Source organism: Phyllostomus hastatus, unplaced genomic scaffold (genome assembly GCF_019186645.2).
Source record: "Phyllostomus hastatus isolate PE091 unplaced genomic scaffold, TTU_PhHast_1.1 phas_contig_948, whole genome shotgun sequence".
Taxonomy (NCBI): Eukaryota; Metazoa; Chordata; class Mammalia; order Chiroptera; family Phyllostomidae; genus Phyllostomus; species Phyllostomus hastatus.
Genome location: NW_025333993.1, coordinates 640,030 through 903,855, shown reverse-complemented (window position 1 = coordinate 903,855; position 263,826 = coordinate 640,030). Strand labels below are relative to the sequence as shown.

The following is a 263,826-nucleotide window of genomic DNA, read 5'->3' as shown; positions in this document are numbered from 1 at the left end:
ATGCTTCACTCTATCTCTCATCATTTTTAAAAATTTTATCCTCATCCCACACCCTCTCCCCTTTGGCAACCATCACCTTGTCCTCTGTCTTTGTGGGTTTGTTTGTTTTGTTTTGTTTGTTGATTTTTTTTTTAAGATTTCACATATGAGATTCTACAGCACCTGTCTTTCTCCATCTGGCTTGTTCCCTTAGTATAATATAGGCTCTAGGTCCATCCATGTTGTCGTAAATGGTAAGTTTCCACTCTTTTTAATGGCGGAGTAATATTCCATTGTACAGGGTGGGCAAAAGTAGAATTACAGTGGTTTGTATGGAAAATAATACAATAATTAATAAATGCTAATACAAGAATGAAGTCTCTGTTTGACCCCACCCGGTATATGTATGTATGACATCTTCTTTACCCACCTGTCTGCCGGTGGACGCTTGGTTGCTTCCATAGCTTGACTATTGTCAGTAAAGCTGCAAAGAACTTAGGGCACATGTAGCTTTTCAAAGTTGTGTTTTTGTTTTCTCCACATAAATACCCAGAAATGGGATTGCTGGATCATATTATGGTTCTGGTTTTAATTTTTGAGGAAACTCCACATTGCTTTCTATAGTGGCTGCACCAATTTACATTTTACCAATGGCCCTTCCTCCACACCCTCCCCAGGACTTGGAATCTCTTGTCTTTTTGATAACAGCCATTCTAATGGGCATGGCTCGATTTTTTAAACAGCTGCCACACCCTTGCTCCCAGCCTTGTCTTGGTGGTTAAGGAGTGGTTAACTCCCATGCTGTCATCACAGTGGTCCCCAGTGGTCACACATCCACCGAAATGAGGGCTGTGACATGGGCCATCCAGAGCCACTGAGATTATGGGATTAGTGCTGGGACTCTGGAGCCTGGGGACAGGCTGTGGCCATCCATGAGGCAGGCCTGCCAGGGTTCCTGGGGCCATGAAAGTGGCCCAGGTCAGAGAGGAGCAGCATATAGCAGTGTCCGCCAGCACTAGCAACCCAGACTCCCAACAGAGGACAGGTGGGAGGAAAGAGTAACAGGGAGAGGAGAAGCCTGACAGATACACCTCCGCCAGGGGACCATAGTCAGCACCAGCAGTGACAGGTCACGTTGATGGCAGGCATCTAGATGAGATGTGATGAGCAGGGCACTGCACCTCTGTGGTCCCCTCGCAACACCCCGTGTCCCCAGTCCATCCTGAGACATCATCGTGCTAATCCCGATGGAGGGGCCTCCTGCAATGTGCCTAACCAGCCCTTCTCCAAAAGCCAAGGTCACCAGGGAAAGGCTGAGAAACTGTCACAGCCCAGAGGAGAGCTGAGGGGACATGTCGACCAAACATCATGTGGTGTCCTGGATGGGATCCTGGGCAGAAAAAGGGCATTATATACAAACTAATAATGCCTGAATAATGCATGGACTTTAGTTAGTACTAACATATCAGTATTGGTTCATTAACTGTAACAAATGGACCACGCTAATGGAAGAAGTTTATAAAGTGGGGAACTGGGAGTGTGCCACGTGGAAAATCTCTGTATTATCTTTACAATTTCTCTATAAATCTAAAACTGTAATAAAAAGAATGTTTATTTATTAGATTTTATTTATTTAGTTTTAGAGAGAGGGGAAGGGAGGGAAAAAGAGAGAGAAACATTGATGTGTGGTTGTCTCATGCACACCCCCAACTGGAGACCAGGCCTGCAGCCCAGGCATGTGCCCCGACTGGGAATTGAACCAGTGACCCTTTGGTTCACAAGCTGGCACTCAATCCACTGAGCCATACCAGCCAGAGCTGTTTATTTATTTATTTATTTATTTAGAAAGAAAAAACTATATTGAGGGAGGAAAAGTCAGCAAAGGTTTCACCCATGGCAAGCAAGCACATGAAAAAACGTCATCATTCATTATGGACATGCACACCCACCAGGATGGCAAAACCTGAAAAGAGTGACATTTGTGGTGTTGGCACGGAGGTGGAGTGACTGGCACTGGTGTCCGCTGCGGTGGGGAGATAAGGATCACGACTGCTTTGGGAAACAGGTGAACATTGTGTTAAACGGTTAAAGACACACCCTCCGTGTGGCCCAGCCATCCACTCCTGGTGCTTACCCGAGAGAAACAGAGCATTTGTACTTGCCAGAAATGAGCACCAACCCAGACTCTGTCACTAGGGGTGTGTCATCGTTGTGCATCGACACTGGGGAGCCTGCGTGGCAGGGAAGGAAGGAACCGCCGCCCACACGGCATCACAGGAGCACTGGGGTGGTCCCGTGTGACGCCCGGCTAACAGGGGTCCAGGCTGATGACTCCGTTTGTATGGCATTCTGGGAGCTGCAGGCCAGTCAGCAGTGGTGGGGAGCAGGTCAGCAGTGGCCCCGGGGACAGGCAAAGGCAAGGAGCAGAAAGGAACTTGCGTGAGTGTGTTCGGGATCATAATTTTAGTGATTGCTTCACACGCGTGTGCAAACCAACCGTTCACGTTCACCTGTGCAGCTTATCTGTGTTCCCAAGAAAAGTCCAGGGGAAAAACTCACAGCAGTCCATGAAATTGGAACTGTAGGGGTTTTTTAAAAGATTTATTTATTTATTTATTTTTAGAGAGGGAAGGAAGGGAGAAAGAGAGAGAGAGAGAGACATCAACGTGCGGTTGCTGGGGGCCGTGGCCTGCAACCCAGGCATGTGCCCTGGCTGGGAATCGAACGTGCGATACTTTGGTTCCCAGCCCACGCTCAATCCACGGAGCTACGCCAGCCAGGGCAGGAACTGTAGGTTTTGGTAAAATCTGAATTGGTGTTACAGGCTAGGGGACTGGGTGGGGGTACGGTGACCACAGCTCTGCCTCTCGCATTTACCTCAAAGTGTGGCGAGGTTCTGTCTGGATTTTAAAATGGTACGTGTACTTTGAAAAGGCCCTGATCCACGACACAAATAATTTAAACGGGCACACACCAAGAAAAGCTGTGTCACTGGACCCGATTAAGTTTCATCCGCTCTCATTACACAGCACAGAGCTTGGGTAGAGCCCGTCATGAATTCTGAGACAAGCCTGTCCTCTGACTTCTGCCTCTGACCACGTCTCATGTGTAAAAAGGAAGCCTGTGTAAGAGCCACCGTGCCCTTGGCCCCTGAGTGGGAACAGCCTGCCGGGCTTCTTGGCAGCAAGGTCCCAGCCGTCCTGATGGAGGATGACCAGCTTTGGTCCCCAGCACTCGAATGGAAATTTCCAGAGACTTTTTTTTTTTCCTTCGTCACATCTTTAATTTGTCAAATGGGCTTCTGCTGCTCCGGTTGCCAGGTTCGCAGGGCTGCCAAGGCTAGGACTGGCGCGCGGCCCCAGGAGGCGGCTGGACCTCCGTGTGAGACCAGGCCCTGTGCTCCAGCTGCCTCCTCCACTGAGAAATGCGGCCCAGAGGTCCCTGAGGACAGCCCCTTGGGCTCCCAGTCCTGCCACGTTTCCGCCGAAAGGAACTCGCAGACTTCCAGGCGCGCTGCTCTATAAAAGCACGCGTTTCCTCCTGCACCTGAATTTGAGAAGGATGGGTGTGTGGTGCCCTTAACTCTGGAAACGCTGTTTTCCAGGCTGTGGGGACAAAATTCGTTTCTGGTGAGATGCGCTCTGTTTGTGCTCTCCGACCTTGAGAAGAGGATTGTCTTCGGGGCCCCGCCTTCTCCTCAGCAGGTGAGAGCTCCCTCTGGTGGAACATTCCAGGGCTGTGTGCGCTCAGACCGGTGCTTTTAGGAAGTTGAAAAGGGAAAGGCACTACTTTTCTGTAATACACAAGGCTGGACACTCCGGTAGCCGGGCAGCTTTGCTTCCGGGGAAAACAAGTAAGTCTGCTAGAGAGCATGGGGCTGGGCCAGAGGTCAGAGGTCAACCATGGACCCACACTGTAGCCTGCGCACAGGGGGGTGCCCGCCAGGCGGGCTTTCCCTCCTTGACCTGGTCTTTGATGTCCAGCTCCAGGTTTTATTTGTTCATCAAATACACCCAGGGCGCTTTCAGAACTGCTGTAATCCAACCCCATTCCCTACACACATCTGGGTTTCTTTGCTGCGACGCTTTAAAGCCACCTAGGATCAATCCACCTGCGTAAACAGGGAACGTATTCCCAGGTGTCTTTGATTATTTTCTCTTCCATTTAAATTGCTTTTGTCTCCTCTTCAAAAATATCTCCAGTCCTTGCCCGAGTGGGATGTGTCTCCTCAATGACCGTCTCGCTTTTCCTTTGAATCCAGGCCACTGGTGGCCAAGCTTGATCCGGTTCCCCGGGACCTAGTCTGCCACTTACCCCGCGCTTCTGGGTTTTAATTCCTCTGGCATCCCCACCTGCACCCGCTCCTCTTTGTCTCCATCTCTTCTCTCTTGACTTTCTGCCAGGGTTTAACTCGGGCCTCGCTTCTCCCCTCCTTGCCGGGGACACCTGCCCATTCGTTCTCGCGCAGTCAAGCACCTACTGGGGTGGGGTCCTCTCTGGCCGCCGGGCTGGTGAAGCCTCCGGATTGTTCTGCACGGGCTTCTGCTCTGCCTCTTCTGTTTTCCCGCTTGCTCGCCCCCCAGGAGCAGCAACCAGCAGCTGCCAGGAGCTGAGGGGAGAGTGTCCTGCACAAACGTCCGTCCTTCTGGGACCATGAGACGAAGGAGGCGAGGTGAACGTTCCAGGTCACCTGCCACAGGCCCTGTCCCAGGCTCTGATCTCTGTCACAGGCCTGCCTCTGTCCCAGGGCAGTCTTCTCGGCCCTAAACGGCCTCGGCCACAGCCCCTCCCCCCATAGATGGGTCCTTACCACGGGCAAGCATGGCTCTGGCCACTGTTGGGCAGAAGAGGCCCCATGAGACAGATGTGAGGGGCTGAGGGGCTGGCGGTCCGAGCCCACCCGGAGGCAGCTGGATGGGGCCTCTGTGTTCCATCTACCGCAGACTCTGCCAGCTCACCCGTGTGCTTGTCCTCAGTATGTTAAATTTATCTTTGCCAGAAGGTGCACGGAGACCCTGCTGTGGCTTTCTGAGAACAGCGATAACAGTCACAGTTTTATTTCCATCCTCCAGCCCTCAGTGGCTTCTGAATGGAGCGCCTCGGTCCCTGTAAACTCTGTCTCAAAGCCAAGTTGGCCCTCCATTCTCTCTGGAGATTGACTCACCTTGGGACGGGGTCGTGTGGCACACAGTAGCTGCTCCTGAAAGGTGTCTGTGCCTCTCACACCAGCATTTCCCAGGCATAGAAACCTGGATCAGGGGCTGCTTGTCGGCACCTGAGGGCACTTGGGACTCTGTTCAATGCTTCTTGGATAGCCCCATCCCAGGAGGAGGCGTCTCAGGGAGGATCTGGCCTTGATGGAAGAGGCCTTGCAGGGTGGAGGGTGGTGCTCCGGGCAGAGGTGGGAGCAGGCCCAGGACCAGGAGAACACTCGGGGCCTCCAGGTCGGTGCAGAAGTGGTTGGTAGACGAGTTTTGCAATATTGTCTTAAGCATACTGTCTGTATGTCGTTGGACCCCTCCCATGTTCCATGCAGTCATTTCTAAATAAAGGGAACACAGAAGAACCCCAGCATTCACAGGGGGTTCCAAAGTGTGTACTACTCCAAAATAAACACTCTGCGCAAAGATCCGTGCATCTTCCCTTTGTTCTGCAGTCACTGAGCATGCGTGTTGGTGGAAGCCCAGGAGCCCTGCAGAGGAGCCACACTCACCGCCTGAGTCTCCTGTTTTCCACATACATCTGCCCAGGGATGCACAGTCACCCATGTACGGGGTAGAAGGCAGGGTCTGATTTCCAAGCAACACTTGGTGCCTAAGACAGGGTCGGGAACTTCCTGCAGGGACAGAAGTTCGGTTCCCCACATTTTATGTCGATATGTGTAATTGACGGAATTAGCTCGGGCTGAACCACGCAGATCTTAGGTGTTCGCTTCTGAGTCTGACAACTGTCTTCACTTCCCCGTGTAATGACATCCACAGCAGGGAACAGAGGCCCTGCCCGTCACCCCCCAGGAGCCCGCACGTCCTTCCCCACGGAAGGGTTTTGGCTGTTCCTGACATTGGAGCCTGTTCTCACACAGCTGCCTGCCAGAGCCACTGGTTTGTCTGTTCTCCAGCCTCAGGTGACGGGAGACATGCCTAAAGCCGTTATTCTCATCCTGGTGGTTGTGTTCTCTGCCCTGCGAGAGCTCTGCTCCATCCTCAGGCTGGCATGGACCTGCCTCGTCCCGGCTCACAGAGAACCTGTGTCTCCTAAAGGCCCCTGAACCCTGGGCAGCAGGCCTGGCAGCCCCACCCACCCCATTTGCCCCTGCACAATGTGGGTGAGCTGCAGCCCCCAGAGTCCTCAGCAAGGGAGGCTTGCTACCAAGGCAGACGCCGGGCCTAGGCCCTGTCCTCCCTGGCCTGTGGCCCAGGAGTCTGCATTTCACAGTTTCCCCAGGACATCCCAGTGCCAGGCTCATCCTGGAGATGCAGGGGAAAGAGGGTACAGCCTGGTTCTGGCTCCTGTGATCTGTGAACACGTGGACTCTTGGTTGCTACAATGAGCGGCAGACAAAATTTTAACTGCCTCCACTCTGGTGTGGAAAGTGCCAGCATCACTCAGACATACCTGTCCGGAGCAAGACCCCTGTGTCCTGACTTCAGAGCCTGACCTCAATGTCCCCCATGACAGACAAACACCCCAACATCGCACCATGGCAGGTGGACACCATGACATGCCCATGTAGCACACAGATACCCTGGTGAACCCCTGTGCAGATGGTCCCGACCCCCTATAGCAGAGAGACCCCTGGTGGAGTCCTTCTTGGGGCACACATTGAAGCTGAATCCTTGAAGGGGAGGCCCTACCACAGGGAACAGGTTGTACATGGCCCCTCCCCTGTCACCTCCGGTCCTGTCCTCTGGGGCTTGCCCTTGCTGGCCAATGGGAAACCCTGACCACCCTGCTCCCACCCCCCAGAATCCCCTGCTGTTTAGCCTGGAGCCCAGGGAACCTCTCAGCCGTTTATAGGGGTCTTATGCTGCACCCCCCACCCTGCACCTCCAGGGGCTGACAGCTCTGCAGGGGCATCCTTGTGAAATGTGGGTGAGAAAGGTGTTTGGGGGTGGAGTGAATTCTCCCACCTTCAAGAGTGGAGGGCAGGGGCTGTCCTGCCGAGGCCGGGTGCTGGATTTGCAGAAATCCGCTAAGGGGCTTTTGTTACCAGGTGCAAGGCCCTTGATGGATCTGCTTGTGTCTGACCCTCATCCGGGGAATGCATGGGGGGCAAAAGTGGGTGGCCTAGGATGGGACCCCTCAGGGAGGGAGGGGACAGGCCTGGCAGCAGGTGGCAGGTAACCTGGCTATTTCCAGTGACATCCTGCCTTGGTGCATCCTAATGGAGCCAGCTGTCCTGTGTCCATCCATCCGTCTAGCTTGTTGGCCAGCAAGCTGGGGTCATTGCTTCATTTGTCTGTGATTGTTTGGAAGTCTTCTCCAACTGATCTGTATGCCCAGTGCAGAGGTGCATTGTATCACCCGCCCCGGCCCCTCACATCATCAGTGTCACGCCTGTCCTGTGTTCCATTAGCTGATTATGTCTTCTTGTGTCATCTTTCACTCACTGGAAATGTGAATCAGCTGATTCTCCAGTTTTTACAAGCAAGGATGTCTTGTTGTCGCTGGTCTCTGCCTCCTTACTGACAACAGGAAATCTCCCGGTCCTGGAGACCCCGCCTCCTGCCACACACTCACCCCAGGAGCCCAGTCAGCACTCCGTGAACTGACCGGCAGAGCCCGGCTCTCACCGTCCAAGACAAAGGACCACCAGCTGTCGGTACCTGGGGAGCCCCCCAGGGTGCCCCCCGGGGTATACAGTGGGGCATGGCTTCCCCTGAAGTTCTAAAACAGGAGGACACGTCTTGATTCTTGTGGGTCACGGAGGCAGACTCGTTTCCTTGTTGTCAGGGCAGCAGGGCCAACGGGACATGCCCCTCCTTCCCAGAGGGGAGAGAGACTCTGGCCCCCAGGGGCTGGCCCGGGGCCTCACACGAGAGGCAACATCTTGGGAATTCCACCCGACAAGGGGGTGCCTGTGAGCACTGTGAGACACAGAAAATGTAGACACTGGTTTCTGCCCCTGGTTCCTGACACCAAGCTCCTGACTCCCTTGTAACTTCCTGCATGACCAGAACATCTTTTATTCTAATGAGGTAGCTCTGCTGGTCACCAGAAAGACCAGGTTGTGGTGGAAGCATGGGACTTTCAGCCCTTAATCCCTCATCCTCAGAGGAGGAGAGATGGGCAGGAGATGGAGTTAGTGATTGGTCATGCTTTCATGAGGAATCCCCCATAAAATCCAATAGCACAGCATTCGGGGAACTTCCAGGTTAGTGAATGCTTCCACATAGGGAGGGTGACGCACCCCAACTCCATGGACAAAAGCTCCTGCGCTTGGGACCCTCCAAGACCCCGCCCCGTGCATCTCTTCATCCGGCTGTTCATCTGTCCTTTATCATGTCCTTTCATAAGCTGGTAAACACCGGTATTTCCTTGAGCTCTGAGCTGCGCCAGCAAATCAATCAAATCCGAGGAGGAATTGTAGGGACCTCTGACCTATATAGCCAATTGGTCAGAAGCGCAGGTGACAACCCGGACTTGCGATTGGCACCTAGCGTGATGGGGAGCTGTCCTGAGGGACTGAGCCCCGAACCTGTGGGATCTGAAGCTAACTCCCGGCAGACGGTGTCAGAACTGAATGGACTGGCAGGACCCCCAGATGGAGTTGGAGAATCGCTTGGTGGGGAAACCGGACATTTGATGACCCTCAGTGTCAGGAAGGGGGTGTTCTGTGTAAGAGGAAAGGAGGTGCAGGAGTGCTTGTTTTCCCAGCTCACCTTGGTCTCACTGAGCATGGTTAGACGGAAGGTCAGTTCCAGCCTCTGCCCAGACCGGGACAAGCTGGATCAGCCTCAGTGCAAAAAAACACATTACAGCGTTCTGCAGGACCTCGGCGCCTCACGGTGAGTCAGCACCCACATATGCCCGGAACCTGCAGTGTCCTTCCTTCTTCCAGTAAAGAGGGCCTGCGAGAGAGTCAGCATCACTGATGATGTTTGTGGAGCAGGACCAGGCTGCCCCGCCCACCGCTCTGCCCCGCCCTGGTCGGGCTTGCTGCTTTGCTTTAATAAAGCTCTGACATCCTCCAGCCCTCTCCACTGCAGCCATTTCTCCTTAAATGTAGAAACGCACTCCAGGTCTGCTGGCCTCACGTCCCTGCCAGGAACAGAGGCTGGGAAGAGGCCCTGCCCTCCCGCTAACAAGCAGCCTCAGTGGGCTGGCAGAGCGCGGCTCCGGAATCAAGGCGTCAGGGCCTGGCTCAGTGCCCGGTCATCACAGGCCTGGGCCAGAGAGCTGCCCCCTGCCCAGAAAGACCACCACAGTGTCCACCCTCCTTCTGGCCCAGGGGTTGTAAATGTCCTTGGACAGTGTGACTCTGCCCTGGGAACGCTCCTGGGAAGGTCAGCACCCCCTGCCATCCCAAAAGGCCTGGTGAGCCTGGGCACCCCGCCTGCTGGCTCGGCTCCGGAGCCCCTGGCTCTGGTCCCTGCCAGCTGTGCCCACCCCCACTGGGACCGGGGAGTGATTTGCACCTTTTTGCAGGCAAGAAGGGGCAGCTGTGGCTTCATCCCACAGGGAATTTCTCAGAATCGGAAAGCTTCCTGAACTCAGTTCAACGAGAATTGGGGAAACTCAATTTAACACATGGCTTTTGGCTCCTGCCAAGTGGCAGGGACCAGGGAGTTGAGGGGGAGGGTTCTGTGGGTGGATGCTCTGGAAGCCGCAGGGCCCTGCTGCCAGAGGGCTGAGAGGTGCTGAGGCAGGTGTGGGTCCCCCCGACCTCCCAGGGCTGAGGGGCTCCTCCCTTCCCGGGCCCCCCTCCAAAAAACATGATAAAAATGGTTACAACTGTATTTATAAAGACCATTGTATCAACATTATGTGTGAAACATATTCTTTGAGCAGGAAGTTGTTTTCTTAGGATTTGAAAAGTAATGACCACATTGATGTGGGCCCAGTATAGCCCCACAGGCCAGGGAAGGAGGGACTCCTGAGCACTTGGGGCAAAGTGCAGGGTGGCACAGGCCCGTCAGCAGCTGCAGGGAGGGGCCGGTGAGCCCGGGGGGTGGGAGTGGGCACCTGTGCAGAGGGGAGCCTTCCCATCACACCTTGAGCACCTGGAACCAGGGCCCAGTCCCCACCTCCACCCCAGACTGTGAAGACTTGATTTGTGAGTGTTTGGGTCCCGGGGGTGACGAAGGAGTCTGTCTGCCCCAGGCTCCTGGGCTTCTGGGTCCCAGACAGTTTTGGGCCCTAGGACAGGGGTGCTGGGAAGAACCCCCGGTGCTGTTGGCTGAGTGGCTGAGCACCTGGGAGCCCCTGGAGCACCTCATATGAGCCTCTCGTGGTCTGGGGGCTGGCGTGGCCTGTGAGATGCACACGGGAGAGAATTCCAGACCTCGCACAGCCTCCCTGGGGTGACAGAGGAGGCCTGCAGGGCAGAGGGCAAAGTCGGGGAGGTGGGCCCCACTCTGGCACTGGATCCCGTCCTCAGCTTCTGGGGTGGAGTTGGGGTGATTAGGGGAGCTGATTTGTGCCCACCAATCCCTATGTTGAAGCCCTGATCCCCAGCACCCCAAAATGTGGCTGTTTTTGGAGGTAGGTCCAGAGACATGGTTAAGTTAAATGAGGTCATTAGGATGGGCCCTCGTCCAGTAGGACAATTGTCCTTGTGAGAACAGGAGATCAGGACAGATACACAGAGAAACGAGCGTGTGAGGGCCTTGGGGAGAAGACGGCCGTCTACGTGCCACGGAGAGACGCCTCAGGAGAAACCAGCCCGGGGACACCCTGGTCTCGGACGCCCGGCCCCCAGGACTGTGAGAGTATGAATGTCCCTGGTTTAAGCCATCCCGTCTGTGGTGCATTGTTACTCCCATCTGAGCTGACCAAGTGGGGGGCCTCCTCTCAGAGAGCTTGGGGGCTCTCCATGGGGTGGGACCCTCGTGCATGGCCAGCGTGTGCCTGCTGCCAGGGCCCACCCTCCTGCCCCGCCAGCCTCTCTCCCCCCTTGCTTGAAGCTGCTGTTTTGCTCCCTCGTGAATTCTGCATCCAGCTGCTTTATCAACGTCTGTAATGAGAAAGCTTGCACAGGATTAATTTCCTGATGGAAGGTGTGAGGGACGAGAGGGTGGGGGGCTGTGTCAGGGGTGCTGCATGACGGGCTTGGGAGGCCCACATGGGTGGATGGATGGGGGTGCTGCCACGTGGCTCCGAATCTCAACATCACCTTGGGAGCATCTGGGTTGGTACCCGTCTGCATTGTCTTAGCATCTAGAGTCTGTCATTTGCCCCGGGGTGGCCCCGCGCCTACTTCTGTAACAAGTCTGCGGTTTGATAGGATCTTCCTCCTCACACCGGCTTTAATTACTGGCTACGTGTTTACTCACCGCCCTCCGCCTCTCCGTGCCTCCTACGCAGCCTGGAGAACGGGGCCCAGATGTCACGACTTCAGGGTGTCTCTTCTAAAGTCCTGTTCTAATCATGTCCCTTCCCTCTGTCACATGTCACCATCGTTCTCTCATTCTTAATTCAGACATTATTATCTCCACCCTAGACTGCAGAGGAGAGAAGGGTTTTTGTCAGGGAGGAGGGGGGGGAAGGGGCGGGGGAAGGAGGGGGAGGGGGAGTCGAGGAACAGACCCCTGAATCACGGTGGCTCCAGCATAGCAGACTGTTCTCTGGGACTGCTGGCTGGCTGCCCCTGTCCTTGTGGAGAACGGGGTCCTTCCTCCTGGTGCCCCCTCCTCGCCGTACCAGCTGGAGGAGGGGAGAGTGGGCCTGGGGGCTGTGGCTGTTCCCCAGGCCTGGGCCAGAGGCATGTGGCTGTCCTGTCTCCTCCACTGGGGAGGATCCGGGCTACACAAGGGTGTCTGTGGGGACCGCAGCCCCGGACAGCGTCATCTGCCCACCTTGCCTGGACACAGGAGCTCCCACAAACACTGTGGGGGCATAACAGTGACAAGGGACACACGCTCCCTCTGTGGTGCTCATGTGTTGGTGGGGAGACAAACACGCAGTGGGTCTCTGGGGTGACAGGTGGTAGGACAGACTCAGGCAGGAGACAACGTTGGAGCAGGGTCCCCAGGTGGGGAGTGTGGTCAACACCTGTCGGGGGCGTGTCCATGCCCCACACCATTGCATGCAGACCCAGAGTCTGAACCCTTTCAGGGTTACAATCCTTTCCGGTGACCATGGAGTGGTGTGGCCCAGGAGAGGGAGCTGTGACCCTCCGAGAGGGTATCCAGTGACAGGATGGGAGCCTCATCCAAACCAAGACGGCCCAGGTCTCTGTCACCTTGCAGCCGGCACAGCCCTGCTTGACTCATGGAGAGAGAAAGCAGGAGTGACTTGGGCCAGCTCCACGTTACGACAAGGGCTCTAGGAATATCTTCATCAAAACCTGCACCACTGAGCTGGGAGAGAGAAGAGACAGGCCGTGAGGATTCTCAGGGACGAAGCCGTTTGAAAAGGAAGCACAGGGCGCTCATGTGAGCGTCTTCCCTGCAAGGTTAGTTGTGTTTGGGCACACATTTCAGTTTTCATAATACGCGGATTGATGTCTGAATCCTGTGTTCTCTCCGTTGAAAATAGACCGAGAGAGATTAATTCTGTCACCAATTTGATTTGACACGGCAACTGGGAAACCGACTGGACAGCTTTTGCAAACAGAGTTAATTAATCAGATTTTTAGACTGATTTTTTTCCTTCTTGTTTTTTAAAAAAATTGGTATAAAACTAATATGTGTGTATGATATAATTTGAACATGAAAAAGGGAATTAAATTAGAGATACAAGCTCCTCTGTGTCCTGTCCCCACAGACTACAGTTCTGTCCCCACCCACAGTTGTAACTACTTGAGATCTTTGAGAAACTGCACATACACAGGTGTGGGCGTGTAAATTTGCACATGTATACACTTACAACAACAATGAGATCACACCGTGTGATACTGCTCTGAATCTTGACATAGTGAACAGTAATACATTGAAGCGATCTTTCCAGATCAGTATAACTAGATCCAGCTTATTCTTTTATATCTTAAGTTGGGGGTATCGTTGTTGAGAAAGATGCATAAACTGCCATTGTAATTGCGGACTTTAGATTCTGTCCAGGTTTACACATACCCCACATGTGTGTATACACACTTACATCCCCACAGACACACTTCCCACCTGCACCTCCACAACCACACACACACACACACACACACACACACTGTTTAAGGCCCCAGGCCCCATGGCTCTCCCCCTCCCAACACAGAGGCTCCCAGCTGCTGACAGTGGGGTTCTGCTTGCTGTGCAGGGAGGCCACTGGGCAGTCAAGGGCCCCTTGTTGTCCACGCCCCCAACTGCTGCTGGGGTTCCCCTCCCCCACTGCCTTTTTGGAAATTTTCATCTGCAGCCCCAGGTCCAGGTTCCTTTCTGGAGCTCTTTCTGCCTTCCCTGGGAGACCTGGAGCCAGGAGCTGGGACACTCAGGGGCCACTGTAACCCGCCCATGGGCTCGAGTCCTCTGTTCGTCTACAGGGTTGTGCCTGAAAGGAAGCATTTGTGTAAACACACATCTTCTTGTCCCCCTTGGTTGTCAAGACTATAAACAGATGAGGTGACCATGGCACACAGCCAGGGGCAGTGGCCCTTTCCTGGGACACACAGCTTCTTCAGATACCTGCACAGGTCAGCATGCAGCGCCAGACTCGCGCAGACTCCCTGCAGCCGTCTCTCTCACTTGCTCCTTTCCTCCCCCGCCCCACCTGCTGCAGCTCCCTCTTCTCTGGCACTCAAGCCCTGCAAGTTCTCGTTGCCTCGGGCTCTCCAAACTCCTAAGTCTGCCTCCAACTCAGCAAGATAGTAAGTTGGGGGAACTGAAAACGCTCACCTTATTTATTTCCTATCTGCCAGGATCACCTCCCAATCCCACCTGTTGTTCCATGTCTAAAACATCTCCTTCCATATTTTGCCCATATTTCTAGTTATCTAATGTGAGAGAGTAAATCTGGACCCAGTTATTCCATCGTAGTTAGTTTTTGTTTAACTGCAAATGTTTTCGTTTTACCCTCATTCTAGAAAGATAATTTCATGAGATGAACAATTCTTGGTTGAAAGTTATTTTCTCCCAGGCTTTGGAAAATATCAGGGTCTTAAGGCTTCCATTGTTTTTTTGAGATGTCAGTTTAATTGCTATTTAAGTGAGTTACTCCCTTTCCTCTAGATGCTTTTATAACCTCTTTGTCTTTGAAATGTTCCAGTCTCGACGTGATATATTTAGGTGCAGCTTTCTTCATGCTGCCCTGCTTAGTTCCATTAAACCATTAGAATCTGACAAATGCTGTCTTTTGCATCCATTATCTCTTCACTGTTACCTTGGCCCTGTTTTCTCTGCTTTCTTCTCCTGGAGCCCCGATTCGGCCACTTGGGGTCTTTTTAGTGCATGGTCAGTGTTGACCACTACAGGGAGCTTATTTCCAATCCCTTATTTCTGCAGGCTGCGTTCTGGGGGAACTCCTCCAACATGTCTTCCTGTTCACTAATTTTATGTACATCTGTATCTAATTTGCTGCTCACTCTATTTGCTGAGTTTTCAGTTTTAGTTATCCTTTGTTATTTCTATGAAAATCCCTTGCCCAGTAATTTTCAGTACCTTCTTTGATTTCTTTAAGCATATCCATCAAGTTACCACCAACTTGGACCACGTTGAACCACATTTTTGTCCTGGGTTTCTTGTTTCACCGTGCGGCAATGGGATAGCTGGCCTTTCATTTGTGTCGAGTCGGGTTTTGTGCGGTGTTCCCAGAGCAGATCTTTCTTTCTTTACTTCTTTTTATTTTTTTCTTTTCCACCTCCACCCAGATCTTTCTGCAGGTGAGGGTTTTCTCTGTGAGTGTGTGGTTCACTGGGAGACCCGGCGTTATGCACGGGGTCTCTGTCTGGTGCCCCTCTCTCTGCCAGGCTCCGGGCTTCCTCACCTCCATTGTGGGCTTTCACAGTCGGGGCTTTGGGTTACAAGAGCTCAGCCCCAAAGAGCTTTCTTTCTGGTTGCTTCTGGATTCCCACTGCTCCCCCTACGCATGGCCATCTCAGCCATGTTTCAAAAATGTTATGAAGTACATTTGTTAAGATGTTTAGGTATTCTGAACAGGAAACAGCAGAGACTTGTTTTCCTACAAATGTCCTTGTTCCTCCCCCGTTTCCCTCTAGCAGAGCTGTAGAGAGACAAGGGCATTGACCACCCTGGAGAAGAAGCCGCTGCTGGAGTCTTGGGGGACTTTTCCAGAGGCACCCTCCTCTTGTTTCACATGTGGGCACAGGGACATTCGTGAGGCTAGATGGACAACCCTGGTCACCTGTCCAGCTGCAGGGATGCACCAGGCCTTCCAGAAGGTTGTGCGTTTGCTCCATGGCACAAGGCAGGTATGGGCTGGCTGGGGAGTGGAAAACCCAACCACGCCTGCTGCTGGGCCTCAGGCTTCCATCTGCTTTGGAGCAGAACTGGCACATCTGGCGGCACTGCCAGTGCCTCCCAAGCAGCAGTGACCAAGGTGACCCTGGGAGGATGGGGCTCTGCAGAGCGTCTGCTCTGTTCTCGTGGGTCCTCTCTGACCTCTGAAGGCTGCGGCCTCTTCTGATATTTATGTATTTGTTTCTAAGATTTTATTTATTTATTTTCAGAGAAAGAGAGGGGGAGAAAATATCAACGTGTGGTTGCCTCTTGCGTGCCTCCAGCTGGGGTCCTGACCTGCAACCCAGTCATGTGCCCTGACTGGGAATCGAACTGACAACCCTTTGGTTTGCAGGCTGGCACTCAATCCCCTGAGCCACACCGGCCAGGGCTTGCAGCCCCTTCTGAGGTGTCACATTCTAGAATTTGAGGACAAAGTTCACTCTCCTGCTGCCATCGGAGCCCCCCAGGTGCCCTCGGCTGCCCTTTCAGGGAGGCCATCCGGGATTTCTGCGGAGACTGAGACGAGGCGTTATATCTCTCCTTCGCCTGTCAGCCTCCTGGCCGCAAATACATCCTGACTCATCTGCATGGCCTCATCAAATATTCATACCCCGGCTCAGCAGGATGGCCAGATGGGGCCGCAGGAGGGTCCCTGTCTTGTCAGACTGTAAAGGCGACCCTGGGACTATGCTCAGGGCCTCTGAGAGGGAGGCTCGGTCAGGGGGCCCAAGGCAGCTCTCCAGGAAACCCCTGGTAGAAAAGGACCCACGATGGCAGCTGGGGGCTGGCAGTGGCTCCAGTACCATGGGGTCAAGCCCAGGCCCTAGCCAAGGGTCTACTGTCTCCTCAGGCTCTGGACTACCTGCTAGGGTGGGAGCAGCTGCCCGCTCTGGCCCGGGTCCTACCTGAGCAGCACTTCCTTATCCTGCAGCAAACAGCCTGGGGTCTTCACCTGGGGCTCTGAATCACTCCTGGCTCAGGGGCGTGCTGCTAAATCTGTCCCCATCCCTCTGCTGGCCTGGCTGCAGACCCCATCCTGGGACGCCCCCCGCCCCCACCACCTCTGCTGCTGGGTGCAGAGAGAAACCTGACCGGTGTACTCATAGCTGCCACAGCGGTGGGACTATGCCACTCACAGATGCCAGTCAAAAGGTGAGTGCACCTTCTCTGGTCCCTGGTCCCACGTGGCAGGCTGAGGACAGGTGTGTGGGGTGTGAAGAACTGCTCCCTGCACTGCAGCTGGGTTGGGGTCAGGGTCAAGGGTGGAGCAGGCTCAAGAGGGTCTCCAGTATGCGGGTTCTGCCCAGTCCTTCACCACAACGCATTTGAGCACCTTCTGGGTGGCAGGTAGGGGGTCCCACATGCTGGAGAAACAGTGAAGGACTCTGGCCCAGGGAGCTGTGTACTCAGGGAGAAGACTGTCACCAGCTAGAGTGAACCATGGGGCAGGGCAGCAGGATGGGGTTAGAGCAGCTAGGAAAGGTCTCACTGAGTGGGACTTGAGACAGAGCAAGTGGGCATGGGCTTCCTGTTTAGCCAGCCCCGGCCCAGGCACATTGGGGCCAATGTGGCTGCAGTGGGGGCCCATGCCTGTGGCCACGGGGAGGACGTGGGCTCTGACTCTGAGAGAAATGAGAAAACGGCGAGAGCTTTGAGCAGAGGGGGTATATTCTGACTTCAGTTTTTACCAGCATCTTTCTGGCAACTGTGTTCAGGGCAGACAGTAGGGCGAGTGTGGACGGTTGGGGAAGCAGGACAACCACCTGGGAGGCTCTCAGAATACTCTGGGAGCTGTGACGGGAGCTTGGGCCAGGGGGTGAAGGTAAGGACACCAGGAGGGATGGAGAGTGGAAAAGCTTGAAAACAGAGGCGAAGGGCATTTTGGTAGATTCGGTTCTGGTGTGAGCAAAACAATGCGTGGGCAGGCAGACTCGCGCTGACCTCGTGAGCCAGGCCTTGTGGGCATGTTGCGTGGAATGTCTGCTGGCCTTGTACTCTGGGCATCCAACACGCTGCCACTCCTGCGGAGAGGCTGGGGGCTGTGCAAGGACACCTCTGGTCCCACAGTGACTGGAGCCGAGAAGCCAAGGAGCCCCAGGGAGCCATGTGGGAGGGGAGGGGAAGGGTGAGGGTCTGAGGCCAGGCCCTGAGTGGCCCACTGTGCAGGCGCGGGGGGAATGTGGTGTCCTGAGGACCAAGGACAAAGGTGGGTCCAAGGGAGATGTGGGGTCAGCTGCTCAAATCTGAGGGAGACTGAGAATCAGCTACGTGTACACAAATGATCATTTAGACAAGGTTGCTTTCCCTCTCCCTTTCTTGTGTCTCGCTGCCCAGTTCCCCACTTAGTGGTCTCACAGCGAGCCAGGGGCCACTGTAGGTCCAACCCTGCTCTTTCTGGTCAGGTCTCTGGTCTGGTGTGCTGGCCTTGGGCAGTGGGGCAGGAGCCTGCATGTTGTCCTGAGTCAGCTCCCACCAGGTGGCTGTGTCCCTCCCACCTACAGATGTCTGTGTGGAGACCCCCTCGGGCACACCCTTCCATCTTGTGGCTGTTCCTGCCACTCTCAACAAACACACACACAGCTGTACATGCACACACAAACATACAGAGGATGGTTACTGTAGTGCTTGAAGCAGAGGAAAAGGAAACCATGTACCTTTCCATCTGTTTAAACCTGCCTGGTAGGTTTATGGCCACCCATATATAAAGCCAAGATAAGGCCACATCTCAAGGGAGACTCTTGAACACATATGGGATACCTTCAACAGGTAAAGAAAATCATCCACCTATTTTACTTGTGAACAAGGTGCAAAAAGTCTAAAATAAAAAGGTACATTGTGAATCTGAGAATAATTTAAAAACTAGCCCAGGAAACCCACCCTCGGGTCCCTCTGTGGCAGGACTGCGGGCCGTCTGGGCAGTCCTCGGCACCATCTGGCTGCTTTCACACCTGTGGGTGCTGTTCTTTACAAGCCGATGAGGTGACAGTTCTATTCACGCCCTCCCCATCCACGCCTGGGTTTTGCCTGCGCGGTCTACCGGCTACTGACAGATGCTTTCGATGTCCTGTTCGACTGTGGGTCTGTCTCTGCCTTTGACTCTGCAAGGTCGCTTGCTAGATTTTGGGACTGTGTTCAGAGAGTGTCTGCCCTAGAGCCGTGTTCCCGGGGATTGGTCTGTCTTGCTGTGAAGAAACTCCTCACTTCCCCAGAGACTTCGCTTTCCAATATCCTTGCACACTAGCATGACATTATGTTAACATGATTACACCAGTGCTCTTCTGGGGCCTGCATGCTTGGTCTCCCATTGTATACTCATCCTACACCCTACATCGAGGGTGTCTCCACCGAGTCCAGTCTGACAAGCGTTATCTCCTAACTGAAATACGTGGTCCTTCCACATGTGACTTATCTGTGTTCACGTCGGACGCATTCCTGTTTGATTTTTGTTTCTCTCACCCATTCCCTGCTGCTTTTCTCTCTGCTTCTCTCAGATTGATTGTGTTATCCCATGTTTATCCCCTTTTAACCTACCCGTTATAAATTAGTTTACTATGCTTTCAGTAGTTACCCTCGGATTCCACTTATCTTTGTTATAAGTCTGGTATAAATTACTCCTGTCACCCCTAGCAGACCACGCGAGGACTCAGAACTCCTTAATTCCATTTCCAACCCACTCTCTGCATTATTGTCCTTAAATGTTTTAAATCTACTTATATTTTAGCTCAGGGAGTCCTTGTTATTATTGTTATGCAGTAATGTTTACCTCTATTGCCCTTTCTCCTGCTCTTCATCCTTTTCTGGATGCCTAGCTTCCTTCTGGGTCATTCCCTTCCACCTGGAGTGCTCCCTTCCCCCGTGTGTGTGCCTGTGTGCGTGTGCCTGCGTGTGCATGTGTGCATGTGTGGGTGTGTGCACGGGATCTGCTGTGTCTTCCTGACGACTCTGTGCTTCCTGCTCTGGTCCCTCCGGCTGAGCCATTGGAGCAGAGCCAGTGCATCCACTCAGTTCCTGGGGATCTGACTCTGAGACTCTGGGCAGAAACAGACAGCACAGAGTGGGCATCAGGCCCCGTGTCCAACTGTCCCCCCACCAGGTGCAAAGAGCAGGGTTCTTCTTTAGCCACAGATGCCCACCAGGCCCACAGGGACCAAAGGCTCCCTTGGATTAGCCGTGTAGCATCAGGGTCAGTGAACCCCAGTTTGGGGAGACCCCCTGTCTTGGATAGGTCTCTGCTGCAGACCTGGAGAGAGAAGCAGGCCCTGCTCACCCAGGACATCGTAGGAGCCTCAGCAGAGGGGCCAGGGTTCCTTCAGGTGGCACGCCCTTCTCGATTTTCCTCCCATACTGCACAAGTATTCATTTAATTTTGTTTTCAGGCAATACCTTAAAGACACAAAAGCTGACAACCAGCCTCTGCTTGACAGACCGATCCCCCCTATTTGAGTGGAAGCCTCACACGCCCTGCTTTGAGAGGAGGTCCAGGAGGACGACTGACAAGGACGTGCTGTGCGTTTCCTCCGAGGCCTCTGGGGGAAGGGAGCCCATGAAAGATGTAAAACGTGGTGAATAAAACATCATGGCCCAGGCGCGGGCTGGGAGGAGCCCTTGCTCCCACGAAGCCTGTGGAAACCCAGCAACTCTGTATGTAGGAAGAGGTGCCTACTATTCTGGTTCATTTCCTGGACGTTTATTAAGCAAGTCAGGCAATGGGGGTCTCAGATACGGTTTGGGTGGCTGCAGTCTCATTGCTACACCTTGTGGAGATGTCTATATGGGGAACACTGTCACAGGCCCTGTCCTGTCCCCTACACAAGTGCCCCCACGCCGCCACCTGCTGTTAGCATCTGCAAAATGCATGCAGATCCCATGACCCGCCTGTCCCCCCGACCACTTCTCGCCTGGGGGGTGGCTCAAAGAGCTGTGTCGCCCCTAGGCCAGCTCCACCCTAGCTGACACTATGCCTTTTGCATGGTTGGCCAACCCACAGAACAGACACCTGCCAATAATGCATGCCTGCCTCGCCCCCAGGCTGCCCAAGGGAGAGGACTCGATCCTCGCTGAGGTGGACCACTTTGTCCCTTTTCTCACTCAGGAGCTCTGGCTTCCCACTCTGTCTCGACCTCCCTGTGACCCAGCCCTGCGGTGCGGTTTTGCCTGCATATCAAATCACATCGAGGGACATAGAACATTATAAAGCACATTTCAGAAAAAATTAGTTTAAGCTGTATTTAAACTAATTTTTAAAATTGATTTTTTAGAGAGAAAGGAAGAAAGAGAAAGAAAAACAGAGAGACAGAGACATCGGTTTGTGGTTCCACTTATTTATGCATTCATTGGTTGATTCTTGTATGTGCCCTGACTGCGGATTGAACCCACAACCTTGGCATATCTGGATGATGCTCTACCCAACTGAACTACCCAGCCGGGGCTAAACGAAATGTTTGAATTAAATGGTCAATTAAAACATTGTTAAAGTTTCGGCACGTAGAATGAGCTTCAGTTCCTAGACAGTGGGCTTCTGTGCACAATGCCTCGGAGAGGGGTGACTGCACCCTGCGTCCCCCCTCGCTCAGCACAGTCCCAGCTGTGTGATCTCAGGCAAATCACCTCCTCCTGGACATCTGGTGACGTCCTGTCTCCTAATGGGGCCTGACCCTGGGCTAGGCTCCAGGGGGTCTCAGCACGTTTGTGTCAGGCCCGTGTTTCTGAGCAAATGTCCCAGCAGACGTGTGGCTTGTGAGGGGGGCTGCAGGGCAGAAGGACCGTGGGGCGGGCTGGGCTGGGCTGGAGCTGGGTCAGTCTTTCTGGAAGGCCTGGCAAGGGCTCCTGGGTAGGATTGCTAGGAGTAGCTCGGAGTCCAGATCCCCCTGCCTCAGCGCCCCCACCTCTATTATAACCCATGTGGGTCCCCTTTGAGGCAGGAGACAGCATAGGAAGAACTCTGAGACTGCACTGCTGTTACTGGCCGGCGTCTGTCATCCTGGTTGCGAGGAAATGCCGTTTAGCACTTAGGTAGAATGAATGGGAAACCAAGGCAGGCAGGCGGAGGGAGACATGTCTCACCTGCTGACTCAGCGGTCCTGAGCCTGGTCTGATAATACTGCCAGGTGTTCCAACGTCACAAGAAACACTATGTTAGCAAGGAAGGAGGAAAGTCCTTGAAATTCCATATAGCGTTTCCACTACCTGGGAAAGAAAGCCTTGAAACTGTGCTTTCATCCCAAGGCCTCAATGTGGGAGAGGGTCCACGGTGCCCGAAGAACAATCCCATAAAACAAGTTTGGTTAACTGCCTACCTCTGGTCACTATCTGTTTTATGGGGGAGTCCCTAATGCTTACAGAAAGAGCCCATACATAACTATGGGTAACTGCCCTGACTTGAATTCGCTGCCTCCTGTCATGTATCTGTTTTGTAAGATGAACAAACAGAGTCTGGAGCAAGATAAGGACTCGGGCTAACAGACCCCCACACATACCTACGTTTCGGTAGTCATGTCCCCCCTGGGAAAGCTGGCACCACATTTACCTGTCAATCAATGTGTAACTTTTTTGCTCCCATCCCACCAACTGTATAAGTCCTCAGAACAAAGGACTCATGCTCTTGGCTCTCTGGCCGCCTGGCTTCAGGCCACCTGGCCTCTGGCCACCCGGGGGCTTGCTCCTGCGGCCTTTAGCCACTCCTATTTTCGCCACCCTGCTTTGGCCTGAACCTATGCCTTTCACCTGCCTCCCCTTAGCTAGACCTGTTCTCTTCCATGGGAATGGGTCACTAATACACTCTCATTGCACACTAATAGATTTGCTGATCTGCAGTTCTTTACATGCGTCAGTGAGAAGAACCAGGTCTCTCCCATCAACACCTTCACTGTCCTTGTCACCCACCATCTGGAGATTTCTGATCTCCTTTCGGAGCAGTTGGGGGTAGTGGCATCTCTACCCCAATCCCAATGTGTGCCCAGCATCCAGAGCATGCCAGAATGTGCCAGAACACAGAATGAGCGTCCTGCCCGGGTTTCTGCTGACTCAAGGGGGCAGGCGCCCACACCGAGGAGGCTGAAACAAGGCAGTCGCCACCACTGACCGACCTTGGAGTGGAGAGGGGCTGGCCCTGCTGGGGGAGATTGAAAGGCTGCTTTGGGGGGCTGCAGGGGGAATCACGGAGGCTCACCCTGCCCCTTCATGAGAGAGAGAGGTGGAGGGACCTCATTGAGAACCAGCCCTGGTGGGCTCTGCTTGGTTTGAACCACCTCTTCCTCACCCACCAATCACACCTCCATCCTGGCTGACCCCACTGGGCCTCAGGACGGCTCATAGTGCCTTCCTTAACTCGATTTCACCTAACCCGTGATGTCATTTGGTTCCATGGCGACCTCGTGGCCCAGTCAGGATGTGGATGCCCATGCCTCCCGAGGAAACTGAAGCTCAGATGGAGAGAATGCCTGAGTCAGACATCCAGGGGTAACTCAGGGGTAACGCAGGGGTAACGCAGGCTCTCTCATCCCTGGTGCCCGTGAACCATGTTTTGGGAGAGGGGACCCAGAGATCCTAAGGCCTGGCCCCTCCCACTTGGCCGTGTTTGACTTGATAATACGACTTGACCCAGTGATCCTGTTACACACCTAATAGAAATAATGTGGGCACACTTGGAGGGTGAGGACTGTCAGGCTGTGGGCTACCAACCAGACTTGGTTTGGGTGACTTTCATGACTTCTCTCCTCACATAAGCAGGTCATTCAGAGGGGTGCAATTTTCCGCCACTTGAGGAATAAATGTCTTTGCTTTATAAAACCATTCTCAGGGCAAAGTATGTGCTGGGCAGCTTAAAGAGGAAAAAATAAGCTTAATCCAAATATTTTCGTTCAAGTGACAAGCAGCGGGAGGCACAATGTGCCCCATTTCCAGGACGGAGGGTTTTTAATCCGAAGTCCCCCCCGCCGCCGCTGAGATATAAACCCTGGAAAGGATCAGGCACTTCATCCTCATCAGACTTTTCCCCTTAAAGTGTTTAATGCCAAGTTTTATGCAAAGTGTCATCTGTTATCGTGAGTAACATGGAGTCAGGCAGGACAGCCAGGGCTGTGGGGGGTGGGGGAGCATGGTTTCTGTCCAGGCAACTTATGTAAGGGGCTCTCAGGACTGATCCTGGGGGACGGGCGGCCCCGCCTCCTGGGGAGGGTGTCACAGAGTGGACGTGAGCCGCTCTGATACTGAGCTGTTAATCCTGGTGCTTTGAGAACATGCCCTAGCTTTGGACGGAGGAAAATTTTGCCTTTCCTGCGCTTTAAAGACGCAGGCAGAGTGGTGGTGTGCAGCCCGTATCGCAGTTTCCTCTGTAAAATGCCGTATGAGCTGCTTGTCTGGTGGCCAGGTGCTCCGGGGGTAGACAGTGAAGTGCGAGGCGCCCTCAGACAGGTGAAGGCAGGGCTGGGGGAACAGAGCAGCAGCCTCTCTTGAGACAGAGGTCACCGACTTCGTAGACTGGACCGTGCGATTTCCCTCCGCACCCACCGTGAGTGGACCCCTGCCTCACCGGCCATGGGTCCTGGCTTCCCCACCATGTGTGGCTGTAGGATGCACTGCTGGGTACTTGCTGAGCCAGTGGAATTAGCACCTATTCTTATCCCCGCCACTTCCGAAGGCCCTCATGAGCACTGAGGACCAAAGCCTGGGTGCTGACCGTGGTCGGTGGCAGCAGGAGCTGCGGTCTGAAGTACCAGCTGCATGTTTCTGAGCACTGGGACTCTGTAAACCACTTGGTCCATTTATCTGATGCTGGCACCAATCACCCCAACACTCAGTGGCTTAAACACAAGCAATCATTTCTTTTTGTCTGTTTGGTTCTGGGCCTTCTCTTGCACTCAGACAGTGGCTGGGGACCACCAAAGTCTCCTTCACGCCTGTGCTTGGCACCCAGGCTGGGAGAACTCAACTGAAGGGTTCCCAGGGAGCTCTCGCTGTGCCTATGGGTCTCTCCACGTGACCTCTCCAGCGTGATGGCATCAGGCTAGAGAACTGTTACTCCAGCCTCAGCGCTCCAGGTGATTGGCCCAAGAGAGACAGAGCCAGGCAAAAGCTGGATTGTCCTTTTGGCCTGGCCACACAGGTCCTGCAGCATCACATACACCATGGTCTGAATTGAGGTGTCCATAGGAGTCCACTCTGGGTCGAGGGGAGTGGACACAGGTCCTGTCTCTTCACAGAGAACAGGCAGTTGCAATACTATTTAGGGAGGCTGGTATGAGTAAATATGCCTCACTCCTTCCAACACCTGGTTTGGCCCCCAGGAAAACTGCAATTTTCAGGGTCTAAGGTGGGCGTGTTTTAATATGTGACTGTCAGAGCTCAAAAGAACCTTTGAATTATATGTAAATTCAAATAAAAAATGCATTGTTGGCTGCACTTCCAAAATCATAATATTGTTTGTTTCAGTCCATCCATCAATTATGCAAAAGCTTTTGGTGAATTTCGGCTGGTAAATTTCCATCTTCTGCGAAACTCATCATCACTGTTCTTGCAAGCTTATTGGAAAGAGTTGCATTTGTGTTTTTAAACAAATGAGTTCAAAACTCACTGAAACGTCTGGCAACAAGACACATAACATTAAAAATCAGTTCAAATACCAGTTTTCAGAGCATATCACCTGTTTTTTTTTTAACATTTTCTCACTGATTGTTAAAACTCCATTTTTACCTGGACAGATAGATTCTATAAGGTCTTTTGCTTTGTGCTAAAACATGGGCAAGCATTCCACTCCCAGACCTGGTTAGAACACCGTGATGGCTTAGCCTCATCTGTCCTCTGAAGTGGTTAGGTTCTGCAGTCTTGTCCTGCTGCCCTTTTCAGTTCATGTTAGTAATGTCATCTCCAGGCTGTGGGGTTATGTATGTGTGTGTGCACATACATGTATGCACACATGTGCATGTACATGTACCTGTGCACACATGTGTGTCTTTTAAAGCACCTACTTGGTGAGGAATGGTTGTTCAAGTAAAACAATATCACCTGTCAATCCACATACCTGGGCACAGGTAAGCTGGAATTCTGTCCTCAGACCTAAGGAATACCCTCAGACCTCTCTGGCCCTACCTCGATTCTCCCTGTAGAATCAGATGTTTGGATTTCCACCTGGATCATACCCTCCTCCCTTCTAGACTGCATCCTGGGTCCCTGGCCCCTGGAGTTCCCTGCTAGACTTCCTAGGAGTGCTTCCAAGGTTTGCTGGGCCTCTCTGGGGCAGACCTAGTCACCAGCTTATGCCCAGGCCTATGGTGGGCCAGTGGGTATATGCTATAAAAGTGTAGTAGGCAAAACTTGGCTGAGTGAGCTGGGTGGCTCACCACCAGGGCAAGGCAGGGCTGGGGGTGGGAAGAGGAGGCAGGGCTGGAGACTGCCACGGGCCACATAAAAGCCAGGTGGGACAGCCGCAAGAATTCCCACTGCAACGAGGGAGATGAGGGGAACAGATTCACTAGTCCACCAGGCTCCTTTGTGCAAAACAGAAGAGGTGCCCCTTTGCATGATGGAGCTCTGAGGTGTGGCTTGCTGGTGAGGAGCAGCCGGGTCTGCTGCCTTCGCGTGGTGGTGGTCTGGGCCTGTGCAGCAGGAACAGCATGTGGTGTGCGGTGGCCAGTGGGAGAGGGCCTCTGTCTACCTCTCTGCAGCACGATGGTTCCTCCTGTCTACGTCCCATGGGCAAATGAGTGGTCCGGGGTGAGAACTGCGCAGTCAGCATCACCCTAGTGACACGTTGCCCATCTTTATGCTGTCAGCTCGAGGGATGACTGCAAAGAGAAGCTCCAGTGCTTCTCTGCCTGCTTCCCTCAGGGAGTCTTTGGGGGGGGGCACCCAAAGGTGAAGTATCTTAGTTCTACCTTAGTTTCACATTTCCCCAAATCAGTCACTATACTGTTGATTTCACATCCAAGGCCTAGTTACACCCCCTCGCTGCCTCTTCTTGCGTCCCATGTCTTTCTTCTGGGTTCACTCTCTCTCCTACTGGGCTATGGCTCTTAGCAGTCACCTCGGAGATAGTCTGCAATCGCAGGCTTTGCTGGTCTGAAAGGCCTCCAGCCACCTCGCCGATGGGGGTCCGGGGGCATGCCTTCTCGTTGACATTGACGTTCGGCCTGCCTGGACATGGAGGTTCATTCCTCATTGACACCTACAGCTGCTGCTGATTGTCTGCTGACCTTTTCAGACATCAACTTTTTCTCTCTAGTGTCTCTCCTTTTGGGGAATTTTGTTTTAATTTTGCTCAAGTCTCAGAGTGCTGCTTCCCTGTTTTTCAATCTTCGGGCATCTATCTTGTGGGCTGAACTGTGTTCCGCAAAATTCACGTGTTGGAGTTTTCACCCCAGCACCTTACAGTGTGATTGTATGTGGAGACAAGGTCTTTACGGAGGAGATTCAGGTAAAATGAGGTTCCCGGAGGGGACCCTAATCCAGCAGGACTTGTGTCCTTCTAAGAAGAGGAGATCAGGACACACACACATACCCACCCTGGGACAACCATATGAGGACAACAGGGAGAAGACGCCTTCTGTACACCAAGGAGAAGGGCCTCAGGAGGAATCAGCCCGGAACACCTTGATCTCAGACTTCCAGCTCCTGGCACTAGGAGACAATAAATGTCTGTTGTTTGAGTCACCCTGTCTATGGTACCTTGTTATGACAGCCCCAGAAAACGACTACAGTTTCCATTCTGGAAAATTCTTAGTCATTCTCTCTTTGACCATGGCCTCTTCACTCTCTCCTGATTGCCTAAGTTGGATCGTCTTATTCTGTATTTCATATCTCTTTGTGGCCCATGTTTTAAATCAGTTTTAATCTTCCTGTGATGTTTTCTGGATGATATTCTCGTCTCTACTTTCTAGTTTGTTGAATCCCTTTTCCACTCTGCCTTATCCGTTTTTAGCCTCTACCTCACATTTTTAATTTCTATAATTATATTTTTCATTTCTAGAGTTTCTAAATAGTTTGCTTATTTAAATATTTGGTTTTCTCGTTATTCATACCACTTTTGATCTTATTATTGTTTCCATTCTCTAATTTATCTTTCGTTCTGGGGGATGCAAGTCCTATTGTGTATCTTACAGCTGTCGACTCGCTCATGCTGTTTCTTCCCTTTGTACAACTTGAATATTTCACTGTAAGCTCATCTAGGTTGTAGAAATGTCTTTATAGGAAAATATATGTTTTCTTCTCTCCAGGCACCAAGAATTTCAATCACTTAGACAAGTTTTTATTTTAGTTTCTTAGCTGGAGATCCATGCACCAAGAACGAGTGGAAATTCAGACCTCACAGTTGCATGTCACGTGCTCAGAGTTTTTATTTGGGGGAGGGGATCTTTTCTTTTGATATAGATCTGCTGATTTCTAAGCACAATGGGTAGAATTTTCCACTCTTTTTTTTGGGCGGGGGGGCTTAAGGGCCTGTGTTCTGTGGGAGGCAGCTGTCCCAGCTCATGCAGGCGCACGACCGTATCTCTCCTCTGACCTGCACGTTAAAGCCCACGCTGCCACCACTGCGGGGTCTGCCTCTGTTCTTTGTTCCCTGAGAACTGCTCTGGCGTCAGCTCCCATGACAACTGTGGCTTGGACTTATCATTTATTTTGGACACTTTTATAGTGTCCAATTTATTTTAACCAGGCTGTGTAGTTAAAATTTTCATTATTGTTGTTGTTGTCTATTCTTAGCCCACTTTCCCTACAAAATAGAGCCTGAGGCAGTTTTATGTGATACCTTTTTCCTGGGAGTGCAATCCCAGGGAAGGAGTGAGGGGAGAGGGAGCTGGGGCTGGAAGGCAGAAAAACAAATACCGGGGAGGCCACTGTGCATCACAGCCTGAGAGAGAGGCCGCACGGAGCTCCTGGGCCTGACCTATCCGAGCAGGGGAAGGGTGAGGGTGGAGTTGATCTGTTAGCTCCTATGGCCCATTGGTCAGTTTCCCTCAGCAGGTGTTTCTTCTCTCATGCTTGCAGGTTGCATGTACTCAAGTAATGACCTATCTTGATGCATTTCACCCCTCAGGGGCAACAAGAAAGTCCCGAGAAAGCAGGCAAGAGGCCTCCATCATGCACTTGGGGAAAGGTGCCATTGGGTGTTGTTTACCCATGGCATGAAGGACTGGCAATAGCCACCCTACTGGTCCCAATCATGTGTAGTGGCTGCAGTGGCAACAAGAGCAACCCAGCTCCGTGACTGCAGAAGCAAGGCCAATATTGTCAGGGCCGAGCCGGTCAGACAGCAAAGCAACTGCACCAACCCTGAGTGATCCACAAACTGAATCCCTACACTCTACCTCTTCCAACCTCCCTGAGAACAGATGCTCTTACCTGTTTTCTGAGAGTGAAGGCCAAGTGTGATTCTCCAAGATCTCTAGTCACATCTACCAGAAAGTTATAGAAAGGGTTAGCAAACCAAGCTACTGCTGCATCTTGTCTCAGCACTGAAATCGGTACTCATCCTCTCCCTCCTCCGCCCCACTCTAGCTCAGTCTCCCTCAACCAGAACTTTGCTAGTCTGAGTTGTTTGCCTTAAGGAATCAAGCCCTCGGTTGCCTTGCCTCTAATGGGCCATGGCTGTTGCAACTACGCATTTATAGTTATAACTTAGCATGGATACCAAAAGCCCCAGTGAACCTGTCGATTCCAGACATTCTCCTCCCTGGCTCCACCGAGTAGCAACAAATGTAGCTCCTCCTGGGATTTGGGGTGGATTAGCTCCGGTACAATAAGTGCATTTATTCCCTGCTTGTCCATAGGCATGAAAGCCCAAAGTAGTCCAATGGTAGTTATGGCTTCCAGTCTAGCTGTAACCCTGGCAGAAGCATTCCCCGCACCTAACCAGGGAATCAGGACTTCTCACCCAGCGGAGCCTAAGACTGCGGTGGCAGGACCACTGATCATGCAAGTGGTTCACTGAGAGTATCGGTAGGAAGGGCAAAACTGGCCTCCGTGCCTTGGTTCCTGGAACATGTGTTCAAGGTATTAGGGACCCAGTGCCATTTAGTGACTGTTGTTCCAGCACAAATCCTGTGCTCTGGAGGATAGGGACTGACCCCTGCAGGGTGCTGGCCCGGAGCTGGCACCTTAACTGAGCCACGAACAAGCCTTTGCATCATTCTTTCCAGATTGGCTGCTTCTAGGTGATGGGACACATGGCAACAACAGTGAATGCCATTATCATGTGCCAATTTTCATACCTCTTCACTTTTTAAAAGAGATTTTATTTATTTTTAGAGAGAGCAGAAGGGAGGGAGAGAGAGAAAGAGAGATGTGAGAGAGAAACACTGATTGGTTGCCTCTCCTATGTGCCCCATCAGGGGACTGAACCTGCAACCCAAGCATGTGTCCCGAGTGGGAATCAAACCAGCAAGCTGTCCCTTTGTGAGACTTCAACTTAGCCACACCCGTTAGGGCAGTACCTTCTTTACTTTGAAATGGGTCTCATGTGTTATTTAGTTTTGTTATCCAATGCAGCACAACAAACCATGTAAAAATGTAGTGATTTATTATTCTCTCTCCCCATTCTGGGGGTTGGTAGGTTAAGGGGAATGGTTTCCCCTTCGGCCCCTCACGTGGCTGTAGTCATAGGGAGACTAAGACTGGAATCCTCTGCAGGCCCTTCAGTGGCCTGAAATGGCTGGCCCTGCGGGGGCAGCAGGGGTATCTCTCTTTCCACTCGGCCTCTTGCACAGGACTAGCCTGGGGCTGCCCACAGCACGGCAGTCCCGAGGCAGCCGGGCTTCTTACGTGTTGGCTGGCTTCCTCCGGAGCAAGCATTCCAGGAGAGAAGAAATGGAAGCTACTTAAAGCCCGGCCCCAGAAACTGGCACAGCACCACTCCTGTCATTTTCTACTGGCCAAAGAACCCACCCAGTTTCAAGGAGAAGCATGAACTTCACCTTCGGATAGGAAGAATATCAAAGAATTTGTGGCCATCTTTAATCTTCCATAGACAACATATCAATAGATTGGGAACTCTGTAAGTCATTGCATAGGGTGCTGGAAGGCCCGTAGGACAAGAAAGCAAAGCTCGTACGAAAGTATGTGTCAACTGCTGTAAGGACAAATCACTCTTTCATCCAAGGTCATCTGTCTGCCTCCAAGAGGTTGGCTGGTCTCCTGGAGTATAGTGCCATGTCAGCGTTGGTCTGCACTGCTGGCACTCCGCTGTGGCAGTCCCTGGATCGGCTTCGATGAGGGGCAGGCCATGCTGTTGGAGCCATGCACAGCCATCATTCCTTTTCTGGTGGCCACTCTGTTCATGGGACACTGGCATAAGAAGTGGAGCAGCTGAGGACAGGGGCTGGCTGCTGTCCACTGATGAGTTATCCTGTCCACCTAGCCACTTGTTACTTCCTCTGGAGGAGCTGCTTTCTAGAGGTAACAATATTAGGCACAAAGACCTTCCTTCACTGGGCCTTGTATGGCAGGGCCATCCACATGCCTGTTCTCCCAAATTACTTGCTTCCAATTTCTAATCTTGTTCCTTGTAGGTCTTTGATCAGTAGCCCAAGTCATTTGGGTTGCTTGCCTTGGAGCCTGTGTGCATCCTTACCTGTGGCATGTGTCACTCCACGTAAATGGCATAACTAAATGCCGTGCTCAGAGCTCTTCTACCAGCAGGATTGGCCTTCACCACCTTTAGGGCCACCCAGAGGGCACCGTGATGTGGCAGTAGTCTGTTTCTGCCTGGCACCAACATAGTGTGCCGACCCAACTCTGTTTCAGGCTAAAATTTCTTCCTGGCCTATCCTTTACCGTGGAGAACCCCTATGAGGCCATGAGGGATATGTGGAGGAAGAGGCACTGGTGTAACAGAGGTAGGTGACCCAGGGTCTAGACCAACAGGAACTTTCTTGAGCCTCAGATCCTGCTCAGACCTAATCCCCAATGCACTATTTCCTTTGTATGATGGATTGCTACTGCACTCAGTGGATCTGATAATACCCAGCTAAAGCCCTGGTGGCTGCAGTACTGGAACTCAGGGATATAGAAGCAGAACCTCTTCCACCTCCGTCCTCAGTGCTGAGCTGGGGCCCATGACGAAGATGGAAAAAAAGAGGCACCTGGCTGACGAGGGCTGAGGATTCTCAGGTATGAGAGTGATGAGGAGAAAGGCCACCATCTGATGGGGAGTGAGCTGGATCACTGAGCTCAGGACAAAGGAGGAACAGACCTGAGGTGTCTGAGTGTCAGGCTTGGGGAGGGAGAGAACCTGCCCTTCACTCTGTCTGCTAGGGGAATTTCTCTGCTGCTCCGGCTCTGCTCACAGGGCCTAGTGGTAGACCCTGGGCTCGGCATCTTGGGGAGTGGAGTGCCTGACATGGCACACTTGAGACCCTCTGAGGATTAGTTTTGTAGCCTTGCCTTTGTTCACGAGTTTGCAAACTCCTTAGCTCTTGCCGGCGTGGTGCTGTCAGGGTGCACGTGCTGGCCTGGCTCACAGATTCCCAGTTTGTGATCCATATAGTAGCAAAGGGGGTTTCCTCCTTAATTTTCATTTTAATGGTTGATTTCTCAACATGTACGTTCTTGCATTTTCACCTGAAGATTCTCATCACAGGTCTTTAATGGCAGGAGTCAAAGACCAATAAAGTAGAAAGACAGTGCAATTGGGAACCAATGACATAGATGGAACCCTAAGAAAATAGGGGTCCCAAGTAAATAAGGGTGTGGAGGGTTGGGCCCAGCCTGTCCCCTCACCCTCTTCCTATCACAAGGGTGTTCTACAATCAGATCAATATGTTTAAATCACCTGCACTGATGCTGACTGGAGATGCTTATTTATGTCGACAGAGAAGTTTCACATGATTTTAACAAAAAAAAAAAAAACAGCAAGTGAACAGGAGTCTGTTTTAGACCAGTAGATGTACACAGACAGAGCATCCACAGTGACCCACATTTAGTCACACAACTTGGGGACATGTTCTTCCTGCAGGTATCAGAGGTCTTCTCTTTCCCTCCCAGCCTCTACCTGCCGCCCGGAGTGGAGGGAGGGAGGGCGGGTGCTGAGTGACTCAAAGATAGTCGTTCTCATTGTAGAGGCTTCATGGCCGAGGTACACGGAGGAGGGCTGGAATTTTGTCTTCCCCTTTCACCCTGAAATTCTTCTAAAAATAGAAGGGAAGGCTGGATGACCCGAGTTACTGCTGCTCCTGTGATGTGTGAGCAGATGTGGTAGTTCTTTTCAGAGAGGAAAAAGAAGGCAGTATCTCTCTTGTTTACACAAATATTAGAAACCTCGAATATATAACAAAGGAGATAAAAGTGGGGTGGGATCCAGAGGATGCTAAAAAAAAACACCAAACAACAACCAAAGAAACGGTCCAGAGCCTGACAAGTACTGGGGGGTCTGGAGCTGCCCGATCCAGTTCGCTCCCTTCCTCTTTCTGTTTTTTCTTTGTCTCTCCTCTCTGCCTCTGTTTCTCTCTATTCCTCTTTCTCTCTCACTGTCTCTGTGTGTGTGTGTGTGTGTGTGTATCTTTCTCTGTCTCTCTCCCTCTCTCTGCCTCTGTCCTTCGTCCTGTTCATCTGTCTTGTATGCTGTATCCATGCTTGCCACTTCCTATGCAGCCCATTTCCCGCCACACCATCTTCTGAGCCTGCACCTTAGCGGCCTGACTGGTCCTGGTTTTTCTGCCTCTGGGACCTTCCCACAGTTGTTTAGGAGGTGGATTGAAGGCACCAGAGGAGACCCTTTGACTGTCCTGCCTAATAAAGCTGCAATGGGATATTTCAGCAACCAAGTAAGACAAGTCAGGTGCTGTCTTTCGTCTCTGACGTCACAGGGAGGAACTTTTGCGCACTGACCTGTGGATCTGCTTCCCGATTCTCATGGTACCACCCTGGCTACCACAGAATCACCTCCGAGCTCAGCAGACCCTGCCTCCCCCAGGCAGCTTTTTGTGAGAACAGTGGTGGCAGTGCAGGGAGGGAGGGAGGGCAGGCCCGTTAGGGGTGGCTTGGGGTTGTGGCCCTATGAAGGGAGCTTCTTCCTCATTGTTTTCTGAAGGGGATTTTAGCACAGTCCTCCCCACCACCCCATTTCCCAAACTTGTGTTTAGGTGAGCATAAAGATGGTTGTGATGACAATGCAAGTTGTCACCGCGGCAGGCCCACAGGGGTGAGCGGTATGGGGATAAGTGACCTTCTGAAAGCCATCAGATGCTCCATACTCCACAGAAGACCTGTCCCCATAGTAGGGGAGAAGGGAACCCTGCAGCTGGGGGTCCTGAGTTCCACATGCCAGGAAGCCTGGGGGAGAACTACACACCTGGGAGGACATTAACACTAATTACCACTGGGACTGTTTCTGCACATAACTATTCTACTTCCCACCCCCTCAACCCCTCGTCCGCCTTATAAAGCCGTCTAACATGGAGTCAAACCGGCTCCCGTCCCCACCCCTCCAGATGCTCCAGTCCTGTGATAAGGTGGACACACTCCCTGGTGGCAGGGCCGTGTGTGACAGGAAGGCCAGTGCTATGAGACTTGCCAGGGTCTGGCCTGACATCATTCCAAGCAGATGATAATTATGTGTCTCCTTCCCTCTCTGCTCCCCTCAACAAAACATCATGGAGTTATTTATAAACACGGGCCCCTGGGTGCACTTCTTACGGGAAGGGCCGCAGCGACAACGGCGAAAGCGCACTCATCCTAACGCACAGGAAGCATAGCAACCCGGTGGTGGTGGAGACGTGGAGGCGGGTTGGTCCTGTTCAAGGGGCGGAGCTGAGCCCCGGCCAGCTCCGCCCCGCCCAGCTGCTGTGGTGTGGGGGTGGAGGCTGCTCGGGTCGGCAGTTCGGCTTTCACAGATCTTCTAACTTGTGATAATATGCCCGCAGACACAGATTGTCTTGTGTGTCAAGGGCGGAGGCAGGAGATGAGCTGCTTTTTCCTCCCAGGAACTGGAAATAATTGAAAGTTGTTAGGGTCCAACATGCTGTCCCGAAAACACTATCATTACTTTCCTAATGACTATCTGTGTCTTTCAGGAGGCTATGAAGGCAGCTGAGAGGCGTCCGGCTCCTGGAGAGGACGGGGAAGTGGGAGGCTGGCAGCCTGTAATCTAGGCGGGGGGGGGTGGGGGGGTGGGAGGGCTCAGGGTGCTCTGCATGTGCCCCTGCGGTGCATTCTGGCCTTGAGAATGGGGTCCCCAGGGTCCCTTTGGCCCTTTTTGCCTGCGGAGTCACACTGAAGCTGACAGAGCCAAGAAGTTGGGACGCTGGAAATTCTTGCACCCCTGGTCTCCTGGTCCAAATCCTGCTGGCTGTGCTGCATCATCCCTTCTTGTTCAATTCCCAGTGTCCTGTCCTGGTGTCTCCATCGTGGGACCACCGAACCATGGCTTCTGCCTCCCTCTGCTGCTACATTCTCCTTCCTACCCCTAGAGCACATGGTTAAATCACACCTGCTCTGAACATGACGGGTGTCACCCACACTGCTGGGAGGGGCTCCCCTGGTCCCTGCCTCCAGACCGGTCTTCGGAAGTACTCATGAACCATACTGCTGCCTTTTCAGGTGACCCCACCAGACCCTTCTGACCCTCCAACCCACGCCCTTTCTTTTTTAAAGGTTGTTTTTGATCTACAAAAGTGACATGTGAGGACGTGAGCACCGTAGCTTTATGACTTTCCCCGTAACCAACCTCCTCTGGTGTGGACCCTCCAGAACTTTCTCTCTGGTGTTGTCCAGTCCTGCCTGCCTCTGGGTGCCAGCCAGCTATACCTTGTGTCGCGTGGTAAGGCTCCAGTACTAGGCCGTTTTTAATGCTCCCACACTCGAAAAAGAGGTCATAATGGTAACTTTTGAGTGGGTGGGCTTCCTGCGGCTCTCTTTCCACCCTTCACCACCCACGAAGCAGCAGGGTTCAGAGAGGAGAGGCCTGGGAAATGCCTTTTGTCCCTGTCTAGGAGCAAATGGTGCCAATGAGACCCTGGGCAGGGATGCTTGCGGAGGACACAGCTATTCCCAGGATCCCCGCCCCCCCCCCCCCCCCCCCCCCCCCGCCCCAAGCCCTGCTCTGGCCGCCAGCTGTCCCCTCCCCTAGCTCCGAGGCGAAAGAGACCGATTAAGGATGAGCCCTATCCCGGGCTCAGGGCCCGGGGAGGGCGACGCCTGGTCCAGCTACCCAGTCCCCTAGTGATTCCCGGGGGTCTGAGGCTACCGCAGTGCCTGTGACCTGATTCGTGTCGTGGATGCTGCGATGGAAGAAATAATTCTTGCTGAGAATAGGCCACAATGCAGAGATGGGACACGAAGGGCTGAGAGCCACGAAAATGACCGGAATAGAAACAAAACAGCAGATCGCAGCCCAGGAGGTGTGGAGAAAGGGTAATGATACGAAACAAGCTGGACTTGCTCTGATCCCGAGGACAGCCCAGCTTTTCAGCCAGCCTCGGTCTTCGTCCTCGGGTCACCTGTGGGCAGGTGTGCCAACCAGGCACCTGCGAACGTCCAGGCGTAAGCCCATCTGCGTCCTGAGTTGACCCCGCGGGCAGACGGGCACACTGCCGACAAATGGATTCTGCGGCGTGGAGGAAGGGGACATCAACCGAGGCGATGGGACGGTTGGGGGATTGGGCTCGCTGTGGGCATCGGAGCCCAGTCCGGTAGGGGCAGGGGCGGCGGCGGGGCCGGTAGGGGACTCGCTAAGATCTGGGGAACAGATCCCGAGATTGGGAGGAGTGTTTGCTTTACTTATCACCAAAGGACCCGGGCCCGCGGGATAGGAGGGAGCGAGAGTCTGACGCTTGGACGTCCCAGGCCACGCCCCAGCCAGGGACCCGCCTCGGCCCCACCCTACCTACTGTTCCGCCCCTTGCCCTGTTCCAGGCCCCGCCCAGGCTAGTAACCGGTCTGCTCAAGGTCCCTCTCAGCTCCCACTTACAGCCCCGCCCCGTCTCTGGCCCCGCCCCCACCCCACCCAGTGGCCCGTCCCCGGCCCGTGACACGCCGGCCCAAGGCCCCGCCTCCTGCCCGCCCCAACTTTTCGTACTGCCCCTTCGCTATTGGCCTGGTTCAGCCCTCGCCTCCGCGACGCTGCTGGTTTCTTTCAGGAGAGCTTCACAGGCTCTGATTGGCCGTTCACTCTCCGTTCCGCCGTTCCATTGGTCTGCGGCGCCCGCTTTCGCGGGACTCTGCACTTAGGTTGGGGCGGGGCCAGTGGCGGCGCGCGGCGCGGGATTGGTCAGCCGCACAGAGGGGGTGGGCTCGCGCCGCGCGCAGCGCCTCGGCTGGAGCGCTAGGAACCGCTACCGGCGCCTCAGTCGCCTTAATCGCCTCAGTCGCTTCAGTCTCTTCGGACTTCTTAGACTCAGTCTCTTCTGGCTCCTCCGCCACCGCCTGGATCACACCGTCCCCACTCCCCATCCCGGCCGGGCCTCCCGCGGGCTGGCCCGCGGACGCGCTCTCGGTGAGTGAGTGGTCACGGGCGGGGCCAGGGGCGGGGTCCACAGGTGGAGATGGGGTCCAGGCCGGCAGTCGGGGTCCGGTCCGGGGTCTGGGGCCTGGTGTCAATCTCGGGTCGGGTCCCTGTCGGGGTCCGGGCCGGGCGGTGGTCAGGAGGCCGTGGCCGGGCGGCGACCTCCGGCGGCCGCCAACTTTAACCGCGGGGCTTGCGGGCGGAGGCGCGGGTCGCGGGCTGACCGAGCCCCCGAGAGGCGGAAAGAGCGGAGGCCCCGCCCGCCCGGGCCAACTTGGGCGGCAGCTGCTACGCGGGTGGGCGGGTGGATCGGGCCCCGGTCACCCCCCCCTTCCCCGCGACCCTCGGAGTTAGCGCCCGGCGGGCCGCCTCTCTGAGGAGCCGGAGCGCGCCGGGGGCCGGGGGCCCGGCGGGGGTGGGGGCGGGTGTCTGGGATTCGCGCGAGGAGCTGCGGCGGGTCTCCCCTTCCCCCACTCCCTCAGAAGTTGTTGGCGAGACGCTGCCTCCGGTAACGGCTGGATGGCCTCGCTTGTGGGTGAACAGCTGCCACGATTTTGTTCTGGGCTTTATGAGGCTTAAGTTTCAAACGACTTAAACTTGCTCGCGCGGAGGACTGAGAGAGATCGTGGGGGCAGCGGCCCCGGCGCCCTGTGCCCGGGACGCGGGAGCTGCCGCGGACGCGCGGGTGCCGAGCGCCGGGCGGGCGAGCCGGACCCTCGCGGTGCCCTTGGCGTCCCCTCCCTCGAACGCCGCAGCTGCCCCCTCGGCCCAGGCGTCTGCGTCGCTCCGTGGACACTGTGTCCAAGCGGGGAGGAGGTGACCTGGGGGTGAGGGGCACGTTCCTCCTCTCTGGTCCCTGTATTTTATTTGGGGGTGGGCCACAGCGTGTTTCTTATTGTCTCCACAAGTGTTTTGCTCCGGAAGCGTTGTTCAGTAAAAGTTTATTTTTCCTTCCTGCCTGGTGGCTTTTCTGATTTTTCTCTTGCTACACCGAAGTACATTTCTCACACGACGCATTTAAAAGTGAATGAAGAGTGAGATCTTAAATCTTGTGCGTAGGGTTGGTTATCTTCCTTCCGCCTTCCCTTCGAGGCAGCATGGACTCCGGGGCCTGTTTGCCCTGCGCGCGAGCTGACGGAGCACTGCCTGGGTCCTGAGGATTTGTGGTGTGCGGTTCCCCGAAAGGAATGCTGGGGGCGAGCAGGCCTTGACCGGAGACCTCCGAGACCAGCTGGGTGGTGCACAGACCCTCCAGTTCAAACCGTTCCTCTGGCACAGGGATGAGTTGTCCCTTTTCTGTTTTTTGAACTTGGCTTGGATATGGGAACCAGAGAAGTGCGCAAGGGAGCTTCCCTGTTGAAGACAGCCGATTTCCAGGCTCCTCCTGCCCAGAACAACTCATAACTTTCAAAAATGTCTCAGGGAGGCCCATTTTGGTTCAGGACACTGAAGATCATTGGCGCTCTGGAGGGGCTGTTGGCAAGATACCAAAAGACCTCACTGATCCTCACGTTGGAGGACCCGGAGTAGTGTTGGATGGTGTTTTCAGACTTGGAGATCCAGTGGAAACCAAGGGGTCTTCACTTATAAATGCAGTCACTGACCAACAGAGGTCCGTCAACTGATGTCCAGCCAACTGATGTCGGACAACAAAGTACTGTTGTCTTTCCCTTGTATGTAGATGCTGTTGTTTGTACAGTGCAGGTTCATTACACACGTTTTAAGATTTGCACAACTTTATGTGTTTTCTTAGTTAACACTCAATATTATAAAGTTATAAGAAGGTTTGATGGTAAAAGGAGTCTTTATAACTGAAAAGGTTGGGTGTCCTGTTTAGAACTCAGGGCTTTGTGACTGATGTTGCCATAGGTGGTGCTGATTATTGGTGATATTGGACCTCAGAACATCACTTTTTCGGATGTCATTATTAATGCTCAGGGTTAGAGAAAATATACAGCTTTATGGTTACTTTTTTTGTATGAGAACATTTCAATACTTGTTCATTTTGTTAGATGTTTAAAAAGAAGCTATCTCTTTTCCTGTTGTTAGAGGGAGGCTCAGAGCATGCTGCGTTTATGTTTGCAGAAGTCCCATGAGATCCTTGAAACAATCTAGCCATTCAAGACTGGATGCTGTGCTTCAGTTTCAACAATTTCAGTTCCTTGACCTGTAGCCAATTTGTGGACTCACAGCCATGTGTCAGTGACAAAGTCATTCCTAATTTCTCAGAAATCCCAGGGCTTTATTGTAAAAGTAATCAGTGAATCAGATTTTGGTAGGTAGAAGTTATTCCCTTTGGTGAAGAAGGCTGGTCCTTTGGACCATAACAAAAGAAAATACCTGCTTATGTATTAGAATGACTCTGAAACTTGAACATTAGAATGAATGCTGTGTATTTTGAGCAGCTCTGATTTCTTAGTCTTCAGGACAAGGACTCTACAGTCAAGCATGGGCCCACTGTCCATGGTGCTGAATATGTGCTATCTGATTTTTTTTCATCTTCAATTTTTCTTTTCACTGTGAGTGGTTTTTGGATTACATTTTAAAATGAACTTCAGAATTCATACTATTAAAGAAAATTCAAACAGGGTAATTTTACTGAATCTGAAAGGAAGCGTGCATTTTAAAAACTTAAGTCATATTATTGTCTTTTTTTATAGTGGACAATTGTGCAGACTCAACAGTTTCATTCCCTTGCTCAGTTTCCTCCCTAGGTGAGGATTTTCTTGCTAGCTATGGACATTAAGTAGCATATCATTGAAACTAAATGAAACCATGTTTGATTAACAACCACCCTCTGAAGAATGTACTTTTACTATAACATATGCAGATATTTTTACATATAGGCAATTTGTTTTTCCCTAAACAGTGTCGATTGTAGCATCCCTCACACTCACTGGCATTGTGCGCCCCACCCTTCCTGGAGTGGGACCAGAGCTCTCTGATTATGTGGTGGGACTGTTGGGCAGTCTCCAGGCACTCCTGCTGTGTTGGAGCAACATCTACGCTCTCTTCTATAATTTTGAGAACATCTTTGTAAATCATTTAGAGAAATCCTTTATTTCTCTTGAGGTTAACTTTACCTGTTCCTTTAGAACTGCCCCACAGGTTAGCAATAGAAAATAATGGGCGTTACTTGTGGTACAGAGTTTCTTCCACATGATAGTAAATTGTGCATCAAACTAAACATTGGATTGTTTAATTGTTTTTGTTATGAGCATTTTAACTAGTTCTTTGGCCCTATTTGATGTGTACTTAACCTAGGTTACTCTTTGCATCTGTTTTCTTGAGGGGAGTCCAGGGTGGCTTTCTTCTGCCTCCTCCAAGCTTCAGAAATACTCTTTGAGTGCCCACTCTTTGCCAGGCTCTGTGATATCACCCTGGAACCCACAGGGAAATGAGACAGAGTTCTTAATCATTGAAGGACTCACTACTTTGGATGAGGAAAAAACATGTAAACAGATGGTTGCAGGGGGCTATGCTCGAGGCTGCAATTGGGATATACAGAAAGCTAGGTTAGTGTATTGAAAGAGGGGTGATTCATTTAGGCTAGCAATCAGAGAAGGCATCAAAGAGGACATAGCCTTTGGGCTGAGCTCTGGAGGATGAATTGTCATTTTTGGGCTTGGATGGGTATAAATCAATTCAAAAAAGACAGGAAGGTTGGTGTAATGGGAGAACAGGGTATGTGGTAGCACGGAGGCTGGAGGGCTGGAGGGTATTTTGAAAGGGTTGGGACTCCACTAGAGGTGTGTGTATAGGGGGAGAGTTGAGAAGAGGTTGTGTGGCAGAATAATGGCCTTCTAAAGCAGAGTATGTCCTAATCTAGAGAACCTGTGAATCTGGTATATTGCTTGGCAAAGAGGATTTAAGGTAGCAGATGGAATGAGGTTGTTGTTAATCAGCTTATTTTATTTTATTTTATTTTATTTTATTTTATTTTATTTTTTTAAAAGATTTTATGTATTTATTTTCAGAGACAGGGGAAGGGAGGGAAAAAGAGAGGGAGAGAAACATCAATGTGCCAGAGAAACATCAATTGATTGAGAGATGTGCAGGAGATGTGTGAGAAAAACAACTATTGGCTGCCTCTCACACACCTCCAACTGGGGACCTGGCCTACAACCCAGGTATGTGCCCTGACTGGGAATCAAACTGTAGACCCTTCTGTTCACAGGCAGGTGCTCAACCCACTGAGCCACACCAGCCTGGGCTACTGGCTAATTTTAAAATAAGGGTATTATCTTGTATTACCCTGGTGGGCCTAAAGTAATCACAAGGGTCCTTAAACGTGCAAGAAGTAGGCATAGGAGTCAGTGTCATAGTGATGTGAAATGAGGAAAATTACCCATCATTTCTGGCTTTGATAATAGAAGGGGTCACGGGCCAAGGAATGCAGGGAAAGCTGGAAAAGGCAAGAAAATGGATTCTTTCCCAGAACCTCCAGAAAGGAACACAGCCCTGCTTACTCCTTGATTCTAGCTCATTGAGAACTAGGTCTGACTTTGGATCTGATCTCCAGAACTGTAAGGTAATTAATTTGTCTTGTGTTAAGCCACTAAATTTATGGAAATTTGTTAGAGTAGTCACAGGAAACTGATACAAGTTGGGATTCCGCTCTAGGAAGTTTTAGCTGGTTAAGTTTAAGGAGGAAATAATATAGTCAGATTGGCTGTGGAAGATAAACTGATTTAGCTGCTTTGGGGAGGACGTTGCCCCAGGTAAGCATGGCATCTGATATTATCTTACCTGGCCTGTGTCCCACTTGAAGTCTTTCTCCTAGCAGCCTGTTCAGTCTCCCCCAACCCTCTGTTAAACCCATGTTCCACTGACCTACCTTTCCTCTGTTCTGGGCACTGAGGAGAGAGTGGACCTTGTATTCATCTCTAAGTGGGATTGTGGGGTCATAGGGTAGGTCCAGTTCCAACCTCAGAGCTGTTATTTCTTCACATCCTTGCTAATCCTCTATGTATTCAGATGTTTTAGTTGTCAGTCTGATAGATATGAAATATCTCACTTTTAATTTGAATTTCCTTGATTACTAGTGCATTTGGAAACTTTTTATCCATTTAGGTTTCTTCTTCTCTAAATTGTATTCACATATTGTTTGTCCATTTGTTGCTTGGGTTGTCCTTTATATAGCTTTTTATAAGTTCTTTATATATTCTGGATTCTATTTGTGCCCTATTTTTATCCTTTTAAAATGCTGTTTTGATGAGCAGATGTTTAGTTTTAATATAGTCAAACTTATCAATAGTTTCCTTATGGTTTGTGATTATTAAGTCTTATTTAAGATATTCTTTGTTACCACAAGGTTATAAGATATCCTTCTCTTTAAATTTTTTTTTAATATTTGCTTTTAATATTCTTCTTTGAACTTATTTTTTGTGTGAGATAGAAACATAATTTTAGAATTTTTCTAGTAATATTTATTGAGTGCCATCCTTTTCCCCAGCAATGCTACCTTTGGAATATATCAGATTTCACTAAGGTGTAGATCTGTTTCAAATTATTCATGTAAATAATGATAATTTTATTTCTTCCTAGTCTTTAAATATTTTATTATTTGTCTTATTCCTTTTGTTTGGATCACTAGACAAAGTTGTGATAATGCTATCCTAATATTGTTTTTAAATTAAAAGGGAGTTTTTTAAAAAGCTTTAATTGTGAAGTATGCTGGGTTTTTTTGTTGATTCCTTTTATTAGGTTAGAGATGGTCTCATCTACTAATTGATAAAATGGTTTCTAAAATCATTACTAGATTTTGAATTTTATCAAATGGTTTCTAGACAGGTGCAGAAAGCACACCTGTCTAGATGATATTATGTTGTTTTTTCTTTAAACTGTGACTGAGATGAAGTATTTTCATCTTTTAATTTAAAACCATCATTGATTTCTTGGTATAAGCTATACATTGTCATGATGTACTACATTTAATGATTATAATGGGATCCAATATGGTAATACTTCATTCAGGATTTGGGTACATATGCTCATTAGAAGCATTAACCAATAATAATTGTTTCTTGTATTACTCTTTTTCAGATTTAGTATCAAGGTGATACTTCATTATCTCTGTAATTGTTCCTGAGAAGAAGGGATTTTTTTTCCCCCTGGAAGTTTGGCAAATTGCTTATTAAATGTCCTAGATCTGGGCCCTTTTAGAGCGTGGAGACTCTTGCACCAGCCAAGTATTACTTTATAAGGGTTGCTGGTTCATTCTGCTCACATTTTATTGGCTGGAAGGAGTCATTTTGGCCACGCCTAGATTAAAATGGGGTAGGGAAGTGGAGTCTTCCATGTCCTGCAATTTTAGTACAACTGGGTATTAGTAATATTCACCACACTGTGGAGGCTAATTGATGTCAGTGCCACAGAGTTAGCTAAAACTCACACGGTGTGCCTAAGTCTTGATCGTGGGTATTGCAAGTGTGTTGTACATCAGAGGACCAATGAGAATGTGAAGTTAAGGTATCATTTTGGTTTGTGTTCGTACTTACTCTTTCCAGAACCCACCTTGAGAATGCCTGCTTTCTACTTCTTAATGCAGAGGAAAAGTCTCCCTTTCTCATTCCTTCCCGTTGATCTAAATCTTAACCATTCTTTAAGGCTGGCACAGGACCTGCTGAAATTAATTCTCTGTGTTAACTCTGACCCATGGTAAACTCTCCCTTCAATTGTTACAGTACTCTACTGCCTCAGCAGTGTAGAGAGCAAGGTTCAGTTGTGGTTGGGGGGGTTGGTTGATGTGAAGAGTCTTCAGATGCAAGCACAAACTTCCTTTCTTTGCTTGGGCTCTGCAGTGGGAGGCAAGATATAGTGGACAGGCTCTATGAAGATGGCCCCGTCGTGATCCCCACCTCTTAGTATTCATGCCCTTGTGTTATCCACTCCCATCAAAGTGGGACCTGTGACTTGCTTCTAATGGAATATGGCAAAAGTGATGACATGTCACTTCCATGTTTATGTTACATTATATGCAATTTTATCTTGCTAGAAACTTATTTAGAGACTTTGTTTGCTGGATTGAGTTTAAGTGGCTGAGTTGGGGAAGCCCACATGGCAAGAACTGGAGGTGGCATCCAGGAGCTGAAGATGGCATGCAGGGACAGCCAGTAGGAAGTGGGGGTCCTCACTCTTACAAGTAAGCAAAATCTGCCAATAGCTTGAGTGAGTTTAGAAGTGGATTCTCCTGCAATTGAGCCTTCAGGTGAGAACATGGCCTGGCCAACAGCTTGAATCAGCCTTGTGAAACCCTAAACAGAGGACTCAGTTAAGCCTTCTCAGTTTTCTGACCCACAGAAACTGAGGTAATAAATGTGTGTTGTTTTAACTTACTAAATTTGTTATGCATCTATAGAAAACTAATGTGTCAGATCTGTACCCTCACTAGAAGTAGGTCTGGATTGATGAAGAGCGTTTGAATTTATTTGAGATGGTCAGTTTTTCATTATTTTTAAAAATGTTTTTTCTATTTATAAAATTAATGCAAATGTTTTGTGTAGAAAAATTGGAACAAGTGGAAAGTATAAAGAACAAAATGAACATCTATAATATTAGCACACAAAGATAGCTAATACTTTTTTATACTTTTATATACTTTTATACTTGTATATATGGTATGCACATCCTAAAAATTGGGATTCATTCCATAATGTGTTTTATGAACAACTTTTTCCCTTTATACTTGATAGTGAGCATTTCCTGTGTCATATCATAATTCTTTTAAAATATGATTTTGAATGGCTGTATACTATTCCAATGGGTGTCCCAGTTGATTGAACCACTGCCCTATAGCTGGACATTTATGCTGCTTTGAAATATTTACCATTATAAATAATGCTTTGATAAATATTCTATACAAAAATCATTGTGTGTATCACCTATTATTTCTGAAGGATAAATTTCTAAAGGCAGAATTATTAGGTCAGAGTTTGTAGATGTTTTTAAGCCTTTTGATACCTAACCATTCAGCTTTCATTGTCTCTAAAAAACAATACAAAACTCAAATGTCTGTTTCTGTAATTCACCAGGTTGGGATAGGACAGAACTATTGATTTTTGAGCATTTAGGTTTCTGTTTTCTTAACCCTGTTTGCAAAGTGCTTTTAAATTATTCATTAAAGTGCAGTATGGATTCTATTTATAGACATGTTTGTGTATGAGATTGCTCCCTTAATGTCTGGGCAAAAAGCCTATGAATTGCTATTATCACATCCCCATCTTTGTAAATCCTTTTCCACTCCTATCCACTTTTTCTTTGTTCTCAGCCAAATAGGGACACTGAGACACGTAAGGTCTTACAGCCTGTGATTACTCAAATGGAATGGCTGCTCAGTGGCTAGCCCTTGTTCTTTTCTGCTTGCCATTCTTAAGTAGTTGACGTCATAAAGATTAGAGATCAGAATATTATTAATTCAAAAATATATTTATGTTTCATAACACAATGAGTGCTTATTTAGAAAATTTCTAAAGTAAAGATTATCATAAAAACAATAAAAATCTTTAATTCTATCATTGACAGATGACCACTGTATCATATAACTTTTTCATGTTAGCTTATTCCTGTAATATATTGATTAGTTTACAATGACTGATACTTTATTTGGGATTTTTGCATACAGGTCTGTGAGTGAAATTGACCCATAATTTCCCTTTCTTGTAACTGTTCTCTCTCTAGAGATGAATACTTGATTTATTAATTTGCAGCTTCTCTCTTTTACTAAAAGGTGCATTTACATTGAAACATTTCCTTATAAATAATGCTTTAAGTGCATTATACAGAGTTAGATTTGAGGTTTTTCATTATTGTTTACTCTGTGCTATACACTGAATTGTACACCCCCATCCCCCAAAGTCATATGTTGAAGCCCCAAGGTTCAAATGAGGCCATGAGTGTGAGGTCCTTATGATAGGGTAATTAGTGCTTTATGAGAAGAAAATAGAGAGCTTGCTTCCTCTCTCTCTCCATGCCATGTAAGGATTTAGCAAGAAGGCAGCCATCTGCAAGCCAGAAAGGGGGCCCCCTCACCAGACCCTGACAATGCTGGCACTCTGATCTTGGACTTCCAAGCCTCCAGAACTTCGGGAAATAAATGTCTGTTGTTTAAGCTGTCTGTGATATCTTGTTATAGCAGCCCAAGTAGACTGCGACAATGTAGTTTTTAATTTATTATGACTTTTTCTTTGATTTGTAGGTCATTTAGAAGAATACTTTTAAATTTCCAAACATGCGCACTTTCTATTTTCTTATTTTATTCTTCTCCAGCAAGATTGCATTGCCCAAATGTCTTGTTCTTTATGATTTTAATGCTTTGAAACTTGCTAATATGCCTTATATCCAATATGGACTACAAGTTTTCTCAAGTGTTCCTGTGTGCTTGAAAAGAATTAGGTTCAGTGTTATATATTATCAGATAACTTGATAAGCATGTTACTCACATCTCCTATTTTTCTTACTCATACGTATTTTTTTGGTCTGGTTTTTACACCCATTACTAAGATAATTACACAGTTTCATTATGATTACGAATTTGTCTTAATTCTCTCTGTAGTTCTGTCAGTTTTTATTGTACTTATAAACTTTGAGACCATGTTTTTAGTGGCATGCAAATTTAAAATTGCTTTATCTTCTAGATGAATTGGGATTTTAATTATTATGAGTATTTCTTTTTATCTCTAGTAATAAATCTTTGCCTTTGTGGTATAACATGTCTGATGTTAATATAACCATTCCAGATTTCTTTAGGCTCATATTTGTATGATTCTTTGTTTTTTATCATTTTACTTCCAACCATATTCTTATACTTTAGATATGTCTCTTGCAAAGATTATGCAATTAGACTTTTTCAGCCACTCGGATATCTTTGTCTTTTAATTGGAACATTCAACTCATTTACATTGAATGTAATTACTGATCTAGTTGAGTTTAAATTCACAATTGTATTACATACAGGAGTGGGCAAAAGTAGGTTTATAGTTGTGCATACACAAAATAGTTTATTCTTATATTATTTATTTGTACTGTATTATAACTGTAAACCACCTTTGCCCACCCCTGTATTTATCTTGTTCTATATTTTGTGTTTATCTTTGTCTCTTTTCTGGTATTATTTTAAATTAGTACCATGATTTAAAAAAATCATTCTACTTTTCCTCTCTCTCTAGTACATTGGAGATTATATTGTATATTTTTGTGTGTGTGTGTGGTTACTATCTAAATTAGATAATGTGTTACTAATGTCTTCAGATAATGCAGTTATACCTTCCTACTGGGCCCAGTATGGTGCAGAGATCATAGTTTCTTAGAATACTTGAAATCCATTCATCCCCTCCAGATTTATATGTGCTTGTTGTGTATTTTAATTCTCTGTCCCCTTTTGAAACTCCAGTAAATAATATTAATATTAACTATTTTATTTTACATGCTGTCAGTGTTCATTTAGATTTATTCACATATTTATTCATGTTTTACTTTTCATTGTTCTCTCTGACATTTCTGACCTTCATTCTGGGGTCCTTTCCCGTTTGCCTGAAGAACCTTCTCTAGACATCCCTTTATTGCAGGTTAGCTGCTGATAGACACTCCCTATTTTTTTCTAAAAATATTTTGATTTTACCTTTATTCTTTTCAAAATTCTTTCAATTTGCTTAAAATTTTTAAATACTAATTACATGCCATAAAATTTACCCTTTAAAGTTTATGATTTAGTGTTTTTGGTATTATCACAAGGTTGTGCAACCATCACTACCTAATTCAAGGACATTTTTATTACCTTAAAAACAAATCTCATACTGTTAACAGTAAGTCCCCATTCTTCTTTTCCTCCAGTGCCTGACAAGCATTAATCTAATTTCTATCTCTTGGAATCTGCCTATTATGGACACTTTATATGAATGGAATCATGAATATGAATGGAATCATAAATATCCCTTAGTATAAAATTTTCATGATTCATTGATGTTATAGCATGTATTAATACTTCATTCTTTTTCATGGGTGAATGATATTCCATGGCATGGGTATATCACATTTTATCTATATATCAGTAGGAAGACGTTTGGATTGTTTTCACTTTTTTTTTTTACTGTTATGAGTAATGCGTCATGAAAAGTCATGTACAAGCTTTTTTTTTTTTTAAATCCTCACCTGAGGATATATTTACTGATTTTAGAGAAGGGAGTGGGAGAAGGGGGAAGACACACACACACACACACACACACACACACACACACACACACACACAGAAGCATCGATATGAGAGAGAAGTATTGATAGATTGCCTCCCATATGCACTCCCACCAGAGATTGAACTGACTGGCATTGTAGTATATGCCCTGTCCAAGGATTGAACACTCAGCCCTTTGGTGTATGGGACAGTGCTCAAAATAACTGAGCCACTCGGCCAGGGCAGTGATGTAGTTTTTTTTTTTCCAGGAGATTTGCTGCTCTTTTTATCCAAGGCATAGATTTAGAAACTCTACTTTGATTATATGCATGATATATGACATTTTTTAAACTATTTGACCTTAGAATGATAATTTATTATTTTTAATTACAAAATTACTTTGATGTTTTTCTTTTTTTGAAGTAGAATAAGTTTCTTTTTTTTTAAGTGTTGTTCAAGTACAGCTTTCTGCCTTTTCCTCCCACCCCTCCCCACCACCCCAGCACTCCCTGCCACCCTCCCCCATTTTCACCCCCCCCTTGTTGTTGTCCATATGTCCTCTACAATTGTTCCTGTAACCCTTCACCCTTGATTTTTATATATGGTATGAAAGAGGAGTTTTACTTTATTCTTCTGCATATGGCTATCCAGTTGTCCTAACACTCTTTTTTGAAAAGACCATTTCTTCATTGAATGGTTTTAGCATCTCTGTTGAAAATCAAATGACCGTAAAATATGGGTTTATTTCAGAACTCTCAGTTCTATTCCACTGATCTATACATCTCTCTTTATGACAGAACCATATAGTCTTGATTAATGGAGCTTTGTGTTAAGTTTTAAAATTGGTAAGTGTGGGTCCTCCATCTTTGTTCTTATTTAAGGTTGTTTTGACTATTCCTGGTTACTTGAATTTTCATACTATTTTTAGGATTAGCTTGTCAGTTTCTTCATGAAAGGGATATTTGATAGGGATTGTGCTGAATGGGTAGACCAATTTGGGAGTATTGGCATTTTAACAGTATTAGGTCTTCTAATCCATGAGTGTGGAATTTTTTTAGCTGTAGTAGGTTTTAGTGGATTACTGAGGATTTCTATGTCATGTATAAGATTATGTCATTTGCATATATGGACAATTTTACTTCTTTCTAATCTGGATAATTGTTATTCCTATTTCTTGTGTAATTTCCATGCTTTTGACCTCTAGTATAATGTTGAATTGTTCTGGCAAGGGCAGACATCCTTATCTTGTTCCTGATCTTGGGATGCTTTCGGTCTTTCACCATTATGTATGTTGTTAGCTGTGGGTTTTTGTAAATGGCCTTTATTAGGTTGAGGAAATACCTTTCAATTTTTATTTCATTGAGTATTTTTCTCACAAAAGGGTGTTTTTGTGGTCAGATTCTTTTTCTGTATCTATTGAGATGAACATGTGGTTTTGTCCTTTATTTCATTAATGTCTTGCCTTACATTGACTGATGTTTGTATGTTGAACCAACCTTGCATTCCTTAGATATAAATCCCAGTTGGTCATGGTAGATAATCCTTTTTATATGTTGTTGGATTCAGTTTGTTAGTGTTTTGTTGAGGGTTTTTGCATCTGTATTCTCAAGACATATTAGTATGCAGTTTTTTTTCTTGTGATATCTTTGTATGATTTTGATATGAGGACAATACTGGCCTTGAGTGAATAGGGAAGTATCCTTTCATTTTTCTTCAATTTTTGGGAAGAGTCTGTGCAGGATAATGTTAATTCTTCATAAATGTTTTGTAGAATTCACTGGTGAAGCCATCTAGTCCTGGACTTTTCCTTGTGGAAGACTTTCAGTTACTAACTCAATGTCTTTATTTATTTTAGATATATTGAAATTTTTTATTTCTTGTTGACTCATTTTTGAGCTTGTGTCTTTCTAGGAATTAGTTCTTTTTACCTAGGTTGTCTAATTTTTTGGCAAACAATTGTTCATAATATTTATTTATAATTTTTTAAATTTTTGGTAGTTCTGATTTTAGTAATTTTAGTCTTCTCTCTCTTTTTCGTGGTCAATCTAGATAAAGATTTATCAATTTTGGTGATATTTTCAAGAATCACCATTTGGTTTCATTTTTTCTCTATTGTTTTCTATTTCCTATTTCATTTACTTTTGCTCTAATATTTGTTTTTTCCTTTCTTCTTTTAGCTTTGGATTTAGTATGCTCTTTTTAAATTTCTTAAGGTGGATATTTGGGCTATTAATTTGAGATATTTGTTCCTTTTTAATATTGGTGTCTCAGGTATAACTTTTTCTAATCACTGCTTTTGCTGCCTCTTATAAATTTTGGTATGTTGTGTTGTCATTTTCAGTAATCTGAAAGTATTTCCTAATTTTCCTTGTGATTTCTTCTTTGACTTCTTGGGTATTTAGAATTGTGTTGTTTAATTTCCACAAACTTGTGAGTTTCTGTTTTTGGCCTCAATTTCTTTCCCTTGCTGTCAGAGAACAAAAATAATGTGATTTCAGTTCTTTTAAATTTTGAGACTTGTTTTTCTGGCTTAACATTTGGTCTCTCCTGAAGAATGTTCCATGTGTAGTTTAAAATAATGTATTTTTATTTTTAAATTGTTTTATAGGGCTGTTAAAATCTTCTTTTTCCCTCTCAATCTTCTGTCTTGTTCAATCCTGTACTAAAAATAGTATATTGAAATCTCCAGCTATTATTGTTGAATTGTCTAATTCTCCCTTCATTTCTATTAATTTTTTTTTGTTTCATGCATTCTGGGGCTTAGCTGTTAGATACATGTGTGTATGATTTTTATATATTGTCTTGAATAACAATTTTTGTTTTTAAGGCCATTTTGTCTAAAGTAAGTATAGCCACTATAGCTCTCTTACATTTTGTTATTTATTTATTCATTGATTTTCAGAGAGAGGAGAAGGGAGGGAGAAAGACAGGGAGAGAAACATGCATGAGCAAGAGAAACAATTGATTGCCTCTCCCTTACCCCCAGCTGGGGACCTGGCCAGCAACCCAGGCATGTGCCTTGACAGGGAATTGAACCCGTGACCTTTTGGATGTTTGCAGGCCAGCACTGAGTCCACTGAGCCACACCAGCTAGGGCCTGTTTACATTTTATGTATTTTTTCAGCCTTTCATTTTCAGTCTATTCATGTCTTTGAATTTAAGAGTGTACTTGTATACTGCATATAATTGGATCATGTTTTTAAAAAAAATACAGTAGTTTCTGCTTTTAAATTGGAATGCTTAATCCATTTACATTTATTGCAATTCTAATAAGGTGGGATATATTCCTGCTATTTTGCTGTTTGTTTTTTATATGTCATGTCTATTTATGTCTATTTAATTTTGTATTCTTCATTGTTGCCCTCTTTTGCGTTAAGTAGACAGTTTCTAGTGTGCATTTTAAATTCCATTGCCATTTATTTTACTATTTATTTTTTGTTATTTTCTCAGGGGTTGCCTGGGAAACCCCTATCAACAACTTATAAGAATTTAGTTTGGATTCATACCAATGTAAGTTCAATAATATATAAAACTTTGCTTCTGTATATCTCAATTACCCCCCTCTCCTTTGTGCTATTATTGTCTTACAAAGCACATCTGTACACATTCTGTGCACATCAAGTCAGATTTACAAATATTGTCTCTTACAGTTATCTCTTATTCCAGATAGGAGAAAATAGTTGCAAACAAACATTACATTTATATTGTCTTTTATAATTACTTTTGCAATTACTTTTACTGGTGTTCTTTATTTCTTTACCTGGATTTGAGGTACTAGCTAGCATTCTTTCATTTTGACCTAAAGGCATCGTTTTAGTATTTCCTGTGGGGCAGGTTTTCTAGTAACATAATCTGTCAATTTTTGTTATCTGAAAACATCTTAATTTCTCCCCCTCTCTTGCTTTTGAAGGAGATAGAAGTTTTGATGGATATAGAAATCTTGACAGTCTTTTTATAATTTTTACCTCTTTAAATATTGTTATATCCCTTTCTCTAGTCCTGAGAATTTAATTATGCATAAGTTGGTATGTTTGATGGTGTCCCGCAGATCTGTGAGGCTCTGATTTTTCTTTTTCCTTTTTTTGTAAGGAAGAGTTTATTCAAGGCAAGTACTACAATTGGGTTTTGTAGTAAGGGAGAGAGATTGGGCTCAACTCATGCATGCTCTGTTCATTTTTCTTCCTACTTTTTAATTTTTGTTCTTTAGACTGGAACATTTCAGTTGACCTGTCTTCAAGTTCACCAATTCTTTCTTGTCTGCTAAAATTTGCTCTTCAATCCTCTTAATGAATTTGTCGTTTCAGTTATTGTACTTTTCAGCTCCAGGATTTTTGTTGGGGTCCTTTTTATAATTTCTGTTTCTATGAGTAGTTTCAATGTGATAAGATATCATTGTCATATTTTCCTGTAATCCTTTGGATATGGTTTCCTTTAGTTCTTTGAACATATTTAAAATAGGTTATATATAGTCTTTATCTTGTAAAGCCATTATTAGAGCTTCCTCAGGACACTTTTTATTGATTGCTTTTTCCCTGTGTATAGGTTATACTCACTTATTTTTGTGTGTGTCTCGAAATGATTTGTTGAAAACTGAACATTTGGATAATATAGTGGCAGTTCTGAAAATACAGTTCTTCACTCTCCCATGGGATTTTTTTTCCTGCTTGTTGTAGTAGATTTTGTTTAGTTATTTTCCTGAACTAACTCTGTAAAGTCTGCATTCTTTGTCATGTGTTTCCGCTGAAGTCTCTGATAGGCTAGCCTAGTGGTCAGTTAATGACTGGATAGAGATTTCCTTAAATGACAGGACTCAGTAAATTTTCTAGTGTTTCCCAGTGGACTGTGTGTGTATATACTGGGGCATGCTTCAACATTTAATCAGTTAGTTGACGACTCAGTCTTCACTTCCTGCTTGTGCAGAGCCTCAAAGTCAGCCCAAAGTCAGTCTTGGGTTTTTCCTGGGCGTTCATACAGCCTTGGGTATGTATACAGCTCTACATATACATGTGGCCTTCTAAATTCCCAGGAATATATTGGAGTTTTTAAAATCCCCTATGGATATCTTATTCCTCAGCTTTTCCTTTTAAGCTTTTGGGTTAGTGTATTACTTAATGCACCTGTTGTCCACTGTCTCAGGCAGTTAAACAATTGCTTCTGTTTTGATGTACACCTCTGAGCAAAATGCTTTTGGCACTGGGCTAGCTCTGATTCAGGTCAAATAAAAACAGCCTTGCAAGTAGAACCTATTAGTCATATCAAAAAATGACAATTCTCTGGGAATAGGCTTTGCAAGAATTCTAATCGTATTCTGTCCCCTTAAAACCAGCTGCTAGACAGCTGGTTTTCTTTTTTTAAAAAAAAATTTGTTTATGTTTTTAGAGATAGGGGATGGGGGGGAGAGAGAGAGAGAGAGAAAGAGAGAGAGACATCGATGCAAGAGAGATACATCCATTGGGTGCTTCTGACATGCACTCTGACTGGGGACTGAACATGTCATGTGCCCTGACTAGGAATCAAACTGGTGACCTTTTGCTTTGTGGGACTCACCCAACCAAATGAGCCTCACTGGTCAATGCCACACTGCTGGTTTTCACTGTGATTGCAGGCTTCTGGTTTTCAAGAGTGCTATAAAGCTGAGGTGGCATTGGCGCAGGGTGAGGGGAGTGAATAGCAGTAGAGCAAGTTAAAACACTGCAGATTTGTTCTTCTTATGGAGATTCAACCATTTTTATTTAACAAATGCTCGCTAGATTGCTGCAAGCCTTTGGTTAAATTCCCAGTTATCTGAAAAAAATTGAGTCTGACAATTTTTGCTCTATTTTTCATTGCTTTTATGGAAGGGCGAATTTTTGGAGGTTGTTACTTTGCTATTTTCACTGACATCACCCTCTCACCTTTATTTTTAAAAGATTTTTTTCCTGTATATTGAGTTTTATGTTGGCATTATTTTCTTTCAACACATTGGAGATATCTTTCCACAGTGTCTGGCTTTTATTTTTCCTGTTCAGAATTCAGTAGTCAATATACCTGCTGTTCCTCTGGAGGTAATCTGTGTGTTTCCTATTGCTTTTAAAAGATTTTCTCATTGTCCTTAGGTTTCTGTAGTTTCACTAGGTTCCATGCATCCCTCCCTAAGGTATATTGGCTTTTGTATTGATGGCCTAATATCTTTTATAACCCTGGAAAATATGATGCCATTATCTTAAGATATCACTTGTGCCTCATCTTCTCTCTTCTTTCAGGATGCTTATTAAATGTGTTAGATCTCTAGCCATATATTCTCATGCCATCTCTGTAGTATTTTCCAGATTTTGGTCTCTCCATGCTTTAGTTGGAATATTTTCTTCTGACCTAGTTTCCAGTTCACCAGGTCTCCCTTCAGTTGCACCTAATCTGCTTTGAAACCTGTTCATGGTATTTTTACTTTTCAGTTCTACAGTTTTTAAAAATTGAAAGCTATGTTACTTTTTATAGCTTCTAATGTTTCATATTTTTGAACATAGCAAGTGTAGTGTATTTTGTTCATTTTTTAAGTTGCAATAAAATACATTTAACATTTTAACTATTTTAAAGTATACAGATTAGTGGTATTATTGTGCAGCCCTTGCCACCATCATCTCCATAGCTCTCTCATCTTATAAAACTGAAACACTATACCTATTAAACAATAGTTCCCCATCCCCTTTTCTCCAGCCCCTGAAAACCATCATTTTACTTTTTGTCTCAATGATTTTGACTGTTCTAAGCACCTCATGTATGTGAAATTATACAGTATTTGTGATTGGCTTATTCCACTTAACATAATGTCTTCAAGATTCATTTATGTCATAGCGTATGTCAGAATTTCCTTCCTTTTTATTTCTGAGTAATATTCCATTATATTAATATGCTACAATTTGCTTATCCATTCATCCATCAGTAGACACTTGGGTTGCTTCTATGTTTTAGCCATTGTGAATAATGCTGCTATGAATATGTATGTATAAGTATCAATTAAATACCCCCTTTTCAATTCTTTTGGGTATATATCCAGAAGTGGAATTGTTGGATCATATGGTAATATTATATTGAATTTTTTAATGAACTGCCATATTCTTTTCCATACATCATAGTGTTTTTTGCTGTAGTAAAACATGTATAACATAAAGTTTACCATTTTAAGTGTACACTTTCAAGTGTACATTTCTTTGGTATTAAGTATATTCATATCATTGTGTAACCATTGCCACCATCCATCTCCAGAGCTTTATCTTGCAAAATTGAAACTGTCCCCATTAAACAATAGTTCTCTCCCCTGGTCCCCTGGCACTCACCATCCTACTTTCTGTCTTTATGAATATGACTACTCTGGGAACCTCTTATAAGTGAGGATTCATATAGTATTTGTCCATTTGTGACTGGTTTGTTTCATTTAGCGTAATGTCCTCAAGGTACTTCCATGTTGTAGCATGCGTCAGAATTTCTTTTTTTAGAAAGGCTGATTTATATTCCGTTGTATGTATAGAACACGTTTTGCTTATCCATTCGTCTGCTCTTGGACACTTGGTTGCTTCTACCTTTTGGCTATTGTGAATAATGCTGCTATGAACATGGTTGTACAAATATCTGTTTGAGTTTCTGCTTTTACTTTTTTGGAGGCGTGTACTCAGAATTGGAATTGCTGGATCATATGGTAATTCTGTGTTTAATTTTTTGAGGAACTACCATACCATTTTCTACTTCAGTGGTATCATTTTACATTCCCATCAACAATGTACACAGATTCCAATTGCCCTGCATCCTCGCCAACACTTTTATTTCCTAATGGGTATGAAGTGATATTTCATTATTGATTAGCATCCCTTATGTTGTGCATTTTATGTGTTTATTGGCCATTGATTTATCTTCTTTAGAGAAATGTCTATTCAAGTCTTTTGTCCATTTAAATAAATGGAGTTGTTTGTTATTGTGTTATTCCAAGTGTTTTTTTGATAGCCTAGCCTACATTGGATAATTCTAACTTCTTATGTCTTTGTGGATCTGTTTTTGTTATTTGTGACTTCTGCTGTTCCTTGCTCATGGTGTTTTACTTCTTTGCAAGTGCTAGACATTGTATTTGCAGAATTATTTTGAGGAATAATTTGAGACCTAGGGTGATTGTCTCTGTCTTGCTATTCAGGGTATCTGAAGGCATGGCTGTGGATGGGAGAGAAATCCTATATTCTAATTTGTGTGTACAGCTGTGCCCTTCCTTTAATCAAGGAGTCTTTCTGGGCTTTTGCTTCTCAGAATATTTTCAGCCTTACATTATACTCCCGGGGACTTGAAGGGGTGGCTTTTCCTACTAGGTGAGTCCCATGTTTCTAGACTGTTTCTAGATACTGTCCTGTTTCTCTCAAGCAGGCCAACTCTGCCTACCCTCAGCCCTTTCTCTGATGCCCCATTAGGCAGTCACCCAGACTGCCTGCACTCCCTTTCCACCTGTTCCTTGGTTGGGGGCTGGGTGTGAGTATGGTCTGCCTTTAGGTGATTACTGGAAACACTTTGCAATGCATGAAATAGGGCATCCTTATTACCATCTGCCTGACAATGGTTTTTATTATGGCATCATCCCTCTTCAAAGAATCCATTCTGTCTTAATTCATAACTGTTGAAATATGTATTTAATGACAGAGAATTTAAAAGAGGAAAATTCTGACTTAAACTTTTTCTTTGGGGATTATTTGACCCATTTTCTATTTCTTTACCATTTGGAAATGAAGCTGTACATTTGTGGAAGTTTTCTAGACAGACATTACAAGGGTGTGTCATGGTAGTCCATCTTTCTTGTTTGTATCTATATTCACATTGGAAAATCAAGCCTTTCTGATTTTACATGAAGAAAAAATAGAACACTTCACTTTTGGGGGAATAAGTTAGTATATAAATAAGTAAAATTGATGAAGAAAACTATTTTGAGCCCAGGTTGCAGTGATGTGGAAGACTCACAGGACAGCCCTCTTTGCCTGCTGGTAGCCGGGGCTTGGAGCCCATCTCTTGCTCTGCATCTGTTTCTGCTTTGAAGAAAGGGGGATATGAGTACCTGGCCTATTATTTCTCTTGGGGGCATTGTGGAAGAGAAATGAGATGATAGACACGCAAACACATTCAATTGTAAAGCTCTCTGGTGGATAAGGCATTATTATTTCATCTTGAAGTACTTTGGGGGATTAATAATTTATGTAGCACACTAAGTTCATCCTTTAAAGCCAAGTGCTCCTACTGTAATATACTGTACCCAAACTAACTCTGGAAACTTAACAGCTTCACAGAGAGAAGGGGGCCAGTGAACATGCCCCTTGGTGATTTTTACTGAGTTCGGTGCTTTTTCAGAGAGTTCTTAGCTTTATTCATAATTATCCTTAAGCAAATAAGAAATAGTCCAAGATGGTGACACTTGAAGGAGAGTGAAATTTATAGTTATCTATAGTACGACACAGTTAATAATTGTCTACAGAACTTAATGTTCCAAACTGGCAGTTTGAGTTTTCAAGGAGTTCTAAACATAGGAGGTTTTATAATAGAACCATGTTTCTTATGAATGTCTTCCATAGCCCCTTTTGATTAAACTTTTGCTGAATTTTCTAGACTTGATTAATTACCTCCTTAATTAATAGCTAATAATGAAGTAGATTGTTTTACTTACTGAGAAACTGTTCATCTTGAGATAGCCATACTTCTCTCAGGAAGCTGAAAGATTGGGTTTAATGGTCTTTTCAAATTCTTGTATTATCCACATGATTGGCATGGTGGCTGATATTGAGAGAAGTTATCATAGCTGCATTTATCTTAAGGCACTGGAATGACATTTGGACCACCGACCTGCACAGGGGTCTGGGACCATAACTTTGATCTCCTCTTTTCCCTGCCTCCTGAAGCTGGGCTCCGGCTCCCACATGGCACCCTGACTTCTCCTGGCACATTTGGATCCCCAGGGGCTTTTGCTCTTGGGCAAGCCCCACACAGAACCTGTCGTTCTGTTTCTTTTGTTCTGGGCACAGCTTCTCCTGGGCCAACAGGGATACAGTGGGGAGTAGCTGCGCTTCCTGGCATTCTACATCAAGGTCCCCAGAGACTCTCCCATGTACAAGAACAAAATGCAGTTGAGGCAGGGCACTGTGCTTTACTGGACTTGCTGAGGAGAGCCTGGCTTCAGGTCTTCTTTCCTTCAGGCCCAGCAGTAAGTGCCTAGGAACAGCAGTGCATGGGGTCATTTCAGTGAGTCTGCGCTATGGTGTGTGAGCCCCTCTGCCTCTTGTTGGGTGCTGAGGCTGAGGTTCTCGGCTGAGCCTGTCTGCAGAGTGTAAGATCTTGTTCAGGCAGACATACTCCTACATATAGGCCCGGCCTCAACTGGTCCACCAGGGAAATCTGCAGGTGAGGCCCCAGCATTATTACTTGCAGCACCATTAGACAAAGAACTAGATTGAAATATTGAGCTGGAAGGGAGTCACAAGTCATTCATAAACAGAAAATTAAATTCCACCCTAGGAGGGAGGACTATCTGATGAATAGTCAAAGGGCACTCAGTTATGAACCGATAATGGTCATGCTGAGGGCTAGACATGGTAGATATCTTGCTTCACCAGTAGGTGCAGAACTAGGTCTCCAACCCTCTTCTCTGCTCTCTTGACACCCTAAGTACACCCATGATATCTATGACCTGCGGACCCTCAGGGTACTTCAAAACCCTTTCAGAGGGTTGGTGAGGTCACAACGATTTTCATAATGGTACTGAGCCATTATTTCCTTTCTTACTGTGTTGATATTTGAGCTGATGACACAAAATGATGGAGGGTAAAAAAACCATGGCCGCCTGAGCACCATCAAGGCTGGGTCCCAAACTTTACTTGCATTGATGGTGTCCTTCACCACCCCCCACCTCGAATACATCATGATGTTGCTTAAAAGCCAACATCATTTAAAAATGTCCTTGATGAGCTGGTGTATCTCTCCACACGATGCCCCTCTCTTTTCTTGGACAATGAATAAAAACTTTATTCTCTACAAAAAAAGAATGTCCTTGATGAAGCAATAAGAATTATTAATTTTATTAAATCTTGACCCTTAAGCACCTGTCTTTTTAATATTCTGAGAGACAGAATTGAGAGTTCACTTAATGCATGTCTGCAGATGGAATTACAATGATTGTTTTGAGGAAAAGCTCTTGTGCTTTTTGTGGATTGGGAGCTGAACTAGCTCCTCTTCTCATGAAATACTGTTCTTTAAAGAATAACTGACAGACAAACTATGGTTATTCACACTTGTGTTTTTGGCTGACAACATCTGAAAATTGCACCTGTCACTTCAAAAGTGAAATAACTCCCTGCATTTGTTGTAACTGATAAAATTTGAGTTTTCAGTAAAAAATTAGAAGTCATATCTGCCATTGAAAGCTTGATAATTTCCCAAACTCAAAGACATTTTTTATAAACCCAGGTGGTGATATTAACAAATGTGATTTTTTGACATTGTATATTGAAATTGTTAACATTTGGGAGATAACTCAGTGAACCATTATTTTTCAAATGACTAATGCATGTTGTTAAAACAGTTATGCATGAGCAAAATATCTGTTCAAGGTGCAGGACTGCCTGATAATGGGTTTTAATGTGATATAGTCTGAAAAGTTTATTTTTAGTTTATTGAAAAGTTCATTCAGATTCCATGTTGCAACTAACTGTTAAGAAATGACCACTTACCAAGTGTTTATGTATGAATTTTCCAAAAGAGTAGCATCCACAGTGGTCTGATAAACCTATGAAAATATGCCTCCTGTTTCTAGCCACGTGTCCATGTGAGGATGGGCTTTTTCACATACTTTAACCAGAACAACAGGTTGCAACAGATTGAATGCAGAAGCAGATATGAGAATATAGCTGTGTTTTATTAACCCGATATCAAAGAGTTCCACAAATTCTTCTGACTAATATTTTTTTTAATTTATTTTTGTTTTGGAAAATAGGTTTTTTAATAAAAATTTTATTTTTGATAACATATTATGGGTTTATTATTCATTGTGAATGAATTACTGAATATATAATTTTGAAATCTCTGTGTTAATTTCAAGTACTATAAATATCAATAGAACCTACTTAAAAAATCATTTGAAGATCCTGACTTTTGGCCAAGATGGAGGCATTGGTAGATACAAAGCATCCTTTGATTGCTTCCATGCACAACCAAAGGTAGGACAACAACCAATTTAAAAACAAGAAACAGCCAGAACTGCCAGAAAATTGAACTGTATGGAAGTCTGGTAACGAAGGAGTTAAAGAAGAAACATCCATCCATACTGGTAGGAGGGGCAGAGAGGACATGCAGCAGGGAGCAGACCAGGCAAGTGAGGTGGCAGCTGGAGGACCAGGCTGTCCCACATTTCTGAGTGGATAAACCAGAAGGAACAACTGGAGAGTAAGACAGACTGCACAACCCAGGGTTCGCAAAACCTCCTGCTATAAAAACCTGTGGGGATTGCGGTGGTGAGGGAAACGCCCAGCCTCAAATGAGAGTTCATTGGAGAGACCCACAGGGTCCTAGAAGGTGCACTAGCCCTCCCACTCAGGAATCAGCACCAGAAGGACCCACTTTGCTTGTGGGTAGCAGGGGAAGTGACTGAAAGAGGGTGAGAGCCGAGCAAGTGGCATTGTTCCCTCTCTGACCCCTCCCACACATACAGCTCCACAGCAAAACGAAGTGGGTTGCCTCACCCTGGTGAATACTTAAGGCTCTGCCCCTTATGACATAACAGGTGCACCGAGACAAAGAAATATGGCCCAAAGGAAAGAACAGATAAAAACTCCAGAAAAAGAACTAAGCCATGAGGGATAGCCAAACCTGTCAGATGTAGAATTCAAAACACTGGTAATCAGGATACTTACAGAAATGATTGAGTACAGGTGCAAAATAGAGGAAGAAGTGAAGGCTATGCAAAGTGAAATAAAGAAAAATATACAGGGAGCAAAGAACGAAGGGAAAGAAGCCGGGACTGAACCAACAATTTGGAACAGAAGGAAGAAATAAACATTCAAGCAGAACAGAATAAGGAAACAAAAATTTAAATAAATCAGGAGAAGCTTAGGACCCTCTTGGACAACTTTAAACATTCCAAAGTTGGAATCATAGGGAAGCCGGGAGAAAAGGAAGAGCAAGAAATTGAAAACTTATTTGAACAAATGATGAAGGAAAACTACCATAGTCTGGTGAAGGAAATAGACTTCCAGGAAGTCCAGGAAGCTCAGAGAGTCCCAAAAAAATTGGATCCAAGGAGTAATATGCCAAGACACATCATAAATACATTACCCAAGATTAAAGATAAGGAGAGAATCTTAAAAGCAGCAAGAGAAAAGGCGTTACCTACAAAGGAGTTCCCATAAAACTATCAGGTGATTTCTCAAAAATAAATCTTGCAGGCAAGAAGGGGCTGGAAAGAAGTATTCACAGTCATGAAAGCTAAGGACCTACATCCAAGATTACTCTATCCAGCATAACTATCATTTAGAATGTAAAGGCAGCTAAAGTACTTCCCAGATAAGGTCAAGTTAAAGGAGTTCATCATCACCAAGCCCTTATTATATGAAATGTTAAAGGAACTTAACTAAGAAAAAGAAGATCAAAAACTACAGTCAGTAAAATGACAACAAACTCAAAGCTATCAACAACTGAACCTAAAAAACAAAAACTAAGCAAACAACTAGAACAGGAAGAGAAACACAGAAATGGCGATCACATGGAGGGTTATCAGTGGAGAGAGAATGGGGAAAAAGATAGAGGGAATAAGAAGCATAAATGGTAGGTACAAAATAGACAGGGGAAGGATAAGAATAGTATAGCAAATGGAGAAGCCAAAGAACTTATATATATGACCCGTGGACATGAACTTGGTGGAAGGGGGGGTACAGGATGGAGGGGGGACAAAGGGGAGAAAAAAAGAATGGAACAACTATAGTAACATAATCAATACAATATACTTAAAAATAATTTGAGGAAATGAAAGGGATTCTGAATTCAAAAAGTTTGAGAACTGCTGGTTTAGTGGCATATGATAATGGGGGGATTGAGTGGAAACAGATGGTTTTGGTGAAGAACCTCAGAAAACTGCTGATTTGATGAGCTTTTACCAAACACTGAGTCAGAGAGAAGACTGAGTTATTTGTTTTTAGGTGAATGCTAACAGGAAAGTAGGTTCAATGGAAAGATGAACATTGGAAGGAAATTGAGGAATTTATTTCAACTTTAACATTGTAAATAACTTTAGAAATTGATGTCAGAATTTTTTTGTTTTAATTATATTTTATTGATTATACTATTACAGTTGTCCTGATTTTTCCCCCTTTGCCCCTGCCCCACACTCCCAACTCCCTCAGGCAATTCCCCACCCTTGTTCATGTCCATGGGTCATGCATATAAGGTCTTTGGCTACTCCATTTCCTGTACTGTACTTTATATCCTGATGACTATTCTGTAACTACCTATTTGTACTTCTTAATCCCCTCACCTCTTCACCCATTCTCCCACATCTCCCTCTCATCTAGCAACCATCAAAATGCTGTCTGTATCCATGGTTCTGTCTCTGTTCTTCTTTGCTTGGTTTGTTTTTAGATTCAATTATTGATTTGTAATTTTTGCCATTTTTAATGTTCATTTTGACCTTTTAAAAAATAAGTCCCTTTAACATTTAATATAGTAATGATTTGGTGGTGATGAACTCCTTTAGTTTTTTGTTGTCTGGGAAGCTCTTTATCTGCCCTTTGATTCTAAATGATTGCTTTGCTGGGTAGAGCAATCTTGGCTGTAGAATCCTGCTTCTCATGACTTTGAATATTTCTTGCCAATCCATTCTAGCATGCAAAGTTTCTTTTGAGAAATCAGCTGACAATCTTATGGGAACTCGCCTGTAGGTAACTACCTCCTTTTCTCTTGCTGCTTTTAAGATTCTCTTTATCTTTAACCTTTGGCATTTTAATTATGATGTATCTTGGAGTGGGCCTCTTTGCATCCATCTTGTTTGGGACTGTCTGTGCTTCCTGGACTTGCATATTTCTTTCCTTCACCGAATTAGGGAATTTTCTTTCATTATATATTTTCAAACGGATTTCCAGTTTCTTGTTCTTTCTCTTCTCCTTCTGGCACCCCTATGATGCAAATGTTGGACCTCTTGAAGTTGTCCCAGAAGCTGCTTATGCTATCCTCATTTTTTTGGATTTTTTTTTCTTCTTGTATGATTGGTTGTATTTTGGTTCCTTATGTTCCATATCATTGATTTGATTCTTGGCTTCATCCATTCTACTGTTGTTTCCCTGTAAATTGTTTTTTATTTCAATTAGTATATCCTTCTTTTCTGACTGGATCTTTTTTATGCTGCTGAGGTCCTCACTAAGTTCCTTGAGCATCCTTATAACCAATGTTTTAAACCCTACATCTGATAGATTGTTTAGCTCTTTTTTTGGAGTTTTGGTCTGTTCTTTCATTTGGGCCATGTTTCTTTGTCTCTTCATTTTGGCAGCCTCCCTGTGTTTGTTTCTATGTATTAGGTGGAGGTGCTTTGACTCTGTGTCTTAGTAGTGTGGCCTAATATAGTAGGTGTCCTGTAGGGTCCAGTGGGATGGCCTCCCCTGTCACCCAAGTTGGTACTTGAGGTGCATCCTTCGTGCAGGCTGAGCACACTCTGCTCTTGTATTTGAGCCTTGGTTGCTGTTGGTGAATCAATGGGAGGGATTTACCCAGGCCATTCAGCTGCAGGGACTGGCTGTGACCACTTACCACCCACCTCTGCTTTCCGTGGAGGATAAGCAGCGCAGTGGCAGTGTGGTGGTACTCTGATGTAGTCTGTAGCTGTCCACTGGGTGCACTGGCCCTGGGGTTTTCCAGGTGGTGCAGGCTAAGGTCAGCCCTGTCGCCTGCCCTCCCCTCTACTCCCCTCCGCCACCATATTTTGCCTGGGTTGAGCTATAAAGCAATCTGAGATGGCTGCTACATGTTCTGGGCTTGGAGATACCCAAGTGAAGCACCTGTGAATCTAGGCTTGTTGTTGCTAGTGCTGGGTCTGGGGCTCACTGAGGCTAGCCATTGCTTTTGTTTGAGAGGATTTAGGGAGTTGTGAAGCATGAGCCAAGACCAGCCATTCATGTTGAAAAGCAGCTTGGTAGGGCCCATAAGTTGGGTGGGGTGGAGTCTCTGGGCATCTCCAAGGCGGGTCAAACAGTGTTAGCCAGGTTGATGGAGTCTCAGTGATGGCACCAACTTGCTATCTCTGGGGGTGGGGAGGGTTTAGAAAAGGAACAATGGCCTCTGATTGCCTTGGTGTCAGGTACTTCAGTTTCTCCTTGTATACCACTGGTGCCTTTCAAGCTGCTACTCTAGGCCTGAAGCTCAGGGGAGAGAGTGAGTAGGTGAGTCTGTGTGTGGGTTCTTTAAGGGGAGCTGCTTGGGACTCCAGAGGTTTCTTCCACTGACTTAATCCCTGCTCGTTTTTGCAGCCAGAGGTTGTTGGGACTTATCTTCCTGGCACTGGAACCCTGGGCTGGGGGCTTGGTGTAGGGCTGTGACTCGTTGCTCCTGAGATATCCTTCCCAAATTTTTATTACCATATGTGGGTGAGGGATCAGCCCATTCACGCACACCTGTACCCCTCCTATCAGGGTGGATGGGTGTAGTTTCTTTAACTCCGTAGTTGTCAGAGTTCCATTCAACTTGATTTCTGATGGTTCTGAGTGATGGTTCTTCTATAGTTTAGTTGTAATTTTGATGTGGTTGTATGAAGAGGTGAGTCCTGTCTGCCTATGCCACCATATTGATCAGAAGTCCAGAATTTGATTTTCAACTCAAAAACTCTGAGTGATTTTGCTCTGTGATGGAGACTGACTCCAGATTGTTCTGTAATTCGACAACATTTATCAGTACCAGTATTATTAGTGGGGTATAGACCTCTGTGATATGTGCTAAGATGGAGATCAAAAGTATTGTACAGTAGATAGTTTTACTGATCCTGATGTTTTTTTTTTCCTAAGGTTTCTTTTTTTTTTAATGAGGGAAAGAAGGTTGGTAGGACAAGCTCTCAACTGAAAAGCTGCCTAAGAATATACAGTTGGCCCTCCATATTCACAGGTTCTGCATCTGTGGGTTCTGCATCTGTGGATTCAACCAACCTTGGATCAAAACTATTTTTAAAATGTTACATTACTGCTGACGTGTACTGTGAAGTTAAGCCTACAATGATTGTATCTGTACTGAACATGTGCAGATATTCTTTTCTTGTCATTCCTCAAAACAGTATAGCAACTATTTACATAGTGTTTACATCATATTAGGTATTATAAGTAGCCTACAGATGATTTCAAGTATATGGGAGGATGTGTGTAGATTATATGCCAATACTACACCATTTTATATAAGTGACTAGAACATCTGTGGATTTCAGTACTCTTTATGGGCCTTGGAATCAATATCTCTTGCAGATACCTAGGGATGACTGTTAAGACAGAGGAAACAGGGAAGTTGTGCTTCTGCACAGCAGCTACAGAAGGGCTCTTGTGCCAGAGTGACATGGTGAGTGAGGAGGGAGTGACTGTTGGCTGGCCGGCTTACTCCAGTTTACTGGGTACCAGTGGGGAAACAAAGGTAAAGAAGCATGCCTCTTGACCAGAGATGTCATTGTCATGGATGAACTACATTGCCCATAGGGAGTGTGGGGACACAAACCCATGTGCCTACAAAGTGGTGGTGCCATGTGCTCATCCCAGCTCTTCCTCATGGCTCTCTCCCTGGGTGGGAACTCTGGGTTGATTCCAGTGGTCTGTATAGAAAGAACAACAAAGCTACTTCTAATAGGAATCAGGGAATAGGGAATTCTGTTTAACTGCATTTCCCTTTCAGTTCCCAGATCATCATGAGAAAAATATTTTAAACTATAAGATTCAGTTTCTAAGTTATTACCTAGAAGGTGTTAAACATGATAGAATCTTTCTAAAAAAAGGGAATTAGCAGAGCCACAGGGCATCATAGACCACAGAATATTAGTAATCCAAGGCTCCTGAGAAACCAGGTGTAGAGCTCCTATCTCAGAGCACAAACTTGTGGGGCAAACACTGTCACTGGTGTGAGTGGGTTTTGCCCCCTGTTCCTTGGAGCTAGGACTGAAGTCAGAAACCTGGCTTCTTGTCCCCATATTATGATAAACTTTGTGTGCCTTTGGACTCTTAATGCCTGTGTCTCTTTCTGGAAACAGGTGTCAGTGAGGTTGGTGTTAGTGAACAGGAAGAGGGGTGTGTGGTGAGATCTGTGCCGGAGTGGAGTGGAGGGAGGGCAGAGCGAACTTGGGCTTACCTTCTAAGTGCCACCATCACCTCTTGCTGGTTAAGTCATGCATGGGAGCCTCACTGCACCCCCAGCCAAGGCCTCCAGAATGAGAGAATAATGCAAATTTGGGAAATAATGTGGGATTGTTGGTCTTTGGGCCATTTGGGAACCACTTCTGCCTAGAGACTTATTTTCTGATGCCTTCAGAGGTGTGGATTAGGTGATCTGTGGCCACTAACTTGTTTCATTCCCTTGGTGTGTGAAGATTTTCCTCCATTTGTGGGCTGTATTTGAGTTGCTACATCAAGTGCAGGGCTGTGACAGGTGATGTTAATGAGCTAGCTGGTCTTTAAATAGCACGGCTCCTATAAACAGAATCACCTGTTTTATGGCCTGATATTGAAGACGATTGCTCACAGAGGATTCTGAGTGGCTGGTGGTAGGACATTAGAAAGTCAGTGAAATGCTACTTGCCCCCTGCCATGAGGCAGGACTAGCTGAGAATACATATACCCCATCAGAGCTGCTTCTTTGTATTGGACTGGAATTATCCCTCACCAGGCATTAAACTCAGGTTGCATCAGAATGAAGAATGGCCAAGCCAGAATCTTCTCCTTGATTATCAGGAACTTAATCATTTGTTCTCTGAGTCAGCTTAATGGCGGGTAATGTTCGCATCACATTCTTTTGGGGCTGGGCCAAGAACCAGCATGCTTGCCAGCATTTCAGCGATGAGCTCATCAGCCTTTCGGCTCCCACATTCCTGGCGAAGAGCTCCACTGGAATTAATACTGTCACTGCAGCAGACTAGAACCATCACAAAGATTGCTCTTTCTTTTTCTGTGCCATGTGCTGGCTCTTGCTTTCATCAAGTGAGTCCTAAACCTCTTCCTCTTCAGAAAGTCTTCTCAGGCTGAGGCTGTGAGTTGTGGTGCTAGGAGTTCAACCCAACACATTGTTTACAGAAAAGCCCTGTGCTGGTGGATGCTAAGGATGTAAACACAGGTGAGCAATAGCCCCACCCCCGAGAAGCATATAATCCATCGGGATGGAGATAACGCAAGAACGTAAGTCTCAGCACCATAGAGTGTCAGCTATGCATCTTCAGAGAAGAGCGAAGGAAGGACATGGAGCTTTGAAAGGCAGGCACTTTGGAGGGATGGAAGAAGGCCTTGGAGAGGACAGGCATTTCAGCTTGATCTTGGAGACCGTACAATGGGGCTGGCACATAGTAAGTGTTGTTGGCTGAAAAAGAATATCGACTACGTGTTTTTATCACCAAAAATAATTTATTTGTTGGGGGTGGGGATGTGGGAAGGGTTGCAGCCCAGTGCATGCAGACATGGCAAGCCACTTGCACACTCTGGCCTGTATGCCAAGGTGGAGGGGTATTTATAAAAGGGAAAAGGAAGTTATGGGAGGGAGAGGTTAGAACCATAGTCCTTTATTAGAAACACAGAATTCTTCCTATAGAGTTCGTATGATTATATACAGTGCAAGAACTTCATAAGCCCTAGCTCCTCCCATAGATCCTCTTGACTGATTATTTGATTAAAGTTCTAGTTAGTCTTTACTGGTGTGCAGTAAGTGATAGCTGTTGTCCTTTATTGGCTAGATTTCTAATTAGTAAAATAGAAAATAGTTGTCTTCCATGTCTCTCAAGGTGTGCACCTGGAGTCTGGTGCATGATGACCAAAGTGTCTGAGCCTGTGTGATGTCCACTCTCTGCCTCCTCTGCTGCCACAGAATGGAGAAAATGCCCCTTGTAGTTTGTGGGTATAAAGAGTACACATCTGATTAAAAAATGGGACATGGTTGTATATTCTGTTTCTGTTTTATTAGTAGGATACAGTAAAGCAGGAAAACAGGTCCTTTGTGAGTTTTAAAGTGATAAAAGGAAAGGTTAAAAAAAAAGTGAAATCACTAGAGAGGGTGTTCTCAGCCAGTTTGTGCCAGGAGTTCAAAACAATGTTTAGAGGAATTTTTATTTATAGCTGTCAAGATTTATGACAGAGAACTTAACCAAGACAAGGATAGGGAGGGCCTGTGGGAGGCGCTCTCACACCACATGTAGGTCTCCATAGCCTTTTAAGAAGAACTCTAGGATTATAACAGAGCTTCAGGGTTGTGACAGCCCTTCCTCCTACCTTCCTCTTCCCCTCTGAAAAGAACTTCCTGCTGCTTCTTGCCTTTTTTTGTGTATGCATGTGACTTACTGTGTCTGCATATGCAGGATTGCAATCCTTTCTCCCCTCCCCCCCCCACCAGTAAATCCTTTTTGTGGACGAAATACCTCATCAGCTTTTTGTTTACAGTTGCAAAGGTGGAATAGTATTCCACTATACATATATAGCACAAGGTGCCTGTTTTTTCAAATGTTTTACCACAAATGGGCATTTGAGATGTTTCCAGTTTGGGGCAATTAACAATAAAGCCTCTCTGACTTCATATTCTTGATGTCTTTTGGCTGACATAGATACACATTTCTCTTGCACATATACCCAAAAGTAGAATTGTTGTGTCATAAGGCTTGCTGTTATTTACTTTTAGTAGATAATTGCCAGATAGTTTTTCAAAGTGATTGACTCAATTTGCAATCTAACCAACAATGCATTGTTACCAACACTTGCTGGTTTCCTGTACATGTTTGCTTTTCTGGAGGTTGTGTGGTGGTGTTTTTACGTGGTTTTAATCCGAATTTTACTGACCACTGATAATGTGTTTTTCCCACGCCACCAAGTAATTCTCCCACACCAGCTGGTGCCCTACAACTTAATCCAATTATGACATCAACTACCTAGAGTTAGCTTCAGATCCCACAGGTCAAGGGCTTAGTCCCACAAGACTGCCAACCCCCCACCTCTGCCCCACTTCACATGCCAGTCAAAAGTCCTCGTTTGTTACCTGTGCCTTCTAAATGACTGGCTATAAACGGGATGGTCCCTTTTTGGGTTCAATTAATTTGCTAGAGTGGTTCACAGAACTCAGAGAAGCATTTGATTATGTTTACGGTTTATTAGAGAGGATGTTATAAACAATACAGATGAAAAGCCAGATGTAAGAGATGCATAGGGTAAGGTATGTGGGAAGGGGCTTGAAGTTTACATGCTCTTTCGGTGCACCAGTCCCCCTGAATCCCCAGGTGTTCACCAGCTTGGAAGCTCTCCAAAGTTTGTCCTTTTGGGTTTTGAGGAAGGCTTCATTACGTAGGCATGATTGATTAAATCATTAGCTATTGGTGATAGGACTCAATCTCCACCTCCTCTCCCACCCTGGAGCTCGGGGGCGGGGCTGGGGGGTGGGCAGAGTGGGGCTGACAGGTCCAACCCTCTAATCACATGGTTGGTTCCCCTGGTGACTGACCCTATCCTTAGGTGACCTGGAGGTTTTCCAAGTGGCCTCAGTAACATAGCAAAAGATACCTGATATTTTCATCCCTTCAAGAAATTCTAAAGGTTTGCTTCAAGTATACAAATCTTGCACCCATTTGGTTAAATTTATCCCTTCAAATGTTTCATGTGTTTGGATGCTGTTGTAAGTGGTAGTTTGAAAAGATTTACATTTCTAATTGTTAGCTAGTGTATGGTTTATTTTTGTATATTGAATTTGTATTCTCAGTGTAGCTAAAGTCACTTATTAGTTTTAATAACCTTTCCCTTTGATTTTGTCATTTGCAAATAAAGATAGCTTTCCTTACACCTTTCCAATATGTGTGCCTTCTATTTATTTTTTCAATTTATTATCACAGACATTCAGTGTATTATAATACAAGTGGTGAGAGTGAATCTTCTCTCCTTGTTCTTTATCTTATGGAGAAAACATTCAATCATTTCATTTCCCCATTAATTATAATGTTAACTTTAGGTTTTTCATGAATACTTTTAATCAGCTTGAGGAATTCCCTTCTTGTTCTTGTTTCCTAAATTAAAATTTTTCTTATCATGAATCTGTGTTGAATTTTGTCATGTGCCTTTTCTGTATTTATTGAGATATCATGGGCTATTTTGCCTTTGTTCTATTAATATTTTGAATTGCATTTATTTAATTTTTTTCTCCTTTCCTATGGTTTTGTGAGGATGGGGGCCAGGCCTGGGCCACAGTATTCACAGTTGGCCAGCCTCCAGCCCAGGTCCTCCATGCACTGCCGAGCCCCTACTGTCCACCTGCACCATGCTGGGGCTTTAATCCACCAGTTGTGCCACCCATGAGGTGTGCTAATTGGGGGCAACACACACACCACCTCCTCCCTCTTTGCTGGCCTAGGTGCTGTGGCACTGTCAAAGTCTCTTCAGAGTAGTTCAGCTCTCCCACTGAATTAAGTCTTTCTGGGGACTGTGAACTCCCTGAGCCCTGCTGCCCTCCTCTGAACAGTCCGTTTGGTGAATGTATTTAATTTTAAATGTAAAACCAATCTTGCTAGGTTGAACTCCTTGGTCCTGATGGATATTTTTATCTATCTATCTCTCTATCTTTTACCTATTTATCTTCCTGAATTTGATTTCCTAATACTTTTGAAAGGACTTTCACACCCAGGATCATGAGGGAAACATGTTCAGTAGTTTTCTTTTCTTGCAATGTCTTTGCTTGGTTTTGTTACAGGAAAAAGTAGCCTCAATATGTGTTGGGCAGGGTTCTCTCCTCTCTTTTCTAAATGAGTTTGTGTCTGATTATATTATTGTTTTTCTTAATTTTTTTGATAGAATTCATCCAGACTTCATGTTTTCCTTGTGGGAAAATTTTGAATTAAGAATTTGGCTTTTTACAACTTTTCAGATTTTTGTGTCCTGAGTTAGTTTTAGTAATTTGTGTTTTGTAAGATGTTGATTTTTTCTAAGTTATCAAGTTCAGTGACATAAATTTTCTTTATGTTGCATTATTATCCTTTTCATTATTGTAAGATCTGTAATGATATCTTTTCTTTTACTACTGAGATTTGTGACTTGTGTTTTTTCTCTCAATTAATCTAGCTAGCAGTTACTCAGCTTTATTGACTTTCCAAATATATAGATTGTGCTTTCATTGATTTTCTCTAGTTTTTGGGTCCTTTCCTTTTATTGATGTTTAGTCTATATTATGTTCTTCCTTCTAATTATTTTGAATATATATATGTATTCATGTATATATGTATATATGAATATATGTATATCAAGATTCTTAAGGTAGAAACTAAGATAATTGTGGTTTTTTTCCTTCTGACATTAGCATTTAGACCTATAATTTTCCCTCTAGGCACTGCTTTAGCTGTGTCTCACATACATTTAAAACTTTATTTTTAAATAGTTATAGACTCATAGGAAGTTACAAAAATGTAGAAAACCCAAAGGAAAAACAAACCAAACAACCAAACCAACAAATGGGTTTAACAAGGTTGTATAATTCAAAATAAACATACAAGAATCAGTTAAATTTTTATATACTATCAATAAACACATAGATACCAAAATTAAAATATATAAACAAACATGTAAGTGTACATTTCAACATTTCTAGTACTTTTATGCTGAAAATGACAAAATCCTGATGAAAGAAATCAAAGTTGCCCTAAAAAAATGGAGAGACAGGTCATGTTCTTGGACTAGAAAATTCAACGTAATAAAGGTGTTACTCCTCCCCTAATTATTATACCAGGTTAATGTAACTTCTATTAAAATCACAGCAAACATTTTTATAGGCATAGACAACCTGATTCTAAAATAAATATGGAAAACAAAGGAACCAGAAGAGCTAAAACAATTTTGAAAAGGAAGACTAAAGGGAGAGGAAGCAGTCTGCCTAATTTCAAGATTTATATCCACAGCAATCATGACTATGTGGTACTGTCAGAAGGATAGACACAGAGGTCAGTGTAACAGTTTAGGGAACCAAGTATAGAAAATAGTATAGAGAATCACAGCAATATGCCCAAATGATTTTTGAGAAATTCTTTTCTCAGATGATTGAGAATTGCAGAAGCAATCCAGTGGTAGTAAGTTAGCTTTTCTAACAAATGGTGCTGGAATAATCACACATTCATAAGCAAGAAATGAACCTTAATCTGCTTCATACCATACACAAAAAGTAATTCAAAATATATCACAAATGCACATCTATAAAACTTAGAAATAGGATAAATGTATTTTAGGGCAAGAGCTGGACAAAATTATTAGACTTGACATAAAACATCTTCTATAGGAGGAAAATTAATAATTTGGACTTCATGAAAGTTAAAAACTTTTCTGCAAAAGAACCTGATAAAATGATGGGAAGCTACAGACTAGAAGGAATATTTACAAATCACATACTAAGAAAAGACTGGTAATGAAAATATGTGAACTATCAGAACTCAACAGTAAAAGAAAACAATTCAACTAGAAACTAGACAGAAGACACAAAGAGACATTTCATCAAAAAGAAGATAATACACATGGCAGATAAGCATGTGACAAGATACCCAACATTATTAGCCATTTAGGAAGTACAAATTAAAACCACAGTGAGATATTACTACACATGTCAGAATGGCTGTGACAAAAAAAAATAGTGATAATAGCAAATGATGGTTAGGATGTGGAGGAACATACATTGCTTGTGGGAATGTAAAATAGTATAGCTTCTCTGGACAACAGTTTGGCAGTTTCTTTTCTTTTTTCTTTTTTTTTTTCTTTTGGCAGAGCCAGCTGAGGCTTTATTTTGGGAGGGAAAAAAAATACACTTGATTTGGCTTTTAGTTGGGGGCAGGGTAGGAGGTGGTACCCCAGGCAGTACACAACCCCACCCCAAGGGTGAGCTGAGGCCTGGGGCTGTGCCTCATTTGGGTCTCCTGTACCTTCCACTCCCCTACAGAGCTCCTTTCCTGCCAGCTTGGAGGACAGGAGGGACCACAGTAGTCCTTCACTTGGACAGGACATCAGATGACTCAGACACCAGCTTCCCATCTCGGGTCTCAGTCTTCTTCACAACCACCGTCTTGGACGAGCTGGTGCTGGTGCGGCTGCTGGTGCAGCTGAAGGAGCCAGAGCTCCTGCCAGAGCCCAGACTGGCCTGGAAGCCCAGGCCATAGTTGAAGTTCCCATAAGCTGGGCTCAGCTCACCTGAGTAGCCACTGGTGGTCTTGGTATGGATACTCATGTTCTGCATCCCAGACTCCATTGGGCTCTCCTTGCCCTCTAGCAGCGTGTGGTAGGTGGCGATCTCCATGTCCAGGGCCAGCTTGATGTTCATGAGCTCCTGGTACTCATGCAGCTGCTGGGCTGTGTCCTGCTTGACGGCTCTCAGAGTGGCTTCCAGCTCAGCCACCTTGGCCTGAGCATCCTCAATGGCCAGCTTGCCACGCTGCTTAACATCCTTGATGGCAGCCTCCAGGGAAGCCCCCTGGCCTTTGAAGCCATTGATCTCAGCCTGGATTCTACTGATGTTCCAGTTAGTCTCAGAAATCTCTGTTTTCCTGCGATGCAGGTCATCCCTGTGTTTCCCAGCCAATGTCTGCAGCTCCTCATACTTGATCTTGCAGATGGCCTCAGCCTCAGCTCAGCTACGGTTGGCCATCTCCTCATACTGGGCCTTGACCTGGGCGATGATGCTGTCCAGGTCCAGGGAGCGGCTCTTGTCCATGGACAGCACCACAGATGTGTTGGAGATCTGGGGCTGCAGCTCATGAATCTCCTCGTCATACAGCTGCCTGTAGAAGTTGATCTCATTGGTCAGCCCTTCCAGGCAGGACTCCAGCTCTACTTTGTTCATGTAAGCTTCATCCACATCCTTCTTGATGAGGACAAATTCATTCTCCATCTCTGTGTGCTTGTTGAGCTCATCCTTGTACTTATTCTTCAAGTCCTCCACCAACCCCTGTATGTTGCCAAACTCTGCCTCCAGTCTCAGTTTCTCCTGGGCCAGTGTTTCCAGCTGCCGCCAAAGGTTGTTGATGTAGACCTCGAACATATTGTCCATGTTACTACAAGTCATCTTTTGCTGCTACAGGAGAGTCCACTTGGTCTTCAGAATCTTATTCTGCTGCTCCAGGCTTCACACCTTATCGATGAAGGAAGCACACTTGTTGCTGAGGCTCTTGAGCTCCTTCTCCTGGTTGTGCACAGCCTGGCAGTTTCTTATAAAGTTAAATTTGTAACTACCGCACAACCCAGCAATATTATCTCCTGGGCATTTATCCCAGAAAAATGAAAACTATGTTCACATAAAAGCTATTCACAAATTTCTTAGTAGGTTTATTTATAATAGCGAAAAACTAGAAACCAGATATTTTTCAGTGGATGGATAGTTAAGCAGATTATGGCACATCTATGCTATGGAATAACACTCTGCAATAAAAAAGATTGAACTTGGATGAATCTCCAGAGAATTAGGCTGAGTGATAAAAGCTAATCCCAGAGGTTACATACTATATGGTCCATTTATATAACATTCTTGAAATGAGAAAATTATAGAAATGGAGACTAGATTAGTGGTTATCTGAGGCTAAGGAAGAGATGGGGGTGGGAGGGATGTGGTTGTATCTATAAAAGAGAAACACTAGAGATCCTTGTGGGGATGGCAGTGTTCTGTCTCTTGATTGTGTCAATGTCAATGTCTTGGTTGTGACAGTGTACTATAGTTTTGCAGGATATCACCATTGAGGGAAGCACAGATTAACTCTGTACTCTTTCTACAACTGCATGCAAATCTATAATTGTCTCAAAATCAAAAGTTTATTTAAAAATATAGGTGAGATCATGCCATCCCTTTGTCTAAAACTCTCCAGGGTTGGTCTCCCTGTGTTCCTCATAGTATAAGGCAAAGTATTAGGTTCTGAGTTTCAAACGACCTGGCCTCTGCCTGCTCCTGGACTCACTTCCTCCTGCTTTCTCTGGCTGACTTTGTTCAACTACATTGGCATCCTTGGCTTTCCTCAAAGACCAAGTATATCGTTCAAACTGCAACTCATTTTACTCCCCCTTTTACTTTTGTTTCCAGGAAATTGAGGTTTTGAGGCCAACAATTTTTAAATTCAAATTTATAGAGTACCAGACCCATTCTAGGTACTTGGGCAGTAACAGTGGACAGAACAGATACAGACCCCTGCCCAAGGAGCCTTACCTCCTGTTGGAGGAAACAGATTCTGTGAACAGGAAGTGTATAAAGGAGCATGTTGTGATAGTGGGCAGTGCCAGGGTAGGCTAGATTGGGGATGCTGGCCAAGTGAGGGTGGCTGCCCTTGTTCAGGTGCCATCTGAGGACTGATGTGGAGCAGGTGAGGGAGTTAGATATGTGAATGTCAGGAAGAACATCCCAGAGGAGGGGCAGTAGAAGCAAATGTCAGGGACAACAGGAGAGGCTGGCATGGCGGAGCATGGTGGAGGTGAGGAAATGCTGAGAGCAGTGGTTGGGGTGGGAGGTAATGGTGGGCTGGGAGAGGGTGAGCAGGTCTTGTTGGGCCCATAGACCAGTGGGAGAATTTGGCTGTTACTCAGCGGGAAATAGGGAGTCATTGCAGAGTTTCAGGAGAACAGTGACATGAATGGACTTAGGCTCTAACAAGATGATCCTGCCTGCCCTTTCTGGGTCAAGGACAAAAGGAAGCCGGTTAAGTGGTCATCTCATTAACCTGGGAAAGGGAGATGGTGATGTGCAGCAGGGCAGTGGGCTGTGCGTGGTTGGGTTCTGGTCATGGATGGCTGGTAGAGCTCATAGGGCTTGCTCACAAACATAGACCTGTGATGTGAAAAGGAGAGGTGTTGAGAGTAATTTTTGTTTAGACAGCCTGAAAGGTGGCATGTGGTGGTCAAGGATGGGGAAGCCCTCAGTGCCTTGGGTTGGAGGGGCTGGAAGGCCTGAGGCTCCAGTTAGGATACACAACACAGGCAGTAGGAACAGGCCCCTGCACATGAGTTGGGGTTTGGGAGAGAGGGATAGAGGTTTGGGACTGCTGGGCATCTAGGTGAAGGGAGAGTTTTTGAAAAGGGGTACAGAGACAGATGAGGACCTGGGACCAAGGCAGGGCCCTCTGATGTCAAGAGGTTGGGAGAAGACACACTTCCATAGGAGCAACTGAGAAGAGTAGCTGGTCAAGTGGCAGCTCAGGAAGCACTGAGCAGATGAGGTAACAGGTATCAAACGTGGAAGATGCTTGAGGGAGACACTGGCAACGTGGAGTGGCTGGTGGCTGAGGAAAGGGCAGGTAAAGTCTGACCAGAGTGAGAGGAGAAGACAGCAATGATTGTTCACTTGTTTTTCTACAAAAAGAATATGGGGCTGTGGTGTTGGTTGGTGGGGGAAGCGGACCAAGAACAGGAGTTTTTAAAATACAAGACATACTAGCTTACATTTGCTGTGGTCAGCCAGCTTGCTGCAAACCAGAAATTGCAGTTGCCCCCCCTTGTCCCCGTCCACCAACGCTCCCTTCGACATAGGCGCCCAGAGGGTCTCTGGGGAGAGCTGTCTGCAGCCGACAAGGTAATCGAATATGGGAAGAAGGTAGACATGGAGACATAAAACACTGTCTAAATGAAGGGCAATCGTATTTGAAGTAATTTGAAGATTGACAGGAAATTCATAAAGGGAATATGGAGTTCCATTTACAACAGCAGGAGATTGTCTTGTCCATAGCTTTCTGACCTCTGGAAGAACAGAAGTTGCTGCTGGCAGAGTTCCAAAACATGAAAATGCAAAATGGAATTGAATAATCTCTCCTAAATCAATTTTGTGAGCCAGATGACCTACAGAGGGATGCGATATAGTGCAAGGTATACGACACAGAGTGCTCTTGTCTGTTGAATACATCATGACAATAGTTGATTTGGGAGATAACTGAGTTCTGCCTTCCTTTGGTTTCTGGGAGCCTGGTTAGTGCTCTTTAGTTGGCCTCCACTGAGGCTGTCGTAGGGAAGCATGCCTCTTATTCTGGCTTTTGGGAACTGATTGCAGAATTGGTCAGAGGGGTCGTCTGGGCCAGGTTGGAGGGCTGCTGACCCAGTAAGAAGGCCTCTTGCTGGCCTTCTTCATTAGCACCTGGGGTTGCTATCTTTGCAGCATGGTTCTAGACTTTGCTTCCTGAATGTGAGTCATTCTTTTGTGTTACGTGCTCTGATGTCCTTCCCAGGATCAGCCAAGTTCTGGGATTAATTGTGAGGCCAAGCAGGGGTGTAACAGTTTGCATTTAGTCCTAGAAATGTCTTCAACTCAAGGCTTACCTCGGCAAGAGCCTCTGTGGGTATCTTGGTCTTTCTATTGGCAGTATAGTTAGGCCCGCTGCACAGTGGGACTCAGCCTGGGGGCACAGTGGTAAGTGACAGCCAGAGCCTTTCACCAGCAGAGGTGCCTGTAGAGACTCTTCCTGAGTCACTCAACTGGATGGTCTCCTTGTGTACATGGAGACAAGAGCCTCTTCCTGCTTCTTTCGGAGTTCATTACTTGATGGTTCTTTTCTTGAGGTTCTTAGGATGACTGAGGTTATGTTGGCTTCCCCTCATAGGCATTTCAGGTCTTTCCTGGCTACGAGGTTGGTAGAGAAAGTGCCTACCGGCGTGGACCCATGCTGGGTACATCTGGGCACCTATGGTTGTCACAAACCAAGAGTCTGAATGTAAATATTTTAGGTATGTGGACCCCATGTGACATGTCTCACTCTTTTTTTTTCTTCTCAACTTTTTAAAATCACAAAAACCATTTTTAGTTCATTGGCCATATGAAAATAGGCATCACGCCATTGTTCGCTGCCTCCTGCCATATGCCCAGCAGGCAGAGATAAATGTTGACCTGGCCATAGGTTCCCCAATTCGGTCCACTTGGAGGTGGGAGAGGCACAGAGGATGTCCAGTGTCAGGACACCCTGTTGCTTTTTTTGTACATGTGTGTTTATGTTTTGTTAGCACCAGTCTTGGAAAGACCTTCCATTTGTCTTAGAGACTTCCACATTCAGGACACTCAGTAGCCAAGCAGTCACTTATACCATTACATTAGCAGTCCTGTGTTTTAGAAAACCCACCTCATTACTATAGAATGCCAGTGGTAATGATTCCAGCAGACCCTGTCTCCAGGAGTCATACTTCTCCACCCCGAATGCACAGGAGAGTCACCTGGGGGCTTTGGCAGAATTGCAGTGCTTAGGTCCCCAAACGAGTTAGGTCTTGCAGCATCCAGGGTACAGGCTTATTCTTTCTATTATGCACTGCCCAGATGTCTTGTTGGGCTGGTTTCTTGTAGCAGAGCCTAGCATACTGGTGTGTGGTGGATAGAGTTCATTATTGCTGTCTTTCCCTACCCCGACCCTGCCCTCCTCTCCTTCAGCCCCCAACCTACTACCCATGTAGTAATGCTCTAGAAAGAGGAAAGATTTTGGTTTAATCAGCAAGTGCTCGGCTCAGTTAGCACAAACCCCAAATGGCATGGGAAGCCTTTTAGCAGCTTAGATTAAGAACGTCTAGCTGGTGGAGGGAGGTGGCACTGGTCTACTGTGGACAGGAAGGATGAGCTCACTGGCTTTCAGATGTCAGAAAATGCCAGTGAATTCCTCCTCTCTTTCTTCTTCAATCTGAGACCGTTCCAGTTCCCAGTGGCACTTACATCTAGGAATTGGGTGTTTTATTTAAAAAATTACTATCTCTGCAAACTTTGATCAAACAGAGGAGAAAGTGCTTAGAGGGAGGTTGATAAAAAGATGACAGGAAATCTCATGGTGGTGAGGCTTGTCAGCACACTTATATTTTCTTTTTACAACTCTTATTTCCAGGCCCTTGAAGCCAGTCTCTGTTTACTCTTCATGCTGGCTAAGTGTGTATACATGCTATTAATAGTAGCAGTGGGAAGAAAATAATACTTTCTAGTCTGAAATAGTCCCCAGCAGAAATTTTGGAATTGAAAGACTTCTGGTCTCTAGGGATCTAGGCCAGTGCTTCTCAAACTTTAATGTGCATGTGGATCACTGGGATCTTTAAACCTATAGATTCTGGTCCAGCAGGTGTGATGCCTGGGAATCTGCATTCCTGATGAACTCCTATTGCCCTGATTTGAGAGGTTCTGGGCCATAACATGTGATTCTCCTTTTATGAACATAATCAGATTGATTCCAGAGGCAGTGGCAAATATAGGTTACATTATTAGGAGCATGGCATACAAATGGTGGAGGTGACAGACCAGTTTCAGTGTGCTTTCTGATTGTTGTTAGGCTCCTGGAGAGGGAGGCAGAGAGTGAGGCTGTTGCTGGCGTATGTGGCAGGTCTCCAGTGTCAGTGGAGTGGTGCACTGATCCATCTGCTAGGCTGCAGCGCTGAGCACTCACCCATGCTGTCCTGTGACTGCTCATACAGCCCTGGGAATGTGAGGAGGACACTGAGATTTTTAGAAGAGTCAAGAAGCTTGTCCAAGGTCATTCCACTGGTAACTGTCTGGATTCAGTTCAGGCTTCTCTGATGCCAAGGATAGTCCTGCTTCCCCAGTGAGTATCAGCCACAGAACCGAGGAAGGTTAGTCCAGCTCATAAAAAGCTGTTCCCAGAAGGAAGATCTAGTTAAGTGCCCTTCTCTCCCTTCCCCTGGGTATTAGGTGCTGTTTGAAAGGCTCAAATTTGAAGAAGGATTGGAGTCTTTCTGTGTGAAAGGAGCATACTCAGGATTATAGTGTCACTGTGGGGGAGTTACAGGCTGGGTTACCATAAGGGTGAGGTTTGGTGAGAAAGGTGGGGGCTCTGGCTTGGAAGATGTTCTGGCAGGTGATGGGGCTACTGTGTGGGAAGAGGTGGCAGCAGGAGGCTGGGCACTGGGATTCTCCATGCCTGGGCATTTAGATTCAGTGACTTCTAAATTCTCTTGGGAGACTTTTGGGATCCTGTGTACCCTGACTCCCAAAACCTTTGAGGAACCCAGTTGATCAAGAAGCCTGGGAGGGGAATTACACTGTTTTTGCCGCTTGAGGTTTGGGAACCATAGAACTTTTGTAAACTGAAGGGGATCATCTCAATATTCAGGAAATAAAAGTGCAAGGGTTTATTTGTGAAACATTGCTTTATTTTATCTAACTTTTATGAAGGTAGAAAAATAAAATCAGCGTCTCATTTAAGCTGAAAACAAAAAAAAAAGCCAGCAACTATAGCTTCTGGGAGGGGGACAATTCAATATGGTAAAGGGTTAATCCTTTCAAAGGTTTGGAAATACTTTTAGGGAATTAATGTCCAGGATCTAATGGCATATTGATGACTGTGATGCATGTGGTTCCGTAAAAGCTTTTAGACCCTGGCTTTGTTTCAAGGGCACAGATTCAAGATGACTTCTGATCTTTCTCCATGTAGGAAGGCTTCTTTGTTCTCCCAGAAACATTCACACTGTTCACAAAAATGTCCACTTGACCAGTGAGCTCTGCTCACGGCCAGGCAAGGCCCTGGCTGGCAGACCACCTTGCTGTATCTCGGCTGTGTGCACACACCAAGAGGCCTCTGGCAGGTCCTAGCCTGGAGGGAGAAGCTGGCTGGCTCCAGTACCTGGCAGGCCAGAGTTCAAAGGCTGGCTCCCTTGCTTCCTCTTTTTGAAGATTTTGGACAAAGCCTTTAGCCTTTCTGGGTCTTACTTTCCACGTCTGGAAAATGGAAATACTAGTCCCTGTCTTGCTGAGTTGGTGTGAGGGAAGCAGCCATGCATTGGAAGTGTTTAATGGGTTGGAAGTGCTCAGCAAAGGGAACTGTTGTTAAGGAGTGATCAGCAAGTGTGAAGATATTTTATGGTGTGCAGAAATGATAGCCAGCCTTCTAGAATATTCAATGTCTTATACTTAAATTCAGTGTAAGAATTAGAAATATTATTGAGGCAAAGCTGACACTTTGTTTTGCTTCCATTACCACTAAGCAGACCTTAGTTGGTGGAAAAACACTTTGCATCTCAGATATGCTACAAGTTACTTGGTGCCCAAATAATAAAATCTTGAGCATTTCCCATGAACTTGGACTTTCTTGTAGAAACACCTTCCCTTGGAGTTCTGCAATATCAATGTCCAAAGGTACATGCAATCTATCTGAATTTGTTGGTACTGTGAGAAAGTTGCTGTTTTCCTGCAAACTACTGAAAAGTTGGTGACTTTGGTCTTTTTTTCCTTTAATTGAAGGTTTTCTTAAAAATAAGCCTTTAATTTTAAAAGTTTTAGATCTACAGAATTATTATAAAGATAGTTCAGAGAATCCCTATATACCCCACCCCCAGTTTAACATTTTACATAGTATGGGACCTTTGTTATAATTGATGAATCAATGTTGATACTTTGTTGTTAACTAAAGTTTAGTCTTTAGATTTTCTTAATATTTTCCTAATGTCCCTTTTCTGTCCCAGAATCCCACCCAGGACACCACATGGTATTTAGTCGTCATGTCTTTGTAGGCTGTGATAGTTGATGAGACTTTCCTTTGTTTTTGATGACCTTGACAGTTTTGAGGACTACTGGTCAGGTATTTTGTACGGTATCCCTTTATTGAGATTTGATGTTTTTCTCTTGGTTAGGCTAGGGTGTAGGTTTTGGGGAAGAAGACCACAGAGGTAAAGTGCCATTTTTATGACATATCAAGAGTTTATATTATTAATGCGACTGGTCATGGTGGGCGTTGGCTGTGGTCCCCTGGCGGAGGTGTGTCTGTCAGGTTTCTGCACTCCACATTGCTCTTCCCTCCTACACTGTCCTCTGTGGAAGGAGGTTGAGGTGCACAGTACACGTTTGAGGAGTGTGGTGAGCTTACCCTCCCTGAGGTTGGAGCAGCCACAGGGAGTGCTGGAACTATCTGCAGGGGATGTGTTTGTCTCTCCCATTTATTTTTTCAATCATTTGTTCATATCAGTATGGGCTCATGAATGTTTGTTTTATATTTTGGTTCAGAGTTCTGTGCTAATTTATTTTTTTGCTCCAATTTTTCCAGAGTAGGCCAATGGGAATCCTTTCAGTTGGCTCCTGTGTCCCTTTGACATGTCCCTGTCATTGTGTCCCTGTCAAAAAGGAATGTTTTGCTTTTTAAGCACCTCTTTCCTTTTTGTTTACTACAAGAGGCCTCAGGCTTACTCTGTGTAGATCCTGTCCCATTCTAAAATCAGGAGCCTGGGCCCCTTTAATTGGAAAATGATATAAAAAAACAAGACCTGGGCACTGGTGTGTGTATTGCTACTGGGGTATTGTTACTTCTAGGTGCTCTTAGCTGACAAAACAGGGGAAACGTGTGTATATGGTAACCTGTATATACACATATCTATAAATGTGTCCATATGTACCTATCTGTATCTATAAGCTAACAATACACGAGCATATTTCTAGCTCTAATCCACCACTGCATGGATCATTCTAGCTTCTTTCCCTTTGTTTATGAGTAACTCCAACAGTGGAGACAGACACCTGGCTCCCACCATCGTCCATCCACTTACTTGTTCAATCCCAGTGTCCATGCACAGCAGTGTCAGAGCTGTTAACACACACCCCTGGGAAACAACTTTATCAGCTAGAGCACAGGGCTTAAGTTTAGTTCCTTTTGCTGTTACTCTTACAGACTTCACTCATTTCCAAAGTGACTCAGGTCAGCACCTTATTCTCCATCCCTCAGGGAGGTTGTTTTGTAAATTTTTAACACAGTAAGTCTTTTGTCGCATTCCACACTCCATCCTGGGATTCCCTGACAGCCTAAATGACTTTTTAAGAAGTTGCATACACTAAGGTTTACTTTTGTGCTGTAAAGCATGTGGCTTTTGAGAAATGTTTACTATCTTGTAGTCACCATTGCAGTATAATACAGAATAGTTTCACTGTCCTAAAAATCCCCTGGCTCCACCCCTTCAGTCCCCTCCCTCAGCCCCTGACCTATTTGGGGAAAAGACATCTACAGTTTTGTCTGTTCCAGAATATCATACAACTGGAGTCACACAGTATGTAGCTTTTTCAGATTGTCTTCTTTTACTTAGCTATGTGTATTTATGATTCATCTATTTTTTTTGGTGGTTTTATAACTGATTTATTTTTATGGCTGAGTAATATTCTATTGTTCAAATGTATCACAGTTTTATCCATTCACATATTGAAGGATGTCTTGGTTGCTTCCAGTTTTTGGCAGCTATGACTAAAGCTGTTTGTGGATTTTTGTTTGGATATTAAGTTTTCAACTCATTTGGGCAAATACCAGAGAGTACAATTGCTGGATTATGTGGTAAGATTGTGTTTAGTTTTGTAAGATACTTCCAAAGTGGCTTGCACCATTTTCCATTCCCACTAGAAATGAATGAGAGTGAGTTCTTACTGCTCTGAGACTTTGCAAGCATTGGGTATGTCAGTTTTTAAAATTTTAACAATTCTAATAGGTGTCTAGTTGTATCCCATTTTAATTTGTAATCTTTCCATCCTAAATTTCCATCTTTGCTGTTTTTTTCATTTGGCAAGTCAGCTTTGAAGACTGACACTCTTGTATCTCTTTCAAGTAAACTTTTTCCTTTTCAAATGATTTGCTCTGAGTCTTCCCTTGATAGTATGTCCACTGGTTTATGGTCAGCATCTCATTAACTTGAGCTGTTTTCCAGATCTACATTTATATAAATTGTGATGACACATTTTTAGTGAGGGTTGCTTCAGTATAATTTAGGTGGAAATCTCCCAGCACCACATGGGTGTTTGGGGATAAATGTATTAATTATCTAGAGTTTAGGAAGTTACTCCAATAGTCATGGAATTCCAGATTGCAACATGCCTCCACTGTGAAGTTGTCCTTTGCAACCTATTATCTTTCAGATAAAGGCCAGGTGAACAACCCCCTCCACCACATGTTCCAGATCTTCTGGTGTTAGCCTGTAGCCTGTCTCTCCAGCTCAGCCCGCCACTTCTCCCGCTTATGTAGTATATGTTCCTGCCAGACTAGGCAGAGCCCCTGACCTGGTTCTTGGTTTCTATCCATCAGGACTGTCTCTTTGCAGACTCAGCATGCCAATTCTGTCCACAGGGCCTAGAACAAACTAACCTGGTCTGGCCATGCAGCTTTCCCTATCTACCCAGGAGGAAGCAATCTCCCCTTTTGAATATTGCAGCTCACCATGTTGAAGCAGAGAGATCTTTTGTCCTCCATGGCATTGGGGCTATTGGTGTGAAGCTGTCTCCTAACACAGTGTGGACTCCTTGAAGCTATGTCCCACCCTGTGGACTCCCTGTTCCTAGCGTGTTCTGGAGGGCCCAGCCTGCCTGACCAGTACAGGGAGTGCAGTGCAGTGTAGGCAGGACTCCTCTCAGCGTGCTGCTATTCTAACTGCCCCATGAGGGGCTCCCTGGGGTAAGGATCTACATTGTCTCAGCTTTTGGGCTCTTTGAGGAGATGCCACTGTGAATAACAATAAAGATATGTACCCATGTGACTTTTGACTCACACTGATGACAGGAATCAGCTCAACCCATCAGTTCATCTGTGGGCACAAGTGAAAATGTACCCTTTTAGTCATATGCAGATTGCTTTCTACAAGGTTTGGTTCATTGTCTGCTTCAGTGACTCCTGTCAAAACCTTACTAAAGAAGAAGCCAAACTGTAATGGCTGTGCCTCTGACTTCTGTTTTCTTCCTTTGCATGTGGTGGTCTCCTTGTTGGCTTGGGGAAGGGGACCTGTTGCCAGGACAGCTGCGGGTGTGACATGCACAGAGCACTTGATCAAACTCCAGTTGTGTTCCTACTTTGTCTCAGTTATGGGATTTTATGTTTCTGCCCTTGGCATTGTCTTTTTCCCTAAAGGGCTGATGGTCTCCACACACTGTCCTGAATGTAATGTCTGGCTCCTTGTATCTCTATAAAGTGTGGTGGCTGATTGTGCTTCCACCTCCCTTCCTCCTTCTGGGATCTCACCTACTCTGTGTTCTGATGATTCCACCCCAGACCTTTCCAACCAACCCTGGACTAATTTGACTTGGTGCCTATTGGACATCTTCACTTGCCAGGCTAACAAACATGTCAGACATAACAGATCCAAAACTGAACTTGTGAGCTTACCGCCATCATTTCATTGTCTCGTTGCTTACACCAGAAGCCTAGAGCTACCCAAGTACACTTCTCATCTCAAACCTTACATCCAGTCCTCCAGGAGAACCTGTGTTTCAGGGCACCCACCAAGTTCTTAAGGTGAGATTTAAACAATACAGTACAAAATCCACTCAAATGCTTTTAATAATGTTATTTGGGACAGTGTTTTGCAATGATATAAAGTAAATAAACCAAGCAGTTAACACCTACAACAAAACTGATGTAGCTCTATTAATACTGGATTGAATGTGTGTAGAGACAAAAGTTTTTTAATGTATAGTGTACTTCTATATGATGATAGAAGAAAATAGTTAGGATAAAGATAGAGTAGTTCAGAATTTATAGATATATAAGATAACTAAAACTCAAAATATATAGGAAAATTGGCTGATTTATAAGGAGAAGTGGATAAATTCACAGCCATATGGGCTATTTTAATGTTTATTTTTCAGGAACTGACAGGTCAGATACAAACACATAAATAAAAGTATACAAGATTTGAACAAGCTCTATCTCTAGGTCATATGAAAAAACTGCAACCAACTAGTAAATACATATTCTCTTGAAACCTGTGAAACATTTTCAAAATGGTCACAAAGTCAATCTCTAATCCTTTCAGATCATGTCCTCATACCAATGAAGTTAAAGTCAGAAATCAATAATAAAAGCACAAAAAAGGAAAGTTTATATATTTGACATTAAAAAACACTAAAAATCATTCAAATTAAGGAAGAAGTCACAATGGAAATATCCGAATTGACCGACTCTTAACAATGTAAAGTAAGGCTTATAGATTGCAGCAGTGCATGGGAGGAAATTTATATCTTTAGAGTTATGTATTAGAAAAGAAAAAAGGCTTAAGCCCTGGCTGGGTGGTTCAGCTGATTGGAGCGTTATCCCAAATATCAAAAGGTTGTGGGTTCAGTTCTAGTTAGGGCGCGTACCTGCATTATGGTTTCGATCCCCAGTTGGGGTGTGTATGGGAGGCCACCAATCGATGTTTCTCACATTGATGTTTCTCTCTGTCTCTGTCTCTCTTCTTCCTCTTTAAAATCAAAACATTTCCTTGGGCGAGGATTAAAAAAAAAAGCTCAAAATTGATCAGATAAGTGTCTGAGTTAAGAAGTTTGGAGAGCAAAAGACAGTAGAAGGAAGGAAATGAGAAAAGTAAGAACAGAAATTTGTGAAATGGGGGACAAAGAGGAATAGAAGTAATAAAAGGCTGGTTGTAAAGAAAAACAAAATTGTCTAACTTGGGTAAGATTAATAAAAAATAAAAGACAATATTAGTTATATCTCATTAATGATATGAGAAATCAATATTTAAAGATGACATTTGTCAATTAAATGAAAAACCAAATCTTCGTGTGGGTTTTGGAGAGCTTATCCTAAAATACAGTGGAAGAGTAAGGGACCAAAACAGTAAATAATTTTGGAACAAACAACTGAACAAGAGGAGACTTGCTCTTTCAATGTCAATCTTATTATAGAGGTGTAATATTTAGGACTTGTATTTTTGGCCCAGGGATAGACAGATATGCCAGTGCAGTGAAGTGAGGGAACATACCATCCACACATACCACACACACTACACCTTCCCCCCCACACACCTACACCCTCCCACACACATAACGCACATACCACTCACACACATACGCACATACCACTCGCACACCCACACATATCCCCCTCACTCACACACACATCCACTCACACACCCACATACCCACATCTATACATACACTCACACAGTACCCATACCCCACTGTGCACACTCACACACACAGAAATTCATACTGCTGGAGATTGCATTACAAGTCCATGGGAAAGGATAGACCTTTTAGTAAACATTGCTGGGATAATCTTCTGTGCATATGGTAAAGATAAAATTAGATCCATACCTAGACCTTCATATATGAGACTGAAATCTAGATGGAGTAAAATCCTGAGTATGAAAGGGAAAACTAAAACTTACAGAAGAAAAGACTACTAAAAATACTAGAATGTGAAGACTGTCTTTGACATCAGGGTGTCAGCACAAAAAGCACAAACTATAAGGAAAGATACTGGTTTATTTTACTATATTAAATAAAAAATCATCTGTATAGTAGATAAAATTTATAGACTTAAAAGACTACAGATGGGACACATTTAAAAGTCTTATAACTTTAAAAAGTATTAATATTAAAGATATTAAGAGAATAAGCACACAGTAGATAAAAACTATGAAAAGACAGTTCAAAATGAAGAAACAAGAAAGATTATAAATGTATGAAAACCCTGTAATTTTTCTGTTAATCTATGAAATGTGAATGAAAGCAATGAGAGACCATTTCATATTTATCACATTGGCAAACATGAGTCAGTTAATAAATATTGGTGAGGTATGGGGAAATGGGACCTCTTACTCCTTGACTGATATAACCACTTTGGAAATGAATTTGGTTATATAAGTAAAGTTGGTAACATGCACATCATATGACCCACCAATGTCATTGTCAGGTATTTTCTCTAGAAGAAATCGTGGTGTCTGAGAGATGTGGCCCTTCAGTGTTTGTAATAGCAAATTGGTGGAAACTAACTAATTGGCCTCAGTAAGGGGTCCTAGACATTTGTTCTGTTTATATAGTCAAAAATCATTCAGCACTGAAATGAAAGAATCAGATCTATGGGTATCAAGATGCATAAATCTCTAGCAATGTTGACTGCAAAAAAAACAAATTTCAGTAGTATGGGTGAACTGTCGTGTTGTTGGATAGTTACATAGCTAGTAAAGGTGTAAACACTGATTGTGAAGGATGATGTGTCATCTTTACATTATGTCATTACCTACCTGTAGGGAAGCAGAAGTGATCCCTGGGGTACATAGGGCTTTAGTTGCATCTGCAAGAACTGTTTGTAGAGACCTGAGGGAAATAAAACAAAATGTGACAACTCTTTATTCTTTATGGTAAGTATATAGATGCCTATTATTTTATTTTCTGATTTGATATATAATTTTCAAACCATAAAATTCACCACATTGAGACATGAGGAAAGACAGCCGAGGACTATCAGAGTGGGTAGGGGAAGCTGAACAACTGGTAGCATAAAACTCAGGTCATTGATTTTGCTTAAACTTCTCTAATCAGGACACCAAACCTGGAAAGTAAAAGAATGCCAGATTTCAAAACTTCTGTAGGGAAGATGACTACATATCAAATTCAAAGGCTAGTAAGAAGTGGAGACACATGCTAGACAGTGATTAGTAGCAAGTGAATGTCCAGATTGACCATGAAAGGTGGGAAAGCCAGTGGGAAATGGGAGGGTCATAATATCTATGAGGACTTTGTACCTAAAGAGGAACATTTGTTGCTATTTTGGACTTTATTTAGGGCTCCATATGTTAAATATATATAATAATAATTTTAAAAGCAATTTAAGCAAAATTAGAAATTATTCTTTTAAATGTGTTAGCAGTAAAAGCAAGCAGAAATACAGCAATTACAAAATTTATTACTCCACATAAACCTTACAAAATATATATGCACTATAGTTTTAATGAATTTACTTGGCATCATTCCCCTTTGTGGGGCAGTTCTTTTACAGAAGCTTGCTTACCTCTGCACCTTTCTAAGAGGGCAGATGACCTGGGCACAATAGATCAGCAGGTGAGGCTTTTCACTTCAGAGCCATTAGTTGATAGACTGGGTGACTTGGTCACAGGTTCTAAGATGATTTGGACCTTGAGTTCAGCCTGAGCTCCTGTTTCAGATTAAACTGAATAATGATCACAGATAAACCATAATAATGATTCTCTTATGGTGAGCTTCCCACATATTGGTCTGGGACCCTGTCAGCTTCTGCCCCAGTGCTGCCCCAGATGTTTAAAGTCACCTTGCTTTCTGGTCAGAACTCTGCATTTCAGGCCCTCTTCTGTCTCCTGCCTCAAGTCATGGAAACAGCTACTTAGCAAAGGACTTCTTCTTCTTGTGAAAAGCAGTGTTAGAGGCTAAAATCTTGGCTTCAGGCTGCATGTGAGTGTGGCAGCCACTTTTAGTGAGAGAGCTAGAGATAAACCTTTTATGGTCCTGAGTTCACAGTGATTTCCTCTTAATTTAATGGGATTATTATTAGGTCTATTAAAATTTTTTAATTCTAATATACAATCACCTGAATTTGTTCTTTTTTACAATATGTTTACTTATAGTTGTTGAAACTCTGACCAGAAATTAATTCTTCATTCTCCTTTTTTATAATTCTCCTGTGTTTCATTAACTCTCATCTACTTACTTTGCTGGTGAATGTTGAGCAGGCAGTTTACAAAAGGAACATAAGTACCAACAAATGTCGGGAGATATCAGCCTGACTGTTTATGTTGAATGTATTCATGTCATTCTTGGACCATCTTATTGGCATATTTTGAGAAGGTTTATAATAAGGAGGTTGCTGTGGGACAACGTTAAACACTCCAACAGCTGAATCATAGGGGTGCCAGAAGGAGAAGAGGAAGAACAAGAAATTGAAAATTTATTTGAACAAATAATGAAGGAAAACTTCCCCAATATGGTGAAAGAACTAGATGTGCAAGTCCATGGTGCTCACAAGTCCCAAAGAAGTTGGATCCAAGAAGAAACACACCAAGACACATCATAATCAAATTACCTAAGATTAAAGATAAGGAGAGAATCTTAAAAGCAGCAAGAGAAAAGGAGAGAGTTACCTACAAAGGAGTTCCCATTAGACTGTCCGTTAATTTCTCAAAAGAAGCCTTACAGGCAAGAAGGGGCTAGAAAGAAGTATTCCAAGTCATGAAAGACAAGGACCTATATCCAAGATTACCCTATCCAGCAAAGCTATCATTTAGAAAGAAAGTATAGATAAGGTAAAGTTGAAGGAGTTCATCATCACCAAGCTTTTATTATATGAAATGTTAAAGGGATTTATCTAAGAAAAAGAAGATCAAAAACTATGAATACTAAAGTGACAACAAACTCACAACTATCAACAACTGAACCTAAAAAACCCCAGACACTAAGCAAGCAACTAGAACAGGAACAGAATCACAGAAATGGAGATCACATGGAAGGTAATCAGTGGGGAATGGGAGGAGGATAATGGCGGGGGGAAAAGGTACAGGGAATAAGAAGCATAATTGGTAGGCACAAAGTAGACAGGGAGAGGTTAAAAATAGTATGGGAAATGGAGAAGCCAGAGAACTTATATGTATAACCCATGGACATGAACTAAGGGGGGGGGGGACGCAGAAGGGAGGGGGCAGCAGGGGAGTGGGGGATAAAGGGGAGAAAAAATGGGACAACTGTTACACCATGATTGATAAAATATAGTTTAAAAATAAATAAAAGTATAAGGAGTTTGGCAAGGAATAACAGAGATCCAACTCTGACACATCATTGTTTTGTGACTGGAGGGAGATGAGCTTCTGGAGGGCTCGTAGTCCTGGTGTACCAGAAGCTTTAGAAATATTCAGGCATTTTGGCTGAAAATTCTATTCTTTAGAATTTATCTTCAGGAAATAATCAGATAACCACTAAATTTATGTACAGAAAATGAACATTACATCATGGGTTCAAGCCATTAACAATTGGAGGCAGCCCAGATACACAATAGTAGGGGACTCAGTAAGTCAGTTACTGTACTCTCACAGCACAAACCATTATTAGGTAGCTGTTAGTGTTTATAGGAATGAGTCATGAGATGAAGAAATCCACCAGCATATGAGGCCAGAATACACATAAAAATAGCCTGCATGATGTAACATATAGCCATATGTGTGTGCCTGTGCATACATGTTGTGCAAGTGTGTTTTTGTGTATTTTAAACACAAACCAAGTCCTGAAGGAGGTACAAATGAAAGATCTATGGTGTCTGTTTCTTTGAGCTCCTATCACTGCTAGTGTTTGTTTGCATGTACTTCTGAGTTTTCTAAATTTTTAAAAATGAACATATATCATTTTTATACTCATAGAAAAAGTATGGTGAAAAGTCTTATATTTGACATATAGTAGCATTTTTCTAGGCATAAAAACAATGCAAGCAATTTCAAATAATAGATAAGTTTCTATATAGAAACTTATAGAAAATTTATTTGAATATTAATGCATATTAAAAGACTGTTAATGGACATTTTCTTTTTTTTAATGAAATTTTTCTGAAATGGTTTGTTATTCTTTTTTAAAAAATCTATTTATTTATTTATCTATCTATCTATCTTTAGAGGGGAAAGGAAGGAGAGAGGGAGAGAAATATCAATGTATGGTTGCCTCTCGTGCATCCCCCACTGGGAACTGGCCCTCAACCCAGGCATGTGCCCTGACTGGGAATCGAACCACGATCCTTTGGTTCACAGGCCTGTGGACATTTTCTACAAATATCACAAACATGGATATAATGTTTTGAAAGCACATAGGGTCTATCTCATTTTGTTTTAAAAAATATATAGATAATGTTATAATGAGAAACTACTAGAAGAAAATACATTCTGCTGCTATCATTGCTTCTGTTTGGGCATTGGAGATGCTTTTAAATATATTTCTTGCACTTTTCTGTGCTTTCCAAGCTTTATACACCAAGAGCAAGCATGTTTTTTACAATCACACTATACACACTCATTATAAAGAGAGGGACTGAGCACCTGGCCTTCTGTCCCTGCTAGAGCCTGTCACTGCTTGGCAGCTTGCTTTTGGGGAGGTCCAGGTGGGGGTGTGCAGAGCTAATTCTTGGTCATGGATTGAAAAACTGTTTCATTTGGAGAGTTGTCTAGAAAGTGTAGTACGTGTATTTTAGGCAACTTCAATACCCTGGTAAGAGACCAAACATTTTGGAAATTGATAGTGAACAAAGTTCAATATAATTTGAAAGGATTGAAATATGGGTATGCATATCTCTATTCACACACATGGAGTATAATATATCTTAAATAGGGAATGAAACAAGCAATGCCCCCTCCCGGGATGTGGCAGCTGCTGTGCACATAACCGTGAGCTTCTGAGTGGAGGAACCTTGCACTAGGGTGTGTAGAAAGATGAAGAACCTGCTGTTCCAGAGCAGAGAGCACAGCTGGTATGCCGTACAGGCTCATGTTAGGCAAGGGGCTCTCAGGGTCTACATTCCTTGGTTTCCTTGACTACATCACCACTACACCACTGCTACTACGCATTGGCCTCAAGATAGTATTTTTTGAGGTTGAGGAGTAAAGTCCAACCCTGCCTGCCCCTCTGCCCTGCACCCTGTCTACCTTGTTTCTTTTCTGCTGAGACCATCACCAAGAGTATAATTATTTCAAAGCAGTAACTGCATTAGTGGGTTCTGTCATGGGAATGAAGCTCTTTTAAACTCTAGTTAACCCCGATTTCTGGTTGGCACTGCAGAACTCTGAATTTGCTCTGCCACAGGGGGTGAGTTAATGAGGAACTTGGTTTTCCAGATCTGGAGAAGTTTGGACTCAAGACTGTCTTCCTCCCGAAGTCAGATCTTTGAAATGGCCTATTTAGTTTTAGGTAAAAACAACAGGATATGCTCTTCATTCACTGAGATCTGTCAAAGCATGAGCTCCTGTTTAGCAAAATGGAACCTATGAACGGATGCCTAGGAGCTGCACTTGTATGTCCCACCTGAAACAGCCAATATTATCTCAAGTCCTCATTAAGTGGTCTTTGGAAGTGGTAGGCTAAACATCCTATGGAATAGCCCCCAGCCGCTGCCTCCACTCACTGCTGGTCTCTGCTTCCTTGTTCTCTTCTGACAGGAGAGCCCCAGAAATCAAGAATTCATGTCAGAAGGAGCTGCTCCAAGGGGAGCCTGAAGGATCCCAGCCCCACTCCCCTGAATAATGAGGTGGGACAGCCCATTTCATAACATGAACATTTAAACTTTGATGGAAAATGTCAGCAGTGTCAAAAGGATGTCAGGGGCGTTGGCTATGTGGACATGTGGACATGACCATGGGAGGAAGAAAAGGCAAGGGTAGGGGCGCTGGGACTGGGATGGGGTCCTCAGTGGGATTTAGAGGAAAACCTGCTTCCCTTAGCTGTCTGCTGACGGTTTTTAGACTGCTGGAACATGGGGGCTGCTTGGGCCTGAGAGGGGCAGTGGGAGGACAGAACCGTCCCTCAGGAAGGGAGTGCATTCGTTCCTGGTGGGGGCTCATGCTTGTAAAAGTAGAAAAATTACAAATAGTAGTTTTAATAAGAGTATGACAATTCTTTGTATCTCTGGCTAAATCCACAAAAGGAATAAAATTTTACTTATTAATTTTCTCATTTCTGGTCTGCGCTTTTAAAATGTCTTTCCAAAGGTAAAATTTTGTTGTGGGTGTGGGTTACATATATAATGCTAGGGTGTCATGTTCAAACTGATGATGATGGGACGGCCTGGGCTCTGGGCTGTGTCTCATGTGGCCAGCAGCAGCTTTCAACTGGGACATGTAAACTCAGAGCAGATGAGGACTTTTATTCAGATATGTCTTGATTGTGTCTTTTTTTGTGTTTAGTTGAATTACAAGTCTCTTATGGTGGGTACAATGTCTTCATTTTTTCCCCTACCTGTTATTTTATTCTGTGATTTTGAAAAAAGAGACAGAGAACCACAGATGTAGACACATGTTTTTTTACAGCTGCCTGTTTTCCTTCAGGGCCCTACCCCCAGGGAGAGTGTGCAGGCCCCCACTTGGTGCAGCTGCCTGTCTGTTCATTTGTCTCTTTGTGTGTGCACCTGTCCAAAAGGCTCCAAGGGCCCTCCTCCCACCCAGCACTCTTTTAGGCTTGGTTGGGTGGTAGGAAACACACACTGCTCCTGCCACCAAGTGGCTCACTTGGGGTGAGGAGTCAAGGCAAGGGATCCCCAAAAAAGGAAATGGCTTAAACATGAAACAGCACATGACAGATGGATTAGAATAGGAAGACTGACAAAAGGGAGGGGGATCCTGGCAGGTGGTCCAGGAAGGCCTTTCTGAGGAGGTGGCAGTGGAGCTGGTGGCCTGAGGGAGCTCCCACAGTGAGCCCCCAGCTGCAGCAGCAATAGCTGGAGCAGACCCAGGTGAGGCGACCTTAGAGGGGTGGAGATGGGAAAGGAGGATGAAGGTATGGATGTCATCCTCAGTGCCTGAGGAAGTGAAGTCCACTTTCCTGTTCTCTGCAGCTGACTCTGGTTGCAGTCTGTAGGGGAGCAGATGGTGGGCCAAGATGGGAGCTGGTGGGAGGGTGAGGTCAGAGGCCCTGCTAAGGCAGAACTTGCTGGAGAAGGGTCAGAGATGTGGGGTGAAAAGGCCTAGATGATTCCTAGGCCTGAATAACTGAGGCAGGATGACCTCTGGAGGGTCAGGTTTGGTCTTGAAGTTTCAATTTAGACATCCAGGTGGCTTGGTCAGGTAGGCAGTTGATATAGGAGCTCAGGGCAGAGGACAGAGTCAGGAAGATTACTTTAGAGAATCATCAGGGTTGGAAGTATTTATGGCAACAGACTGGGTGGGTTTACCTAAGGAAGGGAGTGTGGTCAGTAGAGAGGAACAGAGGAACCAGGTCCAACCCCAGGAAGACCTTGCCTGGAGCCGCCTGATGGGCCTGGTGCTCTGGCCCCAGGTCCACATGTATGTTCAGGGGCCCAGTGTTTCTCCTGTCAGTACATTGCAAGCTGCTGGAAGCAAGTGATCCCATCATGTCTGCCTGTCCCTGAGGAGACAGTGAGGCCATTTCTTATGTCTGTGTCCCACTGTTGAAAGTTATGTGTCTTAGGTTTATTCTGCCATGGCATTCAGGATAGGGAGGAAGGTGTCTCCATTGGGCCTACACTCTGCTCCTGGACTGGGTTCTGGTTGGCCTCTGTGGCTTGCCTCTTTCTCTGCTAGGTCATCTTTTTGTGGGCTTATTTGCCATCCATTTGTTTTCTTTGGTGAAGTATTTTTGCTCATTTAAAAAATTATGTTATTTTCTTATCCAGTTTTGAGAGTTCTTTGTATATTCTGGATACTGTCCTTTATTATGGGTTACTTGTTTTGCAAATATTTTCTCCCAGTTTGTAGTTTGACTTTTCATTTTTGTAAGTGTCTTTTGAAGATCAAAAGTTTTAAATTTTCCTGGCTGGCATAGCTCAGTGGATTGAGCGCGGGCTGCGAACCAAAGTGTCGCAGGTTCGATTTCCAGCCAGGGTACATGCCTGGGTTGCAGGCTACAACCCCTAGCAACCGCACATTGATGTTTCTCTCTCTCTCTCTATCTCCCTCCCACCACTCTAAAAATAAATAAATAAAATTAAAAAAAAAGTTTTAAATTTTGAGGACATTCAACTTATCAATATTTCTCTTACATACATCATGTCTTAGGTATCCTAGTAAGAATTGCTTGTTAAAGTGTCTTTGTTCCTGGTTTGGGGGCAAGCATTCAGTGTCTCAGCCTTATTTATGAATGTCAGCTGTGTGTTTTAACCCGAGGTCTTTCATCAGGTTCAGAAAGTTCACTGAGAATTTTTTTCATGATTGATACTGAATTTTGCCAAATGCTTTTTCTGCATCTATTAAGATGACTATATAATTTTTTTAATTTAGTTTTTCATTTTTAGTCAGCTTATGTGGCCATCCATATAAAAATCAATTACATTGATTTTTAAAAAAGCATTAAACCAGTTGCATTTCTGGTTGGAATCCACTTTGTCATGATTTTTTTTGTATACTATAGGATTTCATATGCTAAAATTTAAGAATTTTTACATCTATATTTATGAGGAATATTGGTGTGTTAATGCAGTGTCTTTTTGTGGTTTTGGTATCAAAATGCTAGCTTCATAGAATGCTAGCTTCATAGACTAGGTTGAGAAGTGTTCCCTTATAGTCAATTTTCAGAATGAGTTAGTAAGGAATTGGTATTAATTCTCTCTTGAATATTTGGTGAAATTCATCATTGAAACCATCAGGTTGACTCTTTTTGGTGGGAAGGTTTTTAGCTTGAATTCAGTTTCTTGAATATAGATAGGGTTATCTAATTCTTCTTGAGTGAGTTTTGATAGCTTGATTCTTCTAAGAATTTGTTTCATCAAAGTTGTTAAATTCATTGCCATGCAGTAGTTTCTAACATTCCCTTTGAAAGGGTCAGGCTAGTTTCCCAATCTGCCAGACTGCTCACGACCTAGTCAGTCCAGTTTTCCAACCCGCTGGAGTGCCCATGACTCAGTTATTCTGACTCATTTGGTAGCCCGAGGCTTAATTGAAACTCTCTCCCACCAGGCACAATAGACATCTGGCGCCAGCCACAATGGCCCATGGTCAGACTGACCCTTCTGTACCTGGGAACAGTCCTGCTCTTTACCTGACCCATTGTTCTGGCTCACATCCTGAAACCCTGAGGCACCCACCCAGAAGAGCAAGAGAATAACCCCTCCCCTATCCCCTCACAAATCCTATGCTTTTTCTTTTAAAAACACCATTCCAGCCTTCCCCCACCCCCACTCTCCCCCTACCCGCCGGTCCCCAGGGCTGCAGTCGGTCCAGACTCAGCTTGCTTGTAAGCATAGCATCAAATAAAGGCATTTGGATCAGATCACCTGGTTCCTCTGGCTTCTATCTCTCGCACATTTCTAACACCCTTGTTATGTTATATTTTATTATTTTTTTATTGAAGTAAAATTCACATAAGGTGCATTGATTGATTGATTGATTGGGGGGGAGGGAGAAAGAGGGAAACATCAATGTGTGGTTGCCTCTTGAGCACCCCCTACTGGGGAATCTGGCCTGTAAACCAGGCATGTTCCCTGGCTAGGGATGGAACTGGCAACCCTTTGGTTCACAGGCTGGAACTCAATCCACTGAGCCACACCAGCCAGGGAGCAATGAATTGTTTTAATGTGTACAGTTCAGTGACATTCAGTGAATTTAGTGTTGTGCAACCACCACCCAGTTTCAGAATTTTTAAAATTTGTCCATCATGGTAACAAACACTATCCATTAAGTAGTCACGCCCTGTTTCTCCCTTCCTCCACCTCCTGGACAACTAATCTGCTTTTTATCTCTATGGATTTACATATTTCGGATGTTTCATGTAAATGGAATCATATACTATGGTGGCCTTTTATGGCTGGAGTCTTTCACTTAGTATCATGTGTCAAGGTTTATCTGAGTTGTGTGTATCAGTACTTTATTCCTTTTTATGGCTGTAGAATATTCCATTTTATGGATATATCACAATTTGTGTATTCATTATCTGTTGATGGACATGTGGGTTGTTTCCACATTTTGGCTATTGTGAATAGTGATGCTGTGAACAAGTATCTATTTGAGTCATTGTCTTCATTTATTTTGGACATATACCTGGGAGTGTAATTGCTGAGTCACATGGTAATTCTATGTTTGATGTTTTGAGGAACTGGCAGTCTTTCCCTAGACTTGAACCATTTCACATTTATACCAGTAATGTATAAAGGTGCCTATTTTTCCACATCCTCAGCAGTGCTTCTTATTTTCTGGTCTTTTGTTTATAGTCATCTTAGTAGGTGTTAAATTAGTATCACATTGTGGTTTGACTTATCTTTTTAATATCCTTTGTATCAGTAGTAATATTTTACTTATTATATTGATAGTGGTAATTTGTATCTTCTTGGCTTTTTTTCCTGATCAGTGTAGCTAGATGCTTATAAATATTATTGATCTCAAAAAACCAACTTTTGGTTTCATTACTTTTCTGTATTTTTTTATTGCTTTCCTGCTCATAGATTTCTACTCTCATTTTTATTGCTTTTCTTCTGCTGTCTTTGGTCTTAATTTGCTCTACTTTTTTTTTTCTAGTTTTGTATAGTAGAAGCTTAGGTTATTGATTTGAGAACTTTTTCCCCTTAATCTAGGTATTTTAGTACTACAAATTTCCCTCATGGTACTGCTTTTGCTGCATCCCACACATTTTGATATCTTGTGTTTTCATTTTTACTCAGTTCAAATGCTTTCGAATTTCTATTGTGATCTCTTCTCTGACCCATGTGTTATTTAGAAGTGTGCCATTTATTTTCAAGTATTTGGAGGATTTTCAAATACTTTTCTGTTATTGATTTCTAATTGAATTCCAGTGGTTTGAGATCATACTTTTTCTGATTTTAACATTTTAAGTTTTATTGCACTTTTTAATGGCTACAATGGTCTCTAAATATATTCCATGATTACTTGAAAAGGGTGTATTATGTTGTTATTGTGTAGAGCAGTGATTTTCAACTGATGTGCCACGACACATTGGCATGCTACAAGAATTTTTAAAATAGGCAATACCTGACTATTTAGCCAGGTGCACTGACCTCTTTTCCCTTCCTTAAACTGTCAAATAAAAAACTGACAACAGCTAACACAACAATAGCCGTCCAGTGTGAATGAATCAAAATTATACCTATTTTTTGTCAGGTAAGCAAAAATATATTTTTGGTGTGCTGTGGCATTTTAGTAATTAGTTTGTGTATGCCATGAGATGAAAAAGGTTGAAAATTGCTAGTGCAGAGCTCTCTGTGAATGTCAGTTAAGGAATGTGGGTGATAGTGTTCAGCCCCCTAAATCCTTTACTGATCTTCTATCAAGTTGTTTTGGCTCTTTTTATTATTTAATGTCCTTTTTAATTTCTGATAATATTCTTTGCTCTGAGCTCTACTTTTTCTGATGTTAATACAGCCATTCAGGCTTTATTTTGATTAGGGTTAGCATGGTACATCTTTTTCCATCATTTTTCTCTTATTTCATGTATATGTGTATATTTCAAGTGGCTTCCTTATAAATAGCAGGCAGTTTTGGTTTTACAACACTTGGTAGAGTAAGCATTTTGTAGCCAGATAGATTATCCATTCCCATAAAAACATTCAGGTAAAGATGACACAAGCTATTTGCATAAACCTGTTTAAACATCCTGATGTTCATAATCCTATCAACGCTTTTGTTGGGAGAACAGCCTTTATATTCTCTCAGTCTAATTGTAGTCCACACCAGGGCTTCACCAGTGGATTTGGGTACTACAGTTTGTGGGGCTCCCATGTCAAGAAGTCCAGAAACTTCTCCACCTCCTGACCATTTTACCCACTCTGGTGCAAAGGCTTTGGGCCCCAGTGAGGGGTTGAGGCAAGGGGCCCTGGATTTTTGTCTACTTTCATCTTGATTTATCTCTCTGATCATAGTTTGAAGCAATTGCGGGTCAGATATCTTTTTATAATCTTTGAATCTTGGCTTTCAAAATGCGTACAAACCAGGATAAATAAAGCAGACTTGTTTGGGGCTCTTGAATCCTTTTGGCCTGCTTAAAACCTTTGCTTGAACCCCATCAATGTCCATTTTATTAATATCTAACCATTGAGGGTGTGGGTGGTCATGCGTTAGGTGAGGGCTGCTGTGGTTGGGATGGCAGCACTGGCTCCTTCTCTGCAGTGCTCAGTGGCATGGATTCTGGAAGCTCCATCAGCTGAGATTAGCATAGGTAAAGACTGAGGGAGTCGTTAGTGGCAAAACTTTGAGTGTCCCTGACAGCCACAAGGGCTGCCTGGGTCCTTGGTGGTGAAAGCTGCTGGAGTCTTCTGCTCTCCTTTTCCTCCAAAGGGGAATGTCACAGCTGAAGGGATCCCTTTTGGTGACAAGCTATGTGAGAATGGGGATGGACTGACACATAAAATGTTGCCTGTGTGTTTCTATGTTGCCATCTTTTATTTTTGTGCTCTGCTGGGTTGCTGTAGCTCTTGAATTATACTTCAGAGCTCTCTCAGAGCTATTTTCATAAGTAGTGTCTATTAATCATTGTTTTTCTGGAGGTGCAAGTGCTGGGACCTCCTAGTTTACCAGTCTTGCTGATGTCATACTCCTAAATGTTTGTTGTTTCTTTCTTTCTTTGTGTAAGAAATAAAGATGGGCCCTGGCTGATGTGACTCAGTGGACTGTGTGCCAGGCAGTGAACCAAGAGGTTGGCAGTTTGATTCCCAGTCAGGGAACATGCTTGGGTTACAGGCCAGGTCCCCAGCTGGGGGTGTGTGAGAGGCAACCACACTTTGATGTTTCTCTCCCTCTCTTTCTCCCTCCCTTCCCCTCTTTCTAAAAATAAATAAAAAAATGAAAAAAAATAAAGATGATCCTTGGGGGACAGGCATTTTTACATGGTATTGACTTTAGCTGGGGTGCTTTCATGGTGCTAAGGTTAATAAGGACAGAGTAGGACCCAAGGAAAACTAGCTGGCTTCTGCTTCCTCCTAAGGCACTGATGACTGTCCTTGATACTGAAATGAGGCTCAGAGGACAGAAATTTTGGGCAATGTTGAAAGGTAAAGGGGTTTCTTCTTATAGAAAACAATATAATTGGTTTATTTAGATTGGAATTGACCCATTTCCAGATTGGAAATGTCTCAGGTTGGCAGGATTTGGATCACAGATCTTTTTCAAGAGCTGTGGATGGTTCAGCCATTACAATTAAGATCAGTCTAACCATACCCCCTCAACCAGGACACTGTGGGAAGAGAGGCTGATCTAGATTGTTGGGTTGATCATCCACAGGTAAGTAATACAGTCTATAAACTGAGCTATGTCACAGGGATTGGAGGCCCAAGGAGGATCAGAGACACCCAGACATATCTGTTGGAGATCGTGAAGCTGAGAATCCCATGATGCATTCCACACTTAGGCACTGGACCCTCCAGGTTGCTCAATATAAGAAGTCTTAGTTGGTTCATGATCATAGACATTCACAATGCCAGGGCTCATGGGATGAGTGTTTGTAGAAGTTACAGGTAAAGAGTTCTTTTCCTTTACTAAAATGATTTGGTTTGGTGCTTCTAATGCCATACTTGGCCAAGTTTGTAGCTGCTCCTTCCTCCTTTTAATGCGCTGGTTCTTGAACCAAGTCTTTATTATTAACTCTTCAATTTGAGTTGTTGAAGTGAAGTTCTGTTTTGGTAGCCCAATGTGGGTACTTGGTCTTTTCAAATCTATCTTTCAGTATTCTAAGCTGTTCTGGACTAAAATGTTGTGTGGTACTACCAAGCAGATCTTGGCTTTTCTGCCGTAAATCTTTAAAAGGTAGAATGATCTGCTGTGTGTGTTTATGAGCCATCTGATTTTCATCTCTGTGAGGGGTCCTATTTTTTATCCAATCTTAAAATCTCTTTAATTTAGTTAGGATTTTTTATACCAGTTATATTTAATGTGAATATTGGTATGATATGCTATTAGTTCCTATTTGTCTCATTTTTAATTAGACCCTCTTTTTCTCTTTTTTCTGCTTATTTTGGATTATTTATGATCAATTTTATCACCTTTACTAGCCTATTAGTTATACTCTTTGCTTTTAGAGGTTGCTTTAGGATTTATTGTATATATGCTTAATTTATTACTGCCTGTCTTCAAATAATATTATATTCATTTACTTGTAGTGTAAAGCCTAAGAACTGCCCTGACTGGTGTGGCTTAGTGAATTGAGTGCTGGCCTGTGAACCAAAGGGCTGCTGGTTCAGTTCCCAGTCAGGGTACATGTCTGGGTTGTGGGCCAGGTCCCTGGTAGGGGGCATGTGAAAGGCAACCACACATTGATGTTTCTCCCCCTTTCTTTATCTTTGCCTTCCCCTCTCTCTAAAACAAACAAACAAACAAACAAACAACCCCCACTAAGAACAGTAACTTCTACGTAACTTTTCCTGCCTTTATGTCATTGTCATGCCATTTTACTTCTGTATTCTTACAAACTCCACAATACATGATTATTATTTTTGCATTAAATGGTCTATTACCTTTTAAAATAACCTTAAAAATTAAGGAAATACGCATTTCTGTTTATTTATGAACTTTCTGTTTCCAGTGCTTTTCATTTCTTATGTAAGTCAAGATTTTCTTCTGATAATTATTTTCTTTTTATGTGATGGGCTAACTTTAATGTTTTTCCTAGTTCAGGTATGTTGGACATAAATTATTTTAGCTTTTGTCTGTTGCAAAAAGTCTTTATTTTGCCTTTGTATTCGAAAGTCATTTTTACTACATATGGTATTTCAGGTTGACAGTTTTTTTCCTTCATTACTTTAGAGATATAATTTCATTAACTTCTGGCTTGCATTGTTTCTGAAAAGTCCTGTGTTCACTATGTCTGTGTTTGTTTCTCTGTACATGATCCCTCGCTCCCTCCCTCCCTCTCTCTTTTTCTCTTTTTTTTTTGTGTCTGTGTTTGAAGGCAGTATGTTTAATGTCTAAACAATGTTTCTTTACATATTTTTATGTTTTTCACAATCTCAGGCAGGAAGAAATATGTCATCAAGTGATAAAGCATCTGGTTCCCTTCCTCAGGACTGCTGGTAGAGTCAGGGCTTGAAGTGGCTGGGAAGGTGTTGAGTGCTAGAACTTTCCCTGTGCTGCTGTACATCTCGCTGGATCTATTTCCACTTTAGCCCTGATAACAAAGGTGGAGTATGGAGGTGGGGATGAGCACTTGCAGTGAACCTCTCTTCCTAATGGCCCCTTCGATTCCAGCTACTTTGAGAAAAACAGAAGATCTCTAGGTGGGGTGAGTTTGCAGGAGAGAAGACCACTGTTTTGAACATAAACTCCCATCCTGGCATGATCACCCTTAAACAGGCCATCTAACCTCCCTCAGCCTTGGTCATCTCATATTTCAAGTGGAGTTAAGACTATCTACCTCAAAGATTAGAATGCGACATTATGAGACCTTTAATAAATAGCTAGGATACAAGCTGTCTTTTTATTTAAAAAATATCAAAAATAGGAACACTTCATGAATTTGTATGTCATCCTTCTGCAGGGGCCATGCTAATCTTCTCTGTATTGTTCCCATTTTAGTAAATGTGCTTCCAAAGCAAGCACCATGTTTCTTTATTCACTGGCTGCTTTTAAGTTTTTCTCTTTAGGTAAATTGATTATGATGTGCCTTGGTTTAGTTTCCTTTGTGTTTTTTCTGCTTGGGATTTATTGACTTTTTTGGATCTATAGGTTCATAATTTTTATCAATTTTTGTATCAATTATTTCTTTAAATATGTTTTTGTCTCAGCCTGGACTCCACTCTTAAGTCCTCAATTACAGGTACATAGTTTTTAATTTTTTTTAGGGAAGAGGGATCTTTCATTTTAGATAGTTTTTGTCTGCACATACTGCTTTGTCTGACTATTGACTAATCTCTCCTTTAGACTGATATAACATTAATCCCATCTAGTGTATTTTTCGCCTCTCATATGTAATATTTTTTATTTTTAGATGTTTGATTTGGGTCTTTTTTAATGCTTTTTATGTCTCTCCATAGCATGTTATCTTTTCCTCTATTTTCTTAAACACATACATTGTATTTATAATAGCTATTTTAAGAAACTTGTGTACTAATTATTTTTGTGTGTAATGTCTGAATCATTTTCTTATTGATCAACTGTTCTCATTATGAGATTTTTTTGCATGCTTGTTATTTTTCGAATAGGTGGAAGACATAGTGCAAGTTATGTTGTTGGGTTCTATATTCTTTTAAATATTTTAAATTTTCTTGTTAGAATCCATTTGAGTTAGAAAGTTTAGATCTTTTGCTGGCTTGCCGTTGGACATTGTTTGGCAGCTCTTAGTTTAGTACATCAGTTTCGTCCAGTGCTAATGTGACTCTGCTGCTGAGGTGACACTCTTCCAGGAGCTCAGCCTTGTGTCACAGGGTTCCCTGGTCTGGTTGTTGAGAATGAACACATTTCTAGAGCTGTGGGCACTACAACTCTTCTTGTCCTGCTTCTTTCTCTTGGCTCTCTCTGGTTGCAGATAGTTTGCTCACTCACATGTGCTAATCCATGTTCGGGTGAAGACTGAGGAGACATACCACCCTCCACCCCACGGCTCTCTGGAACATTTCTCTGTGTGGTGCTCTCCTTTCTGGTACTCTGCTCTGCCCATTGTAGCTGTCTTTGCCTCCCTGAATCTCAACGCTGTTTTTTCCTTTCAGGACTGCTTGCTTTGCTTGGGCCCCTCTTCTGCACTGTGGTCTGGAAGCTCCCCACGCTGCAGGCTGCGTGATCAGGATGCATCACATTTTTTCTTTCCCTCAGTGATCATTGTCCCATGATGCCTGTTTGTCCTGTGTCTGAACATCCTGTCTCAGGTCTTTTGTCTGTTTCTCAATTGTTTGAGGCAGGAGAGTCAATCCCTTTTCTGTCATTGCATGAAAGTAGATGTCCTCCTTTGGCAGTTTCTGATACCTCCATCCTCTTCAGACTGAGACTCAGCCTCTTCAGACTGAGGCTGCCAGAAGGAGTCTCTAGTAACATTGTTTACATACCACTGAAGTCTTTGCACAGGCAGGCCTCCTTGGTCTGGTCACAGTTTAGGGCAGTCTAGGGTTCTGAGCATTTATTGATACTTTTTAAGTCCAGGCTCAGTTTCAAATCTAACTACTTTTTGTGGAATTCCTTCTCTGGAAAACTGTCTTGACTTTCCAAATAATTGATTTATGATTACATTTTTTCTATATAAATTACTTTGGTTTGACGAAGTTTGATGTCTAAGGTATAGAGCATTCTTTGCATTATTTTCTACCTGTGATTTTCAATTATAATCCTTTTTTAACCTGTTTACAGGGCTGTGTCCAGAGAGAGAAGATCTTCACATGGTTCCATGTAAGTAGTACTTCTTAAAATGCCTTTATAGAGGGTATGTCTTTAATTGAGTGATTCTTTCTACAGCAGTGATTTTTTAAAATCTTGTTTGCACCTGAAGCCACATGTCTTACTGCCCTTCCTTATGGCCTGGTTTTACGTCACATGAGGGACCTGTTACAGGTCAGGGTGCAACAACAGTACCAGTGATATGCACGATTTCCCATCTGGCTTTTGTAGGACCAAAGCTGAAAAAGAAGTGGTTTTCTCCTTTTCCATTAACCTTTGTTCTCCAAAGTTAACTCGACCAAACTGTCCAGTAGTGGATCTGAGGCCAGTTGTTAGTGTGCTCTACACGGACACATGCCTCTTTCTCATGCTCCAGTGGTGCTCACCAGCCAGTAGTGATGAATGTGTGCTGTGGCCATGATGACGTGTCCGGGCCATGTGGACACCTGTTTGTGGCTGTGTCTCCAGTTTTGCAAAACCACTTTGAAATGACTTCTTTTAAATTTATCCTTAAGAGATTTGTTTTTCTAAAACTTATAATATTTTCTAAAAGTTTTCAGCAGTCTTGTTTGGAATACAAATTAGCAGCTAATTTTTATGAAATGCCTGATTTGTGTCAGCTATGCTGGTCTAAATATCTTGCTTAGTTCCCACATGCCCTGTGAAGTAGGTACTCTTCTACTCACTTCCAAGGCTCACGGAAGTGACGTCACCGTGGCAGTCAGTGGGGAGACTGGGATTTGAGCCAAGGCCTCTGACTTTATTAGCCTGAGTCCGCTTCACGAGGGTAGAATAAGTGGGAGCTGCCTGGATGCTGTGAGGTAGGCCCTGAACTCAGTATCTGCCCTTCCCGTTGAGTGGTTTAGGTGGCAGCCCCGAGTGGCCACCATGGAGTACTGAGCTTAGCCATCCTGGTGGGAGGGTGATACAGGCACAGCCCTGACTTTCCAGGGCCTGTTGTCTGCAGCAGGGCAGTGACTTCATCAGCAGCCCCCCCTTGGGAGATGGTGGCAAGGAGTTGGGAGCATGTGCACGTATGTATTCAGGGCTGTTGGTTAACCCAATCCTGAACATTTGAAGAGGAGCGTTCTTACTTAACAAGTTGTTTGAACAAAGATTTTGTTTGTTCTTTCCTTTATTCAGCAAGTATTTGATGGAATGCCTGTGATGTGCCAGGCACTCTTCTAGAACACCCTTAGTTTACATCCTTATGGGGGTTACAAAACATAAATACTAAGTAACAATGTGTCAGGTGGTGATGCTGCTGTGGAGGAAATGAAGAACGGGGAGGGCTGTGGGAGTGCTGGGCGCAGTTTTGAATGGGCAGTCAGTGCAGGCCCTGAGAAGGGAACAATTGAGCAGAGCCATGAAGGAGCTGCAGGACCGAGCCCTATGGGTGTTGGAGGGTGAACGGCACCAGGCCCCAGGGGGGAAGGAGCAGAGGCTCTGGGCAATGTGCCTGGCGTGTTCACAGAGCAGCAAGGAGGTCCGTGTGGCTGGACCCAAGTGGAGTGAAGGAGCAGGGGCAGGAGCTGATGTCATTGGGTATCAAAGACACATCAGGGCCATAGAGGGACATCCTGAGGCCACTTGCTGTGTCAGGAATGAGGGCTGACTGTGGGAGTGGGGGTCCAGGTAGTCTTTTTTCCTTCCTTTGTTGGATTGTTTTTTTCAAACTGAAGCTGTTACATAGAGAACATCCAGATTCCTCCTGGCTTGGGACCAACACTGTAATTGTGCAAATCTGGATCTAATTTTCACAGAAACCCCAAGGGAAGGGCCCTTGGAACTCAGGCATATAAACAATGCCCCGGATATGCTGGGCCTCTTTCCCCATAGACATTGGTGTTGTCCAAATTCCTCCACCCTAGTTCGGACCGACTGCAGTTCTGGAGATGAATAAACATGCCTGGGTGGGCCAGGCTGGCTGAGTTACCCACCCTGTCGGCGCTGCACAGTGCGCGCTGGCTCTGCGCCGTAGGAGACAAATAATGTGTTTGAGCCATCAAGACTGCAGCTCCAGAGGGCTGCAGCCGGGATCTGGGAATTCCCTGAGGCTTGGTTAACTGAAGGCAGCCAGCTTTTTATAGGGCACCTGTGGCCTCTTCTGCAGGTTTGAAGGGAGCTATTAGGAACACTCATCTGGTTGGAACAGAAATGGCTCTGCTTCCCTTGGCAGTCCTGGTTGAGTCCTGCAGCGTCTTCCAGTGGGATTCCTGGGGATGTGATGAGCCAGTATGGAGTTCATCTGCAGTGGGTGATGCCCAGGGGAACTGGTGGTTTGGAAGAACTTGGATTTCCATTTTCACGTCTCTGAGAACTTTCCACACTTCCATAGACTGAGGCGAAGAGCAGTCTGACTTAGTGAAGCCGAAGATGGGCTTCTGGCCTCAGTGTGATGCCTGCGTTTAGACAAAGCTGGGATTCCTGAAAGCCCACTTTGTTAGGCAGAGGGGAATCGGGGATCCTACAGCTGGCTGGTGGCAGAGACCCTTCCTTGCCCAACTCAGGCCTGGGCCTTAGGCTACACTAAGAGCAGGAAATTAAGAGATAATGATAACAGGAACTTTGTTGACATTTTTATTTACTTTGAAGTCTTTTAGTGTTTGTAATACTGAATTGGTTATTTGCTTTTCACAGATTTTTTCCTGCATTACATTAAGATAACAACTTTCACTATAGACTTGAATTGGAACATTAAAACATAACTTTAAAACTCACCTAGAATAGGTACAGAGAGGAGGACTGTGCCAATGAGCTTGCTGGCTGGGACTCCTCCCTCAGAGGCCCCCTTCCTGCTGTGTCCTTGGTGACCCTGCTACACACAGTCTGCAGTTCGCAGGGCAGGCCTGTGATCACTTTCTCATAAACACCCCTGACTCCTTCATGTAGTTGAGTGTCCACTGGGCACAATAACAGCACGGCATTGCAGGGAGACCACGCAGCCCTGCAGACTGGTCAAGGAACTTCACAGCTTCCATCCCCACCCCAATTCTGGCCACACGTCCCTGGTGGGTTCGCTTTTATCTGAGGCCATGCTTATACATCTGATCTTCCTTCCTCAGATTTTAGTCTCAGCCGGTACTGTGCCTCTTTCCCACCTGAAATGCTGCCAGCCTGCCCCTCCACTTGATGCCCCCTGCATCCCAGTATGGGCCCTCTCTCCGTCACTTAGGGACTTGCTGCTGCTGCCTCGGTGGTGCTGCCTCACTCCTGGGCCTCAGCTTCTTCTTCCTGACAGATCACCTCTGTTAGTATCCAAGATCCTTGATACTCCCATCTTAAAATTAATTTAAAAATTCCTCCCTTGATTTTCAGTCAGAGTGGGAGATTAAATTTACAGTGACCTCTGCTTTCTTTAAAAGCCCACTAAAAGGGCACAACCTACCAAGAAATTAAGAGAGGAGGCGACAGAATTTGGAAAATTTGGGAAGTAGATGGACAGAGGGATCTAGCAGATCTGAAAAACGGAAAACTGAGTGGCGTGTGTGTGTATGTGTTGGGGGGCCTGGGAGGTGAATATACTGCACTGCAGACAGTTACCCCTCCACCAAGTCTCAGGACTGATTCTGAAAATGGGGTGGTGGGATGCGGGTGGAAGGAGGCAGCAATGAAAATAGGGCCAAAATAGGAAATTAGTGGAAAGAAGCAGTCACACTCTTAGCGCCTCCCCCAGCAAGCCTGAAAATCCTTCCCCACCCTGGCTGAAGACTGCAGGTTCCTCCCTTCAGGGGGGGAACTGGAGTCTTTGGGCACAGCAGAGGGAGCAGTTCTAAACAGAAAGTGGAACAAGCTCCTGCCCTAATGGCACCACAACACTGGAAACCTGGGATGTACTGTTGGATGTGTGTGAGTAGATCAGGCTGTTCCCTGCTATGTTTGAGTGACCTCTGGCCGAGTGTTTGGAGATAAACTGACATAAGTGCACAGGACACTCAGCAAACCCTTATTAACTCTAGGAAGCACAAGAAGGGGGATGCAGCAGGAGGAGGAATAAGGTCACAGAGCTCCTGTGTGCATGTCCTGACAGTGTGTACTGGAGATTGATGATCAGACCAGATTGGGCAGAGGTGTGTGGGTGGCTCTGAGGGTTAATTTCATGTTTGTAATAGGAAGTTAGTGGATGATACAAACTGTAAGGTCAAGAAGAGCGAACTGAACCTGGGAATTAGAAATGTGGAGAGAAATACCAAAAGAGGAGAGAAGAACCAAGAGAGATGCCTGTGGGAGGGGATACTGTTTTCACTATAAGTTTTGTGGAATTCTTTGACTTGAAAACCATGTACATTTACAATTTTGTTAAAAATAAAATTGAAAGGTAATAAATATAGCAAATACTGTTTTTCAAAAAAATAATAATGAAAACAAGGCCTCTCCACTCTCTCCTGTCTCCTGCAGGGCCAAGCTGGACTGTGTGGCCATCTGGTCCTCCCCAGCAGGGCTTTGTCTGCACCATTGGGCTGGTTCACGTGGTCTCTGCTTCCCCCAATCCGGTGAAAAAATCTTTCCTCAGGGGCTTGAGCTCTGCTGCTTTAGACCCATACAGCAACCCCTTCCCATGACGCCATGCATCCCAGGCCCCCGTGTTTGTTTGTGTATCTGTCTTGCTTCTCCCCTGCACACGTGAGCCACTCTGCCGTGATGCTCAGGGAAGACCCTGCTGGTGGTTGGTGCTTGGGGGACTACGGGGCCCATGGCACTGCTGCAGACATTTTGGTCTGTTTCACTCCAGGTTTTGCATCAGGGATTAAGGTGTATATACACTTCTATGCCCTGCTTTTAAACTAAATAATATACTGCAAAATGTTTTACGTCATCCAGTTGAATATCTTATTTTTAAAAAAATTCTCACCTGAGGGTATGTTTATTGATTTTAGAGAGGGGGGAGTGGTTGGGAAACAGAGAGAGAGAGAGAGAGAGAGACATCAATATCCACGCCCCGACTAAGGATTGAATCCACAACCTTTTGGTGTTATTGGGACAATGTTCCCACCGAGTCACCCTGCCATAGTGAAAGTCTCATTTTTTAAAGGTTGCATGGTTTCCACTTTATGGATGTAGGTATTTATTAAACCATTCCCTTCTTGTTTAATACATTTGGTTTTTTCTCAGCTCTGCCACTGATTTGAGTATCCTTGTGCATAAGTCAGTTTCCCTTCATTGTGAAGCAGTGTGGAGTATTTATTCATCCACATGGAATTCCTGGGTCAAAAGACATGAATATTTTAAGAGGTATAATGTGTCACTGCCAAATTGATCTCAAGATGGCTAGATGAGAGCAGCACACAGTGCCTGTGTTACTGTGTCCCTGAAAACATGGGAAACCAACATAATGTGTACAGTGGATCAAGCTTTGTCGCTATAGTTAATTTAGTCTTTTCCTTATATGTAAAACAGTTTTATTGAAAACATTATGCATTTGCCTTCATGCTGTTTTCTTCAGTCAACTCATTCATCTTGTAATCTGATGTTGGTGTTTTGGGCAGTTACATGAGTATTTTCCTTTGTAACGTCATCATCTATTGTGTTTACATTTAGAAACCTCTTCCTTCCTGAAACTGGGGTGGCCACTTACATTTTCCACTTTTACTTTTTGCATTGACCTATGTAATCCACTTGGGATTTAATTTGATATGTGTTATTAGGTGAAGACATAAGTTATTTTTCTTTTCTAAGTACTAAAAACACTTATTTGTTGAAAAGTACTTCATTTTCCCAGTAATTTGTGTTGCTACTTTTTTCCCTCCTCCTTTTATTTATTTATTTATTTTAAATATATTTTCTTGATTATGCTATTACAGTTGTCCCATTACCCCTCTTCATTCCCCTCCACCCTACACACCCTCTCCCACCCACATTCCCCCCTTTAGTTCATGTCCATGTGTCATAAGTTCTTTAGCTTCTACATTTCCCATACTATTCTTGCCCTCCCCCTGTCTATTTTCTACCTACCATCTATGCTACTTATTCTGCGTACCTTTTCCCCCCTCTCCTCCTCCCACCCCCCTGTTGCTAACCTTCCATGTGATCTCTATTTCTGTGGTTCTGTTCCTGTTCTAGTTGTTTGCTTAGTTTGTTTTTGTTTTTGTTTGTTTTTGTTTTTGTTTTAGGTGTGGTTGTTAATAATTGTGAGTTTGCTGTTATTTTATTATACATGGATTTTATCTTCTTTTTCTTAGGTAAGTCCCTTTAACATTTCATAAAATAAGGGCTTGGTGATGATGAACTCCTTTAACTTGACCTTATCTGAGAAGCACTTTATCTGCCCATCCATTCTAAATGAAAGCTTAGCTGGATAGAGCAATCTTGGATGTAGGTCCTTGCCTTTCATGACTTGGAATACTTCTTTCCAGCCCCTTCTTGCCTGCATGGTCTCTTTTGAGAAATCAGCTGACAGTCTGATGGGAACTCCTCTGTAGGTTACTGTCTCCTTATCTCTTGCTGCTTCTAGGATTCTCTCCTTCATTTTTACCTTGGCTAATGTAATTATGATGTGCCTTGGTGTGTTCCTCCTTGGGTCCAACTTCTTTGGGACTCTCTGAGCTTCCTGGACTTCCTGGAAATCTATTTCCTTTGCCAGATTGAGGAAGTTCTCCTTTATTATTTGTCCAAATAACTTTTCCACTTGTTGCTCTTCCTCTTCCCCTTCTGGTACCCCTATAATTCAGATGTTGGAATGTTTAAAGATGTCCTGGAGGTTCCTAAGCCTCTCCTCACTTTTTTGAATTCTTATTTCTTCATTCTTTTCTGTTTAGTTGTTTCTTTTTTCCTTCTGGTCCACTTCATTGATTTGAGTCCCAGTTTTCTTCCCATCACAATTGGTTCCCTGTGCATTTTCCTTCATTTCACTTAGTGTAGCCTTCATTTTTTCATCTAATTTGCAACCAAATTCAACCAATTCTGTGAGCATCCTGATCACCAGTGTTTTGAACTGTGCATCTGATAAGTTGGCTATCTCTTGGTTTCTTAGTTGTATTTACTCTGGAGCTTTGATCTGTTCTTCCATTTGGGCCTTTTTTTTCAGGGGGCGGGGTCTTGTGCTCGTTACGTATGAGGGGTAGAGCCTTAGTTGTTCACCTGGGCAGGGTAACCCAGTTGCTGGGTTGTGACGCTGTATGTGGGGGTGGGGTCCAAGAGGGAACAATGGCGCTTGCTCTGTTCTCTGCTGGATTTCAGTCCCTTCTGCCGCTTCCCCCAAGCAAACTGGGACCTTCTGGTGCTAATTCCTGTGTGGGTGGGCTTGTGCATGTTCTAGGACCCTGTAGGTCTCTCCAATGAACTCTTCTGTGAGGCTGGGAGTCTCTCCTTGTGCCTCAACCTCCACAGGTGTTTTCAATCAGTGTTCGGAGACTCATTTCCTAGAGCTGGGACCCTGGGTTACACTCGGTGCCTTGCTTCACAATTGCTACCTTGCTGGGTCTGCCAGTTGCCAGCCTGTGCCTGTGGTCTGCCAACTGCTGCCTGCACACCCAGGGTCTGCCCACTACAGTCTTGCGTGCCCAGGCTGACTTACACGCCGGGTCCCACCGCTCTTTCTGCCTCAACCCCTCTCCTCCCGGTCTGGATGAACATGTTTATTTTAACTCCTTGGTTGTCCAACTTCCATACACTTCAATTTTCTGTCAGTTCTGGTTGTTATTCTATTTCTAAATTGTTGTTGTCCCTATGTTGGTTGTGCGAGGAGGCACAGTGTGTCTACCTATGCTTCCATCTTGGCCAGAAGTCGTGTTGCTCCTTTTGTCCTATATGTGCATCTTATATGAAAATATTTATATACTAGTGTCTGTTTCCAAGTTCTCAAATTGATCTGTTTGTTCTTGTGCTGGTACAACTATTTTAATTATTTTAGTTTTATGGTACATTTATGTGATATCATCATTATTCAAAAATATTTTGGCTATTCTTGGCTACTCACTTTCTAGAGGAAATTTAGAATGATGATTTTCAAGTTAACAAAGTTAATTTGAGATTGGGATTACATTTTAGAGGAATGAAACCTGTAATTTAAATTGTAAACACCTGAAATTTTAACAATATTCGTTTCTAGTTTAGGAAAATATTCTATTTCTCCATTCTGTTAATAGCCTTCAGTTACATTTTGTAGCTTTCTTGCTGTAGGCACTTTTCTCTTTTAAACTCTTTTCCAGTATCTGGTTATTGTAATAAGGAGTTTCCCTATTATATTTCTCTAATACTTAATAGTTTATAAGAAAGTTATCAATTTTTATGCATTTGAGTGTGGCCATATGTTTTAAAATGCTTTTAGTTGCAATAGATTTCTCAGTTGGATTTTGACTTATCCCAGACTTGACCCAAGCATTTTTACCATGAAGTATGCTTGCTGTTTGGTAAATCCTTTATATCAAGTAACAGAAATCTTTTCCTAATTATTGCTAATCTATTGCTTGATTTTAAAAAGCCAAACAAAAGTTATGTTTCACTAAATGTGTTCATTGCTGCAATTAAGTTAGTTATATGACTCCTCCTTTCATTTCTTTTTTTAAAAATTTTTGTTCAAATATGGTTGTGTCCTTTTTCCTACCACTGCTTAACCCCTCTCCACCCACCCTCACATCCCACCCTCCATCCTTCCCTGCTTTGGCTTTGTTCATGGGTCCTTTATACATGTTCCTTGAACGACCCTTTTTCCTTCTTTCCCCCACCCCATTATCTCCCCACCCCACTGTGGTTACTTTCAGTTTGTTCTTTATTTCAGTGTCTCTGGTTATGTTTTGCTTGTTTGTTTTGTTGATTAGGTTCCACTTATAGGTGAGATCATATGGTATTTGTCTTTCACCGCCTGGCTTATTTCACTTAGCATAATGCTCTCCAGTTCCATCCATGCTGTCTCAAAGGGTAGGAGCTCCTTTCTTTCTGCTGCGTAGTATTCCATTATGTAAATGGTACTAGAATTTCTTAATATAGAAAATTCTTAATATGGAAAATTGATGAAATTCTGTGTTGAGTCTTGTAATAAATCCTGTTAGTGCTTATTGATATTTTAAATACTTTCTCCCATTGTAATACCCTTCCAATATTTTATTTTATTTTTTTATCCTCACTTGGGGACATGTTTTTATTGCTTTTAGAGAGAGAGGAAGGGTAGAGAGAGAAACATCGATGTGAGAGAGGAGCATGGATGGGTTGCCTCCCCTATCTGTGTGCCCTGACTGGAGATTGTGTGTGCCTGGACTGGGGATTGAACCCACAACCTCAATATGTGCCCTGACCCAGAATCATACCTGCAGACTTTTGGTTATAGGGATGATACTCCAACCAACTGTGCCACACTGGCCAGGGTCCCTCCCAATATTTTATTTGGACTAGAATAAGGGTTATTAATAGGGTTAGGGCTAGAATTCAGGTTAGAACCAGGGTGGGGGTTAGTGTGAGTACTAGTTACTGGAAAGGTTAGCGTGGGAGTTAGTGTAAGGGTTAGAGTTAGTGCCAGGGTTAGGGGTTAGTGTGAATATTAGTTATTCTATAGATTAAGATTGGGGTTAAGGTGAGAGCATTAGTTTTTGTACGGATTAGCGTGGGGGTTAGTGTGAGGGTTAGGATTAGAGCCAAGGTGCTACTGCCATATCTTTCTTTTTTTCTAATTTATAATTTATTTCAGTGTCATGTAAATGGTAACCTGCTTCCACATATGACTTGACAAATTTCCCCTCTTTTTCTTCTTTTTTCAAAATGCTATTATTTCATGATGTTAGGAAATTATTATTAATTTTTAGGTTTTATAATGGTTCTGTAGAAGTATTAGAAAAGAATCCTCATCTTTTAATACTTTGTCTTCTCCTTCTGGTACCCCAATGATGTGAATGTTGGACCTTTTGAAGTTGTACCAGAGGCTGCTTATACTATCCTTGTTTTTTTAAATTCTTTTTTATGATTGGTTGTTTTTTGCTTCCTTCTGTTTCAAATCATTGATTTGATTCTTGACTTTATTCACTCTACTGTTGTTTCCCTGTAAATTGTTCTTTATTTCAATTAGTGTATCCTTCTTTTCTGACTGGGTGTTTTTTATGCTTTTGAGGTCCTCACTAAGTTCCTTGAGCATCCTTAGAGCCAGTTGTTTGAGCTCTGCATATGCTTATCTTTGTTTCGTTTAGCTCTTTTTCTGGAGTTTTGATCTGTTCTTTCATTTGGGCCATGTTTCTTTGTCTCCTTATATTGGCAGCCTCCTTGTGTTTTTTTCTATGTATTAGGTAAAGCTGCTTTGACTCCATGTCTTGGTAGTGTGGCTTAATGTAGTAGGTGTCCTGTAGGGTCCAGTGGCACAGCCTCCACTATCACCCATGTTGGGTACTCAAGGTATGCCCTCTCTGTGGGCTGAGTAAACCCTTCTCTTGTAGTTGAGCCTTGCTTGCTGTTGGCAGGTCAATGGGAGGGATTTACTCCAGCCAGTCAGCTGCAAGGATTGGCTGTGACCACTGACCACCAACCTCTGCCCTCCATGGGTGATCAGTTCTGCAGGGGCAGGGTGATGGTGCTCTAACATGATCTGTAGCTGTCCACTGGGGGTGGGGTGGGTATGCAGGTTCTAGGGATTCCCAGGTGGTGCAGGCCAAGGTCATTCCCCACCTGTGTTCTGTGTGGGGCCACCTTGTATGAGCTACAAAGCAATCTGAGATGGCAGCTACTTGTGCTGGGCTTGGAGGTTCCCAGGTGAAGCCAAGCTGTTAACATAGGCTGGCTGCTGCTAGTGCCAGGCCTGGGGCCACTTAGCAAGAGGTATGAGGGCTGGGGGCTCGCTGAAGCTGGGTATTGCTTGTTTGAGACAATTTAGGAAGTTGTGAAGCATGGGCTAAGACCTGCTGTTCATATGGAAAGGCCACTGTTAACAGCTTGGGAAGGCCCTTAAGTTGGGTGGGATGGAGCTTCAGGGGATTTCCAGGGTAGGGCAAACAGTATTTGCCAGGTTGATAGAGTGTCAGATAATATGGCACCCACCTGCCAGCTCTGTGGCTCTGTTGGGTGTGGGGAGGGTTCAGAAAAGGAACAATGGCCTCTGCGTGCTTTTCTTTCTGGGAGAAAGCTGTTCCTCAGCTCTCACCTTGATGTCGGACACTTCAGTTTCTCCATGTATGACACTGATGCCTTTCAAGCCTCTGCCCCAGTACTGGAGGTCAGAAGCCATGAGTCCAAGTAAATCTTTGTGCTGTTTCTTTAAGAGGAGCTGCTTGGGATTCTAGCAGTTTTTTCCACAGACTTAATGCCCACTGGATTTTGCAGCCAGAAGTTATGGGGACTTATACTGTCCTGGCACTGAAACCCTGGGCTGGGGGGCCTGGTATGGGGCTGTGACTCCTCACTCCTGAGATATCCCTCTCGAATTTTTATCCACCACACATGGGTATGGGACTAGTCTGTTTAGCATCTCTTAGTCTCCACCTCTCCTACCAGTCTGGATGGATGTGGTTTCTTTAATTTGTAGTTGTTGGACTTCTATTCAATTTGGTTTCTGACAGTCTGAGTGACGGTTGTTCTATTGTTTAGTTGTAATTTTGATGTAGTTATGTGAGGAGGTGAGCCATGTTTACCTATGCCTCAATCTTGACTGGAAGTTCCTTCTCCTATTTTTGTATCCTTTGTTTAAGTATGTATTTTTGTGTCATCTGTTATAGAAAGCAAATGCTGTTGGCCTAATATTTAATGGAATTCCTCTGTCAAAGCCCCTAAGCCTGAAGTCTATTCGGTAGACAGATTGTTGACTGCCTATACAATTTCTATTTTTTTTCCTTTGAAAATAGTCCATTTCAGGGAAGTTTTCAGGCATGTGGACACAGATGTATACATATGTGCTTTTAGACTTTTTCTATCTTCTTACCTCTTATTGCATTCTTTTAATTTGTAATGCTTATTTCAGTTTTTTCATCAGATTTGTCAAATTCGTCTTCATTTTTATTTAGCTATTTTATTCTTTAATAGCTTTCAGTATGTTAATTATTTATAGTTTATTTACATTTAATTTCTCATTTATTGCACATTGTTTTTCTTCTTTTAGGTTTACCCTGTTATCTCTATAGCCTTTTGAATGTTCCTTGGACTATTTTAACCTGTTTTCTAAGCAATGCATCTGGCTTTCCATTTTCTTTCAAGACACTTTAAATTCCATCCCATTGGTTTGATATGACCTGTTCTTATCAGATGTTTGTCATTTCCAGTCTTTGTTTTAAAATTTTCTAGATGATTTTTCCCCTCTTGAGGAAGACTATGCTTTTGTTGTTGTTTCCAGTTTTAAAGCTTTACATTCTAGAGGATATGGCCTGTCTACCTCAGTGAAGGTGGACACACTGATCCCATGGGGCTCTGGTCATGTAGGAACAGTGACCCGAGCTTGACTAGGGCTGGTGGTTGTTGGCTGGGGACCTGCAGAGGAGGACACACCATGACTCGCTGGGGTGAGGTGAGAGCACACAGGCAAGGGGGCACAAGAGTGACACCAAGGGAATGTCACACCTGGGGCTGGAGAGAGGGGAAGAGCACAAACAATAAGAAGTGAATCTGGAGTTGGGGAGCAGATTCCCTTCTGTGTGGGGTCCAAGGGAGAAGTGTTCCAGGGGCATTTGGATCCCTGCTGTGAGCTGAGATGAGGATGGGGATGAGAGACTTGGGAGATACATGTGACAACAGCATAGCTGAGCCCATGGGGGCTGCACTAGAGAGCGACCAGAGGTGGAAACAGAGTTCCCCAAACACACAGCTTTAATAGATCAAGTCTGTCTCCTGGAAATAACAGTCCTGGAGAGGGGTAGGCTGGGCTCCACTAGGCCTCCTGCCCTGAGGCATGGCCACCCAAGACTCTGGGTGGCATGCCTTTTTGTGTATGGTTCTACCACACTCAGTTGGCATTACCTCTACTACAATAAAGTATGTGCATCTTCTGTGTTGTCACCATGTGGAAGCAGAAAGGGTAAACAATAGCACTTTAAGGATGTGAAATGTAAGTTATGGCAACTTAAATCACGGTACACATTGGACACTGCAAGCCAACAGTGTCATACAGGACATGGTAAACTAGTCGTGTCATACTGGACCACTGCACATTAACTGTGTCATACAGAACCACTGCATACCAATGGTGTCATACAGGATCACTGCATAACAACAGTGTTATTATACAGGACAACTGTAAACCAGTGGTGTCATACAGGGCCACTGCATACCAGGAGTGTTATACAGAACCACAGCATACCACTGATGTCATCCAGGACCACTGCAAACCAATGGTGTTATATAGGACAACTGCTTACCAGCCGTGTTATATAAGACAACTCTATACCATTGGTATTAAAAAGGAATACTATAAACCGATGGTGTCATACAGGACAACTGCTTACCAGGGTGTTGTACAGGACAACTGTATAGCAGGGGTGTTATACAGGACCACTATAAACCAGTAGTGTTATACAGGATCACTGTATACCAATGATGTTATACGGTACAACTGTATACCAGTAATGTGGCAGAGTGGTCCCTGGTTTCCTGAAAGGTGGAGCCATACCATCTTCTGGGAGGCTCAGTGCTTATTCACAGCTCTGTGGTCATGAAGGAAGAAGAATGGACTTGGGAGGAATAGCTAGTTGTCTGCCACAGAGATGGATGAAGTGTGTGTAGCTTGATTTCACTGTACCTCAGAGTAAGGGCGGGGACTAGCAAGAGGATTTGTTGTTTGACAGGTAGGTGTACAGTCCACATGCTGTTAGGCCAGGATGCTAGCTTGATCTAGGAGGCTATAATCTAGGGGCAGTGTCACCTCTGCCCTCTGTCATTTGGCAGTGCCCCCTGAGGGAGTGCTGCCAGGGTGCCAGCCTCCTCCTGGGCATTGTGCTGGCAGTAGTTCCAGCTTCAATGGGTACTGCCCACCTGCTCATCCCCCACGCTGAGATACCATCTCATTGTTGAACTCTGGGCCTTGGGACCAGGAAGATGAGTGAAGGTGTGGAGTTCCTAGTTTTCAGGAGGGGAGGACATTATTATATCCTCTCCAGGAGTGATGGTGAAGTGCGGATGGCTGCAGAGGCCTGAGGTTTCACAGTCCTGCCCTTCATTTCACATGTACTCCTTATTTATAGTGGGTGTAGGCACTCAGGGGGCTGAGAGAGAACTGAGTGCCACAGCCATGGAGACCTCAGACTCTGGGGGCTTCACCTGCTCCCTCCTCTTAGCTTTCCTTTCTTCTGCGGTTGAATGGCATTCATCCAGGGCACTCATCTTTCTTTGTCTTTTTCCTCTCACAGGGATGTGGGAGGATGCTGTGCTCCCAGAGGTTTAGGTCCAATTGCAGCCTGGCATGAAGAGGTTGGTTGCTTTTCACGAGATGACTCATTCACTCTTCCCTGTGCAGCCGCACTGCCAGGCTGTCTGGCGGCCCTGTATGCAGAGACAGTGATGGATCTGAGAACTGTTTTCATTGGTCTGTGGTGGCCATGGTGGTGTACAGGGTTGGAGGAGTGCCCTCTAGGAGACATTCAGACAGGCAGGAGCCAGCTTGTCTGTGCATGGCCCATTCAACTCACACCCGGCCCCTTGACCAGTGTTTTTTAGCAAAAGTGAGTCAGGTGCTCCCAGGTGTGGAGGGCTGTGAGCAGCCTGATGTGTTCTACCTAGGGAATGTCATGCCCAGTCCAAGGGGCCAAGGATGCTTTATTTGTATGCTTAAGCAAACTCATTCGGCTATTTCAGGCTTCTGTTTTCTTTCTCCAGAAATGCACTGGTGCTTATAGATTACACCATTTGATTTAGTGCGTACTCCCCTGCTACTGTGAATCTTATATTACTTTTATGGGGGAGGCCACCTTATCTTTGGGTATGAAGGGTAGCAGTGACACTGCAGTTACACTGAGGCAGAAGGAGGCTTTCATTATAGGCTTTGACCTTTTTCTAAGCGCTCTGGCTATTTTACTCTTTCAGGGCATGAGACCAACCCACAGCTTTGCTACCCACCCCTATGATTGAGGAAATGTGCTGGATATTAACACTGTTCCCTGCCCACTTTACATGCTGGTTATTAGGCTGTCTCTCAACTCCACTGAAATGCATGCAGGGCACTATCTTTGCAGGGCCTGGGCCTCAGGCCAGAGCTAGTAGGGCTGGTGGCAGCTGGAGTGCAGCTGTTATAGGGAGCATGACAGTGAACTGTTCTTATTATCCCCTTGTATACATTTGGCAGAGCATGAACAGAAATCATGGTAAAAACTTTCTGGTAAGAGCCCACCTGGGCTGGTGGAGACAGCCTGGAGACCCCAAGGTGGCATTCTGCTTCCAGCTCTTGCCCCATATCACCCTATTACTCTGGCTACGTTGTTGCCATTTGCAGTGTTTCCCCCTCTGGGAGACGGGATCTCCTTACCTGTTCTGCCCAGTCTCAGAGGAGGAACAGTGTCCTAGCCAAGAGGATGGCAGGTTCAGGCATTTGAGCTTTCACCGGAGGACAAGGGCATTGGTGTCTTTCCAGGAATAAGTATGTGACCATGTGAGAAGACAGTTTCCACAGTCATTGCTGTATTCTAGGCCGTCGTTTCGCACTCAGTCCCCATAATTCTCCAAGATGTTTGATTGTCCTGCTTCATCAATAAGGACACTGGAGTTTGCACCAGAGCAGAGACAAGTCCAGCTATCCCATTCCAGAAGTTCTCTTAACCCCTTCATCTCATTAGTATTAAATTTTAAGAAGTTCAGGCTTCAAATACTCATGGCCAAATTATCTTCCAGGAAATTGGAGCATTTTACATTTTCACCAGCAATTTTGGAGCTTGCCTGTTTAATTGTAGCATCATCTATTGTCACAAAACCTTTTTTTTTCCAGGTTAATGGAGGAAAATACAGTAAAAAAAGGATTAGAGGTGTCACTGGCTTTGGTGTGACTGGGAAGGAAGCTCAGTTCAGTAGTGTGGGAAAATGTAGACTGACTGGGCTGGCATTGATGGTGGGGGTGCTGTTCACATGTCTGACTGAAAATACGGGTCTAGGAGAGAGCTGTTTGTGTTTTTTAATAGGAGCTATTTGAATAAGTTTACAACCCAAAGAAGACTTAACAAAGAGACAAAGGTTGAAGAGTAAAGAGACAGAGAGGGTGGGAAGTTGCTTAGAAGTCAGTCCCCAAGGAGTCAGCACAGGTTTGGACATGGAGATGGCAGAGCGGCTGTTTGCTAAGAATAGGGCTGTCTTGTTGGTGATCACTGACCTAGCTAACAGTGCTCTCTGTACTGCACTCCGGTGTGCTCGGTGGGCTCAGCCATATTGTCCACAGCCCTGGCTCCTCTCCAGGGCTGGAGCCGGTTTGGGTGCAGGTGTCACACTTAGCTGTCTTGGGCCTTTAGTCTCCTTCAACCTAGGGCATATTCATAGCCTTCCTATCACCCTTATGACATTGAGATTATGAAGAATATGGTCCCTCCCTTTTCTCGGTTCCTCATGTGAAGTTCCAGTTGTGCATTCTTGGGTAGACTCTCCACCTGTGAGATAGGCCTTCTCAGGGCTTCAATGTCCGGCTGCCCTTTTGGGGATGTTAAACTGTTCACCTGATCAAGGACTTGTCTGTTCTCTTCCCAGGATCCTGACTACTTTCCCTCTTGTGACTACTGATAATAAGCAGTAGAGGGGAAGGTATTGTAAAAACATGCAGATATTCTGCTCTTCAGGAAAATTGAGAATCCATTGATGTTTTGGCTAGACTGGTCTTTACTGTGATGGTTGCAAAATGATGTTTGTCCAGCTCCAACACTCTCTGGATACACTTGTTAGCGCTTGGCCATCTGCCGTGAGAAGGAGCCCTCCCCCCTTCCTTTTCTCCTTATTTATCTGTGTATTTATCAGTTTAGTTTCATGGCTTCCTGTTTTTTAATTTTTTACTGTTCTCCTTTATAATTCTTCACCCCCCTCAATGACTTTGGAGCACAAATTATCCCAGATCAGCAGGAATTCTCTAGGCTGACTCCTGGCTCTGTGGAATGTCCCTCTTCCCTTCTTTCTTGTCTTAGCTCTGTGTCAGTGTGTTCAAGCTACTGTAACAAAGTACCACAGACCAGGTATCCCTTATCCACAAGAGACACTTATTTCTGACAGTTCTGGAGGCTGGGAGTCCAAGATCAGAGTGCTGGCATAGCCGGGTTCTGGCGAGGCCCTCTTCAGTTTCAGGTAGACACCTCATTGTCCTCACATGGCAGAGAGTCTGAGAACTCTCTGGGGACTCTTTCATAAGGATACTAATCCCATCATGGGGATCCACCCTCACGACTTAATCACCTCTGAAAAGCCCTACCTCCTGATACTATCACATTGGAGTTTAGGATTCAACGTACTGATGTGTCTGTCATTCAGTTCATAACACCCTTTCTTATTTCCTCTTTCTCCCTCCTTCCCTTTCTTCCTTTTCTTACTTCTCCCTATTTGTTCTTAAATTTTTATTTTTAATATTTCTGGTATCATGTTTTAGGCTCATGTACCTAACCTGCCCAGACCTGGAATCAGCATTTCTTTGAAGGTCTCTGCTTCCTTGTAGTATGGAAATGTTATTAAGCACCAAAATTTAAGTGCTCTAGTACAAGAAGCACTAGGTATGCTTATTGTTCCTGGGGTGTCTTCGCTTCTAACCCCTGTCCGTGGACAGAGATGGGAACTACATCTGTACACATGTACATAAACATACATGCACACATGTATGCACATGTATAAACGCACACACACACATATTATGTGTGTGTGTAATAAATACAACATTTACTGTATTTACAATCCTTTCACTTCCCATTAGCCCACACCTTGCAGATGACAGTGGTGGTGTAGTCTTTCACCAGCCCCTGAGAGCCACTCCTGCACATTCCTGTTCTACTCCATGTTCAGTGACTTCTTGTTGGTGGTTTGACTCCCCTAGTGGTTGGACTGGGCCTCTCCTCCCATTCCTAAGGGCCATTGGTTAAACAGTCACCAGCATACTACTGTAGGAAAACAAATCTCTCTCTTGCTCTTTGTGGTTTATTCTTCTTATAATACATTTTGGGGCAAAAGCATATATATATGTTTTCTAAGTTTCTCTCTTTCTTATACAGAATATATGTAATAGATGTTAAATATGCTTTTTACTATTTTTGTGGTAAAATATATAACAAAATTTGCCATTTTTATCATTTGTGAGTATCTCATTCAGTGGCGTTCACTGCATTTGTAGTGTTGTGCAGCTATCTGTATGTACTCTTGTGTGTTTGGTGTTTTTGTCTGACAGTATCTCCTGGAAGTCACTTCACACCAGTTTACAAAGAGCTTCTGCATTCTTTTTTTCCTGCTGTCTGGTGCTGCTCCATTGTGTGACTCTCCTGCGGTTTACCTCATCATTCCCCTGATGCTAGGGTAACTAAGTTTATGTTATTACAGACTCTGATGAATAGCCATGTCACTGGTATTTTTTATCATGTCTTCTGGGTTGGCTCCTAGAAGTGCGACAGCTGGGTTCAGTGGAAAGTACATGTGTCGTTTTGCTAGATATTTCCACATTTACCTCCTTAGGGGTTGCCCCGTTGGCTATTTTCACCACCATTGTATCAGCATGCCTTTCCCACCATAGTCTGCCCTGCTAAGTGTATTCTTAAGCTTGTCAGTTTCTGCCAAAGTGACAGGAGAGCTGTGGTAGCTGAGCGTAGTTTTAATTTGCATTTCTCTCTTCCTATGAGTGAAATGGAACACCTTTTCACAAGTTTAAAGACAGGTTTCTGTCATGTTTTATGTCTTTTGCTTTTTAAATAGGATTTCTCGTCATTTTTTGCCTTTCAAAAAAAATTGGAGTTTCTTGTACATTAGGAATATTATTTCTTTTCTCTATGATATATGTTGTAATTTTTTCCTTTATTAATTTTCATAAATATTTTCTCATGGCATTTTTGCCATGCCAAATATTTTTATTTTTTATAAAGTTGAATTTATATGTCTTTTACTGAATCTGGTTTTTTTATTCACAGTTATATATCCTTTTTCTACACTCAGATTAAAGAGAAAATTACTCATTTTATCCTAGTTCTTGTGTAGTTTAATTTTTAATTTATTTTTAAATAAAATGTTCAATATGTTGATTTTTAATGGAATATTAATTTTTCTATTTTATTAATTTCTGTTCTTATTTCCTTCCTTTCTTGCTTCTCAGGGTTTACTTTGCTGTTCTTTTGTTAAAGTTTATATTGGATGTTTGTGCATTCATATTCAGCTTTCTTTTCATATAAATAAGCATTTAAAGTTTAATCTTTTCTTGCAATGTACGGTTCGTTGCAGTGCACAGTTTTAGATACCTAGTGTTTTATTATCCTTCACTCATAAATGTTGTCTGTCTCCACTATGATTTCTTTTTTGATTTAAGAGTTATTTAAAATTTTCAGTTCCAAATACATCCAACTTAAAAAATACAAACTATATTACAATGTACACTTATATTTATATATACAGTATATTAAATATTTTATTTTTTTTGGTTTACTGTGTTATGGGTGAAGTGGTCTCTCCTCATGGTCTCATGTGTGTGGAGAGTGGTTTGTGTGTGGTTGCGCACAGTATATGTTCTGGTTTCAAAGCAGAGTATGCCTGCTGATACGGAGCATGAGCTCTGTGTGTTCAGTAGATGAAACCTGGTAATCCTATTTAAACCATTTCTGTCCTTAGAGATATTTTTCTGTAGCTGATGTGTTGATCCCAGTGATAGTTGTGTCCAAATCTAATCGTGTGATTGGGGATTTATCTATTTTCTGTTCCTTTTCTGATGTTGGGACTTTGTTTTGGGTGTATGCAAGGCTGGAATCATTGTATGTTGCTAATAAATTGAACCTTTTTATCTTTATGTAATGTGGCCTATCTCTGGTAATGCTTTTTTTTTGCCATAAAGTAAAATTTTCTGATGTATTTTCCCGGTATACATTTTTCTCCCCTTTCAGTCTCTCAGTGTCTGTATGTTGTAGTGCATCTTTTAAAATGATGTCTAATAACATTTTTTTGTATCCTCTCTTACCATCTTTGTCTTTTAAAGACTGGAGCTGTTAGTTTGCTTTTATTTACTAGATTTGGACTCCTTCCTACAATCTTATTTTTGTCTTTCTGTTTAGCTCAACTTTCTTGTGTTTAGTTTTTCTCTTCTCATTTTTTGATTGACAAATGATTTTTTTCCTCATTCAGTTTTCTCTTTCACTGTATAAATGTGGTTTCTCTTGTGTTCATTGTTTGTCTTATGTGTATACTTGATTTATCAGTGTATAAAGCAGTGATTTTTCAACTGGTGTATAAAAATTTTAAAATATGGAATACCTGACTATTTAGTAAAGGGCACTGACTTGTTTTCCCTTAGATTGTCAAATTAAAAAATGCAACAGCCAACACAACAATAGTTGTGTTGGCCAGTGTGAATACCCTGTCTTGCATCTCATTCATATATCATATAATAGAGTTGTATCTTATTGGTTATGTCATGTAATAAGGCTGTGTCTGGTTGGTTAATCTTGGTACCAGAAATTATTATATACAAGTATAAGCATCTGATTTTTTTAAAAAGTCACTCTGGATCAAAAAGGGTAGTTACTATTATTATTTTTTTTTTGTAAATCAAAATTATACCTACTTTTTTTGTCAGATTGACAAAAATGTATTTTTGGTGTGCCACAGAATTTTAGTAATTAGCTTTTGTGTGCCATGAGATGAAAAAGGTTGAATCACTGGTCTAAAGTTAATAAGTCTTTTTAGCCACATCCCAAATGATACTAGAAATCCTACAGTACTTTATCTTTAATTATTCTCTTTTGTCTGTGTATTCCATTGCTGTGGAAAAGCCATCTTTCTATCTAAATTGTGCTTATTTAAAGGAATTTTTAAAACTCTGGTTACTTTTAAGGTATTCTTTGTCTTTGGTGGTTTCCAGTTTTACCACCATACTATCTAGACATAGATTTCTTTATGCTTATCCTCTTGGGATTAATTTTCCACATCATTTACTGAGGTAAAATTTATGTAGTATAAAATTCACTCTTTTTAGGGTTTTTTAAAATTGTTGTTCAAGTATAGTTATCTCCATTCCGCCCCGCCCCCCCCACCATTCCCCTCAACCCTAGGCACCCCACCTTCCACCCTCGATCCTACCCCCTTTGGCTTTGTCCATATGTCCTTTACACATGTTCCTTGATGAACCCGCTCCATTTTTCCCCCATTATTCCCACCCCCTCCCCTCTGGTTACTGTTTGTTTGTTCTTTATTTCAGTATCTTGGGTTATATTTTGCTTGCTTGTTTATTTTGTTGATTGGGTTCCACTTATAGGTAAGATCATTTTTGACAAAACATGCATATATTAGCTATCAACACAATCATAATATAGAATATTTTCACTACCCCAAATTCCCTCCTGTCCCCTCTCCTCTCTTTCCCCCTGACAAACATGGGTCTGTTTACTGTAACTAGATGCTTGCTATTCCTTACAATGTCATGGAAGTGCAGTCATAGAATGTACCTCTGAGTCTGGTTTTTCACTTCCCTGTCATACTTTGAGATGTGTCTTTATTGTTGTGAGTGGTAGTTAATGAATGAATCACATTTGTTTATTCACTTACCAATTAGTGAAAATTTGGAGATTTGCAGTTTTAGAGGATTATGAATAAACATGCTATAAGCTTTCCTCATTTTTCATAAATACCTAGGATTGAGCTTTTCTAGATCCCATAAGTGTGTGTTTAACTTTGAAACTACAAAGTGGTTTTCCAAAGTGATTCACCATCTGTATGCCAAGGAGTGATGTGTGAAAAGTCCCCATTGCTTTTGGAATGGTTAGCACTTGATGTCAATTTAAAATTGTATTCTTTCTAGTGGAAGTGCAGTGGCACTTCATAGTTTCCATTTGCATTGATTTTCCTGATGACTAATGATACTGAACATTTTTTCTGTTTATTTGCCATCTGTATGTCATCTTTGGTGTAGTGTCTATTCTGATAATGTACACATTAAAATTTACACATTAAATTTTGTACTGTTTGTTTTCTTATTGTTGTGAGGGTTTGTTATATACTCAGGAAACCAGTCATTTATCAGATATATGTTTTTCAAATATTTTATCCCAGAATGTGGTTTGTTTCCTTAACAGTGTCTTTCAAAAAATCAGAAATACTTACTCTTGATAAAGTAAAATTTTCAATTTTTTTTCTTTTATGGGTTGTGGTCTCTGTCCTAGCCAAGAATTCTACACTTTTCCTAAGGTCACAAAAATTATTTTCTATGTTTAGTTCTAGAAATTGTATAGTTTAGGTTTTATATTTTAGTCTCTGATGCATTTTCTCCCCTTTGATCCACCTTTGGCTAATTTTTAAAAATATGGTACAAAATACTGGCAAAGTTTGTTTTGTTCCCTGTGGGTATAATCTCTTTCAATACTGTTTGTTAAAAGACTATTATTTTCTCCATTGATTATCTTTGCTCCTTTGTCAATCGACCTTATACAGGTAGATCTATTTGTGGACTCTATTTTCTGTTTAATTACTTAAACTGCCTGTCCTTTCACCAATACCTCAATATTTTGGTTACTGTAACTTTAGTGTTAGCCTTGAAATCGGGAAGATGAGTCCTTCAATGTTGGTTGTCTTTTTCAAAATTGTTTTCCTATTGAGTCCTATTCTTTTCCCATATAAATTGTAGAATCAACTTGTCAGTTCTGCAAAAGAGACTGCTGGGATTTTGATGGAAATTGTATTGGATCTATATAGATTAATTTGGGGATAATTGACATCTCTTTATTTTTTGAGATGAAATCCATGTATCATAACATTCACTATTATAAAGTGTAAAATTCAGTGGGGTTTTTTTTAGTACCTACACTAGCCTGTGAAACCATCACCACTGTATATTTCTAGAACATTTTTGTTACCCTTAAAGGAAACCCCATGCCCATTAGCAGTCACTCCCCACTCCTCCCAGCCCCCAGCCCCTAGCCCCTGGCAACCACTGATCTATAATCTATCTCTCTGCCTATTCTGGACATTTCATATAAATGGCCCCTTTCTCTTAGTATAATATTTTCAAGGTCCATCTGTTAGTACTTCATTCCTTTTTTGTGGCTAAATAATATGCCATTATATGGATATGCTACATTTTCTTTATCTAGTCATCAATTGATGGGCATTTGGGTTGTTTCCACTTTTTGGCTATATGAGTACTCATGCATAAGTTTTTTGTGTGAATATGTTTTAATCTATGTTAAGTTTATACCTAGGAGTGGAGTTGTGGGATCATATGGTAATTCTGTGTTTCACTTTTTGAAGAAATGCCAAACTACTTTTCAAAGTGACTATAACATTTTACATCCCCACCAGCAATGTTTGGGTGTTTCAGTTTCTTTGTATCATTTGCTCTTTTCTTGATTTGTTTGTTTATTTTGGTTTTAGCTAACCTAATGGTAGGTAGAAAGTAGTATCTCATTGTGGTATTGATTAGCATACCTCTAATGACTAATAATGTTAAGCAACTTTCCATGTGCTTAATGGCTATTTGTATATCTTTTTTGGATAAATGTCTACTCATATGCTTATTGGCCATTTGTATATGTTCTTTGGAGAAATGTCTATTCATATCCTTTGCCCATTTTTAAAATAAGATGTCTTTTTATTGTTGAGTTATAAGGAATCTTTGTATATTCTGGATACTAGATCCTTAGATATATAATTGATACAAGCGTTCTTCCATTATTTGGATTGTCTTTTCACTTTCTTAGTATCATGCTTTTTGACACAGAAGTTTTTCATTTTTATGAAGCACAATCTATTTTTTTCTGTGGTTACTTGGATTTAAGATGCTTGCCAAATCCAAGGTTATGAAGTTTTTGCCCTATCCTGTGTTGTCTGCTAAGACATATATAGTTTCTGCTCTTACATTTAGGTGTTTGATCCATTTTGAGTTAATTTTTGTATATGGTGTGTATCAGGGGTCCAAATTCATTCTCTTGCATGTGGACATCAAGCTGTCCCACCACCATTTGTTGAAAGAACTGATTTTTTCCCATTGAATGGTCTTAGTATCCTAATTAAAATTCATTTTGGAGATCCAAGATGGTGGAAGAGTAAGTGGAAGCTGTACTCACAGAGCCAATCTGGAATTACAACTAAATTGTTGAGAAATAAAACTAACTGAACACTAGCTGGAAAGAAGCCTTATAACCAAGGACAGGGAGAAGAAACTGCTTTACCACAGCCAGACTGGTAGGGAGTGTGGAGGAGGTATGAGAGGGGAGGCTGGACTTGCACAGGCAGCAGCTGACATTCCAGAGGTATATTTCAGTGGCTAGGGGGTTCCGCCTGAGAAGTGTGGAGTCTAAACCCTAAGTAGGGCTTCCCAGCCTACAGCGCTGGAGCTAGAAAGGAACCCAGATAATATTCAGTTGTGAAAAGCAGCAGGGTTTCTATCTACCAGGGAGAGATGGCATGACATGCAGAGGGCCTCCTAAACAGCCAACACACATTTCATTTGCAGCCACTTACCCTGGGCTATGACATAAGGAGGGCAGAGTGAACTAGAGACACTTGAGGAGAGTCTGGAGTTGGTGGCTGTGGGGAGAGAACTGAAGGAACAACTTCCAGGATCCCTGCTCTGAGTCATTCCCCATACTGCAGAAGCCATCTTTCTTAGGGAGAGCACTCCTCCCCAAGTGGCATCAGCCTGAGGGGAAGCAATAGCCCTGCCCACAGGAATTACTCTGCTCCACTCTGTGGTGCTTAAGCTGGGCTACTAACTATAGCTTGAGGCTTTTTCATTGATTAATTTTTCTGCCTTAATTTAACAACTAAGGCAGAAAAAACAAAGAAGCAGTAAAAATAGAAAGACAAAGAAACAGATCCCAAATGAAAGAATGAGAGAATTCTCCAGAAGAACTAGATATAATGGAGGCAAACAATTTATCAGACAGAGAGTTTAGAGTAATGATTATAAGGATACTCAACAGCATTAAAAAAGACATAGAAGCCATAAAAAGGATCAGTCAGGAATAAATAATGCAATATCTGAAATAAATAATACACTATAAGGAATAAACAGTAGGTTAGATGAAGCAGAGGATTAAATCAGTGATTTGGAAGACAAGGAGAAAAAAAGCATGTAGGAAGAGCAGAAAAAAGAAAAAAAGTTTTAAAAAAAGAGATTTTAAAAAACATTTTGGACAACATGAAGTGTAACAACATCTACATCACGGGATACCAGAAGGGGAAGAGAATCGCAAAGATCAAGAACCTATTTGTAGAAATAATGACTGAAAACTTACCTAATTTGGTGAAGGAAAAAGACACACAATCCAGTGAGGGGAACTTCAGCCCAAGAGGTCCCCCAGGGCTGCCGCAGATGGAAATAAAGAGTGGTCCCAGACGCAATTTTGTTGCTCTGGTGGGAAAAGGGATGGTGATTCCCTCTAGTGGAGAATGCCCTGGGCCCTTCTCCAACATGGCTTTTATTAGGGCTGGGAAGTGCAGGGCAATACAACACATGTGCATAGCTTATCAATCAATGTCCAACAGGCTATAGTCATAAAAAACTAACGCTATAGATAACAGTTAAAGAAACACAGAAATCTTTTCAGGTTGGGGTCTGCAAGACATGTAGGCACCAGATGGCTATAGAGGCGTAAGTCATGAAGTAGGGAGTTTCACTCCTTATGCCTTGAATTCAAGCATCTGGGTTATACTAACAGGGCTTATCGCTGAGCAGAGCCAGCTTCAGAGGACAGAAATGTACGTTTCAGGCCTGATTCCCACAGGACCCTTGGTGTTAAAATCGAGTCATGCCTGACACCTGTGTTATGACCTGGTTGTCCAAGAAGACTTACCAGCCCCTTTCAGAGCTTGCTTTTTGTGGGGCTACAGTCTCTGGAACCACACAAAGCAGTCCCCAACAATCCAGGTAGCTCAAAGAATCCCAAACAAGTTGGACCCAAAGAGGGCTTACATTGAGACTCATCATAATTAAAATGACCAGGCTTAAAGATGAGAGAATCCTAAAGACCACAAAAGAAAAGCAGGTAGTTACATACAAGGGAGCACCAATTAGACTGTCATCTGATTTCTCAACAGGAACATTTCAGGCCAGAAGGGAGTGGTGTGAAATATTCAAGTGATGAAAAGCAAGGACCTACAACCAAGGCTACTTTACCCAGCAAGGCTATTGTTTGAAGTTGAAGGAGATAAAGGAGCTTCCCAGACAAGAAAAAGCTAAAGGAATTTGTTAACACCAAACCAGTACCTCAACAAATGATAAAGGGCTTGCTTTAAGAAGAAGAGAAAGAGGACAATAGTCTAAAAATAAAATGGTACTATGTATCTATCAATAATTACCTTAAATGTAAATGGCTTAAATGCCCCAACCAGGAGACATAGGGTAGCTGATGGATAAGAAAGTAAGACCCATATATATGCTGCCTTGAAGAGACCTATCTCAGATTGAAAGATACACACAGACTAAAAGTAAAAGGATGGAAAAAGATATTTCATGCAAATGGAAAGGAAAAAGAAGTTGGTGTAGTTATATATATATCTGACAAAATAGACTTTAACCAAGGCTATATATAGTAAGAGACAAAGGAGGATACTACATACTGATAAAAGGAACAATCCAACAAGAGGATATAACCCTGGTAAACATTTAGGCACCAAACATAGCAGCACTTAAATATGTGAAGAAAATCTTGATGGACATAAACGGAGAGATCAATAGAAATACAGTCATAGTTGGGGATTTTAACACCCCATTGACTTTAATGGATAGATTTTCCAGACAGAAAATCAACAAGTAGACAGTGACCTTAAACGACACACTGGATCAAATGGATTTAATTGGTATTTTTAGAACATTTCATCCCAAAGCAGTGGGATATACATACTTTTCAAGTACATATGGAATGTTTTTTAGGATAGACCACATTTAGGGCACAAACCAAGTCTCAGTAAATTTAAGAAGACTGAAATCATATCAAGCATTTTCTCTGACCACAATGCTATGAAACTAGAAATCAATCACACAAACAATGAAAAACATGCAAAGACATGGAAGCTAAGTAGCATGTTATTAAACAATGAATGGGTCAACAATAAGATCTTGGAAGAAATTAATAGATACCTTGAAACAAATGAAAATGAAGACACAACAATCCAAAATCTGTGGGACACTGGGAAAGCAATTCTAAGAGGGAAATTCATAGCATTACAGGCCTATCTCAAAAAAAGGGAAAAAGCTCAAATAAACAATCTAAGTTTACACTTAAAGGAACTTGAAAAAGAACAACAAACAAAGGCCCACATGAGTAGAAGGAAGGAAATAATAAAGATCAGAGCAGAAATAAATGAAATAGAATCTAAAAAAAAATACAGAAGATCAATGTATCCAAGAGCTATTTCTTTGAAGAGATAAACAAGATTGACAAACCTCTAACTAGACTTACCAAGAAAAAAAGAGAAAGGACCCAAATAAATAAAATCAGAAATGAAAGAGGACAAATAATAGCCAACACCAAAGAAATACAAAGGATTGGCCCTGGCTGGTGTGGCTCAGTGGATTGGGTGCCGGCCTGTGAACCAAAGGATCACCATTTTGATTCCCAGACATGCAGGGCACATACCTAGGTGGCAGGCTGGGTTCCTGGTTGGGGGCACATGAGAAGCAACCACACATTGATGTTCTCTCTCTCCCTTCCTTTCCCTGTCTCTAAAATAAATAAAGTAAAAAAAAAAAAGAAATACAAAAGTTTGTAAGAATATATTGTGAACAATTAAATGCCAACAACTGGACATCCTGGATGAAATAGATAAATTCCTAGAAACATACAGTTTTTCCAAAATGAAATCAGGAAGAATCAGAGAATATGAATAGATAGATTATACCAGTGAAATTGAAGCAGTAATAATAATAAAAAAACACCCAAAACAAAAGCCCTGGACCGGATGGCTTCACAGATGAATTTTACCAAACATTCCAAGAAGAACTAACATCTCTTCTTCTCAAACTATTTCATAAAATTCAAGAGGAGGGAAGGCTCCCAAACTCATTTTACAAGGCCAACATTATCTTAATTCCAAAATCAGATAAAGACACTACAAAATTATAGGCCAGTATCCCTGATGAACACAGACACTCAAGCCCTCAACAAAATATTAGCAAACTGAATACAGCAATGCATCAAAAAGATCTACACCATGATCAAATGGGATTTATTCTGGGACTGCAAGGTTGGTACAACATTCGCCAATCAATAAATGTGATTTACCACATAAACAAAATGAAGGATAAAAACCATGTCATCACACCAATAGATGCAGAAAAAGCATTTGATAAAATGCTTGCACCCATTTATGATAAACACTCTCAGCAAAGTGGGAATGGAGCAAACATACCTAAACATAATAAAGGCCATATGACAAACATACTGCCAGCATCCTACTCAATGCGGAAAAACTACAAGCATTCCCATTAAGATTGGAAACAAGACAGGGATGTGTGTTTTCACCACTCTTATTCAATATAGTACTGGAAGTTCTAGCCACAGCAATCAGACAGTAAGAAATAAAAGGCATCTAAATTGGAAAGGAAGAAGTAAAACTTATTATTTGTAGCTGACATGATGCTGTACATAGAGAAGTCCAAAGACTGCAACAAGAAACTACCAAACTGATAAATGAATTCAGCAAACTAGCAGGATACAAAATTAATATCCAGAAATCAGTTGCATTTTTATATGCCAATAATGAACTAACAGAAAGGGAAGTTAAGCAAACAGTCCCATTTACAGTTGTTACAAAAAGAATAAAATACCTAGGAATAAACCTAACCAAGAATGTAAAAGACCTGTACTCAGAAAATTATAAGACACTGAAGAAAGAAATAGAAAATACAAAGAAGAGGAAGCACATACCATGTTCATGGATAGGAAGAATTAACATCATTAAAATGTCCATACAACTCAAAGAAATCTATAGATTCATTGTGATTCCTATCAAGAGTCCAATGATGTATTTCACAAAACTAGAACAAATGTTTCTAAAATTTATATGGAACCACAGAAGGCCCCATGTAGCAACAGTGATCCTGAGAAAGAACAAGTTGGAGGAATCATATTGCCTAAACTATACTCTAAGACCACAGTAATCAAAACAGCATGGTACTGTCATAAAAACAGGCACATAGATCAATGGAACAGAATAGAGAACCCAGAAATAAACCCACACCTTTATAGTCAATTAATATTAGGCAGAGGAAGCAAGCATATATAGTGGGTTAAAGATAGTTTATTTAATAAATGGTGTTGAGAAAATTGGACAGATATGTGCAGAAAAATGAAAGGAGACCACCTTCTTAGACCACACACAAAGATAAATTCAAAACAGATCAAAGACTTCAATGTTAGGCCCCAAACCATAAAAATCATAGAGGAAAACATAGGCAGCAAAATCTCCGACATTTCTCGTAGCAATATTTATCATATATATATGTGTGTGTGTGTGTGTGTGTGTGTGTGTGTGTGTGTGTGAGATATATGTGATATGATATATTATCACTTCAGAAGTGACCCCACTTCGGGGAATATATGTGAAGGAACCCAAAACACTAATTTGAAAGAATGTAAGCACCTCTACGTTCACTGCAGTGTTATTTACAATCACCAGATAAGGAAGTAACCCAAGTGTCCCTCAGCAGGTGAGTATATAAAACAACAATGGGACATTTACACAATGGAATGCTACTTGGCTATAAAAAAGAAAAAAATATCCTTTGTGACTGTATGGGTGGACCTGGAGAAGATTATGCTAAATGAAATTAGCCAGTCAGAGAAAGACAAATACCATATGATTTCACTCATATTGGAATCTATTGAACAAACTGAACTAACAAGAAAAATGGGGACAGACATAAGTGGAGAGCAGCATGACAGCTGGTGGGGCAGAAGGTGAGGGGATGGAGGAATTGAGCAAAAAAGAAAGACCCATGGGCATAGACAACAGTGTGGTGATTTCTGGGGTGTAGGTTGTATTAGGGGGCTAAATGGTAATGGAAGAAAACAAAATAAAGATTTTAAAAAAGAAATTAATTTTGACCATAGATGTATAGGTTTATTTCTGGACCCTCAATTCTAATCCAGTATCTATCTATCTATCTATCTATCTATCTATCTATCTATCTATCCACCCACCCACCCACCCATCCACCCATCCTTCCTTATGCTGATAGCACATTATCTTGAATACTGTAGATTTGTAGTAGGTTTTGGAATTGGCAAGTGTGAGTCCTTCAACTTGGTTCTTCTTTTTCAAGATTGTTTTGGCTATTCTGGTTTATTTGTTTGTTTGTTTTGACAATTCCATATACATTTTAGGATCACCTTGACCATTTATATTTTAAAAGAGCAGATAGACTTTCACGTGATTGTCTTGAATCTGTAGATAAATTTGGGAAGCATTGCCTTGTTAAAAATATGAAGTCGTTCAGTCTAGGAACACAGGATATCTTTACATTTAGTTAGGTCTTTAATAATTTCTTTCAGTGATATTTTGTTTTCACAGTTCAGGTTTTGCATTTTTTTAAACTTATTCTTAGGTATTTTATTTTCTATTTTATTATAAATGTAATTATTTTTCATTTCATTTTTAATTGTTTGATATTGTATATCAATATAATTGATTTTTGTATATTGATCTTGTATCTTGCAGTCTTACTGTTCTTTTTAAATAGAATCTAGTCCATATGCTCTATTTCTTTTACTTCCTTTATTGCATTTACTTAGGCTTTCCAGTATGATGGTAATTAGAGAAGGTACTATGGACATCCTTCCCTAGTTTCTGATCCTGGAGGGAAAGCAGTCAGTTTCTCACCATTAACTATGATGATAGCTGTAGCTTTTTCATAGATATCTTTTATCAGGGTAAGGAATTCACTGAGAGTTTTTATTATAAAATCTTATTGAATTTTGTCAAATTCTTCTACATTTATTGAAATAATGGTTTTTCATTTTTAAGAATATAAAAATGGTAAATTATGTTGGTTGATTTCCCACTGTTGAACTAACATTACCAGGTTAAATCCTACTTAGTCATGATGTATTATATAAAAGAGATTTTGTTAGGGATTTTTGTATGTATATTCATGAGGGATTTGGGTCTGTGGTTTTCTTTTCTTGAAATAGCTTTATGTGGTTTTGTTATTAAGGTAATTTCGACCTCATAAAGTGAGTGGAGAAGTGTTTGCTCCTTTTTTAGTTTCAGGTGGAGTTTGTATGGAATTAGTGTTTGTCTCTCTTAATTGTTTATTAGAATTTCCCATTAAAGCCAGTGAGTATAGAGTTTTCCTTGTTGGACAGTTTAAACTGTGGATTCAATCTCTTTAGTTGTTATATTGAGTTGATCAAAAAGTTCGGTACATTTTTCCCATAAAATAAAAGACAAATTTTTAATTTTTACCAATATCTTAATGATTTAGATATTTTGAGTATGTCAGCTATCTCCTGCTATTGGCTTCTTGTGAGTAGAAGCCAGGCATCTTCCAATGCATTAGGCAACCCCGCAGCAAAAAGTTATTTGGCCAAAATGTCAACAGTACCAAGAAACTTTGCAAACCACTTTTTTAAAAAAATATTTTATTTATTTATTTATTTATTTATTTAGAGAGGGAAGGGAGGGAGATAGAGAGAGAGAGAAACATCAATGTGCGGTTGCTGGGGGTTATGACCTGCAACCCAGGAATGTACCCTGGCTGGGAATCGAACCTGGGACACTTTGGTTCCCAGCCCGCGCTCAATCCACTGAGCTACGCCAGCCAGGGCTGCAAACTACTTTTAACACATTCAATCAATCATAGCACTTTCTCCATACACTGCACAAATTGCTTTTTGCATTTCAGTTGTGTCTTTACCTTTCTTGGAATAATAAAACATAATATGCTGAAAATGTTGCATATTTTCTTCCATCTTCAATATCAAAATGGCTGCACAAAAATTCACCAATTTTGATACGTTTTTAAAAACTGCACACTGATATGACAGCTGTCACAATACAATTTAACAAAATTGTTTCAAATGAAGTTGCAGTACTAGAGCCATCATATGGAAAAAAATATAATGGACTTTTTGGCCAACCCAATAATCCGAAAGCAAGTGAAACAAAGAGAAATTTTTCTGAGTCTAAGCATTATGACACCTCTAGAATACTAAAGACAAGTAAAAGTAAAAGATCTTAACAGAGAGAAAAAAGGTTGTTCAAAGAAGGAGCATTAAGGCCATCAGATGACTTAAGTACACCAATGGAAACAGGAAGATGGGTGTGTCTTCCATGTGGTGCGACAAGAGAAACCACCCAACTTTCTGTACTTCAGGAATGTGGGCAAAATAACCACATTTTCATACAAACAAAAACAGATAATTTGATAGCTCTAGGCCTTTATTAAAAGCATTTCTAAAGGATCAATTTCAGGAGAAAAGATAGTTGTTACATATGGAAGTTACGAGATTTAAGAAGAAATTAGAAACAATGTTTTATGCATTTGAGTTAATACAAACACATTTAATGTTTAAAGCATAAAGGAAATGTCTTCCAGGGTTAACAACAAACAGAATTAAAATAGGGGAGGTAGCAGAGTCACAGGGTTTTAAGATCCTGGGGTTGCTTGGGTGGATAAGGAGATCAGACTTTGATAAATTAGGGACCCATGTGATCATGTTTAGGGTAAGAAATTATATATATATATAAAGCTGTGGAGGGAGAAATCTAAAGGAGGGTAAGGAAACATATGTACAAGAAACATAAGAAAATAGAAAATACAACATAAAGTTATACATAAATCCATATATATCAGAAATTTGAATGAATATTTGGCTATATGCATTAAAAAGTTCTATTGAAAGAATTTTCACTGAGAATTCCATTGTCTTGGTGTTTAGTGTTGTCATGCTGAAGATTAGAGCTCTCTCTTTATCTTTGGGTTTCAGAAATTTAATCAGAATATTGTTCATTGGGTCTTCTGTGTTCCTTCCTTCTGGAACTGAAAGACCTCTTTTTGGTATCTTTCATACTTCCCTTCTCTTTTTCTTTCACTCTACATTCTGGAAAGTCCTTGGTTTCCATCTTCTAAGTTTTCCCTTTGCTCTTAGCATGCCCATGTACCCTTATACTCACACATCAGGTTTTTATTTTGGCAGTTATTTCCCTTCCTGTTTCTCTCTCAAGTGTGGAATACCACTCCCATTACCTTAAACATACACATTATTATTGGATTTACAATTTCTCAGATGACCATTCTTATTTGGTGTTTGGTGTGTCTCTTTGATTATATCAGTGTTCTTCAAATATCATTTGTGGAGATTTTCATTTTGAGAATGTCCATCTCCGGTGACTGATAGAAAGTGGAGGGGCATGCGGGCAGGTGGAGGGTGCTGGATGGCTTCTCCTGTGGGGATGTGTGCCAGCTCTGCCTCTAGGGATGCAGAGGCTGCTTCTGGGCTATCCTGCCTCTTCCCTGTCAGCTTTCACTGGAGCAGACACCACAGCCCGGTAGGAAAGTTACTGCACGTGGAGCCCCCCGTGCTGTTGATTCCGACAGCAGCTACCTGCTCAGCTTGCAGGATCTGGTTTCTCTCTGTTTGCTTCCCCATGAAACTCCCTGGCTTCCTGACACAGGCTTGCACTGTGGTCTTCTTTACAATTGTTCCTCCATGGATTCCACCCCATCTGCTCTTTCTATATTGTTTTCCATTGCTAGTTACCAAATCGATCCACAATGAGTGGCTTAAAACAAAAGCTATGTAATAGCTCATGGTTTTTATGGGTCAGGAATTTAGCAGTGGCTTATCTGGGTGATTCTGTTTGGGGTCTCTCATGAGGTGGCAGATGTTGCCAGAACTGTGTCATCTGAAGGTTGAGTGGGGATGGAAGAGCTGCTTCCAAGTTGGCTTCCTGTGTAGCTTTGGGCAGGAGACCTTAGTTCCCTACCTTTAGGCCTATCCATAGGGCTACTTGAGTGTCCTTATGGCATGGCAACTCACTCCTCTGAAGCCAGTGATCTAAAAGAAGGAATAAGGAAGAATCACATGCTTGTTATGTCCTAATCTTAGATGTCAGGACACTTATACTTTATAAGTGTGTTACCAAGTAGTCTACTCTTAGGGGAGGGGAGTTATATTCTCATGAGAGAATCATAGAACATTAGGAGTATCATAGAATCTGTGGACATATGTGAAACCACCTTACTCTCAGGGAGGAATTCCTCCAGTGGTCTCTTGGTCTGAAGTGAGGTAGTGGCTCTGGAGGTCCATCTGCACATGATCCTTGTAGATCAGACCACTTGCCTTGCAGACCTTCCAAACATTAGCCTGAATCTGGCCTTTTCCATGTCTTATAACTTTAGTGGGTTTTTCCATCATCTTTTTTGTGTGTTATGGGCTTTTGTCTAAGTAATTTAATTTAAAAAAACAGTGTGTATGTGTCTAACTTCTTTAGTGCTTGCCTTCTTGCTTATTATTGAGTTTGACACACCTTGCTTAGAAGTTTAACAAGTTTAGCATGACCAAATTTGGTCACTTGGGCAGACAGTGCTACAGCTGTCTCTAAATCTGTCCTTCCTCTAACTAGCTTCTTCGCTGGCAAAACAATACAAGTAGCAAGGGTGTTTCTAGTGCTGGGAGCATATTTTGCAGAACTGAAGTTTTGGAGTTTGAGTCCTTGAGTGAAATCTTATTCTCCATTTCTAGTCTTGGATGACACTTGGATGATAATTCATTTACGTGACATTGATTGAGCCCTCCTGGTGCTCTGATCATGTACAGGCCTTGTGTGGGCGCTGGGCACAAGGTTTCCTGATACAATCTCAGGGTTGATGATGTCACTGCAGTGTTTGCACTGTGATAACTATGGTACGTGGGGGAGAAGCCACGAGAGTGCTGTATGGACATGGGTTTGTTACTGTTTTCCTTTCATTTTTGGTCTTCTGTCCTGTCTTCCCCTGAAATCTCTCTGCAAGGAATATTTGAAAGATAATGGGTAGCAGGTGGCAGAATTAATTTTAGGGAATCTGGTTGGTTGGTTGGATGCCTGTCAGAGAAGAGGAATAGAAGGAAGAGGGGCATTCCCAGATGTGGAGGGGTGACACTGGCTGGTTCTCAGCCACCTTCAGTTTAGGTGTGTTCATGGTGCAGAAGAAGAGGGCCAGTGAGGGGCAGCCCCACTGCACAACTTCTTGTGTGGTAATTGCAGCAGTGCTGTCAGCCCTGAGGAGAATGTGATTTGCTTTATATGGACTGTTCTGCATACACGGGACATGTCTGTCAAACACAGCTACCTTTTTCTTATCCCCTCTTGGCTTCTTATAGGACACTCACTCTTTCTTCCCATGTTTACCACGCTCCTAGAAGCCTCCATCTGGTCATTGGCTTTTTTTGGTCTGGCCCCACCTTGCTCAAATTTGCTCACTAATAGGTTAGGCTTGATTTTATTTGTATCAAACAACCAGTTTAGCTTCTAATCATATAGTGTGTGTAATGCTGTACATGGCTTTTGTTATTGAAATAATGGCAGAAAATAGTTTTATTATTAGAAATGTGAAAGTCTAGTTCAAAAGTCTCCTCCCTGCTTTTTTCTTTTTGAAATAATTGTTTCTGAAATACAGAGTTTCACAAATATCATTGTGCTACAGCAAAACCAGCTGGCTATCTACTAGTTACCTCTGGTGTGAGGTGCTGGTGGTTCTGACCCTATTTCTGCCTGTTTCAGTTCATCTCACTGCCGACATGAGGCACCTACAGAAACCCAGCTGTGGGGGAGGTCAGGAAGCCACTGAACAGCTTCTGCTGGACATGGATGTAGACATGGATGTGACCCAGCAGACAGGAGCCCTGAGAAAGTTTTCTGGGAGGGGGCAGTCAGCTATGGTTAGTGCACGTGGGGGACACATGGAGTCAGCTGACTCAGGGTGTTTTTTTTCTCTTTATTGTTTTCCTTGTATTTTCTTTTTATTTTTCTTCTTTTTAAATTGTTTTTTAAAATATATTTTATTCATTATGCTATTACAGTTGTCCCATTTTCCCCTTCACTCCCCTCCCCCCTGCCCACCCCCTCCCACCCACACTCCCCCCCTTTAGTTCATGTCCATGTGTCATAAGTTCTTTAGCTTCTACATTTCCCACACTATTCCTGCCCTCCCCCTGTCTATTTTCTACCTATTGTCCATGCTACTTGTTCTCTATATCTTTTCCCCCTCTCTCCTCCCACTTCCCTGTTGCTAACCCTCCATGTGATCTCCATTTCTGTGGTTCTGCTATTGTTCTATTTGTTTGCTTAGTTTGCTTTTGTTTTAGGTATGGTTGTTACTAACTGTGAGTTTGATGTCTTTTTTTATTGTTCATATTTTTTTATCTTCTAGATAAGTCCCTTTAGCATTTCATATAATAAGGGCTTGGTGATGATGAACTCCTTTAACTTGGCCTTATCTGAGAAGCACTTTATCTCCCCTTCCATTCTAAATGAAAGCTTTGCTGGATAGAGTATTCTTGGATGTAGGTCCTTGCTTTTCATGACTTGGAATACTTCTTTTCAGCCCCTTCTTGCCTGCAAGATCTCTTTTGAGAAATCAGCTGACAGTCTGATGGGAACTCCTTTGTAGGTGACTGTCTCCTTATCTCTTGCTGCTTCTAGGATTCTCTCCTTCATTTTTACCTTGGCTAATGTAATTATGATGTGCCTTGGCGTGTTCCTCCTTGGGTTCAACCTCCTTGGGACTCTGAGCTTCCTGGACTTCCTGGAAGTCTATTTCCCTTGCCAGATTGGGGAAGTTCTCCTTTATTATTTGTTCAAACAACTTTTCCACTTGTTGCTCTTCCTCTTCCCCTTCTGGTACCCCTATAATTTGGATGTTGGGACGTTTAAAGATGTCCTGGAGTTCCCTAAGCCTCTCCTCAATTTTTTGAATTCTTGTTTCTTCATTCTTTTCTGTTTGGTTGTTCCTTTCTTCCTTCTGGTCCCTTCCATTGATTTGAAACCCAGTTTTCTTTCCCTCACTATTGGTTCCCTGTGCATTTTCCTTCATTTCTTTTATTGTAGTCTGCATTTGTTCATCTAATTTATGACCAAAGTCCACCAATTCTGTGAGCATCTTGGTCACCAGTGCTTTGAACTGTGCATCTGATAGGTTGGCTATTTCTCAGTAGCTTAAAAAAAAAACTGGCTCTGGGGCTTTTAACTCTGTTTGAGCCATCTTTTTTATTTTATTTTATTTTTTTCCTTTGGTCTGGTCGCGCCTGTCATGTATGAGGGGTGGAGCCTTAGGTGTTCACCAGGACGGGCCACCTCAGTGGCTGGGTTGTGACGTTGTATGTGGGGGCGGGGTCCGAGAAGGAACAATGGTTCCCGCTCCGCTCTCTATAGGACTTCAGTCCCCTTTGCCCTTCCCACAAGCAAATTGGGCCCCTCTGTGCTGGCTCCCGGGCGGGTGGGTTTGTTTACTTTCTTGAACTCTCTGGGTTTCTCCAAGGAGCCTCCTGTGAGGCTGAGAGAATCTCCCAGCCTCAACTTCCACAGGTGTTTTCAGTCAGTGCCTTTAGGCTTTGTTTCCTGGTTCTGGGTCCCTGTGTTGCTCAGTCTGTGTCGCTGCCCGTTTTCGCTTAGTTTGCACGCGAATGTGTGGCTGCAGACAGCCAGCTGCCTTGTGCGCCTCACTGGGTCTGCTCATGCCTCCCACGCCCAGGGTCTGCCACCAGTCCATCAGCTGCCCCTGCACTTCAGGGGTCCGTCAACTACAGTCTGCGCCCTGCGTGCCTGCGTCTGCCAGCCACCAATTTTTCCTGCCGGTACCCCTGGACCCCTCTCTGTAGGCCTCCGACTCTGCCCCTCCTTATTGGTCTGGATGTATGGTATTTAGACTTCCGTTTGGTTCATTTCTCTCTGTTCTGGTTGGTTTTTGTTTGTAAATTCTTGTCCTTAGTTTTGGTTGCTCAAGGAGGTACAGTGCGACCACCTATGCCTCCATCTTGGCCGGAACTCTCAAGGGTGTTTTTGTGCTTTTAATTTAAACAGTCACAGAACCCCAAGGTTTAAATGTTCCTTTCTATGTCTTGCATTCTGGCAAGGGAGGGAATGGTGTCATCATTCTGTACTCTTTGCTAAGTGATAATTACAAATGTGGAGACAGATGTGAGTTTCTTGGGAGCCAAGGGAGCTGAGCCCATAATGTGGTGCTGCAGGAAGGAAGGGGGTGTCGTGAGTTTGGCCCCATTGATTGGGACAGGGGCCCCAAGGTCTTGGAACTAGAGGGGAAGGGTCAGTGGTAGAGACTCAGTGTGGGCCGGGCAGGGAATCTACTCACTGCTCTCAGTGGGCACAGCCTGGCCTGCCCAGAGCACCTCCTTCTCAAACGTGGCACAAGCCTGGTACAGGAGGAGCCAGTAGGAAAGCCCAGTGCAGGGAACTGGGGGGACATGCTTCCCAAGGAGGCCAAGGATTTGGGCTAGGTTAGATCCTTTGTCTTGCTTCTCCACCTGCCTTGCTGCTTGAGAAAAACCTCAGGGTCAGCTTCTAGGGGTAACCTACTCTGGAGGGCTGCAGCCTCTCCAGCTTGGCTTTGGGGAGAAGCCAGAGGTGTCCATGCCCTCTCTGTGGGCGTTTCTCCTGTACCTGCTCACGTTGATTCCACTGTGGCCTGGGTTAGTTAGGTCTGCCTCACAGTGAATGAGGACTGGTTAGAAAGGGGCCCCTACACCAACCACTTGTGACTGCGAGCAACTTGCTTAGTCTCTCCAAGCCAAGTGTCTCATCTGCCGGGGGACTGTGGCGAATAATTAGGCAGTGCAAGTGCCTGGCTCAGAACCTCATTCACAAGGTGCCTTCAGTATGACTCCTTCTTCCCTGCCCAGGGCCACTGTTATCACAGGAACAGCTACCAAATAGAATACATGGGTTCCTCTTGAGCCCTCTCTGGCCTGACTTGGTTCAAGGACAGCGACACTGTATGTAGGGTTCATGGGCCAGCCCTCCACCCCAGCTCTGTGCACATCTGCTGGAAGTGTCTGGTGCTCTGTGGCCCACCTGTATGCTCCATGGCTATGACGCTGGCCCAGGTTGCAGCACTCTGTCCAGGTTGCTGGATGAGAGGAATGCTTAGAATATCCAGAGCACTGCTGACTATGTGAATGCTGGTGCTGTCAGTTCCTTTCTAATTAGTGGTTAACCTTGGGCCAGTCCCCTCCGTTTGAATCCTAGCTTATCCACATGTTTCCTGGGTGAGCTTGACCCATGGGCATTCTGCCACTGTCTGGAGTTCCCTTCCAGAGAGGGAAGTGTGACAGCATCTCCTGCAGGGGCTTGCATGGGGGTCCTGGGAGCAGCTACTTATACAACCAGAATGCCTCTTGTCATCTTATAGAGTTCCTTTCTAAAGAAAAGAGAAATGTTTCATGTGAATATTTTATGTGCATTTAGTGAGCTGATGAGCATTAGAGATTTAGACAAGCCCCTAGATGCCAACTGGAAAGAAGTGTGTGTACATGGTATCCTGTGTGTGAAGTAAGACAAGAATGTGTGTGGAGATCCATGTGTGTCTCTCACCTGCATGCACATACACATACACTTCTAATATATGCCCCTAGCCCTAATCCAAATTGTCCCTGGCCTTGGAGAGTCTCTGTCACCTCTGAGAGCAGTCTGTACCTAATTGGCTTGGGAGAACTGTCTTAATTATATTTGTTTAAGGCAAAGTCTGATGCCAATTTATTTTGCTCAGGTTTGGGATGGTACATGGCACTGTGTCCACCTCTGGAGAAGACTTGACTATCCTGTATGATGGCACGCAGTGCTGGGTCTACCCTCATTCCCAAGTTGGGGAACTGGTGGCAGTGGTCCTTTGGGGATGGTGACAGGTGGAATGTGTACCCCAGGTAGACTGAACAGTGTGAGCCAATGCCCATGTGGCATTGAGGTGACTGCTCCAGGTTATTGGGATTGTGCTGTGGGTGGGGTTGGTGCAGGGGCCAGGCTAGGGCCCAGAAGACCCTTACAAAATTGGACCACACTCTCAGGCCAGAGTAGGCTTTTGGTGGGTGTAAAGCAAGGAACGATGTGACCAGATTTTTAGTTTTAGAAAAATTATATTCCTAAAATGAAGAAGTTGGTAGAAACAGCAGCATAAATTAGAAGGCTAGCATAAATAAACAGGGCAGTGTCTGCACTAAAGAGCTGTGACTACTATCCCAGCCAGCAGGCAGCCAGCCTGTCAGACCCTTGGGGCAGTTTCCTTTTGTGCCTCATAGGTTGTTTGCTGTCCCATGGCTGTCTTGGGCTCCTACTTTCAGTCTGATCACCCAGGGATTCCCCCTCCCCTCTGGCCCAGGCACAGCGTCAGCCTTGCATTGTGGGGCTACTGTGGAGTAGTGGAGTATTTCCACTGACCTTCTCTAAAGTCACTGGGGATGACATTTAACAGAGTCAGAGAAAATAAAAGAAGCAAATCATTCATTCTGAATAAGGGCTGGTTGCTCTTTTCCTTCATGTCGCTGAGATTGGGAAAGGCTTAGATTATGTTCCTCTTAATAATTGTGCTTAGGAATGATGTTTTTAGTTGAATGCTTCCAGAAAGCCTCATGGAGACTCTGGGGCTAACAGTGATGGTGAGTAATGTTGGGTGTACATTATGTCTTTGAAATGTGGAAATGCAGTGGTGACTTTAAAATGGTCTACTCCCATATTCTTGTCCCTTCCTAATACTGATGTGGCAGTCCAGGTATCATTATCATCTGGAGTTTCACAGCAGAGACTGAGGGTGACAATTCACTTAGAGCCTCCAGATGTCCCTGTTAAAGCCTCACCTGTAAGCAGAGCACTGGAGTCATTAAGGATGCACTTGATTCATTCACATGGCTCATCATGGAACCAGTCTTCTCTTCCTCAGAAACCATTTGGTATGGACCGATTTATGTCCCTGAACTCACACGTGGAATTCCTTGCCCCCAGTATGACTGCACTTGGAGACAGCACCTTTAAAGAGATAAATAAGGTTAAAAGAGATCCTAAGGGTGGGGCCCTAATCCAACAGGACTGTGTCCTTATAAGAGGAGCAAGAGACACTAGAGTACTCTCCCTCCTCTCCATGCAAGGACACTGTGAGAAAGAGGCTATTTCCAAGTTGAGAAGAAGCCCCTCACCAGGAACCGACCATGCCCACCCCACTCCCCGATCTCAGACTTCCAGCCTCTAGAAGAGCAAGAAACAAATGTCTGCCATTCAAGCCACCTTGTCTATGGCAGTATGTTGTGGTGCTTGAGCTGCCCAAGGCACCGTGTTTTATGTACTCAGTGGCTGCATTTTTGGGAGAGTAATCTGCTGTTGACCTGTCTGAGGACAGGCCCCATCAGATACAAACAGATGTCACTTATTGGTCATTGAAAAGGTTCGGGATGAGTATGTGGTTGTCAGGGCTCTCCACAACCTGAGAGCCTGCTTGCCCCTTTGGGCCTCATGGCTATTAACTTGTTGGTTCTTTACAGCTGGCTCTTTGGGGCTCTTTTTCAGCAAATGGGAAGGCCAACACATAGTTAACAAGAACAAGAAGAGTATCACTGTTATGTGTCAGACACTTTTTAAGGAAAAACATATTTATATGTATATCTAAATATATGCAAATACACACATTCATTATTATCATCTATCATCTAGCTACACACATACACATTGACATAATGCTCACTTTTGATCCTAAAAGCAACTCTGAGGTAGCCACTTTTTAATTGGAGTACCATTCACACAACATAAAGTTAACCATTTAAAAACGTACAATTCAGTGGCATTGAGTACATTCACAATGTTGTACAGTCACCACATCTGTCTAGTTCTAAAGCATTGTCATAGCCCCCAAACAAAACCTCATACCTATTAACCAGTCACTCCCAACCCTTGCTCACCCTGTCCTGGCCACACCAATTTGCATCCTGCCTCTGGATTTGCCTATTCTTGACATGGCACAGAGACAGAATTATACAGCGTGTGGACTTTGGTGTCTGGCTTCTTACACTTAGCATGTTTTTGGGTTTTTTCCATATTGTACCATGGATCACAATTTCATTTGTTTTTATGGTTGAATAATATTCCACCAACGTCCAATATTAATGGACATTAAGGATATTTTCCACCTTTTGGCATTATAGATAGTGCTGCCACGAATATTCTTGTTCAAGTTTTATCTGAACACCTATTTCACTTTTTTGGGACATATCCCTAGGAGTGGAATAGCTGGGTTACATGGTAGTCATATGTTTAACTTGACGAACCACCAGGCATTCTTTTATTCCTATTTTAATAAATGAAGGACCTTATGTATGGGGAGGCAGAAGGACATGCACAAGGTAAGTAAGACAGCCCTCTGGTGACAAAGGCAGGTCTCCGTTGGCCTGTCCTTGGGAAGCCACCACCAGGCCCTGGCTCCCTGGCCTGTACGTCAGACTCTGGCTGGGCACCCCCAGGCCAGAGCAGTGAGACAGGGCAGTGATGGGCTCAGAGAGGAAGGGTGTCCATGCTGGGCCTTTTCTGGAGTAGGAGAAGGAAGGGCCCTCCAAGGGATGGACAGTGTGAAAGAGGGCACAGAATCTCAGTGAGTTAATGAGCTCTCATGGTTTGGGATTTTGTTTGATTGTTTGATAAGGTACCTGTAGTTTTTAGTCCCTGGTGCTACCCAGGTTGGCCAGAGCCACCAGCAGTGTCCTTGCTTGGCAGGATGTGTGAGCTTCTGTCTTTGAAGCTGTTCCCTGATGCTTACCCTGGTGGGATTGTCTTCTAACCTTTTTAAGGGGAGACCTCTGGGCTGTGGGAACACCCTCTGTGTGGCAGCCCTGGCAGAGGCAGAGGCCTTTGAGAGAAAGGCTATTGCTGTCTTTCCCCTCAGAGGCCCCCTCATGCTCCCCAGCAACAATCTTTCCACAAGATGAAGATTTCTGCCATTAGAGACACTCACTTTTAGATATGGTGTTACTTGGCTTTGCTTTTACTGACAGTAAATTGCTTAAGGCACTTCAATTACACAGTGAAAATCATTAGCAGAATTCTTGTTACTTAGCATCAGACTGTGGGATTTAATCGTGGTTTCTTATGGGTGGCAAAGCAAATATATCTGAAGGGAGACTTATTCAGATTTCCCAGAATATCATTATCACATTCTTGTGTGATAGTTTCCTGGTAATTCAACTTGATTTAGTATAATATATCAGCATGACTTTTCTTTACAAGTTATGGAGATTTAAATTTGTTTAGCAAAGAAAACATTGAAGACAGCTCAAAACTCTTGTTTAATGTGTTCATTGCATGAGAATCTGATGGTTTTACCTCCTGGAAACTTTCATTCCTTTTGCCCAGAGGACAGAAGCAGGTGGAGGTCACTGGTGTGGACCCAGCCACCCATTGCCTCCTCCCCTCTGCTGCTGCCCCTCTCACCCAGGTGTGAGAACACCACTGCACTGTCCTGTGGGAGCACAGATCCGCAGGAGGCAGCAGCAGCAGAGGGCTGTTCCAGAACACAGGACTCCACTTGCCTCTCAAGCTCAGGGGATTTGTCACCAGTAGCAGCATTCCAGGTTTTGGATGACATCACCACAGGCCCGAGGGCTCCTAGACTGACTTGTGCACAATCTCCCTCCCTCCTTCATTCGCCCTCACTAGCTCCTTGAGTTCATTCACTGCCTGCAGCCCAGCTGAGTTTCTGGGCCCATGAAGTGCTGGGGCCACCAGTATTGCTGGTACTTTTTCCCACAGTGCTCTCCTGCATCTCTTCTGTGGTTTGAATCTACAGGAAAAGTTTCCACCATTGACAGTGCTGTAAGTAAGACTTGCTCCTTGGAAGGTGGGAGGGAGATGGCATTTGCAACCCTGGGTTAGAGACCAGGTGACAGTGTGCCCTTTGTTGGAATCTGGTGTGCCTGCAGGCTAGAACTGCCCTTGATGGCCTGTTGAGAGCACCATTCCCTGTGGGAACTGAGGGATTGGTGGGTCCCCAGGGAGTGCCTCACTCCCATTCTGTAACTGCCTCCCAAGGCATCTATGCATTCCCATCATCAGAAAGGGAACTGGCATTGGGCTGATTACAGTAATTTCTCTAATGCTAGAAAACACTAGTGCCCGAGTGAAATGCAGGCTGGCCTGGCTCTGTGTCACCCCTCATCATAGTTCTCCTTTAGGTCCCAAAGCCCTACATTTCTTTTACAGTTTGTCTAGACTTTACTTCATCTAAAGCTGTTTAAATTCTAATATAACTTTGTTTCACGATAGCCTTATTTCCCTTTCTTCTTAGATGGCCGGTTTACAGTTTTAAAATCTCTTACGAGTTTTTGTTTTCTTTCTCCTCTGAAAGCACATGACAGGCTGATGACTGAAACCACTCATGTTTCTTTTTGTACATATTTCTGAACATATGTTCTTCTTCTATCTTCTGCTGTGTTTTGTATGCGTGTGTTTTTTTTAACGTGGTAGGATGTTTTCATGGCTTTGGTATTTCTTGAAAGAGAAGCCCATTCTGGTCCTATCTGGGCCCTAAAGTGTGTGAGCATAGTATGTGAGGCCCTCATCTCTCTTAGGGCCTTGTACTTTGAGCTGGGTGACAGACAGCTCACTTGGGCTGGGCCTTATGCCACTTTAGAAGCTAGCAGCTCATGTAGGATGTTGACAGGAGGCTCCATGACCTCTGGCTCCTACATGGCACCCCATTTGGCTGGGACCTGAGTCTCCCTCCAGGGCACACTCCTTTTCTGGAAGGTTTTCAGAGGGGCCTCAAGGTTCCCAGCCATCCATGCTGTCATATTGGAGCTTACTGAAAGACTTCCACATTTGTGGCCATGAGTGGTTTGTTTTTCTGACTTCTTTGCATGACTTATTGGCAATTAGGGAGATGGAGAGGGAAATGGGTATGGTTGGGCCAGTGGCCTTCTTCCACCAGTCCTCCCATCCTACCTCACAGTGCTTGCTTCTTCCCTTTCCCTTAGTCAGGAGTCTGCATCACTGTCCTTGACAGAATCACACCTTTGTTATGACCTTGCTGCTCTTGGTGCCTTGAACCAAGCTGTGGATTTTGTAACATTAAGCTTTCCTGTGCTCATGTCCAATAGATGATACATTTTGAGGCCAGGACAGTGGGCTACCTAAAATTCTACACAGATGATGTGTTGAGTGAATTCATTAAAATTTGGTTGGTATTGAGTAAAGACTTAGGGGCTTTGGTTGATTGTAAACGTAACAGTGTAGTGTGATGGGTGGCTAAAAAGTAAAATTTTAATCTTGAGCTCTTTCTGAGCAGCATATTGGCCTGACCAAGGGGTGGGGGCAATGTCACTGGAAGAGTGTGCCCATAATAACAAACATGATCACTACAGCATCTATCCACTGTAGCCAGGCTCAGAGCAGAACAATAAGAATTAGAAAAAGCCAACACACCGGGTCCTGTGAAACATTATTTCCCAGGTCACAAGTTCTTATGTGGCTCAGACACTGCAGAGTGTGGGTGGGTGGGTGGGTGATGGGAGGCAGAACCAAGAGCAGGATGGACAGCTGGGCCATATGCAACATAACTGGGACCTGTGGTAGAAACTAAGGGATCCAGAGTGAATTAAAATCTATGAAAAGAATCATACATTTTCTACAATTGAAAAATATAGGATCTAAAATGAATAATTCACTGGACAGAAGACTGGACATAACAGAAAGCAGGCTTAGTGAGTGGGTAGCAGTTCAGTGCAGGGTATCTGTATTGAAGCACAAGAGAACAGAGAATACAAAACAGAATGTGAGTGACCTGTGGGCAGAGTCAAAAGTCTAATGGAATGGAATGAGTTTTGGTGGGGGGCAATGCGTTAAAAAATATTTGAATTAGGTGCCCTGGCTGGTAAGGCTCAGTGGATTGAGTGCCAGCCTGCAAACCAAAGGGTCGCTGCTGGTTCAATTCCCAGTCAGGGCACATGCCTGGGTTGTGGGCCAGGTCCCCAGTAGGGGGCATGTGAGAGGCAACTACACATTGATGTTTCTCTCCCTCATTTTCTTCCTCCCTTCTCTTCTCTCTAAAAATAAATAAATAAAAATATCTGAATAGGTAAAGGCCATGGATTTTTCCAAACCATTGAAAGATATCAATGCTAGATTCATGAAACAGCCTACGCTAAAATGTGTAAGTTAAAAAGGAAACAAACAAGAATCACCCTTCTCACATCTAAGCACACTGTTGTTGACAACTAGAGACAAAGACAGTCTGAAAAGCAACCGATTTCAAGATGGCCCATTGCTCTCCCAGGAGCCACGGCCCGCACCTGGCACAACTCTCATGGCCACGCCTCTCCGAGTGGAGCTGCGGCTCCCCTGCTCATGCACATCTGTCTTCTTATCTGATCCGTTCCTTTTTTTCATAGTTTGTACTCAGACCAGCAAAATACAGAAGTGCCTCACGTAGTGATGGATCAGGCAAGCACTTTTCTCCACAGTTGCTCTTCCAAACTACACCAGATTTTGGAGCACCATCTTTTCCCCTCCATACAATGACCTCTTTACCCAAAACAGATTAAATAAACAAACTGTACGGAGTTATATTATAGCACTATGGTTTTAAAAAAGAAACTTATACCAATTTCTTCTTTTTTCTTACAAGTATTTTATTAGATTTAATGCAAAGTATTTTAATTTTACTATTATGAATTTTAATATTTAAAATTTTCTTACTCTTCTTCTTCTTATTTTTTATTGTTGTTCAAGTAGAGTTGTCTCCATTTTCACCTCACCTCAGCCCACCCCACCCATCCCCTCCTCCCACCCTTGAACCTACCCCCTTTGGCTTTGTGCACATGTTCTTTATACATGTTCCTTGATGGACCTTCTCCCATTTCCCCCCATTATCCTTTTCCACCAGAAGATACGGAATGAATGTCACTGCATGCAGTGTTTGGATGAACAACAATAGGTTCATGTGTGCATCATGTGAGAGCTGCCACAGCAGTCACATCTCCCATCATACTCTCTTCTGTTATGAATCTGTTTCTGTGTGTCATCATCCTGTCCTAATGGTGCTATGCTGTGCTACAACTTGTAAATGCACTCACAGTGCAAAATAACCATGAACCTCAAAAGGCATATAAATTGGTGAGGAAAATAGTGCAGAAATTAGAATTATGCCTTCCAAAGAGTGGCTCTCTTGTACCATTCTCCTCCAGCCAGACCACTGGGAAATCCTGTCCTCTTCCTCTGAAGAGGACATACTGTCAAGCCTTCCTAATATTGCATTTTGAACAAATGCAAATTGTGTTTCTTTGCTTTTAAATTATTTATTATTATTTTATAAGTGTGTTTTTACCATCCAAGTCATATTTTTTCTACCTGTGAAAATTGTTTGGTTATCTTTGGTTGGGATTGAACACATCATAATTTTTCCATTACAATCAGTGGGTTCGTTGTTTCCCTCTATAGTAGAAGGGTTTTCAGAACAAAATAACAGCCTAAGTGAAGGGAAGGTGTTTCAGCGTTCCCATTACTCCTTGTTCTTGCCAGCACTTGGCAAGGAATTGCCAGACTGTTATATTTTAGGCAGTCTAGTGGGTGAGTATTTACATCTATTTTTGTTTTTAATTTGCATATCTTTGATTACTAATGAGACTTAAGTACCTTTTCATGTGCTTATTGGCCATTTGGATCTCTTTTGTGAAATGCTTTTCTCAGTTTTACCCATTTTTCTATTTATGTCTACTGGCCCCAGATGTTTCCACAGTGATTTTCATGCTAGATAAAAGTGTAGTGAAGTATAGGAAATCTTTAGGAGAGATAGAATTTTCTCAATAATATATTTTCAAACATGTGAGCACGTAGGGAAAAGCAATGCTCATGCACCCATGCTGAAAGAGCTCCTTGAAGATGGGACCAGACACCATACAGAGCCATGGAGTGAGGGTGTGAAAGGTCAGAGAAAGTCTGGTGGGGACCCCACGTGCACAATATACAGGGAGTGTGGAGAACAGGATGTTCATGTTGCAGGCCTCACGAGAAGCAGTAGCAGTGTGCATGGCAGTGGTGGAGGAACATGATGAGGAGTGAGCAGGCAGAGGGGACCAAGGGCACAGTCTTTTTGCTTCATGCTCTTCCAGGCCAGTTGACCAATGCATGAGGCATTTAAGAGCATCACATAGAGATTATCAATAAAAGAACCAAAAAATAGTTAATAAGGACTCACACCATGTGAATGTGGTAATTCCCATGCCATCCATGGTGAATCATTAATTGTTCTGCTTCGTGGACAAAGGCCATGAGCAGGCCTTTCACACACAAGGTCCAGATGTTCAGTGAACATAAACAAGAGCTTAAAGTCTTGAACAATTAAACTGATATGGTAACATTTCACCTCTCAATTTGTCAGAGATCAGAATGTGAACAGTGAATCGTGTGGGCAGTGGCTGGAAGGATAGTACTCATGAACTTGACGGGATATAATTTGCCTAGACCTATATGTAGAAGGTTTTGGTTAACTTCTCTGAAATTAAAAAATGTACAGTATTTTACTTCTCATGCCAAGGTACCTCTGAATGTGCTGATTGAAGAAAACTCTAAGATATATGGAGGTAAAGAACACTATGCCAGGTGTAGAGCAGGCGTGTGTGTCTCCTGCCACACACACAACATCGTGGATGGGCTCACAGGGATGGCACCAGGGACTGTGAGGTCAGCAAAGCAGGAGAGAGTCTGACTTTTCTTTGTTTATGTTTTCACTCTTTATACTTAAATATCTACAGTTTTGAAGAACTATGAAAACTACCTGAGACCAGGAAGAGTTTTAATTGTTATTATTGTTAAAAGAATCTACGTGTATTGCCAACCTTATTTCAGACTCATGGTTGGTTACTATTATTTAATCACTGAGAAACCTGAAACACAAAGTGAAGTAATTCACCTACCACTTTGGGAACACACAGAGCAGAGAATGTTCTGGCACCATTACGGCTCCTACATAGAAGGGACACAGAATAACAGTCATTAAAATGCCGTAAATAGCACCGTGTCCTGAATTTACCCTCACCCTCTGAAGGAATTGTCTGTCCTGCTCCTTGCACAGGAGCGCATCCCAGAGGCCAGCACTATGCTGATGGAGTGGGATCTTCCCTCCTTGTGACCCTGACAGCTGCCTTCCCTCTCTGAGCCTTATGCCCACTCTGTAAAAGTGGTGATAATCATACCTGCTTCCTAATCTGGCAGATATTAGGTATAGGATAATAATAATGAAAATGCTTGTAAAAAATAAAGTGCTTAAGTATTGTTAGTTTCTCCCCCTTTTAGGGATTTGGCTTGTCTTTTTAATCCAGTGCCTATTTCTGGAACATAATTCTTTGGGTATGAGTAGGATAATGACTGCATCTTGAAGTTTCATCTAAGTTTTTTAGAAGCATGTTCCTGCTGCCCGCACTCTATTAAGGAGCCTCCTGAGACCCCAGCCATTCCCCAGGGGGGCTGGGGTTGGTGGCCCTGGGTTACTGCACATGGAGTTTCAGGAAAGACCTCCCAGGAGGGTGACAGTGCCCACAGGCAGGGCCTCCTCCTCAGTTGCTTTGCTCCATTGAAGTAGGCATAGGTGCTTGGCTGGGGTCCACAGCACACCGGGTACCTCTGAACTCTTCCAAATGTGTTGCCAGATTTGTAAAAACACATTTCTGCTGTATCCGAGGGCACTTGCTGTTCCAACAATGTGTTTTAAGTCAGAAGCCACAGTAAGCAGTTGAAGCTTTGAGGTGTGGTTCAGGCTCTACAGGCTGCAAGGACAGGGTAAAGGACTTTGAATAGATCAGAGCAGAGGCAGGGAGGGCACCTTGGAGACAGTGGGAGCACCCATACGGGGCATGGACAGGAACACACAGTCAGGGGCACACAGTGTCCCTTCACCAGGGAGCAGTGCCTTGACCTATGAAATTGTGTCTAACAACTGCTGATGGGCACAAATCAAATTTCAAATATATCAGGTGTTCATGAACCCCCAGATATGAGAATGATAAGTAATTGGGGCCAAGTGGGATTTCAAGGTGTGCCATAACATTGGCCTTGCTGAGTTCATCGGGTAACGTGACACTTTTCCCTTGCTTTTTGGTAGATGGACAGTGTCCTCACCCTCGGGGGAAGCAGGTGGGCTGGCAGGACAGGCGTCCACAGGCCGGGAGAAGGAGACACTCCCAGGTACTCTCATCTACCCCTGCTGGTGACCTACCTGCCCGGCCCCATCCTGTTGCAAACAATGACTCACCTGTGACCCCTGCCTCTCCTGGTCTGCTTTGCCCACCTGTGCCCTGCCTGTGCCCGACCTCAGTGCCTGTTGGTTGACCCACCTAAGCCCAGATCTTGACCTTCCCTTCTCCCACCCCAACTTGGGGCCTGGTCCTCACTTCTGGTTGCTCCCTTTGCTTGTCCACTTCTTTTAAGGTTCTTAACCCTGAATTGCACCCTGGCTTCCATTAACCTCCTAATGGGGTCAGCACAACCTGCTGGTGTTCATGCCTCTCGGATGCTTCTCGGCTGTTCGTTTCCTTTTAACAGGGTCATTTGTAGTGAAATGAGAAAGAACGTCCTGTTCCTTCAGTGATGCGACGTGGAGTGTGTGGTGATGTTACTCTTCATCTATACAGAATGTTAATGCTTTCACTGACTACAGGTGATTCTCTTTGGGTTAGAAACATAGTGAAGGTAATGAGACACTTCAGAATCAGAACTGATTTTAGGAGTAATTCTAATGAAACTGGGAAAATTTAATTGCAAACTCAGATTCAACAAATTCCTTCTGCAGACAGATCAGGTACATGCTTTATGCAGGTCCTGGTTCTAGGCTGGGTCAGGCCTATCAGCAAACACACTGACAGGCTCTGTCCCCAGAGACAGTCCTAAAAGGTAGACTGTACACCTGAGAAAGCAAGTGACGGGCTCCATTGATAAAGGAAAAGGGAGAACAACAGTGAGGGAGTGCGTGTGTGTATGTGTGTGCATGTTTCCGCATGTGTGTGTGCACATGCATGGTTGTGTTGGAGGTTGTTAGTGGTCAACAGGGCCATCAGGGTTGGCTTCACTGAGAAGGTGACATTGAAGTAAAGGTGAGTGCATGAGTAATGCAGAGAGAATAGCATTCCAGGCAGAGGGAACAGCCATTGTGAGACCTCAGTGTGAGGATGGCTAGAGAACAGCCATGGGCCAGTGAGGTGGGTTGGTGAGGAAGAGGGAGAGGTGTGAGTGGGTCACTGCGGCCTATGAGAGCTTTTGCTTTGTAAGGGCAGAGAGGCCGGAGCAGAAGGAGGTTCTTGCAGAATTGCTCTGACTTCTGGGTGGGGAGTAGGTGCTCAGGGGACCCAGGGTAGAAGTAGGGGCCAATTAGGAGGTGTTACATGAGTCGGGTGAGAGGTAATGCTGAGGAGGAGGTGAAAGCTGGTCAGATTTGGGATTTGGAAGGCAGAGCCAGTGTGGATTCCCAGCAAAGTGGCCGTGATGTGAGGGGGGCAAGGATATGGCAATGTTTTAGGCTGATAAAGAACGGCATCCTCTTGAGCTCTTGAGACTAAGGCTGTGGAGAGCGTAGTGGGAGTGTCGGCCTTCAGACATGTTAAGGTGAGACACTTTGACATTCAGTTGACTGTTGAATCAACAGCTGGACAGATGAGACTGTAGCTAAGATGAGGATGGGCTGGAAGTGGGGACTCATGCCAATTCCCTGCAGGAAATAGAGGCTCATCAAGGGAGCATCAGAGAGGGAAGAGGATCAGGGATGGGTTTGGGTGCCCCAACCTGACAGGCTGCAGTAGAACAGGGAACTGATTAGGGCTAAGCCAGGACCCGTGAGGGAGCTGAGGAGGCCCAGAGGATACCACACAGGTCAGGAGTGAGGTCTGACTCTAGCCCTGCCGCAGTTTGGGAGAGAGAACTGGGGTTCGTGCAGGTCACTGGCAGCTTGAGCAGTTTAGTTGACTGAAGGGGATGAGAGTAAAACTGATGTGCAAGCACTGGGGCAGGGGCCAGGGAAGGTTTATTCCACAGTGGGAGCAACAGTGACTGGTTTCTGTGTGGATGGGGTCACCAGCTGAGCTGCAGGGGTTGGGAAGATGGCTGTCTGGAGTGCAGACAAGGGGAGTAGGTCATTGCCCAGAGGGGGTTTCATCCCAGGAAATCTTCCTGTGAGGGGGACAATTCACATGTTTTTGCCATATAGTGAAAGGTAATTTCATAAGGTTCAATTTAAGGTTTGTGCCTGAATGCTGGAGAACTGGGAGTGTGGCTGGAACAGGGAGCATGGGGTGCTGACTGGTGTGTGGTGTGCTGACTGCGGTGCAGCGGCTGTCTTGTGGTCTGTGGTGTGAGTGGAAGTGATTTGTGTTTTCTCCAGTTCCATGCAACTGTCTGGGTATAGGCAGGGACTGGTAGAGAGTGACATTTTAACAGGCTGATGCGTTTGCCAAGCAAGAAGGAAGCAGGTTGAGGACAAAGGGAGACAAGCACTCATGCAAACAGCAGAGGATGGTGACTCTAGGTGTAATCTGGGAGAGGGATGGACATACTTCCCCAGGGAAGAGGTGGGACAGCAGATAAGGCAGCTGTCCATAGCTAACTTTGTTTTTAAGTTGGCAGCAGTTGTGGATTAATCTCTAACAAAGTACAATACAACTAAGAATTTTTAACAAATACAACTACCTTTTCAAGTTAGAGAAAAGTACTTGGTTTCCATGGTAACTGCCAACCATTTAACTATATGGTAAGTATTATGAGGTGACACAGGGTAATTAGACAACGGGGAAATTGCAGGGTAAGTCTTAAATACAAAGTGACTATGTGGCTGAATTCTGCTTCTGAAAGCAAGTCTGTGGTTCATCTCTGGCCTCATCTGCTCTGACCTCTACCTTATAACGTGTCCTCAGCCCAGACACAGTGCCCACTCTCGGGCCAACAGCCAGTTGTTTAGATGTGAGTCCTGCTTCTTCTCTCCTTTCTTCACTGGGACCTCAGGCAGGTTGTCCTCAAGTTTCCCCAACCCTCGCCCTATGCTGCTGTGGGGTACCCTTCCCAGGACTAGGCTGGGAAGCAGGTGGAGGCCTCACACAGGGCTACAGGCTGTGGCTTTTGAGATTCATATTATCAACCAGAACTTTAAAATGGGTATTTTTAGACTTTGGGTAGTTCATGAACTGGCTATTAAAAGAAAACCTAAATATAGGGTTTGTTTCTGTTTTTTGTTTTTGTTTTTCAAAAAGACAGTACGAATCAGTACACAGATCAGTCTTCTGCAGATTGAACAGGATGGTTACCTGAGAGAGCATTTATCCGCTGTCACCTGTACCAGAAGCCCCCAAAAGGCAGACATTCTAAGACAGCCACAACAAAAGTAACTTACAACGTTTGTAGAAACACTGATAAGTGCAGGTAGAGGGTCAGATGTTTTAATTAATTATTAAAGTATAGAAACAGATAGTGTTGACGAAATCAAAATATCCCAGAAGACATGTAGAGACTCCTGGTGTCCTAGGAATGAGAATTTGGACACCCAGCTCAGGGTTAGTGGACATCAGGACTTTAAGAAGATTGGTTGGAAGCCCCTCCCACCCCTGCCCTGTGCCTGGACTACCATTGCCCATGTATTCTTTGGACCAGGGCAGCAGGCATTGTGTCCTGACAGCAACCAACTCCAGAGAGGAGCAGAGAATTACTCCAGAAAATAAAATCTTGGCAGATACAATCCAAAGATACCCACCTCTTCTTCCCCCAAGTACCAGGGCAGATCAGAGTGAATGGAACTTATATCCATGGCAGGCAAATCAGGCCTCTCAATAGTAGAGTTGTGGGCATAGCCAAGAACTGTCATGGGTTTGAGGAGAACTAAAAACAGGAGAAAGAATCACCAAATACAACAAAAGAAGATGCTCAAGGGAAGAGTTAATGGCATAAAGAGAAGAACACTCATTAAACACACACACACACACACACACACACATTGCTCCTTCAAAAGAAACAACCAAAGATTTTGGGAGGAAAACTTAGTCAAAATGGAACAATCAGGGTGGCTTAAAATCACAGTACAGGCAAAATGAAGACGGAATCAGTGATTGGACAAATGAGTCAGTGATCATTCCAAAATGCAGACCTGGAGGGGGGACCCAGAGTTATTCCAGAATGAAGATCTAGAAGTCCCAGAGCTCTTCCAGAATGCAGACCTAGAGGTCCCAGTGCTGTTTCAGAATGCAGACCAGAGGACATGAAACTATTCCAGAATACAGACTTAGAGGACCCAGATATATTCCAAAATGCAGACCCGGAGCATCTGGAGCTATTCCAGAATGAAGATCAAGGACCGAGAGGTGGAGAGTCTGAGGCCAAAGCAAGTCTGAACAGTTCCATTTTCTGTTGTGTAGGAGTCTAAAAAGGAGAGAATGTAAAAGGCTGAGGAAGGATAATGAGAAGCTACTAGAAGGACCCTTCTCAGGGCACAGGACCTGTCAGGGGACTAAATATTGAGCAGGGGAAGTGAGAAACCGCAACTGCCCCAGCATATTAGGACACATTTTCAGGATACTACCAAATACAAGAAAACTGCCAAAAGCGGTCAGCAGGAGTATAGGTCTGGCGAGCAATTGGCATCAAATTTCTCAGTGGCAAAGTTTTATTTCAGAATTAATTGGATCAATATTTTCAAAGTATTTGGGGGAAAATTATTCCAAACTGGAAACCTTATACACAACTGGACTTGAATTCAAATTGAAAGGCGAAGGATGTTTCCAGACAGTCAAGGGATCAGAACTTACCAGCCTCACCCTTAAGACACTTGACAGAGTGAAAAAAAAGGCAGTCATCTATAAAAGAGGGTGATGTTTGATCACACTAATAATAGTAGGGAAAGAGTCCAGTTATGAAATAATTGTTGATGCACATTGGGGTGAAAATTAAAGTAATAGTTAAAAAATCATATGTATATATATATTTATATAGTGATGAGAAAGAAAAAAGCGAAAGTTCCCTAAACTTCGGTCTTTTCCAAGGGATGTGTAGATACTACTCCTATATAACCTATGGTATGTAACTATGCATTTAACACAGTTAACAATTTATGACAAGTTGCCAGTCAGAGGCACAGATGGTATAGTTTCAATCTCTTAGAGGAAAAACTCTAGAACAAAGAAAATCTAATTAAGTCACCAAAAGGTAGTACAGAAGGGAAAAAATGTAGAAATCATAGAAAATATAAAAGGCAAGACATCATGTAGGTATTAGTTCAAATGTGTATTCATTTTCTCTATTAAGAGATGAAACTCAGTCATAAAAGTGATATAGAAACAATTTATTCATGGGAAGTATGCTAAGCAAATTCTTTTTTAAAAAAGATTATTTATTTTTAGAGAAAGGGGAAGGGAGGGAGAAAGAGAAACATCAATGTGCGGTTGCCTCTCACGTGACCCCCACCAGGGACCTGGCATGCAACCCAGGCATGTGCCCTGACTAGGAATTGAACTGGTGACCCTGTGGTTCGCAGGCTGGCACTCACTCCACTGAGTCACACCAGCCAGGGCTGTACTAAGCAAATTCTAATCACTGGAAAGCAGGACTAACAATGTTATTTTCAAGAAAAAGATAAAAAAGCATTAAATGGGACAAAGATACTTCATTTTGAGAAGCTATAATTCCCTAAGAAGAGCTGGCATTCATGAACTTTTATGTACATAATTATAATAGCTGTAAAATTTATGAAGGAAGAGCTTGTAGGACAGGAAATGGATAAATCTAGTACCATAATGAGAAACTTTAATTTTAAAAAAATCAAGAATAAAGAAAAGCATACAGTTACGAAGGATTTTCATATCATTCTTGATGAACTCTGTTCCAAACATAAACATTCTTTTCTTTCTCTTGTTTTTCCCCCCTCTCTCTCCTTCCCTCCTTTCTTTTTTTAAAACACACCAGGACCATTCACCCTGGTTTGAAAAAATGAGGGCTTTAAAATATATATATTTACTATTAATTTGATTTTAAAGAAAATTTTATTTTTTAACAGCAGGTCACTAAGTACAGTAAAAGTAGAAAATAATCACAAAATGATATCCCCAAATAACCCAGACTCCATTATATTTGTAGAGATTTTGGAATGCTTTTAAATAAAGCATAAACTATTTAAAATAATGAAAATGAGATAATACTGCATATCAAAACATGAAGGATGCTGCCAAAACAATTCTTAGGAGAAAAATGTCAGAAAACCAGAAACATTTAAGATAAATGAGTGCCCTGTGACTCCAAATGTTAAAGAAAGAATTAAAAAATAATTTAAGACAAATTAGAGATGAATACAGTAGAATCTGAAAACTTGTTACTTGGTGCAATAAATTCTGGAAGAGGACCATGAAATACTTCAAACTGTCAGCAACTTTGATCAAGGGGGAAAAGGCAAAACTTAAAACTTGGGTAACCAGAAAGTAGTAAAAACTGTGTATGTGGTGGCTGTTAAAACTTTCAGAGATTGCTATTCACAACTTAATGCAAAATAATTGAAACATCTAGGTGAAATGAATAACTTTCTAGAAAAATGTAAATCAAATTGATTCCATATGATTGAAGCATAAAAAGTCTGAATAACCCATCACTGGGGAAGTGACTGAAACTGTGCTCAGAAATCTGTAACTCACTAGACCCCAGGTCTAAGGGGAAAGGCCCTTTTAAGGTGTGTAAATTGTTTCAGAGTACAAAGAAGACACAAAAGTTCCCCTAATCAGTTTTTGAGATTAGCAATATTGAGACACAAAGGTTGTGCAAGTAATCTTAAAATGACCTATAGGTAACTACCTTTCCAAAGACAGATGTGCAAACTATAAATAAAATGTTAGCAGATGGACTCCAACAAAGCATTTAGCCTTAAATATGTTTTCAACTTAAGAGTTGATGGTCTGGAAGCCACCTGGCCCCCGAGTTAGTCCTCTCTGTATCTGCTCTTTCTGTCTTCTTCATGTTTCATGAATTCTCATTGCTTTGTTTTCTTTTTGATTTTTAAAAGTTTTCTATTTTCCTTTGCTGTGTTTATTTGATCCTCTGTGTCTTTTAATTTCATCTTGATTTTTGAAATATTTTTCTTTTGTTCCAGATTCTTTCCTGAGTTCTATGACTTCATTCTTGAGTTTTTCTAATTCTGGTTTATTCTTCTTTTTTAGCTCTTGCAATATTATCTTAATGTCTTTTAATCAATTTAAAGATATTAGATTATGGTTTTTCTATTTTTATTCTCATGTCTTTATGGTTTGTGTTATTGTCAGTAGGGATGTTACTTTGTTTATTTTCTTTTGTCTTTAAAAAAACCTTGCATGGGGTTTGGCCTTACATGGAATTCATTTTCCTGAATTTCTTAGAAGGGAGACATGGTTAATAATAGCATTTCTAATTTCGTAGCTCTAGAATGTTTAAGACAGGCTAAAATGAATTTAGCCCTGGTGGGGGGACACAGTGACTGGGTGGCCAGGGAATGATGTAATTGTATTGCATCGATGTATCTTGTTTATCTGGATGTCCCTGTTTTTAGGAAATACACACTAACATATCTGGGGTCAAGGTGCATGATGTCTGCTAATCACTCTCAGAAGGTGTAGATCATTAGGGAGAATGAATGAATGAATGAATGAATGAATGAATGAATTGAATGAATGTATGCATGACAGACAATATACCTCAAAGCAAACAGTTGGAGGAACAACTAAGTATACATAGAAGGTCTTTGTAATAGTCATATGATTTCCTCAAGATTTGAAATTATATCACAATAAACCATTGTCCAATACATAAGTACACTGTATTCCTCAGTGGAAAATGTGATGATTCTTCTTCAGACGGACGTCCTGGGAGACTTTGGGAGGATGAGGTGACACTTGGATGTGCTGGGTGGGGACTCAAAGGTGAGCTATGGCTGCTGGAGCCAGGCTTTTTGTTTTAGTTTCTCAATATTTTCCTCAAACTGGAATTTTAATTAAAACAAATAAATACCTCAGAATATAATTTTAAAAATCTGATGAAAAGAGGACAAGTAGCCTTTTGAAGTGACATTGGGTTCTGAGTGCAGGAGACGCCGGAGGGGAGTTGGCATTGAGCTTACTTCCCTGGTTGGCATCTGGGGTGGGCAGCCTTTCCTATTGCAGTGCCTCCTCCTACCACTGTGGCTATTTTTCTTCAGTGTCAAGTGTAAACCAGCCATGGCCCCACAGTTCTCTGTGGACTCGTGGTTTACAAGCAGTCAGGAACAGCGCCAAATGCTGGGTGGTGGTGAGTGCAGAAGACCAATAACAAAGAGAGATGGGCTCAGTGAAGCCCTTAGATTGGCCAGGTGCTGGGCGCACAGCTGCTTCTCATGTAGAGCTTTCTGCTTAAAACCCAAGCAGGACACGGGAGCTGGCCTGTGGGCTCCAAGCCTTCTGGACCGTGTCCTGGTGGTGACCTTGGACCAGTTCCCTGTGTAGTGGAGACAATGTCCCCTTTTATAGATAGAGGCTATGGTGAAGGGAGAAACCCATCAAAACGAAGGAAGCTGTGGTTTCAGCCAGCCAAGCATCAAGTGGATTATGTACCAAGTGTGTTGGTGGCACTGTGCACATTTTTGTGTCTGAGAGATGCTCCTGAGACAGGCCTCGGGCCTGACTGCACTGGCATGGACATGTTGAGATGTGGGTTTGGGCTTACCTTGATCTCAAGGCCCAGTCCTTGCCAGGTCTCTGCTCTACCCACACAGCCAGCCCAGGCCATCTCCCATCCTGGCTCTCTGCTGCTCCTCATGGTCACCAGCTGGCCGCCTGCACTGTGTCCTAAGGCCCATCACCTGTGCTGCCCTGTGCATACCTGTGTCCTCCCACACAGCCTTATTCTTAGGCCAATTCCCAGGAGGGGGTCTCACCTTTTCCCCAAGGGGTGGGGTTAGTAGGGTGAGGGAAGGAGACACCAGGCTTCTGTTCTCCCCATGCCCCCCCCATCTAGGCTTTTGTACCTCTCCACTCCCCACACTGGTGCCCTTCTGGGAGCTGGGACCACTAAACTTGGAAGTCCCAGACTTCCTCCATTCTTGTTGCCATGACTGAGTGACCCTGGAAAGTCCTGACCCTGGAAAGTTCTCCAGATCTGCCCACAGTGTTGTTTTCGTCATCTTCTATCTTTTTTTTTACACCTGCCTTGTGGAAGTCTCATCCTGGACCTAACTGTGGAGGAGAACTGTGCGTACTGATACATCTGTGACATCCAGCCTGTGTGAGCCCTCATGTGGCCCCACCTCCCAGACTGATCGTACCAGCTTCTCTCCCCCCAACAGCACTGGCTACCATTTCTGAGGACATCTGATGTCCCAGGCCAGCCTACCCTGCTAGCTGCAGTGACCTCTCGATGTTAAAGGAGGTAACCACGGGGAAGGGGAATCAGCCCAATCAGGATAGCACACAAACGTGCTCCACCTCCCTCCTTACTGCCTCTGCTCTTCTCCGGGAGGTTTCACAGGGAGGTGACCCACACCTGGCATTGCACTGGTCACTCTGTTTTCTTCACTTCTCCAACTTGAAAACCATACCTTTTATCTCACTACTGTATGCTTCCTGCCCAGTTTCTGCTTTGGACTTCCTGTTTGTTTGGAAGGAATTCTAGACAGTATGCACTAATCAGGGCCCTCACTGCATCTGCTGATCCATCGCATTAGTAAATATTTGGCTTGTACCAGCAAGACAAGGTCAGATAATATAGGAGGGAAACAGCAAAACAACATGTGGAGATTCAAACCTATATAATTGTTCTCTGTGATCTACCACAATTTAAACTAATTAAATTATAAAAACGAATCACCTATGCCCAGTTGGTGTAGTTCAGTGGATTGAGTGCAGGCCTGCGAACTGGAGGGTCACCAGTCAGGGCACATGCCTGGGTTGCAAGCCAGGTCCCAGTGGGGGGCGCTTGAGAGGCAGCCACACACTGTTCTCTCCCTCTCTTTCTTCCTCCCTTGCCCTCTCTCTAAAAGTAAATAAATAAAATCTTTTAAAAAAAAACAAAATATGAATCACCTTTGTAATTCACATGTCCCTCCAGTGTCTCTTAATGACATTACTAAGCTGTCCAGTTAGTTGCCCTGCAGTGCTTACCATCCCTCCGCAAGCTCCCCTCCTACTATTTCTCCAGGACCTCTTCATGAGCTAGCTGTGGCCTCTCAGCTGGGTTGCCAGAGGGGTCCTTGTCTTGGGGTGCCTTCTGACAGGGGTGCACATGCTGCTTAACTCTCACTACTCCCCTCCTCCTCCTAGTGGCTCCACTAGGGGGGCCCTTCCTGTCCAGTCCTACAGGTTGGCTAGGGCCCAAGGTGTTCCGGCAGGTCACAAAGCCTCATCGGAGCCAAGGTCCTGTCATCAGTGGTCAGGATGATCTTTCAAAACATAAAACAGCTCTGATGACTTAGCCTCCCTTTCTTGTCTCTTCTTGGCTTAATGGTCATGAAAGATAATTAGATTTACAAGTATCTGTAGTGTCTCCTGGGCTGTGAGAGTTCAGGGCTGTGATGGCCCTGGCTATTGAGATTGGGCTCTGAGGGTGAGGTCAGCAGGGTGAGGGGAGGGGACGTGGAGCTTGAATGATGTGGGGAGGTGTAGCTGGGGACTTACACTTTCTCCTGGGTAGGTACTGAGAGGCCTGAGGCAGATCAGTTCGTGTTCTCGTAATGTCCCCTCTGGTTGCAGAGGGTACAAAAGCCTGCAGGGAGGTGGGAGCAGGACAGTGTGAGAACCCCAGGAGAGGGCTTCTGGGGAGCAGCTGGGGGTATGAGAACACAGTGGGGGTAGGTCTGACGGTGCCAGGGCCACCAACCACAGGGACACTGGGTGTGGGCTACATGAGGAAAAGGGTTTTGCCCTAGTCTTGGGTGGACTAGGTTTTCCTGTGCTTTTAATTGATATTCAGATATTGCTCTTGAACACCTATAATTCTTTGTAACTGTTTTTCTTGTTTTCAGTAAAAAGTAAAATTTTTGATTTGTATTGGGCAGAATTATAATTTGAAATAAAAATTCTTTATTTTGTTGTGAACACTTTTTTTCCTGATTCTTTAGCTTCATTAAGGAGAGTCACTGAGAATGGAGACTGAGTTGAATTTTCCTTTCCTTTATAACCTGGTCCTGCCCCTTCAGCCTGAGCCTGGGTTGCTGTGTGAGCAGTTCCTTTGGTCATTTCTTGCAGCTAAGGGGAGACTGGGGGTTAAGTAGGGTGCTGCTGTCCCTGAGGCTCCTGTGGGTCCTTTTGGAAAAGACCCGGTTGGTTTTATCCTCAGAGTGCAGGGAGCAAGGTGCCCATTGCCATTGCCCTTTTCCCAGAGGTTTGATGAATCAGACGAGGTCAGGATTCTGGGGGCTGCACAGCCAGGCACTCAGAGTACCTGACTTTGAGTTTCATCCCGAGATCTCTCAGGCTGGTGCACCTGATGTTCAGGTGTCCACAGAGCAAGGCATGGAGTGAGCTATCCTCTATCCCTGGTTGTGGCAAGTTGGATGGCACTCTCTTAGCTATGGCTTTGGATGTGCATAGAGCTGTTTCAGGATGCTTCTGTGCCTTTGGCAGCAGAGGGTCTAAGGATGCCTAGGGGTTCTTTTTGTGTCACTGGGGTTGTTGCTGGGGTTGCAAACCACCCACCCCCTCACCTTCTCACCCAGAGCTGGTAGTCTGGAGGAAGCCAAGGTCAGGATCTTCGGCCAGTTCCCATTGTGAGTGGAGAGTCCTATCTTTCCTCTCTTCGTTAGGGAACCCCCATGCCCTCCCTCATTTTGCTGCCTCCCAGCCATGTGGGACCTTCTGGGCTGGGTGCTTGAGGCCTCCTGGGGCAGCACTGTGGAGAAGGGCACACAGAAGCAGCTAAAACTGAGCTGCTAACCTGGGAGATAATGCTGTCTGGTTCCCCTTTGGTCTCCTGCATGAGCAGGTAAGGGCATTTTGGGGGGGATGCCCTGAGCTTGATGCAGGCTCTTGGCCCTGCACATGGGAGTGGTCAGGAGACATGTCCTCCCCAGAGCACATGGCACGGGTCTTCCTTTCTTCCCAAACCTTCTAGCAAATAGTCAGATCTTGATGTTGTTTGGACCCAGACACCTTCAGATATAATACAGAAAATGCTTTCTTCACACTTTGCTCTTTTAGCTCCTATTCTTACTCTAGAATCATCCTGGGAATATAAGGCCTAAAATTCTCCGTCTGTATAGCACTTTGCAAATTACAGAGTACTTTTCGAAATGCTGAAAGGTGGGTGTTTTCTTGTTTCTATTTGGAATGAGGAGCTGAGGCTGAGAACTGCTGAGTCATACGGGTTAGCCCAGTGGTTTCTGTAGAGTGGGCCCCCAAGACTAGGGTCACAGGCTGGGAGTCCCCATGTTCCAGGGAGTGCCCTTCACCTTGGGAAGCTGCCACAGCTCTAGTGCTGGTAGAGATGCTGAAGGGTCTGAGTTTTTGAAAAGGAGCTGCCTCTGCCAGGACTTCCTCCTCCCACTGCCTGAGGAGCCAGAGGAGGACCCTGCCTGCCCTCTTGCCTCCATCCCCCCCTCCAGGACCTCCTGCTAGAGAACCTGACATAAAGCCAGCCTTACAGGTATGGTGGGCCTAAATCTAGGGTAGTCTCCCCCAGATTTTCACCAGGTGTGCAGGCCTTGTTTAATTTCCCCTTGAGAGTGTGTGGGGTGTGGGACGTGGGACATGTTCCCCTATTATATTGTCTTGCCTGGCAAAGGGATTTTTACATGTAATTAAGACTTCTAGTCAGCTGACTTTGAGTGAATCAGAGGGCAGGTGATTCAGGTGGCCTGATCCAGTGACATGAGCCTTTAAGGCTTGGTAAGAAGTCAGTGATGAAGGAAACTGGAGATCAGAAGCACAAGAAAATTCCCGATGAGGGCTGTGCTCTAGGGAATGTAAGCAGCCTCTGGGAGCTGATGGCCATCGAGGAAGTCAGTCCTATAGCCTCAGGAAGCTGCACTGGGCCTCACCTCAACTGAGCAGCCAGGAAGAGGCCCCACCTCTAGGCAAGAATGCAGCCAGCTGACTCCCGCATATGTGAGCCTTTGCCCCAGAGAGCCAACTGTCCTGTGTCCAGACCTATGCCCTTCAGGACTGCAAACTGATAAGGTGCTGTTTGCAGACTCAGCCCAGCAGCACAGAGGAGTGGGTTTGGGGCCAGGAGACAGTGTCACAAAGCCAAATGATAACTGTGTTTTGTTATATTTTGTTTTTAAAGGACTAGCCAGTCTTCTCAGAGCCATTTTACAATTAATCAAAATTTCCATATTGATAAAAAGTGCCACTTGTATCAGTAACTTAATAGTCTGCGCTTGCCCCTTTTAAAGTGTTCAGATGTATTCCATCTCATGGCTATTTGTGTGTTCCTCTGAAAAAAGTTGTGTTATGACCTATCTTATTCCCCCCCCCCATAAAAAAACCTAGTTGGATTTTGGTTGGAGTCCCATTAAAATTACCCATTTATGTTGGGACATAAATGCCAGGGCTGTCTGCCCATGTTTCATCCAAAGCAGTCAGTGAGGTTTTGTAGTTTTCTTGTGTAGATCTTGCACACTCCTTATTTAAGTTATCCTTTATCATTTTATATTTATTTTATCCTTTATCATTATATATAGAAGAACATGTATTCTTGGTTTCTGTTGTAATTATGACTGATATATAGCAAAGATATTTATTTTGCATCTCTAGTTTATAATCTGTCATCAGTAAACTACATCCTCTTGGGTCTTATAAGTCAGGATATATTAGGTGGAGAATCACATTATCACAAATAATAACATTAATGCCTTCCTTTTTAAGTATCTATAGTCAGTTATCTTTAATTAACTACTTTGCCCAAATTTTTAGAAAAAAACATTGAGCTGTAGCCGGTCTTGTCCACATTTGGTCAGCTTTTCATCTCTCTATGCCTTGAAGCTGTGGAGGCAACTAATGCATGGCCTGCTGATTTTTAAAGTCAATAAATTATTGACCATTCTTGTGTTCCTTTCTGAAAACCTCCCTTTCTGTGGTTGTTGCCACGCCAGCCCTGCCCTCCTTGCCCCTGGGAATGCGTCTTTCCTGACCACACATGTTCTTTTTCTTGTCTGTCACTAAATGGTGCAGCATTTGAAAGCTCAGTTATTTTGCCTGTTCTCTGAGGCCTGCTCACAGACAGGGATGTGGACGTGGGCACCTCTCTCCCAGGATACATTCTGGGCCTGACCAGCTATCCTCCCATGGTGTCTTCTTGGGTACCCAACAGGAGCCTGACCCAGGAACCTGCTCCTGTCCTCCTGACTGCAGTGCACCACCCAACCTCCAGCCTTGTTCCCTTGCCTCACCTTCCCTTAACACATCCCAACATGAGCCCGGAGTCCTCAATGTACTCGGAGTACCTTCTTATGCACTCAGGGGTTCAGCCTGCATGCAGACTGTGCAAGGAAGGCTACAGATCAGGGAAGCAAAGTGCAAATAGTTCTTAGGAAACAGGACAGAGAATGTACTAGAGTCATGGAGGAGGAAATATTTGGCCAGTGTCCACTGAGGGGTCCAGCCTCCCTCAGTCCCATCAGCCTCCCTCAGCCCTAGGAATGAGGAGTAGGACAGGGAGAGACTGCTGTCTGACTTTCAGTAAACGGGTTGAAGATACCGAAGGTTGACCAGCATGCTGGAGGGCCCTCAAATGTGGCTGGGGCAGCTAAGCCAGGACTTCCACCTGGGAGAGCAGCCTGGCAGTGTCCAGGGAGGTGGACGACTGCCACGTCCCCAGGATCCAGCATGCCCACTCCTTGGAATATACACAAGAAAAAACAGGCACATGTGTACAAGGAGACACACCTGAGCAGGTTCCTGTGCAAATACTCAAATGCCAATTTTCACTTATCTGCCATTACAGTCAACCACAGTCCAAACATATTAAATGGAAAATTCCAGAAGTAAGTCATGGAATTTATAAGTTTTTAATTTCACAAGTTTTCATAAGGTTTAAATTTCACATCATTCTGAGCAGCATGTTAAGATCTCACATCATTCGCTCCATCCCACTGGGGATGTGAATTATTCCTCTGTCCTGCATTTCCACACTGTACATATTCTCTGCCCATTAGCAGCCTGGGTTATCAGATCTCAGGGCTGGTGTTCAAGTCACCCTTATTTTACTTAATAATGGCTCCAAAGTGCCAGAGCAGTGATGTGGACAATTCAGAGATGCCATAGAGATGCTGTAAAGTGCTTCCGTTAAGTGAAAGCTAAACACTCTCAATAAGGAAAGAAAAAAATTGTATGCTGAGGTTGCTGAGATCTATGGTAAGAACGACTATTCTATCTGTGAAATTGTGAAGAAGGAAAAAAATGTTTGTGCTACTTTTGCTGTCACACCTCGGAATGCAAAAGTTATAGCCACAGTGTGTGATAATGCTTAGTTAAGATGAAAAAGGTATTAAATTTGTGGGTAGAAGACATGAACCAAGAACAGTTCTGATTGAGGGCAATGAGGATTTCAGCAAGGAATTCCCTAAAACAGATGAAACCAAGCCATTTACTGCAAGTGAGGGATGGTCATACAGACTCAGAAATAAGTGGAGACTGAAAAATAAAAAAAATGGCTAGAGAGAGAGACCACATTTGCATAAATTTTTATTACAGTATATTGTTATTATTGTTCTATTTTATCAGTTACTGTTATTAACCTCTTTACGTGCCTAACTTACAAATTAACCTTTATCATAGGTGTGTGTGTGTAGGAGGAGAAAACCTAGTATATGCAGTGTTTGGTGCTACCTGTGTTTCAACCCCCTTGGGGTCTTGGATGAGGGGTACTGTGTGTAAATACACCTGTGAAATGAAGAGTTAGATGCGTGTGGATAAGTCTGGAATGTGAGCCACAGTGGGACATGTGCAGCGTTGTGCCACGGATGCTGACCTTCTGAACACACGCCATAACGGGACATCTTGTTTGGAGCTCACACACCACGGAGAAGTGCGACTGAGTGGGGGGGTAAATGCCCGTTTCCTTTGTCAGGGCCTGGGGGGCACAAGAGCAGAGAAGAGGCTACTGGGCCATTTTTCTTTAGTCTTTTTAATGTTTTGTTCATTAAAAAATAAGCTGAAGCAAATATAGCATGGTGTTAACATTCGTTAATCCTTAATATCAGGTACACTGGTGTCTCATAGCTTTAGTGTCTCTAGGTTTGAAATAGTTCATAGTGAGAAATCAAAACTATTTTTTCAAATTGTAAAGCCAGTGATCTCTCTTATGGACGGTGCTTTCTTTGTCTTCAAACTTGCCTCCTTACTCAACGGGCATCTGGCCCTGTATGTCCTTGGGCTTGAGGGTCACAGTTCAGACTGCTCATTAGATCCCACAGGATATGTGAGGCCCTGTCCCCTGGACTGAGATGTGGACTTTCACTGTGGTTGTGGATTGAGGATAATTTACCAGGAGCACCCTGCGGGCCTTACTCAGCCAGGCCTGGGCTGCCTTTCCCCCAAATCTCCTTTCCCTGGCCTAATAGGGTATGAGTCACTGAGCTGCCTGGACCCTCCTCGCTGAGTTCTTCCCTTTCTTGGGGTCCAGACTGGATCAGGGTCTCCAGAAGATGTCTCTGAGGAGGGTACAGTGGGAGAATCTGTTTCCTTGTCTTTCCCAGTGTCAAGAGGTTTCCCGTACCCCCTGCGTCATGACCCCTTCCTTTGCCTCCCATCTCAGCAAGGCAGCATGTCCCTCTGACCCTCCATCCATCACCCCTTTTCTCTCAACTCAGCTCAGAAAGGTTCTCCACTTTAAGGTACTCCTGTGATTATATTGGGCCCTCTCTATAAACCCAGGAAAATTTTCCATCTCAAACCTCTGTACCCTTAGCCACATCTGCAAAGTCCCTTTGCCAGGTGAGGCTGCATGTTCACAGGATCCCAGGGCAGGGGCATCACCGTGCCTGCCACACCTGCCTTCTTTACTTGGGACTTAATTAGCTCTACTTTCTCTAGCTCCTTAAAGTAGAAGATTCTATCATTGATTTTAGATCTTTCGTCTTTTCTAATTCAATTCCACATTTTTTCAACTCTGTTTTAGCTGCATCCCACAGATGGTGATCTATTGTTTTTTTAATCATTTTATTATCAAAAGTTCTAATTTACCTTGCAGTTTATTTTCCTGACCCATGAGTTGTTTAGAAAGTATTGCTTAATTTTCAGATATTTGGGGGAGTTCATGGTATCCTTTCATTAGTTATTTTTAATTTAATTCTTTGGTGGCCACAGATATACCTTGTGTGGTTTTAGTCTTTCTAAATTATCGTGTTATCTTCTGGGCTGGTAGACTACTACAGCACACAGCCTTTTCAGATTGGATTCTGTCATTTAACATCACCCACTTCAGGTTCCTTCACGACTTTTCATAGCTTGATGACTCATTTCTTTTTGTCACTGAATAGTATTCCATTGTCTGGATGAGTCACAGGATTTACTTTTTTTTTCTTTTTTTATAATCCTCACCCAAGGACATGCTTATTGATTTTAGAGAGGGCAAGGGAGGGAAGGAGAGAGAGAGAGAGGAGAGAGGGTGAGAGAGAGAGAAACATTGACATGAGAGAGAAGCATCAATTGTTTGCCTCCCGTAAGCACCCTCACTGGAGATTGAACCCACAACTAGGCATGTGCCCTTACCAGGAATTGAACCCGCTACCTTTTGGTTTATGGGACGATGTTCCAACCAACTGAGCCACACTGGCCAGGGCAGGATTTACTTTTTTTTTAAAAAGTATTCTAGCACATTTTGTGGGAACAATTCTAGGAGTTATGAACACTTCTGCTGTCTGGATTGTAGTGTCTAAAAGGGCCAGTTTCTTGGAGGAGTGGTTTATTATGTTGTACAAACAAGTAAATGTATAAGATAGGCCTGAAATATCTGGTTTGAAATAAAAGGGAAGAAACTCACATGACTAATGAGATATTTCAAAATCACACATGAGCTACCTTGAAAGGCTCTGGGTACCAGAGATGTAACATTATGAACATCATAATACTAGGGACTGCAGTAGACTGAAATATAGCAAATACATAATAGTCCATGAGTCATAATGAATCTGAATCACGAGAACAGAAATGTCATTGTTCCCTGAAGGTTGTTAGGTGAAACCTAATCAAATGTTTTAATCATCATTTATCATCAGTAAATGATAGAATCCAGCAAGCATCCTTCTTTTGCTGTGAAGACTGTATTTTAAACCGTGTATCAGGCAGTGGATGAAGTAGTTTATACTTAGTTTCTACTTAGATTCATATTGTTTCAGAGAGACCACCAGCCTCACTGCCAACTGCAGCATCAAGAGAGGGGGCTGTGTTGTGAGCATATGTTGTTGATATAATCTTTCCTATGTCAACCAGGCGACTGCTCCGCTAGCCACCTGCTGAGCAGCCCGGCACCAAGGAATAGACAAAACTCACATACAGTAACTATGCTATTCGCTCAACTTTTATTGAATGCAGGTTCACTCAAAGTAGATCCACATATATTAATATCCTACTTACACTTTAACAATCTAAGAGAAATATAACTTACACACAGAACAATCAGTGGGGAATAATGAACCCGAGTCCCAGAGTCTCAGTCTGCAGGTCCAGGAGACAGCATGGTGGGCAAGGGAGTCATCAGTGTCTTGCAAGGAAGGATCTCTGGAGCCAGTTGGGCAGGAGGGCCAACAAAGTCCTCAGTCCAGCAGGGCAGAGTTTCTGGCAGCCGATGCCAAGGGAGATCACGATGGCATAGAACAGCAGTCTGGTGTGGATCTCAGCAGTCTCAGCAGTGCTCTAGAGCCTGCCTCAGTTATAGCTTGAAAGTGATGTACTCTACCCTTATCTTGGCGCCCCTGAGGGCAGGTGGGGAATTTGCCCAGGAGCCTATCTATGGGTGGTAGGTGGCTGTTCTGCTTGGCACCCCTGATGGCAGGTGGGGATTTCCCCAGGAACCTATCTATGGGTGGTCCTTCTCTGCAGACATGGCTATTCTGACCACGTGTGTAGATATCTTAAGTGTGTCTCCTTGCCAAATGTGTCTAGCATGACTTAAGCAGTTTTCCTCTTGAACCAGTGTCATAGCTGACTGGCAGCCATCTTGGTTGACATAAGTGACTCCACTTTACATACTTTATGGTATCTTGACCAGACCAATGCCATTTTATTAGTCTTGCTCTCCACAGGCTGAACCAGGTTCTGTTCTGCCTTGTGCTTTGACCCCATGGGAAGGTCATAGCCGAGCACAAAGGAGGGACTGAATCTGAGTTTGAAGCAAACCTCTAGAACTACTAGTTTTCAGAAATTCAAGGCCAAAGGACATGTCAAGATGTAATAAGCAGGCACTCAGCCAAATGTAGAATTTGGAAGATTCTGAGAGGACTTGTATGTTCAATAAATTGCTTCAACAAATTTACAAATGCTTGTAAAAAGAGAAGGGGCAGGTACAGAATAAAATATATATCATAAGAAAAGTCATTCTGTAAACCTGATTTGGACTGTTATTGAAAAGAGCAATTGTAAAAAGACATGTTAGAGACAATTGGAAATTTGAATATAGACTAGGTATTAGGTGACATTAAAGAATTTTTTATTTATCATATGTGGGAACTGTATGGTGGCTGTGAGAGATATTCCTAGACTAAGTGTACATTAGAGACTTATTGGTGAAATGGCATGCTATCTGAATTTACCTGCTTGGCTAACCAGGCAGGACCCAGACTTGCCCCTTGGTTCAGGTCTGCTCTTCATTCATTCCGGGCCTAGGCGGAAGGGGCAGCAACACAGTTCTCCTCTCTTGGGTCACAGGAGCACACAGGGCAAACCACCTGGACAGGAACCCTTGGGGCCTGTGGCCTGCCTCCTCTGCCCACTAAAGTCCCACTGCCCCAAACAAGTCATGTGACTGCCTAGTGTCAGAAGTGCTAGAGGGTCTGGAGCATGGTTGTGCTGAGTGTGATTCCGTTGGCAAAGGGAGAATGAGGTTGGGAGTAGTTGTCCAAACTGTCATAGATCACAGAAGAGAAAAGGACGTATGAGGTGACACTAATAAGTTGAACTCAAGACAGTACACTTGCACACTTTGATGATCATGTTACATTGTTCGGAACACACTGGGATGCTAGGCTAGCAATGCTGTGTTCATTTTTCCTTTTCTACTCCATCTGGCCATACATATTTCCATGCTTGCTCTTCTGTGGAAACATGATCGTTGTATCAATAGGAAATAGCCATCCTTGTTTGACTGACTCATTATTGCTGCTGATTCATATGTGCTCTCATCTGTGGCATTTCTGTTAAAGTAGATTGAACCTTGGCAATCTGCTTTTCATTTCTTTCTCTCTCTCTCTCTCTTTTTTTTACTCAATTGTTAATCTACAGCTTTTCCTCTACTTTCAGAGATAGGCTTTAGATTTTTTTTTTCAAAGAGCACTACAAGAGGAACTGCTGGAAGTATAACTGAATAAAACAGATGTTCAGCTGCCTGCTGCAACAGAAGCCAAATTTGTGAGGCAGGTGCTGGTGCAAAAGGAAAGAGGTTTTATTCAGATGCCTTGCAACCTGGGAGAATGGTGGACTCCTGTTTCAAAGGCCATCTCCTTTCACTGCTCAAGGCCTCCATTCTCAATGGGGATAGGGAGGAGAGGGCTATTTTTTCTATCCAATTATCTTACTAGTTTTTGGTGCACTTGGGGCCCTTTCCATTCATCTCTCTAGCTTTTGGCATGTTCAAGCCCTATTCATTCATATTCCTAGCTTTTGGCGCACTTTGGCCCTATCCACTCATATTTCTAGCTTTTGGCATGCTTGGGACCTATCCATTCATATTTCTAGTTTTTGGTGGTGCTCAGTGTAAGAACCTCCCCCTGCCACCATCTTGGCCAGTGGGGGACACTCCCTGGCACTCCAGCTGACTGTCTGTGGTAACAGTAGGTTGCTTATTGCCAGATTCCTGAATTGATTGAAGACACAGGGGACTTAAAGAGGACTAGTCAATAGCCAGGGTTGTCTGGGGATGAGAGTTAGGGGCCATTTGTGCTCCTCTAAAACACAGGCAGGGAAGGAGGAACACAAGGTGCAGAGATTGGAAAACAGGCTCTGTGCAGTGCCTCTGGGAGTGGAGAGATGAGAGGCAGATAGCAGCGTGCGTGGCCAGGCCGGGGCCCCACAAGGCTTTGTGTAGAGGCTGTGTGGCTACTGCTGCTGGGCCTGTGGCCTGTCTGTCTGTGCTTCCTAGCTCTTGTGAAGAAGGAAAAAGAAATTCATGTTAGTTTTACTGTCACACCTCAAACTGCAGAAGTTATGGCCACAGTGTTTCATAATGCTTAGTTAAGATGAAAAAGGTATTAAATTTGTGGGTAGAAGACATGAACCAAAAATATGTTCTAATTGATGGCAAATGTTGTTCCAGAAAACACTGAGCCTCTGCGAAGTCCTCTGCGAGGACTTCAGCAAGCGATCTCCTGAAACAGGTGAACCAAGCCACTTATTGCAAGTAAGGGATGGTCACACAGACTCAGAAATAGGTAGGGACTAAAAAATATAAAAATTACTAGAGAGAGAGAGAGATCACATTTGCGTGACTTTTATTATAGCATAGTGTTATTATTGTTCTATTTTATTATTAGTTACTGTTAATCTCTTACAGTGCCTAATTTATAAATTAATCTTTATCGTAGGTATGTGCATAGGAGAAAACCTAGTACGTGCCGTGTTTGGTGCTACCTGTAGCTTCAGCCCCCTTGGGGTCTTGGGTGAGGGGTACTGTGTATAAATATACCTCCTGAATAAAGAAAGTAGACAGAACGGGAAAGACTGCAGTCTACAGGCCCCTGATGGAGAAACCAAACCTGAGAGAGGGACACACTCTGTAATGTTCTTTAGAAAAACTGTCATTAGACCACAGAGCTCTGCTGCCACTTAGTGGTCAGTCTTGTCACCAGGGTAGCTTTTACTACTCAGTTGTTGCTTCTCTATGACAGGAAGCCAAGGGCTTTTAGCAATATCCAGAATGAAAGTATTGCCCCTTTGAATTGGGGAGGTTCTGTTGACCAACATCCTTAGCCTCTTTGGAGAGGACCCTGCTCAGGGTGACACTGTCGCACATAGGATACTGAGGAGACTTGTGTGGGGACAGTTAGTCAACAGGCTGGAGGGAATGTCCCACATCACCCTGTATCCAGAGTATGTCGTAAGGGGGAATTAAAATCCCCCACTTGTCCTTAGTCCAGCCATTTCTTTCCTGACAAAGAATCCTCATGTCCAGAGCTGGCAGAAGCTCTGGACATGAGCTTCCAGGAGAACTCGGTGGGTTTGATACTGTTAGAAGCAGAATCTGGCCTCAGAAAGAGTGTGTACTTCATGCATGGCCTGTCCTTCCACCTTACTACTCTCTTGGGTTGTTGGTAAGCGCTGGTGGTTTCCCCCTTTCCTTTCATTTCTAGCCACATTGTCCTGTCACTTGGTCCTCAGCTCTGCTTGGGGATGAGGAACTCAGTCTCATCTAGGCACAACAACTTTGGTAATATCTCCAACCCAGCTTACTCTGAGCCCCGGCCTGAGTGCCCAGCTCTTGCTCTTGCCCAAGAGTGGGTCCAGCCTCTCACTCTGCATGCCCAGGACTGACCTCTGGCTTCCTCGTGCTGTCCTTCCACCTACACCTCTCCTCTGCCATCTGTGGCTGTGCCATGCCCTCAGTGCTTGCATCCAGAAGTGTCCTCTCCTGGTGTTGCCTCTGCGGAGCAGCTCTAGCACACCAGGCACCTCTCTTGGCCTCTGGTTTCTCTATAGGTTTGATTGTACAGCCACCACATGCACATGCCATGTGCTGTGGCACGAATTTGTGCTCACCTGTAAGCACACATACATGCATGCACATGCAAACCAGAGCAGTTCAACACGGATGCCCGTGGTCCAGAATCCCCGGTGATGTCTATCTGTGTCGCTGAGCAGTGTTGGTCTGTCAGGAGCAACAGAACTATGATAACTCTTCCTTACCAATGAAACGCTTTTCAGTTTCCTGCTGCCTGAAAAATTGTGGAACCTGTCTTCTCCACAGCATGAGCTCTCTGTTCAGTGTCCTATGCTTATTTTCAAGGCTGACTTCCAAGGGACTGTGCCTGTGTGGGCAAGTCTGTTTTCACCCATGCCTCAGTCGTGCTTAGACACGTGCAACAGGAAGGCTTCCACCCTTTGCTGTAAGACACGAAATTCAATAGGTTTTCTGGAATAAATGCTTCTCAGTTTGTTACATGGCTTTGGTTGATTTCCAGCATCCTAAAATGATTATTTTTTGGACTGTTTTGTGTAATTTTATCATTGTTTTCGAGGGAGAGAATTTGCTGTGCTTTCACTCTGCCTCCCAGAAGTCCTACCTCCCTCCTTATTTCTCTACAACACTTTAGGCCATTCCAGAGAAAAGTCTGGACTGAGCTGCAAATTAGTTTACAGGGCACCTGGGGTTTTTAAAACACTCAGCTTTTTGCTATACCTTTTGGATTTCTAGTTTCTTTTTTTGTATAGTATGTTTGTTCTCTTAAGGCACTAAGACAAATCATAACAGAAAAGGTGCTCTCAGAGTCTCACCCAGAGTCCTCACATCATTCATGGAAGCAGAGGGCCACAGTGATGTTATATTCCCTACACCCCTTCATCAGGTTTGGCTGTTTACAGCCATGTGGCTCTGAGCAGGCCTGGGATCATGCAGTGACACCATATTCACTTTCACAACCAAGCCACGAGCTCTCACCCTCCCATTGCAACTTTGTCTTCAAGGCATGTGGGTGGGAGGGGGGATTTCTGAGGGGTACTGGTAGCAATGGTGGTTTCTTGTGGTGAAATCCTAGGGTTGGCCCCCAGGTCGGTCTGCTACTTCATCATTTCACACCTGCCAAGTCTTTCTCTTGTGTCCATTCTGTTACTTTGGCAAGAACGTTTATGACCCTGTGTATGTAGGAGGGGCCCCAAGAAATTTGCACAGGAATTAGGGCCCATCAAAAGAGATGAGACTTCTTTTTTTTTTTATTAATCATTGTTCATATACAGTTTTCTCCTTTTTACTCCCAAGAGATGGGACTTCTACCAGCAATAGAGGTCTGAACTTCCTGAGGAGCCCTCCTCAGGGTGGTGTATATGGGGTCTGAGTACAATTGCTTAGCAAAGGATATTTGCAAACCTTGAAGCCCCTCATTTCACAGGTAGGCATCTGAAGAGAAGACACCCCTGGTCCCTGAGGCCAGGCCAGCATCTCTCAGTCACGTGGTCCAGGAAGCAGCCTGCGTGCTCCACCTGGGGCTACACACAGTAGGTTCCAGGCAGATTTACAAACATAAGCCTTGGGCCTTGCCTCATTGCTGATTGATGTGGCTTTTGTGGGGTCTCCCAACAGCCTGAATGCCAACTCCCAGCAGGCTCTAAAGTGGAAAGCAAGTTTCTTCAGAGTCTAGATGAAGATGCTTTGTGGGGCAGGTTCCCTGGGATACCAACTCCTTGGGACTGCAGTCACTCCTCTCGTTCAGCTACTTCAGTTGAGCCTCCTATAGATGACAAACCCTCAGGAGGTGACAGTAAAGGACAGCCAGGGCAGGAGGGCACACTGCCCTTTGGAGAGCCCATGTGGAGGGGGCCAGTCCGGGGCTGGGGGGTTGAAGAGGAGTGAGAGAATGACTGGTCCATCTGGGTAGACTGCAGCCCAGTGTCACTGGACAAGTCCTTGAGGTTGTGGCTTGTTTAGGGAAGGGGAGTGGGGGACCCTATCTTATTTTTCAGGGCTATATGGACCATTCCCATGTGTACATTTATACTCATATTTCAGAAGGACTTCAGACAGAAGACTGAGATGGCAGGAACTGGAAGGAAGGAAAGCTCAGACCCCTGACCTCATCTTGTCTGAGGCACCTTGACTGAAGCTGCCAGTTGGGGGTGTCTGCTCAGGCCTCCATCACACGTGACAGTGAGGTCATTTCAACAGGGGGATCAGTGATGGGATGTGGGGATGTGTGTGGAATCTTCCATTTCACAGCAGCACTCTGACCTTGCCAGAGAAATAGATTCAAATACAGGCTTTTTTTCCTTCATATTTTAAGCACTAGTATTAAGATACAGTTACTTCCAAATTACTAGCTATGAAATAAAAGTATACAACAGAAGACACACAAAAAATACGAGTGAGACAAATCCCAGCATCATCAATTACAGCAATCTATCTGAACAGTTGAATTTTGCTGGGCAAAGACAGACAAGTAAACTACTGGGCAGCACTGTGGAGAAGCAAAAGAAGCAGACGTCAGAGCATGCCTACTCTGTGATGGCACTTCCACAATGTCCTTTAAGTACAGACTCGTCTGTGAGGATGGAAAGGGGGTCCACGGGCTTCTGCTCCCAGGGCAACAGAGAGGAGATACTTTCCTGTTCCTCCAACTGAGTGCCACTAAAACCCTGGGCATTACATGGGGGAAAAGGGTGGAACTCTCTTAAGTGGAGAGACAAAGACAAACTAGCCAGGGGCCCTGGGGACCTGAGGTAAGACCCAGTGGTGCTCCTGGGAATTCCTTTTGCCTCACTTGTCCTGGACTGGGGGCTGCACAAGTCAGAAACTGCAATGCCAGTGGGTGTAGACCAAAAACAAAGAAAATCCGAACAGATCTTCTCTCTCTAAGCAAAAGGGCTTAGCCAGATAGAGACATCAGATAAGAAGCATTCTACTCTGGCCACACATTCCCCTAAAGCCCCAACTCCAGATGCACCCTCTCTAGGCCCAGTGGAGAACACCAGGCTGTAACAAGGTGCTCCAGCCCAAACCACACTGGCATTGGGGAAGACTGGGTGGGAGTCCCATGCTTTCATCCCTGCTGGGCTCTAAAGAAGCCCCCCTCAGTGGGGGCGAAAGGGGAGCCAGCACTCCCCCACCTGCCTAGCCATGATAGGTCCCCCACCAAGGTGTCAGTGGAGATAGAGAGGAGAAGCTGGGCCTCTACCCAACCAGGCAACAACAAGGCAACACCTCACGCTTTTCTTTGCTAGAATGGGGTCCGAGGAGGCCAGAGCAAACCTTTAAATAAGACCCAGGTTTCATAGCATAATATCACAGTGGCCAGATTTCAACGAAAAGTCAGTTAACATACTAAGAACCAGGAAGACTCAGTTTGAATGAAAAAAGACAGCAGACACCAGCACTGAGGTGACACAGGTGGTAAAGTTATGAAGGCTTCTTTAAAAGCCTTCATAAAAAGGCTTCAAAGGCAGTTATAAGCACACTTGAAATACATGAAACACTGGAAAATCTTAGCAAAGAAATAAATGTGAGGAAGAACCAAACAGTTTTTTAAGTAAAGAGTTTAGATTTTTTTAGAGCAGTTTTAGGTTCATAGCAAAATTTGGGGGAAGGTTTAGAGATTTCCCATATATTCCTTATCCCTGCCCCCACAACAAACACAGCCTCCTGCATGCCAACAGCCCCCACCAGAGGGCACATTAGTTACAATTGATGAACCTACATTGACACATCATGATCTCCCGGAGTTGATAATTTGCACTAGAGCTCACTCTTGGTGGTGTTATTCTGTGGGTTTGGACAAATGTATGACATGTGTCTATCATTACAACGTACAGAGTAGTTTCATTGCTCTAAAAATCCTCTGTGCTCTGCTTATTCATCCCTCCCCCAACCCCTGGCCACCGCTGATCTTTTTACTGTCTTCATAGTTTTGCCTTTTCCAGAATGTCACAAAGTTGGAATCATATAGTGTGCAGCCTTCTCAGGTTGGCTTCTTTTACCTCAAAATATGCATTGACAGTTCTTCTGTGCCTTAAAAAAAAATCCTCATCTGAGGATCAGTGTGAGAAAGCAAGTGCATGACCATGGCTGTGTGCCAGTAGAACTTTATTTACAAGACCAGGCAGTGGGCCGGGGTGGATTTCTGTAGTTTGGAGACCCCTGCTCCTGAGGTCCCTATACTCCATTTCCTCCATGGCCACAGTGAGGAGGACCCTAGAGTCCTGGCGCTTTCCCTGCCTGTGCCTGCCTCCTCCCAGGTCTGACAGCATTTCTCTTTAGTGGCACCTTTGCCAATCCAGGACCCTCACGGACTTAGCTTTTCATTTTCTTGAATGGCAGCCTGTGCTGTGTACTGGAGGTCATAACCCCAGTTCTTTCTGAACTTTCTCTCACCTCTCTCTAGACTGAATTGCTGGGCTTTGGAGTCTAGAAAGTTCTATAGGGAAGCTCCAGCTTTAGGTCTCCCTCATTACCATCTGGAAGTGTTATATTAGCAGTTTGGATGGAGGGTGCTGTGGACTAAATTGTATACCTCAAAATTCACAGGCTGAAGCCCTAACCTCCCCTGTGGCTATATTTGGAGTTAGGGCCTTTAAGGGAGTAAATGAGGTCTTTAGAGTGGGCTCTACTCCAATCTGACTGGTGTCCCGATGAGAAGCGGAGATGAGGGACACTACTCAGATTGGAATAGGGCCAGTTACAGAGGGACAATCATGTGAGGACACAGGGAGGAGATGGCCGTCTACATGCCAAGGATGAGAGGCCTTAGAGGAATTAGCCTTATGATACCTTGATCTTGGACTTCCAGCCTCCAGGATTGTTAGACAGTAAACTTCTTTTAAGACACCAGCCTGTGGTATTTTGTTATGGCCACCCAGGCTAACTGCAGATGTGTTGGCCACATCCTCAATTAGATCCTTGTCATGAAGTTGAATTTTAACAAGTGTTTGTCACTCAAATGCATTCTCATTCAGTTTTATCCTCGACTACTGTGGTCCTCAGAGCATGGTTCGTGGATCCTTTCTGGGGACTGCAAGGTCAAACATTAGTTTTCATAGTGATGCTGCATGGTGACTTTCCTTCTTATCATGTGCCATTTAAGCTGATGGCAGTTTAAACTGCTGCCTGAGCACCATTAAGGCCATGGCCCCAGGCTCCTCTAGTGGTCACTGTATTCCTAGCTAGACTCACTCATGACCAAAAGAAACCTCCAGCCACACTTGATAATGGCCTTTCAGAAGAGTCAATGTATTTCTTGTATCAGGTTGTGAGCTGTCAACATTGTGGGTGACAGGGAGTTCTGCTGGCCCCTGAGCACAGGGCCATCCAGGAAGCACACTGGTATGGCTGGTGAGCAGGAGACCACACCCATCGGGACACTGCTGCCACTTGGTGGAATGACTGGCAAACAGCTATTGGACTTGGGTATTTGACCAACATTTTCTCAGAAATGATTGACATTAGCCTGTAGCGTTGCCCCAATGACCTTTGAAAGCTCTCAAGCAAAAATTAGAATTTTCTAAAATGTGTATCTGCTACTATCTACAGATCCAGAATACCTCAAGACTTTTCTGATGAGTTTGATGATGATGTTTAATATTGTTTAGTAAAATATGTGACATGAGGAGATTGGCATCAGGGAGAAGCAGTATCTTCCAATGACCAATATACCATGTTGTAAAAACCAGGCCTTGGTAAAAGGTGTATTCTGGGTTTAGGTGAACGAATGGCTTTTAAAATGTAATGGTTTAGAAAGGTCATTGATGTGATTTTTCTGTGGTTTTAGAGTGCACTCTGCAACTAGAGTTTAAGAAATCACCACTGTCAAGTTTTGGTGTTGTGGCAAAGAAGAATGTGCCCAATTATCTGAAAAGGTCATGGAAGTCCCTCTCCTTTTTCAACTGCATGTCCATTTGAGGCCAATTGTCTTCACATACTTCAACGCAAACACACACATCACAACTAATTAACTGCAGAAGCAGATATGGTAACCCTCCTGTCTTCTATTAAGACAGACTTTAGGATACAAAAATAGAAACCAGTGTCACATTTCCTCACTAATTTTTGGGAAATATTGCTCTTAAAATACTACATTTGTTAACTTGTATTGGGTGTACTATTATTTTAAAATTATTACATAAAACATTTAAAACTCTTCAGTTTTCATTTCTAATAAGGCAAATAGTGATAGAACCCACACAAACAAAAGCACTTTGGTGTCCCCAGTGATTTTTAAGAGAATAAAGTCTTGAGATCAAAAGTTTTTAGGGTGTCTGCCCTCTTGGATGTAGGGAAGCTGCACCATCTGCCCTCCAGGCCTTCCGTCGGGGTCTTCCACCCGTGCTGCCGCCAGCCCACGCCCTGTCTCTCCTGGGTTCTTCTCCTTCGAGTACCTCTTCAGTATAACACAGTGGGCTAGGGAACTTTGACCAGAGAGGAATCAAGAACATTGTTGAATGCTTCACAGACCCTCTGACCTTTGTTTGGCTCAATGTTAGCCTAGCTTGTAGGTACGGTAGGTTATATAGAATGATTTCTGACATGGAGCCATTCTTGCATGTTTGGATAAATCCTACTTGGTCATGGCGTATGGTTCTTTTACACATTGCTGGGATTGTTTTGCTAATTTAAATTTTAAAAACATTTATATCTCTGTTCATGAGAGAGATTCATCTGTAGTTTTCTTTTTCTGTACTGTCTTTATCTCTGGTTTTGGTATCAGGGTGAGAGGAGCCTCACAAAACAAGTGGGAAAGTCTTCTACTTCCTCTAAAAGATTGTCTAAGGTTGGTGTTCACTCTTCTGTAAATGTTTGTTGAAATTCACCAGTGAAGCCATCTGGGCCTGGAGATTTCTTTTTCTGGAGCTTTTTATTATAAATGCAATTTCTTTAATGACTATAGGGATATAGAGGTTATTTTATTTCGATTGACTTTTGGTAGTGTGTAGGTTGTTCTTACCTCTCTGTCTCTGTGAAGGTCCTTAGAGATTTGCTTCAAGCATGTTCATAAATGATCTTCGAAGCATTTTTGTGATGGGTGCTATACCATCTTTGTCAGAGAATTTTAACATCCCTGTTCTCTCAGTGTTTAGCATTTGTTGATTTTTTCTCTTTCATGTTTCTTTCATATTTAATGTTCACAGTTTTAGTAGACTCAGCAGGAAGACTAAAGAGAAATAGTCTAGTCTCCCTTTAAATTACTAAATCTTTGTCTTCCTTTAAATTACTAAATCATCCATACCTTCTGGATTATTTTTCTTGATCAATGTCATCAGCAGGTTGTGTGTTTTTAGACCTTTTTTTAAGAAATAAATTTTATATTTGTTCATTTTCTCAGTTGGATCTTGTTTCTTTTCTGATCTATTCTTTATTATTACCTTCTTTCTACTTTCTGTGGATATCTTGTAATTTTTCTAACTTTTAATTTAGATTTTTTTCTCACTAATTTTTGCCTTTCTTTATTCAGAATATACACTTTTAAAGCTGTAACTTTTCCTGTTAGCTTTCTCTTAGCTGCTTGCCTCAAATTTGGGCATGCAGTAATTTTATTATTGTTGTGGTCTAATTATTTTCTAATTTCATTATTATGTTGTGTTGTTCATTTCTTATTGAGAAGCATGGAAAAAGATGTTCTGTCTAGGGGGATTACAAAGTTATCTTTTGCTAATGATTTCTAATTTAATTGCCAAGTGGGTGGAAAGCCTTTCTGTTGATTTCCTGTCTTCCGTTTGTTGAAACTTGCACAGTGAGTCAGAACATGGCCAATTTTTTTTGTTGTTGTTCTCGGAGAGTTGGAGGAGTAACCTCTAAAAGGCAGGTGCTACATTTGATGCACACACACTATCATGTCTGTGTGTTTTCATGTATTCTGCCTCTTCATTACCTTGTCACTAGACTGTGTGAACTGTAGCAGAGTGGCATGTTGGCATCTTCTGCTGGGTGGGCCGTTTGCTGGCTTGGCTTGGGTGCAGCTCATCAGATTGAATTCTCAGCCACTGCATACTTCCTCAATGCACATACAGTGAGTGATAGCATCTCTTGACTGGATTATTGCTTAATTTCTTAGATTTTCTCCTGACTTCTTCTCCTGCCCCTCTTTACCTTCAGTCTGTTTTCCATACCAGCAACCAAGTTGCTTGTGTTAAAATATCATGATTTCTCATTGCCTTTTTTTCTCTCAAAATGTTCTCAGAACCTGGTTTCCTGCAGATTTCACCCGTACCCTTTCTTAAAACGGCCTAAAACACCCCACCCCACACAGCCCCTCTCTATCTCCACACCATCTGCAGCTGCCCTCCCCTCACTCACCCTCTTCTGGCAAGACGAAGGCATAGGGAAAGGCCAAGGGACTAGCCTTTGACACTGATTTGTTGTGGCAGCCTATTCAGCAAGACATTAAAAATTGTGGCTTCAGCTGTTCCTAAGTGGGTCGTGTAGCAAAGGCCACGGAGGTGAGGAAAGGGGTCATGTCCTTCATTCGATGTCTCCCTTCCTAATACCAATTGTGCTTTGAAAAGGAACAGCAGAGCCTTTCCTCTCTGAGATTTCATCATTATTTATCTAACTGCACAGGGTGCTGGGTGGCCCTGGCTCCTTGGCACATGTTGGTGATGTAAGAAGTGAGGCATTGCATGAATGTGTCTGTCATGTCATTGTCCAGATTGCTGGTCTCATGGTATTCCTTACCAATTTAGTGTCACAGGGCTGTTTATATTTAGTAAACTAGTTTCCTTTAGATGTTTCTAAAACAATGTAAATTGTCCTTTGGTTAAAGTTCATTAATTTCTGGTTTGATTGCATTTGTATCAGAGATTTTTGTCTATACTATTTCTGTTGTGTAGAACTTATTGAGGGAATAATCCTTGTCTGCTGGCATTCTGAGAGCTTCTTATGGAGAAAGGAGCAAGAGTTTCATTGTTCATCTGTTTTCTAACATGGAATACTGTGGTTTTAATTTCCGCATTTCCCTACCTTCAGAACCGCTAGTTGTCATACCCTGAGTGGGTAACTCTCTTCAGTTGTCCATGGGAAGAGAAGAGTACTTACCTACTGATTAGGATTTCTGGGGGCCCGAAGCTTCCTTCCAGAAAATATAAATTATGATTTCTGTTTCTACTCCCTGGCGTCCATGTCTTACCTTGGGAGCCATGTGGCAACCTTCTAGAATCGGTTGTATGAACCAGAGTTTCCTAGTGGCTTCTCCCTTATAGGCTTAGGTTCAGCGCTCTTTGCTTGGCTGTATTAGTCACCACTTTTTCATTCACTGTCCAGATTCCAGAGTTGTGTTGACACTGCTTGTTGGTTGTTCTCGATTCTCCTGACTTATTAGTGCTTGTGAGTTTGGGCCTTTTTATCTTGTGTCATTTTAGTGCAGTTCCTGTAAGGTAGAGATAAACACATGTTAATTTTGTCATGTTTAATGGGAGCTTTCTTCCATTGCTGCAAAAAAAACTTTTGAGTTTTTATTACCTTTGTTCTTTTAGTTGAGTATTATTCACATACCATAAAATCCACACTTTTAAAGTATACATTTTAGTAGTTTCTAGAATATTTACAAAATTGTGCATGCATCACCACTAATTACAAACATGTTCATCCCCCAGAAAGAAACCTCATACTCATTTTTAGGCACTCCCACTCCCCTCTTTCCTCAGCCCTGGAAACCACTAGTCCACTTTTTGTCTCTGGATTGCCTGCTCTGCACGGTTCATGTAAATGGGATGCGACAGTATGTGGCTTTCTATGTCTGGCTTCTTTCCCTCAACATAATGTTTTGTAGGTTCATTCATGTTGCATCTATCAGTTCTTCGTTTCTTTTTTGCAGCTAAATAATATTTCATTGTATGAATATGCCACATTTTGTTTACTTATTTATCAATTGGTGAATGTCTGGGTTTTTCCACCTTTTGGCAATAATGAATAATGCTGCTGTGAACATTTATGTACAAGTTTTTGTGTGAACATGTCTTCAGTTCTCATGGTTATATACTTAGGAGTAGAATTCTTAGGTCATATGGTAACTCTCCATTTAATTTTTGTGGTACTTCCAGACTGTTTTCCAAAGTGGCCATACCATTTTATATTTGTACCAGCAATGTATGGTGATTCTAGGTTTTCCATATCCTTGCTGACACTTACTACTTTCTGCTTTTTTTTCTTTCTCTTCCTTCTCCTCTCTTCTCTTCCTCCCTCCTCCTCCTCTCCTTCTTCTTCCTACTACTATTATTGCCATCCTAAGCAGGTGTGAAATGGTATTTCATTGTGGTTTTGATTTGCATTTTTCTAATGACTAATGATGTTGAGCTACTTTTCATATGCTTATCAGACATTTGTATATCTTCCTTAGAGAAATATGCATTCAACTCCTTTGCACATTTTTTGTTGTCTTTAAAAAATTGTTGAATTGTGAGAGTTCTCTATGTAGTATGAATATTAATCCCTTCTCAGATATATGATTTGCAAATGTTTTTTCCTATTCTGTAGGTTATATTTTCACTTTCTGATTAGTGCCCTTTGATACATAAAAGTTTTTAATTTTGAGGAAATCTAATTCATCTGTTTTTGTTGTTGTTGTTGTTATTGTTGTTCATTTGTTGCCTATGCTTTTTGGTATCATATCCATGAAATCATTGCCAAATCCAGTATCATAAAGATTTTTCCCAATGTTTTCTTCTAAAGGTTTTATAAGTTTTAGCTCATAAGTCTAGGTTTTTCATCCATTTTTAGTTAATTTTCATATATGGTATAAGGTTAGGGTCCAAGTTCATTCATTTGCATGTGGATACACAGTTTTTCTAGCACCGTATGTTACATAGACTATTCTTTCACCTTTGAATTTTCTTAGCCCCCTGTTAAAAAGTCTTCCATTGCTTTCTGATGAATTCTCACTCTTTGACCTTAAGCCCAACTCAACAATCAGGCCCCTCTAATTCTCTGATCAGTAACACGTTAAACCTTGGACTGCACTTGTGTGTGACTGTCTTCTCAAGTGAGATGCTGTGTGACCATATGAAAGGAAGGTTTTTTTACTCAATGTCATCTTACATGGAATTTTCTTACATGTGGTATTTTCTCACATTCCAGTTGAACCTAAACATAGCATATGGATATGACATTTTAGCTTGAGACAAATTCAGCCATTGCTGTGGTTTATTGCCTACAGTGGTTACCTGATTGACTCAGAGAAAAGCAAAGATGTTTAACATAGCTTTCTAATTACTTTTGGTGCTATGACCTCACAATTCCAAATATTGAGACACTGTTTTAAACAAGCCTTTTAAGATGTGTAAAGCAATAATTTGTAAAGGCCATAAATATATATATACCTATGGAATAGATTGGAAAACTCAGCAAAGAGGATAATTTTATAAAAATGGGTACTTGTGACTAAGGATTAAATTTCCAATTTGAGTTATAAACATGAATTCAAAATGTAGAAAGTTCAAAGCCTTAGATAGACCAAGGCAAAAATAATACACTCTAGAAAAACATCAGATGGTACAGAAGGTGGCTCTATTTAGACAAAATTGCATGCTGAAATGGAAGAGTTTGAATTAAATTATTTATACTAGCCATGAAAGCGGAACCAGCTATGTGTTTAAATTAATACATAATTTCATAAATGTTATTTTTAAATCAGTATAAATACATAGAAATATACTAAATATTATAAATGAAAAGTTGAGTGTTTTATTTACATTCTCAAAAGTTTGCACAGCTTTACCAAAAAACTTCTTTTGGACTTCTCATTTATAAAATGGAAGCCTCCTCATGTTTTGAGCTGCCTCATTAGGGTTATGATAGGGCAGTGCTCCAGGGTAAGTCCTCACTGGCACTGCATTTCCATACTCTGTACCTGCCTTGTACCTGAATGCTTTTAAGACATGTTTGCTGCTCTGTTGAATGCAAGAAAGCCATTCTCTTGAACCTAGTGGACAGGGTCATAAATTTGTAAGCTCATATGCCCTGTGTTTTTGTGTTTTAGGTAGTTGTGCTTCAAGACAAAAGTCAGGCCTTCTGTAAATCACCAGTTCCAGTTATGATGCTCTAAGTTACGACAAGTCTGAACATTTGTGTCTATGGATCTGCTCTGACTCTTAGAGCCGCTTATGGGGGAAGGTGAGTTGCTGTAAAGTATCTTTCGTTTGCTCATTTTTTTGTTTACTGAGAATGTATGTAACAAAGTCAGACTTACCTTTGAAAGTGAAGTATGTTCCATGTGGCCCACCTGCACTTCACTGTCTTTAGTCCATGACAGAGTGTCATGGGAAGCAGTGCCTGGGAGCAAGTCAGACCAGGAGAGGGGATATTTGACAAAGAAAGGCAGGCGATGCAATAATGTGATAATGTGGGGACCTCTTGCCTTGCTGACTCTGGAGACGTCACTTTGTGCTGAGCTGGCATTGGAAGAAGCTGGTCTGTGCTTGCAGGAGCAGGTCAGCACTGAGGCAGAAATGTTTCTCTTTGCTTTGAATTTTTGTCAAGCACAGCAACCCTTTGAACTGTTTTCCTCTAAGTGTTCCCCGTTTTTACTCCCATAGAGCTTCATCCTGCCATTTTGTAAAGAATGCTGGGTGGGGAATCTGAAGAGCTGGGTCTGTTGTCAGCTTCTTTACTGGTTCCCTGTGAGTGGGCACCAGCCTCATGCATGGTCCTGTGCTAAGCACTGCACACTGGCCTGGCTCTGCTGACAGTCCTAGCATGTGTGTGGTGTGCATGAGTGTGTGTGTGTGGGGGAGGGGTGCAAAACTATGTGTGCAGGAGAGCACACGTGTATGGGTGTAGGAACGTGTGTGTGTATAGTTATGTGTATGTGTGTAGAAGCTTGTGTGCATTATTGTGTGCGTATAGTTTATAGGAACGTGTGTGTATAGTTATGTGTATGTGCGTAGAAGCATGTGTGCATTATTGTGTGTGCAGGAACATGTGTGCCAGTGTCTATGAGAATGTGTCAGAAACACATGTAGAAGCATGAGTGCATGTTTGCAGGAGTATATGTGCATGTGTGTTCCAGTATAGGAATGTGTGTATATTTGCACAGGAATGTGTGTGCAGGAGCGTGTGTGTCTCTATGTCAGTGTGTGTGTATGCAGCAGCATGTGTTCTGTGTGCTGCTGTATGCTCCACCCTGAGGTCCACATTCTCTCTGATGGTCCTTAAAGTTCTGAGCCTGCAGGACTGACTTTCTCCGACCAGTTTCTACCTGTAAATTGGGCCTCACAGGTTCCTTCTGCAGCTCACATGCCTTAGCCCTCTCCAACCCAGTTCTAGATTATTCCCCCATGTGTTTTACATTAAGAGGCACTGCCAAAACCTTAAGAATACACTCAAGTATGTCTTATTCACCTACAGCCACAACAGCAGCCACAGGGAGTCTCCTTCAAGCCGTTTCATGTGTTAACCCAGATTCCCAACACAAACGTTCAATAGGTCTGAGTTAACATACCTCCCAGGTGCATGTGCATCTTAAAAGATCTGATTGAGCTTGGTCGAAAATGAAAAAGGAAATGAAAGATACCCAAAATGAAATACAGCAAAATATTCAGGGATCCAACAGTGACAGGAAGGAAAGCAGGACTCAAAGCAATAATGGAACAAAAGGAAAAAACAAACATCCAACCAGAACAGAATGAAGAAACAAGAATTCAAAAAAGTGAAGAGAATCTTACAAACCTCTGGGACCACCTGAAGTGTTCCAGTATCCGAATCATAGGGGTGCCAGAAGGAGAAGAACAACAGCAAGAAATTGAAAACTTATTTGGACAAATAATGAAGGAGAACTTCCCCAATCTGGCCAAGGAAATAGACTTCCAGGAAGTACAGGAAGCCCAGAGAGTCCCAAAGAAGTTGGACCCAAAGAGGCACACACCGAGGAACATTATCTTTAAGTTACCCAAGATTAAATATAAAAAGAGAATCCTAAAAGAAGCAAGAGAAAGGGACAGAGTTACCTACAAAGGAGTGCCCATAAGGCTATCAGCTGATTTCTCAAAAGAAACCTTGCAGGCAAGAAGGGGCTGGAAAGAAGTATTTGAAGTCATGAAAGGCAAGGACCTACATCCAAGTTTACTCTAGCCAGCAAAGCTTTCATTTAGAATGGAAGGGCAGATAAAGTGCTTCCCAGATAAGGTCAAGTGAAAGGAGTTCATCATCACCAAGCCATTATTATATGAAATGTTAAAGGGACTTATCTAAGAAAAAGAAGATAAAAAATATGAACAGTAAAATGATAGCAAACTCACTGAACCTAAAAGAAAAGAAAAACAATGAAAACAAAAACTAAGCAAACAAGCAGGACAGGAATAGAATCAGAGAAATGCACATCATGTGGAGGGAGTTCAGTAGGGAGAGGGAAGGGAGGAATAGTGGGGGGAAGTACAGGGAAGAAGCAGCATAATTAGTAGGCATAAAATAGACGGGGAGAGATAAAAATGGTATAGGAAACAGGACTCAAAGAACTTATATGTGCAACCCATGTACATGAACTAAGGGGGGGATATGCTGGGGGATTGGGGGCTACAGGGCAGAGGGGGGAATAAAGGGGAAAAATTGGGAAAATGTAATAGTATAATCAATAAAAATACTTTAAAAAGTCACAAGACTTAATAAGGACCTCCTTGTCAACTCTCTGAAGGTCACCATTCCTCTCAGTACCAGCTTCCTTGCCCACCTTGCCTAGATGCTGCCTGTCCGGTTTTAGTGTTTTTTGAATTGCAGTTCAGCATTTTTAATCCCATCGTGCTTGACCCAATTCCATAAGCCTGTGTCCTGTGCTGTTTTGATCTTTGCTTTGTTCTTCTTTCCATGGAGGAAGGTTAAAACCATTTCAGCCTCCAGGTGTCTGTGTCGGCTGTACGTCAGTGACTGGTCACAGCAGATTGCCAGTCTGTTCTGGGTTTGGAGAGGAGCCTAAGGAAATGGCTCCTTTCACACAACTGGCATGTCCCAGGCTGTGGTCAAGAGCAAGGCTGGTTATGTAAACTAGAGCTGGGACTGACCAGAGTTCTTCAGGTACATGGTAGAGGATGGGCTGGGAATACCCCCAGGCTAGGAGCCAGGAGCCAAAGGGGGCTCCTGCTGGTCTCTGTCTCTTTTACAGCCTGCCCACATCCATAAGACCTGCATTGCTTGTTGCCTGCTTTTGGCCTGGCCACATTTGGCAGATATCCATGTGCTCTTTGCTAAGCATATCACTCCATGTATGCACAGGACATGGCTACAGAAGTAATGGGTGGAATCCTCTAAGACAGAAAACCCACAGCTATGGAAGAGATGTGAACAACCATTAGCCCAACTCATTCCAATGGACACAAAGCCACTGAGCACCCAGAGCTGGCCGACCCCCCAGGGGAGTAGAGCTCGCAGTGTGCTTCCTCTGCCCCCACATCCTACCACTGCCTCTCCTCCCCTCCCCTCTCCACTGGCAATGCTCCCTCTACCCTTGAAATTGCTTGCACTCACATCCTCAGTTCTCCCCTGGCCTTGTGCCTTTTAGCAGCATTCAGCTTACTTAGTGGTAGCTTTTCTGCCCCTCGTGTCCTGGATGCCACCATCTCCCATTTTTCTTCAACCTCTGGGCCATGCCTCCTCTTCTCCTTTGTGGTCCCTGCACCCTCAGCCCCTCCTCTTCAGCTGGTGACCCCGGTCCTTCATGTCCCTTCTGCATGTTGCTTTCTTTCCTCTCGTCGCTTCAAGGCTTTGACTTCTGCCTCGCTGCCCGTCTCTGCTTCCACTGCACATAAGCAGGCGGGCACGCCCTTTGGCAGCACATCCACTTGCAGTAACCACCCAAATCTGTCCCTTTGACAACTGTCCTTGCTGTCACCACTCGATCTTACACCAGACCTGCCTTGTCAAGGTCCACAGAGCTGCCCCTGCCAGACCCTAAGGTCAGTATCCAGACCCTCCCCACATTCCCTCAGTGATACTTGATGCTGTTAGACTCCCCGCAGGCAAGGGCGTGGGCCCTCCATGGCCCAGCATTCTGACTGTGAGCAAGCCCTGAGTGACTGCACTGCTGTCTGTGGAGGATTAAGGGCAGATCTTATGTGGAGAGCTGCTGGGAGGAGTGAGTTAGCCTACAGTGCCAGACACACAGCAGGGCTTGTATTAATGTTCGCTGTTAGCATTTTCCTCCTCTGCCTGGACACTGAATGTCAACGTCCCCAGGATTCGGCGAAATCAGTCACCAATAACAAAGTCTGCCCTGGTGCAGGAGGGTGGGATACACGTGGAGTGCAGCTGGCTGAGACAGTGTGTCACTGTTTGCCAGAGCTTCAATCACATGTATCCTTTGACCCAGAAATTATATCTATAAATATGTATTCCAAGGAAATAAGAGAAGGATATGAAGAGTTACACCTGAAGATTATTATTAAAACATTGTATAATGTAACAATTCATAAACCTGGATATACAATTATAGCAGATTGGTTACATTCTTATGCATAAAAATACATGAAATCATATGTATAAAATAGAATGCCATGGGAATTTGATCACTATTATGTAGATTTAAATATATTGACATAAGAAAATGTTTTATATATAGTGGTAAGTGAGAAAAACAGGACAGTCATGGGTGGTTTGATCCTATTTTTGTTAAAAATATATTAACACACACCTATTGGAAAAAAGTATAAATAGGTAGACTTCAAAAATATATCACTACCACTGGTGGTCTTTCTGGATAATTATGTTATTTTTTTGCATGTATGCATTTTTTATTGTTTTTCTGTAATTAGCATCCATTGTATTATTTTATCAATTTAAAAAATTTTATTGAGTCTATTGGGGTGACATCAGTTAATAGAATTATATGTTTCAGATGTACAATTTGGTAATATATCATCTGTATATTGTATTGAGTACTCGTATTATTTTAAATTTTTTATCCTGTAAGGAACGATCAGGCTGAGCTTGGTCAGCGTTACCTGCATGTCCCCCCTTTCTCTCTGTACACCTCTGCTGGTGTTAGAAAGCCATCACTGAGATTGTGGGTGCACACAGTGGCCAGCTCAGCCCCCCTGGCCAAATGCACACCCCTCCTCACAGCCACTCTGCATCCCTGTTTTTACCACTACCTGATATGTGTGTGGGGGGGGGTTTTAGATTTTATTTATATATATTTTAGAGAGAGGGGAAGGGAGGTAGAAAGAGAGGGAGAGAAACATTGATGTGAGAGAGAAACATCAGTAGGCTGCCTCTTGCACACACCCAAACCAGGGACCAGCCTGCAACCCAGTAATGTGTCCTGATTGGGAATCAAACCAGGTGACCTTTGACTTTGTGGGAGGTTGCTCAACCAACTGAGTCACACCGGTCAAGCTGATACATGTTTTGTCATTTATCCACACCTGATTTTGTGTGAGATGATGAGATTTAGATAATAACTCAGTAAAAGTTGGAGCTAGAGGGCAACTTTCTCCTGCTTGGTGGGTGCCCATCCTGATGGGTAGACCAGCATGCATTCTCCATGTTCTCTCCTGAGGTCCTGGTCTACCCTTCCACCCTTCACTGCCCGCATCAGAGCCCTCACATCTGGGTGGCTTTGAAGGATGCACAGGGCTCATCTATTGCTGAGCTTCCACCTGCAGCTTGCTTTTAGAGCTGGACTTGGAAGCTCTAGATGACAATGAAGAAAAAATGGGAAGGTGAGGATTTGCACTTGGTGCCATTTCAGGCCCCTCACCCTGCTGAAGAAGAGCCTCATTCTGCAGTCCCAGGGCCAAGCCCGCTGTGCATCGGTAGGACTGGCTTCTTGTGAGGCCTGCCCACGGCAGACAGCTGACAGTGGCAGTGACAGCTCAAGTCTTAAGAGCTGCATTTTGATTAATATTGGGTCATGAGATCCCCCCACCCACCCTTTCCTTTCCAAGGGTTTAGCTGCTGCACTGGATGTCCTGCAGGCATTTGTGCGATGGCCCCTGTTTGGGGGAAAGAGTCATTGAAATGACAGCACATTTGTGCCAGGCGCACCCCTCCAACAGAATGAGGGGAGTTGGGCAAAAAGTAGGTCGCATGTGCCTCGTCCCATGTCACGAGGTCTCCAACCTGAGGCCAATGGGATTTGTAGCCTCCTTTGGTTTAGAACAAAACACCACTCTAATTTTCTCCTTCTCTAAACGGGAAGAGTGACCATCTGTCCGAAAGCCACATCCACCCAGCCCTGCCCGACCTCATAGCTGCTCTGTTCAGAGGTAAGCGGGTATTGGGGTCTAGCGAAGGCCTCCCTAGTGAGGAGGACAGGCTCATCCACACGGAGCCCACGGAGACCAGGATGAGGAGCAGGGTGGGTGCAGGTCATCAGGAAGTGTCGGGAGGTCCTGCTGCAGCAGTGTTGTGTTTTGCTCAGGACCAGGAGAGTGGACAGGGTGTCTAACTTATAGATAGTTCTAGACATTCTGATGAGAGTATTCATATTGGGTCCTTTGTTTCAAAAATCTGATTCGTTTTTAAGGATCAGGGTCAACTATTAGCAGTCTAATGTTAAAGCGTTAATGTGCAGAAAAGTGAACATGTAATTTTACAGATGTTTGTCATCAGTGATGCAGGAGTAGGTTTGGGAATATGATTCTTATGCTCAAAAACATCAGCCATCCCTGTGGAGCGGGGCTCTGCGCTCTCAGTGTGGTGAGCGCCTTTGTTTGGGAACGCCGGCCTCTCAAGGAAACAGGTGAGCCGTTGGCTTCCAGTAGTGTGAATGGAGAGTGAGGTCTGCATATCAGAATAAGGTTAAGGCTTGTATGTTAGTATTGGGTGGAGAACGTACAGTTTTACAGTTTGATACTAATCTTGAGAAATAACATATTTTTTTTATTTCTGGTAAGGCCAGCAAATGTGATTCCTTTGTGATAATCAGATGTAGAATGTATAATAGTTTAAAAGTGTTTGTAAAATAACCTGAATTTTACAGCTTATAAATAACCAAATTTGGGGGTTTTGCCTGTCCTATAAATGAACTAAGGTATTCCATTAGTTCAGGATCCTTCAATGAACATATTTTGGCAAATAATGAGTAGAATAAAATATCCTCAAGATGTATATAGATCGTTGGTGCCGCACTGAGACAAATTATATCTCCTGTTTGTATTTGCTGAGAAAAAATGTTTCCAGAAATAGTTTATCGGAACCAAAATCATAATGGTATTTGATTTATATTTTATAGGAAAACATGTTTTTTGCCTTTCATAGATAAAATATTTAATACTTTATTTGTATTTTAACTAACTTCCTGGGAACCATGGGTCTATGGCCAAGTTCATAGAAGTAAATGTAAACACTTCAGATCATGAATTCTACATTTTAGATGTAAAAAAGAGCATTTGTACCCTTGATAAGAAAAGAAGCTTTTCTCTTCCTGAAAGTAATGCCTTGTGCAAATACCCTTTATTGGGGTGATGTCCATTTCCTTCCAGCTGCAGCCTTTGAAGCAGTCCCATGGAATATTTCTAAAGGACTCTTTCTTACCCATTTTCCAATCTTGAAGAAAGGAAAACCTTTCTACTCTTTCAATAAGATAGGGCAGAAAATTTCAGTGTTTTTTGTATTGATGATTATAAAATTTTTTTAATCCTGGGGAGGTCCCACATATTTTGATTCAGTTTTTAACAGTTTCCTTTTCCTACCACACCTGACATGTGTCCCCATTGTCTAGGATAATGTGACCACTTAGTCATCTCATGTGGTAACAAGACTGAGACACTCTGGTGTGACAACCATGTATGTTTATGTTAATAAAATCACAGAGTTACACCCTCATATTATTGCCTTTGGGGGAAATGAGAACTGCTGTCGGTGCCCCACAAGTGTTATGGGATGCTGATTTTCTTTTCTCATGGCAGAATAGACTATTTTTTTCCAGAAGTAACATAAATACAATAATGCAGAAGTAACTGGCTATGACCCCTTTGTGTTTCTTGGAAGAAGACTATCCCAACATAAAGCAGGAAGAGGGGGCACACTGGCCCTCGTAGCTGGTCTCTGTCTCCGCCTGTCTCCAGTGTGCACATCCTTCCCTTTCACACTGACCCGGGAAGGGAAAACACGGGGCTGGTGTCTTAACAACATGTTCATTGCTTTTGGCCTTGACTCACTTGGGAACTGAAAAGGGCATGTGATAGAGTTGGGCCCACTCTTTAGGTGCCCGCTGACCTTGAATGCTTCACATGTTGGTGGTGTGTGCCATCCATGTCTGTAAGATTTCCAGGCTCTTCATGAGTGGCAGAAACCCACCATTAAGCAGATTGTCACCATATGAGGAAGTCTCAGGAAGGTTTGGTGTCTTGAACACCTTAGAGCTGGAGCTCTTGAAGACGTATCTTCATTCTGGCCAAGGTGGGAGCCTCAGAAGACAGGGACTGAGGACCAGCATCTGACCTGGGGCTATCCTTCAGCAGAGCTGGTATGGTGTGCCTGCAGGAACAGTACTGGGCTTCCTTCTTTCTGAGTGTTGGCTTCATTATTTATGTATTTTTATTTAAAGATTTATTTATATATTTTTAGAGGGGAAGGGAGGGAGAAAGGGAGAGAAACATCAATGTGTGGTTGTCTCATGCACACCCCCACAACCCGGGCATGTGCCCTGACTGGGAATCAAACTGACAACCCTTTGGCTCGCTGGCTGGCACTCAGTCCTCTGAGCCACACCAGCCAAGGCAAGTTGGCTGCATCATTTTATGAATAGTACAGAGCAGTGGTTCTCTAGTAGGTCCCGAATAATCACCATCACCTGAGAGCATTCTGGAGAGGCAGGTTCTCGGCTACACCTTCCCCCAGACAGCCTGAATCAGAAACTCTGGGGTGGGGTCTGGTTGATTTACCAAACCTTCCTGGTGGTACTGATGTCCATGAAAGTGTGAGAGCCAGTGGATCAATTACAAAGGAAAGTGTAGACCATGGTCACGTGGCACTCCTGGTGTAGTAGGCATGTGACCCGTTGCTGCGGTGAGACAGAGAGTGTCCTAGGCAAGTGACTGTGCTCTTAAGCATGGCCATCTAATGACCATTCAGGTCACATATGAGCCAGGGAAAGCACGTGGTATGGTCTCATGGGTTTTCCATTGCATGTGACTTGGTGTATAGGTTTGTCTGTGGGGCTAAGGTCTGACAGGGCTTGGTCCATCTGCGTCTGTGCCACACAGCAATACTCCATTGCTAAGCAGTGCCCATGTTCCCCATTGCCGAGCAGGAGGCTCACAGAAAACCAGAAGATAAGGGACCATGGAGAGACTGTGGTCCTTCTCACTGGGACTCAGGCAGGCAGGAGGCCATGCCTCATGACACCCTTGCCTAGGAAGCGAGTGACCACAGGCTGTCTGTTGGGAAGCAAGGGGACTGCAGGAGCCACTATCATGTCTGGATATCTCTGGAGACCTAGCTGGGGGAAGGGGTCCCATTCCAGAGCAAGAGGGCAGCCAGCTCAGTAGCCAGCTGCTCACACCGGCTGAGCTCTGAGCCCTGTTCCCTGAGGGTACAACCCCCACACTTATGTGTGTGTGGGTGGGGGGGGGGCTGTCATTAAAGCAACCCAACAGAATCTAAAAGAGAAAAGGAAAACGTGTAAAACATGCTCCTGGGTGAGAGATAGGACCATCAGACAGGAGTCCTGGATGAGTGGGGAAATGGACTTGCAAGGGGGTGGCTTTGGTTTTGTTTTATTGTTTTGCTTGCATAAACTTGGTGTGTATTTAAATCAGTAGGAGGAATAGATAGACTATTCAATGAATTATATGAGGTCAGTTAGGTATCTATTAAAAAAAACACTCAATTTAGAACCTTCTCTCCCACCAAACACCAGTGTATGTGAGACAAAGTAATGAGCTCAAGGATTCATAGAAAACTTGTGTTGAGTTTTTAAAATAGCCTTTTTTGGGGTAGGGCACCCCTGGCAAAGCACGCATCCTGAAGGCAGCAGCCTGCGATGCTGCACCCTGCTCTTAATGGCACTGTTTGGGCCTAGAGTGAGGAGGCCTGTCAGCCGGACAGCAGCAGCTTAGGGCACAGGTCCACAGTGCTGCAGACCCACAGGTACTGCAGGGACATGGGTGCTGTGGGGACGTGGGTGCTGTGGGCACCATGGAAACCTCAGCCTATAGACATAAACCTGCAGTTCTAAGAAATGTTGAATGGGAGCAAACCAGGCATCCAAGATGGCAGCGCCTGAAGGAAAGCTGCTTAGGGGGCAGCAAGGTGTGCACGGGGCCTCGTGGAGCAGCATCTATGCAGACCTCCCACACAGCTTGGGAATCTGCCTCACTGCACGTGTGTCCACAATGTTTGTAAGGGAGAAGGGGGACCCTCCGTGCACCTGTTAGGATGTGTGAGCTCTGTTTGGGCCTGGAAGTGAGAGGAGTATCTCACGTGGAGACTTGTGAAGATGGCACATCTTGTGGTCCCATGCCGACACATACACGGCACAGAGACTTTGCTCCTCAGCCGATGCTCGTTGACAGGACAAGGGTCACCCCTGTAGCCCTGCTCCCACCATGGAGCCCCAGTCAGCAGGGCAGTCAGTAGTGCTAGAGAGACTGACTCTGCCACGCAGCATAGGCGGGTTTCAGGAACATTGTTCTGGGTGAAAGAAGCTAGGCAGCAAAGTGGCGACTGCACAAAGCAGATCAGCAGTCGTAGGAACCAAGTGACAGCAGCAAGCAGCGCTGCATGGGGTGGCTGGGCTGCAGGACAGGCCACAGGCACTTCTCTGTGGGTACAGAATGTTCCACGTCATGAACTGATTATGTGGGTAAATGCATATGTGAAAATCAACCTGCACACCTACGATCTGTGCATTTTCCTGCCTATAAATTAGAACTGAGTTTTAAAATCTAGTCACAGAACATGCATATACTGTGGTATCTATGCAGAACAAGAAGATAGTCTGTGATCTGTTTGGAGAAAACATTCCAGTGACATTAACTCCCACTCTGGTACGGTTGGAAGAAAATTCAGAATGGCCCTGTCCCTCTATCTGCATGTTTTTCAGAGCCTCTGGGGTCCTGTCTGCTTAGCTGCAAGGGGGCTGCTCATTCACCTAGCCAGAGCAGTTCTGCCTGCATTTGTTTTGCTTTTATTTTGTGCTTTTAACTTGTTTTAAAAGATTTTGTGGCTGTTATAATAAAATCTTTTAAAAGCCACTAATCTGGGTGACCAAGAAATGAGTATTTTTTACTTTCTTAGTTTGAAATTGCCAAAGAATCTACAGAGTAGCATCTGGGGTGGACAGCTGGTTTCAGTAGGTGACACCCTGGGCTCTAGAGCTCCCTACCTCAGATTGGGCTGGGGTATACAGGGAGAGAGCGCAACAGGAATGCTGGCCTGTCCCCTGGCTGCATATATAGTGCCTCCAGCACAGCTGCCTGGCCAGACTTCCAGAAGCACAGAGAGCCCATCTCCTGGCTGGGCTTTCCTGAGCATCGCCACTATCCCCATCCCTATCCTCATCCCCCATTTGCAGCCCCAGTTGGCAAAGACCTGGCCTATGGTGCTGAGGAACTGGAGAGGCATGCTGGGACACAGTGGCTAGCTCAGGAGGAAACCAGAGGAAGCCCAGGGCAGCATGTCATCACTGGAGCCTGGACTGCTGCCTGCACTGGTGGTGGAATGCTGGGATTGGCTATAGGCAGGTCAGTGGAAACCTGTCTTCTGATACATTTCAGGTCCTGCTGCAGCAAAGCCCTTGTTTACAGTAGGACTAAATCCGAGAATGTAGATCCCTGTCTGGTTGCCCTGTTGGCTTCGCCCGTGCAGCATTTCTGCCTTTGTGTCTTGTCCAGTGGCAGTACCGAGCTCCGCTGTCCACACACTGTCTGTATCTTCCTCCAACACACATGCAGATAAAAACAACCAAACCTATTACAAGTAAATTAAATGTGTTGGCTACTATACAGTTTTCAGATTAAGGGCCCATCAGCAGATTGAAATCAGGGGATTAAATCTTGTCAGGAGCACCAGACACCCCTGCCCCCGCCCTCTCCCGCAATAGCCCATGGTCAGTGCAGTCACCGCTATGGGAAGGTCCTGGTTTCACTGGTCCCCAATCTCTTATGCTAAGGCTGCCCCACCCCTAGAAGCTGCCAGGACCCCTCAGGTGCCCAGGGATCATCTCCAGCTTTCTCCTCTCTCCCCCAAAGAGAGTTTGGCAGAGAGAGGGAGGGGACAGCCAGAGGTCTGAGAATGTGCTTAGGGCCCCCTCCTATGAGACCCTCAGTTGGCTCCCCACAGGGTGGATTTCCTGAAGGGTGGGACCTGACTACACGTTCAAACCCCGTAGCACAGTGCAGGGCACATGGGGATGGGCCCACCACTGTCCCCTTCAGGTCCCCTGGCTGTCCCCCTCCTGCTCTCAACTTCCCTCTCAGGATAGGGTCAGTGCATCCTCAGTGGACAGAACAGTTCACGCCCAGCAGGAAACACAGGCCAGAGCTTCTCGGGAGGGAGTTTTCCCAGCTGGGCCACAGGCTTGAACGTGTGTGTGCATTTCTAGAGCCCGTGCCTAGGCTGCTGCCCCCTGTGTCTGCACGCTGGGTCTTTGTGGATCTTCGTGGCTCAGCTCCATCCTCGGGCAGGGCCCAGAGCTGGTACCCCCTTTTATCAAAGCCACTTTCAAATCAGGGGTGCCAGGCTCAATTTCCAACTCATGTTATTCTTAGTTTTTTACTCTGTTTTTTTTTTTTTGTAGCCTTTAGCCATATTTTAAACTTGATTTTTTTGTCTTCAGACTTTCTTATCTAAGTTATTTTGTGTGGGTTTTGTTTCTGAAATCATTTTTAATTTTTAGCTCTCTGGTGCTGTGTCTACCTTCTTAACCTTTATAAATCTTGTCTACTTTTAACTACTTGAATCATTTATTTTTCTTGTATTGCTCTCATTTTTATTCTCCTTAGAGTTTTACTCACATTTGCTGTCTATTTCTTTTCCTTTTCTTCCTGAATTTTCTTTTCCTTCATTTGGAAAGATTATTAATGGTTTTAGTTTCTTTAGCACATACCTTTTTGAAAAATATATGTTATTTTTAGCCAACGCTATTTGACAGTGTTGTAATGATATTATTATTAAAATATTACAACACTGACAGAAATAAACTCATGTTAGCTCACTCCTCTGGCACAGCTAAGAGTATTTGTGATTTCGTCTGTGATGCTGCGGGAATCTTGTAAGAACATGAGCCTGTGCATCCAGGAGACTTGACAGCAGGCAGCCAGGAGCTTGGGCTGGTGAAGTGGAGCAAATGATATGGTCCTCTCCTGCTTTACTGGGGCCCCACAAAGACATAAGTGACCTACAGACTTGATGCCTCTACCTTGGGCAGTTGCACAAGGGCTGGCCTGGGAGCAATGTGTTCTGGCTGAAAGTTCCTGGGCCCCGTGGTCACAGGCAGGACCACTAGGTCCCAGGCCCTTCTGTTGCACATGGCAAGGCAGGAAGTGAGGCTGGGGCCTGGGCCAGGCTGCCTAGGGCTGCTAGCATGTCCCCAACCCACAGCTCACTGCCTGCCAACAGCCCACCCTCTCAGTGACATGGACAAGCCACTCACTGCCTCTGGCCCCTGTGTCTAGTCTGCACACCATATGGTTGACTGTTCTGTTAAGTAGCGTCACCACATCTCTATGCCCATGGCACTGCTCTCATTCTGGAGGGTGACCCTGTCTGTGTCCTTTAGGAAAGAGAAGCCAGCCCTCTCGATAGGGAGAACTCCTGTGGCCCTGAGGTGCCCTGACTTGTGCACATCCTGTGAAGACACCCACCAAGGACAGGGCCCTGAGGCAGCAGCACAGTACTGGCTACTTCCTGGGAGGGCGGGTGCCTGTGACCAGGTCAGGCCTCTGCCTCCTGCACTCAGAGTCCCCTCAGGTGAGAAGACCCTCTGCTGCAGAGGTGACTGAGTGCAGGAGGGCAGGCCAAGAGCTTGCCTCACTCCTGCGCTCCGGGACAGTGCTGAGGATGTGCGTAGGTTCCCCGACCCTGACCGGTCATAAGGCTGGGGCACTGTTGCCCTGATCAATCCCATGGGCCCAGACAGTAACTGGCCTTCTTGTGGTCACTTCTTGTGTGCAGACCCTGGGCTCACTCCACTGCTCAGATCTCTGTGTCTGGTAAGAGGAAAGACATTTACAGGTAACACTGGCCATTGGTCTGTGTTCCCTGCCAGGGAATGGAGGGGCTGTGATCTCAGCAGCACTGCATGTGGGGCTGGCTCAGGGTGCCCCAGGAGGAGGGGTTGAGATGTCTACTTGGGGTGCCACATTAGTCAGTGGACAAATCAGTGCCAGAAAGTAATGAAGAGCTTTGCTCCTGTGGGGGCATGGCAGTGTGAGCCTCTAGTGACGTGTTCCTAACAGGAAGCAGTGCTCGGATCCTACGTGGCTGTGGGGAGTAGCCTCAGGCGAGGTCGGCCTCTGAACAGGGTCCACGTGGACCAGAGCACCCCTGTCCCAGCATTTTCCTTTGTAACTGGCTGGGCTTTATATTTCTTTAAAAATCTCATGTACTCAACTAATCTTAGCCTCCTTTGCTTTTTGTGCTATAGCATGGCACCCTTTCTTTTATTTAACTAAAATACTTCCTGATTTTCACATTTCTCTTGGTATAAATTAACATCTGGGTCCCTTTGTTGTAATAAAAGCTCTATGCTCCACCCCCTTCCCTGTGAAAAAGAGTCACAAGGACACAGATTCAAACTCAATGTTTTGTTTTTTCAGGGGAGGGAGTAAACAATCTTTACCTTACATAAGACATTTCTCCTTTCCCTATTTTATTTCATTTTATTATTGGTGGCTGTGAAGTTTTATTAAATGCTTTTCCAGCTGCTGTTGAGAAGCAGCACATGTATGTTCAGCCGGGATCTGAAACCTGTCCCTGGGCTGAGTCCTGGTCCCCCACCTCCCAGCTGTGACCCCTGGCCTTATGTTGGGGGTGAAGTGAGGACACACCTCCTTGCAGGACTGCAGCGAGGAATGTACCTGGCACATGGTACACATGATGTCAGCATTAGGTGTTGTTCATTGTTATTTGTATGGTTATTGAGTTTCTCCTTTAATTTACTAATGACGTGCACAGAATTCCTGATATTAATCATCCATGCATTCCAAGAATAAACCTCCTTTTGGCCTTGTATTATTATCACTCTTTATACATGCTGATTCTGTTAGTGTTTGATCAGAATGTTAGAATTTCTGCTGCTCAGAAGCTGGATGTGCTGGGTCAGAGTACAGACCTGTGGCCGACACAGGGGTGGGGCTGGCGTGAGAGTGTGAGCAGCAGCTGAGCCTTGCAGCACAGGCCGTGCACCCCAGGGCTTGGTGTGGGGGTCTGTGTTGTGTTGTGTTGAATGTCAGCCATCCTGGTGTCCAGCTTATGACTATAACCTGCATTTCCTTCATCACTGATGAGATTCGCTGCCTTCTGACGTACTCATCGGCCATTTGGGAGGTGGCTGGTCAAGGCTTTGCCCCCTTCTCTATGGACATTCTATAAGTATTTTCTGACTAGGAGCCCTGAGTGATGAAGTGAAGTGAAAATATCTTTGAGCACTCTGTGGGCCCCCTTTTTCTCTTCCAATTGTGTCTGTTGACAAAGAGACCTTCATTGTAATGTGGTCCATTATATCAGTCTTTTTGGAACCACTGAGCTGTCATGTCTAAGTGGTCCGTCCTTGTCCTCATTTCATGTAGATAGTGTCCTTGGGTTTTTCCTCATCTCAAGCCACAGTCCACCTGGAATTTATTTGGAGGTGGGGTCAATAGGGCAAGGTTTCCTTCTGTACCTGCTGACCCTGCTGACCAGTGCCGCTGATTGGAAAGACTGTCTTCTGCTTTCTCACACTGTGTGTTCCTGTCCCTGAGTCTTTGCCATGGCACTTCGGTTAGTCATCTGTTCCTGTGCCCCTGTCACACAGACTGGACTGCCCACACTTTCTGCCAAATAGGGGTTCTCACTTGGTTCTTTCTTTCAGGAATGTCTTGCCTACACTTGGCCTGATTAATTTTTCACATACATTTTAAAATCAGCTTGTCTGTTGGCGTGAATCTTCAGATCAGTTCAGGGAGAATTGACAAATTATCGAGTGTTCAAGTTCATGATTATAATGCATCTCTCTAATTCTAAGTCCTTTAATTTCTCCTACTAGTGTTTTATAGATTTCTACATAGAGGTTTTATATACCTTTTCTTAGAATTATCCCAACTCTGATTTTTTAGTAGGTTCTTATAAATTGAAATTTTTTAAAAAATTATATTTTCTAGGTTTGCTTGTATAGAGAGGTATCGTTCTAGTCACCCTGTGAAACCCATCCCTTCTTATAATTATTTGTAGATTTTTCTGAATCATATGTGCCCAGTCTTTTCATCTGTACCTGTCTTGCTGGTCTATCTCTGTGTCATGGGGGCACTCACTTGCCAAGGGCCTGCCAAAGCCCTGAAATTCAGGAAGCACAGACCCAGAGTGGAGTGTGTGTGTCCCTGCATGAGAGGTTACAGGAGGATTTGGGGCATCTGTCCCTGGGCAGCCCCCTTCCCCATTGTGCTGCATATCTGGCCCACTGTGACATCTGTGTGGCCCACACAGACACCTTTGTCAATCGGGTCAGGCCTTGACCTTGTACAGCCATGGGCTCAGCATGGTTCTGTTCCTGCTGTTGCTCTTACTGCTGGTGTCCACCGAGCTGCACTGAGCCCCATTGCAGAACATCAGAAAGCTCAGGTTGTTCATTGACTGGGGCCTGCACAGTGCCAAATCAGGCAGGCCCCGCACATCTGCCATCCCGACTCTCTGGCCACCACTTGCCCACACCTACCTTCTTTTCTCCGTATGGTCTCAGATGTCTGCCAGCAATGGCCTGGGCAGTGCCTTCAGTCCAGGATGGAGGCAGGAGGGAGGGGTGTGCAGTACTTCCCAGTGCAGTAGAAGCATGGAGACTGTTCCCCAGCCTTTCCCCCTCAGTGTCTCATTGACTCTGATGCTATAAGCAGCTCTCCCTTCCTTCCTTCCAGAAGAGGGACTTTTGGACCCCTGACCTATCTGGAACACATGTTTGAGGGCTGAAGTAGGGATGGTGAGTTTTCAACCTTTGGAATTGCCAGCTGTCCCAGACTGCAGTCTGATTTTTCCACCAAACTCAGAGCCACTTGAGGGTGATGGCACCTTTATCCAGTGACTGGTGCCAGGCTCCTGGTAATAACTGAATGTTTTAGTCAAATGTCTCTGCTGTGGCTGGCCTCCCACTGTGGCCAGAAGGTCCGTGGGAAGATAGACTGTGCACATGCTGTGTGCGGGTGCAGGGCACATGAGCTCGTCACCGCAGGGGCAGGCAGGGATGGCAGAACCAAGACCAGACCCAGGTCTAGAGAGGCCTCCCCTGTCTCCACAGCAGAGACACTGTTATTCACCTTGAACACATGGTTGAAATACCTGGAATGTCTGTTAGAGACACTCTGAGGCAGGTCACACCCTAGACCCTGCGCACTTTCTCAGAGCTAGGACTGGCAGAAGCCCACACCTTGCCAGAAAGAGAAAATCTCCACACCACTACTGATACAAGGCCAGCATGCCAGGGCCTCTACACAGGAAGGAAGGGGGGCAGGCCACTGACTCCCCAGCCCCATCACATTTGTCTGTGTGAACGCAAGTGACAAGCCAGCAGGCTGTGCAGAATGCTCTCTGAAGTCAGGTTGTATAAACCCTGACTGTCTTTCCAGTGCTAACTGTGCCTGGCAAGATCATTACAGGACAGAACTCCCCTCCCCTCCATGGCCCCAAGGACACAATCTGCATTGTGAGTCTCTTAAGGAGCAGAAAGCAGCTAATAAGCTCTGTCGGTTTCTGCTATACTGGCTCCTGCAGCCTGATGGGGCACTGAGCTGTTAAACACAATAAATCAAGCCTGCGCTCATTCCCTGAGGTTCTGATCATAGCCACCTCCCCTGACAGCTGAGGCCCAGATACAGCCCTGGACAAAGCACAGCTGATGGGAGCCCTGACTGGCACTCAATGCAGCCATGTGGGCTTTGAGTGGCAGTTTGCTGGCAGGACCTCTGCTCCCTTCTCTGGGCAAGAAATCTCATGTTGCAGAGGACAGGCGAGTGCATTTGCTATGAGTGTGATGCTGTTATAAATCCCAGACACCTTAAACTACTTCTACTTTAATATCCAAATCTACTTGCTGCTCCCACCCCCAGAAAAAGCCTTAAAACTTGGAAGTTACATGCCACTTTTAACCATGAGATTCTTTCCTTCAATTCTGAAACAAATACTGTCATTGGTCTTTATATTTGACTAGCATGAAAATATGTAGAGTTTACCTATCTGGTGGTCAGGAGTATGAGATCTGGAACCAGCTGGTTGTTGCTCAGTTCACAGCCCCCCTTTTCTCATATGTAAATGGCGATGGCCTTGGCCCTCCTGCCTTAGGACCGAGGGGTGAGCCTATGTAACAGCACCTGGGACATGTGTACCATTTACTGCTCCTACTGCTGTTACAGCTATGCAGCTTATTTTGACAGCATTTTATTAGAATTCTGTTGATTCCTTTGTAAAAACAAAAAAGAATGGTTGGAAAATTTATTTTATCAGCATTTCACTTAATATGGGTTATAAATAGGTTTTGCCATTTTAATCATTATAAAAGATCAATGTGGTTTTGGTTCTGGTCAAAATGGAGCAAGCTACCCCTATAAACTAACATCATAGTTAATGGTGGTAGACTAATGCTTTATTCCTAAAATCATTAACAAGACAATGGTGTCTGCTTTCACTACTCCTATTAGACAGCATGTTGTAAATTCTAGCCAGTTCAATATGACAAGAAAAGGAAATAAAAGGTAGACGGATTTGGAAGGAGGAAATAAGCCTGTCTGTGTTCGCAAATAAAATGATTACCTACATCAAAAATCCCATTAAGACTACAAAAACCTCCTAGCACTAATAAGCAAGTTCGCTTGTTTAAGAATGAGAGGTCAACATACAAAGATCAATAATATTCTATATGCTATCAATGAATAGTCAGAAACCAGAATTCAAAACACATCACCATTTATAGGAATTCCAAAAGTGGTATACTTGCTATACATCTAAAAAAGTATGCCCAGAATTTGTATGCTGAAAACAACAGAACATTAATGATAGAAAACAGGAAGACTTAAATAAGAGACATCCTGTTTCCATAGATTGGGCCACTTAACATAGTAAAGATGCTAATTCTTCCCAAATAGATCTATAAGTTTAATGCTATTCCTATCAAAATCCTAGCAGGGGTCATTGTAGATATAAACAAGATGACTTTAAAATTTACATGAAAATACATAGGAACTAGCTATTCCAAGAGAATTTTTAAAAGAGTAAAGTTAGAGTAATTTTAAGGCATTGTGACACTGTAGTAACAGAGACATTGTGTATGGTGCATAGACAAGCACATACAGAGATGAAACAGAGCAGAGCCCAGGATTCACCCATGCAAGTATGGACAACTGATTTTTGACAGAGGTAATAAAGCAGTTTAATACAGAAAGGACAGTCTTTTCAAGAAATGTTGAAATAGTTGGCTACCTCTATACAAAAAATACCCCCCCCAAAAAAACCCCTCTTGATTTAAACTTCGTGCCTTGTACAAAAATTAACTCAAAAATGGATCAAATGTCTAAATGTAAAGTGTAAAACAATAAGCTATTTAATAGAAAACCAGGAGAAAGGGTTAAGAATACCCATAAAGATTTTTAAATGAAAGCCGTAAAAGATAAAACTGAGAAGTTGCACTTGGTCACAAAAACATTTGCTCAGTGAAAGACCCTGTTAAGATCTGAAAGGACAAACCAGAGATTCCAACAAGGGATGTGCCCCTGATCTGTAGAGAACTTCTTAAATTCCACAGTGAGAAAACAAACACTCCAGTTAGAAAATGGACATAAGACTTCTCCAAACAGGACAAGTGGATGGGAAATAGCACATGAATAGATGTCACATTCTTCCCTGTTAGGGGAAAACAAACTAAACCACTGCCAGATCTGACTGTCATCTGTCAACATGGCTACAGTGGCAACACTGACAGTCCCAAGTACTGACACAGATGCAGAACTCCCAGGACTGTCTGTCCTGGTGGGAATAAAAAATGGTGTGGCTGCTCGGACACACAGTTTGACAATTGTCTATAAAGTTGGACATATACTTAACATACTATCCAGTGATCACAGTTCTGGGTATTTATTTATTTATTTTTAAGATTTTATTTATTTATTTTTAGGGAGGGAAGGGAGGGAGAAAGAGAGAGAGAGAGAGAAACATCAATGTGCGGTTGCTGGGGTTCATGGCCTGCAACCCAGGCACATGCCCTTACTGGGAATCGAACCTGCGACACTTTGGTTCGCAGCCCTCGCTCAATCCACTGAGCTACACCAGCCAGGGCTAGTTCTGGGTATTTATCACATAAAGATGAAAATATGTTTATACAAAGCTGTGCACACTATTGTTCTTAGCTGCTTCATTTGTAATTGACCCAGGTGTCCTTCCTGGTAACTGGACATACAACTTGTGGTACAATCATGTAGTGGAATGCTACTGGGCAGCAAAGAGGAACAAGTCTCTGTTATGTCCAACAACTTGGTAGCTCTAAAGGACATTATTATGTGGAGTGAAAAAAGGCTACTTTGAAATAATTACATTTGTTTGAGTCATGACAAAAGTATAGTAAAGCAGAACAGATCAGTGGTTACCTGGGGTTTGGGTTCGGGAGAATGAGAGAGCACAAAGGGAGAGCATACAGGAGTCTCCCTGGTGATCCTGCTTGTGCAGGTGGGTAGGCAAATCTGTACATGTGATACTATCCCATATGTGACAGACAGACAGACAAAGGGGTATAGGAAGACTGGGGCAGTTTGTTAATAGGGTCTTACGTCCAGCACTGGTTTTGATAAAGTCCTACAGTTATGTTGAGCAGAAGCTGGTAAGGGTACCCAGAAACTGTATGATTTCTGCAATTTCTCATGGAGCTAAAATTATTTCAAAGTTGTGCACATACCTATATACACATGCATTAGAGTTGATAATTATTAAATCTGCAAATATAAAAAAGTAGATTATGTAAATAGACCAATTAAAAGTGAGAGATTAAGAGGGATAAACAGTAATGGAAAAATACAATAAAAATTTTTAAAAATAAATAATTTTTTAAAAGTGAGAAAGTATCAGAGTGGATAAAAAAAGCAAGATCAATCTCTGTGCAGTCAACAAGACACCAATGTGAAATACAATACTATTGGTGAGTTAAAGGGCAGAGATGAACACTAGTCAAAAGAATGTCAGATGAAGTAGGCTTTAGGACAGGGAAAATGACCCGGGGTAAGGAAGGGCATTGCATGATTAGAAAACAATCAGTTCACCAAGAGGACATATCAGTCTGAGATGTACGTATATATCAAATAACAGAGTCTCAAAATATACGTAACAAAAACCGATAGAATAGAAAAAAGAAAAGAACAAATTCACAATTATAGTTAGAAATTTCAGCTCTGCTCTCTCGGTAACTGATGGACCAAGAAGACAGAGTCAGGATGGAGAAGTACTGAACAGCATAGCCCGCCGGGTAGATTCTATGGGTCTCCCACCGACCACAGAAGAGCACAACATAGTCTTCGTGTGCACACAGGATATTGGCCAAGGTAGGACATATTCTGTGCAAAAGAATGAAAGCCTAAATAATTTAAAATGATTAAAATAATAAGTATGTTTTCTGTCCAGTGTAGAATTAAACTAGAAATCAATAACCAAAGATAACTAGAAAATTTCCAAATACTTGAAAATTAAAACAGGCACCTCTAAATAATGTGCTGGTCAAAGAGGAACTTTCAAAGAAAATTAGTAAATATTTTGAACTCATATACATACATTTGTAAGATGCAAGTAAATCAATGCCCCTAGTGAAATTTATAGTTCTAAGTACTAACATGAGAAAAGGTCTCCAAACAATCTAAGCTTCCACCATAAAAAAACTAAAAGAAAAAAAGTAGAGGGAGGAAATAATAAAGTAACAGAAACCAGTGAAACTGAAAACAAACTGTAAGCCTCTTTAAATGGCATCACCTCAAATACAGACAGACAAAAACAGTCCCGTATCCTGAGAATTTAGAAGGTATGACAGTTCTTTGTTTTGTTCCAGGGGGGTGGGACTTGTTTGTTTGTATTTTTATTTTTTATTTTTTGGTATTTTTCTACACCCTTTTATTGGCCTTAACAAGATGCGTGTTTCCTCCGCCCTCTACTGGGAACTGGTGGAATTGCAAATTACTCTGAGCCTGGGATGGAGAGGAAGGTCGTCTAGCTTGGATGTGCAAACAGGTCCCATTTTCCTCAGAAGGCCTAGGGGTCTCCAGCTCTTCCTGGCTAGCTGGGCAGCCTGCTGCCCCAGCTGAGTGTGTCCCCCAGACACCCCTTCCCACTCTAGCACACAGAAGCCCCCAGCAAACCCTCAGTGACCAAGTGAATGAATAAGGAGAGGAGAAATGGAAATGTTATCTCGGAGAAAAGGAAATATAATCTTGGCTGTTTCATGAGTGTAAAAGTCACTAAGTTCCGATTCAGAATGGTCTGTGAAACCGTGGAAACGGAGTTCGGTGTTCATTGTATGTACTCACCCAATCTTTAAATCTGTACTGGATTTGCTCCTGCTCTCCTGTAGGCCCGGAGCTGTGCTAGGAACTGGGCATTCAGTGTTGAATGAAGGAGATAAGCATGTATGCTGCCCCAGCGCAGTAGGGCCAGAGCTGTGGGGGAGGACAGGGCCCAGGAAAGATGGGACACTGGCAGTTAGGGAGTATAGGTAGAGGCCTGGCAGGGACTGTCCTCAGCAGAAGGCCTCAGGCAGCAGGCTGGAAGGGAGGCCAGTGGAGCTGGGTAGGGTTCTGCAGGGTTGGTGGGGGGTGGTACCCATAGGCCTGGGGGCAGCGCTCTGGCAGAAAGGAGCCTGGCTTGAATTACAGAGGCAATGGGAAGATGCCCAAGGGTGTCAGCAAGGGGAGGACAGCCTGATTTGAGGTCCTGAAAAGTCACTGGTGATAAAAGGCAAGATGTATCTCTGTAAGTTCCAATACAAGAGCTGATGGCCACAGAGTGTGACTGTAGAGAGGCTGTGTCCTCTGAGAACAGCAACTAGGGCCATCAGGCACCAGGCATGCACTTCTCTGCCTGCCCTGGAGGGAATGGGTGCAGAGTCTCAGAGCCTCCCTGGGGCATGCAAGACCCACCTTGCAAGGACTGGCCTTGGCCTAGTACTTACAGGGAGGACTGGAAGTTCTTTTCTCTTGTGTTTGTGATGTTTGGAGTCACTGCCACATTGTTACCACAAACTAGGGCAAAACAACACAGGCTTGTGCAATCCTCAGAGTAATGGGTAACTTCTCTATGCATCCCCAAACATCCTGCCTACACCCATGGCCCCTAAGCTGTGCAGAATGGCTGGTGTCACACAATGTACTCTCACCAGGCCAGCCCTGTACAAAGACTGTACACATCTCCAAGTACTGCTGGGCCCCAGAATGATCTGTATCTTCCTGGACAGTCTGAACCCAAGTTGTTAGTAGAGGTTCTCAAGGGACATGTCTGCCACAGTCCCTGCATGCCCAGTACCAATACATACTGAAGTAGGTGCCAGGGAGACATCCACGTGCAAGAATGTGTGAGTGTGCATGTACAAGTAGGTGAGTGGGTGGACAAGTTAGTGGCTGAGTGAGCACTTGTGAGTGCATATATGAATAGTTGAATGTGTGCATGTGTAGGTGGGTGAGTACGTGTGCTAAAGTAGGTAATGTGTGGGTGGGTGTGAGTGTATGCATGTGTAAGTGGGGGAGTATGTGTGCCAGTGAGTATGTGGGTGTGAGTGGGTGTTTGAGTATGCATGCATAAGTGGGTGAGTGTGAGGGGTGAGTCTGAGTGAGCGCTTATATGAGTTTGCATGTATGCAAATGGGTGTGAATGGGTGAGTAGGGATGGTTGTGATTTTATATATGAGTGTGCAAATGAGGTAAACATGTGTGAGTGGGTGAGTGTGAGTGGGTGGTGTATAGGTGGGTGGGTGTATATGTGCTTGGGTGAGCGTGAATGGGTGAGTACATATGTGAGTGGGTGAGTGAGTGACTGCATGAGTGAGTGGATTAGTGTGTGTGTGTGTATATGTGTGAGTGGGTGCATGTGTGAATGGATGAGTGTATAAGTAGATGTGTGGGTGGTAGGCTGGTGAAGGAAGGAGACAGGCCCTCTGACTTAGCATCAAAGCCAGGAACTTGGTCTAAATGCTCCCCCCAGGAGGAGCTGGTGATTTTTGATCTCTGATATTAATTTTTTATTACTTCATACAGTGTCCAGATGTCCAGTGTCCAGATGGTTATTTTGTTCAATTACCAGAGGAAATATTTGGTCCCCTTAATCTGTCATGAATTGAGAGTTATCTTGTACAATCTCAATTCATAGCAGCTGCTTTCAAATAAATTTTGTATTTGAGGTAACTTTATTCACATGCAGTTGTAAGGAATAATACAGCTTCCCTCAGTCGTAACATGTAGAATACAACAGTGGGAATATTAGAACCAGGAAGTTGACACCAGTACGGATAAGACACAGAACATTCCATCCCCACAGGGTCTCCATGCTGCTGCCCTTTCATAGCCACAAGCATTTTGTTCTTGCCCACACCCCCTCCTCAGCCCCCAGCACTAATCTGTTCTCTGTTTCTAGAATTTTTTCATTTCAAGAATGTTACATAAGTGGAATTACACAGTTTGTAACCTTTGGGGATTGACTTTTTCTCTTGGCCTAATTCTCTGGAGATTCACCCCGGTCGTTGAGTACATAAATAGTTTGTTCCATTTTATGGCCAAGTAGTGTTCCATTATAAAAACATCTCCCCTCCTCTGCCCTGGGCCATGTGGCCACAAGTCTCCCTGTCTCCCCACATCCTCAATTCCCACAGTCTGCAGTCCCCCTCCATGAGCTCACTGCCCCCTCCCAGTTTCTTTTTCAAGGAGGAAAGCAGGCCTGAATGCCAGGTCACTTGGTTGGGTGGTTGTTGTTCCTGTTAATGGCAGCCTATCAGAATTCCTAATAGGTAGAGTGGGGGAAAATCTGGGGTGGGAATTAGGATCAATGGTTCCCCCATGCAGCTTCACTCAGGAGGAATCTGGACAACCTCAAAATGCTGCTCCCAGGGCCACCCGGGTCTCCTGGATCATGCCCTAAGGGGCAGCACACCCCATCCAGGTGACTCCAATGCATAGGCCTTCCTTCTCTGTCACTGCAGGTTGGTCATGTGAGCACTGGGGTACAAGGTGGGCACCAGGTCACCAGGTGAGCACTGAGGTATAAGGTGGGCACTGGGCCCCCAGGTAGGCACTGGGCCACAAGGTGAGGCACTGGATTTCCAGGTGAGTACTGCACTACCAGGTGAGGCACTGGGCCACTAGGTAGGCACTGGACCACCAAGTGAGCACTCAGGTTTAAGGTGAGGCAGGGCCTCCTTTCCCAAAGTGGAATCTCACAGCTGCACCGCCCTCCTAGGACAGGATGCCTGCGTGACTGCTGCCCTGGAAGCAGTTCTGGAAAATAAGGGTGACAGTCCTTCTCAGAGCTTCCCCCAGGAGCCCTCAAAGTCCCCAAGTGCTACTGCCTGAGGACTCATCCTGGCCTGTGACTAACTCCCAGATGGCTGTACACTGGGGGGAGGGGGGTTTCTCCCATGACAGCCCTGCACTATGGGCCCTCTTCCTGTTCTATCTCCTGTCACTGTTATAATGATTTTTTGACAGGCCTGTCCTGCTTATCCCTGCCTATAGGACAGCACACTGCCTGCAGCTTAGTAATTGCCAAGGAAATACTTTTCAAATTGACAAAGTTATTAATTACCAATTACCTATGAGGCAAATTTCAATCTGCTTCTTGCCTTTATGTGTTCCTGGAGGAAGGGGCTGGGGTGAGAGCAGCCAGTGCAGGCTCAGGCCCTGGTCTTTGATGCCTGACTCCTGTGCCTCAGCAGGGCTGCCTGTGCCACACTGGGCTGGGCTGTGTCACAGTAGGGCTGGCCGTGCCACACCCAGGTGGGCTGTGCCACATCGAGGCAGGCTATGTGGTTCCACTGAGCCTCCCAGGAGGGGCTATCAGCAAGCATTCTCAGGTGCCTTCCACGTACAAATGTCTGCTTGGCAACAGAATTTTCCTGTGCAGTGACTTGCACCCTCCTGCTGCCTCCTAACTTCAGTTTCAGCCCTTTCACAGAGCCACCCATTGAAGCTGACTCCTTACATCTGTCACTAGTTTTAAGTGAAATTTAAACGAATGTGTTTTACATATGGGGAAAGAAAGAATGTATATATGTGTTGATTAAAAAGTGCGTATGTCAAATCACCCTTGTATGTTTGCTTCCTGAATGTACCTTCGTGAGTCTTCTTCATCCCTGGAGCCAGAGTGGTGGTGGAGTTGGGGGAGGCAGAGTGTGGGCAGGAAAGCTCCAAGTGGCTTTAGAGACAGCAGCACAGATATCAGTGCCTTCTGTTTTGTGCCTTCTCCTTTGACTGGAGAAGAATTATTAAGTCACATATAGCCTGGGGTATCTTTAGAAATTGTAAAGATTTTCCTCCCCACCTCTCTCTTGATGCATTTGCAAAGACACGGCCCAGCTAAGACCTAGTTCAGAGGGGCTCCTCCAGCCACAGACTGGCTTGCAGAAGGGCCACAGAGCAGAAAATCTGGTCATTATCACAGGCAGACTCAGCACTCCCAACAGGCAGCGTGGGAATGTGGGCCATCTGCGCACCCCAGTGTCACATCAGCCCCTCCCCTTACCTTCCCAGTGCCCCACAGCCATCCTTTCCCTCTCTCTTTCCAAATGCTACTCTTGGAAAGGATTTGCAGTGGTGTGAAGCGACCCAGCTCTCTCTTTAAGTCACTCTGTGATTTTGAACAGTTCATACCTTAGTCTCCCTGCTGTGTGCTTATGGCATTACTTTGAAATAGCTACAAATATTTGTTGCTTTAAGTGCCCCTTGGCCTTAGGGCACAGGTGTGGGGAGAACATTTAAATACGTGGAGAATTCATCTAGGCACAGAATTACAATCTCACAAAACCTGCCTCTATTCCTACTAATTCTCTCTAGCCCAGCATTAGAGGGGAAATCTTGGAAAACCAGGGGGAGCCCTTACAAGTAGATGTACCATCTGAAGGCTACTGCTGCTCTGCCTAGGGGACTTGAGACCAGTTTCCACCAGTGGATACTGTGGCTCTGGAACTGCTCAACACAGGAAACCAGGGGATTTGGATCATCTCATTATAGGTCAAACTGAACTGAATAAGGGTACTGTGTCTGCCATTGCACTGCAGCCATTTGCCAGGGCACGGGATTGGAAGGAGCAGTGGGCTTGAAGAAGCGACTGGGTTGTCAGGTCTCCCTCATCTTGGCTTGTGAGAGTGCCGGTGTGCTGCCCCTGGAAGACCAGGTCTGAGCCGAGCACTGCTGAGTACTTGCCCTGTGACCCATAGCGAAAGAGCCCTTGTCAGAGTTGCCAGTGGCCTGTGCTCTCCCAATTGGGTGTTCGCTTTCTAGACCTAGACTCAGAAATGATGACAACATTTTGAAATCATTATTATAACTAAACATTTGGAGATGTGGAAGATAGAGGAAAAAAAAACCCAGACTGATTCCTAGAGGTGAGAACTGCAGTGTGAAATAAACAGTATACTGGGTGGGAGGAGCCACAGCTAAGCATCACATAGCAAATGTTAGTAAGCTTAAAGACAGAGAGGGAAAAGGTAGGAAAAAATGAACAGAGCATCAGGGAGCTGTGACACAACTTCAGGGAGCCAATGTGTGTGCATTTGGAGGCCCTGAAAATGGGGGAGTGGCGGGGGCAGAACATACATTTAAAAAACAATGGCTACTATTTTCCAAATTTGATTAAAACTATAAGGCACATGTCCAAGAAGCTCACAGAAGCCCCAAGCACAAAAAAATCATGAGAAAACTATAACAGGGCACATCATAATTAAATTGATCAAAGCCAGTGATTAAGAGAAGAACTCTTATGCTAGCTAGGGCACCATTTTGCACTGCCAAAAATACTAAGGGAAATGCTTCAGGTAGAGGAAGAATGGCAGCAGGTGGACATCCAAATCCCCCTAAGGGGTGAAGAATGGGTAAGAATGAGATTTTCTTGTTATCCAAACCCCTTTAGAAGATCATTGTTTAAACTAAAAATAGTAATGTACTGTAGGGCCTATGACATAGGTAGAACTTAAGTGTGTGACAGCAACAGTGCCAGTGAGAGCATAAGTGGGAGCAGACTGCTGCGAGGTTCTTGATGGTAGTTGACAGCCTGGGACCTGCAGCACTGCATGCAAAGTGTCCGAGACCACTGGACATTGTCCTGTAATGAGTTAAACCCTAAAGCAACCACTGTGATAACAAAACAAAGAATTGTAACAAGTGGACAAAGGAGGTAAACTGGCGTCATAAAATGCATGCATCCAATCCAAAAGATGGCAGAGAAAATAAACAATAGAGATGGGGAACAAGGAATAGACAGTAAAAATAGACAAGAAATAGAATGATCAGTTTAAACTCAGCCATATCAGCAACCACTGCAAATGGTCTAAATGGCCCATTGAAAGTCAGAGGTTATCAAATAAGATTTAAAAAAAAAAGCAGGACTAAATTTATGCTGCCTACAAGAAACTCAAATACATAGAAACAAAGAAGTTAAAAGATGAAGAAGATAAACCATGCTAAGACTAACCAAAAGAAAGCTGAAGAGAGGAACCTGCCAGTTTGTGGAACACCCTTCTGACTTTTTTGGGTGACTGTGAACACATGAGTCTGGCTGCTGCTTCCCCTGGATTCTTCCACTTGCTCCTCTGAATTCCTGGGCAGCGGTGGCCCCTAAAGTGATAGCAAGGCCCTGGGCACTCTTCAGGTTGCCCGGGATGAGCAGGTGTCCTGGGGTCTGGCAGGACAACCAGAGGATGGATGACCCATACCCATTGAGAGGCCCACTATCCTGGAGAAGTCACTTGCCCCATGCCACTCTCCGCTCACCAGCTGGCACAGGGTGAATTCTTCAGGGTCAAGGGTACTGTGTCACAGGTGACCTTAACCACCTCCCTGGGCTGTTTCTTGTTCCCACCAGTCTGCAGAGAGCTCTGTGACACGCACTCTGCGTGTGATGAAGGAAGGCACTGGCCTCTGCAGCAGCTCGCTGGCCAGTGTGACTGATGGTAGTTGACAGCCTGGAGCCTGCAGCACCCCTGGCACTCGCTGACCTACTTTCTCCACCATGGGCTGGAAACATTTACATAACAGAAGGCCACAGGGCCCTGCTGTCCCCCTGACTCAGGAGGAGGTGTTTCTAACGGAAGTGAAGCAGGCTCCCCAACCTGGCACCTGGCAATCCAGTGTATGGGTGCTGGGAATTCGGCCTTCCACATCCTGGAGCCAAAAGGGCTTGCTGTAGGGTACCTCTGTAGGGTGGGGCACTCATATCTGGTGCCACACCAGTCACTGGAGCTAGAGCCCGTTTCCTTTTCAAGGTCTTTCCTCCAAGTGCCCGGGTGCACTGAGCCTTTCACCAAAACTCTGGGGGACAGCAGCACTCTCTGTGTCTGTGCTCCTCCATCTGCAGCCAGCAGCCACATGAAGCTGTTTACTCAACACTTCAATGTGGCTGGTGAACTTTTTGCATTAAATATAAATAGCCCCATGTAGCTAGTGGCTGCTGTGCTGGACACTGAGGATAGAGGACATTCATATGGGAGGATGATTTTTTAAATTCTCGTGCTGTGTGTTATACCTTCATGTTAAAATCCTTGCTATTTAAATGTTCTAATTGTGAATAATTAGAACTAATAATTGGAGTGTGTTGAAGCTGCCTGTAAGTACATTTTTAAATGTAAGTGCTTATTATTGCAGAAATGCATTAGTAGCTGTCAATTTTGCCCATGCCTGTCAACCACCCGTGACTGCTCTTTGCAGGTATCTGTTACTCATCACAAAAGTGATGGGATGTGCTTTGATTCTGTGCTTTATTTTTTTTTCCTTTTAGCATATTTTTAGCAGAAATATTTTGATGAGGAAAAAACAACTTTTTGCCCCCCCCCCCGAAAAAAGCCCTATAAGGTTAAAGGAAAAGCTTGCCTTTTTAACCTGTAATCTCTCTGGTATGTGGACAGACCCTCTCATCTTTACAAGTTACATCATAGGGCCAACGTCCAGACAGCCCAGCAGGTGCATGAGGACGCATGCAGGTTTCACAGGACTTTTGTTCCTGAAGGATTTAGGCAGCAGCACAGGCAATGTGACATTGTCATTATTGAAGGGACTAAATGTGGGGTAGTATGTGAGGAGCTCCTCCAGTCCCAGCCCTTGGTTCCTCTAGGGCTTCCAAAGCCTCATCCGTCATTGTCCTGGCACACTCACCTATGCTCTCGGACAGGCTGTGGCTCCTGGAGGCCTGCCATGCTGCCATGCGTGGTTGGTGAGGGCCTCTCCTAGGCCTGGACCCACACCAGGGGTCATTCAGAATCTTCCCCTAGCTAGCCCTTCCTCCCTTTCTGACCAATAAAGACACTCTGCTGTCAGATCCCTATGGCCCCCATCCCCTGCTCTCCTGCCTACCTACCCACCCATTCTCTCCAAAACCAGTGGATTCCCTGCTCCCATTGGGGCCACCTGTGTCCTCATTTCTCCTCCTTTCTGTGGGTCCCCTGTGATGTCTCTGCACCCATGTGTCCCCTAACCTGTTCATCATGTAATATCCCTATACATACTCCTCACCTCCCCACATCCTGCCATGTTGTTTTACACCCAGGCAGGTGGCTCTCCAGTGCCCACCCCTTTTGTGCACTGCACAGACAGGAGCCCAGACTGCCTGTTCCAACTCCAAGAAAGGCTACACAAACACCACCCACATATACCCCTGCCCTCAGAGTGAGGTAGCAACTCCCAGCCCTAGAGTCAGGGTCATGTGTACCCTAACCATCCCCCAGTATCTGGGCTGTGCATGCCTGATTCTCCTAGACCTCTCCTTGTCTGATCTGAGAGTCCCCTCCACACTGTCCACTCTGGCCCTCAACTGACCTTGCCCGTCTTGGTTTCATGTGGCCACTCCATACACCAGGGTGGGGGGTGACCTGTCCTCAGAATCCAGCCCAGAAGAGGACCTGGATCTTCCCCAAGAATGGGGCTGCAGTCGGGACTCCATGCAGACCTGGGTGGGGGGGCTCAGGTCACTGCTTGGACATTGTCCTCCATGCTTCATCCATTCAGGCCAAGTCCAGAGTACCTGAGCTCCAGCACACAGCCTGGGGGCACCTTGCACTCCTCCCTCCAGTCCTGGAAGCTCACTGCCCATAATCACTCCTCGCCTGTAACTCACAAAGTAGAGCCTTCACATTGCCTTCACTAAGCTCTGAGCCAGCTGTCTGCAGAAAGTAAACTGCAAACAGACCAATGAAATGGAGGTGCAAAGCATTTTCTGGAAATTTATAAAGGGGGATGCTCAGCTCTGGGGCAGTTTAGTTGATAGAGACTAAATCCACTTCTGAAGTGAGGATTACCAAGGTTACTCTATATGTCAAGAGCACAGCGATACCTGGAATTTCCTGACTTTTTAAGGGTAAAGGGAATCACAGCAGGAGGGTGGGGATCCTGGCACCAATGTGAGAGGAATGGGCAGCATTAAACTCACAGCACCATAGGCACTCACTGGGTGCACATGAGGGCCCCAGGGCTTACCAGATGACCCTGCCCCTCTCTGGAAGCTAAGAGAGCTGTTTCTTTGTTACAGAGGTGAAAACTGAGGCCAGAGGGCTTGGTGACCTGCGATCGTCCTCTAGTTACTGAGCAGTGGGGCTGGATCCGTCCCTGAAGGGCTTTCCTGAGGCCTGCCCCCCTCCCCCACTGCTCTGTACCCCATGCCCTAGCAGGTCATTCCACGAATGCTGGGGAAGCCTTTTCCTGAGCATCTGCCTCTTGTCAGCAGCCTCCTTACTCCTCCAGAGGCCAGGACATTCCCCCAGTGCATTGGCCATTGGTGTTCTCAGCAGCATCTGTGCCTTCTCTTTCCAGGTGACACCATCTGGGCCCCATCTATCCTTCCTCACGGCACCCTTGGCACCTTAACCTACCACCCCCAGCCACATTTTGGGAGAAAGATGGAGTCCAAGGTCTCAGAAGGTGGCCTGAATGTGACCCTGACAATCCGCCTGCTAATGCATGGAAAGGTACAGAAGCACAAGCCCTGCCTGTGTCACTCTCCTAAGAAGACATCAGACAAGCTGGGAGGAAGGGAGGTCCTGCCTGCTGTTGGGGACTCTGTTTTGTATTATGCATTCTAAAATTTTAAGTAATCTCAGACGTACAGAGCAGGAGCAGTCCAGCCTAAAGTATACTTCTCTTAGTGCCATTTGAAACTAGTAAGTTGCAGATCTGATGTCCTGTCGCTGAGTACATTAGCGTGTATTTTCTACATGCTTGGGCGTTCTCCTCCATTACCTCTGTACCTGTCAAGTCAGGACAGTGATGCTGATCTGTTTTGGCCACCTGACCACAGACTCCATGGATGGTCCCCATCTTCCCTGCACTGCCCTTCCCAACAGGGCTCTCCGAGGTGGCTTCACACTTCATGTCCTTGTCATGTGTCCAGCCTCTTTCAACCTGGAGGACTTGCCCTGGTCTTCCTTGTCCTTTTACCTTTGAACATTTCTGTCCAGTTTTTTTGTAGAATCTTTCACATTGGCTTTCTCTGATGTTTCCTCACTGTTGGCAGGAAAATCACAGAAGCTTTCCTATCAAGTGGTCTAGATTTCAGGGTGTGCCATTACTGATCACCCAGTCTGGGAAATATCTGCCAAGTGTCTCCACCTAGAACTGCTTTTCTCCCACTGTTCTCAGGTAGTCACTGTTGGGGGTACACACACACTATGTAAATACCCCATCTGTCAGCAGGCTTTCAGTATATTCATTCATCCACTCACTCATTCATGTCTGCATGGACCGACTCAGGGTTTGCTATTTTATCCAGTTACTCTCCATTCTGTCATTATTTATTTTGATGCTCATATTGTCCCTAACTTGGCCAGTGGGGGTCCCTCCTGGCTGGCTCTTATGTCCCTTTGACATGGCCCATAATTTTTATAGTATTGCCTGGCTTCTGGCCCAAAATGCTGCTCGTGACTGATCTTGTGCTTTCCCTACTGCAGTTGTGGTACCAGCCATTCCTTCAAAAGAGCCTGATTTCTTTGAGGGGAGGATGGTATTTGAGGCCCATATTGGGGCACGTGGGGTGGTCATTGACTTTGGTCTATTATGGGTCCCAGATAGAGATGGGAAACGTACATGTGTGCCTGTGTACATAATGTGCGTGCATGTGCATGTGTGAATGCTGTATTATAATACAAACATGCATATATACATTTGCATATTTATTTACATATTGATCTTTCTAGATTGGGCCCCAGCAGTTTATACCCCTAATTCTAATCCAATGACACAGGGTCCATCCTAGCTTCTCCTCTGTCCCACATTTGTGCTATAAGAAGCAGAATTCTCAGGATGTGTGTGGCCTCTGTCAGGGCTGGCAAGGGCTCTGCTCGTGTGCCTGTGGCTCTGCTCATCCTATATTTCCAGAAAGGGGAGTGCTAACACCCAGAGCATCCCTTTCTTTGATAGAGAGATGGCCACCAGCCTTTCCTTCCCTCAGCTGGGGGTGGCATTTGGTCAAGGCTGTGGAAGCTGGGTGGGCACCATAGCAGGCAGTCAGTGGGGTCAGTTTTATGGCCCCTACCTCCAGCTGCAGCTGCCACAAAACCCTGTCCATGGGAGGTGAAGTCCCTGACTGGCCGCCAAAGGGGTCACTATCTCATGCCTAGTTGTCCTTTGCTGTCCCAGTCCCCAGTGCACATACATCCTTCCCCATGGCCTAGGCAGGGGTGTCCAACCTTTTGGCATCTCTGAGTCACACTGGAAGAAGTGTTGTCTTAGGCCACCCATTAAGTATATTGTGACATGTAATCACAGAAAAATCTCATGTTTTAAGTAAATTTATAATTTTGTGTCAGGCCACATTGATAGCCATTCTGGGCTGCATGTGGCCCATGGGCTGCAGATTGAACACCCGTGGAAACGTAATTGTCGAGGTCTTTGTTTTGTGATACCAATGAGTTTTACTTTGAAAGATGTCATTCTCAGTGGCTAGAAACAGGCTGGTCCTGCCTCACAGTGGCACTATATGGATCTCTCCAGGGCAGAGAGGTGCTGTGATGAGCAGACCTGGCTGGGACCACATGTCCAAACTGTCATGGACTCCAGGCTTTAGAACTAGTTCAAGGGTGTCTTTGAATATTCTGCATTTTTTAAAAAAGTAAAGCAGCAAAGGCAGCGCTAACTTTTCTGTATATCACAGAATCGAGGAAGATTCTGTTGTTCACCTATTTCTTGCAGGGTTTCCTTTCAGCCTTAAGTGCATAGGTGTGTCTCTCGACTCTTCTAGCTGGAAAGCAGCTGGCCATTCCCCTCTGCTCAGTTGTCTGTTTGTCAGAGCAGGACCAGGGTCAGTGGTGGTCAGATGGGCACAGAGGGACCCTCCAGACATAGGGCCTGCAAGCCCTCTTATGACTAAATGTCCCTTCCTCATTCAGAACAGACGGGTTCGCAGTGTCTGTCAAAGCCATAGTTGCTTTCTCCTTCTGCTCTATGACGTCAGCTTTCTGTGATCTTTCTTACAGGAAGTTGGAAGCATCATCGGGAAGGTAATTATTGAGCAAACTCTCTGCCTCTGCTGGTGTCTCTGTGCTTTGGTTGGGGGAGAGGTGCCTGCAGGGCAGGAGCGTCTCTGTGCAGTGAGGATCCCAGAGGAATTCCAAGTCTCCTACTCTCAAGATGAACCACTGTGGGGCTGGACTGAGAGCATCCTGTTCACTGACTCCCAGCTGGTCACTCAGCAGCCCTGCCCACCTCCCGTTGCCCTGGTAGCCAGACTGTCCTCCTGGGCATGGCAGCCCAGTAAGAATTCCTTTACTTCCATTCTTCAGAGGGGGCACCTACCTCTGTGAATGGTAGTGAGTCTCTGTATTTCCATTCCAGAATAGAAGAAACATTCCGTGGGTGGTCCCTGTGCAGTGGGGGTACCTCCAGTGCTCAAATTCAGCTCTTTCTACATATGCCTCAGGTGGTCCCTCTCTCTCCTTCCCCTTGTGGCCCTGGTCCTGGTTTGCCTGTGATGAAGATGCGGACAGCTATGACCTGGGTGTATTCCTGTCTCCATGGAGCAGGTGCCCTGGCCAAGTATGGTACCCGGTCAGGTCCCCAGGTCCCAGCCCTTCTGCCTTCATGGCTACATGCCCCTGGGTAAGCACCTGGGTTTCCTCCTCCATGGGCTCAGATGTCAGGTGTGCTGAGGGCTCAGTGAGTCGTGGAGTGTGTCAGGCTCTGGGCAGCACCTGGTAGTAGGAAACCCTATCTCCTGAGGAGCTGCTGCCCACTCACCCAGGCACACTGGGCTTCAGGGGGCTCCCACCACCTCACACTGCTGCACCAAACCCTCTGTTTGCCTGTAGCAGACCCCTGAGTGACCCTTCTTCCTGTTGTCTAAATCTTTATTACAGAAAGGAGAAACTGTGAAAAAGATGCGTGAAGAGGTGAGTTTGTGTGCATCAGCTGTGTACTGTCTTCGATGGGCAGAAGGGCCGCTGCAGTCACTGCACTGGAGGAGAGACACCCAGCAGCACAGAGGCCCCTCCTCCACATGCAGATGCCAGCGGTTCCTGCAGGGGCTGCCATGGGCACAGTGCATCCTTACCGGTCACTCAGGTCCTTTCTCTAATTAAAATCTCACTGTAGAAGGCAGTACTGAAGAGACCTTTACTGATTAGTGCCAAGCTTAGCCTGCCAGAGTTCAGTTGAATATGTTTGTATCAGTTGTTGTTAGGGGAGAAGCCACCCCATTACTGGCCCTGCAGGGTCAGCTTTAGTCCAGTTTCTGGAGTTTACTCAACTCCCTTCTAGAGTGGTGCCCGGATCAACATCTCGGAGGGAAACTGCCCAGAAAGAATCGTGACCATCACAGGCCCGACTGATGCCATCTTCAAGGCCTTTGCCATGATCGCCTACAAGTTTGAGGAGGTAAGATTCACCCACTTGAGACAAATGCTGGACAGGGCTGGTCCCAGCTGGTTCGCAGGCACCTCTTCCCCTACATCTGGACAAGGTCATGGCCCAGCCCGCTCAGGACAACCTCTCTCAGCTCCTGTCCCCTCCTCCGCCTCCCAGGACTCTCCCTGCTCTGATCCACCTGGTAGTGGACCAGTGTCTCCCTTGTCTGGTCAGCAGGTGTGTTTGCCCATCTCACTGATATGTCCTCGGACCCTGACCAGCATGTGTGGGCCTCAGCCCTCTCTACAGCAGCTGGCCTGACCCTGGGTAGAGTAGTTTGGCCTAGGTGTGAACGGGTAAAGGGATGCAGGTGGAGGAGTGAATCCCCTGTGAGGTCATATGAATGCCTGTGTACTTACGTCAGTGAGTCACATCTTCAAGTTTTTATGGGTTTCAAAAATTTTTTAAATTATTTGGAGATACATTGAATGTTTTTATTCAGAGGATGATCAAGCTGGCGAATACATTTTTTTTTGTCAAAAATGTCACCCTCTCTGTCCAAAACCCCCATGCTCTGCCAGGCCCTAAGGATAAATGTCAGGCTCTAAATCCAGGTACCCTCCAGTCTGCATCCTGTCCTGTCCATAGCAGCACCATGGCTGCCCTGGCACATGTCTTTGTTGGGTCCCCTTCTGTCCATCCCACCACTCTCTCCTTGTCCTTCTGAGCCTGACTTGGTCTTCAAGCTGCTGTAACCAGCCTAACCGGGCTGCTGTGCCCTCTCTCTGCACACTCGGCTATTTTCCTGGTTGTGTGCTCGGTCATTTGGGAGTGCACACATCTTCACGCTGGGTCCTCTTCCCCATGGATCAGAGCTTCTCAGGGAAGGGCCCTTGCTGCTAGTCTCTTTGGCCTGTGTTCCCTGCCCCCTGGCTCATCAAGGGCTCGAAGCAGAGCCTCACATCTGCATTCCTGGTATCCACACACAGGCTGTCAGCCAACACACACACTTTCCTCCATCCCCAGGACATCATCAACTCCATGAGCAACAGCCCTGCCACCAGCAAGCCCCCAGTGACGCTGAGATTGGTGGTCCCAGCCAGCCAGTGTGGTTCCCTGATTGGCAAAGGTGGCTCCAAGATCAAGGAGATCAGGGAGGTAACAGGACCTTTCCCATCCTGGTGGGTGCTGAGCCACTGGGTGGGTAAGGGGGCATGTGCGCAGGTGCCAGGCACTGCATGTGTCTGGACTGGGGACAGGAAGGGGCATCTTGGGACAGGGTGGACTGAGTACCCTGCCCCTGTCTTATGGCTCTGAGGCACAGAGGCCCTACACATGGATCTGTGGTCTCTGCCCTGTTTCCTGGAAGAAGAGGAGCCATCCCAGCTGGGATGGAGTTGGTAGGAACTTCAGACACATGGGTCTGTGGTCTCTGCCCTCAGTTTCTTGAAAGAAGAGGAGCCATCCCAGCTGGAATGGAGTTAGTAGGAACCTCGGACTCTATAATCTTATGTTCATTCATTTCACGGAAAGCCTGATCCTTCGCTTCCGGAATGAGGGTGGCCACCCCATCTTTATTCCTTCAAGGGAATAGGTCACAAAGGTTAGGCTCATCTTGAATGCATCTTTCTCTGTGACCTAAAACTCCACAGAGGAGACAGAATTCCACATATTTGAAAAAAGTGACTCCCTTTCTGTCTTTGTCTCCTGCGAATGCCTGTCCACCAATTAAAACGCCTCCTAGGCAGCAATGCTTATCCTGAACCAGCTCTGTGCTGGTCAGCGGTGGGCTGAGACAGACAAGATCTGCCCACAGGGGCTCCCCAAGGGAACATGCGGAAGGCCTGGCTGCCCATGGAGTGAACAACATGGGGTTAATGTCAGAGTGGCTTTCTGGTACACTGTGCCCTAGGTAAACCCTCGAGAGAATCCGGGAAGTGCTGCTTCAGCATTCACTGCCCCCTGTTCTCTCGGCTCTGCCCCTTCCAACGTCTGGTTTCTCCAGTCCACAGGTGCCCAGGTCCAGGTGGCTGGGGACATGCTGCCCAACTCCACAGAGCGGGCAGTGACCATCTCAGGAACTCCCGACGCTATCATCCAGTGTGTCAAGCAGATCTGTGTGGTCATGCTGGAGGTATAGTCTCTGCGTCTGTGCTTGTGGTCAGCCTGCCCTCCATGCTGGCTGTGGCTTCTTAGTGTTGGTGACAACAAAGGCTTTGGTGCTTTGGGGCCCTGAGGTTTCACAAGGTCAGCGCTGTGTAGGGGCCACGTATCAGAAATATGACCCAGGTCACTGATCCAGGTCCAAAGTGACCCAAGTGGAAGCCATGCCAGCCACTGTGAAGGGACAGCACTGGTGCCTGCCACCTATAGGGGGTGGTCCGTCATCTTCAATGGGCTGTCAGTGGAGAAGACGTGGGGAGGCATGTGCTCCTCCCTTTTTTCCTGGAACTGAGGTGGAAAGTTATTACTTGTGATGTGAAGGGTCTCTCCTAAAGGGTTCAGCCCCCAAAATGGTAGAAGAGATCTGCAGTGAAGACAGGTCTGTTCTGAAGACGAGTCTGCACCGGAAAGGGGTCTGCACTGCACAGGGGTCTGCACTGGAGGGACGTCTGCATGGGAGATGGGCTGTGCTGGAGGTGGGGACTAGAGGTGGAAGGGTACTTCCTGTGGGCAAGACTCCTTGCTCTGGACCTGCCAAAGGTGTCTGAGCTCCGTCAAGGTACAAAGGACAGGACTTAGGAAAAGCACACAAAAATGCCCAAATTGTAAAGACAGAAAAGTAAATAAAAGGATTAAAAGTCAAAGGAGAAGCAAAGAAGGTACAGCTGAGCAAGACAAAACCTCTCTTGAAATTTTTGGGAAAAAAAACCCCTGATATTTAAATTTCAACCAATACCCAAAATGCTACAACAATCATTGAAGCAATCAGTAGTTACCTGTCTTTCTTCAGGCTGAAATGAAGTCATCCTGGCTCAAATTAAAGGCCCCAGCAACTGTGCTGGTGGCCAGGCAGCCTGGGCTTGAGGATCTGCTTGAGTGACTGCCACAGCCGTCTCCCAGGGGAACCGATGCCTCACTGGGCAGCTGTGGGCTTATCACTCTTTTGTACTTGGCTTGGTATTAAAACCCGTGTCCAGCTCTTTTTAAAAAATTGTATAGTTCTCATTTTCCTGAAGTGTATTTTGTGAAGTAAAAAATATTTTCCTAAATGTTGTTCTGACGTTTCCCCAACCACTGGTTGTGGTGACAATTGGTGCTGACCCATGTTCCCTTCAGTCCCTAGCTGCTAGGCCCCTAGTGGGGCCACATAAGCAGTAGCAATAGGCCTAGGACTCTTGAGTCCTGGCAGATGCCCATCTGTTAAGCAGCATTTGGCACCTCAGGGTGGCAAAGAGGTATAACAGTTCCAGTATTGACATAGCTGCCCATGTCCCCAATCAAGTGTCAGAACAGAACCTGAGGTCTCCTCAGAACTCCTTCCAGATGGTATTGCCTGTGCCACATTCATGGTCAGTCAGCTCCCAGAAGCAGGCTCAACCCTCCTTGACTGCGGGGCACTGGTGCCCCCCAGGCCATGACTGGAACTGCCCTGTGTCCTTCCTGATGGCTGGAGGCTCATGTGGTTGGTGAATGGTGAAGTACACACAGCTAAAATGAATGAAAAGCATTGGACTGAGGTGATGCCTTCTTCTTGGTGGTGTCACAAAGCTCTTGAAGGTCAGGAGCAGCTATCCTACCTGGGGAGGAAGATTCATCACACCTGGAAACAGTTGGGTCCACTTTTAAGTGAAGAGTAACTAGACAAATAAAGCAGAAGACTAAAGGACTTTCAGGCGTGGCTGTGGGGTGGGCCTCACACCTTTGAAATGACCACCTAGAGGGTTGCCCCTTAGTGTGGGCAAGTTGGGTGGGGCCCTGGGTAGAAAGCCATGCACAGCAGCACCTGCTCCAGGGGGAAGCCGGACAGGAGGCTGTACTCAGAGGGCCTCTCCTGCATCAGAGGAAGCTGGGAATCAGGAATCCCAAGTCAGCCTCGGCAAGATGGCCTGCCAGAACTCACAGTGCTGGGATTGCTGATGCTGCCATTGATGGGGTCAGAGGGCACTATGGAGTGGGGGTGATGGGCTGAGTCTCATGGTACAAGCGGCACAATGGCCGGCTCAGGGACAGGGGCAGCAGCCAGGCTGAGCCCTCTCCTTGAAGCGTGAAATCAGTCACTTGTTCACTCTTGGTTTAGTCATGGTTCTTCCACAGTGAGCCCTGAGTCCAGTCTGAGACCATAGTGAGCCCTAGTTAGCACAGAAACATTTCTAGAGGCATTCAGTCATAACTGCAGAAACACTGAACCCCAGACACCAGCCAGAGTCAGCTCACACGCCCTTTTGGTACCCCTTCCACTTTATGGTGAGGTCTCATAGCATGACCAGGGTCACACAACATGGCCAAAGTCAAACAGCACAGTCAAGGTCACCCAGCATAGCCAAGGTTGCACAATCTGTTCAAGGTTTCATGATGTGGCCTGGGCTGCAGAGTTGAAGCTGCTATCTACTCTGCTGTCCCCACATGACTGTGTGTCTTGGGTGGGGGCACTCTGATGTCATACCCACCTGGCCAGGTTGTGAGCTGGACTTCCAGAACTCCCAATAGGACGGGCTTCCCTGGCCCCCGCCATCTGCCTCTGGCTCCTGACTTGATTACCGGCCTGGACTGTGGCCTCTGCAACAGGGGAAGACTGCCCACCAGAGGAACAAGGAGGGCCTGATTGCCTCTGACCCCGGAGCTGGTTGACTTTATCAGAATCTGGCAGACTTCGGATACTGGAGAATATCGTTCACCAGAAGATGAGAATCCTATTCTTTTGGACACAAAATAATCAAGGGAAATTATAGCTGAGCTCATCGTGACTGTAGAATATTTAATTCGGACTCTAAGCTTTTTATTTTAAAAAAGGCTCCTTTTCTAAATAGTGAAACTGGATGTTTCTAACTTTGCTGTGATTACGTCAGCTGGACATCACCACAGGCCAAGCGAAGCCTTGGGACACAGGGCCCGAAGTACCCGTGGTGGAGCTGCACACAGCCCAGCTTCTTCCAGAGGCTCCAAGAGAAAGGGAGAGTTTCTCTCTCAGGACAGCCCCAAGCTAACACACGTGTGGAGCAACAGTGCCCAGGCCTGAGGCAGCCATCTGGCCATTTGCGCAGCATGCGGGGTCCTACGGGCAAGGACAGGGTCACATCTTTCCTTTATTCCCCATTCTCAAACCCACTCTCCCCACCATCTTGCTGGGGTGATGGCACCAGGTGGGGCAATTAGGGCAGAGGTTAAGAGGAGAGAAGTGACCCCTTGGAGGAAACTGAGGTGGTGAGGTCATGGTTTCAGGCAGGCACCCTCCCACCGTGGGGCATCCCCCCACCCCTCTGGCACTGCTGGCCCAGGGGGTTGGGGCAGATGAGGGCAGAAAGGTGGGCGGGCTCGGGAAGGAGGCCTCCCCACCCTCATCACTGTCACGCTGTGAGGCTGTCTAACGTTCTCTCTCCCTCTCCTGTCCCTTTTCCTAGTCCCCACCGAAAGGTGCCACCATTCCCTACCGCCCAAAGCCCGCCTCCACCCCTGTCATTTTTGCAGGTGGTCAGGTAAGAGCCGACCCGCTCGCGGCCTCCACTGCCAACCTCAGCCTTTTACTGCAGCCCCCGCCGCTGCCCGTTAGTGCACTCAGGTTTTCTCCCTTCTCACGTGCACGTCTCCTGCCCCCCAAGCGCTGGATGCAGAGCTCTCTCGGCCCACTGCCAGGCCCCGGGGTGGGCTGCGGGGTGAACGTGGGCTGCTGCATGAGAAAGGCCAGGCTAGGTGGTGTCCAGCAAACAGAAAGGGCCGAGGCGGGCACCCTGTGGAGTCTAGGCCCCAGAAACATCTTCTCCCTGACCTGGCACGGGAGGACCATGGGTCCATGCTCACACCAGTTCTGCCTGGGCTGCACCTGCTCAAACCTGGTTCTCAAGTGTTTTTAAGAAGCTCAGATAAGAGGACCAGGATTATTACAGGTGACCTTTATGACTACCAGTTGAAACATCTAGGACTATAAGAGCTAGAGGCCCATTTTTCCCTGAAACACACATTCCCACCTTCCCACAGATGAGTTCCTAAGAGCCCGGGAGGGAAGGGTCATGCCTCTGGGGAAGGGAAAGATACTCAGCTGGAGGAGAGCCTTCATGGTCACAGCAGGCCAGAAATGTTCACTTTACACACCTATTGTTTTGGCTGGAGCCACTGCCCTCTTTGCTATCCTACCAGGAAGAGGCCTGGAAGGCCAGGGGTCACAGAGAAATTTTATGCAATGCCAGCAGTTAACTTAGTAGGGCCTAGAGAGAGCGAGGAGAGAGGAAGTTGTGCCCAGAATCTCGGTTTGTCCTGCCCACCTCCGGGTTGCGCAGCCACAGCGGATGGTTGGATTTTGAAAACGCCTGGCTGGTGGTGCCTGGAGGAGCTCTGTGTCCAGTCGGCAGTGATGTGTGTCTGTTCAAAGGAGAGTTAAGACAGAGACTTTCCAGAGGTAATCCAGGTCAGGGGAGAACGGCCATGACATTTTACTTTATCATTAAAAAAGAAAGAAAAGAGGCACATAACAAATTTCTCCCATGTTTTTCTCCTCTACGTAAGAGAATCTTATCTTCAGAATTGACTCACACGTCAGGTGAAAGATGGGGCCCGTGTTTCTACATCTTTAGTAGCATTTGAGGGATGCAACAGCTCCCCCGTGGTTCTCCCAGCGTCCCCAGCCAGATGTGGCAGACCCCACAGGTGTCCGTATTTGGGGCATCTCTGTTTCCCCCAGCCCGACTCACACTAGGTCTCCCAACGTCCCTGACCTTTGCCAGCAGGCTTCACGCTCATACGTCTTCCACAACAGCCATGGGCAGGAAAGAGAGGCTCAGAGGCCAGGACCTGAGGAGGGCTCATGGCTGCTCTCTCTTGTCACCAGCCTCAGAGGGCAGGGTGGAGGGGGGTGTCACAGTGGGCTTTGTTCAGAAGTCTGTTGCCTTTCCCCCCCGCAGTTGTGGTGAGCTAGCGGTTAGTTACCTGTGTGGTCCTGACTCTGAGGTGGGAACAAATCCGTGATCATACCACTCAGTGAAGTGTGGAACTTTATTCAAAAAGGAGGCTCATTAATATTAACACAAACAGGGGCCCAGGTAGCTCTGGCTGGGGTGGGCTGTGGTCTGCACCCCACCATCCATCTCATCTCCCTATCTGTAAGGCAGGGCAGTCGGCCCACCTCTCAGTCACCACCATCATGAGCACCTGTCTGGAGGCAATCTCCAGGGTGTCAGCATCGTAACCCAGTGTCTATGCCTTAGGGACAGTCCGGGCCAGCCAATGACTAGTCCTGGTCATCTATGGGGGGAAAAAGTCACATGAGACAGAGTCACCACTGCACTGCAGTTAACCAGGCAGAGGAGCCACAGTACAGGCTCAGAAATGAGGGTGCAAATGAGACCTAACACAGCAAGGGGACCCTTCCAGTATCAGACCCCACACTGCCCTCTGGACACACTTCAAACCTGGACTTCAGAGATGTGTGGCCAGAGAGCCTCACTCTGACTGACTTGTGAGCAGATACCCCTCCCTGCAGGTGGCCTGCCTGCGGTGGTGACACGCCCCTGGAGGTCTCGGAGGCAGCGGGCAGGCACAGTTTGTCCAGCAGGCATCCTGCTTCTCCCGCTGACCGCAGATGATACAGTTTTCATTTTGACAGAACCTTTTATCTGTTTGTCTGCCTCTACCTCGACCCAGAGGGGATGGTCAGCTGTGCACATAGTTTAAACAAAACCGAAGACCACAGCCACCTAAGTGAAGGGAAAGTGAGCCAGAAACAAGATGTCAGGGCACAGACCTGCCCTGCCAGGATGCCGTGCAGTTCCACTCAGACATGCAGGGCTGCACTGCTGCAAGGCCGGCCCATCCCTGCCTGGCTCTGTGGGGGCAATGTGTGTCCCAGGTCAGTGTGTGTTTGGTGACACATTGGAGCATGCCTGGTGACACCTCCAAAAACCCTGAAGGTGAGGTGTGGACACAGCTTCTGTGGACTCACAACACAAGCATAGGCAGCACCCCACTGCCGTTTCCCCAGGACACTTGCTCTCTGATAAGATTACTTCCTGTGAAGTGCCATACTCAGGCCTCTCCTCTCATGGTCCCTGTCCAATGGCTGGCTGGTCTTTAACTCCCAGGCTGGGCTGTTCATGATGAAAACTCAGCAGATGCAAAACCTGCCATTTGGAAACCACCCTCGGTTTGGGGTCTCTGGAATTGACTTCTGGACAGGCCTGCAGTTTCCCTCAGATTCACAGGAACCTGTGTGGGTGGGCATCAGCTGTGAGCTTAGGACATACCATGGGGGGCCCTACATGGCCAGGTGCTAGAAGCCATGTCCCTCCACATCTGAGCCACCGTATGCCTGCAGGCCCAAGTGTGGCTGGCCTGGGGCTGGTGGGCGCATTCCATGTCACCAAGGCCTGATGGCAAGTCTTCGGTCTTTACTCTCCCTTGACTCTGTGTGGTTTGTTTTTTGGCCATTAATTTCTGGAAGTATTTTAGCTAATGGACTGTTGAGGCGGGTGGGGTGGGCGGGGCCTCTTCTTGTCAGTGGGGTTTGTATAGGGACCAGTAGGAGAGGCCGCAGGGTCCTACACTTGCTGTGACTGGTCCCGGTCACCGTCTTGAAACCAAATGAGGCCTCAGTACCCACTCTGGCCCCCCTGGGAGCTGTGCCAGGAGTGTGCTGCCCCCCAAGTCAGAATAGCCACCCCATTCTCAGAGGCTGGAAGATGAACTGGTCAATCTTGTGACTGATTTGGTTGCATTTATTACTTAATCTGGGTTTTGCAAAATTGATTTTGGGTCACTTTTTAAAGGTTTCTTTTAGGTATTTTCTTTTAAGAAACTGGGGGTATGGGAGTCAAAAGCATTCAGGGGCGAGTCATTTCCCTCTTGCAGACCTCTAGGAAGCGGGGTGCAACTCCCTGGCTCATGTGTGTGGTTGTAGCTCCAGCCAGCAAGGGGTGGTGCTGAGGCTTGACTCCAGGTCACTCCCCTTGGTCCTTCACAGTTGAGGCAGGTGGAGATGTGCTCTTGGAGGGGACAGCTATACCCAGAGGGCTTGGGACCTCTTCACATGAAAGTCCCGCCCAGGAGAGAGCCTGTTCTGCAGGAGAGGGCCTCCACTTCCCTCGCTGACAGTGTTTCTCTCCCTAGGCCTACACGATCCAGGGACAGTACGCCATCCCGCACCCAGATGTGAGTTTCCACTTTGTTTCCCTTCCCTCCTCCTCTTGTTACCATTTACTACCTGCATGCTGCTGTGAACTGCTACAATATTAATATTACACAATAATATTAATACCGGTCTCTCAATGTCCCTGACCTCTGTCGTATACATATGACCTTGAATAACCTTAAACCTCTTAGCACTAATTCTACTCATGTGGAGGACTTGGCCTGATGTCAAATTGGTTTGATTGTCGCTGCAGTGGGGGCTTTCCTCCACACACAGGGCCTCCGGTGGGCGATGACTGCGGGACTGCCTTGTCCCCAGCACGCACCCCTGCCCCCTGGCAGGAGTAGCAGTGTCTCACAAGCACCTAAGAAGTGAGGGGACGTGCTGTTAAGTAGGTCTGAGTTGTGTCACAAAGGGTGTTTGAACGTCTGGGGAGGCTATACTCTTCCACTGAGAAGCCTTAGTTGAAACAGGGTCCATATAGGTATGAAGGCCAAAGGGGACAGGCCTTGGTTTCATTCTAGAGTTAGTAACATCATTGCTGGGGGACAAAGACGTCCCGAAGGCACTTCCAGGAGAAGCATCTTGGACTCCCTTGGTGTGGGGGCCAAGGGGACCGCATGCAGCTCTCAGGCCAAGATGTGGGGCAGCAATGGAGAGCTGGAGGCTTTCTCCCTAGGGTTCAGATACAGCAGGTAAAGACAGTGGCACTAGCTGGTGCCAGGAAAAATGGGGTGAGGGAGGAGGAAACAAGAAAGAGAGGCCGAGGTGGGCCATTGGTTTTGCTGCTTTCGGCAGGTGGAGCAAACCTGCAGTCCATTTTAAGAACCCTCTTTCCTTTCCACACCGCCCTGCACATTTGCTGAGCTTCAGATCCTCCAGCTCTGCTCCTGACAGGGAGGTGCCGCCACGCAGGCGAGCCTGTGCTCGGCTCTTCTGCAAACCCTTGCACTTTGAGTTGGGCAGGTGAAGTGGGGGCCGTCTTAGTACCATGCAAAAGCAGGGTGAGGGGGGGGTTTAAGAAGTAACATACATTAAGTAAGTACATGTATTGGAAATACAGAGATCAGTTCACTGTCACTGAAGGAAATTTTCTATTGAGTAGAGAAGAAATGCTGATGATTTTTCTCTTTAAAAAAAAACACACCTTATTAATCAGCACATACAGAAATCAAGTGATAGAGGACATGGTGAAAAGAAGTTTCTCCCCAACTGTCACACCCCCAAGCCATTTTTAATGGTTCTTGGTTTTCCCCCTAAGGTGAGGACAGTATAATTCTAAATCAGTGGTGGGCTCACCTGCCTGTCCCCACTGGGAAGCCATTTTCCTCCTGCCCAGAATGTGCTGTTAGGGCTCCACTTATCAAATAGAAGCTGGGCGGGGGGCGTAGCTCTCCAACGTCAGGCGGTTGGTGGGCTGATACCCAGTTCTGCCCCCGTCTCACTGCAGTCCCCTGACCAGCCCTCCCGACGCCACTGCTGAAGCCACCCACGGCCACCTCAGCCTCCACGTGTGCCAATACCTGGCCCGGCCAGTGATTCCCCCACTTCCCCGTTCTCTGTTACTTGGGATACCCTTCACCCTTCTATGAATTTATTTTAATGAGATCTCAGTGGTGGGTGGGTGGGTGAAGGTGTGAAACTCCTCAGCCTTCTCGAAAGAACCATCAGCAGCTTTAAAGAAAAAGTTGATGTCTCGTACTCCCAGGAGGTGAGTGGCATTGCCCGTGAAACTCAGAGCAGCGGAGCTGTGAGACCGCAGCAGCTGGCAGGAACTGCCCCATAAGCCCAGGAACCTTTCTGATTCCAGACGGGCAATGCCTGTCCCGTATTGTCGTAACCTACAGCCCATGGACTGAGGGAGGCAGATGTTAGCATGTCGGGGAAGACTGGCTCAACCCCACATGCAGGAGTGCTGTGCAGGGTGAGGGGGCACATGTGGGACCAGGTGGGAACAGTGACACTGCAATGGGCAGGTTCCACAGCCTCTAATAGAATGTCCAGAGTGGTGGGGACGGGAGGTCAGAATGGAGCCAAGAAGCCTGGTTTCTAGGGTAACGTAGCCTTCATTTAACCCAGGCGTGACAGTCTCTCACCCTTAGAAATGTGTGTGTGTGTGCAGTAGCAGGTTCGAAGATGTGGCTCTTTGACCTTTTTACAGCTGGTGAACTCAACAGTGGTTTGGCCCTTAGTGAAGGGCCCCAAGGTTGATGCTCAGACCCACAAGCCCACTGATGACGTAAGGCCAGTGGTCTCACAGCCACTGCCCCCCGCCTCAGGCTCTGAATTGACAGAGAAGTGTTTCTGATCGGAAATGTCCAGTGGTAGGTATAGGTGCCTGTGATTGATTTGGTTGATTTTATGTCAATAGGTTGTTTTACTCTTTTCTCAGTTTCTCTTCAAAGTGGGTAGTTTGACTGGGTTTTTTTTTCAGATTGGTTTAAACTAACTTCCAACTCCCATTCTACAGCTGCCTCATCGCATTTGGTAGAGATGCGGTGCAGGTGGCTGCTTGTTGTGAGATGGGTTTCTGTGCGGATGGATGTTCTGCCCTCTGGACCAGCAGTGGGGTTGGGAGCAGCTGCTGGGACCCGGCTAGGAGGAGCCTTTATAACTGCTTTTCTTGTGGGCACAGAGAGTGGAAGACTTGGATGGTTATTTATAAATCACATTATTTATAAATCCAAAACAAAAATAAAATGACTATTTGGTGACATAGGTGATGATGGTCAAGAAGGCAGTTTTTATCTGGGCTTAGTATCAATAGTAATTTTAAAAGCTTCATTTCTTATAACCCAAATATAATCACTACAGTAAACACTAATTTATTTTATAATATAATTGAATGCCCAATTTAATATTTCAACCACAGTGGCTGATACACCATAGACATATAGACATATTTTAGGATCTTACTATCTTACCTGAATCAGACATGTCTTACTTAGAATACATTTCTTGAATCTAATCTGAATATTTCTTCATCTAGAAATAAATTACACATTTTTTTCTGTGCTTAGTTCTAAAGAAGGCTTTCTGATTTACCTTTAAGAATTGTCAACACCTCCCGCGCACCTTGCCACCAGTTTCCCTCTAGGTTTCTGCATTCTTTTATCCAAATACTCCTGGAAGCTTATCACTCTTGTACATTGTGGAGAGGCACAGGGACTGCTGGGCAGAGGGAGGACTCTCAGCCACTAGCCACAAAGTGCTAGGACAGCTGCCCACCAGTCTCAGAAGCAGCCCCCTGCCTTCTGTTTGTCCTGCCCCTGGTGTCAGGCAGCTGGACTCCAGATCCAGATGTGGGAGCAGATGCGGAGAGCTGCAAAGCCTGGACAGACAGTGCAGAGACCGCCCCATTCTCTCTCTCATCCAGTATTTCTGCCACTGTAATGTGATTGCACCAGAAAGAAATTGTTTTCTCCTGAAAGAAATTAGTCAGCTTCAAGCATACCCTCATGTGCGAGCTTTATTTCTAGTTTTTGGTTTCCATGTCATCTCTAGACTTAATAGCTCCTCATTTAAAGAGGGTGCTGAATGCAAGCAACAACAAAACCAACATATTAGAGGTGACAGAGCACTGGCCACCTCTGCTTTCTTGCCTGAGCCTTACACTAGCAGTGTGAAGTAGCCGTCAGGACCATCATCCAATTGCACGTGCAAGGAAGTGGAAGTTTCCAGTGAGGAGCCAGAGAATGGAGGAATGGGCTCACTCCCCAAACCACTTGATTTCAGCAGAGGATGTTAAGTAACTGGGAGTGATATGGGCACCAGTATATGCCAGGAAATGTATCCCTTAGAGAGTCAACAGAGGGGAAACTGTAAAGACGTGGAATAGATAGCTACTTATTGTGAAATAAGCAACATGTGAGTAATAATAGAAATAAAGAGATCAGTGGAAGTATGCATAGTTACATCTTTCCAGGGGCTGTTGGGCTGCGCATTTCACTGTAGACACATGAAGACCTCTTCCTTCGCCCTGTGGGGAGCTGGCACTGAGGCTGCTCCTCAAATTTCATAGCGAACAGGGAAAGAGTAACCAGCACTACCAGCACTGCACTCCGTGGCCATCAGCTGATGGCCACATGTCAGTCTCTGTTCTTTCCAGATTGAGGAGCTCCAAGTTAGGGAAAGGTGCCCATGACCCATGGCCCACCTGCTGTCAGACTGGGGCTACTACAGCCACTCTCAACAAAACAGGAGGTCTGGGATAACTGCCACTATGGTTGGTTTGAGCTAAATCTTCCTGTGTGTGTCCCCCTTCTCTAGGGTTAAACAAATAGATCAGCACCCTCTCCTGCTAAGCCGCCCAGGAGCAGGGCTCTGGGCAGGCCATCCTTCCCAGCCTGCTCCTTCTCAGAATCGAGACTTCTGGGTGACCTATTGGCACACAAAATGTCTGAGAAACACTGATAAAAAAGACAACAGGGAAGAACACATATTTAACTTGGGGCCTCAGGAACAGATAACAGAATGGAGACAGGGACATTCTAAGAGATAAGCAGTAAGAAATTTTCAGAGTTAATAAAAGGAACCGATCCTTGCATTCAGGAACCCCAACAAATCCCAAACAGGAGAAACAAAAAGAAGTCTACCTTAGACAAATCAAAGCAAAACCACACAGCATCAAAGACCAAAAATAAATCTTCTAAGTAGTCAGAGACAAAAAGAATATTACAAAGAGCAACAGTGAGAGAATGAGTTGACTCCTCACCAGCAACAGTGGGAGCCAGAAGATGGTGGCATAATAAAAGCTAGTTACTAAAATTATATCTCAAGAGCATCTTCCAAGGACCTAAATATAGACATTTCCAGACAAACAGGCTTCTCATGAATGCCCTTTAGGAAAAGAGAAATGATCCCAGAAGGAAGGCTAGAAAGGCAAAGAGGAGTGTGAGCAAAGACAATTACCATTTCTTTCATTAACACAAGCACAAACCATAAAGAAAATATGGATGATTTCTACCACACTAAAATGTAAATATTTGGGTAAATGAAAACACACTTTGTAAAATCAATATCAGTGCTAATTTGTGGGATTAATGCAACAGAACTAAATCTCCAGAAATACTGTACAGAGGACTAGGAGGGGTTGAGGGGAATTAAAACATCCTATAGTCACTGTATCATGAGGAAAAAGGTACAGATATTGAATATAGCTTCAAATGTGCATGTTAATAACAGTTACACAGTGACCACCAATAGAGAAGACTTCAATTATATAAACTCCATAAGGCCCAGGAAGGAAAGTGGGGAAGTGGAAAATTATTATTACAAAAGAAAACAAATGAAGAAAAAGAAAAGAACCCTAGAAAATCGGGTCAATAAGAAGTACAAAAAAAAAAGATGGCAGAAATTAGTCTATATCTATAGGTAATTGTGATCAAAGTAAAAGATTTTTCAGTAAAATCAAAGGCTGTCAGACTTATGTAAAAATCTAGCTTTTTTTTCTTCCTTCAAGAGACATCTAAAGAATAACAACCTGGAGAAATTGAAAGGATAGAAAAAGCTATTCTAGGAAAATACTAACCGAAAGAAACCCAATTTACAAATATTATCAGTGGGGGAAAAAAACTTTAAGGCAAATTCATTATCTAGTCATTACATATTGATAAAAGGTTCAGTCACTAGAAGATATAACAATTCAAAATTTATATGCACCTAAAACATATCTTCTACATATATAAAGAAAAAAATGACCAATCGTGAAGAGAATTTGACAGTCATTGTAGTAGAACCTTAATATACCTCATTTTCAGTAAAGGTCAGGTAGACAAGAATAAAGATGTTAACAGTACAGTCAGTGAGACTGATAGAATTAACATATACTGAACACTACACCCAACGTAGCTGAAGATTTCATGAAAACACTGGCAAAATATGATGGCATTCTGACCATAAAGAAGACTCACCAGCTCTCACCAATTGGAATCATAGATCACAGAGCAGTTAAGTTGAAATCAGTAATTAAAAGATGACTTTTAAAAAGATACGCCTTTATGAAAAGTTAAAGAAGACCAAAATAAATGGAGAGACAATCCATGTTCTACAGCATGGGTAGAAACACCACATATCTTAATTCTGTTCATTCTTCCCAAAGTGAGGCACAAAATACAATAATACTATTACAACCAAAGTCTTGACTGGCTGTTTTAAATTTTCATATGAGAGAGCAAAAGCCAGGAGTCGCCAATATATTAAGAAAATATATGATAGGGAGATTTGTCCTGTGGACAGGAAGACCTGCAGTCGGGTGGTCCTAACTGAGACACTGTGGTTCGGGTGCAAGGGGAGACCAGGGCAGGTGGACCTGAACAGGGAGCCTGATCTGTGACCGAGATGTCAGGGTGGCCGGTCATCCACCTGGGAAAATGGATTTTTACAACATAACAACAACAACAAAATACTCCTTATGTATCCAGAAAAACGGCACTTTTAGAAGAAAATATAGTAGAATATTATTCTGTACACAAGTCAGGGAAGGGTTTCTTAAAACATAAACCATAAAATATCAATTAATTTGACTACAATAAATTTTAGAATTCTGTTTCTCTAAAGACACCGTAAGGAGGGTGAGGAAATGATCTTTTCAGCAGATGTAACTGAAGTCAGATTAGTATCTGAAATACATAAGGTGTTCTTGTGAATCACCAAAAATCAACCCAATAAAAAAAACAAAACAGACAAAAGACACAAGCAAGCATTTTACAGAAGAGAGACCTGAATGCATATCTAACCGCTTTGGTGATATATTTATTACCGTGAGAGGTAGTTGCATGGTATGTTTTGTGATAATTCATTGAGTTATTTATGGATATCTAAATTTTAGTAATCATCTGGGCTTGGTGTTTGTGTTTTTACGTCCTGACACAACACTAAGTGGAAACGACAAGCCATGGAGAAAGGCTATAATATACCTCCTCTGTTCCCTCCCTCCCTCTCCCTTCCTTGTGATTTGTAGCCACTGGTGGGAACTGGAAGTCTTTTTTTGTTTTTTAATGACAAAATATCTCAAAAAGTAGGAATTCCCCTTAGCACTTTGTTCTGCTTCCTCCTCTAAAAAATGTAGACATTGAGTCCCAAAGAGAGGAAGTGCTTGTCTAATTAAGGGCAGAGCCAAGACGAGAGGTGCCAGCTGATGTCTGCCTGTCAGTCCCTTTACCAGAGGTGTTTATCTAGGCATCTTGTGCTGGTCCAGCGCCTCCTCAAGGTGTCACTTTGCACTTGTGAGTGAGTGGGCATGAGGATTTATGTGCCATTGTGGCCATTGTTTCATAAAAAAGCGACACATACATTGCAGTGGGAATTGCTGAGTTTGGAGGTGTCAGACCCCTGGGTACAAGCAGAGCTGTGCCTGTAGCACACAGCTGGTGGCTCTGGAGCAGAGACTGCCTGATGCACCTCATCTCTTTAACCCCAGGGGGCGATGGAGAAACCCGTGGGCCTCCAGGGTTGGAGCCTGCGGACAGTGGGCGGGAAAGCTCTTGGTAGTTTCCATGACTGTTCACTCCAGTTAGACTGGGCAGCATTCAGAGCCTGCCATTTACACACATACATTCCCCCACTTTACAGATGGGGATGGTGGCTCCAGGACACCAGATGGTCCTGACTCCACAGAGCTGTCAGGGTTTGGCTGACTCAGGGGGGTTCTGCCTCCGGAGCCCAGTTCTTCCCTGCCAACAGACCAGTGCACAGCTCTGCACTCCTGGAGATTCAGGGACAGACAGGAGAGGGCCTGCTGTCATGGGAGCATGCCAGCCTGACTGTCAGACACGTGAGCAGGTGACAGGGAGTAAAGTAGTGGGACAGGAGCAGAAAACAGCCTGTCAGGACTTTTTGGCCTCCCTGCTGGCCCCACCCCCTGCACCAGGCTGCCCTCCCCATGTGAGTCTGCATGGAAATTCCAGTGCTGGTCAGACCCCAAAGCATGCCCCATCCTTGATGGCTGACTGCCCTGAGCAGGACAGGGCTGGCCTTCGCTCTCCAAGGTCACTTGTTTTCTCCGGAAGTGGCTTCCTTCACACCCTGGTAACTTATAGTTACCTCCTTGTGAGGAAACCTTAGCCCTAGTTTGAACTCTCCCATGTGGGTAGATTCAGGGCACAGCCCCCCCAAATGCCTCCATGACTCTTTGTGACTTGTGCATGGGGCACAGCTTTCTCAGCCCCAGGTCCATCAAGTGGAAGCTGGGGTTTGCAGAATCAGTCCAGCGAAGTCCCCAGGAGGCTGAGGATGGTCTTATACACTCTTTAGCCCTCATGCTCCAGGACACCTTTAGGTACTTGCTGTCTTTCTACAAGACACTCCGTCTTTCTACAAGGCACTTCCATGTCTCTGGGAAGAGGAGCTGTTGCTAGGCTGCCCGGCCATGCAGCTGGGTCTAGGCCTCTCTTCTGCATGGTTGCCTGGCCTCTCGGCATCTCACCTGAGGCACAAGGGGGTACAAGCCAAGTTTCACTGCTTGTTCTGTGATAGTGTCTCCTGGGTGTGCTCTCCTGGCACCTTTCTCAGGGGCTTTGATGCCTACCCACTCAGGTCACACTGTGCCTTGGGAAGTTAGGTCAAGGGGATATGTACCAGGCAGCAGGTGACTGTTGAACCCCAGCCCCTACTGTGACCTTGACCAGCACCACCTCATTGGGAACTCTTGGTAGTTCCCCTAACCTCTCCTCAGGAGTGTAGGCACAATAACTGCCTGGAATGGCCTCGTAGAGTCTGGAATGTGGCCAGTTGTCCCTGAGCAGACCCACCCACCCAAGTGCTGCAGGTCAAGAAGCACCGCAAGAGACAGGGAGACCCCTAGGAGAGGGAACAAGGCTGCATTTCAGGTGCACTTAGGATTTCCAGGAAGGAAAGAGGGAATCAGCCGACTCTGTAATGGAAATGCTGAGGAACAGTGTAGGAAGATAGGCCACCCACATCCCAGTGGTTCACATTGCCAAGGCTGTACCTCAAAGATGTGATCAGGAGGCCACAAGCTGGTCAGGGCCCTGCTTCACACCTCCTCACACTGAAACCCTGATCTGTGGAAGCAGGAGGTGGCCAGAATGACGGTCCAGCACACCACAAACCCCTGCACCCAGTGGCTGCCCCCGTAGGGCTGAAGGGCAAGGATGGGACAGAAGGCTCGGGGAGGGGGGCCATCTGGGGCCAGCAGTGAGCCTCCATGCACTGGGAAGAAGCATCTGGCATTTGTCTTAGTGCTGAAGGAGCCCAGATCCTGCAAGATGGGACGGATGTGGGTGCCTGGTCAGATTCTCATTATACCTGGGGATGCCAGCTCTGCTCTCTGAGGGTCCCCACCTACTGACCTCTGGGGGCTTCATGGAGGCCGCCATTCTTGCCTCTTGATGAGTCCAGCGTTGGCTTTGGAAGTTGTGCTGGGAGCATTCGGACTGGTCTTTCTGCTGGGAAAAGGTTCAGGGGTTGAGGACATTTCCCAGAATGTGCTGTCCTATCCTCAGAGGTATGTTTAGTTTTCATTTAAGAAATGAGGCTCAGATAAAATAACTAAATAAACTGTATTTCAAAGACCCCTCCCCCAAGACTAGTGGCTGAGGATAGGGGACAGAGAGCTGCCTACTCAGACACAGAGGGTACCAGTGCAGGGAGGCCTTTGGGTACTCTCACACACACCCTCCACAGAACCTTCCAATGCTACATCCTATCATCTCGGAGGTTACAGGAGGCCAAATGTGAGGCACAGCTAGCCCTGGGAGTGACCCAGGTTTAGCCCAGGAGTGGGCAGGGCAGGCTTGCAGAAGGGAGCATCACATGGATTTCCCACAGGTGCACATGAGCTCTGAGTGACAGCATGACTGTGAAGCTCTTAGAGGCCCAGCTGGTCCTGTTCTGTGGCTCTCAGACCCTCCCTATGAATCCCAGGGGCCCAGCAGCCTCCCCACTGACCTGGGGGTCATTTGTCCACTCAGGCCCACATGGTTGGGAAGTCTGACTGGTTCAGGCCACAGCTGCCAGGGAGCCAAGGAGAAGAAAGGGCTCAGTGCACCTGCTGACAACAGCCCATTGGTTTTCCCAGGCCAAGTCCTTGAGTTCTGCTGCGTCTGCCATGTGTTCGCATGGCCCCTCTTTATCTCTTATTTGTACAGAGTTCTGTTACTGCCTTTTTAATTTGGTGTGACTTGTACTCGATGACAATAACCTTCTTAGCTCTCATGTCCCTCCTACCCCCAGCAGTTGACCAAGCTCCACCAGTTGGCCATGCAGCAAACCCCCTTTCCTCCCCTCGGACAGACCAACCCCGCTTTCCCCGGTACGTACCCAGCTGCCCTTTCTGACCTCCTCTCTTCTCACCTGGGGACTTTCTCTCTCTGAACTGGCTTTATTCAGGGTCGTGAGCAGAGCAGGTACAGTTCTAGTTGTGAATGCCAAGGGTGTGTTAACATGTGTCAGTGTGCACATTGCTGCAGGCCAGGCAGGAGGCCTCTCTGTGTCCCCTGAGAGGGTTAGTCACCTGACAGCTGGACATCTTATGAGAAGGGACATCTGCCCCATCGAGGGTCTGCCTGTTCCCTGCTGTCCTCGGGCATTCTGGGGGCCCCTTCCTGTTGGACGTGTCCATCTGGCCTGCCCTGGAGCCTGTTCTGTCCAGGAGCAAGAACTCAGACAAGCACATGAGGATGCTCTTCCAGTGCACATCGCAGGAGTGACACCCAACAGGATGGCACATGCCCTGCCCCTGGGAAAACCGAGATAAGCCAGACCCCAGCCCAGCGCATAGCGGTCCTCAGCTCCCCTCTGAGCACCGAGGCAGGGGTGGGTTCCTTCCGATGACACACACAGAGCATCGCCTTGGCAGCCGTGGCAGATGAGAGCCCATCAGACGTGCTGGGCTGCCATGCGCCAGTCAGACTTTGAGCTTCCCTAGTTGAAGTGACCTTGCTTATCTCCTTGAGGGCAAAACATTAAATTTGTTTCTTCTTTGCTCTCCAGGAGAAAAGCTGCCTTTACACTCCTCCGAAGAAGCTCAAAATCTGATGGGCCCGTCGTCAGGTAAAACAAAGCGCTCTAGTGAAGAGCGGAGGCCTGGGCTCCGGGGGCACAACTGGGGGAGGAGGGGACAGCCAGTGCCTTGGCAAGGGAAGGCCCATGTTGTGGAGACGGCGTCTGTGTGCCCACCACCTTCACATCCCTAGTTCCCAGCTTCTGCCTTGGTCACTGCTGGGAGTGATATGGTGGGCCTTGGGCTCCAGCAGTGCCCATCGTCCAAAGTCCTTGAACAAGACAGAGCCACCGTCTGTGTTGTCATTTATTCTCCTAGTGGCACAGCGTGTGGGGGTCTGTAATGCAGACTTTGCTATGATGTGTGCCTTCCCAAAACGTATTTTCTAGGAGGCAGGAGCACACCTTCACTGATAAGAATACTCTGGTCACCCCTTCTGATTTGAATTAAAATGGCCCTGGGATAGTGCAGGGCAGGGCAGAGAATTATAGGTCCCATTACCCAGGGCAAGGAGCAGTGAGGCCACTGGAAGCCTGTGGCCTGGCATAGTGGGTATCCTCTGAGGAAGGGGCTACCCACTCCCCCTGGAAATCCTGGAACAGAGCAGAAGAGCAAGTGTCCAGTTAAAGGAAAGGTGCAGGAGAGGAGCGTTTCCAGTGGGGTTGGCTGTCAGCCCAGGGGTGTGTTCTGGGCCCCAGGGTGCAGCTGAGGCTGAAGGAAGCCCCAAGACTTCATCACAGGCTGCATCTGGGCCCATCTTTGCACCCTGGGACTCACAGGAGTCTTGAGGCTCCCACCTCCCCCCAGGGCCCCTCCCCAAGGCCTTCAGGCCTCAGGGACAGGGGACGCACACCTCCCTGTGGTGACCTCCCTCCCCAAGGCCTTATGGGACCAGAAGCTCATACGCTCTCAGGCATACACACATTTGCACGCATTTCACATGCATGCATATGCGTGCATTGCAGCAGATTAAGCCAGGTGAGCGTGAGGAGAGGCATTGACTTGTTTGACAGGCCCCTGAAGGCTGATGCCAGCATTGCTTCCAGAGCAGGCTCGGGTTGTGTTGGGGAAGCATGGTTCTTGTCCCAGACAGGGGATGTCATCATCTTAGGGGAGAGACACCCACCCTGGGCACAGAGCACTGACACACAGAAATACGAGTTTTAAATGCCATGTCTTCACATTATTAGTTCAGTTTTACTTTCCTCTTGAAAAGAAATCTGATACCTTTCTCTCCTTGATAAAAATTGACCATGTTGAACAAACAGGACTCCCGGCTTTATGTCCATCCCAAGCCAGGCTGCTAGGAGTTCCTGTGTAGGACTCAGACAGGACTGAGGAAATCTCTTAAATGACGTTTTAAATGTCACTATTTATAGAATGTGTATTGATGGTTGAACACCAAATAATTGTATTGAAAATACCTTTATTAAAAGAAGGTAAAGAACAGAAACTCTAGGTTTAGCTTTTACAAAATAAAAATGACAGACAATTCTGGATGAACGGTTCATGCAGCATCTTCCATGTGAGTCCCCATGCTCAGCAGTTCCCCAGGACAGTCCCATCCTCACAGGGCCACTCACGGCAGTGAGACAGATGGTCGCAGTACATCTGGTTTTGGAAACACAGGTGTTGTGGAGGAAGAAACAGGAAGAGGGGTGGGGACTAGGAGAGGGTAGGAGGTGAGACTGGGCACAAGCCAGCCCTGGGTCCAGTGTCGGGGAGCATGGACCGGTGTCTGGGGGCACAGGGAAGAAGCTGGAACCCTTGGCGGGTTTTGAGTCTTGAAGGCATCTAATCTGCGTTCTGTCGGGACCTCTCTGGGCCATACTGAGAGGCAAGGGCAGAGGAAGGGACCAGTGTGGGGTGGAGGGCTCAGGTTCTGGAATATTCTGAAGGTACATGAGCCTGGTCTTTGTAGTTAGCTGTAGGTGGCAAGAAGGGGTGGAGCCAGAGGGCTTCAGGGTCTGGGCTGAGCTGTGTCACCCGAGATGCTGGGACCACATGGGGCCAGGAGCAAGAGGAGCAGGGTCTCAGCTGTGGACTTCAGGTCTGGTATGTCTCCTGAGGACATGGAAGTGCGGCATGCAGGGAGCCAGTCTGCCTTGGGCCTCTGTCTCCACTGGTTTTCCCACTCCAGTCCCCCTCTGCATTTTGTTGTCACTGTTTTCAAAGCAAGGGTAGATCTTGTCTTGACTTCTGATAAGCTGTCTTGATTTGCTGGGTCCTAAACTGAGATTTGTCAAGATAAAGATTGGGGTTTGGTGACAAATTAGGCCTGTGTCTTCATCTCCTAATAGGACACCCATATAGAAATGCAGTCTTCCAGCAACCCAGCAGACTATTTTGGAATCAGCGAGGCACCAGACTGGAAGAACTGCATGCTGGGCCTGGGCTGCTGGGACTTGAAGCAGGCTGGGTAGCTGCCTTTGGGGAGCGTAGCGTCAGAGGCAGCTGACACCACAGCGGAGCTGGTGGCCAGCAGAGGGGGCTGAGCACTGTTTGGTCAGGGAGAAGGAAGAGCAGAGGGAACAGAACCCATGGAAGACAGGCACCAGGGTCGCAGGGTTGCGCCCTGGGGACCCCATGGAGTCTCTAAGACACAGCCACACCCCGAGAGCTGCTTAGCATGATGCTTTCTGTGTGCCTGTGAACGGTTTCAAGAGATGTCCCTCCATGTGGCAGAGGAGGGACATCATGATATGCCCAAAAGGAGAAAGTGAAACGTTGTTCTGCTGGGTTTCATTTTCCTTGTTTTGAGAGAAGCTGGGACTCGGGGATTGCACTGCAGTAGAGTGAAGAGCTCACAGGGCCCTCGGCCTCCAGCTGCACTGACTCTACCCCTCAAGCCAGCCCCTGGCCCTGCCCGGCCTGTGTGGGCCGAGTGTGCATCGGGCACTGGGGTGCTATGGGAGCAGCCTTCCACCAGCCTAACCGTGTACCCTTGGTGTGCCCAGGTCTGGATGCCAGCCCCCCGGCCAGCACTCACGAGCTCACCATTCCCAATGATGTGAGTATGCCCGAGCCCTCTTGACCCTATTTATGACCTCCCCCTTCCTTCCCATGTTAAGCAGTTTAATACCCATAAAAGCCCCTGAGATACCAGATTAGAAAGGAACAAACAGGGGTCTTCAAGGTTTACCTAGAATTCAGAAGCCAGAGCTGGCTGGGAAGCTGAGGGCCCCACTGTCCCCATGTGAAGGCACTGCCCTGGTTGAGGGTTGGTCTTTGAAGAATGGGGGCCCCGGGATGGTCTGGCGTGGCCCTGTCCTGTGCCCCCTGGGTCTCTGAAAGGTTTGGGGTTTTCTGTGAGTCTGCGGGACGTGGGGATGTGGCGGGTTTGTCTGGATTCCTGGATGTGGTGTCCACCGTCTGTTCCTGCCTGGGCTCAGCTGAGGGCGTGGCCTTTTGAGCTCCCTTCACATTCAGTCCTCTCGGCACCACCCTCTGAAACCATGGACCAGCCTAAGAATGCTGACTCGGATCCCCAACCCAAGACACAAAGGCAGATGTGGGCCATGTGTCCTGGAGGGGCGGTTGTCCTGAGCAACGCAGAAAGGCTGCCATGTGGGGGGCACGGGCTTTCTTGCCCTAGAACTACAGCCTTCGGTAACCTTCACTGCTTTTCACCTCACACCAGCCCAGGGGGAAATCCTCTTCGCTTCAGTAGACGAACCACAGGAAGCACAGACTTGTGACCTCAGGAGGTGGCCTGCTCTTAGTGTAAGAGGGGTTGGGAGTGGGACACTTGGACAGGCCGGCCCTCCAGAAGGACTACTCTCACCAAGGCCCCTCGTGCAGCTGCAGGCCAGACTCCTGCATCGGGTGATGTGGCTCTTCCTTCTCAAATGGAGACGGTTTCTGCTTTCAAGGCTCCAGACATGTTCTCCCGTGTGGCTGGTCCTCGAGTGGCGGCTCTGGGCAGCCTGCGAGTCTTTTTACCCACACCATACGTGCAGGTGGCCTCTGCTCTGGGCGTCCCCCTTCGGTAGCCTTTCCCTAAAACACCATTTCACCAATGCCAGGTATCCTGCTCTGATGTGGACCTTTGTTTTAAATCCAAATGAACCTAAAGGGCAAGGGGATAAGCTTGTACGGAGATGTTTCCTGGGTCCCCTCCCAGTGCATGGCCACCACCCTCCTGCTGGGGGAGCTCCTCAGGAAGTGGGTGCCTTCTGGAGCCTGTGTGCCCTGCAGAGCACGCTCGACCCTTCCTGGCAAAGGATCTCATGCAGGGAACGTGTCCCCCCTAGGCCTCCTGCCACTTTGGAGAGAGAAGGAAGTAGAATGTGTCTCTTGGGACACTTGCCTGTCATCTTGTCCATTTTTGTCTCTTGGTCAAAGTAAAATCAGACTAAGGGAAATTGTGCTGACACCTACATGTCACCATGACTTACCTGCAAATGAATGTGGTGACCAAAATGATGCACAGGATCCACGACACAGCCAGCCAGCCCTTGTGGCCATGGGGACCCAGGCCAGGTCAGGGCTGAGAGCCGTGCGTGGAACTGCCCCCAGCAGCTGGCAGCCTTGTGTTCCATCTGTGATGGTCACTGCTGTGCCCTCACTGCCTGTTGCACAGCTTGCCTCGCTCATGTCACTGTGCCTGTGGTGTCCCCATGCTCGGGCCCCTTCTGCTGGGACAGGGAACCTTAGGGCTCACACAGGCAGCGGAGGAGGTGTGGTAGGGTAGGTATGCCCCTTGGTTTCTGTGGGGTTTGGCTTGGAGGTCTGGTTAGGAGGGGGCTATGTTATTTGGGAGTTCCTGTCGTCTTTCAAATGTCCAGTGGGGCACAAAAGGCTTAGAGGAGGGCTGGTCTCTGGACTGAACGTCTGAGGAGCCCGGTGAGCCAGAGGAGCTGTGTGACAGGGCAGCCTTGGCTTGCAGGGCTGGACTAGCATGCCTTCCACCAAAGGAGCCAGTCTAGGCCCGGGCTGGTGCGGACTTCGCACTTCGTCCAGATTAGAGAGGCCTGTGACTTCTCACACCCCCCTCTCGCTGCTTAGAAGAGTCTTACGCTCAGCCAGGTGTCAGTGTCAGGGGGCTGCGCTGACAGCTGTGGTTTCTCATTAGCACTCAGACAGCACAGTTTTATCTGGGAGGGAGTTGTTTCCCATCAGCCACGGACGGGTGGGTGGAGAGCGGCTAAGGGGCCCTTGGGTGTGAGGTCTCAGGGAAGGGCCATGCCCTGAGGCGGAGGGGAAGAGAGGGCTGGGTGTGAGAACGTTTTCAGCAAGAAAATGGAAAGACAGACGTGTTTAAGAGAACTAGGGACGGAGACATGCCAGAGGGAATCTTCCTCAGATGGCTTACTGGAGCAGAAACGGGCAGCCTGTGCAGCAGGCGTGAAGCACTGCGTGGGCCGGGCAGGGCACTCACACTGAGGTGCAAAGGTACTAGAAGGGAAAGTGGGCTGCCAGACGGTTGGTTTCTAGTGGCCAAGGAAGGTGTGAGGACAGGGGGAGGACAAGGGGAGGACCAAGTCAGGGCAGGAAGCTCAGGTGGACTCCTGAGTGCCCGCGTCTTCAGGGAACTTAGCTGGCCCCACATTCTCCTTCCAGTTCTGCTGCCCCCGTGCCCGCTGCAGCAGGCCTGCCGGTCAAATCACCTGCCTTGACTGCCCCTGGTCAGTGAGGAGCCCTCAAGATTTCTCTGCTAGTGGGAGGGTGACAGGGAAGAGCAAGTCAAGGATCTCAGGCTGGTAACTCCGGAAGTCACGGTCCCTAACCTCAGGGCCAGGCACAGAGTAGTAAGGGAGGACACTGGTGAGAGATGGGCAGAGCCTGGGGAGGTAGGTGGGCCCAGGGCTGTGTGGGCAGGGCCTGGGGAGATGTAGGTAGAGTTTGGGGGACTTAGGCAGGAGGTGGAGGAAGCTGAGCAGCTTGGGGACAGAGGTTTGTCTGGACATTGGGCGGGGGGGCTGTGTTAAGGTCTACTGTGGCAGTTGGTCTAATATAGGAGAGTAGCAGAGATGTGTTGCGCGTGGGTCACCGGCTAGCAGTGACCACGGCACACTGTGGATGGCTCGACAATACGCGAGAAAAAACACACATGCACAGAGACAAACCAGTTTCTGTGGGGAAGTAGGGGACAGAATGGCCACCCCCCTAGTGGGGAGCGCCTGATTTACCGTCCATACCTGCTTTTATTGGGCTCATGCTACATAATAACTCAGGTAACGTACAATACTCATTAGGGGAAGTAAGGAATATAGGAAACAAAGAACTCTGCCGGTCTATTGAGTTGGGGGTCAAAGAGCTGTAAGGCTGAGGAACAAACTAGCTTCCTCCTAAGACCCTCCTCATTCAACTGAGAGCATTCTTGAACAAAGAAGGTTTCACAGTAATTTACATGTTCTTTCTTAGGCCTGATCACCCCGGGAAATCCGCACTTCCCAGTACCGAACTGTACTTCCCCGTCATTGTTTCAGGCTTAGGTGGAGCGCGGGAACTAAAGCCACCGAGAGATAAGGAGATTTTCTTCCGGACGCTGAGAACTCAGACTTTGTCAAAGCCGAGAGTGAGGGTCCATCACCCCCTTTTGCTGCAGCCCCCCAAGTCCTTCTTTTGGGGGGCCTCCCAAAAGTGATCGTGCCTGGCTTGGGTTGTTCCCCCGTGGGGAATCTTACCCGTCTTTGGCTAACCGACCAAGCTTTTGGGGTTCAGCAGCAGAAACAGCATTACTGCCAGGAAGATTAGCTTTTGTCTCCTTGCTGGCTCACGGTTCCAAGGGCGTTCCCTGAGCCTTAGCCTAGGCGGGGGTCTCAGTTTCTGATACCAGTCAGGGCGGTTCCCAACAGAGATGGCCTTACAGATAAGCAGAACTGAGATGCTGTAAGTCACCTCAGGGAAAAGAGGTAGTTGAAATGCACCTGTGTCCCTGGTGAGCTGGTGTCATCGCACAGGTTCAGAATCCCTTCATTTGGAAATGGATTTCCTCCAGCCTAGCCCCAAACCCTGCACCTGCTGCCTCACTGACATAAGAAATCAGAACTTCTATCACAAGTGCTGATACCCCCGCCCAGGCTGCCACAGGAGAGGTGGCTAGGAAACCACCTGCACAGGCCCCACTTTCCAGCTTCTTCTCTCTGTGCTCCTGCTGGGAGCTCTCACTAATAGCCCCTGTGTGAATGAAAGGACTCAGTTCTGTCCATGGACTCAGACTTCCATGTGCAGCAGGGTGGGCTGGGAGAGGCTACGGAGAGCGGGTCCTGACCTCAGGCTGCACTCTGGTCCCACACGGGGCTATTCTGGGTCCCAGGGACACCCTGGCTCTGGTCCTTCTGGCTCCTTCATTCTCCATGACCATCTCCGCCTTCAGCCAGCTGAGTGGCCAGAGGCTACTGCATTCATCCTTGAACAGAGGTCACAGGATGGGAAGGAAAGAGAGCATCTGATATGTCCTCAGAATTTCATCCAAGTTTATCAAAAGACAGGTTATAAGTAGCAGTGAGCTTTACTCTGCTTTCAGACAAACATCCCACCACTTTGAGAACCCAGCCAAGAAGATGGCAACATGGCCTTAGCCTTGGTGCTGGTGTTGGGCCGCTGGGCTCCACATCTCTCAGGCCCCCAAAGGACACTGGGCAAGTGACAGCCATGTTGCTCCCCAATCTCCTGATTTGTTGAGACAGCTTGCAAATAGGTCACCAAGCAGAGCCCTGGTGCCCACACCTCCCATCCCTTCCACAGGGAGGCAGTGCCTCTTCCTTCCAGAAGCAAGGAGTTGGTGGCATGGGGTGGAGACCAAGGCTGGGCCACCCACCAGCTTCCCCCAGGGCTCTGCACACTCTGCTCAGGGCCGCCATGGGTTCTTCTCTAAGAAATTCCTCCATCCTTTTTTCTAGCTAATAGGCTGTATAATTGGACGCCAAGGGACCAAAATCAATGAAATTCGACAGATGTCTGGAGCTCAGATCAAAATCGCCAATGCTACAGAAGGGTCATCAGAGCGCCAGATCACCATCACAGGGACCCCAGCCAACATCAGCCTTGCTCAGTACCTCATCAATGCCAGGTGAGTGCGGTCAGTGGCCAGGGCACTCGGAGACTGGGTGTAGAGTGGGCCTCCCCAGGGCAGCTTTTTCCTCGCCAGGCCTAGCATGGAAGGTGCTGGAGAGTCTCCACACAGACATGGGGCCTTTCCCACTTCACCTTTCACCCTGAAGGATCTTCAGTGAGGGCCTAGGTGGGATTAGAGGCAAGAGTATTTTCAGGAAGGCAGTGGCTACGCCATCCAGGGCCTAGGGTCAGCCATATACCTGGGTTGAGATTCAGCATAAAGGGCCCTATAGTTTCAGAGACATGTTACTAGGTTATTCTGCTCTTACGTCATGTGTTGTAAAGACCCCCCAAACCTAGACACTTGCAGAGTAGTGCATTAGGGAACTGTGCGAGTGTTCAATGTTACAAGTTGGGGGAGGTAGGGTCCTGTATCCAGCCAGGGCACATGGTGAGGAGCCCAGAGCAGCGGACAACTCTTCTGACTATTCCTGGGCCACTCACCTTGGCCTCCCTGCCCAGGGCACATTGGAAAACATGGTGTGACCACAGGGAGATGGGACCTCAAGGGGGCAGGAAGGCATCCTGCCTCTCCTCCACCTGGGGCCACACCCTCCTCCCTATCCCACAATGTTGGGGGAGCTGGAGGGAGACCCAGGGTAGACAGAGAGGCAGCCCCTGTGGGCAGTGTGACTCCAGCGCCCCTCCCTGAATGGTTGCCATAGAAGTGGTTGTGATGGCCTCTGACTGTCCAGGTGGTTCTGGTCGTGCCTGTAATATGGTGACAGGCATGGGGCATTGGGGTGGGGAGGCTGTGAGCCTGGGAAGGAAGAACCCCTGGATCTGGTCCCTGCTGGTCCTTTTCCTTCTGCTGGGCTGTTGTCTCCAGCTCAGGGCTGCTGAGCAGTGACCTGAGACTCTCGGTCCCATAAAAAGGGAGACATTTGCCAAAGCTGTGAGGATGCCACAGAACGATGCATTCCCAGTATGATCTCATTTTATAAGAACGCTGTGACCTGTCTCCCTGTGCCTCTGTCTCTTCCAGGCTGACGTCTGAGGTCACTGGGATGGGCGCACTCTAATCCTGCCCAGCAACCGCCACACCACGAACCCTGGCATCCACCTGGTTCACACACCCTGTACAGACAGCCCACCCTTCGCCACAAATACAAATAGAGGTTTTCTTTACTAACAGAATGGTCTATGCCATAGAGGTTCACACGTCGACAGAGCAAGTCTATATCTACAGCTGCCTGTGAGCTGCAGGCCCATCCCTGACTCCGCTCGCTCAGTAACTCCTGCTCCAGTCTGCTCACACGTCCGCATGCAGCACTTACTATGTTCCGTGCTTGGGGGCGTTCCCATCTATGACATTTTAGAGTATCGTTCCTTAGTGTCAGTATAACTGTTTTAAGAGTTGGTTTAAACATTTTGACAGCACATCCTATAAGCCGTCCTCTCCTCAACCATCTAGACCCGTGGCTGCCCCGCCCTCACCTGGCCCCACCGCCCACTTTGTTTCCCCTCGCAGCCTTGCTTGTCTTGGCCCATGTGTCCATGCAGGTCTTGTGCTGGAGTCAGGCTGTGCCCTTCCCCTTGTTCTTAGGGAAGCAAAAGAGGGTGCCAGGTCCTGATCTGAGGAGTGATGTGAAGGGGGGTGCTAGGCCCTGATGTCACAGAGATGTCATGTGTGGGGCGGCCACACATGGGCCCTGGGCGGCTTCCGGGTGGTTGGAGGGCATGGACTGACCAGGAAGCGCCTCAGCACCATGTCCGAGTTCAATAAATGTCGTGGGCTGTCCCCACTGGCTCTGGCTCCTCTCTGTGCCCCTCGCTCAGACCCCCTCGTGGGTATGCACACATGCTCATGTGCACACACACATGCACATATGCCTGGTCACACACCCCTGAGACCTGGCCCTGTGGCCACCTGCTGTCTAACAAAGCTGATTGTCTCACACAAATTAAGACTTTGTCCCCTGTCTCCCAACCCTTTCTTAATTGTTTGACTTGCGCAGGTCTTTCTAGTGTTACATTTGCAAAGCTACTTACATGACAATAATGGAAGATAAGGGAAACTCCATTCTTGCCCTCGTTCCAAAGTGCCAATTTCTAACTTGTGAAACAGTTCTCCCACTGTCTTTGTGGGCGTGGGAGGCTGGACCACCCACGGTGATCCCAGACACTGCCCAAGGTGTACATTCACACTGCCACCGAACTGTCAGCTTGGCTTACCTGTGCTCACCTTGAATGAGCCCACAGCTCCTCTTGGATGCTAAAGCCCTGGTTGGGACACAGGTCCCGGGCAGAGGGCGACTCACAGACGTACAAAGACCGTTTACCTCTCCTTGAACCCATCAAGCATGCAGTGGCTGGGGTGGTCTGCCCACCACTCACCTCTTAGCAGGAGCACCCTTTCTGTCTGCCCAAACTCTGGCTGGACCTTGGGCGCCCGCCCTGTGTGCCCAGGCCTCTGGGACATGCTTCCTTCGCCATCCCTGGAGTCCCCTGGTTGAAGCTGGGTGCACAGAATGGCAGCACCAGGCCACGCTGCACATCGGATGGTTTAAATCCATGCAATTCACCCTCCCCTGGACCCCCTGGCCACGTGCCAACCAACACTTGGGGCCTGGAAAGTGGCAGGGATGCGGTGGACACAGGCCTTCCTCTGGGCACCCCCATCAGTATGGGGGCAGCAGGTGGCCAGTAGACAAGGTGAGTAAGTGCCTCAGAAAGCAATAGATGTGATAAACCCAGTAATGAGGAGCGCATCGGAAAATCAGAAGTGCAGGGTTACACGGGCGACAAGGTGAGCCCAAGAAGCTGTGGCCCAGGTGGGCCTGGATGGAGAACAGCAGGTGAAGGGGCAGCTGGAGCCAGGGCTGGGCACCAGAGCTGGTGCAGGTAACACGAGGGCATGGGGCACAGGCTCTGAAGGCTGCGGGCACTGCAGGAGGTGGGGCCGGGCCAGGGAGCGTGGGCCCTGGAGGCATTTTGAAGGAAGAACCAACAGAATTCCTCACAGAATGCAGGCTGTGGAAGAAAGGGTCTAGGCAGACAGGGGGCTCTCAGTCTGGGGAGGCCGCTGGTGAGGTGTGGGACAGTGGGGGAAGGGCGGGGACAGGGTGGTATGCTAGCCCACCATGGAGGTGTGACTGGTCTGGTGGGGAGGGAAGCCCAGGAGCAATTTGGGGAGTGAGTGCCAAGGGGTCTCCATGCAGGATGTCCTGCAGGAGTCAGCACATGGGGTAGGGGAGTGGGGGCAGGGGCTGTGCCCAGATGGGATGACCCTGTGCCAGGTAGGTCACCTACTCCAGGTGATGCCCGGCATCCTGAGGTGAGGGGTGTTGTCAGGGTGGGCTTACCCTTGAGTAGACACTACAAATAAAACTGCTACGAACACTCATATACAAAACCCAGTGTGGACATGTTTTTGCATTTCTTGCGGGTAGATACCTAGGAGTGAAGTGGCTGGATCATATGGTAGGTGTATGTTTAACCATTTAAGAAACTTCTAACCTGTTTTCTACAGTGGTTGTACCGTTCCACACTCCCCCACCTGTGTGGGAGTGCCAGCCCCCCCCCCCCACCACCACCACACACACGCCCTCAGCAGCCTCTGCCAGCTCAGTCTTTGATTCCAGCATCTCCGTCTCCGTCTCCGTGAGTGCGGAGTGGCGCCCGGCTGTGGTTTTCATTTGCATTTCCGGTGACTAATGATGTTGAGCATTTTTCCATGTGCGTATTTGCCATCTGTTTCTTCTTTACTGAAGTGTTTGTTCAAATCTTTTGCCCATTTTAAAATTTGGTTTTCTTAGTTTTGTGAGTTCTTAATATATTCTGCATATTCATTCTAAAGTACATGCTTTGCAAACATTTTCTTCCAGTCTGTAGCTTGTCTTTTCATTCTCTTAATGATGTCTTTTGAAGAACAAAAGTTTTCAACTTTGATGAAGTCCCAACTGTTAATTTCTTCTTTTATGGGTTGTGCTTTTAGTGTCATAGTTAAGAAATCTTTGACCCCAAATCACAAAGATTTTCTCATTTTTCTCTTCTAGAGGTTTTGTCATTTCCCCTCTGTATTGCCTTTGCACCTTATCAAAACTCAGTTCCCCGTGTATGTGTGGGTCTGCTTCTACCCTCCGTGTTCTGTTCCACTGGTCTGTTTGTCTGTCTTTATGCCAGCACCACACTGTCTTAACCACTGGAGCCATGTAAGTCTCGAAATCAGATAACAGTGTTCTTTCCAACGTTGTTTTGACTATTATTCTAGGTCCTTTTTGTGTTTCCATATGAATGTTGGAATCAGCTGCTAATTTCCCACAAAAAAAACCTGCTGGAGTTTGGGTTGAGATGGTGTGGACCCATAATTAAGTCAATGATAATTACAACTTTAACAATAAAGAGTTATTTAACCCATGAACAGGTGTATCTTTCCATTTTTTTCTATTTTACTTTCTTTTAACAATGTTTATATTTGTCAGTGTACAGGTTTACAAATATTTTGTCAGACTTATCCTGAAGTATCTCGTATTTTCTATACTGTTTAAAATTTTAACTTTAGCTTATACTTGTTCATTGTCAATATATAGAAATACAATTGATTTGTGTGTATTAATCTTGTATCTTACAACCTGTGCAACACACTACAATTGTGAATTTGTCTATTTCTCCTTGCATTTCTGTTTTCACTTTGTTTTGAAACTATTGTTAGGTGCATAAATGTTTGGTGTTGTTATGTCCTCTAGATCAATTAACTCCTTTATTATGAAATTGCCCTCTTTGCCTCTAATATTACTCTCTTCTCTGATATCCACATTGTCTGATATTAACACAGTCACTATAGCCTTCCGTATATTAGTGTTAGCATGGTATGTTTTCTCCACCCTTTTTACTTTTACCCTAGTTGTGTCTTATATTTAAAATTAGTTGCCTTTTTAATCCAGTCTGATCATCTCTTTCCATTGGAATATTTAGAACATTTCCAATGATTATTGATATATTCAACATGAATATTGATATATATAGATTTAAGTCTGTCATATAGCTATCCTGCCTTTGTTCCTTTTTTCATTTTCTGACTTTTTCTGGATTCACCTAATATTTTTATGATTCCATTAGATCCTTTGTTGGCTTATTAGCTATAACTCTTTGTTATTTTGATTTAGGATTTGTAAATGTCTCACAATCTACCTTCAGGCGATATACTACTTCAGAACATGCACATGTAAGAAACTTAAAAGAGCCTCCTTTCACCTCTCCCCTCATGGCGTTTATACTCTTGTGTTGCATTTGAATTATACATGTGTTATAAACTTCGCATTATGTTGTTGCTATTTTTATAAAAATTTATCTTGCCCTGGCTGGCGTAGCTCAGTGGATTGAGTGCAGAGTGCGAACCAGGCATCGCAGGTTCGATTCCCAGTCAGGGCACATGCCTGGGTTGCAGGCCATGACCCCCAGCAACCGCACATTGATGTGTGTCTGTCTCTCTCTCTCTTTCTCTCTCTCTCTCTTTCTCTCTCCCTTTCCTCTCTAAAAATAAATAAATCTTTAAAAAAATTTATCTCATATTTTTAAAAGATTTTATAAGAAAACATCTTAAATATTTACCCATATAGTTACCGTTTTCAATGCTTTTCACCTCTTTGTGCAGATCCAGATTTCTGCCTGGTACTCTTTTCTTTCGCCTGTGGGCAGTCTGTACCACATCCTATAGTTCAGGTCTGCTGGTGAAGAGTTCTTTCAGGAACGTGTGTGTGGAAAAGTCTTTACTTAACCTTTACTTCCGACAGGTTTGCTTGGGTTTTGTTTGTTCAGCACCTCATAGGTGTTGCTCCACTGTCTTCTCATTCACATTGTGTCCAACAAAAAGTTTGCAGTGTGTCTTTTTTTTTTTTGTACTGGCTGTTTTTAAAATCTTTCTCTTTATTGATGGTTTGAGCCATTAGTTTATGGTGTGCCTTATTATAATTTCTCAAATGTCTCATGCTTGTGGTTTCTTGAGCTGCTGGGACCTATATGGTTGATAGTTTTCATCAATTGAGGATACTTTCAGCCATTATTTCTTAAAATATGTTTTATGCCCGCCCCTTCCATGTCCTTCTGTCCTTTAGGGCCTCCAATTACACATATATCAGACCACTTGAAGTTTTCTCACAGCTCGCTGCTGCGCTCTTTATTTTTTTAATTCATTTTTCTCTGAGTTTTATTTTGGATTGTTTATAGCAACGCCTTCAAGTTCATCTTTTCTACAGAGTTACTCATCTGTCATCCCCTCCGGTCCTTCCAGATGTTGTTTTCCTCTCCTTGAGTACTTTCTGTACACACATGTGTTGATCAAGATTCCGCTAAATATTGAAGAGGGGCTACCAGCAGGTCTGAGGTTCTCTCTTCATACCGCTCTGTTCTTTTCAGCACTCTCCCCTGCAAACACACACTGCCTTGACCTCGCCCGAGTTTCAGCTCTCCTCCGTTAGAGGAACCCTCCAAGCACCGTAGCCTGGAAAATCCCCAGTTAACTGGGCAATTGCAGGAATTACTGCTTTGCTTCCTTTCTCTCTCTGGGATGCACTGTCCTTTATCGCCCCACATCCAAAGTGTTCAAAATCATTGTCTCATATATTTTGTTTTTGTTTTGTTTTGTCTTGTTTCAGGCAGGAATATAAATCTTCCTTGTTATTTCATCTTGGTAAGAAGCAGTTGTCTCTGGTTTGTTTATTTTGTCTACCCTTGCATTTTATACACATTTTCCCATTCAATTAATTCTTCATCAACTGTTTCTAATAAATTAATCATTGTTTATTTCATGTCTACATTTTTCTAAGTGCTCTGACAAAATTGTATCAAATTCAGAATTAGTTTAATAATTTCCATTACTTGAAAACCACCAGTTTTTAACATGACCCCTGAGATGTAAACCTCTTGAAATGTAGTAATTGTGACAACTTATGTTAGTACTGGGCATCCTTTCTGTTTCTCTAGACCAAGGTCCAGCATGTTCTTTTTGGGCATGTGTGCCCTGACATTGTATTTTTGCTGATGGCCACCCGGGTGTGCCAGTGCATTTATAGAACAAACCCATCTCCCACTAATTCAAGAGGCACCTTTGCATATGCTGGCCTCCTGGGGGCATCGAGTCTGCTCAACCTTCTGTTCCAACCCGCTGGCCCATCCATTTGTGAAAGTTCACGCTGTGTTAATTTCTAGGTGTCGTATCATTCAACAAGGCTAATATCCCATTATTACTTTTCTTTTTTAAGGGTTTTTGTGTGTGTGTGTGTGTGTTTATTTTCCATGTAAAATTGGAATAAGCTTGCTTATTCCAAAACAAAACCAGCTGGTATTTTTACTGGATTGTATTTAAATTTACTAACTTAGGAAGAATTGACAGCTTTATGTGTTGAGGCTACATTTCCAAAAACATGGTATATCTTTCACTTGTTTTCTGTGCTTCTTTTTTCCTTCACAGAGATTGTGTGCATTTCTTGTTAATTGTATTCCTGAGCACTTTTTCATTTTTGTCACTGTCATAATGGGGTCTTTTGTTTCATTATACCCTCTACCCTATTACTGCTTGTCCTGTATATCAATTTTGTGCCCTGCCACATTGCTTGACTTATAGTTGTCTTTCAAATAATTTTCGTGGATTTTCCCAATATAGACTGTATCATCTACGGCTCTGGGGCAGTCTGCCAGGATTACCGTCCCAGCCTTGCCATTCACTGGCTATGTGAGCTTCGACAAGCCCTTTGGCCTCTATATGCCTCAGTTTCCGCCTCTGTAAAGTGTGATGTCACAATACCTCCTAGGGAGGATGTGGGTGAGGACCAAGTGAGTTACACATAAAGTGCTTAAGACAGTGGCTGCTGACACAAGTGTATGTTGTATTCGATAGAGTTCCATGAAACACATGGTTATAATGGTCTGCAAGTAGTGTGTTTTCCTACTGCATTTCAGTTTTCATGTCTCTGATTTGTTTCTCTTCCCTGATTTCATTGACTAGACCCTCGAGTACAACAGCACATTCTAGTGGTGGACTTGGGTGCTCTTCACCTTAGCGGGAACACTTCCACTGTTTTCCCTCCAAACCATGATGCTGACCTGTGGGCTGAGATGGGGGTGTTTAGTTGTTGTTGTTGTTGTTGTTATTTTTAAAGTATCCATTTGTTCCTGTTTTCTTTCCTTTTTATTTTTAGATTTTATTTATTTTTAGACGGAGAGAAAGGGAGGGAGAAAAAGGGAGAGAAACATTAATGTGTGGTTGCCTCTTATGCACTCCCTACTGGGGGCCTGGCCCACAACCCAGGCATGTGCCCTGACTGGGAATCGAACCAGCAACCCTTTGGTTCGCAGGCCAGCACTCAATCCACTGAGCCACACCAGCCAGGGCTTTTTGTTCCTGTTGTATTGGGAGTTTTACTTTAATCAATAGTAGCTCTTGAATTTTGACAAATGCCTTTTGAGCATCTGTAGATATGATCTTCTGATTAATATACTGAATTACACTAGTAGATTTCCTGATAATGAACAGTCTTTGTGATGACTTCGATATTATACAATCTGTTCTTTTTGATGTACTACTCGTCTCTGTTTTCCAATATTTTATTTGGGATTTTCACCCTGATATTCATAAGTAAAGTGGCTCTGTAACTTCCTTTTATATTTAGCCTTTGTCCCAGGCTTTGGAATCAATGTTATACTCACTTTTAAAAGACAATTTGGAAGTTCTCATCTTTTTTCTGTAGCCATGGAAAGGTTAATAGCATTAGTGCCATATGTTCCTGGCAGTTTTAGCAGTTTCTGGTGAGGTAAAACTAATCATTGATGATAAGTCACAGTATGATTCTTAAAATTAGAAATAAAAATTCTATGATGAAAAAAGAAAGAATGTTGACTTCTGGCCAAGATGGAGGCATAGGTAGACACACGGTGCCTCCTTGAACAACCAAGGTAGGGACAACAACAATTTAGAAACAGAATAACAACCAGAACTGGCAGAAAATTGAAGTGTATGGAAGTCGGACAACCAAGGAGTTAAAATAGACGCGTTCATCCAGACCTAGGAGGGGTGGAGTTGGGCAGCTGGGTGGAGAGGGGTCACATGGCACAAAGAGCATTGGGACTAGGCGCATAAGACCCCAGCGGGTGGATCCTGGGCGCTCAAGCAGTGGCTGGCAAACCCCAGCCGAAGGGTGGTAACTGGCAGACCCAGCGAGGCAGCGGTTGTGAAGTGAGGCACTGCACACAACCCAAGATCCCAGCACTGTGAAATAGAGCCTTGGGGCGCTGATTGAAAACACCTGTGGGGGGTTGAGGCCCAGGGAGAGACTCCCAGCCTCACAGGAGATGTCACTGGAAAGAAGCACAGGGTGCACAAGCCCACCCACATGGGAATCAGCACCAGGAAGGTTGTTTGCTTGGGGGAAGTGGTGGAAGGGACTGAAGCCCATGAAGCATGGAGCAAGTGCCATTGTTCCCTCTCGGACCCCACCCCCACATACAGCATCACAACCCAGCGACTGGTAGAGCCCTGGTGAACACCTAAGGCTCTACCCCTCATATATAACAGGCACGACCAAACAAACAAACAAAAAAAAAGATGGCTCAAACAGAAGAAGAAATGAAAGCCCCAGAACTGATCCTTTTAAGCAACTGAGAGATAGCCAACCTATCAGATGCACAGTTCAAACATTGGTGATCAGGATGCTCACAGAATTGGTTGAGTTTGGTCACAAATCAGATAA

General features: G+C 45.2%; 1 protein-coding gene, 1 non-coding gene and 1 pseudogene across 23 annotated transcripts; 1 reads left to right on the top strand and 2 right to left on the bottom strand.

Moving 5' to 3' along the window:
• The first annotated feature begins 36,756 nt into the window (after positions 1 to 36,756).
• On the top strand, positions 36,757 to 255,900 carry PCBP3 (poly(rC) binding protein 3). Of its 22 annotated transcripts, none has more exons than XM_045852713.1 (18): positions 36,759 to 36,948; positions 104,941 to 104,979; positions 155,054 to 155,136; positions 189,719 to 189,852; positions 190,275 to 190,358; positions 221,817 to 221,971; positions 224,474 to 224,497; positions 225,353 to 225,385; positions 225,753 to 225,869; positions 226,866 to 226,997; positions 227,845 to 227,973; positions 231,401 to 231,544; positions 235,095 to 235,136; positions 245,314 to 245,389; positions 246,070 to 246,129; positions 249,037 to 249,089; positions 253,927 to 254,096; positions 255,126 to 255,900. In XM_045852713.1, the coding sequence occupies exons 5-18, from the start codon at positions 190,301 to 190,303 to the stop codon at positions 255,160 to 255,162; spliced, it is 1,230 nt and encodes a 409-aa protein (XP_045708669.1). In that variant the 5' UTR covers positions 36,759 to 36,948; positions 104,941 to 104,979; positions 155,054 to 155,136; positions 189,719 to 189,852; positions 190,275 to 190,300; the 3' UTR covers positions 255,163 to 255,900. The 22 variants fall into 22 exon arrangements, with proteins under 22 accessions (XP_045708685.1, XP_045708669.1, XP_045708665.1 ...); XM_045852709.1 differs by having other exon boundaries at positions 245,311 to 245,389; XM_045852723.1 differs by having other exon boundaries at positions 231,401 to 231,475; positions 255,126 to 255,899.
• Positions 73,310 to 76,819, bottom strand: LOC123827931 (annotated as a pseudogene).
• LOC123828137 lies at positions 103,097 to 103,203 on the bottom strand. The gene has a single exon (XR_006787429.1). It is a non-coding gene; the product is annotated as a U6 spliceosomal RNA (small nuclear RNA).
• Positions 255,901 to 263,826: the final 7,926 nt, after the last annotated feature.

Coding starts and splice junctions, on each gene's coding strand:
- PCBP3 (XM_045852712.1), top strand. CDS start 190,301: ATGCTGGGTGGGGAATCTGAAGAGCTGGGTCTGTTGTCAGCTTCTTTA. Junction 225,386..225,752: donor TGAAAAAGATGCGTGAAGAG/GTGAGTTTGTGT, acceptor ACTCCCTTCTAG/AGTGGTGCCCGGATCAACAT. Junction 227,974..231,400: donor TCTGTGTGGTCATGCTGGAG/GTATAGTCTCTG, acceptor CCCTTTTCCTAG/TCCCCACCGAAAGGTGCCAC.